The sequence below is a fragment of the Gymnodraco acuticeps genome, unplaced genomic scaffold (assembly GCF_902827175.1).
Source record: "Gymnodraco acuticeps unplaced genomic scaffold, fGymAcu1.1, whole genome shotgun sequence".
NCBI lineage: Eukaryota > Metazoa > Chordata > Actinopteri > Perciformes > Bathydraconidae > Gymnodraco > Gymnodraco acuticeps.
The window spans coordinates 120,249-387,917 of NW_022991575.1; the positions used below are offsets into that span (position 1 = coordinate 120,249).

Here is a 267,669-nt window from a genome sequence, read left to right on the forward strand (position 1 = left end):
TGGTAGTGCTTCAGAAATGCATCATGGTTCTCTTGGAGGTCATAAAGGCTGGAGGTGGGGGTCTGACTTATCAAAAATAAAAACACCTGACACAGCGGTTGTGACGTAGGTAGTCACACCCCTCATTTGCTCATAGCTGTATCATAAAAAATGTAAATACGTTTTTTTTTAAAGATTCTCATGTAATAACTCACAGAGTATGAAGGCAGTATTTGAGGTGTTTGGAAAGCATAATATAAGTCAACGTTGTCATACATCGAATGCATGGACGTTCCACAAAAACAGATAAGTTCTCTAGCTTTCCCTTTTGCCGATGCTGTCTCTCCCTCTCACTGCTACTCTGCTGTTTATTTGACTGAAGTGAATCATCACTCGGCAGCGCTGGGACTCGTCTCCCAGCTCAGCGTGCTCTCATCATTTCACTGGCAAAAACTCAAATTAGGCGAAACATTTTTCGCTAGCAGGAAGTGGCTCTCCACAGAAAGCTTTATTCTGAGAGGCGTCCCTTTCATCTAATGTGCTGCAGGCCATTGCAAACTCACATATGGGCACAAATGTGTACGGACACACATGGGGCAATCCTTACAGAGGACTGTGTGTGTGTGTGTGTGTGTGTGTGTGTGTGTGTGTGTGTGTGTGTGTGTGTGTGTGTGTGTGTGTGTTTTGCTTAAAAACTGGAATAGATGATTTCAAACATGGATCATCTAAATTCTACACAGTGTTTTTGGACTTTAGAGACGTGTTTGGTAAACTCTCCCATGAGGTGATGCTACAAGCATTAGAGGAAATACACCTGCCTCAGCCTTTGGTGAATATTGTATCCAATGTGTACCAAGGTTCATTTCTCCAGGTTATCTGTGGGCAGCAGCTCACAGAGCCGATTGCACTGAAGGTGGGAATAAAAACTGGCTGTCCCTGGAGTGCCGTGAACTTCATCCTAGCACTCAACCAATGGATGAAGTGGATGAAGTGGATTTACCAGTGCGCTCCTTTGCATGTCAAATCCCCAAATCCTGTTCAGGGATACGCTGACGACGTGCAGGTGTCATCACGACAAGAGGATGTCATCATTAACATGCTGGCGCGCACTGATGAGTTCCTCCAATGGTCAGGGCTGGAGGTGAAGCAAGCTAAGTGTGCCGTACTCCATGAGCGCCGCAGTGGAGGCAACCGCTGGTATAAGGCCAAGAACGACAAGCCCCCCTCCTTTCTTGTAATGGGCCAACCCATTAAGGTGTATTCCCGTAATGAGACCTACCCATACCTTGGCCACAGGTTTAACATCGCTGGCGAGTGGGGGGAGCAGGTCGAGGAGCTCGCTACAGAGTTTCTCCATCGTCTCCACCTGATTGACTTGTCCCCCCTCCCCGTCCTCATGAAGCTCCAGGCTGTGAGAGAGGTGGCTTTGGCTAAAATTCAACATCTCTTTGCCAATGTACACATCCCTCTCAAGGCACTGAGAGAAATGACAAACAAAACTGTCCAGCTGGTCAGCAAGTGGGTGGGCCTCAACACACACTCCACACGGGGCATCATCTTTCTCCCATGTGGAGAGGGGGGGCTGGGAGTCCCCAATGTCGAGTGGACCTACATAGCCACCAGGCTAGCCCACCTGATCCACATGCTTAACAATGATGATGTCACCGTAAGAGAAATGGCCAGGGCCTCTCTCCTGCTGGATCTACACAGAAGGAAGATCCCCCTGGCCAGCGCAGACCAGAACAACTTCCTCGGCTTCAGGAGGAAAGACTCTGGGAAACTGGACTCTCAGGCCAGGGGCTTCGGGGTCTGGTCTGACTGGCCAGATCTCAATGACCTCTGCAATCGGACTGGAGTCCAGCTGAAATGGACAAGACTCAACACACAGACTGAAGTCCCTGTCTCTGATGAACTGATCACAGACCCCAGTGTGGTTGTGAAGGCCGACATCACAACACCTCAGGAAGAGACTGTGGAACTGCACAGAGACTCTGCAAGGAGGGTTCTGCTCAGCATGAAGCAGTCTGAGATCAGGCAGCACTGGTGTGGACTCAGACTACAGGGAAAACTAGCCTGTTTGGGGTTTGCTGACCACTCAGTCTCACACTCAGTGTTTAAGAACGCCGCTGTTGGTGAGGATGTTCTGACATTTACCATCAAAGCAAGACTGCAGGTATTACCCACTAAGTACAATCTGTCCACCTGGTACCCTCGCATTCACACTCCGTTCTGTTTAAACCATCAGGATTCACAACAACACCTAGAATCCATTGCACACATAACAAATGGATGTAATGCATACAAACGCCTGTACATAGCCCGTCATGACCGTATTGTGGACATTGTGTCTGATGCGGTACGAAACATCTTACCATCTAGCGCAGCAATGTACAAGCACGCTAGAGTGCTACCAGAATGGTTTGGTTTTACCAATGATGTCTTTGCTAACATCCCAAATACACCTGATGTTGTTTTTGTTGACACCAACCACAGGGAGGTGCTAATATTAGAAGTAGGCTGTGCCTTTGACCTGTACATGGACCAGGCTTTCCAGGACAAGTATATCAAATACCAACCACTGCTCGATGTGATAACCAGCTTTGGGTACAAGTGTAGATACAGCATACTTATATTCGGAAGTCTTGGCCATGTATATAAATGCACCATGATTGGTCTGAGAATTGCTGGAATGTCAAAGAGAAAAGCCAAACAAATTGCCAAATATTGCTCTGTTTCAGCTATTATTGGCAGCTTAGCCGTGTGGAGAAGGAGGTGCTATGTGTTCCCCTAAGTGTTCTGTGATGCTTAGCCCCGATATATTTGATTCCCTGTCTTATGTAATATAATTTGTGGAACCAAATAAAGTATTCAAATGTGTGTGTGTGTGTGTGTGTGTGTGTGCGTGCGTGTGCGTGCGTGCGTGTGTATGTGTGTGCGTTAGGGCTGCACGATATTGAAAAAAACTGACATTGCGGTTTTTTGTTCCCCTGCATCATACTTGCCAACCCTCCCGATTTTCGCGGGAGACTCCCGATTTCATTGCCCTCTCCCGGTTTCCTCCCGGGGTCATATTTCTCCCGCATTTCTCCCGATTTCTGACAAAATCAGATTTACTCAGGACTGTTTCCTCTCGGACTTTAATACAGCTACATCATTGTTTGGTTTCCATGGTAGCGCGTCTCTTTAGTAGTGCGCGCAACTGAAAGTCTGAGAGGGTGAGGAAGACAGTCACAGCAAACAGAGCAACTCCACCCTCTGCTCACTCCTTTCCTAAAATACAGGTCCAGCCCACACACATATGCTCCACCAAGGATGGTGCTACAGGCCGCAAGTCATTGCACTTACAACTACAATAACAAGCTCGTTAATGTTAATCTAATACAGCTCCGGCGATCCACTAGCACCCCCCCCCCCCATTTTGGAAATGCTCCCGATTTCTGAGGTCTCAAGGTTGGCAAGTGTGCCTGCGATATATATTGCGGTTTTTTTAACCTGTTAAGCCCCAAGGTCCCGGCGGGTACTTTACTTTTTTTTTTCACGACACTATGTCTCAGGGGATCTTAATATTTAAGAACCTATTAATGTGTTATACCAGATTAACGGAAATAATCTCAGCTAACTGACGATACAAACCATTTTTACCAAAACAAAACACAAGTCTCATAAGAAGCATCTAAATGACCCCTGAGCGAAAAATGCTAACGGACTTTGGCACAGAACTCAAGATAAAAGTACCCTTATTACTTATCGTAGCTGCACATACAAGATATCCGATTAAATCTGAGGTTCCACAGATTATTTAGGTATATAGTATCATCACTGAATCATCCGAACTCGCGACAGGGGAAGCAAACACAGACATCACAACACGTACCTTTTACGGAGCTTCTAGGGAGATCGTCTCACCGTAGCTGTCAATCTGATCAAAAGACTTGTTCAATGGCATTAAAACGAGAAAAAACGCGGCTGAATAGGTTAATCCATAGGTTTTTAACGTCTCTGTATAAAAAAATTATTTCATTTATAATCCATAATTCCATTTTTATGTAGAAATCGCAGAGCAAAAGTTAGCTGCTAATGGTAGCCACCAGAGTGGCTGCTGCTTCCGATCTTGGCCATGCGACAGTCTAATACACACATGACCAAATAAGGAGTGAGAGTGACGCGTAGCCAAAACCGGAAGCTGCATACACTCTGGTGGCTACCATTAGCAGCTAACTTTTGTGCTCCGATTTTTACATAAAAATGGAATTATGGATTATAAATAATTGCTTCAAAGCCACAGATACATTATGAACCTATGGATTAACCGATTCAGCCGTGTTTTTTCTCGTTTTAATGCCATTGAACACGTCTTTTGATCAGATTGACAGCTACGGTGAGACAATCTCCCGTAAAAGCTCCGTAAAAGGTACGTGTTGTGATGTCTGTGTTTGCTTCCCCTGTCGCGAGATCGGATCGCTTAGATACTATACTTATATAGTAAGTAATAATAATAATAATCTGTGGAGTCTCAGCTTTAATCGGATATATTGTATGTGCAGTTTCGATAAGTAATAAGGGTATTGTGGTGACACGTTATTGGACATAATTCACCTTGCTTATTGTGTTGCCACACGGACCCTTTAGTGGGGAACACCTGTAGCTTTAGCTGTCATTCCTGCTAGCTTATCAGGCAGAGCAGTGCATGTGTTAACCTCTCTGAAAGTTATGGATAATAAAGATTGGAACTCCATTCTTAATACACCGCCTCCGACTCTCTTTTCACGGCACTACACTGGTGACCCTGACTTTTCCGAGAAAGTTTCCGGAAAATTAACGAACATGGCTGAGCGCGATGTTTTCATAAAGCTGCCGGAATTCTGGGAGCACACCGCGGAGGCATGGTTCGCACACGTGGAGGCACATTTCGCCTGCCGACAGGTCCGTGACGGGGACCTAAAATACTACCATGTGGTAGCAGCGCTGGGGAGCTCCACGTCGTCCAGGTTGGTGGGATTCATCGCAGCCCCCCCACATCATGGCAAATATGAGGCGATTAAGGCCCTTCTCCTTAAGACATTTAGCTTATCTGCTAAGGAGAGGGCCCGCCAGATACTTGACATTCAAGGCCTAGGAGACAGCAAGCCATCCCAGCTAATGGAGAAAATGCTAAATCTGCTAGGGGGGGAAGATCCCCGTATTTTATTCACGGAGATTTTCCTGCGTCACTTGCCTCCCCGGGTACAGACGGCGCTGGCCAACACGCCTGTCACGGAGCCCCGTGCTTTGGCTGAGGAAGCGGATCGTTTTTTCCTGGCTACGCAACAGCCCGGGGCAGAGACGTTAGCCGCGACGCTCAGCGGCCCACCGGCAGTCAAGAAAGCGTGGCGGAGGCCGGACACGGCTGTGGCTAGCCGGCGTGGAGACGCCGGAGAGTGCGTTTACCACGCACGTTTCGGGACAAGGGCGAAGAGATGCATCGCTCCGTGCAGCTACAAACCCCCGGGAAATGGAGGGGCCGGCGCTCAGTAGTGGCTCTGAGAGTCGGCGGCACGTGCAGGCTCCTCTTCGTCAGCGACAGCGTTTCGGGGAGCCTGTTTCTGTGTGACACGGGCGCTCAACGGAGCGTAGTTCCAGCGTCGAGTGAAGACGTCGCCCGTGGGGGGCACGGACCGCGATTGACGACGGCTAACGGCAGTCCCATTCGCACGTACGGCGTGAGGCCTATGTGTTTGTGCATCGGAGGACAGCGTTTCAGCTGGGATTTTGTGACAGCGGACATTTCTTTTCCCCTCCTCGGAGCGGATTTTTTGTGTGCTCATGGACTCTTAGTGGACGTTAAGAATAGGCGTTTGGTTGATGCCTTAACGTTTTCTTCCCTCGTGTGCACACTTGGCAGCGCAGCGTACGACGGGCTGTCAGGCTCGCTGTCAGGTGCAGACACGTTTCTCAGACTGTTGGCCGAGTTTCCAGACCTGTCGCTACCCACCTTCTCTGCGCTTACCACTAGGCATGGCGTGGAACACCACGTCACTACCGGAGGGCCTCCTGTCTACGCCAGGGCCCGGCGGTTGAACCCTTCTAAGCTGGCTGTAGCGAGGGCGGAGTTCGCAACCATGGAGCGCCTGGGCATTGTCCGCCGCTCCGACAGTCCTTGGGCTTCCCCCCTGCACGTCGTTCCCAAATCGAACGGCGGGTTCCGCCCGTGCGGGGATTACCGCCGACTCAACGACGCCACTACGCCTGACCGCTATCCGGTGCCGCACATTCAGGACTTTTCGGCGCATCTGGCCGGTACGGGGGTGTTTTCCAAGGTGGACCTGGTGCGTGGATACCACCAGGTGCCCATGCACCCCCTGGACATTCCCAAGACAGCAGTGATAACGCCTTTTGGACTTTTTGAGTTCCTGCGGATGCCTTTTGGACTCAAGAATGCCGCTCAGATGTTCCAGCGCCTGATGGATTCGGTGCTGCGGGACCTGCCGTTTGTGTTTGTTTACCTCGACGACATACTCGTCGCCAGCGCTTCAGTGCAGGAGCACCTGTCCCACCTCCGAGCCCTTTTCACACGACTCAACGAACACGGATTAATCATCAATCCTGCAAAGTGCCAGTTCGGGGTGTCGGACATCGATTTCCTGGGGCACCGCGTCACCAAGGGCGGTGCGACACCTCTGCCAGCGAAGGTGGAGGCTGTTGCGGCGTTTCCTCGCCCGCTCACAGCCCGGTCGCTCCGTGAGTTTCTGGGGATGGTGACTTTCTACCACCGTTTCATCGCCCGGGCCGCACACATCATGCGGCCGCTGTATGAAGCGTTGAAAGGCAAGACTCCCGTCCAGGAGATCGACTGGACAGCAGAGGCGGACGGCGCTTTTGCTGAGGTCAAGACCGCGTTGGCTCAGGCGGCTTTGCTGGCACACCCATCATCTACGGCTCCCATCTCCATCACCACGGACGCGTCAGACTACGCGGTCGGCGCAGTGCACGAGCAGTGGGTGGAGGGCGCTTGGCAGCCGCTCGCCTTTTTCAGCCGCCAGCTGACGCCTAGAGAACGCAAATACAGCGCCTTTGACCGGGAGCTCCTCGGACTTTATTTGGCCGTGCGGCACTTCCGTTTCATGCTGGAAGGCCGTGAATTTACGGCGTTTGTCGACCACAAGCCGCTCACCTTTGCCATGTCAAAAGTGGCGGAGCCTTGGTCGGCACGTCAGCAGCGGCAGCTGTCCTACATATCGGAGTTCAATACGGACATTAAGCACGTGGCTGGCAAGTCGAACCTGGTTGCTGATTGCCTCTCCAGGGTCGTCATCGGTGCCGTCCAGTTGGGCCTGGACTATACTCGCATGGCGGCAGACCAGGTCACAGATCCCGGCGTCCAGGCCCTGAAGGTGGAGAGCGCGGGGCTGCGCTTGGAGGACGTGGTGTTCGGCGACGCGGGCATTACTCTCCTGTGTGACGTCTCTACGGGCCTGGCGCGGCCTGTCGTCCCTGCCAGCTGGAGGCGTCCTGTGTTCGAGGCTGTGCACGGCCTGTCACACCCCGGCGTTAAACCTTCGGTCCGTTTGGTAGCGGCGAAGTTCGTTTGGCAAGGACTGAAAAGGGACGTGAGGACTTGGGCCAGGGAGTGCGTGGCTTGTCAACGCGCTAAGGTGCACCGCCACACGAAGGCCCCGTTGGAATGTTTCCTGGTGCCTGAGAGGAGGTTTGATCACGTCAACATTGACCTGGTTGGTCCGTTGCCTTCCTCTCAGGGGTTTTCCTACCTCCTCACCATGGTGGACAGGACGACCCGTTGGCCGGAGGCGGTTCCGCTCGTTTCGACATCAGCCGCAGACGTTGCCCGGGCCTTCATTGCAACGTGGGTGTGTCGTTTTGGCACCCCGTCAGACATTTCCTCAGACAGGGGCTCTCAGTTCACGTCCGAGCTCTGGAACGCTGTGGCAGGCGGTTTGGGGGTTAAGCTGCACAGGACTACCGCTTACCACCCTCAGGCTAACGGTCTCTGCGAGCGCTTTCATCGCTCCATGAAGGCGGCCCTCAAGGCCGGCCTTACGGACGGTAACTGGGTCGACAAGCTGCCCTGGGTGATGCTGGGCCTGAGGACCGCACCTAAGGAAGATCTGCAGTGTTCTACAGCGGAGATGGTCTACGGTCAGCCGCTGAGAGTTCCGGGGGATTTCCTCCCAAATGCATCGGCTCCCTGGTCGGCGTCGGCCCAGCGGGCTTTCCTGCGTGACGCCGCTGAGGCCTTTGTTCCGATCTCTACTACTCAGCACGGTACTCAGGTGTCCCAGGTTCCCGCAGAGCTCCGCTCGGCGGAGCACGTGTTCATCCGGCACGATGCGCACAGAGGCCCCCTGCAGCCCCCTTATGATGGGCCTTTCCGGGTCTTGGAGCACGGGGACAAGCACCTGGTGGTCGACCTGGGTGGCAAGGCCGAGCACGTCTCGGTGGACCGGGTGAAGGCTGCTCACCTGGACTTGGACCAGCCTGTGGTGCTGGCTCGACCTCCGCGACGGGGCCGCCCCCCGGCCTCGTCCCCTGTCACGGATTTAAGACCTGTTGTTCCGGTCCCTCCCCTTCCGGGGGCCGCACAGGCGGGAGTCACTTTTCCGACTCCCGTGCTCAGGAGTCGTGGGGGTCGGCGTGTCGTTCCTCCCCGCCATGCTGATTTTGTTTATGTGTGAATTCTGGGGGGGCTTGTGTGGTGACACGTTATTGGACATAATTCACCTTGCTTATTGTGTTGCCACACGGACCCTTTAGTGGGGAACACCTGTAGCTTTAGCTGCCATTCCTGCTAGCTTATCAGGCAGAGCAGTGCATGTGTTAACCTCTCTGAAAGGAATGGATAATAAAGATTGGAACTCCATTCTTAATACACCGCCTCCGACTCTCTTTTCACGGCACTACAGTATCTTTATTTAGAATTCTGTGCTAAAGTGCGTAAGCATTTTTTTTTTTAAATGAATAAAACCGCACGTCCCTGCGGTGTGAAGATCGCGCATGCGCATATCGCGGTTATCGCCATGACACGGTATATCGTTCAGCCCTAGTGTGCGTGTGTGTGTGTGTGTGTGTGTAGTCGTTTTGCAGGTTGTTTCATTTTGCATCGTCACCCAAAAAGAGCCTCCCCTCACATTATTTCAGCTTCATCATTGGCAGTAAGTATTCAGATCCTTTCCTTGACTGGAACTACTCACACTGTAAACATAGGCCTACTTCTTGTCACACTGTAAACATACTTCAATACAAGCAACATTCCTGCATATGAATAGGTAAACATATCCAAGTAGGTATTAGGAGAAAGAAAGAAATTAGACAGAACATGTTCCTTGTCAGTTTTTCACTATTAAATAAGATATTGTTGGATTAATATTAATGATGCAATAATGTGTTTGTTGAATTTACTAATGTAGATTATCGAGACGGAGCTATATATACTGATACAGATACAGGAAATTAAATAAAACCTGTAACGATGCATTTTCCAGCTCAATCCGTTCAGTTTATTACAAAAATGCAAGATATAAAAATGTGAAGATACATTTTACAGGCCTTACAGACAGGAAGGAGTTGAAAGACTGTCATTTTGGAATGAACTTGTCTTGTCAGACGAATGAAGTGCAGTAAAAATAACACAAATTACTGCTGACTGAGATGAAAAAAAACGTACGGCAAATACTGTACCTCAAACTCTTAAGTACAGATTCCACCTCTACTCTTTCGTTATGTGACGACTGTACATCGTACAAGTTTATTTAATCAGTGATTCTGTAAATCTGAAGCATGAATATTATAGCCATTGCAGTAGAGGACAGTAAAACTCCCGATCAATTCAACACCATTTTTTTATTAGCATATCGTTTCCCATGAGTCGTTGCTACTGATACACTGTCATAACCTCATGGGAGTTGTTCCCTTCATATTTTACATTTTAATGGAGAACTGACGCATGATGTTATTTTGTTTTAAGAGTCCTGAGATATTAGTGTTGTTGTTGAAAATGCTCTTGGGTCAGTTAAAAGCTATTGTTTCATTTGTCTCCAGGTTTCAGGAGGCGGGAATGTGTCAGCAGGCGAGTGGGAGGAAGGATGGAAAAAACACCAATCTTCCTTGTCACACAGTGACCTTTAAGGTGACTGTGTGTGTGTGTGTGTGTGTGTGTGTGTGTGTGTGTGTGTGTGTGTGTGTGTGTGTGTGTGTGTGTGTGTGTGTGTGTGTGTGTGTGTGTGTGTGTGTGTGTGTGTGTGTGTGTGTGTCAAGGGTAGTCAGGAGGTAGGGAGAAACACCTCTCACCATCACATCCACATAAGGTAAGGGTGGTCGTGTGTGGAGGAGTAAAGATGAGCGGCTGGTATCTTAGCAACAGCGCGTTAATGGAGGAGAGAGGAGAATGCGTCGGTGAAGGTGGATGGTGAGGCAAACTACCACACGCACGCACGCACGCACGCACGCACACAAAGAATGTAATGGGGTCACTTAAAGCACTATGAGTTGCGCACCATTTGTACCTGCTGTCTCAAAGTCCAATTCAAAAACATTAAATATGTTACAGCGCAAATGCACTCATACAGTTTTGTCCTGTTATGGCATCTGATTGCAGTCATCCATTTGGCAAAGTGAACATAAGCTTGAGGGTAAGGGGTGAGAGTCCATTTAAATGAAATAAATACTGTGTAAAACTTTTTAAAGAGGCCCTATTATGCTTTTGGGGGTTTTCCCTCTCCTGTTATATAGGTTTTTTGTGCATGTACAGTATATTGTCTGCAAAGGACAAAATCTAAAAGTTCCCACTAGAGGGAGTTTGTCTCCCACACACTCCCCTTCTTTTTTTGACTTGCTTAACAGAATTACATCACTATGTAACACTCAGATTTTAAAGCATGTAAACGTGTCACAATAGAGGCACAAAGATGAGATTTAACCACAGAGCTTCATGCCAGAGAGGGAAAATACTTGAACCTATTTTGTTCACATTATACAGTATTAATATTATAAGGAATCACTCCGAAAACGTTCATTGTTATGCGGGTGATACTCAATTATATTTATTCAAATCAAGCCTGATGAAACCAATCATTTAAATAACACACAAAATTGCTGACAGACAAAACGGAAGTTATTGTACTTGGCCCTAGGCACCGAAACGAACTATCTAAAGATATACTCACTCTGGATGGCAATAACTTGGCCTCCAGCGAAACAGTAAGGAATCTCAAGGAACGCCCTCTTTCATTTAGGCACCATTACAAAAATCGAAAATAGATAGATGGATGGTCCTTTAAACACAGAGTTTATTTTCACATAGCTTGGCAAAGAAAGAGCTCTTCCAGGTGATTAAGAATACAAAGTTGCGAATATCAATCTGTTCAGTCATTTTGGTTGCCCAATCACACAGAGAGAAAGGGCTCCAGATGCTATTAAATCATTTGTCTACCTTTCCTCTGTTTGCGTCCTCTTTTTGTGTCTCCTTCCTGTTCGTTTTAATCTAAATCTGACCATTTTGGCCCATCCTGTTTTGATTATGCATCTTCACCTCTCTATCCCCATATTTCTCACTTTTTCCATCTCACACCCTCACACACACACACTTCAGAAAGGTGTTCCACTCTCCCTGGGTGTGAATGGGATTGGCTTCACAAGGGACAGGAAGAAGATGCATGGATGGATGAATGAACTGAAAATGATGGAGGGGGGAGAGTGACGGACCAACATGGAGAGAAAGACATCTGACCTGATTCCGATTCTCAACCGCAAATACACCTCTGAAATATAACAATAAGAGCGGACATATGATGAAGAGAGGCTGGAGGAAAGAAGAAAAGAGGAACAATAAGAAAGAAGGCAAGACAAATATAATATGAGGGCGCTAACGACACTTCCGGACAAAATGACGGCCCCCGCCCACCTTCCGGACAAAATAATGCATTAGAGCGAAGTGGAAAATAGTAGTTTCTTCATGACTTAAAGCGGCCGAGTCATACATTGCACCTCAAACAACAAATAAGTCCCGAGTTACGGTTTCTTTACTTCCTCTACAGAAAAAAAGAAACGCTTTCATTCAGAATTCACAGTTTCAGTGTGAGCCTGCTGCCACTCGTCCACCGGCAGAGCGACCGGACATCGATCCCTTATTTATTCGGTGCTCCCTACAATCAAAGCCGTCCATGCTATCTCATGGTCTATTTGACACGATTTCATATATTTTTTGTAATTATACCGTCTTTGACAAACTGGATTTTGTTTTCTGGCACCACTTTAACATTTTACAGGGAAAATCTGCATTTTGGTATGAGGGCACACACCAAAAGTAAGAGGGCGCAGCGCCCCTGTTACCCGGTTTAGAAACAACTCTGGAAGGTGCAGAAAAATGAAGAAAAACCTAGGCACTCATACTCTACTCTGAAAGTGAAGTTCATCATAACTACAGTACACTTCTGCAGCTAACTGCTAGAACTAGAACGCGCTGCTACAGTACTAGACGATTCTGTTTCTTATTCAAATCCCATATGAAAAATATACTTCATCTGAAATAAATCCATAGCTCTTTGAAACATTCCCCGTATAATGAATTGTTGAATTTGTTTGATGGAAAGTGCAGTGAGTTGAAAAGGGGTTCCTATCCGACACAAAATGTTGCAATCACATAAAGTTATCTAGATCGATCAAAACTACTTGGACTTTTTTAAGTCTCAATCTCCTAAAACGACCACTCCTAGACTTCCCATAAAGCAACACATTAAACCTGCCTGGTGTACATCCACAGTGTGTCTGTTTAGCTTTCTGTTGAAAGTTATTATCATCAAGTTCAAGCAAAGAAAAATGTTTTCACTGTATACTGTACATTGCATTTATTATATATTTATTATAATCTTTCACATGAACAAAAATAAAAATGACTGTCTGAAATGGGTGGATTGGCACTTTAATTGATCCACCTATGAGCCGTTTTCTTTCCTCCATTTTAGCAGCAAGGCAACTTTATTAAAAAAAATATATACTTTTATATAACAGCGATTCATTATGTCCTTTCCCATTTTTGTCTTAACATGGGATCAAGGTTTTGACAGTGTCGATTGTTCAGTCTGCCACTTTGGTACGGTCTGAATTATCAAGGTTCAAGGTTCAAGGCTTTTGTTGGTCATACAATTATAGCATCAACTATAGTTTGCTATTTATTTTTGGTAGATATGGCACCAACAGTATGAGTCACAATGAATGTAGTGATCTTTTAACTTTCAATTTAGCACAATCCAGGTAAAAAGTTTGATGGCAGTACAAATAATACATAAAGCTGATTCAAGAGAACACACCAACAGACTGTTTTTTAAGTCAGGACTCTTGAAACTCAAAGATAGCTGAGCTGCAGATATTATTAGTAATGCACAGGGCAAAAAGCAGAATGTTACCAGTATATTCACAACAGTTGTTTGTTTTTGGATCAGACAAGGAAGACCACAGAAGGCCATTTTAAGCATCCTTATGCAAGGACTACTCTTAAGCAAATGTGTATTTCGGTGGTTGGTGTAAAATTGTGGAATTCTCAACAGAAGGATCTAAAGAATTGGATGTGTATTTTTCAGTTAAAGAAATTGTATAAATTAAGAAAAATGGGACAGAATATGAATAAGTCTATGTACTCTGGTCCTGCATTAAATACAAACTACATTTTTTTGATGTCTTTGATGTGATGTCTGTTCTTTATTTGCAGGTCCCATTGTTATTATTATTATTATTATTATTATTATTATTATTATGCGCCGCTTTCCACCTTCTTCTCCAGTAGGACTCAGATGAGGGTGTTGCACTTTTCCTTTTCCTTATACATGTGATGTTTTGGTGTTGTTGTTTTTTGTTGTTGTTTTGTTTCTTTCCGTTAACCGTCAAGTGGGAAATAAGTATTTGTTGTGTTTCTCTTAGTATCCTAAGATACTGTTATGTTTGGCTGTGAACAAAAATATATTATTATGAAGGGCAGACCATCTATTTATATTTATTTTTTTAGAAAGGGGCAGGTCAAATAAGATTGTTTTCTTCTCCCTGCTCCTTTTCGCTCAATGGTGTGTTTGTAGAGACGTCATGTTTTGTTGGCAATTATTGTACATTGGGTTTTCCGTACCATGAGCGGGACAAATACAAATGAAATGAAAAGTGTCTAAATATTTGAAGGGTTCCTGCCAGAAAAGCTAGTAGGCCCAAGTTGGTCAGAGGGAAGAGGAGTGGCTGAGCAGAAACACGGCAAAGCGCCTTGTCACTACAATACAGCCGGACCATCTTAAAAGGTCAGCCTTCCTTGAGTGAGCTTTGAACCGTTATTGTTTTTGAACCCTTTATTTTATTCACCAGGTTCCAAAACACTACAGGAACTTGGCTTGGGTCTTGAGGGTAATCACATGTATCCATTGATAAATAAACGAAATACTTGACTACTACTGCTAAGTTATTCCTTATAGCAGTTTGCTACTTGTATAACTTTGGTTTAAGAAATATCTTAAGAAATAATAATGAAAAAAAAAACAATTTCAGCCAGACAGTCTGCCGGGCATGCAAAACAGTGGTGGAAAACCCTGTTTCATTTTATGAATACCTGCATAAGTGATTACCTTTTCTAGTCGCTAATGGGGTAATAGCAAAGGTTGGAGGGGTGCGTTTTTAAAGTGAGTTGGCAAATAACACGTTACATTTTCAAAAGTGACCGAGTAGCAGTTCATCTAAAAGATATATCAAAGTGTGGTGGGTAAGTGAGGACGCAGAATGAAAAGCAGTTGTGTTCAGAGAGGGAAAAGGTCCTTGGCACTGAGCAATACCTCCCACTGGATGTCAATACAGAGTCACAGCCTCTGATCTGTAGCTTTAAAGACTCCACAGGGCCGCACAATGCAAAGCCCGACATAATGAAGAAAGTATTGAAACACATAATCTTTCTCCCAGACTACACATCCAAACTCCACCTCTTTTTTGTCCATGGGTGCTTTAATTGAGGGCATAGAAGTAGTTAATGTTATGTTGGACTTCAATGGCAGTTAAATAAAGGTAAAATAATGTCTAGCTCAGTTTTGAAAACAAGCCCAAAAGCTGAGACTCGTGGGACTGTCATTAGTCATTGTGCAACTGAAAATTCAACCTAATGAAGATGAAAGTGTGATTTCCTGTCATCCTGAGGCATGCCACTCAAGAACTCAAGGTATTTGCTAGATGGTCAGTCAGGAGGCAACCAAAGTCATCAGGACACATCATCTGGGTACCTGCATGTACGGTTGCTAACAGGTACAAATGCTTTTCCAACGTCCCAAAACGCTTTCATTGGGAGAAATGCGCTGCAGTTTCAAAAACAATGAAAATAAAAAACCACAGCTTTTCCAAAACACATGCAGATGTGAAAACATCTTCACCAACTTAACAAAACATACTCAAAGTTTACTAAAGAAGCTGCATAAATGAAAAGCTGCAAATATAAAACGCTGCAAGAAGCTAAGAATATGACAGAAAATGTTTCCCGGGGTTAATAAAACATTTGGCAGCTAGGACCGGAGGACGTTCAGGAATTCTAACGTTGGTTTTGAGATTTTTGCAGCGTTTTTCTATATGCAGCGTTTTGTTAATGCAAGGCATAATATGTTTCTTCATTTGCATGTCTTTTGGAAAATGTGTGTTTTGATTTGTCATCGTTTTTTTAGTACAGTGCATTTCTCCAAATGGAAGTGTTTTTGGCTGCTGTAGCATGTTTGCACCTTCCGGCCACCATATTAATTGAATATAATTTTGTTGTTTTGTCGGTCTGACTGTTTGTCTGACTGCCTTTTGTTTTTGTTTGTTTTTACTCGTGTTTTTTCTCTGTAAAGCGACCTTGGGTCCCATGAAAGGCGCTATATAAATCTAAGCTATTATTATTATTATTATTAATTGCAATCCATCCAACAGTTATAAAGACACCCCACTAAAAGCCAAGTGTTTAAATGCTGGAGGAAAAGTCAAGCATCACCAATGGTTGCAAATGTGTACCTTTAAAGACTGTAACATAGCCATTAGTCCCAACATGTGTCCAAAAATGACATTTGCTTACTTTCGCCTAAGACCTATAATGGCAGAAGGATTCATGGCTTTTCCCAAAGTTCCTTGTTCGCTTATTCATTGTTCTCACTAAGTGGTTAAAACATAGTCATTTGGGAAATTGGACACATGTGAGTGATCGCCATTTTGCCATCCTGGAGGAAAAGTCCGGCTATCACCAATGTCAAGGTATTTATCCTCTGATAAAAAGGAAATATTCCCAGAAAGTGTTGTACAGTTGTATCTTGAGAGACAGCAACAGAAACATTAGACTCAACATTTGTCCAAAAATGACATTTGTTTACCTTCAACTAAGACCTGTTATGGCAGTAGGGTGAATGGCTGTTCCCAAAGTCCCTTGTTTACTTATTCACTGTTCTCGATATAATAGACACCAAAAATACAGTCATTTGAGAAGTTGGACACTTGTGAGATATCATTTTTTTGTCTGTATGGACATTTCAACACTTATAAAACGCGACTCATGTGGGATTATCAGCAGAAAGCAAGGCAATGGAGGAGCTCAGGGTGGATGGATGGCTGGCTTACTGTTTTACGACAGTTGACGCCAGTTTATTTTTTCCACGACCGGGGTTTTTCCATAACCAAGTCTTTTTTTGTGCCTTAACCCAACTGAATCATATATGTTTCCGATTAGAAAACGTTTTGATGTTCTGCAACAGTGATTTGTAACAGATTTGGAAAGCGAAAGATTGGAAAATTGATCGTTCTGGGAGGTATTTTTCACAATTCATTTAGAAAAGGTATTGATTTGTAAACTGTCACATGAATGAATTTTAGCCTGGCAGGTATAGCTAAATCAGATTATAAGTGTATAAATAGATTTAGCAGAGCCAGAGTTAATGTGTAAGTGGAAGAAGGAGATAGTTAGTTAATGATAATCCTCCCTTTGCTCAAATACATTCTGCCTTGAGGGAAAATGTGACAGAGTAAACAACAATGCAGCGGCACAGCATGCCTCGTTACATTTGTACAAATCATCTACCCCGTGTGTGTGTGTGTGTGTGTGTGTGTGTGTGTGTGTGTGTGTGTGTGTGTGTGTGTGTGTGTGTGTGTGTGTGTGTGTGTGTGTGTGTGTGTGTGTGTGTGTGTGTGTGTGTGTGTGTGTGTGTGTGTGTGTGTGTGTGAGAGCCGATGCGTTTCTTTAGCCGGGTATATGTCAGTGTGTGTGGGTGTCAGAGCGAGGATGAGAGGAGGTGGCTGGCACTGGCTGGATCTGCTCACACAACACACACTCTATAATTGGACTCAAAGGAACGAGGAGATCCGCCCGCAGGGTTCGGATTATGCTGATATATGGCATATATATTGCCAGGCTAACATTCCTATCTCATATCGGGCTCTAATGTTAGCCAGAAGTGAATACACCGACAAAGTAAAATAAGGCTGAGAGAAAAAAGAGAGTCTGTCTGCAAATCTTAAAGAGCATCTGGGCCAACTGACATGTCAGTGGCAAACTGGGATGTCTTGAGGGGACGATTCTGCTTTTAGCTTGTTGCATTTTATCTGCTGAAACATGTTTTATATCAAAACAATAGATCACTCCTCTGAGGCGTATCACACACACAAGACATCACAGGGACACGCACTCAAAAGGCTTGATTTACAACTCATATGTCACAGGCAGTAGATTTTTGATTTCCTGTCATCCTAACTCAAAATCAAAAGCACATTTAGGAGAACACTCGTGAACAATAGCACTAGTGTGGAGGGGTACAGAGTCTCAGAAGTGCCAAAGTTGCTAAAAGGCAAAAAAATCCAAAGAGGTTCAATGTATGAATAAACAATAGAGGCAACTGAATTGTTCAAATGGACTATGGACTATATAAAAATGTTTTTATCTTTTGACTTTTGTTCTAGATTTAACATCCAAACAGGATGTTTTAGATTTAACATCATTATGCGATCATTTACATTTTGTAAAGCCCGATCCAATCTTGCTTCTAAAAATTGTGCTTTCCAGTCTCAGAAATAAATCGTATAAATAAGTTTTAGTTAAAACGTGTTATGTCTTGTCGGTTTTATTGTACACTTTAATCCATTTAATATGGTTTTACTGGCTTATTATAATAAGACAAATGTTATTGTTACCTTTATCATGTAATTGTTTTTCTATTTAGCTTATGGTTAGTTTTTTTCTCGCAAAAAACTCACCATTGTCCCCAAAAATGTGTGCCCGAGTATAGTTTTGTAGGCCTAAAATGTGTATTTTAATGAACATGCTCAACAACTTGTTGATCTACAAATCCTATAATTTGTTATTAATTTTCAAAGCAAAATCCGATTTACAACCAATATTTTAATTATGAATATTAAATTATGCTCTGCTCACCTGATACATTATGAACAAATTAGAGTCTGTGTCTAATCCATTTGACATGATGCTAATGTCTAAATGGATTAATATGGAGAGCGCCACGGCTGCCGGCACAAACCATCAAGTGTTTGATGTCTAAGCTCACTCTCCATCACGTCCGGCCTTACACTGTAAATTCAACTCAGGTGGATGTTTGGTGCCTTCATTTATTTAAATGTGAATGTGTGTGTGTGTGTGTGTGTGTGTGTGTGTGTGTGTGTGTGTGTGTGTGTGTGTGTGTGTGTGTGTGTGTGTGTGTGTGTGTTAGGTTGCAAAGGGTTGCCATAGAGGAGAACAGAATTCATTTCAGCTCATTATGTAGCTGAGGTGTTAACAGCGTCTCAGATGAAGGTAATGAGAGAGAGGTTGTTTCTGATATAAATCTTTATAAAAACCTGGAGAGGTGGGGGGGGTCTATGGGCGCAGCAGACAAAAGGCTTATATCTTCGGACCAAACTTTTTTAATTGAGTGTAAATTTAAAAGTGTACCCATGTAAATATAACAAACAAGAAGTTCCCATATCATGGTCCATAAAGCATTAAGATATTTTGGGTTTTCCCTTTCCTCTAGTGCAGTGGTTCCCAAACCTTTTCAGTCGGGACCCCCTTGGGTATTGGAAATATTTTCGGGACCCCCCAACCCATTTCCCATTTATATTGGTAGGATTAATTGTATATTGTTGTAAAAACATTACATTTTCTCTGCTAATAATAAGAAGATACAAAGATCCAACTATAATTTTATATTTTATTATGGATTACACATGAACAAAAGTGCTTGTAATAGATACTGTGAATTAATTTGGCCTAATTAAAACTGGTTGGCATTCTTCCCTGAGTAGTAGATTTTTAAATTCAAATGTCTTTAAGGAAAATATATGAATTAACTACTATTTCTACTGCAGGTTGCAAACTATCACATCACTTTACCATTCCTATCATTCCTATTCCACACATAGCTTATCAATTACTTGTGTGTGCTTGATTTCCCTTGCAGATCTTCTCAAACCAGGGCTGTTGTTTTGAGACTGCCACTCTCAGACCCCGGCCACACGAGGACGAAAACGGCTAAACGCATAGGATTAACGCAAACGCAATCGCAAACAAGCTTCCGTCCACACGCAATAGTTATCCGGATAGTAGGCTTGTTTGAGACAAGCGAGACCTGCGCAATTTCTATCAACGTCTCGCTAGTGCGTTGCATGATGGTTAGTCATTTTGTCCGACTTGCTCTGGAGGCCCGCCTATATGAGACGTTGAAATCTCGCGGGACAAAGATGCCCGCAGCCTTGAGAGCGAGGCGCGGCGAGGCGGCGCAGTTCCTCTCCACGGGCTGCGGAAGCGAAATGCTTGATGGGAAACGACTCGCTGGTATCTCGAGCTGAGCGGTCATTGGTGGTTTTTTCCACGTGCTGCTGATGAAACTCTCCAATTGGCTCGGCAAAAGTTTGTTGTTGTTTTGTGTCAGTTTTACGTCGCCACTTCCATTCACTTTTTTCATCATCGTTCCACAATGTTTATCATCATGAAATTAATATCTATATTTGTATACTATACTTGCACTGCTTACCGTTTTTATACTTTATATATCTTAGCATATTCATACACACTGTTCATAGTGCTCACAGGCTGATATCTAGTGTATTCATACCCCTCACTGTTTATTCATCATTGATTGATTGATTGATTGATTGAAAAGTTTATTAACAGCTTGTATATTGGGTACAGTACAGTACAGCTCAAAACATACAATTGTTAAGGGGATGCAGACCAGAGAAAGACTTTCGTCTTGTTTACATCAGGGTCCCCCATTTCCAATTCATCATGTCATTTAAGACATATAAGACATATTTGACATACAGATGGCTTATTTACAATTTACATACAGGTGGTTTTTTTACATACAGATTGCTTATTTACAATTTTCATTTTAGATTTCGTTCTAATACATCCTAACCGGACATTTAAGACATACCAAGTCTACAGATATACAGTTAGTAACAGAGTCTAAAATGCGAGTATATACATAGATGGGGGGGGGGGGGAAGCTGTCCATTGAACGACAGGTTGAGATTTGTACCATTACCGGGGCCAGTTTTGCAGTGCTCTCCCCCGAAGGTGCTCTTTAAGAGAGGTTTTGAAGGTAAGTATAGTTTTACTTTCCTTTACAGTTGTGGGAAGAGCGTTCCACCTTGATGTGGCATAATTGCGAAACGTGTATTCCCCCTTTTTTGTGCCAAATCTGGGTTTCACATGATTTGTGGAGCTCCCTCTGGTGTTATGATCATGGTATTCCTTGACCTTTGGGAAGAATTTTGACATGTACATGGGTACCATAGAGGTGTAGTGGATCTTGTAGACCAGGCCCATTGCAAGTAGCTGTACTCTGTCGTCTACTCTAAGCCATCCTAGGTTGTCAAAGTGGGCAGAAGTGAGGTGGGTTCTAGATGAGAGGTCAAGCAGTAGTCTGACCAGTTTATTTTGCGATGTTTGAAGTTTTATTTTTAGCGCCTTGGAGGTGCTATGGTACCATGACGTGCAAGCATAGTCATAGTACCCTTGAATGAGTGCTCCTGCCAGAGTTTTCAGGGTGTTTTTGTTTACCAGAGAGGAGATCCGGTATAGGAATCTAGTTCTTTGATTGACTTTTTTTATTACATTGGATGCCATTTTGTCACAGGAGAGGTTTGCCTCAAGAATAGATCCTAGGTATGTAATTTCCTTCTTACTTGTGACAATAATGTCGCCCACTGCAACTGAGAAGTCGTCGGATTTGCTGAAGATTATGTTTCGAACCGAAGAGAATGGACTCTGTTTTACCCAGGTGTAATGATAATTTATTATCGGCGAGCCAGGTGCAGATTCTGCCGAGCTCGGAGCTGAGGGTTTTTCAACCTGCAACCTGTTCCTGTCAGAGACCAGCAGGGCTGAGTCGTCCGCGAACAGGAACAAGTTGCAGTCACATGCTGATGACATGTCATTTACATAAATTAGGAACAGTAACGGACCTAATATGCTTCCTTGTGGAACACCACAGCTCACTGGGAGGGGGGGGGACAGAGTACCGTTTACCTCCACCATCTGTTCTCTCCCCTCCAGGTAGGATTGCATCCAGCTCACCGATAGTTTATCAAAACCAATTGCTTTTAGCTTGTCAATCAGAATGGGGTGATTGACAGTGTCGAAAGCCTTTTGTAGGTCCAGCATCACCATGCCGCAGTACTTGCCCTCGTCCACCTCTTGTTTGATGTGGTCGCTCAAATAAAGAAGGCATGTGTCAGTGGAGTGGGATGTTCTAAAGCCAGATTGAAATTCATAGATTAGTTTCTTTTCCGCGAGGTACTTTTCGACCTGTTCATATACTATTTTTTCCATGACTTTCGAGATGGAGGTAAGTATAGAAACAGGGCGGTAGTTGCCTGGGTCCAATTTGCTGCCCTTTTTGTGCAGGGGGGTTACTCTTGCAATTTTGAAGTCTTTGGGTAGTTTTCCCTGTTTTATGGAGAGGTCAATTATGTGAGCTATGACTGGTGAGATGGCGGTTGCTGTGTCTCTGAGGAATTTGGAGGGGATATTGTCGTGGCCTGTGGCCTTGTTAGGTTGGAGGGCGCTCAGTTTAATGAGTACCTCTGCTGTTGTTACCCTTGCTAGACTGAAATCATCTTTGCGTACCCCTAGGTTTTTGTAGTAGGTCATGATGTGATCTACTCCAAAAAGCCCTGAGTGGGAGGGTAATTTATTTACAAGAGTTGTGGCTATGTTTGTGAAAAAAATGTTCAAGTACTTGGCCACATCCAGTTTGTCTGTGATGAGCCTGTTATCTGTCTTTATGTTTAAGTTAGAAAATCTCGTTTTGAGTTTTTTACTGCAGCCAAGCTGGTTATTGAGTAATTTCCAAAGTTCACGGGGTTTATTTTTGTTTTCCTCAGTTTTGATATTGATGAAATTCTTTTTGGCAGTTTTGATCATGGAGCTTACGTCATTTCTTAGTCTGTTTCTTTCAATTTTGAGTTCAGTCACGTGGGCCTGGAGTTCACTGCTCGTGCTTTTGGAAAGCATTGACTGACTTTATGAAACTCAGAGCATTTTTTGTCTCTGGTTTTCATGGCGGTCAGTATGCCGGAGTGCATCCACGGCTCAGCGCGATTTTTTACCCTGATTGTTCTTAGGGGGGCCAAATCATTGAGTATTGCAGAGAATTTGTTTTTGAAACCAAGCCATGTTTCTTCAACTTGTGTACCACTGAGCTCATCTGACCAGTCCAGGCTCTCCAGTTCTAGGTTAAAGGCCTCGCTAGAGTAGTGTTTGAGGTCTCTAGATATGACTGTTTTGTGACAGCCGGCCCTTTGTTTTAGCTTTTTGCGGGTACAGAATATCATATAATGATCACTTAACCCGCATGCTATAACCCCTTTACTGGAGATCCTGGACTTGTCAGAGGTCAGAATGAGATCAATGGTAGTTTGTGTTGTTTCACATACCCGGGTGGGTTGGGTGATTAGCTGGCTGAAGCCGTGCAGATCACAAATCCTACTGAAGGACTTGAAGACGGACGTGTCTTTACGTTGCATATCCGTGTTCCAGTCTCCAATAATAATTCTCTCTACATCCCCCACATCAGCCAAACATCCATCTAATGTATCATAAAAGTCACTCTGTACTGGTGGTCTATAGATTGTCCCGACTATTACAGATTTAGCATTGTCAAAAATAATTTCAACCCACACAGATTCAATATTTTCATGATGCAGGTCAGTACGGTTTTTGAAATTGGTGTCTTTATGTATGTACATGCAGACACCACCTCCATTCACGTTCCTGTCCCTTCTCACTACAAGATAATCTTCAATTTCAATCTCTGAATCTGTAATGGAATTGTCCAATTTGGTCTCAGAAAAGCATAATATGCTTGCCTTACCGTTCATGAATAGCTGCCTGAGTTCAGCCAGTTTGTGTCTCAGGCTGTTAGTGTTCAGATGAAAAATATGTAGTCCATTTTTGTTGCTTAAATGCACAATGTCGTCAGCTTGCAGATATTTGTCTTTGTCCGTTACAGCAACCGGCTTGCGGCCTGTCGTGGTGTTTGGAGAGGAGAGGTGGGGTGGGTGGTGGTGGTGGGGGTGGGGGGAGGGAGGCTCTGTTGTAGATTTAGCCGTTGATATGCTAGCAGGGTGGCTAACAACATGGCGGATATTTGTTCCCTCGGATCTCGGTTCTCTTCCTCTCGTCACTGCCTCATGCGTGTCTGTCTGCCGAGGCGTCCCCGGGGGAATCTCGAAGTCTCCGTTAATTCCTCGGTCTCCGCTGTCTCCACGGTCTCTGTTGTCGTCGCGTAGTTGTTGCTGCAGCGGAAGAGATGCTAGTTGTGATGCTAGTTGTGATGCTAGCTCCTCGAGCCTGCAGGACCGGCTTCTTGTCTGCACCGGGCCCGGATTCAGATGGATGTCTCCCGCTAACAATAAGACCAAGACGATCATACTTCTTCGGTCTAGTTTGCCTGACGGGGGTAAGTACTTTCGCGTCGGGTTTGCAGTTAATAATGCATGACTGCTTGCACTTCCAAAAGCGAGGTGTTTCCTTTCCCAGCCGTTGAGAAGGTAAAAGTCATTGTGGTTCATTTTATCCCCGCTTTCATTACTCTGCTTCTCTAAGTGATGTTGCCTCATTGATGAGTTGAGGTAGGAGTCCATAATCCATATTGTCAGGAGGATGAAATATGTAAAAAATCGTGAGGAATAACCGCCAAAGCGGGAGCTCACGAAAATGCGACCACTCATAGCAAAACCGGAAGTGCTGACATCAAGCCTCAAGTATCACCTCAATGCAAAACATATAGCAGCTAGCGTGGAAGCTAGCGTGGACGTTAGCCTCTTTTATCGCGTTCACACCAAAAAGAGCTGGTACTAAAATTAGTTCATGAGAACCTTTTTACCCCCACGAAAGTCCCTGCTAGAGAGCAGAGAGCTGCTCTATCATTCAATTCATTCTATATTTTATTCTGTCTATTGTGTACATTACTTTTCACTTTATTGCTTGTTGCACCTGGCTAGAAGCTAAACTGCATTTTGTTGTCTCAGTACCTGTAATCTGTGCAATACCAATGAAGTAGAATCTAATCTTGAGAAGAAACAAATGTATTTACTTAGTACATATCTGACATTAACGATTAAACACATGTGTGCAGTCTTTATAAATGCAAACCGAGTCAAGCCGACTCCGGAGGTGGCAGTATGCACCTTAAAATTGTTTGCAATCCGCCAAAAAACCGAGAGAAGAAGAAGAAGAAGACGAAGCCGACTCCGAGCTGTCCGACTTCAGGCGAGCTTTTTGAGACCTCCCCCGGCTGCGATCGGCTATTCTCGTCTACTTTCGAGGCGAGCCGCAACGCGTCTCAAACAAACCTAGTGTCTGCCCACAAGAGACCGCTCCGTTTAGCTCCAACCGCTGGAGAAGCTGCAGTACATATGCAGGAGCCTGTACGTGGCGCTGTAACTTCCTCCACAAAAGCAGCGAAGAAGCATGGTTGTCATGGTTGCCCTTCTGTTTATTCTCCGCGGTGGGGGCCGAGGGAACCGGGCAGAGTTTTTCGCCAGTCAACGTGTATTAAAGTTTAAATCTTCCGACAAAATTATAAAAGTGCCGGTCAAAGGTCTTCTTTGTTATTTATTGAGCTTTAAAACAAATGAATAACGAATCTATATATTATAATAATAAAATACACGGAGCCTCTCTTTTTCCTCCCTCTCTTCGGACAGCGCGCCAGTGGGTTTTCATGTTTCATGCAGCAGCTGATCCAGTAATGAGTGACTCGACCGACAGTAAAAATAAACATATTTATAACTAGTTTAGGTAGTTTGAGAGGTAATAAATAAAATAGCTAAGGGTGATGATCTGACTTGAAGTGTGTGTTTTACTCCGTTCACCGCCGCATCACAGCGGGAGGAGCTGCAGGTGAGCAGAGCTGCGTGTCTCCGTCCTGTCAGATTAGACTTCACTCGCGTTTATGTCCATATTGAGAGAAAGATAAATAATCTGAATTCAGTGTGCAATTTACTTTGACCCGGGGGTGTGCATCAGAGGTGGGGAGAGGTGGGGCTATTGCCTCATCATTATCAGAAAATTATCATATAGGGCGTACAGACGGAGCCGTTGGACCCCCCAGAGCGTTGCGTATGCCGTTCTATCCACCTTGGGACCCGTTATCGTTTCCTCAGTCGTTTAGTGCCGTATTCGGTCGTCCTCGTATGGCCGAATGGTCTATATGACACTAAATAGTAACGCAAACGGCCGTTTTCGTCCTCGTGTGGCCGGGGCATCAGTTCATTCTCAATGTTCAGCTTTGATCTGTATTTGGTTTTGATGGCAGCAACAGCAGAAAAAGCCTATCTCACACAAGTAGGATGTTGCAAAGGCCAATGAGATATTTTCGAGCAGTGTTTGTTTACAATTGAATAATAATAATAATACATTTGATTTATATAGGTGCACTTTAAAAACAACATAATCTCAAGGTGCTTCACAAAGCTAAAAGGAGAAAATAATAAAATAAAAAAATCTTCCCGCGACCCCCCTGCAGTAACTCCGTGACCCACCAGGGGTCGCGCCCAACAGTTAGAAAACCACTGCTCTAGTGTGTTATATATAGATGCATGTAAATGGTCTGCAATGGCTAAAATCCCTAAAGTTCCCTCCATAGGGAGTGCTCTCCCACACACTGCCCCCGCCCTGCCTGAAACGCCTCCTTTAGACCCCTTTGTTTACTTCAGTAACATAGTGACATCGGTATGTAACACTCGTGCTACTATTAGCTAGCGCTCAAACACATTGTATCTGATAGGCTAAGGGGCGGAACATATCTAAGCAGCTTACCAATCACAACAGAGCCGGCCAGCTAACCAATCAGAGCAGACTGGGCTCTGGTTTCAGACAGAGGGTGAAAAGAGGTGCTGCAGCACAGGCAGTATGAGAGAAATAAAGAGCTTTTTGAACATTAAAGCATGGAGACATGTCATAGAGGCACTAAATGTAAATATGAACTTGAAAAAAACCATATTCACACTTTAATAATTTAACATTTTCTCTCCATGTTATAATTTAGTTTATCTTTTAATTACTCATTTACTGGCTAAACATCAAGAACCAACGGTGAAACAGTCAATTATATCAGTTTTCAGAGGGAAATATTAAAATGTTTCCACACTACATTTATAAGAAAGATTTTTGGATTAAACATATGCTCAATTTAGACAACATGATTACTTAACATAATATGTATAAGAAGATAATTTCTACACATAATAATTGGAAAGCAGTTTGTCCTTGCAATGAGTGCTGAGTGTTACATACGCCATTTTTTCTGCAAGTAGTCAATATTTTCATTTTTTTTTAAAGCTGCACTGATCAATAATTTTTAGTAAACAAATTGATGATATGGTTAGTGTGAAAAATCATAATGTCAAATGTACATAGATTTATTTCAAGTAAAGCAGTCCCCCTCCACCTTTATCTCATTGTTTTGGTTATACGGCCTGCATATGTACTGTTTGAATTCCCTCTCACGGGTCTTATTTTCTACAACTGCAGGCAGCAGTTTTCAGTGAAAGCTCTACTAAGCTGCTGTGCGCTACCTGCTGAGCATGATACAGCAGACAGATACAGTTAGCGGCGAGCCGGTGAACATAGAGCACTTAGCAGCTGAGGAGCCAGATGTTTACTCTGAGGAGTCATTCAAGACCAACACACATCTAAAAGGAGAGACAATATTCATCAAGCGGTCAGGAACATGCTCCCAAATGAGTGCTAAGCTAATTTTGCTCCGTTGGCCCCGTGTGTCAATAGAAAACTCTTTACAACTCGATATATATTGATAGTCAAGGTTGTGTTTTTTAATATGGTATTTGTGTTGGACTTTCTTACAGATCCCTCTAAAATTGCAGATGTTGTTAAAGTAAGATTGGAGGTTATCACAAAGACACTTTTCTACATTAGCAGGTGAACATGAAAACAAAGTCATACAAACATAATTCTGCACAGCGGAACTCGAACATCCAAGTGAAGAAACACAGAAAAAAAACATATTCATGAGTGGAAGGAGGCTATCTATTTATACCACCACTGACAATGATTATATAAGAAAGTACTTTTAGTAGAGTATTCTGACATTTTCCTCATAAATGGGGATTTGGAGTCCAAATTAAAAAGCGAGAGGTATATTAAATCACATCAAGACACGTCACTTTTACTTCCACAAAAGGTCAGGGGAAAATACCATAATGCAGAGCGGCAGTCTCGATCTGTTGTTGGTGATGTGTGAAAGACAAATACCTCTACCGGGCCGTTTGTTGTCATGGTGCGTTTGTTGAAATTACTCAGGTCTCTTTCCAGCCTCAAACTTTTTTTTTTCTACTTTGATTTAAAGTGTGTAACAATTGGATAATTTAGTTGAATTAAAAAACACTTTCTTTCATTATAAAACTCCTTTGGATGGGGATTTTTATCCAATTTCACAGCCGAAGTTTTGCATTTGACAGCTAATTGGAAGCAACTTATTTGATATTCCTGACTAGGGTGTGGCATGGCGTGTAGTGCAACAATGACCTAGAGTCAATTCATTTTCTAGGATTCCTATTGCAAGAGTTGTGGGTTTTGTGTCTGTGCATTTGTGCATGAAGCTCATTTTAGGTGCCTGAGAGCCTTAGGCTGCAGCCACACGAGGATAAAAACGTCTAAACGCTAGTGCTGGGGGGAAACGATTATTTTGAAAACGATTAATCGGGCGATTATTTGATCGATTAGTCGACTAATCTAACGATTATTTTTCTGTTGTTCAATTCATAAAAAACGTAATGTAAAAAAAACGTCATGTAAATTATTATTTTTTCACGATACTGTGTCTCAGGGGATCTTAATATTTAAGAACCTATTAATGTGTTGTACCAGATTAACGGAAATAATCTCAGCTAATTGACGATACAAACCATGTTTACCAAAACAAAACACAAGTCTCATAAGAAGCATCTAAATGACCCCTGAGCGAAAAATGCTAACGGACATTGGCACAGAACTCAAGATAAAAGTACCCTTATTACTTATCGTAGCTGCACATACAATATATCCGATTAAAGATGAGACTCCACAGATTATGTAGGTATATAGTATCATCACTGAGTGATCCGGACTCGCGACAGGGGAAGCAAATACAGTCATCACAACACGTACCTTCACAGAGCTGCTAGGGAGATCGTCTCACCACCGTAGCTGTCAATCTGATCAAAAGACGTGTTCAATGGCAATAAAATGAGAAAAAAAGCGGCTGAATCTGTTAATCCATAGGTTGTTAACGTCTATGTATAAAAAACTGATTGCATTTATAATCCATAATTCCATTTGTATGTAAAAATCGGAGAGCAAATGCTAGCTGCTAATGGTTGCCACCACAGCTAGCTGCTGCTTCTGCTAGGCTATGCAGCAGTCTCAGTAAGATATAAATATATTTGCGTTTTGGACTAACTTTAAAATATTCCCATGCTTTTGAAGACCTCGGGCGAGATGTTTTCGTTTGGGGGCTTCGTGCGCAATCCTGTGAGGAGGAGGTGGTAGCCGTTTCAGTCTCCATTGTGTTTGAAGTGCGATTGCGAACTGCTTGTTGCTTTGGGTGACCCACGTGTGTGTAGCGACGCGTCGACGCGGAAATATGTCGTCGACGATATTTTGAAGTCGACGCGTCGCTACAGCACTACTAAACGCATAGGATTAACGCAAACGCAATCACAAACAAGCTTCCGTCCACACGCAATAGTTATCCGGATAGTAGGCTTGTTTGAGACAAGCGAGACCAGCGCAGACCTGCGCAGACGCGATCAACGTCTTGCTAGTGCGTTGCATGATGGTTAGTCATTTTGTCCGACTTGCTCTGGAGGCCCGCCTACATGAGACGTTGAAATCTTGCGGGACAAAGACGCCCGCAGCCTTGAGAGCGAGGCGCGGCGAGGCGGCGCAGTTCCTCTCCACGGGCTGCGGAAGCGAAATGCTTGATGGGAAACGACTCGCTGGTATCTCGAGCTGAGCGCTCATTGGTGGTTTTTACCACGTGCTGGTGATGAAACTCTCCAATTGGCTCGGCAAAAGTTTGTTGTTGTTTTGTGTCAGTTTTACGTCGCCACATCCATTCCCATTTTTCATCATTGTTCCACAATGTTTATCATAATGAAATTAATATCCATATATTTTATACTATACTTGCACTGCTTACCGTTTTCATACTTTATATATCTTAGCATATTCATACACACTGTTCATACTGCTCACAGGCTGATATCTAGTGTATTCATACCCCTCACTGTTTATTCATCATTCAATTCATTCTATATTGTATTCTGTCTATTGTGTACATTACTTTTCACTTTACTGCTTGTTGCACTCCTGGTTAGAAGCTAAACTGCATTTCGTTGTCTCAGTACCTGTAATATGTGCAATAACAATAAAGTTGAATCTAATCTTGAGCAGGAACACATTTATTTACTTAGTACATATCTGACGATTAAACACATGTGTGCATTCTTTATAAATGCAAACCGAGTCAAGCCGACTCCGGAGGTGGCGCTCTGCACCTTAAAGGAATGGTATGCTCATGACACTCATTTTTAAATAATTATCATCCGATAAAACAGACCAATCGATGACCAATCCGATGACATTATCAGTGATTTTAAACTGATTAATTACCGAAATAACATCAACACTGTGGTCCGCGCCATTTTACCGGACGTGACGTAAACCATGCGTTTGGTTTCGAGGACACGTTGATGTTCATGTTATTTACTGTAGTTACTCTCTTCAAATATGCCTCATTGTATCGCGAAACATTGCCACAGTTCTGATAGGAACAATCCACGGAATGCTCGGTTCCATCTGTTGCCAAAAGGTAAGCGTAGGAAGTACGTACGGAGGCAGTGGCTAGCGAAATGTGGCCGGCCCGAACCGAAAGATCCACAGGCATGTATGCAGCGAACATTTCAAGTTTCCGGACGACTACTCTGAGAGTATGATAAAACATAACATGGGATTTATTGAACAACCATTACTTAATGGAGATGCAGTACCATCGGTCTTTCTGGTGTCATCACCGACCAGGACACCAGTTCGGCCAGTTGAGAAATCGCCCTCTGCAAGTGTGAAGCGACGGAGGACCAGAAGTAGTGCTCGGAGTAAGAATAAGGTATGTTATAGCGCATTTCCATTGCAGCGGGTAGCCCCGTTTAAACGTCCTTTATCGTCCAGGCCAGGCCAGTTTTTGGTGGCCTTTCCATATAGCGTAGTACCGGCTAGTGGGTATTTTCCCCCAGTTTTTTCCGGCCCCATAAAATCGTGGTTCTAGGGCCAGGGACAACGAGGCTGAGTATGCTAAACTAGAGAGGGAATCGCTAGCAAGGGTGGTACTACATGCATACATATTTAGTAATCAAAATCATTGTATCTACTAAGTAGTACTAAGTAGGCTCGAACCTGTATGGCTGAATTCCACCATCCAATCTCTTCATATTGCTCAAAACTTCTTCCTCGGCTGACGAGTCCGAACTCAAATACTCCGCCATGTTTTCGTGTGTTTACAAAGTGAACGCATGGATGACGTCACGACCATCACGTGACTACTGAAAATGGGCAAAATGGCAGCGGCCTGACGGAATATACAGGTTTTGATAAAAAAGAGCTATAAAATCATTATTTACCGGGGAATATCGCTGATTTCTTCAGGGTATGGTTTAAACATAATGTTTCACTAAATACTGAAGTTTTGATTAATTATCTAATGAGTGGAGCATTCCTTTAAAGTTGTTTGCAATCCGCCAAATAACCGAGAGAAGAAGAAGAAGGCGAAGAAGAAGCCGACTCGTCGCTATCCGACTTCAGGCGAGCTTTTTGAGACCTCCCCCGGCTGCGATCGGCTACTCTCGTCTACTTTCGAGGCGAGCCGCAACGCGTCTCAAACAAGCCTACTGTCTGTCTCATGCAGCAGCTGATCCAGTAATGAGTGACCCGGCCGACAGTAACAATAAACATATTTATAACTAGTTTAGGTAGTTTGAGAGGTGTCTCCGTCCTGTCAGATTAGACTTCACTCGCGTTTATGTCCATATCGAGAGAAAGATAAATAATCTGAATTCAGTGTGCAGTTTACTTTGATGCGGGGGTGAGCAACAGAGGTGGGGAGAGGCGGGGCTATTGCGCAATCATTATCAGAAAATGATCGCTGAAGCTGCAGTACATATCCACAAAAGCAGCGAGTAAGATCCCCCCCGGATGTGTAAGTCTGCTGAAGATGTTGCACAAAGAACTGTAGCATGGTCAGTAGCGTCCGGAGCACGATAGCAACTCTGCGATCCGCCATTGTTGTTGTTGTTGTTGTTGTTGTTGGTGGCGAAACACATCAGCAATGGCGCGGGGTACGCGGAGGTGAGCAGCAGAGGTGGGGAGAGGCGGAGCTATTGCGCAATCATTATCAGAAAATGATCGTATAGGGCGCACACACGGAGCCGTTGGACCCCCCAGAGCGTTGCGTATGCCGTTCTATCCACCTTGGGACCCGTTATCGTTTCCTCAGTCGTTTAGTGCCGTATGCGGTCGTCCTCGTGTGGCCGAATGGTCTATATGACACTAAACAGTAACGCAAACGGCCGTTTTTGTCCTCGTGTGGCTGCAGCCTTAATGACCAGCCAGTCGATAGTTGCTGGTACAGGAGCCGCGGCTCAGCAGCTTTAGATGCTTCTGTCAGCTGTGATCAGTGTGATGGAGCGGAACACAGGCAAACAGGCAAACAATGTGCCACAAGGGTTACTGCAGTATCAGGAAAACCACTATCAGTCCTTTCCAAGAAATCCTTTCAACTGGTCTTTGTTCGGTGACCTTCATGTTTCATCAGCTCAAGTAGAATCCGTTTTTAACTTAAAACAAAAAACATATCCGACTGTGCTTGAAAAAGGCTCAACTCGCCTAAAGTCTACAGCCACTACAGCTTGTTAAAATAAAGTCAATTTTATTCTTGTAGCCCAAAATACCAAATATGCCACAAAAGGTCTGTCATTTGGAAGGAATTGTAGTCCAAAGGGTAGTGTCAGAGGCAAGATTAGTTGTCACTTTCTAACTCTAACCCTTGCAAGGCAAGTTTATTTATATAGCACCTTTCAACACAAGGCAATTCAAAGTGCAAAAAACGAAAGACATTAAGAAAATGGTATTTAAAACCAGTCATTAAAAAGAAAAGATAATAAAATAAACATTAAAAGAAAAAATACATGGATACAAGTTACAGTGCAGTCTAAGATGTGAATAGTTCAATTAAAAGCAGCAGCAAAAAGAAAAGTCTTTAGTCTGGATTTAAAAGTAGTCAGAGTTGCAGCGGAACTGCAGTTTTCTGGGAGTTTGTTCCAGATATTTGGAGCATAATAACTAAACGCTGCTTTACCATGTTTAGTTCTGACTCTGGGGACAGAAAGCTGACCAGTCCCTGAAGACCTGAGAGATCTGGATGGTTCATAATTTAGCAGTAGGTCAGAAATGTATTTTGGGCCTAAACCATTCAAAGCTTTATAAACCAGCAGCAGTATTTTTTAAATCTATTCTTTGACACACAGGAAGCCAGTGTAAAGACTTCAGAACAGGAGTGATGTGATCCACTTTCTTAGTGTTAGTGAGGACTCAAGCAGCAACGTTCTGAATTAGCTGCAGCTTTCTAATATATTTTTTAGTGATAAAAGCATGGACAAGTTTTTCCAAATCCTGCTGTGACATTAGTCTTTTAATCCTAGATATATTCTTTAGGTGATAGTAGGCTGATTTAGTAACTGTTTTAATGTGACTGTTGAAACTCAGGTCAGAGTCCATGACTACACCTAGATTTCTGGCTTTATCTGTTGTTTTGAACATTGCAGACTGAAGCTCAGCGCTAACTTCTATACGTTCTGCCTTGGCTCCAAAAACCATTACCTCAGTTTTATCTTTGTTTAATTGGAGAAAGTTCTCACACATCCAGTCATTGATTTGTTCAATGCACTTACTCAGTGTTTGAATTGGAGCATAGTCTCCTGGTGAAATTGTTACGTACATTTGTGTGTCATCCGCATAGCTATGGTAACTTATTTTGTTGTTTTTCATTGTCTGAGCCAGTGGTAGCATGTAGATGTTAAAGAGAAGAGGCCCCAAGATGGAGCCTTGAGGAACCCCACATGTCATATTTGTCAACTCAGATGTGTATTTACTAGGGCTGTCAAGTTAACGCGTTAACGCAAAAAAAAAATAACGCCACTAATTATTTTAACGCATGTGTATTTTTTTCCTCGGCCGCCCCGTAGTTTCAGAGCACATCGAGTTTAAAATACCATCTACAAGCTGAGGCTGACAGCCCCGCTCCTGCTGCCTGCTTGCGGCAGACCACACTTCCACGCTCACCGGCAGGCACCGACTGGCCATCAGGAGGACCGGGAGGGTGTGTGTATGTGTGGCTCGAGCGAGACCTTACGTGTATTGTTGTTGTTAGCATCTGGTGCTAGCTAGCTGCGCTAACGGATATAAGGAGCTGTTTAAATGAAAACAGAGGAGCGACATTTCGCCGACAACTGCGCAGAGCACTTGACTTTATGCAGGTAGCCAGACAGTGGGACATTGTACGAAAAGTCAGCACACTCAGCACGGAGAGTGCGCGTAACATGATTGCAGCGTCCAGGCAGCTCCCGTTCGAGCATATGCCTTGAGTTGCACATAGCTCCAACGAACACACACACACACACACACACACACACACACACACACACACACACACACACACACACACACACACACACACACACACCACACACACACCACACACACACACACACACACACACACACACACACACACACACACACACACACACACACACACACACACTTTGTATTGTATTATTGAATGAGAGAGGGTTCCAGGTTGAATTGAGGCGAATATTTGTAATGTTCAGAGGTTGTTGTGTTTAATATTCATGAGAATATTTGTCATTGTTCAAATGATAATAAACATTTGCATAAAGCATGTTTGTCCACTCATATGTTGATAAGAGTATTAAAAACTTGAAAAATATTCCTCTAAGGTACATTTAGAACAGATAAAAAATGTGCGATTAATTTGCGATTAATCGCGATTCAATATTTTAATCGACTCACAGCCCTAGTATTTACCTATAGAAACAAAGTTTTTTCTATCCTTTAAGTAGGATTCAAACCAATTTAGAACTGTTTCCGAAAGTCCCACCCAGTTTTCTAGTCGGTCGAGTAATATGTTGTGGTCAACAGTGTCAAACGCAGCACTGAGATCTAATAATATTAACACTGAAGTTCTGCCACTGTCTGTGTTTAAGTGGATGTCATTGAACACCTTTACAAGAGCAGTCTCAGTGCTGTGGTTTGGACGAAAGCCTGACTGGAACACATCGAAACAGTTATTTAAATGCAAGAAATTACTCAACTGTTGAAAAACAACTTTTTCAATGATTTTACCTAGAAATGGCAGGTTTGATATGGGCCTGTAATTGTTCATTACTGAAGCATCTAGATTATTCTTTTTTAAGAGCGGTTTAATGACTGCAGTTTTCAGGGCCTTTGGAAACATACCTGAGTGAAGAGATTTGTTTACTATATGAAGATCTGAGGCCATGCAACGAAAAACATCTTTGAAAAATCCTGTTGGAATAATATCAAGGCAGCAGGAGGAGGATTTCAGAAGTTGAATAATGTCCTCTAGGTTTTTATCATTAATCTGATGGAATTGTGTCATGGTGTCTGAATTGATATTAGGTGGACACAGGGACAACACATTTGCTGTACCTGATGCAGAGGCACTGACTGCTTGTCTGATTTTCTGAATTTTGTCAGTGAAGAAGGAGGCAAAATCATTGCATGGTGGATAGAAATTCAGAGGCTACTGACACTGGGGGGTTAGTTAGTCTGTCGACGGTAGCAAACAAGGCACGTGCATTGTTTTTGTTTTTGGTAATGATGTCAGAGAAGAAAGACTGTCGTGCGTTTTTCAATTCCAAATTATAAAGGCCAAGTCTCTCTTTATAGATTTCAAAGTGAACCTGGAGATTTGTTTTTCGCCACCTACGTTCAGCTTTTCGACACTCTCTTTTTCTGCTCTCCCAGTCACTTCCTTTACCTTAGTTGGAGCAATGGCATTTATAACATTTTTGAATTTTTGAATTAAAATGATCTACTAGCTCATTTACTGAGATGTTAGCAGGGTCAAGTGTGGAAGAAAAATTCTGAGTAAACATTTCCCTAGTATTTTCAGTTAAATATCGCTTTGTGGTTAGGCTACCTCTTTTTGAACCTTTTTGTGAACAGAAATAGAGCTCTCAAAGAAAACACAAGAATGATCAGAGAGTGCAACATCAGTCACCACAACCTTAGAGATATTCAGACCCTTTGAGATAGTTAAGTCCAGAGTGTGTTGTGTCTCGTCAGATCTGTTAGTATTATTTCTCTGTGAGTCTATATTGTCAAGTCTGTGTCTGCCATTTCCTGTTTTACTTTGTCATTTCCCTTCTCATTTCAGGTAGTTCGATTCCTACCTTGCCTGTTTGTCCACTGACCTGATTACCTGCCCCGCCCTTATTGTTTTCACCTGTGGAGTCCCTTGCTTTTGTATATATTCTGTGTGTTCCCTGTGCCAAGTGCCAGATCGTTTTGAACCTTGTGAATGGATTACCTTGTTTTATCATCACAGTAAAACCTTTTTTTGAATAATCTTTTGTCTAGAGTCGTGCATTTGGGTCCTATCAGTTTTTGTGTGCTCCAGTCGTAACATTACGATCTGGCCAACAAATGGACTCAGCCGACTCTCAAACCCTGAGGGCAGCGCTCTGCTCTCAGGCTCAACGTCTGCGGCAGCAGGAGGAAGAAATGAAGGACATAAACCAGGGAGTAATGACCCTGACTAGCAGCCAGAGTGAGTTTCGTGGTGTAGTTACAACGCAAATTAATCACCTGGCTGAACAGCTCCATAATGTACTCACACGGTTGGATAGTGTGCCTGCCGCTCCTTCCAACGTGGCTGCCCCAGCCCCAGAGCCTACAGCTGTTTTTTCCATGCCAGCTTCCATGATTCGTCTTAATCCTCCAGCGAAGTTTTCGGGCGAGTCTGGTAACTGCAGTCCATTCCTAACGCAGTGTGACCTACATTTTACCTGCCAGCCTGCTGCTTTCCCCAGTGATCTAGCCAAGGTGGCGTTCGTTGTGTTTTCACCTCACGGGAAGAGCGGAAGCCTGGGCTACGGCGGAGTGGGCACGGGAGTCTCCGGTGTATAAATCTCTCCAACTATTCACTGAGACTATAAAAAAGATCTTTGACCGAACCACACCGGGGAGAGAAGCTGCCAGAGCCCTGACGCAGATCTCCCAGCAGAATCAGAGTGTGTCTGACTACGCCATTGATTTTCGTACTTTGGCCACGGACAGTGGTTGGAATGAAGACGCACTATACGATATGTTTTTCAGCGGACTCAGTGACTGTGTGCGGGATCTTCTTGATCTTCCGCCGGATTTGGACAGTATGATCGCCTTGGCTATACACACAGACACTCGGCTGCAAGAGCGACGGAGGGAGAAAGCCAGGAAAGCGCCACCTCCTGCACGATCTCCACTACGACCCGGATTTCGGACCCACAATTCCTCCTCTACCGTGAAACCTGCTTCGGGGAACACAGAAGAGGAACCCATGCAGCTCGGAAGGGCCAGGCTGTCTCCCGAGGAAAAGCAGCGGCGTCTCCGGGAGCGTTTATGTTTCTACTGTGGGAAGCAGGGACATTTCCTGGGAGCCTGCCCGTTAAAAGACGGGTCTTACCAGTAAGACGGAGGGTGCTGGTGAGCCGATTGACAACCGCAGATTTCCCTTCACGATACATGACCCAGGTTGAGGTTAGTAATAATGAGCACAGCATAGCTTTGAAAGTACTTGTAGATTCAGGGGCTGACGCTAATCTTATGGACTGGGGGTTAGCTAAACGTTTGAAAATTGCCTCTGTGCCATTGACTCAGACACTTGAAGCTAGCGCTCTGGACGGTACTCTCATGTGCAAAGTGACTCATAGAACCATGCCTCTTAAAATAACTATTGAACATGAACACTCAGAGCATATGACTTTTCATCTGTTTGATTCTGCACAGCATGCAGTAATTCTGGTTGTGCAAACATAACCCTCTCATTGATTGGCGGACTGGTAAGGTTTTGGGGTGGGGAAGCGAATGCTCTCATTCGTGTTTCAGGGGCAAGACTGCTGAAATTGTCAGAGCCCATTATAGACAATGACAGGGAACATGAAAATAATCAAGACTCAGACTTCCCTGACCTTTCGAACGTACCCAGCTGCTACCGAGATCTCAAGGAGGTGTTCAATAAAACTAAAGCGACATCCCTTCCTCCTCATCGCACCTATGACTGCGCCATCGATCTCCTGCCTGGGTCCCCCTTGCCCAAGGGAAGACTGTACTCTCTCTCAGCTCCAGAGAGAGAGTCTATGAGGGAGTACATAGATGGCTCTCTCAAAACGGGTCTTATCCGTCCCTCGTCATCTCCCGCCGGAGCTGGATCCATCTTTCTTGAGAAGAAAGATGGATCCCTGAGACCTTGCATCGACTACAGCCCCCTAAACGACATAACCATCAAGAACAGGTACCCCCTCCTGCTTATGACCTCAGCGTTTGAACTGTTGAAAGGAGCTAGAGTTTTTTCAAAACTTGACCTGCGTAACGCTTACCACTTGGTGAGGATACGGGAGGGGGACGAGTGGAAGACTGGTTTCAACACTCCAAGCGGACATTATGAGTATCTGGTAATGCCTTTTGGTCTAACAAATGCACCTGCCGTTTTTCAGGCTCTCATAAATGATGTGTTGAGGGAATTTTTGAATAATTTTGTTTTTGTCTATCTTGATGATATCCTGATTTTTTTTTTTTTCCCGTGATGAAGGTTCACACGTTTCGCATGTTCGTCAGGTATTAAGAAAGTTGTTGGACAATCAACTTTATGTCAAGGCTGAAAAATGTGAGTTCCACTTCATTTGGGTTTCATCCTGGGTCCTGACCAGATAATGATGGATCCTGCTAAAGTGAGCGCTGTGGCTGAATGGCCCACACCCTCTTCCAGGAAAAAAGTCCAACAATTCCTTGGATTTGCAAACTTCTACAGAAAATGTGTTAGGAATTTTAGTTCTATTGCCGCTCCTATGCATGTACTCACCTCTCCTTCTGTTCAGTTTGTGTGGACCCCACAGGCAGACCAGGCCTTCCAGAAGTTAAAAAAAGTTTTCACTACAGCTCCAATACTTACCATCCCGGATTCCCAACGGCAGTTCACGGTGGAGGTGGATGCCTCCAACGAGGGCATCGGGGCGGTCCTCTCATAGAGGGCAGAGAAAGACAGTAAGCTCCATCCATGTGCCTACCTTTCCCGTAAGTTAACTGCGGCTGAACGGAACTATGATGTAGGCAATAGAGAGTTATTAGCCGTGAAGGTAGCACTGGATGAGTGGAGGCACTGGCTAGAAGGGGCAAAACAGCCATTTATTGTGTGGGCAGACCACACAAATTTGGAGTACATACACAAGGCTAAGAGGTTAAACTCCAAACAGGAACGATGGACCTTATTCTTCAATAGGTTTAACTTCACTCTCTCCTACCGTCCTGGCTCACAGAACGCCAAACCAGACGTGTTATCCAGGCTTTTTGACCCAGAGGCTCTTTCCAAGGAGGCCGAGTCCATTTTACCGCCCACTCAGGTGATAGGTAAATCAAGCTTTAGAGGGAAAAACCGTACCCAGTGGTGGCCCCCCTAACCGCCTCTTTGTTCCCCCATCTGTCCACTCTGACGTGATTCACTGGGCTCACACATCTGTATTAACATGTCATCCAGGTATCAGACGAACTATGTACATGATAAAGCAAAGGTTTTGGTGGCCTAAAATGGAGAAGGAGGTTACTGAGTATGTGGCAGCCTGCACTACCTGTGCTCGGAATAAGACCTCTACCCAGTCTCCTATGGGTCTACTGCAACCTTTGTCCATTCCAAGCAGCCCATGGTCTGACATCTCGCTGGATTTTGTCACTGGACTGCCGCCCTCTGCAGGTAACACCACCATCTGCACTGTTGTTGACAGATTCACCAAAATGACTCACTTTATCCCCATGCCCAAATCTCCCTCTGCTAAAGAGACAGCAGAAGCGCTCTTGTCTCATGTTTTCAGGCTGCATGGATTTCCTCGAGATGTGGTGTCAGACCGTGGGCCGCAGTAAGTTTCCCAGTTTTGGAAGGAATTCTGCAGCCTGATAGGAGCCACTCCCAGCCTCACATCTGGTTACCACCCACAGGCTAATGGTCAGAGAGGATCAACCAGGAACTGGAGACGTGTTTACGGTGTCTGGTGTCCCAGAATCCCACAACTTGGAGCAAGCAGCTGATATGGGTGGAGTATGCCCACAACACCCAACCTACATCTGCCACGGGTCTCTCCCCTTTTCACTGTGCCTATGATTACCAACCTCCTCTGTTTCCAGAAGTAGAGAAGGAAGTGACTGTACCGTCAGCACATGCCCTGGTGAGGCGGTGTCGCAGAGTCTGGGCAGAAGCTCGCCAGGTTCTCCTGAAGAGTGCTGCTCGCATGAAAAAGACAGCAGATCGACATCGTCGTCCGGCACCTGCCTACAAACCCGGGCAGAAGGTTTGGCTATCTACAAGAGATCTGCCCCTGTGTGTGGCCTCCAGGAAGCTGGCTCCGAGGTTTGTGGGTCCGTTTCCCATAACGAAAGTTGTTAACCCGGTGGCTGTTCGCCTGCGCCTGCCCAGGTCCTTGAGAGTCCATCCGACCTTTCATGTTGCCAAAGTCAAACCGGTTCGGGAGAGTAGTTTGGTTCCTCCATCCAAGCCTCCTCCTCCACCCCGGATGTTAGACGGCGGTCTGATATATGACGTCAAGAAACTGCTAGCAGTCAGGAAGAGAGGACGCGGCCGACAGTTCCTTGTAGACTGGAAAGGATACGGTCCAGAACATCGGTCGTGGGTACCAGCAAGTTTTGTTGTGGATCAGAAACTGATAAAGGACTTTTTCAGACTTAATCCACAGGACTCTGGGCTGTCCGGAATCGGCCGTAGAGGGGGGGGGGTACTGTTGTGTCTCGTCAGATCTGTTAGTATTATTTCTCTGTGAGTCTACAGATGTAGCGCTCCATTTCAGACGCCTACCCGTGCGGGTCCGTGATCGGCACGGGGTGCGCCCCTGCTGAAAAGGAAAACCCCCCCACAGGACTTGAAAAGCCCCCTTGATGAATACATTTAATTATAATGAAACCAGCTGCAATGGATAATGGATCCACCAGGGGGAGCCGTGAAAAGCTGCCACACTGGAACCCATGTGAAATAAACAGCTGATCTACAGGTATCTGATATACCGGATATTTGTTAAGATCCATATGTCACGAATAGGATCATATTCTGTGCTAAATAAGAGACATGTAATAATTTACTAAACATCCCCATGTTTTTATTTAACAAAATAATGTTTAATTCACGTTGGCGTAAGTACAAAACCATCGCTATGTTTTTAGATCAGGAAATGCATCCAGGCTCAAACAAACTATTTTCAATCATCATCCTCACGATCATTTAATGTATCATATGTTCGTGAATTGAAATTAATGCACTAAATGTAATCCACGTGAGTTTACAACAACAAAAATAATCGCTTTGTTTTTATATCACATCCGACCGGAGGAAAATGCAGCACGGGTCTCACTACCGATCATCCTAATCCCACGGGCAAACAATAATATGTACAGTGTTAATAGTTTACTGTATTATTAGTGTCTAATATTACTGGGGATTTCGGAATGGTACTGGATTTTGATTTATTGTATCGGCTTCATATCGCAATATATTCCCGAAGTCTGAAATGCAAGAATGTCCCACATTAGGGCAATTCACCCTACATTTAATCATTCAAACAAAATCATATTTCGTTTATTTTTAACGAAATAAATGTGGTTTAATCCACATAATTTACTGTTAATTGTTTACTGTAGTATTGTGCACATTACTTTTCGCTGCTTGTTGCACCCCTGGTTAGAAGCTAAACTGCATTTCGTTGTCTCAGTACCTGCAATATGTGCAATAACAATAAAGTTGAATCTAATCTTGAGCAGGAACAAATGTATTTAGGCTACTTAGTACATATCTGACATAAACGATTAAACACATTTGTGCATTCTTTAAACCGAGTCAAGCCGAGTCCGGAGGTGGCGGCACATTAAAGTGTAAACCTGATTGTTTAACTTGAAGGTGCCTGATGACATTTAATCATTCAAACAAAATCATATTTCGTTTATTTTTAACGAAATAAATGTGGTTTAATCCACATAATTTAGGCCTACTGTGTTAATTGTTTACTGTAGTATTGTTTAACTTGAAGGTGCCTGATGTGAACATTTCCAGAAGAACTCTAGCTTGAATGGCCTTTGTATGTATACAGTAGGCCTACAGTATAGCCCAAACATGTACACCTTCCTTTTTCCCCATCCAAAGTTTGAATTGGATAAAGGTAATGGTTATCGATGGTGCTTTTATAGCCTATTGTATAATAACTGTGTGATTTATATTGCTTTTCAAATGCATATGGCCACCCATTTACACTGCTCTTCCCGTCAAGAATATTAATAGAACTTAGTTAGATCACTTTACATTTCTGCAAATTAATTTTTAATCACACACGTCTCCCCACGTCTCTCCGTCCAGAAAATGATAAATAAAATAAAAAGAGGAAACAATTTTCAAGTTCAGTTTTCAACGTTTTATTTAAAATAACTGACATAACAGACACCATACTGTAGGCCTATCTGCTGCGGAAACCAGGACGAGCTATTTCGGGATCTGTTTTTCGGGGGCTCCTCAGTCTCTCATTTACCCGGCTCCTGATCTTATGCCACTGGTCAATGTTCAGATTTGGGAACCAATTGGAAACATAGGACTCAATCTTTTTCAACCTCTTGACGGGAAAAAAGGAAGGTGTAAATGGTTGAATGATGAATAAACAGTGAGGAGGGGTACAGTATGAATACACTAGATATACACAGCAGCCCAGCCTGTGAGCAGTATGAACACCAATGAGCGCTCAGCTCGAGATACCAGCGAGTCGAGAGAGAGAGAATGATATCTGCATTTTCTCTTTTGGTTTGATTAGGACACATCCTGGGGATTGTGTTGACCAGCCGTTCACCAGCCCCCACCCCCATGTTGCCTATGCTGTCCTGTGTTGTGAACTCTTTGTTTAAAACGAATTGGCCATCGGAATGTTCCACAGCTCCCCCCCCCCCCCACTCCTGTGATCTCCCATCCCCCAGTCTGTAGGTTTGTGTTTGCATATTTCTATGCCGTAATTCATACTGGTCCTCTCACGCACATACATTCTCCTTACAGTATACATACATAGGCTATATGAGTCCGTGTATCTACAGACCATTTGTATTTCTTTATTAAAAAAGTAAACGGAAGAGCGTCTGAGAGGCGTTTTTGCCCTTTTGCTTTTTACCTTACTAAATGGTCTAATGGTCAGTGGAGCGAGGGGGGAGGCCCGCGAAACTCGCGGAAGTGATTTCAAAACAAAAAGCACTCGTTTGCTTGGAACAAAGAAAACAGCCAAGACACACATTGAGTCCAGAAAATGAATGTTATTAAGGGCTGTAAATATAATAAGCCTGTGTCTAAAATTGACAACAGGCTTATTATATTTACAGCCCTTAAGATACACTTTTGTGTTTAACAGCTGACCACTACCATGACATACTTTGTTTTAGTAGATTTCGCATGAGAGCAAAATGTATAAATATTAGTGCTGTAGCGACGCGTCGACGATGTCGACGCGTCGACTTCAAAATATCGTCGACGACATATTTCCGCGTCGACGCGTCGCCACCATAGACTGTATATATGGTCGCCACACACACGTGGGTCACCCAAAGCAACAAGCAGTTCGCAATCGCACTTCTAACACAATGGAGACTGAAACGGCTATCACCTCCTCCTCACAGGATTGCGCACGAAGCCCTCAAACGAAAACATCTCGCCCTAGGTCTTCAAAAGCATGGGAATATTTTAAAGTTAGTCCAAAACGCAAAGATATTTATATATTTATATCTCACTGAGACTGCTGCTTGACCGGAAGCAGCAGCTAGCTGTGGTGGCAACCATTAGCAGCTAGCATTTGCTCTCCGATTTTTACATAAAAATGGAATTATGGATTATAAATTCAATAACTTTTGTATACATAGACGTTAAAAACCTATGGATTAACCGATTCAGCCGCGTTTTTTCTCATTTTAATGCCATTGAACACGTATTTTGATCAGATTGACAGCTACGGCGGTGAGACGATCTCCCTAGAAGCTCTGTGAAGGTACGTGTTGTGATGACTGTATTTGCTTCCCCTGTCGCGAGTCCGGATCACTCAGTGATGACACTATGTACCTACATAATCTGTGGAGTCTCAGCTTTAATCGGATATCTTGTATGTGCAGCTACGATAAGTAATAAGGGTACTTTTATCTTGAGTTCTGTGCCAATGACCGTTAGCATTTTTCGCTCAGGGGTCATTTAGATAGCATTTTAGTTTGCTTCTTATGAGACTTGTGTTTTGTTTTGTGTTGGTAAACATGGTTTGTATCGTCAGTTAGCTGAGATTATTTCCGTTAATCTGGTATAACACATTAATAGGTTCTTAAATATTAAGATCCCCTGAGACACAGTATCGTGAAAAAAATTTTTTTTACATTACGTTTTCTTTACATTACGTTTTTTATGAATTGAACAACAGAAAAAGAATCGTTCGATTAGTCGACTAATCGATCAAATAATCGCCCGATTAATCGTTTTCAAAATAATCGTTTCCCCCCAGCACTAATAAATATGAGCATTAAATTATATGAATATGAGAACAAAATGCATGAATGACAATATATGAATGTGTGCATTGAAATATGATAATATGAGAGCAAAATGTATGAATGTGTGAGTGTAAATATATACGTGTGTGAGAGTGAAAATGTATGTATGTAAAAGGAGAATATATGTGTGTAAGTGTGAAAATGTATGTATGTAAAAGGAGAATATATGTGTAAGAGTGAAAATATGCTGCATTGTGAATGTCCGATAGTCCACAATTTCCACCGGAAATATCAAACATGTAATAAAAGTGAAAAACAATGAACAAGACTTAACGTATTCATCATAATTAATTGTATTTATTTCGTTTGGATGTAGGATTTTTGACTTTGTTTAGAGCAGTGATCTTCTACTATATGAACATTTTGGACCCAAAATCACACAAAAAACGTAAAAACAGATTTTGAAAATGATATTATTTTTCATATAGGTAACACAAACATACACAACGAAACCATTTAAAATCTGGAAATATATACATGGGATGTCACTATGATAATGTGAAAGTTTGATTGAGGTAGCATGGGATTTCATTCTGATAAGGCAAAAGTGTTATTATAAATATAATACAAATATATATATATACACATTATGTACAAAAATCTGTTTTTTCTGTCTTTATCTGTGCCACGCTTCAAAGCGGTTTCTGTCAATACGACACAGAGGGCAACATCACAGATTCCTCCTCCTCCATGTCAAAAAACAAGCTTAAAGCTTGACTCACGTTCAGAGTTCTCTTCATCATAGTTGAATCTTCAAAACTCTAAATCTATCTAACTATATCTAAATTCTCAATGTTTGTCTGTGTTAACTGTGATGGTTATTCTCGCGTCCAGGAAAGAGAAGCTTAAAAAGGAGACTAAATGGAGTCTCTGAGATGTTTTCAAATTGGTACTTTAATTAATAAAAAAGGCGCGGTAAAGTCACAAACAAGATATTTTCTGACAGAAAAGCAGCTGCCTCTGGCTCCCCGCTAGCAGAGAAAAGAGACCGAACCGCTCAGGTGCTGCTGTTATATAGCTTCTGCAGGCTCCTCCCTGCGGGCCGGCCCTCCACATCTTAATGTCCGTTGTTACGTTAAACAGAGGATTCAGGCATTGTACATTCAATATATACTTAAACACGCCTCTTCTCCTCATATTGTCTTTCATCACTTTTCCTTTAACACATTCTAAACGTTGTAGTTAATATTCTAAAAAATACTTCACAGCTGGTTTGGTTTCTGGTCATTCCGGATGTTGTCACATCTTACCCACGTCTATAAACAATAACTGTATTCAAATAAACTATACCTTCATTTAATATTCAGCAATAATAATACGTCTATAGTTGCAGTGTTAAAATCAGTAGGTTTCGGTGTGCATCACTCCATGTCATTTCGCTACTAAATTAACCTCTATAAGAAATGGTAAACTAGCCACACGCTAACCGGAGATGAAGGATTTTCAGAATAAAAGCTTAACTGGTTGTGCACAATAATTTTCTGGTTTTTCAGTATAAAACAGCATTTAAACTGAAGGTACATTTAAGGTACATTATGCCATCAAAACATTGATTTTAATTTCTAACATCTGTCACTTTACTTCAATTGCAGTCTCCCGCCGTCTCTCTTAGTCTCCCGCCGCCTGTCTTCGTATATCTTCGTCTCTCTCCATTTCCCGCCGTCTCTCTTCGGTTCCCGCCGTTCCTCTTCGTCTCTTTTCGTCTCGTTTCGTATTACTCCGTTTACCTGATTACCTCACCCCCTCCCTGGTAAATACATCCTATTGAGCAGAATCTACAGTTGCCAGTATTTTCCGTTTCGTAAAATGATAAAATACGGCGAAGATATTAAAATATGTGCTTCCATTATTCATACTTCTGAAATATATCTGTATTAACTTTATATCCTCGTATGTCCGTGTTTATTGGGTCTTTTGGCATGAAACAAAGACTGGCATATAGTTTCAAGCCAGTACTTTCGACAGAAATACACATATACATCCTGTTGAGCAGAATCTACAGTTTCCAGTATTTTCCGTTTCGTAAAATGATAAAATACGGCGAAGATATTAAAATATGTGCTTCCATTATTCATACTTCTGAAATATATCTGTATTAACTTTATATCATCGTATGTCCGTGTTTATTGGGTCTTTTTGCATGAAACAAAGACTGGCATATAGTTTCAAGCCAGTACTTTCGACAGAAATACACATACATCCTGTTGAGCAGGATCTACAGTTTCCAGTATTTTCCGTTTCGTAAAATGATCAAATGCGGTGAAGATATTCAAATATGTGCTTCCATTTTTCATACTTTTGAAATGTATTAACTTTATATCATCGTATCTCCGTGTTTACTGGGTCTTTTTGCATGAAACAAAGACTGGGATATAGTTTCAAGCCAGTACTTTAGACAGAAACACACGGCAATGTTGTCCGGACTGTTGTTTTTATGCGGCTCCGGCTTGAACAGGTCATGTGATCTGATCACGCCGGCGTGACGGTCGACTCCAAAGGGTTAATATTAAATACATATAAGTATTTTTACAACTTGTATTTAGAAATACTCTGTTGTAATTATTGATGCATAAATGTGTTCATCCATTCAATGTGGCATCTGCTATAATGGGGTTAATGTATGATATTACTTAATAATACAATACATTATAATATATGATATGATAATTATATTTTAGTTTTATTCATTTCTTATTTCATAGTTTCTCATTATTATTATTTTTATCGCTCATCTTATTTTTGATTTTATTAATCTGTGTGAATCTGTGCTGTCCTGTTTTTCACTCTCACCCTGTTGCTGTTTGAACTACTGAATTTCCCCATGGGATTAATAAAGGTCCATCTTATCTTATCTTAATATATAAGTTGATTTACTTCAATCTACTGTACTGTGTAAAAACACCCCAACAATATTACAAGAAATATACTGCATAAAGCAAACTATATACTTTATTTGATCTAAAATATTGATGTTTTTTCATTATAGTAGCTTGTGAAAACCATACAGTAACAAATAAGTGATTAAATGCTACAGTATTCAGCAAACACAACTGCAGAGCTGCAAACATTGCAAACAGACTAAGTTCTACAACACCCAGTTGTCTTTGTGTATTTTGTGAATGAAGCGCCATCTCATGGTTAAATCCTGTAATTGAACACATGGGGAAATTGGGCAACGCCCTCTAGCAATTTGGCAACACCCCCAGCCACTGGCATCCGCTGGGCTTTTGACTGGGACACACCCATCCGAGTCTGATCTGGAGTGCTACATCTGTATATTGTCAAGTCTGTGTCTGCCATTTCCTGTTTTACTTTGTCCTTTCCCTTCTCATTTCAGGTAGTTCGATTCCTACCTTGCCTGTTTGTCCACTGACCTGATTACCTGCCCCGCCCTTATTGTTTGCACCTGTGGACTCCCTTGCTTTTGTATATATTCTGTGTGTTCCCTGTGCCAAGTGCCAGATCGTTTTGAACCTTGTGAATGGATTACTTTGTTTTATCATCACAGTAAAACCTTTTTTTGAATCATCTTTTGTCTAGAGTCGTGCATTTGGGTCCTATCAGTTTTTGTGTGCTCCAGTCGTAACAGAGTGTGCCCCTTATTGTGTGTGGGCTCCGTCACATGCTGAGTCAGTCCATAGTTATCAAGAACACAAAACAGTTCTATAGCCCCTCTGTCCTGGGGGTTATCAACATGGATGTTAAAATCACCAACAATGACTAGACGGTCAAAGTCAATACACACTATAGACAGCAGATCAGTAAAGTCATCAAAAAAGCTTGCACAGTATTTGGGTGGTCTATAGATATTTAGGAACAGAGCTCGAGAGGAGCATTTCAGCTGAAGGGCCACATATTCAAAAGAAGCAAAGTTCCCATAAGATGTCTTCCTGCATTGAATGGAATCATTGAACAAAATAGCAACTCCACCCCCTTTCTTATGCATTCTTTCCTGACTCATAAAACTAAAGTTGGGAGGGGTTGATTCGATAAGAACAGCTGCACTGTTATTTTGTTCAATCCAAGTTTCCGTTAAAAACATAAAATCAAGATTGTGCTCAGTGATAAAATCATTGATTACAAATGTTTTTCCTGCCAAAGACCTGACATTTAATAAAGCTAGTTTAAGTTTCTTAGATACACTATCAGTAAGATTTTTTGTGACAAGCTGTGGCTGACATGGAATCACTGCTAAATTTGATAAACTCACACAAACGTTTGAGCACTTCCTGTTTCTAAGCTGATTCACCGCTCTTAATCTATTACCTATCAACACAGATATCGGCAAAGCTACTGGCAGGCAGAGCCCTGGCATGTCCTGGAAAGAGTTGAGAGTGCCATATGCCCTTGAGCCTGGACCCAGCACATATCAGTAAGAGTTTGTTGCGTTTTGTATACACACATCCTTATCAGGCTTCGGAGACTGCAGATGCTTTCTTGAAGGGAGGGGAGGTGGTTGACGTAGGCACGGTGATGGAGACGGGGGAGATGGTGCGCGTCTCTGCTTCGGTGATTTTGGTGGGCGTTGTTGAAGGGCGGGGGTAAAGGACATGCTGCCAGGGGGGGGAGGTGGTTGACGTAGGCACGGTGATGAAGACGGGGGAGATGGTGCGCGTCTCTGCAGTGATTTTGGTGGGCGTCGTTGAGGAACGGGGGTAAAGGACATGCTGCCAACCCTGCGTATCGCCTTAGTTTGGTCTTTGAACTCCAGGAAGGAATCGTGCCAACCCTCTGTATCTCCTTCGTGTGTTCAGCGATCTCCAGGAGGGTGGGCGAGGATGAAAGGGTGAACGGAGAGTAGAGAGAGCTGTGGGGTGAAGGAAGAGTATCCTCAGAGGTGATAGGGGGGGTGAAGGGCGGTGGAGACTCCTCCATATGTCTCCCATAATCAAGACATTCCTCAGGCGGGTGTAGTGATAGATTTTCAAGGTTTTCTGAGCAATGTGTTGTGTCTTTCTCTTGTTTTGATTCCTCTTGCCGCTTGTCCTTGGCAGAGGGAACAGATTGATGATGCAGGCAGTTGAATACGTTAGAGATAAACTATTTCACTCCTGACTTGTTCAGACAAACTCCATTTGCCTTAAAAAGATGTCTGCTGTCCCAGAAAAAGTTAAAGTTGTCAATAAAATTGACAGAATGGTCAATACAGACAGTTGAAAGCCACGTGTTCAGTGCAAACAATCTGCTGAATCTCTCCACTCCTCTTCTGACTGGCGGTAGAGGGCCACTGATGAACACATCTGCATTTAGAGAGCTGACAGTTTCCAACAGACATTTAAAGTCTTTTTTCAGCACTTCTGATTGTTGTTTCACAACATCATTTGTTCCAATGTGCAGTACCACATTCTTCACAGTCGGATGTTCAGCCCCAATATGCAGGATCTTCTCAGCCAAGTCAGAGACCATATCCTTGGGAAAACAGAGTACTTTAATGTTGGTTTGGCAACCTAAAGTCTGCATGTACGTTATTTTATTAAATGTAGCTTTTCTATGCAGTTTTGCCTTTCTTCCTAACCTAAATTCAGTTGTTCGCTCCTTCCTTGATGAGGATTTCCAGAATCTCAATAATAAATTAACTTTGTGGAGACAGGAAAAAAGCTTGTGGGGGTGTATATGCCATTATTCCCTTTGTGAGGTGCCACAAATGATGCGACATGGCAAACATGGCCAAAATACTGCTGCTTCTGACTATGATATGCAATGAGCAGTTAAACTCTTCCATTGTATTATTGAACAGAGGCATCAGAATGTGCTGCGATCAATTACCTTACCGCTACATTATCCAAGACTCCCGTGCGATGGGCCCCATTGCCAATCAAATCAAATGGGTCAATCAAATGAATGTCACTCCGATGGTTCGATTATAACACTTAAATCCAGACAACACCTGATTCAGTTAGAATGCAGCCTACGATTTAAACACCAATTAATGGGTAGGTGCAGAAGGGTGCAAAGCTGGAAAATCTATGTAGAAGATGGGACTTCTAAGACATGTTAGTATATAGCTCCACTGTTTAACATGTCAAACACAAATGTAAATAAAACAGCTCTGGATATGTAAGATAGGAACTTTGGGCAAGGGTGTAACTTTGGTTTGAGAAGTGGGGGGGACACAAAACAGGGCGTCCTCCGCAATGAAAGATTTTCTCGATTTAATTCCATTTCCTGCCTTTTTACAAATATATTAGGGACTATGGTGTTAAAAAATCCAAGAAAAATGTGTAGTGTATATAATGAGTGTGCAAACTTATCTAGTATCCTATCCATGTGAACCTGTTTTATTTGTGATGACCTCACATCCTCTTGGGGGGTCCGGGGGCATGCACCCCCGGGAAGATTTGTTTCTTGAAATTGAAGTTAAATGCATCAATCTGGTGCACTTTGAGGGCAAAATGAAGAGATTTATGGATACAGCTCTCAACACTCATATGAAACAGAACTGTAGGCTATATGTGACCTGCTCTATCGAAATCAGTCACATTGACCCGAAGACACATTTTGAGTTATATACACTGCTGGAAAGAGGATATTCCTAGCTTTTTAATGATATCAGGATTGTTTTTGTACTCCAAATAGTAAGCGAAATATGTCACATTATAAAACGGACAAGTCAAATCAAGCAATCTGATTGGTTCTTAGCCGTGATATACTGAGCGTATACCACGGGTAGAATTGTAAGTTACTTTTCTTTTTTTTACTTTTCACAACAAGTCAGTATCCCTCCGCGTCTGAGAAAAACAGTATACCGTTGGGACAAAACTGGAACAAGAAAGCAGCGGAGAAGTAATGGGGCAGAAACCCTCCTTTTTACACAGCGGTCCAGACATAGACATGAAACGGCAAAACATATTCAGTGTGCAGTTCCTTTGGCATTAGGGCAGGGATTTCTAGATACTTTCCAAGGTTTGACATAATGAATTGTGCTACTTTTAAAGCAAGCAACGATGTTTTCAAATCTGTAATCAAAGAGGTCCGCAAAAACACTATCGACCAATCAGATTGCTTGATTTGACTTGTCAGTTTTATAAATATATTTACATTTCTTCCGTTACGAAACAAACTTACAAAGCATAAGATGGAAACATTTAAGATTAAGTTCGACCTCCGGGGGGGGTCTTACTATGGAGGAGTGGATTGAGGAGTGCCTATCTCCAGAAAAAAAAGCACCTAAACGACGACATGCAGAGCTACGTGAAGAGCAGGTAGACCAATTGGAAAAGTACCACCATTCAAAAGCTTTCTGAAACAAAGCAGAGACATGATGACCGTTAGTAACCACAGGTGCGAAAGCTCTCTCCAGAGCTACTGAAAGCCGAATCTCGGGGACCGGAGAAAGTGGAGCAATATTCTCACCACGCCAAGCAACAGCCTAGAACAACCTCAACCTATACAAGTAACCACGTAAGCCATGCTACTGATGCTGGACAGGTTTTCAGTGGCTGCACAATAAACGGCAACAAACACATGAATGTGAATAAATAGCCAAATAATGGATCAACGCTCTCTGTCTAATATGTTCGCTAGCTGTTAGTGTTGTTGCATAGCAACCACCTCGCACTATGTTTCGTGCAGAAGGCAACGGAGGGACCATTTTATTTTGAACATCATTATTTACTAATAAAAACTATTTAAATTAGAGTGTGTATTTGTCTTTCATATTGCCACACTTGGTAACCATTTTATAAAAGCAATAGCTCACTGTGTATATGCTCTTTATATCACAGCTAAGGGGGTTGTCGACCCTCCGCTTCACGTCGGGCCGAACCACGCCCCTTAGCTGTGATATAATGAGCATATACCACGGCCTGTCGTGAGCTATTGCTTAATTATATAATGACTGTCACCGAGTCATCATTTTGAGAAAAAGGCCTTCAAAGTTTTCTCTTCTCTGGAATCCATCGATCTGATTGATTAATAGCGGAGCAAATGATCAAAATACTACGGAGGGAAGATATTTTCGTTTGGATTACTGGTCTGGGGGAAGCTTGCGAGTGTGTGTGTGTATACGTGTGTGTGTGTTTGTGTAATTTTGAGTTTGTGTGTATTGCGTTTGTTTCCCGGGGAAAACCCTCAGAGAAACACCGGCTGTTGTTATGCCTGCTGTGACGTTAAATCACTCCGTTCTCTGCTTGTAATTATGCCGTTACAAGCTTCAAAGTTGTATTTATCATCTGAATTTGCCGATAAAAGTTTAATATTCTGAAAGCCAAGACTTTGTTTAATTGAAATCAGATGAAAACAAACAGTAACGGACCCTGCCGTGTTATCTATGATTACTATACTCTTACATTCATAATGTCAGCCGGAGGGAAGGGGGCGGCGCTGCGGAAGAGCAGATTGCCTGTCATCTTCCCTTTACAAGCTTAAAGAATGTATTTATCGTGTGAGTTTGGAAATAAAAGTTTCATATTCTGAAAGCCAAGACTTTGTTTGTTTAAAATCAAACAAAACACCCAAACCCCGAAAAAATAGTTTTTTATGCAAATCCACGTTTATTTTTTAAATGAGCCGTTGCGACTTCCGACTGATTTCGATAGAGCGGGTCACATATATTTCAATAATCAAAAAACCATTAGAATATACTCACAACCAATAACAAATATTTGATAAACTCCTCTCTCCTATCTTTATCTTACCTAGTCTGCATTCTTTCTTTTTATATGTGTTTTTTATTTTTTACTGACCTATAGTACACATTGGAATTATTTCTTATTTTTTACAATTAGGCTATATTAAATAGATGGAAATATTTGTTGACCAAACCGTTTGAGACCCACTGAGATAACTTAGACTGAAACACACACACACACACACACACACACACACACACACACACACACACACACACGCGCGCGCAGTGTGCTCCTCCGTGGCAATGACCGCTTGCGTAAAAAAAAAAAAATAAACACATTTGAAAAGTGGGGGGGACACAAACGGGATTTTGAAAAGTGGGGGGGGACATGTCCCCCCTTTCCCCAGTGGAAATTACGCCCATGCCTTTGGGTACCAGTTTACTGTAGCTTTCAGTTTTGGAGCTGAGCTGGGCTGAATACAGCTTACTCTTCTTGCCTACACATAGATTACATTGATATGTAACCCAAACTTCTAATAACAACAAATCAGAACTTTGTAAGACCCACAAAGAGGAGATTTACAAAAGACGCTGCAGTTTACCTATAGGGCAGATATTATGTATACAGCAGTGTGGGGGTCTGGAGCCTGGCTTAAGGGCACTTCTGATTCCTAAGCCAAGTCTTTACAGACCCTAATACATATAGAATTTCCCTCGATTTTGGTGGAGGTATTTCTAAAGATAAATGTAAAGATAAGATAGAACTTCATTCATCACAAGGGAGATTGTTGTGCAATGCAAAGTATGGGAGAAAAAAAACTATACAACAGTGAAGATTATCAATAGGGTGCAAAAACAAAGGTAGGCCTACATTGGGTTAACGTTAAGGCACAAATAGATGTACGAGAAGTGGCATATTGGTATGTAGTTACATTGAAAAATAACCCTATTAGCTTCAACTTTAGGGAGGGAAAGTTTATTCTATCAATCACAGTCCTCAACAGGGATTTTGCGTTGATTTTAGCGCCATGAAATAACTATTCTTTTAGATTCCATCACTGCCATATCTATCTATTCTACATTGTTATTCTTGAATTTGGCGAGATGAAGCAGCGCTCCACTGCACAATGAGTTGTGTTTAGAGCAATCTGTCTTTGTTAGCATTACTTCACATGGTAACATGTTGGCAGTGAGCCAGCCTATAGAGAGCCCCTGGAGAACAGTGTGGGAGCGCTGTCTTTACTCAATAACAGCAGGGACATGCACATTCCAATGACGGTGAGGAAATGTGTGAATTTATCTCTGCTTCTATTGCTTTTATCTTCCTGTATCCATGTGGTTCTTTGCACTCTTTCATATATTTTTCACTGATTTGCTTTCTTTACAAAAAGCACAATAAAACAAAACAAAATACACTGAAAAAGTAGGATCGGCTCAAGCTAGCAGAGAAGGTAGCCATAGAAACAAAAAACAACTGGCTGTTTTTAATCGCGAGGCTCTGTGCGAAACGTCCTCCCAACCGCTTTTCAACACAGAGATGCAATTGTGTTTGACTTTTCTAGACCCAAAAATAAATACAATAACAGAAGAAGAATTAGATTGTACAGACATTAGCATCCCAGGCTAACTAGTATCAACAAATGAACATAGACTATGTTGCTCTTTTCAAACCGACTCACAGGGCGTTTGTATAGCTTAATAAGCTACAGCTAATAAAGCTTACTAGGTTAGTCATCTTAGCTAAAATCGAGGATCACCATCTAAACCTAAAGAGCACTTTTATCCACAAAACAGTGGATACATTTGCCACCATTATTGTAGCTTTAAATGTGTAGCAAGAGTAATAAAGGGAAGGTGGTGGAGCCTCGTAGGGTCAATTGACGCACTGGAAATCCATATCATTAGCTTGGAGCCATTCTCATTAGTCTACTTACTGATTAGCTATAATTATTGAAACAAATGTGATAAGAGTGTGATGTATCTTTGCTCTGCGGTATTGTGTTTTTATTAAAGAGAGATGACACAAGAGATGAGTATTTCCTTGTGTGTTTACCGTTGCCCTGTTTGTGGATGTTCATTATCACTTGCAGCTGGTGGGAATCATGCACAAAGACCTTAGAGACGTCCGACTGTTAAATGTGTTGGGGCATATTGTTTAACAAGGGAAGAAGTATCCTAGACTATTTCCAGCAATTCTGTGTGGATATAAAGGCAACTGCAAAGGGATTCGAAGACTCTTGCATACACCACCAATTTTCAAATATGTCAAACTGATGTTGTTCCACATAGAATGAAAAGTAAACAGTATTATTCTATCTATCTATTTAGAACATCTATTTGTTTTCACGTCCTTAATTGATTGACTTTCACTCATTTAATAAAACATATAATGATGCATTTTAGCAGAGTTCATTAAATGTCATAGCAGGTGAATTTTGTTTACATTTGATGCACTCCCTTCAATTGGTTTCTTATTAAAAATACAAACGTTTATCAATTTGAGTTGACTCTTTGTTAACAGCAGATATAATTAGCTCCAGGCTCAGTATCAGCTAAATCATATGTAAATGAATTGAGTGTTTTATCACTGATCCTTCTGGTTTATATTCTTGAAGTTATTTTTTCCAAACCTTTTGAGTTTTTGAGCAAAAGCAGCTCCTCAGAACATGTAAATGATCATCAATGTATTTCGCCTGCATTTTACCAACACAAATGTTGTCATAAAACAGAAGTTGCATTTTTAATGAATGCCTTTGAAAATAAATATTCGAAAAAATATAGAAAAAACACAAAAAACCCTTGGCCCACCCAGAATGGGATGTGTGTTCCAATTAGTTTCTGTTTACGGTCAACTGTAAACTGTGATGAACAAAATCTGTTCAAGAAATTAAAAATGGACACAGAGGATCAGGGACAAGCTACTGAAAACTGCTGTTTATAATAGTAGTTATTCAAACCCTAATAAACAAATACGTTTGTAGCTGAAATTGGACACAATACCTATATTTTAAATAGTTTAAAATACAAGTTTTTAATTCACTTTGGGGGGAATAAAACAACTACATGTGGTCTAACAAAAAAAGGCATGTGAAATCAGAGGGTTTTTATATTATTTCTGAATGAATAGCATGAAGTCAGACATATTCCTGACACAGCTAAAGTATCAACAAAGCCACTGTGACGGAGAAAATGCATTTCCTCCAATTTTGTCTGATGTAAAGCGAACGAGTGCGCAGAACATTTCTCATGGATTAAGGTAGTGATGGTTCTTACAGAACTAATATCCATTCTAAAGCTTTCTTTGCCTTTCACTGCTATGCAGTTCATGGTAAACATCTGCCCTGGAATTACAAGAGGAAGTAAGGATGATTTGTTGTGTATGTAATTAAAAAACGTAATTTTTTACGGTCCCAGAATAATCAACAATGGCCGCTCTATTTCAGACATTCTATCACGGTTGAACTGCGCTCACATTAACTCATTTTGACCCCCACAGCTCGCCATATGGAAACTTCAAGGTAAACAAATACACCAACTATACCTTATGAAATTGTTCGGTTCTGATTTAATTATATTATATACATTTACAAGGTATTTATACCCATTCATTTATGTTTCTCTAGTGGTAGTAATAATTAATCCTTTCATGATTAAACTGTGTAGTGTGCCTTTAAAGTACCCCATTTAAAACCTTTTAACATGCATATCATTATTTTTTATGAAGCCGTAATCCGACCCGTACAGATTTATTTCAGCCAGTTTCCTAAATAGAGCCTGAGTGAGGCTCCATGCCAGGAAACCTTCACGTCATCTTCTTTCATACGCCATCATATCTCATTTCTGGTGTGAGAGCATTGGCTTGTGAGGGTCTAAATGTAGCCTACCACTGTTCCCCCATCATCCAGGGAAAAACAACACAAGACGGGCTGCCAAGGAACCCCTGGGAAATATCAGAACCATAGAGTGAGGAAAAAATAGAGATGGAGCAGAGAGGGGGAGAAAGATGAGATGACACGAGAGAGAGGAGGGCAGCCAGACATAGAGAGAGAGAGCTGTCAAATAAGAAGAGGAAAATGATGTTAAAGGAGGGAGGAGGGAGGGGAGAAGAAAAAGAGAAGGAGGGGAAGGAGGTGGGGTGAGTGCTGACGGTAAAGCAGAGAAATTGCATTTTGATGGAGGCAAATTGAATCAGCCCTGCAATAGAGGCCTCAGGGCAGAAAGACAGATTGAGAAGCGGTTATGTCAGAGAGATTACTGCCACCTGTGTGTGTGTGTGTGTGTGTGTGTGTGTGTGTGTGTGTGTGTGTGTGTGTGTGTGTGTGTGTGTGTGTGTGTGTGTGTGTGTGTGTGTGTGTGTGTGTGTGTGTGTGTGTGTGTGTGTGTGTGTGTGTGTGTGTGTGTGTGTGTGTGTGTGTGTGTGTGTGTGTGTGTGTGTGTGTGTGTGTGTGTGTGTGTGCCTGCCATCACTGTCTCACACACCCATCTTTGAGGTGAGTGAACAGACACACTCACGATTTCATTGCCTGGATTTTCATCTGAAACGCATCAACTTCACTAACAGGATTATAGCTGCTAAAAATACGGCTGGCACAGGTCTGTCTGAAAGGACTTACAGCTCTGAATCAGCTCTGAATCTAACATGGAAAAGTCAAAGTCACCTTCAAGACATTCAAAAACTCCCTCCGGAGAGTCAACATTTTTCTTTGCAAAGCATTTGTCATCCGTAGATTTTGTGTGAAGAAGAAAAAACTAGTGTCTCTGGATGAGCCCACGTGATGTGCTTTTGATTTACACATTACACACAAGTATGTCTGTTTGCTGCTGTCATTCACAGTACACGTCTGTTTTTTTTACACGGAAGCAATTTCAAGTCACATTTACTTGTTGAGTAACTGGAGAAGACCAATGCCATGTGAAATGTAAGATACCTTCAGGGGAAATCAAATGTTACATTCTGTGGTTACACACTGGCTGAAACACACATGTCACTGTTGATCCGTACCGGAAGCTGGATTTGTTCTGCGCATGTACAAAAGTGCTGCGAATTCCATTCGAAGCCATTACATTTGTTCCTTATTCAATAAAGACTTTCTCTCTTGTTTTGGAACGGAATGTGAAGAATATGGAACTCATTTCGTCATTAACTAACAAAGGTAAGCTGGTGAAATTAGTGCATTGCTTAGTCATTTACTAATCATTTAACTATGAAATAAGTATATATTAATGTTTACTTATTAAGATACTTTTGAGCCCATGATATCAAAATAGTTTTCATTTTGTCAAGCAAGGCATGGCGACTAATTTATAGTGCACTTTCTGGTCTGCATTATTTTATACAACATACACTTTATTTTTGTATCTGGGTTTTTGATGCCAACATAAATAATGTAAAGCTGACAAATGTACATTTCCTCAATAATACAAACACATCAACAATATGTCTGACACAAATTCTTTGTAAGTAACTTGGAGTTGAGGAAATTAGTCTTTCTGACTCATCCACATCACAGCGTTTTCGGCGTTTATCACCATCAACAACAACAAGGGCTGGTTGTTCTTTCTGCTGTGTGAGCCCACTGTGCGGCTATATTTAGTTTGTCAGCCCGCTCCATAAAAACAGACCTAATGATGAAACTAGGGCAGCCCACAGTGACTGAGACCCTTGCAACCTGCAGCAATAATCTCTGAAGACCTTGATGTTAACAACAACCCCGAAGAACCCGGGATATTCATTTTCAAACAACACATTCTGCCGCGGAAGATAAACTGAAGACCAGAATTTTTCTCTGCAGCAAGGTTATTCTTAAGGCTTGATCTTTTCCTGATTGAATTGTTTTGATATATATGACAGGCACACGATTCATTACTGCAGAAACACAACTGGTTAGTATGCAAACACAATGAACAGTTGTGTGGGGCATGACCCATGTCTGGCTTCCATCTGTGTTTTGATAATTAGGGAAAAAAGATATGAATCTAAAATGTGAAAAAAAGCAATTCCAGATATTAAAAATATTCTAGATAGATATATAGATAGAGGAACATAAGCAAACCCTGAGCAGATCAGAAGCAACTCACTGCTACCTAAATATATTAAAATATTTTTAAAGAAATCAGGAAAGTGGAAGGCACACAGAGGTTGAGATCGAGTCTGAAGACCCTGAGCGCTCGTGGATTGCTGTGATGAATAATTAACCAGAGGGAAATCGGGATCCTTTAATGAACGCAGCCTGTTACATCACTGCTGTGGAACGATACTCAATCATTTACTTATCAACTTATACCCGTATTTGCACATTTCCACAGAGACATAAAACTCGGCTGAGGGAAAGCCTGTAAGCATCATACTGTATTATATGCATTCAAACACTTCATTATTTTCCGAGAAACAAATGTACATATTCTTGGCTCTAAGAATTCTGTACATTACTCTGTTGCGGCTTTCACACCAGCGCTTTTCCCTTTCTAGCTCCGAGCTAGAGCTTTTCTGGTTCAGCTCCGGTTTCCCTTTTCTGCTCCCGCTCTGTTCACACCGCCCAGCACCCGACTGGTGCTGCCGCTGCTGCGTCATGACGTCACCGTTTACATCGCTGATTTGCTCCCCAACGGCATTACGGCGCCACAACAACAACAACTGCGTCGTGTCGATGATCGTGTTGCTTTTAATCACATGAAGCCAGATTAAATTGAATAACGACTTCTCCAACTTTATACTTTGCTCCAGAGTGCCGTGGTTCATTGTTTATTCCTGCGGCATTTACCGACCGCAGCAGTGTTGGCTGCTCTTCCACGGGAGTTTATTCTCCTCCGTTAGCTCCCGGTTAGCTCACACTGCTGCGGCCGCTCTAAAGTATTCACTGTCCGACTCACACAAGCAGCTGATACATATCCCCAGTTCCCCTTAGCCTAAGTGAATGTGTGTCAGTCTGAATTGACGCTGTTTGGTATCACAACGCTGTTATGAAAGTTTCTCTGGTATAAAATGGGTGATGTTAGCATAGCAACCGAAGCTAAACTGACTACTTTCTATTGCTATCCTCTTGTGGCATAAACCGTTTTCTACACGCACATTTTACCGGCGTATTTTTATTATGATTCTACTTGTGATAGTCGGACACGACAACCTGTGCAGCCCATGTATTGATTCCATCCGATAGCTGCTATAATACAAAACAAAACGTCTGCCTCTCCACAATGATCAATAACAATGAACGGATGGTCAAAGTAAGGTACAAATAAACAGAATCACACGAAGCCTGGTTAGTGTTGCCTGACTTTATAAAGTGTGTTTATAAGCACTATTGCTTGTAGGCAGGCATGACAGTCGACCCATGTTTAGGGGAGGAGGGTTTAGTTTCCTGCACGCCTCGACGTAAGAGAGACGTAAGCGACGCCACCTCTTAGCTCCGAAGCTCTTGCCTCTAGACCGACAATTTTTTGGAGCTGGAAGTGAACCCGATTCCGGAGCTAAGAGCCGGCGCCGCTGCGGTGTGAACAGGAAAAACCGGCGCTTTTCAGGCTCTAGCTCCGAGCCGGAGCTGAAAAAGCGCTGGTGTGAAAGGGGCATGTGAGTCCATTAGTAACTCCTCAATTTTCAGTGTAATGAGTGCTACAAGACACTATAGCACCAATCTGACTGTTTCAATGATCATGAAACAGTCAACTAAAGTTAATTAAATGCCACTGGCCTCATATTATATGTACCAAGGACATCCAGGAAAATGGTGTTGAAGGATTGCCAGTATCAGGAATGTAGGAGGAGAATGAGGAGTGCTTAGGTCACGATAATAGCTACTAAAGAGTATAAGAAAACTGTTCAAAAGAAAAAGAAATAAGCCCTCGCATACATTGAGATACAAGGGATTAAGGCATACAATTACACAATAGGAGGAATTGAATTGGGTATATAAGAAAGCATTTTTCTTAATATAAGTCAGTGTGTTTTCCATTGAAACAGCCCTTTGTTTGCTGTAATGTGTTTTAGGTTTAGTTAACCTATTATTGTATTACACTCTAGAATCACTTCAACCACGTCCCCATCTTGTGGGTATCAGTGCTAACGTTAGCTGGCTAGAAGGACTATTCTAAAACTTCCTAGTGAAAAATTGGAATTGACAGGTTAAGTAGCTACTATCTCAGTGGCATTAAAACAAAAATACCACAGGTAGATCTCAAAAGGTTCTTGAGCACATGCAGTTTGGCCAGAGAGAGAAAGTGCCATTTTTCTTGTGTTTTTTAAATAAATAGATACACTTCTGTTTAAGCAAAGTCTCCCCTGTTCACCTACTGCCTTTCTAAAGTTAGAACAAGGCCTGTCTTTAAGGTCTTTATTTTTCTCATACTGGCTGCAGCACCTTTTTTCACCCTCTGTCAGAAACCAGAGCCCAGTCTGCTCTGATTGGTTGGCTGGCCGACTCCGTTTTGATTGGTCGACCGCTCAGACGTCCCGCCCCTTAGCCTCTAACGTACAATGTGTTGGAGCCAATAGAAGTGTGACTGTTACATTATAATGTCGTTTTGTTAAGGAAGAGCATGTTCAAATATGATTTTTCTAAATTAGCTTGTTTTTAGAAAAAACTCTACAAGGATTTGGACTATATTTCCCTATCTGCTCTAGTTGTCTCCCCTATCAATTCTCATCTCGTGCATGCTTCCATCTATCTCTCCCCCCATCCATCTGGGTCTCACGGAGCAGTAATAATAACATAATGTCAGGGAGTCATGTCATGTTGCAGGCTTATCGCGTATCCTTGTTATTTCCACAGATGAGATGATGCTTTGTCATTAACAAGGTTGCCTGGAGCTGCCTACGCACCGCGTCACCTTCAATCTGAAGACAAGTCTTAATTCTAAGACAGGGGGAAATACAAATAAAAAATCCCGCCCAGGCTTTTAGGTTTATGATGAAATATTCCATATCTGCCTCTTGTTCTGTTTCCACAGTCTCTACTATTAAAATGTTTATTCCGAGAGATGACATTTCAAAGGTTTTTGGACTCACAGCTGCATTTGAAGCAGATGCTTTTTCACTAATTAACGCCTGTGAAGACGGTCTGACGTTCACTCACCAATAGCAACAGAAACATAAGCTCCATCTATTTCCCGTACTCACAGAACGAGAGAGCAAGACATTGGCGCTGAGCATCTATCTGCTCCCCCTCTCACTAATTGGCTAATCCCGAATGTTTGGACCATGAAGAGTCATGTAGAAGGCCAGTAACAGACTGACAGGCAGGGAAGAGATGACGGGGGGAAGGCAAGAGGTAAAAGAGAACATGAGGGGGACATTGGGACCAATTTGAAGCCTTTTTCCATCATTAACTGATAGTTAGGGCGGGTCATTAGCTGATTCTGTCTTGTATGTGCGGGGCTCAGTGCAGGAGGAGAAACACCTGCTGAAGGTGGCAGATGGCAGGGTAGAGAGCCCAGAAAGAGACGTCAATAAAGGGAAATTGGAGATGATTCCGCTCCTGCCCTATATTCTAAACGAGGGGAGGGATGTAGAGTTTAACCTATCTGCCAAGAACCATTATGATAGCCGCACACATGTTGTAGTGAACATACACGTGGTTAGTTTAGTTCCTTCAAAGTCAGTGCTAGATGCCTTTTGCAATTTAAGCCAAGCCTATAAATGTTTATTTGCATGTGAAATGTGAAATATGAAATATGAACCTAAAATACAAATTTGTCTCGATCTTGTTTTACACTCCATCTTAAATGATTACTAATGGTGTGTTCACACATGTCAAGTTTTTGCAAATAACGTGACCCAAACTGAATATAGGTTGCATAAACTAACCAAATATCAATGTGAGAAATTCTGTATTACAAAAGTGTTGAGATTCATCTGACAAAGATAGAAACTGTGTATTTCTTCTCTGCTCGCCAACTGCTTCAAAAATAAATGTATGTATGATAGGACAATGATATGGTCAAGGTTTGGTTAGATTTAGCGCGTCAAGACTTCGAAGTGGATGGAAAAGATTATGGTTTGGGGTAGGGTTAGGGTTATTGTTACAGTTTAAAAAAAATCTGGTTTGAGTTGAAATGACTTGAGGTTAAAATAAACCAAAACCGATTCTGTGGTTCTTCAATGTCACCCAAATGTTTTACTTGAATACAGATCGACAGTTTTAACTGTCCCGTTTGGACTTGTTGCCTGAAACGCCACCATTGGACTCCTTTGTTAACTTCTGTCACATATTGACATCACTATGCAATACTTGCACTTCTATTGGCTAGCCCTCCAACACAAGGCACTTCATAAGGGGCTAAAGGGCGGGACATCTCAAAACAGTTGACCAATCACAACAGAGCCGGCCAGTTAACCAATCAGAGCAGACTGGGCTCTGATTTCAGACGGAGGGTGAAAAGAGGTGCTGCAGCACAGGCAGTATGAGAAAAATAAACTTTAAAAAAATAATTAAAGTATGTAAACATGTCACAGTAGAGGCACAAAATACATAAATAAACTTAAAAAATGGCATAATAAGTCCTCTTCAAGAAAGTCTCTAAAAACAAAAGCAACTCCAAAGTTCCATAAACAAAAGGAAATCCATACAAAATACAAGCAGTCACAATTCATTGTGTAAGCTGACACCAGCTCTTGGTTAAATGTTTCATTTGGTTGTTGGCAGTGTTTTTTGGTAACAAACTCACTAGAATATCCTAGAGGAGTAAACAGATACTTCCGTCAGTGTGGACATGTCCTGACCTTTTGGTGACTCCATGCTTCATTAACCTTCCTCCCGGTCAGAGCAGACACATGTTGCCGGCCTGCCCATTAGACCTGTTTAGCCTCATTGCACGACTGTGCTTCCCACTCTTTTCAATTCTATTTCTGCATGTTGGCCAAAAAACTAAGCACGTGCCAGTTTGCCGAGAAGTGTCCAGGATGCAACAGAGCGCGGCAGCTTGCCAAGCGTCAGCCAAGAAAAGCAAAAGCACAGGAGGGATTTAGTCAAGTGCTCATTTAAATATGAGCGAGCAACAGACTGTGGAATCTGAATGAGATTACAGAGGGAGAAGGGGTAGGATGAATATCAATTTGAGAGAATTACATGTATTCTCTCTCTGCCTCCACCCCCCCTTCCCTCTTCCTCCCAAAGGTGAGATAATGACTCCCAACAATGAGCAGGAGGGAGGAAGTTGGCAGCGCCATCGCCACATAGCGAAGCCCAGCAGTTATTATGGCACGGCGGGTCCTCCCCTCCTATTTATCTGTGTACACACAAACACATGCACACACACTGGCAAACACGACTACACACACACACACACACACACACACACACACACACACACACACACACACACACACACACACAGATCTGATTTAACAGAGCATCTCACCAGTAGCTCCACTGCAGTGGTACGCATTGCACCTCCAAGACCTCTTCAGATCACAACCCCCTCTTAGCATTTATATTGTGTGTGTGTTTGCGTGTGTGGGGGGGTTTGTTAACTCAGCTTCAAAGACAGCAGCAGGTTGAAGGAACACACTGAAGGAGGGAGAAAGAGGCAGATGGAGAAAAAACAGCGAGTGAAGGGAAAAAAAAGAGCAAGGAGAGTGAGTGAGGAGGGTGGGAGGAGAGAGGGAGGAGAGAGGAAGAGTAGGGGAGGGTTTTTTCTACAGCGCTGGAGAGACAGAAGTTTCATCTCTGCGCTTCACACACCCACACCCAGGACAGAAGACTGCACACATACATACAGGTGAGAAAACTCTTATTTTTGCATGCTGTAATTTAATGCTGACATTCAGGTTCATGAAGGTGAACCCAGCGTGAGGGGGGTGAACTTGATGCTCAAGTTGTGAGTGTACAGGCACGCAGCGTAAAACCCCAGGGCATCAGTGGGGGTTTTGCTGTGTCCTGAGGGACGAATGTCAACAGAAGAGAAAGAGTCCGGGACGTGTTGTGTCCATCCCAATGTAAGAGTGGCATTCTCCGGATGAACAAAAAAATGGGGTGTAAGTGATGCTGTAATATTAATGAATGCTTTCCTCAAGTGATGCGTGCTGCTGGTGGAAAAAAGCGTGTGTGTTCAGCAGTCGTGCCGCGTCTGAGCAGAGTGCATTATTTATTCGCACTGATCTCCAGAAACAGCGATACTTCAACTGAGGGAGGAATGTATATATGATGTGTGAGTATCATGTGTGATAGCTAGAGTGATATTATGTGCTGTGCAAAAGGACAACCTGCATATTTTAACATCTTGCAGCACATGCATGGATATCCTGTGCTTTATTTATTTCTCATTAAATGAGCCCCGTAGCAGTGGGGGGTTGTTAATACTACGGAGGTGACGAGATCTCTCTTATCTCTAGATGGCTTCCCCACACTGAGGAGGTGACTCCTTTTGTCTGCAGACGCAGTATCTTAATCCAGATCGGTGGCACACAGCTGCCGCAGGCAACAGATTCATCCTCTGACTCGAGGTGTGTGCACAGATTACACATTTGGAAACAGGCCTACGCTTGTGTTATTTGCAGCATCTGTGCGTCTGTGTGACTGTGTCCAGCTGCTTCTCCCCTGTTTTATCCAAAACTGAGGGCGCCTCCTGATGTAGAGAAAGCAAACAAAGAAAGCACCAGATAAAAACTCTGACCTATATCATCATACTAACACACTCTTACATACACACTATAATGCTGAGTTAAGTAAAGGAATGCTCTACTTATACATGTAAATCCCCCCCTAAAGGTTTGGGAGACGGTTCTGTAAAGTTTGGAGCTCTCTGCTTTGGGGAATATTGCAGCTTGGATATACAGTTTGAATTAGTGAAGATAATTCTCAACCCACTCCTGCAGTGTGGCCCACTTCTGTGCTCCATTTTTTGGTTTTGTCTAAATAAATATACTTCATGTATCACTAGTACAGTTAGCTAGCATTTGTTGTTGATGAGCAAAATACAGCTGAAATAGAAGCTTATTCCTGGGCTGTCAAATACGTAAAAAAATGCACTGCCTTCAGTGACTGATACCGAATCACAAGGCACTCTTAAAGATATCATATCATGCTTTTTGGGGGTTTCCCTATCCTGTAGTGTGTTAAATAGGTGTTTGTGCATGTAAATGTTCTGCAAAGGCTGAAATCCCGAAGGCTTTCAGGTGATAACTATATAAAACCATCTGCTGCATCAGAAGACGCCCAGAGCCAGTTCTCCGGAAGTCATGAGATGTGGTATAAATAGTCATAGGTATGGATGTAATGGATGATTCAAACAAACAGGACTTTGACCCATGAAATCTCCGTTTGCATCCCGTGTGAAATCATAAATTATCATAGAGTTATTTTAGGTTGCATAACACATTTTTAAAACCTAAATCAGAGGCTCGAAAGCAATGGCGCAAAGCAACAAAGACAATCTGGGGAAAGCATAGAAACAGGTGACATGGGGAAGTGGAAGTACTGTATGTCTGGAGGGGAAATGTGACTTATTTAGGTTGAAGGAAACACTCTTGACACGTCTCTTTTCCTGCATCCGACAAAGGAATACCAACTCAATACACTACACTAACAATTCCTTAGTATGATGAACCAGTTGGATAAAGAATGTGGATAAAGCACTACACTCACTTTCCTCATGCCACTGCCACCTTGCACGAGCTTATAAAAAAGACAGGGCGGTGACTCAGATATTCAGGAACACACATCCTCTTATTGGGAAAACAGTTAACCTTATTGTATCCAAGTCTGGGCTCTCCATGTCTCTCTTGAATGCTAAAGCTTTTCAGAAACCCTGTAAATTGGTCGAAAGAGAATTTACAGGGCTTAGTCACTTAAGGTAACTATTATAGCAAATCAAAGGGAATTAAAAAGCATCATGTTTCACTCTGTTCTCCAACACCCCTATATATGCCCCCAGTTTTCTTTCTTTAACAAATGCACAACAATGCACCCTAAATGTAGACATCACTGACAGATGATCTGACAACAAGATTATTTATAAAAAGGACTGCAGGGATCTCAGTTCATTAAAGGTCCTGGACAGGATGTACTCCAGTGCACACCAGCACTTATCTGTTGCCATTCCTACATAAATTGCATAGCATTCACCAAAAAAAAAGGAAATCATTATGACTGCTGTATCTTGTAATTATGCCGTAACATAATTATGCAATCCATATCTTATAGTTCTAAGAAATGTATCTTTAATTACCAGGGGGTGGTATGGGCTGCGTAATTACAACATAGCATAACAGATGTATTTCCATGGTTAAAGCAATGCCATAGTAACCACATTATTTTAAAAGAGATGGTTCAGGGAGGGTAATACAGAATTATTTCCATCTGAGTCTAGGCCCCTGGTTTTCTGAACAAGATTCAAGAGTGAGGCAGGAGCAACAAATTACACGAACGACCTTCTATAACTCAGCAGAGGATAGCAGTGGTTTTATATGAAATTCCTCTAAACTGCAGAATGAATTGCTGTTTTTTGAAAGAGTTTTGCAGAAAAAGAAAATGTTTTCTTAACCAGGTAATAGATGCAGAATATATGCTGTATATATGCTGTCACAGATTATTTAAAAAGAGTTAGGAGGACATATCACAAATTGTAAACTGTCTTGCGTCCATCAAGTCCACACACATTGCTGTTCCTGTTGTATTGACGAAGCTGGTGCTGTAACAGTACAACTGGCAGTATGTTCCAAATAAAACTGATGTGGGCTATTGGCAAAGGTTGTTTAGCTGCTGTTGAATACACCTCTGCAAACAACAACCAGAATACTCAAAGCATATGGATAGCTGTTTTCTCCGAGCATGCCAGTCTTCGAAAACTCAACCTGCATCCCACACAAAAAAAACAAAGTGCCTCAAATCATGTGAGATTATTGACTTACTGCAGGTGAGTGTTTTGTGAGCACAACAGTGTGAACACATAGTCAGCTATGATGTGAAAGCCAAATTATTTCCAAGCATTCACTTAGGATTCTAGGATTACTGTTGGGATAAAGCCAGACCATAAGCCCTGAGCAGAGAGACATGACAGTAGAAGACATATTTGAGTTATACAGGGAGTCATTGTGTGATAAACCCTGTTGTTGCACTGATCTGTCTCCTGAGACATCCTGAAATAATAGCACTCACTGCTCATTGCTTTAAACAAAACCCTATGTACCAAAACGTTATGATCACTTTAACATCTCTCCAGTCCCATAAATACAAATCCTTCCTGGGAATCTTCTCCTCCATACATTTTAATGTATCCTCCTGTGATGCATTTGCTAGTTAGAGAGTGACAAAGCTCAATAAAGTCGGAATTAAAGGTGGGGTAGGTAAGTTTGAGAAACCGACTCGAGATACACTTTTTGTTATATTCCATGGAATGCTCTTAACATCCGATAGCAATGAATATCTGAAGTGCTTTGACAACAAATCCATAACAAAATGTCATCTGTGGAAGCCGTAGTGCTGTAAAAAGCACGACCAATCATTTTAGCCGGCCCGGCTGTGTATTTTCAAATTCTAGTGCACCCGAGCAGGTTTCTCCAAAATTACCTACCCCACCTTTAAGAGTCCTTGGCTAAAAAAAGTTAAAGAGACAGTGGGTTGGATGTGGCAGCATTAAGTGGTTGCAGATTGCAACCAACTACACTGAACAAAAATATAAATGCAACACTTTTGTTTTTGCTCCGATTTTTCATGAGATGAACTCAAAGATCTAAAACATTTTCTATATAACAAAATAACCATTTCTCTCAAATATTGTTCACAAATCTGAAAAAATCTGTGATAGTGAGCACTTCTCCTTTGCCGAGATAATCCATCCCACCTCACAGGTGTGGCATATCAAGATGCTGATTAGACAGCATGATTATTGCACGAGTGGCCTGTGTTCGTCGTCCATAACATACGCCTGCCTGCCCATACCATAACCCCACCACCACCATGGGACTCGATTCACAACATTACCCTAACCCTAACCCTAACCCTACCCCTCAAACCAGATACTGACTGGTTTTCGGACCCCCCCAGACCCCCCCATTAAAGCAAAACTGCACGTTTCAGAGTGGCCTTTTATTGTGGCCATTCTAAGGCACACCTGTGCAATAATCATGCTGTCTAATCAGCATCTTGATATGCCACACCTGTGAGGTGGGATGGATTATCTCGGCAAAGGAGAAGTGCTCACTATCACAGATTTTTTCAGATTTGTGAACAATATTTGAGAGAAATGGTTATCTTGTGTATATAGAAAATGTTTTAGATCTTTGAGTTCATCTCATGAAAAATGGGAGCAAAAACAAAAGTGTTGCGTTTATATTTTTGTTCAGTGTAAATTCTACTGATCGTGGTGATCCCATTACTTTATGTGCCACAAGCAGGTTAAAACATTTTGGATTATAGTGACATGTCTCGACGATTATCTGAGGGATCACCATCACGCATTTCAATAGACATTCGTGGTGCCCAGAGGATGAATACCATCATCATCCTAAGGTAAAAGATTCAGTCTGTCCTGTACTTTATGACCACATTCCTGCTAAACAAACACCCTTTAAATCATCCTTAACAATAGGTTACTTAATGTAAAGTTCTAATAAGCAAATGATAGCATGCTAGGACTCAAAACTGAGATGGTAAACATAAGCATGCTTCTGTAGTATTCTGCAAAAGGAGATTCAGATAGTGACACTAGCTTCAGTACACCGATTTGTTCATCTTGAGGATTTACCATCGGTTTGGTCAATTAATGAATACCTGGAGTTAACTGAAACAGTGGAGGAGATCATATATGAGCGAGCGATAAAACCAGATTATTTTCAAGCACTGAATGGATTAACTATGAATAAGTGAAAGTAAAATGGCAGCTCTAAAAAAGCAGCTCTTTGATACTAAGGAACTGACACCAAAACCGTTGATGTTTCAGATCATAGATATTGAGATATTTAGAATCCAGAACCAGACAATAAAAACAGACCATGATAACTTGCCAATAGATTGTTTGTACATTTTGTAATGGCATTTTTCATATAATGTACTCACATTTTAATTAACCGGCTCAATAAATGATGACATTTGTTTGCTAAGTCCTCATAATGATACACACACAGTGAGCCCAGTCTGCTGCCTCGCTCCTGTCTCGTCTGTCACCATCATCAATGTTTCCTGGCAAGACACCAGGATGCCGCTACCGCTGTTACTTTTCTCTTTCTTTTTATATTTCTGTGTCTCTGTAGTGTACAGGCTGAATTGACAGTTTTGAGAAAGCAAGTCTTCCTACTCCAGGTTTTCATCGTACTCAGGCTGTGGCAGGAGAAAGAAGACATTTACAGGACGGATTAGAGTCCATAGAAATGGATCTTCCTCTGTTTGCTTCGGATGACAAGCCTGGCTTACACCTCGAAAGCTTTCATTTTTTATTCCTTCTTTCTGTCCTTCATCCATGCCATCCATCCGGTCCCCAGGCTGGTCCCGTGGCTACAGTCGAGCAGGCAAGCTGACAGCACAGTGACAAGTGTTGAAGATGAGAGAGGAGGGGGACTAATGAGGGACAGCAGCAGCAGCCGGGGTCTGTCACTGCACCTCCAGATAACAGCCCCCCCGACTCTCTTTGATATTGTGTCCCAGGTGACCAGGGCACTCCATCTCCAGCTTGTAACATTGAGGTTGTGGATGGGGTGCTTATTAGACACTCTTTTTTTCTTTACCCTTTGTGCAGTTGTAAAGGGAGGAGGTGGAGGAGGAGAAGCAGAGGAGGGTGGTGTCAGGCCTGGCAAGGATACAAAAATCCAAAAGCAGAGTTGAGAGAAGATCCAATAATGAGAAAGGATGGCAGAGTAATACTGTTTATTGCAGGGGATCTGCAAATAATAAACGTCACTGTGCACAATGCAGGATAGTTAGCATGAGGCGTGGCAGGAGGCTACAGAGAAACTCCCTCTGGGGGGGTCTTTGGGTTTTGAGCCTTTGAAGACCATTTACATGCACACACACATATAGAACACACAACAAGACAGAGAAAACCCCAAATAGCATAATAGGAGCCCTTTGAATTCAGACGTATGTTAAATGAATAGATTTTACAAGAGAATCATTCAAACATTTTAATTCTCGCAAAAGCCAGAGAAATTCATGTTTTCATATTTAAAATGTCTAAAAACTACAGATATTTGAATATGTCTGAAATAGATTTTATATATTTACACATTTTATTTTATCCAAAGCAAAACCAATGAAAATCACTTTTGTGATAAAACAGTATACAAACTGCAATGCAATGTTTAAATATAGACAGAATAGAATTGGAGGGATGAACCCCTCTTTAATGGTCACACATGCAGAGCACACAGTGACATTTGTTCTCTGCATTTAACCCATCCTAGTACTCGGAGCAGAATAACATTTCACATTATATTTCTTATTAAAATGTACACCATATCAAGATATTGATCCCCATTAACAAACAGTAGAGTCATGTGGCATTGCTGAGGAGGTTACCTAACAACAATATGTAGTTTAAAACATCTAAGAAGCCTCATGAACTGTTTCGTTTCGTTAGAGACAGCAACGTGCAGATCATTTTAATTTGATTATTTATAGCTCAAGGATATATGCAGCTGCAAAAACAGTTCTGTTTTCCAGACACGCTCGAGCCACGGGGTGAATGTAAAGCAGTGTGTTAAAAATAAATGAAAAGCTACTTTAGGGAGGCATAATGGCTTTCATGGTATAACTTCCCCTCAGCAAGAAACAGAGCTTGTGATCAAGTGAGTTTGTCTAATACTGAAAACATCAATATGTCCCTCCATTTTCCTGATTTTCTTGGCAGCTGTTGTTGCTGCTGCTCAGCGGGTTGGCAGGTTGTCCAAGCAAGACACTCAACCTCAAATTGATCCCAATGGTAGCTCTGTGCAATCTGAGTGTGTGACTGAGGTGCTATAGATGAATGCGGTCCATATTATATCGGCAACCCTTGTACCGATCTACTTGAAGCGTGTTACTCGTGGGAGTTCAGAGCCACGTGTTGAAAGGGGGAGACGGCGGCATTAACGTAACTTCCCTGCCGGATTCGAACCTGGGACTTACGCATGGGAACTGAGTCTTAATACATGGGCCCTAATAAATGGACCTGTTTAAACGTCAGTGTAGTCTTCTAAACTTAAGAAGCAACGGCATCTAGCATTTCTGATTGTAACACATTACAGAGGAAAACATCATTGTTACAGCAGACAAAGTGTCCTGATTGTTGGCTGGTGTAGGGTCACTAATGGTGTCTGCATGTGTGTTCCCTAGAGCCGTGCGATGTGTGAACAGATTACTCTTTTAGTCAGTAAAGAAAACCCATGAATCCTTCATGTTTCTAGTTTGTCCCAGTTGCTTTTATGACAACGTTATCCTTTGTAGAACTCATATCATGGTTTCAAAAACGATGGCCGTGTGAAGTAAAAAGCAATAAATATTTATATATTAGAGCCAAAAAAAAGGCAGTTTAGTTCAGACTCAATTCTCCTGCCCATTAACTTCACACTCCTTTCAGTCTTTGTCTGCACACAGTGGGGATTGATTTTAAAAGACATTGCAATCTTTGCTCCATCAACACAAGATGATTTTGTATCGTAGTGATTTCAGGATTGGTTCATAACACTAAGCACTTCTACATGGTACATTTCCATAATACTTTCAGCCAGAAGTGGGATCTTTTGTATCCACCTTCCCTCAGAAGCCTGCACTTTGCTTTGGCCCACCCAGCAGGTAGGAGGCCGACTGAGGCGGCTTCAGAACATCAGTCACACAGCGGCCCTGCAGGCTCCGTGGAGAACAGAGCCGCAGTATTGATCATTATACAAAGCTTTAGGGGGTGGGATTTTGTCTGTAGGAACATGTTGCTTTATTAATATATTTGGGTTTTGCATCCAATTGAAAGTATGAAGTGAAATAAATCGTATTGTATATGATGAACGCCAATATTTGTATGCACTTTATAAAGAGATTTATTTTTTCCATATGTTTTGGCTGTCATTCCTATCAGTAACATTGCTTTCATCAAATGTATTTTCAATAAAATAAGCTATTTGACAATTAGAAAGGTAGGATTAAGAGAAATTGTTCAATTATTAACAAATAAGCGACCTTGTGGTTCGACTTTGATCCACCATAGTTGCAATAGGGGGTAATTGCAGGCTTTTGGTTGTGCTCACTTTCGGTTTAGCCTCAAAATAAAAAGAGTTTAGGTACGCAACAACTGGCTACGCTATTGGTTCCTTTACAACCAAGTTGGCCTGAGTTAGTATATTATATGGATCATGAAAACCCTGTTTAAAACTATGAAAAACAATACTTAAGTTATTAAAACAATAGACAGAACATTACTGTGCATGTTTCTAACTCATTTAAATAACCTGCCAGAAGGAATATGCATTAGTATATTTCTAGGGTTTGGAAATACAACAGCACCATCACTTTTTTTGCACCAATGTTATGATAGAGGGAGAACATCCTCATCCATTGTAGCAATAACCTCTTGTTGTTACTGTTGCGGTCAAAATAGTTTCCATTTCACAGTATAACATGAATCAAGGTCAGGCAAAAAAATTGCTGAAATGCATCATGGGAAAAGTACATAATCACACATGTATGCGTAGGTGTGGCTGAGAGGATAACGGATAGGGACAAGGTTAAAGTAGAACACACTGTGCAGTGTATTTTATTTGGTACTGTAGTCCAGAAAATGTGATTTGCAATGCAACAATGACAGAGGTTACAGTGCAACATTTTTAGTACAAGTCTGTTAAACCATGTAGAAACAGAAGCCCGTTTTTATACTTTAAAAACCTGCTGTCACAGCAAACAGCTGCATATTAACATATCTAGTAGAGCACAATATGATCATATAATTCAGATCTCAGTCCACCTGATGAACATTAATCCAATATCACCTCTCTTTTAGCTCCACTTTTGGTCTCCAAATCCTGAAAGAATGATCTGACGATATAGTCTCTGTGTGTCAGCCGTCTGGTTCTGAGCTGGTTGGAAACAGCACTAGAATGGCGGTAAGAGCTAACCAGACAGTCAGGTTGTGAGCAGGACAGATAAACAATGAGCAGGAACTCACTATAGTGGTGCAGTGATGACGTATTATTGTAGACCGACCTGGAAAGCAATGGTTTCCCCATTGGATTTCGGTATATTGCAAAAAAAATACGCTTTAACACACGTTAATAATAGTTTACATGTGTTGTTCAGCAGGATAATCTCCACATATTAACACCTCTTTGTGATTTTCGAAATGGAAAATGCAATCGGCAGAAATAAAAAGCTATAAAGAACTACATCACGGTCGCACTGCTGTGCATCGCTAAAGGCGGACTTGTGTGATGACGTTTAGTCTCATTTAGTCACATGTTAACAACCGTCGTTTTTATGATATAAAGAAGCTTTAGAGATTCACCAGTGGGGTAATTACTGACGTTTCTTGTGGTAAAATCTCGTAAGCTTGTGTGAACCACAGACCTTTTTTCTGACTTCTTACTTCAAACACATGAAAAAAACACATTGACTTCAAGAAAAAGCAACCGGAAGTGGTAAAAGGCTACTTTTCTGTGTTTTAGGACTCATTCCTGCACCACTCTTTAAGCAAAGCTGATGAGAGCTACATATGCCGGTGATAATTCTCTCTAGGTGCCTCACTACAAGCGACACATTTCACATTTGATTCTCTGTTTGTTTGTTTTTTTATAATCAGGAATAGTTGTTAAAAAAGTATTAAGTAATATAAGTTAAGACTGTTCAGCCAGTATGGACGTGAACACAAGCTGAAAGTCAGCATTTCAACCTCGCAACTCTATGAAAACATCACTGCCCTAATACTTTCTGACAACATTGTGTTCTGAGAAACAAAATGTGCATACTTCATCACAAAACAAATTTAGATTGTAACTGCATGAGCATCCTTGTTCTTGACATTACAAATAAGGAGGGATGGAAAATCAGAAATAAGCACAAAGTTTCCATGGCCTGCAGCATTTAATGTTTCTTATTCATTTGGTTTGGCGAACTGCTTTTAACAAAGTGTCAGAGGCAGTGATTATTTCCTCATCAGGATCAAGCTTCTCTCCTCTCAAGCCAAAGATTTGGACCCACTGTTTAGCATCTTCGAGGCTTTCAAGGCTGCATGCTGAAATTCTAACAGAAGTAATTTTCAAAGGCGCTTTTATATTTTAGATAGCAGTGTGAGAGGAGAAGGCTGCAGCCCCCACCACTCCCCCCTTTTGTTGTTGGGAGACGGGGGTGGTAGGCCTTGAGCTGGAGCGTCACAATAGATGTTTGTCTGAACTCATAAAGCAAAAGATGTTTCATCTTTTGTGTGTGGGTAAACATGTATGCCTTTAGTACATGCCTTTTGAAGCTGGACACTAGCAGGAATGATGTAAGATGGATCTTACAAACATTACAGATCATTCATATTTGACATAACCTACTGTCAAATAAATAATATTTCACACTCTAGTCATAAATGAACCGCTGATATACGTAGAAGAAAAAAAAACGTTCTTACAATGCCAATTGAATTAGTCTCTGATGATAGGATTGCAGATCTTTAACACATAAATAAAGACAAAAAAAATCAGCTCAGCTTGGCTGGCTCTGTCTAAAGATCAAAGCTACACATACCAGCATCACCAAGTTAACTCATTTCCAAAAAGCATTGCATAAACAGAAATGTAATAGTAACAATATGTGGTTTCAATGTGTCCAAAAATTCAGATACAAACGCTTCTAAAGATCTATTTAATAACTAAATGTGTCAAAAATGTTAACCTGTATAGTGCACCGTGTTGTGTCGAGTGTGTTAAAGGTCCCATGTCACGGCCATTTCTACTCATCATAATTCCATTGGTGAGGTATACTAGAATAGATTTACATTGTTCAATGTTCCAAACTCACATTGGTTTTTCATACAGCATCTCTGTATAGTATGTGTATTCACTCTCTGTCCTACATGCTTTGTTGGAGCTCCTGCCCCCCCCCCCTCCCTCCCTATGAGCCCACTGTGCTCTGATGTGTGATTATGTGTTACAATGGCGTTTGTTTGAGGCTCGTGGAGCGGACTGTGTGAGCTGGATTACTGGTGTCGTTTCCTGGTTGCTGTGTGGGGTCTGCGTGGGGTCTGCGAGACAGCGAGACACCGCAGAACTCAGCCTGAGCACACACACACACAGCCTGAGCTCCGTGTGTGTGTGGTGTGTGTGTGTGTGTGTGTGTGTGTGTGTGTGTGTGTGTGTGTGTGTGTGTGTGTGTGTATGTGTGTGTGTGTACGGAGCTCTGCAGAGCACCGCGGCTGAGAAAAGATAAGGCTGAGTGTGTGTGTGTGTGTGTGTGTGTGTGTGTGTGTGTGTGTGTGTGGTGTGTGTGTGTGTGTGTGTGTGTGTGTGTGTGTGTGTGTGTGTGTGTGTGTGTGTGTGTGTGTGTGTGTGTGTGTGTGTGTGTGTGTGTGTGTGCGGAGCTCTGCAGCGTTACGTCACTATGACCAGGAAGAAAAAAATCTCCAACGAGGCGTTCTGGGGCAGCATAGACACCAGTGTTTCCGCCAGGGGGGCGTCTTGCCGTAATTTGACGGCCTTATTCAGCTCGGAACGGCCTGAACTCGAGCCGAGGGCGTCCAAAAAAAAAAAGATTGTTTGAAATGACGAACAGGAAAAAGAACAAGGACATCCTTGACATCTTTGGAGGGGCAAAGGAGCCTATTGGGATTATTTTTCGGAGTACTGAACCCACGGTGCCATGCGCGTGAACTGCGAGCGCCGGAGCCTCGCAGCGGCGAAACTGAGGCTCCGTGGTAAACGGGTTAGTTAAAGAGCCGGCTCTTCTTGTTAGTGAGCCAAGCCAAATGATCCGGCTCACTAAAAAGAGCCGTAATTCCCATCACTAACGTAAAGAGATATTATCAACTATAAGGGACGGCTCGATTCAAAATTCGAGTCACGTGACACTCTCTCGGGTGGATGCCCTCTCAGCCCTGGTCTGGCGGAAACACTGATAGACACGTATTTTCTGTGTTAGAGTTTTACTCCCTACAGGGTGTACTTTGAGGGTTTGTGACTCTGCAGACCGTTTACATGCAGAAAAAGCTACATAACACACAAGGGGACAGGTAATAACCAGAAAAGCATGACATGGGACCTTTAAGGATTGCACAATCAGTGCTTAATTCAACAAACAAATTTAGTGACCATGAAACTCGTACTATCGTACCAACAATCCCGCAAATCATATCACTGAGGCATAGCAACTCGTTTCATCTGGGTTCCTGCTCATGTTGGTGTGGAGGGTAATGAACAGGTGGATATTCTGGCCAAACAAACACTCAGAATTACGAACACAGACATTGAAGTTCCACTCAGCAAAGCGGAGGTTAAAACATTCATACAGAAATATGCAGAAACAACATGGCAAGAACATTGGGACATAAGTGATACAGGAAGACATCTTTATAAAATTCAAAGGTATGTGGGGGATGGAAGGAAGGTGCGGTTTAAAAGAAGGGAAGAGAAAATGTAATTTCTCGGATGAGAATAGGTCATACTGCTCTCAATCATACATTAAGTATAATAGGAAAGCATCCAACCGGAAAATGTATACACTGTAGCCAGCCAGAAACTGTTGAACATGTTTTACTGCATTGCAGGAAATATATTACTCAGAGGAATGTGCTTTTCCAGACACTGAATGAAGAAATCAAATGAAAATACCATGCCTTTTTGCTATCAGGGCTGTTAGGGAAAACATCAGGCAATATATATTGTGAAATTATTAAGTTTCTAAGAGAAATTGATCAATTTAGTTTGAGTTTTATTTCATTTTTCTTTTCTTTCTTTCGTTTATTATTTTTCTGCATAGTCTCTTGTCCACACTCCAGTCCAGTTGGTGGCGGTAATGCACCTACAAGTTGGTTTGCCAACCGCCAATGAACAAAGAAAAAGAAGATAATTTCACTGTATTAAACAGATTTACAGAACCTCACCATAGCATGACAGCTAAAAGTGAACATAATGATTAATAAATGTCCCATATCTGGATTTCCTGGCCACAACACAGTATATAAAGAATGTATGTTATGTGGGGAGCTGTGGATAAGTGAAAGAGTGTGTCCATGTAGCCTACTTTCCGCTTACCACCACAGAATGCAGTGAAACTATTTTTCCATGTTTTTGTTTCTTAGTGACTAATGGGGATAATCATTTGTCAAGTGTGACCTGCCCCACCGGTGAGGGGGGGCTGCGATAATTAAAAGGGGGTTAGGATATTTAACGCTAACCTGGGTTCCCCAATACGAGCCCTTAGGACAAGTCACGCAGATAAGAATAAAAGGATGGACAGGGACGCAGCCTCAAGTTCAAATGTTTACAAACGTTTATTATATAAATAATCAAGTAAAAGTTCAGTAATATAAATGCAGATTAAAACGTATTCAGCTTTCCCAGTCGACACACCTAAGTCCCACGATTGAAGGCTGGCTCTGACAAGGAGAGAATAACTAGAATAATTACAATATCACACATATAGTGATAGTTAAATAGTTAAAAAGTTATTGTTCTGGCCAACTGCTGAGGGTTTCCCCAAAACCACAATATCACCACGTGTAGCTGTATTCAATCAACACTCACTGCAAATCACCCATATCTGCATGCAAAAAGTGCCCAGCAAACCACATGCTCCACTCCACAGTATGGCCAGGATCGTCAGCGATATAGGAGAGTACCCCCCTCAGAGTATGAGGCAGTAAAGGCACATATTCGACAGTTGTTAGACAGCCAGGTGATCCGAGAGAGTAGCAGCCCCTACGTCTCTCCAATCGTCATCGTTCAGAAGAAAGATGGCAGTATCCACCTGTGTGTCGGGATGCCTTCCCATTGCAGAGGATCGAGGAATCGCTTGATGCACTCTGGAGCAAAGTGGTTCACGACCCTGGATTTGGCAAGTGGATACCATCAGGTGCCTGTGGCAGAAAAAGACAAACTGAAAACTGCTTTTTGCACACCATTTGGCTTGTTTGAATTCAATAGAATGCCATTTGGCCTTTGTAACGCACCTAGCACCTTTCAGAGACTGATGGAGCGGATGTTCGGGGACCAGCACTGTCAATCCCTACTGTTGTATTTGGATGATGTTGTCGTCTTCTCTTCCACAGTGGATGAACAGCTGGACCGTTTGGGAGCTGTGTTGAACAAGCTGCAGCAAGAGGGCTTGAAAGTGAAGCTGAGCAAGTGTGCATTCTTCCAAAAGGAGGTAAAGTACCTCGGCCATGTCATCTCTGCTGATGGTGTGTCTACAGATCCGGATAAGATCTCTGCAGTGGCAAACTGGAACTGCCCCACTACTGTGTCGGAGTTACGATCCTTTCTGGGCTTTGCTAGTTACTACAGGCGCTTTGTGGAGGGATTTGCCGATTTGCCGGAAGCAGCAGCAACCTCTGGGGGACAGTTGGACTGAAGAGAGTGACAGGAGTTTCCAGGATCTCAGAGCAAAGTTGGTGAGTGCACCTGTCCTGGCTTACGCAAACTGTTCCCTTCCATTCATTTTGGAAATTGATGGAAGTTATGGCGGTCTAGGAGCAGTTCTCTCGCAGGAGCAGGACGGAAAAGTGAGACCTGTAGCTTATGCCAGTCGTGGGTTGAAACCCACAGAAAGAAACATGTCCAACTACAGTTCCATGAAGCTTGAGTTCTTGGCATTAAAGTGGGCCATGACAGAGAAATTCCGGGACTACCTGCAGGGCCAAAAATGCATTGTCTGGACTGATAATAACCCCCTCAGCCACCTGAAGCAAAGTTAGGGGCTACTGAACAGCGCTGGGCCGCGGCGTTGGCAGACTTTGATTACACCCTTCAGTATAGGTCAGGCAGGGCCAACGTTAACGCTGATGCACTCTCAAGAAGGCACCCTGTGCCACCCCAGGAGGTCATAGAGCTGCCCCTATCAGGGACATTCATTCCCAAGGCCTTGCAGAAACCTTGCAGCTCAGAGGCCCATCATCTGGTAATCCAAGCTGCCATTTCTGCCCTTCCATCACATTCAGGCACTGAGTTGGCTGCTCTTCAGATGGCTGACCCAGTTATAGGGATGTTTTTACAGTACTGGGAAAGCCACAAGCGCCCAGACAGGGCAGACAGAGCAACCCTCTCTCCCCAGGTCCTGGAGCTATGTCGGCAATGCGAAAGGATCACCCAGATGGATGGACTGCTGTATCGCCGTACTCAGAGGCCAGATGGAGGAGAGGACTTCTACCAACTACTCCTTCCAGGATGTCTGAAGAGTGAGGTTCTGCAGCAGCTACACCAGGGTCATGGCCACCAGGGGATGGAGAGGACAACGGATCTTGTACGACAAAGATGTTACTGGCCCCACATGCCCAGGGACATCAAAGAGTGGTGCCAGCAGTGTGAGCGCTGTACACTTGCCAAGGTAACTCAACCATACACCAAAGCACCCATGGGCTACCTCCTGGCCTCCAAACCCAATCAGATATTGGCAATTGACTTTACTCTCCTTGAACCCTCGCAAGAGGGCAAAGAAAATGTCCTTGTAATGACTGACGTGTTTTCGAAGTTCACCCAGGCTGTAGCAACGAAGGACCAACGTGCCTCAACAGTAGCACATGTTCTGGTGACAGAGTGGTTTTACAAGTTTGGAGTGCCCGCTCGTCTTCACTCTGACCAGGGTAGGAATTTTGAGAGTGCCCTTATTCAACAGCTATGTGAACATTCAGAAAACCTGGACTACACCATACCACCCCCAGGGTAACGGGCAGTGTGAGCGGTTCAACCGGACTCTCCATGATTTACTCCGTACGCTCCCAATTGAAAGGAAGCAGAATTGGTCTAGATACTTGCCTCAGGTTACCAGTGGCGTTTTCTCCCGGAGGCCAAGGGAAGCCAGGCTTCCCCTGTTTTTTCGGATTGTAGTTATAATTTAAATAAAAACACTTTGTTTTGTTTCGATAATTCTCCTTTGCTGTGTGTTGCTGCCTGCCCGTCTCTCCCCCATTCTCATTGAGTATTTTACAAAGAGTGAAACAAACAGCGCCCCTCTAGATGTTATGGTGAAACAGTAGATTGCACTCACTGTTGCGAGAGGAGGCCAGCCGAATCTGGCTTCCCTTGGTGAAAAAAAATTGAGGGATTAACCAATCAGATGAGGCCCACGTGATGCCCCTGCCAACCTGTGATTGGTCAGGGCCATGCCAAGGGAAGCCAGCCGCCTCTTGCTTCCCTTCAGAGGCGGCTGGCGGCTGGCGATTTGATTGGACACTGCCATCCAATCAAATCACATCAACATCAGTTTTAATACTGTAACTGTCATCACCGCCGTTAGAAATTATCAAGCAAATGAAGCATTATGGAGGGTGGAGATTTGGCGTACTTAATCAAACATAACTTTACTAAACTTCCGCTACAGCAGCAACTAAAAATTAAATCAGATGACAGGCCAATGCCCGCACTCCAGCTGTGTGTACACAGAGGAAAAATGGAGAGAATCGGATGTTCAATGAGGACAATTATGTCCGCACGGAGTGGCTAACTGGAAGCGCTAAACTTCAGCGTCTATTTTGCTGGCCATGTCTTCTTTTTGACAAGGATTCGTGCTCCCTGAACAATCCTTGGGCAACTTCAGGATTCATCGACCTTGCCAACCTGTCACGGGCAATTGAGAGGCACGGTAAATCCAAAAATCACATAGATTGTGTGATTGTCTGCATACATTAATAAGTAAAATGCTTAAATTAATAAGGAGAGAGTTTCAGCTGGAGAGTGCGTGCGGACCTTTCGGTTAGATAACAGGCAAGTCCTGCATCTGTGTGATACAAATGTGTGTAAAATGATACCGGGCGCTGTAATCACTCCTCTGGTTACGTTATTGACCACCCCCCCGACCCAAAAAATGGGCTTCCCCTACATTTTTCCCCAGGTTACGTTTGCATACAACACCACCATCCACCAATCTACCGGTGAGTCCCCTTACTACCTTATGTTTGGACAGGAGCCTCATTTACCTGTTGACTTCCTCCTGGGAAGAGTTCCAGAACCTTCCCATGGAAGAGTTGAAACCTGGGTCCAGGAGCATCAAAAACGACTACAGGTGGCCTACGACGGGGCACGTTGGAGAATGGAGAAAGCTGCAAACTCTCGCAAGGAACGCCATGACGCTGGAGCTAATGCCAGGCGACCTGCAGGAAAAACAGCTGGTCTACGTGAGAGACCACAGCAGAAGAGGAAGAGTCCAAATCCAGGACCGGTGGAGCCCAGTCATCCATGTGGTGATCAAGGCCCCCTGTGCTGGGGGCTCCACATATTCCGTGACCCCCTTGGACGATCCCCACAAAGTGAAACACCTCCATCGATGTATGATCAAACCTGTACCTCCTAATCTTTGCCCTCAAGGATCTGCAAGAGAGGACCCCAGTAATGCCCCCACTGAGAGTGAGGACCACGTGGCTATGGGCAGGGACACGCTTGAGGAAGAAGCGGGTGATGGTCTCTTTGTGGTGACCAGGTCCTTTGGTGAAGAATCAAGACCGCTTCAGATAACACCAGCCACTTCTAATAGTTCTCCTCTAAACTCATCCCTTGCAGTGGCTTCAGGAAGCGGGACAGAGCCCCCAAGGAGAACAGCTCGGAAAACAGCCGGTCAACACTCGAACCCTCATCGCCTGCCTGAGGTAGCAGAGGTTAGGCTACCTGGGGCTGTAACCTCTCGGGTCCCTGGTTTTAGTAGTATGGTAGCTGCATATTTTAGACCCTGGAACTAATCAGCTGTTATAGTACTGGGTGATATCGGCGGGTCGCCAATACAACAAATTGGGGGCAGATTGTAGCCGGCGCTACTGTTTTCTGGATTAGCTGTCAGATAATGTCTTCACGTGGCTGGGCCGCCACTGGCCCTTTAAGACACCCCCCCTTCTTTAGTCAGCTGGCCCTTCCATATAAGGAAAACGCGCAGCTGTACGTAGTTCAGCATCTCCCGCCACACTTTAAATGCCCCCTCACTCCTCACCCAAATCAGCTGTGACTATTACGAGTGTTCTTGTTCCAGTTATCGTTGTCAGGCTGATAGGCGTGTATTCCCCCTATACGAGGTATGTGAAGCTGCTGTTAGGACTTGTAACATTCAGTGTACCACTAAATTGTTAACATGTGGCCTGTAAACGCCAGGCTTCTTGACAGCCCCAGCAGAGACTGTGTAGAGAATCACCGTTGCGGAGGTGTCCAGTGAGGTGATAATTAATAATAATAATTTCAATTTATATAGCGCCTTTCACGAAACCCAAGGACGCTTTACAATGGGAAGTAACAAAACAAAAAGTAATAATAATCATACAGATACATAGGCTGAAGAAAACAAAACAGGAACAGGTTGCTGAGTACTGTATATTAGTTGAGGCCAGTGCTGGAATTGGGCCGGTACTCACCGGTACGCAGTACCGGCACTTCTGGTTCTGACCCATGGAGTACCGGCACTTCTTGCTCAGTACCGGCATGCTGGCGGTACTCCGATACTCATGCACCGTGCCAGTACTCAACACTCTCCCGCCGTTCTTATTATACATCCATATATATATATACAGCCGCCCGGTACTCAGTAGATGCGTCATGAGGTGCCGAACGGACATTCTCATCGCTCTAACCGCTGGAGTTTCACAGCGGCTGTCAGCTGTTTACTCCTGTCATTCAAACAGAACGTGCTGGAGAAGGGGCGGGGCTTATCTTCTCCATGTAAATACTGTGGTGGAAACGACTATGTCAAAATTAACCTATTTGACCGTGATTTAATAGTAATACACGTTTCAAAATAATAATAATAATAATAATGCCGAACATACTGAAAACTGTTAGTAAAACCATGTTTTAATGCTTTACAATTTACATACCTAGATGCACGTGTGTTGTGTTTATGCAGTGCAACTCCCACCCAGTGGGTGGCTATGTAGAGTGATAGAACAGAGCAGGCACGCCCCCGAGAGAAGGAAAGCAAGTCACGTCACAAATTAGCATTTCTAAAATGTTAGCGTGGATTAATAAAAGTGCAAAAAGACAGCGGTTGTCGCCGGAAGAAACTTCAAATACAGAGAATGCTGTGCCTGTGTTGGAAATTGTGTCTGATGGGGAGCTTTCTTTGGTTGATCCTCCTGCTCCAAGTTCTAGTGCATTAGCATTAGCACTAGCTCCGCCGCCTCCTCCAGAGCCTCTAACGTTAGCTGCTGCTGGCGCAACTGCCACCACCAACACCGGGCAAAGCGATGCACCTGACTGCTGGACAACGGACCAGGTGCAATATTTTTGCAAGACCAATGCATGGCTCCTTCTTAAGAAGCTAGGATGTCGGATATGCAGAGATGTCAAATCTTTGGGAATACACACTGGACAAGGACTGAAACTGTCAACTGAATGGGGTGAGTGTGCAGTGTCTCATTTCGGTGTTGACAAGGGCAAACAACAAGCTAGCCTGAGAAAAAAAATCAAAGAACATAAAGAATCACAAGCCCATGTAAAAGCTGCTGACATCCTTACATCTGCTTCACGTGAAACTATTCAACATCAAGTGCAGTCTATGCATAAATCTGAATTAGACACCACTATCAGAGTTTTTCGAACGGCATATAAAATTGGCAAACATAGCCGGCCATTCACAGACATGCCAATTGATTTGAATGTACAGAAACTGAATGGGCTGAACGTGGGCAGGGTTTTGCACTCCAATAAAACCTGTGGCGAAATCATCGACCACATAGCTCATGAGCTGAAGAAAAAAATGACAAAAGACATTACAGAAAACCAAAGAAAACTCTGTGTTTTGGTCGATGAATCTACCACTATTAGTGGTAAAACGGTGCTTGTTGTGTGTCTACGCTCAGCATTAGCTGATGCTGAGCCCGAAACGTTTTTTTGGGAGCTGATCGAGTTGGATGGAACAACGGCTGATGACATCACAAAGGCGTTAATGGAGTGTCTTGGAAGAGATTTTAACGAGGACTTTTTAGGTCAGTGTTTCGTTTATTTTGCATGTGATGGGGCTTCAGTCATGCTAGGGAAGAGAACAGGCGTTGCTACCCAGTTGTGTAGTAAATTCCCAAGCCTGTTTGTGTGGCAATGCTCCAATCATCGTCTAGAGCTGGCAGTTGGGGATGTGGTCAAGGAGGTCTCAGGGCTCAATCATTTCCAGATCTTTTTTGACAAACTCTATTCCTTGTTCCATGCCTCCCCCAAAAATCAGAGGCAGTTAGCGCAGTGTGCGCAAGCAGTCGGACAGCGTCTCCTGGTGATAGGGCGTGTTTTGTCCATCCGCTGGGTGGTTTCAAGTGAAAGGAGCGTCAGAGCAGTCTGGGAAAACTACCGAGTGCTTCATGATCACTTCACAAATGCTGCAAACGACACGAGCAGGGATTCCAGAGACAGAGCAAAGTACAAGGGCCTGAATGATGTGCTCACATCTGCAACGTTTGTCAGCAATCTGGGACTGATGTACGATGCGCTCACAGAGCTCAGCGACCTCTCTCGGCAACTCCAAAAAAGAGAGATGACACTGCCTACAGCAGATAGGCTCTTAACTCGAGAAATACGAGTTTTTGAATCCATGGTCACCATGCCTGGCCCACACATGACTACAGTTCATACAGCTCTAGCTGAGAAGTCCTTCAAGGGTGTTGCCCTGCGTGAGAATGGCAGGCTTGTACAGATTCATGCAGGTCAGTTTTTCCGCAGTATGGTAGAGAATCTGAGACACAGAATGACTTCCACAACCTCCTCTCATGTCAGCACAAGAGAAATCCCATTACATGGCCGGGAGGCCCGGGACAATCAGCTAATCCAGGACATGAAAGTTATCCATCCTGGAAGTTGGCCTGAAGAGGAGTTAGACGTACAGTATGGGGACGTAGAGGTGCTACGTTTGTGCAAAGTGCTGAAAGTGGACAGAAGAGAGACTGTTCAGGGCTTTCGCGAATACAAGGAAACCAGGGCATCCCGTACACCTGCTGCCATGGAGCCTCTACTGAAAGCAGTCCGAACCATCGCTGTCTCCACTAGTGAGTGTGAGCGGGCATTCAGCTGCATGAACGATATCCTTACTGCAAAAAGGAATGCTCTCTCTGTCAGCCGACTGTCCAGCCTGGTTTTCATTAAATGTAATGGACCATCACTAGGACAGTTTCAATCCGGAACAGTATGTGAGGTCCTGGCTGGCAAAGGGAAGGAGAAGTGCTGATGAAAGAGCCTGTCCAGCTCCAGCCCCTGATACTGATGTCCCCAAGACCTTCTGGAGCCTTTTCTAACAATGTGAAGTATATTGCAAAGCAGCTCACCCAGTGAGAAGACTTTTGGCATAATGTGCCGATTTGTACAGATCCTGGAGATAGAAGGACTTCAGACCAACCAGGGAGTTATCTGATCAGCTTGGTGTTCAATGTAACTCTTTACCATGGCTCAGACTTTGTTACTTGCAGTTACAGTTTCTCATTTTAGATTGTGCAAATTTTGCATTTGTTTTTACATGTTCTTTATTCATGCTCTTTATCATTTTTCTGAGTTGGAAAGTTAGATTGCATCATAGTTTACTTTATACATATTTGTATTCTTCAGTGGTGAAGTATATTGCAAAGCAGCTCAGCCATGTGAGAAGACTTTTGGCACTTTTTCGTTTTTCGTTTTCTGAGTTGGAAAGTTAGATTGCATTCAAAATGTACAGAAATACTTAATTTTGTTAAAGCTTTTTATAAAAAATGCTTCTGACCAGAGCTTTGTTTCCTTGTCATTAATGTTGAACACCACCAGAGGGGCTCTCACCTGAAAGGTCTCTGCTTCATGTGTCTTCAGCAGAAGATCTAGACTTTGATTGCTATATTTTCAGTTAATATTGACCTTACTGAGCTTTAGCCATATCCGCTGCCTATCATAAAAAATGTTAAGTACAGTGAACCTTTCTAAAATATACAATAGTAAAGAGACAAACCCACCAGCATTATAGTAGCCAAATTCTTGTTTGTGGGCTGTATATATAAAATTGACTTGAAAAAGTTGCTGATTTTAGAGTACTGGCACCTTTTTCATTCCAATTCAAGCACTGGTTGAGGCCAAAGGCCTGAGTGAACAGATGGTGTTTGAGGTGTTTTTTGAAGGTGTCCAGAGTGAATGCGTTTGCATCAGAGGTAGGAGATTAATTGTATGTACATTGAAGGACATTCATATAGCCTAAGTCTTTATACAATTTCTAATCTCCTTTCTCCATTTATTTTAGGATTAGTTTGCTACCGTTTTGCCTACCTTCTATGTTTTGCTTATTGACTAGTTTGTTGTATTGTGTACAAACTAGTGATTTAAATCTTTAAAGCTACAGCACCCTCCTTGTAACGACCCACTCTGTCCCACAAGGTCTAATACTGTCTCTGTGCTTATACTTCTTCAGTGACGATCCTGGTCATACTGTGGAGTGGAGCATGTGGTTTGCTGGGCACTTTTTGCATGCAGATATGGGTGATTTGCAGTGAGTGTTGATTGAATACAGCTACACGTGGTGATATTGTGGTTTTGGGGAAACCCTCAGCAGTTGGCCAGAAGAATCACTTTTTAACTATTTAACTATCACTATATGTGTGATATTGTAATTATTCTAGTTATTCTCTCCTTGTCAGAGCCAGCCTTCAATCGTGGGATTTAGGTGTGTCGACTGGGAAAGCTGAATACGTTTTAATCTGCATTTATATTACTGAACTTTTACTTGATTATTTATATAATAAACGTTTGTAAACATTTGAACTTGAGGCCGCGTCCCTGTCCATCCTTTTATTCTTATCTGCGTGACTTGTCCTAAGGGCTCGTATTGGGGAACCCAGGTTAGCGTTAAGTATCCTAACCCCCTTTTAATTATCGCAGCCCCCCCCCTCCCCGGTGGGGCAGGTCACACAAGTATTGAGCAAAAGCGCTGCAACCGGCAAACACTCGAGTGCGCTAGAATTTGAAAGTACGCAGCCTAAAAACATCTGCCCTAGTGATGGGTCTATGGGCATAGATATGTCTCAGAATTATTTGTGTGAACATAAAAATAATTTGTGTGTAAATATGTGATTTGTAAATGTAAAACAACATCCACAAATGCATTTAAAAGATTTGCAAACTCACAAATACATTTGCAAGTGTAAAACGGATCTGCAAATACGCTAAATATGTTCACAAATTAAAAAAAAAAAGATCTGTGAATATCTCTTTAACATTTACACCTTTCGATCAGGCAATTGTGAATCCATTTTGTATTTGTGGACCAAAAATGCGCTTGCGGATCTCAAATCTCTGTTCACGGATCTCAAATCTCTGTTCGCGGATCGTCTTTTACACACAACGGAATTTTGAGACATATTTTCCGCCGGTCTCGGCTAAAATCTACTCGTGTCACTCGGTTATTTTCGGAAACCACGTGATGGCCTGCTGATGACGACATTTCCGCATGATTTCAAAGTAAGAGCATGATGGTTTGTTTAATGCTCTGTTTTTGTATTATAATGAACGTTAGATGCATTCTTCATCACCATCATCATCATGTTATAGTGATACAGTTAGTTTGTGTTATTGGTTCAATATAGCATATATTGAGCACTTTCGTTGATGTTGAAGTGCAGGCTATACGCCACGTTCGGGTCCCGGGGGAGCAGCTGGCAGCGAAACAGCCCAGATAAAACTCTTTCTTCATTGTTTGTTGTGTATTCAGTCAAGCGGGTCGAAGTTACAAAGCACTTCACATCTTATTAATCGGCCTAATTTTACCTTACCAGTGCAGTAATAAAGTAATCTGTAGAAAAGCACCGTATTTAGGTCAGGGTTATGGTGATGAAGAATGCATCTAACGTTCCGCTGTTCATTATAATACAAAAACAGAGCATTAAACAAACCATCATGCTCTTACTTTGAAATCATGCGGAAATGTCGTCATCAGCAGGCCATCACGTGGTTTCCGAAAATAACCGAGTGACACGAGTAGATTTTAGCCGAGACCGGCGGAAAATATGTCTCAAAATTCCGTGTGTGTAAAAAGACGATCCGCGAACAGAGATTTGAGATCCGTGAACAGAGATTTGAGATCCGCAAGCGCATTTTTGATCCACAAATACAAAATGGATTCACAAATGCCTGATCGAAAGGTGTAAATGTTAAAAAGATATTCACAGATCTTTTTTTAATTTGTGAACATATTTAGCGTATTTGCAGATCCGTTTTACACTTGCAAATGTATTTGTGAGTTTGCAAATCTTTTAAATGCATTTGTGGATGTTGTTTTACATTTACAAATCACATATTTACACACAAATTATTTTTATGTTCACACAAATAATTATGAGACATATCTATGCCCATATGGGTCGTTCGCGAACTATTCGTTCTTTTGGAACGAATCTTTGAAGTGAACGAGATGAACTGATTCCTCCCACAAAATGATTCGTTTGTTTGAGTCTTAAAGAACTGGCGGAAACAGTTCCTACAGTGTACTATAATCAGAGCCCTCTCACCTGAGCTCCGTTACACACACACACACACACACACACACACACACACACACACACACACACACACACACACACACAAGAGCGGGACATCTATGGGGGTTATGCCCTATCTTTATTCAAGAGCGTGGTATTTAAATTTGAGAGCATACTTTATGTATTTATTTCCCTCAAACCCTGTCCTCACACTCAAATAGTGCCTGCTTGCACTTAGATTTGCTCTGCTTGTGCTCAAACTGTACGCTTGCGCTCAGATATATTGCTGCTTACATATTTTTTCTGCTCTCAGATTTATTCTGTGCGCGCTCGAAACTTTTGTGCAACAATCCTGTCAAAATCCCTCAACCAATAGGAGGCCAGGTGTCCTTGCGGGTGCGTTCGCTTTACTTATTACAGCGTCCCGTAAGGGCGGTTACTCTTTGGTTTATAAACACCCGCCCTCCACGGCTTTATAACATAGCATGTACTTCACTTGTTTGATTTACAACTTTTTTTTTGGGGGGGGGGGAGCACAGTTAGTATATATATATATATATATATATATATATATATATATATATATATATATATATATATATATATATATATATATATATATATATATATATATATATATATATATATATATATACATATACCAGCACCTTACATAATAGCTACATTCAGTGGCGGACTGGGACTAAAAATCAGCCCGGGAATCTCGACCGGCCCTCGTTATTGCTAGTAAATTGTCAACGGGGGGAGGGGGGATTGCTAGTGAATTTTCCGACCGGCCCACTTCTTCCTCCAGACTGTTGTTCTGCTCCAGCACTGTTGTGCTACGGCTTGGTTCGGCCCGACGCGAAGCGGAGTGTCGACAACCCCATATTGTATAGATATTCGTATATCACGGCCTGAAGTGAGCTATTGCATTTATAAAACGGTTACCACGTGTGGCTGACAATGTGAAAGAAAAATACACACTCCAATTTAAATAGTTTTTATTATTAAATAATGATGTTCAAAATAAAATAGTCCCTCCGTTGCCTTCTGCACAGAACATAGTGCGAGGTGGTTGCTATGCAACAACAATAACAGCTAGAGAACATATTAGACGTCGTTTAGGTGCTTTTTTTTCTGGAGATAGGCACTTCTCAATCCACTCCTCCATAGTAAGGCCACTCGGAGGTCGAAGTTAACCTTAAATGTTTCCATCTTAAGCTTTGTTAGTTAACCTAGTTAGTTAGTTTCATAACGGACGTAATGTAACAGTTGTAACGGTTCTCAGACGCGGAGGGATACTGATTTGTGAAAAGTAACTACAATTATACCCGGGATATACGCTCATTATATCACGGCTAAGAAACATCAGATTGCTTGATTTGACTTGTCCGTTTTATAAACATATACTGTGTGTGTTTACCCCCCCCCCCCCCCCCCCCCCCCCCCCCCCCCCAAAAAAAAGTTGTACAGCGAAGTGAAGTACATGTTATGTTATAAAGCCCTGGAGGGCGGGAGTTTATAAACCAAAGAGTAACCGCCCTTACGGGACGCTGTAATAAGTAAAGCGAACGCACCCGCAAGGACACCTGGCCTCCTATTGGTTGAGGGATTTTGACAGGATTGTTGCACAAAAGTTTCGAGCGCGCACAGAATAAATCTGAGAGCAGAAAAAATATGTAAGCAGCAATATATCTGAGTGCAAGCGTACAGTTTGAGCACAAGCAGAGCAAATCTAAGTGCAAGCAGGCACTATTTGAGTGTGAGGACAGGGTTTGAGGGAAATAAATACAAAAGTATGCTCTCAAATTTAAATACCACGCTCTTGAATAAAGATAGGGAATAACCTCCATAGACATCCTCCTCAACCTGTCCGCCATAAAGAGGACGGATACCTGAACCGTAGCGTCCTACTAGCTTAGCGATAAATACACATCGTTGTATTCTCCTCCCCCTGTCGGCCCTAAAAGCTGAGCTCCATAGCGTCCCGCTAATGTGAAACACACACACAGCGTTAGCGGGACATTCTCCTCCCCCTGTCGGCACTAAAAACTTCAGAGGGCGGATAGCTGGGCTCCGTAGAGTCCAGCTAGCTTAGCGATAAATACACACAGCGTTGTATTCTCCTCCCCCTGTCGGCCCTAAAAGCTTCAGATGGTGGATACCTGAGCTCCATAGCGTCCCGCTAATGTGAAACACACACACAGCGTTAGCGGGACATTCTCCTCTCCCTGTCGGCACTAAAAGCTTCAGAGGGCGGATAGCTGGGCTCCGTAGCGTCCCACTAGCTTAGCCGCTAGCTAAAGGTAAACATAGATGGGTACATAGAATATGAATAAATCGTCACCGATGTAGAGTATATATTTTTGTATTCACTTTGAATTCCGCCAAATGGAGTTTAATGCTTTGGGATTTAAGTTAGGCCACATAGTACGTGCATGGGTTTGAAAATATAACGTGCTAGCCTGCTGTAATACATCGTATAGTCAGGCACACATTTATGAGAGATTTAACAATGGCCAATGATATTTCTTAAATAATATGTAGCCTATTCCCAGAGCATAATTAATGGGGCAACAAGGTGAGGTGTAAAATGTGTTTTTAATATCATAAATGTTACGCCAGCAAACTTCTTGTACGGACTTCGGCAGTAGTGAAGACTCACTGAACGAATTAAGTACAAAGACGAATCGTTCGCGAACGTGCAAATCACCAGAAGTCGTTCGCGAACCGGTGAACGAATCTTTCAAGTGAATTGAATCAAAAGATTCGTGTCCCCGAAGGGAATCGGAATTCCCAGCACTAATCTGCCCCTTCCTTCAGACTTCCTTACAGAGCCCCTCCTCCAACACACGAACGCGCACATGACCAATGAGGGCACGAGATAAATTTGTGCACAGATGGAAGGCTGACAGGCAGGTAGGCCATCCAGTTATTTTAGCCGGGCCGGCTCAGATGATTGGTCGTGCTTTTTACAGTACTACGGCTTCCACAGATGACGTTTTTTTATGTATTTTTTGTCAAAGCACTTAAAAGGCGAGACACCCCAGGTGAATAGGGTACATTTTTTAACTTAAAGGTATCAGCTAGAAATTGCTCCAGTTAATTACTTACAATAAGGCAATTGTCTTTTGTATTACAAGTTTTCTGAAATAGCATGTTTAAATATGCAAATTATCCATTATCTCATTAAATATGCACATATTTTAACACATTTCAGGAATCGAAATCTGAACTTTGGATATAGCCAGATTCAAAATTCTTGTTTCATTTTGTAGTCATATTAGTATCTAAGGCTTTTACAGAAGGGATATTGGATATCTCTTTTTATCACTCCATAAATCAGAAAATACTGTCAACAGCCCTAAAATATCCATTTTCGCCATGTTTTTAGGTATACAATGTTGTATAATTCAGGCTATGAATTATATATGAACAAACCCTTCTGTAAAAGCCTTCATAATATAGATAGGAATATAACTGGAAGGTTTGGTGTATGTACTTGCTACTGAAGTTGACATTTCGAACTCAGAGTAGGAGAAAAAACTCATTTTGAGAAAACGACCTTTAAAGATTGCAGTGAGGCTCTAGCTAAACCCTCCTGTTCTTTGAATGACAGCTTGCGCATCGACGCACTCCGTGAAGGTATTTCATGTTCAGGGTCATTTTTTTTTCATATAACCTTGCTTCGTGCAAGTGACAATTGTTGTGGTCTTCTCTGTGAACGTTTTTTTTCGCCGTTCTTTTGGCATTTTGAGATTTCAATTTCTAGCTGAAAGCTAACCAGGAAGTGTTTTAGCACACCACGTGACGCATCTGAACGAATCACGTTGTCAGAAATTGACACCAGCCAATGAGATTTCGTTTCTTGGTTTAAGACCCCTTTGTGCTTTCACGATTGGTTGCTGATACAAAGGAAATGACCATATTTGGATCCGATGAGATTGTGCAGGAGAGACGGAGCTTTCCAGCGATACCTCTGTTGACATGGTGCACACAGCGGTCGCGGTACTTTATGTTACGTTAGAATGCTAACTTTTGGTGAATTTAGGAGAAATCTACAGACGCAAATAGACAAACTATAGTAAAATAAACACTTAAATGTGTATTTTGTACGTTTTCCTTCCAAAAGCCTGAAAGAAAACATGTTATGGAATCAAAATAGCACAAAATCTCAAAATTGACCAGTACTTGAAAAACGATGTTTTTGCCTGCCGTGTCTCGCCTTAATTAAGGTATTCATTGCTATCGGGATGTTAAGAGCATTCCATGGAATATAACAAAAAGTGTATCTCGAGCCGGTTTCTCAAACTTACCTGCCCCACCTTTAATGAGCTGCAATGTAACCCTTCGGACGATTCCACACAAATAAGAACACTGACAGGTTCAGATTGTACTTCTGTTTCTGACACCATTATGGAAAAGCAGTACAGAGAAATGAAATATTGTTCCCTCAATCTAGTCTGTATATTAGTTTGTCTAACAGTCTTCCTTTAAAAAATAGGCTTGATCTGAAATCCTGCTTTACAATCACATGGTCAAAATCAGCCCAAAATATTAGCTATGACATAAAATAACTATACATCTATGATACTTTCTCTGTTTTCCAACAATAAACTCATCTCAGCTTTCCTGTTTACAACTCTCACTCTCTTTCATCCTCTAGCAAGATATCATAACAAGACTACTTTTTGTGACTGGAATTTCATTTTAAACAGTGATCTAACCGGTATCAGTTAATTGAGATTTCAAAGTAAAGCATTATTAGCTGGCAATATAGATTGGAAGATACTCAAAATATAGCGAACACCTAAACCAAAATATTGCTTTTTCAGATTTCCCTTTCTTTTAGGCCACTAAAATATATCTTGTTGCTGTGCTGGTGTTTGCTTAACTGGCTTTGTGCCACAATATAACCAAACCATCCCGTTGACTCCCCATCATATTAAAACACGTTACATGTGTTTGTCTGCTTAGTGATAACAAACATGACATTATGTGAATAAGTGAAATTTAGATGTGTTGGTAACTGTTTTCACTTTAGGCCAATATTTATGCTAGGCTAAATTAGCACATGTTAAGACAAACGCAGCCGAAATATGGGCATAAAAAAACAATGACAAGCGTGTATGAATGTACAACCATGCATATGTGCAATGAATTATTTTGACTTCAGAGCAGGCAGGCAGCCTTGCTCGACTCTACAGTGGAACAATAGCTTTCTCTGTGTGGCTTTGATCCAATCCACTTTATTTATATAGCACAGTTTAAAAACAGAGGGTTTGCCAAAGTGCTTCACAATGAACATAACATTATAATAAAATATAATATTTCACGAATAGATAAAAATCACACATAAGAAAAGATAAAAAAGCACACATAAGAATAAATACAAGGCACATAAAGGCTATGGACAGACAGTAAAAGCATACAAATAGGTAAGACATAGCTCAGACTGACTGGTAAGCGAGGGAAAAGAGGTGGGTTTTTAGGCGGGACTTAAAAACTTCAAGAGTGGGCGACAATTTAACCTGAGGGGGCAGGTCGTTCCAGAGCCTGGGGGCTACCGATGAGAACGCTCGGTCTCCCCCGGTCTTTTTTGTTTGTTTTTGGGACTACAAGCAGCAGCTGATCAGCCGACCTCAAAGCCCTTGAGGGGGTGTACACCTGTAAGAGGTCGGAGATGTACTCTGGGGCCAGCCCTTTAAGAGATTTTAAAAACAAACAATAAAATCTTAAAATGGACTCTAAAATGGACAGGAAGCCAGTGGAGCGAAGCCAGAACTGGTGTGATGTGGTCAAACTTGCGGGTTCCTGTAAGCAGCCGCGCCGCAGCGTTTTGTACAAGCTGCAGGCGGGCCAGCGAAATCTTATTTAGGCCGGCATAAAGTGCATTACAATAATCTAAACGAGTTGAAACAAAGGCATGAATTACACGCTCAAAGTTTAAAAAGGATAAAAACCGGTTTAATTTTGGACAGGAGCCTCAAGTGATAAAAACTGGATATAACCACAGAGTTTATCTGTTTATCTAATTTAAAAGCACTGTCGATTTTGACACCCAGATTTGTGACCATGGGTTTTGCAAACTGTTGCAGGGAACCCAGGTCAATGGAAGGGACATCACCATTTGGTCCAAACACAATTACCTCCGTTTTGCTCTCATTTATATTTAAAAAGTTTAGCGCCATCCAGGCCTTTATGTCATTAAGACACTCAACCAGGGGCATCAGAGAGCTAGTGTTTTTTCTTAGGGGTAGATATAATTGGGAGTCGTCCGCATAAAGGTGGTAGGAGACGCCATATTTTCTAAAAATCAGTCCAAGGGGGAGAAGGTATAAGGAAAATAAAATAGGCCCCAAAATGTGATCTAATAAGGGAGATGGTGGTGGGGGGTACGAGAGGTTGTTCATGGAAGCAGAGAGATGGATTTACACTGATAGCGAAACAGCCACTCCAAGAACTGATTTGATTTCAGCTTGAGCAAAGAGCTTACGATAGAAATAGACATCAAGATTGACACCATGACTAATTTTAGACTGTTAAAGGCTTCTCATTCAGCCTTAATCAGAGAATAATTATAGTAAGTATTTGTTAGTCAAAAGCACTATGTGTTAATGACGAAAGCTTCTGTATGCAGCAAGATAAATATTCCCTTCAAATAAAGGTTCAAGACGATAGGTGGCCTTAGTAATTATTTAGTAAAAGTACTGTAGAAAGACAGGGCGTTTTGGGGTTTTCCTTTGCCTGTATGTTATATAGTGTGTGTGTGTTATATACATAGGTTTTTCAAAGCAGACTGGGCTCTGGTTTTAGACAAAGGGTGAAAAGAGGTGGCAGTATGAGAAAAATAAATAACTCTTTAAACAATTAAGCACTTTCACATCTTACAGAAGTGGCACAAAATATAAATGTATACCTGAACAATTGCATAATAGGGCCCCTTTAATAAATGCTGGTGTATTTTCTTAAAAAACGTTGAGGCAAATCTTACCCAGTTACATTTCTGACCAATGAGAGAACAGTTTACTTGTGCAAGGCCTTTGTTTACAACTTTTTGGACCACTATATTTCTGAGTGAACACAACCAAGCCAAGGGGGAAATGCAACAGTGGTTGTATAGGGTTAGCTAACGGCCTGTCCACACAGCGGCGTGCGTTGACGCTTGCCGGCGGGCGTGTCTGACACTCGACCAACAACCAATCACATGAATCTCCCGCCCCTGACACACAAGCAGCGGTTTGATTGGCTAGAGCTTGTACTGGCATATGATTCGATTGGCTGACGCTTCTGCCGAGGCGTAAAAAGTTGAACATTGCTCAACTTTTGCAGTGAGCCACGCCAGCAACGCTCCGCGTCACTTCCCACGATGCAGTTCGGCTAAAAGTGACGTCACCCCATTCAAAGTGAATGGGCAGAAGCGTTGGAAGCTTCAACGCACGCCGCTGTGTGGACGGGCCGTAACGCTTTAGGCCACTGAGGTGCCCTTTGTTGACGACATTGTTGCATACATTTCATTATCTGATCCAAAGTTTCCAATTGAAAACTCAGTCCATTTAGTTTCCAATGACTGTTCTCCATTTAACTTAAATCATCTTTCCATCAGCATACAAACAAATGACACCTAGAAAGACAATAACTACACTTTGGCAGTCAACTTTACCTCAGCATCTGTGTGGGTGTAGGACTGTGTCTGTGTGGTCAAAAACCTTCCCGGCGAAACCTCTGAGTACACAAACACTGGTTCCCAACTATATCATAAGCGATAATTGGCTTCTACAGTCGTATGAAATGTGTCATTCTTAGCAGAGAGGCAGACATTCTAAAGTTAGTGGTTTTTTCTAAAAAGCTAAGCTGTACTATCAGTCCGAATAATTAAATCAAAGTGCTGTAAAACCAAAACAAATTGCTAAAAGAGGCTTAAAAGCGCCATAAAGCTAAAGCAACAATCCATGAATCTGAATCTGTGAGCTCCGCAGACAGTAATAATCTCCAATCAAAGCATATGGACTACGAGATTACAAAGACGACATATGCACTGCAGAAGGAGGACATATGAAAACATATTTACAGGTTCTCAGAGCAGATGTAAAGGTAATAAAAACGAGTGATCCTCAGGCAGCCGGTAAGATGTGGTTCTGCTTCAGGCTGAGGGCTAATGTGTTTGTTATCACCTCGAGCAGATGGCCCAGCAGTGAGGAGAGTCTACAAAAATATTGTCACATGCATATGAAGCATGCACACACCCAACATAAGGCTAAATACGCATATGCAAGCACACACGCTTTTTTACTTGCACATGAGGCCAGGACAACATACACATGAATACGCAGAACTCATCTCACATGAGAGGATTTTTAATGAGCACACGCAGTCGCAAATTCCGTCAGATACAGACACCTATAGCAACCTACGCAGCTAAACACATTCCCACCCACACAGCAAACTTATATAGGCCACACACATTTACTGAAAATCCATCCCCCAGCCAAACAACTTCACACTTTACTCTGAATCCACTCTCACAAGATTGTTGTGCTATATTTGTTCAGCTTTTCTTGCTCATTATCTACTCTCTTATTCCATTTCCTCTTGCTCCTCCTGTCACGCTTTTCATCCGCCATCTCAATCATCAGGTATTGATCCGTCTCCAGGGAGGAGAAATCAGCCCTTCTCCTTCCCTCTATTTTTAGTCATACAGTAGGGGAGATCTCAGGAAGAGCCACAACCTGAGATGGAGCAAAGATTCAACTAGGATCTGATTAAATAGTAGAATAAAGACTGTAAAATAATGAACCTGCTGATGTGCCAGGGACACACAAAGACGACCACACTCATCTGCAAATATGTTTCACATTTTAGCTTATATTTAAAGAGGCCTTATTATGCGTCTTACGGTTTTGCTTTTCCTGTAGTGTTCAGGTTTTTTTGCATGTCAATGGTCTGCAAAGCCTAAAATCCTTTGTGTGTGCCAAGGTCAATCTGAAAATAAGGTTGGTTTTGAAATGGTTCTGACCTTTCCGAGACAAACCTGGGTTCAGCTGAAAGGTTTCTACCGTGTTGACAACACACACAAATAACCGATGGTGTGTTCAGACACCAGCCCTCCGTCTCAACTCTGTCTTTCTCTCAGAAGGGCACATCAATCCAGAGCCGGAGCAGACTGACTCAGAATGTCAAACACGGGTATAATCACAGCCAGAGAGATTGTATAGAGATAATAGATCAGATGACAGTCTGACGGCTGAATCATTACCCAGCTGTGAAGGGAGGGTTGACTGTTGCTTAATGAAAGGAGAAGAATATGACACCTTCTTCATGGCTTGTGCTATAGTATCATTATTTTGTCTTTTCAAGGAAGTCTTCTTTGACATTTTTGCCATATTTCCCATAAACATGGCCTCTTATGTTTCATGCTTACTTTGCCCACAGCTGGGAATTGTCTGCATAAAGCAGAGCTCCACACAGGCATCACTTAATAGAGCAGCAGGGAGTCACCAGTACCTGTAGACAATGAGTATGGACAAAGAGCTTATAATGAGGAGACAAGGAAGTTGAAGTTGGATGAAGTTTTTCTTCCGCATGCAAGTTGGCCACACACCAGTCATTAGGAAATGTGTTCTATAACATGTTTTTACTCGACTTACCGAACAAGGTGCATCTTAGTCTCAAGTGTTTACATGTTTTGTTCAGCCAAGTTGCTGTCTAATCATTTGGAGTATGGGTTGATTTAAGGTAAAGACTTAGCCACATTATTTTGTATTTTGAATATGCTTCAGTTTGTTTTGTTTTTCTTTATTGAACCTATGCACAAAGACACCAGTTCACTGACAAATTACCTGATGATTGTGATTGGTCCAAATAGATACAAACATGCCAGAGAATTGTTTGCCCAAACCAGAATGATAACACGGGCAATCAGACCTCCCTCTCACTGAGATAGCCAATGTGTGTAGGGTCTTCTTCTCAACACAGCATTTAGAGCCAAACATAGTCAAACTAAAAGCAAAATAATCCAGAGACCCAAAATCCATCTTTTTAAAAGCTTAAACAGTGTTGACAGCCGAGGACACTAAACAAATAAGCGTGCTCCTCAGGAGACGAGAAGACACATCTTTCTCTGCAGCTTGTTCTCTGTTATGTTCCACCTCTGCCTCTACCAGTCCCAAATCCTCCATTGGGAGAAGAACTCTTTTAGATATGCAAATGTTGTTCAGCACAGCTGCTTTGCAAATTATTGTGCTGCCCTATCTGGCTCTAACCTTATTTCACTGTGCAAGACGTGCAACCTAAAAAAAAATGTTGTGTGTCTATATGCTGTAGCCATGCATCATCCCATCGTCATTATACACACACACACATCCACACCAAACCTGCACAAAGACATTACTTTAATGAACATCTTAAAGATACATTTAAAAACCATGTTTAGGCGCAGCGGGGCGTAAACTTTGGCTTTGGTTTTAATCTGCGGTAGTCTATATAAAGCTCTGAATTATCTAGTTCTAACAAATGTTCAAGGTCAATGCGATAGCTGCAACTCATGGGGTTCCGGTAATGGCAGGCAGCTGAACAGTCGGCGAACCCAGACTCTCGGACCAATTCCATTAATTTACCCAATACTGACCAATTACGGAATCATAAAAAGCCACGTTTGGAGACATAAAACATGGCTATCTGAGTTGAAGCCTGGTTATTTCAGAGAACGCACGACCCCACCAGACAAGCTAAGGATGGACATGGCTAATAATGACCCTAATGTGGGCAGAGCTGATGCAAGCCACTTAGCTAGCTCAGACCAAGCTAAATCGTATATATTATAACTGCCACTGAATTGCGCACGTAGTGACTTACAGTGAAGTCAGCGCCAACCTTCTATCCAAGGCCGCCTGAATTCGGCCCACTGGGCATTCACACACACACACACACACACACACACACACACACTTCATCTGAGACCAGTTTGACACGAATGCCCCCCTGACATTAGAGTGCTCCTGATAACCTCTGCTGACAGGGGGTCAGCGTGCAACCTCCTCAGCTGCCAGGATAACCTAGTATTATTAATGAGCTGTTTTTCACACTAGCAGAAAACAAAATAATAATGAAAAGTAGGTAAGAAAGTAGAACTATGATGGCAAAGGGACGCAATTAGCTTGAAAACATCACAATTAACTGATATGTGACTTCAAATATATGTCACAATCATGAGGCTGAAGCACTGACACAAACGTCATTTATCTAAACGTTCAGTAGGTCCAACTGAGGAGGTGCAGAGCAGATCAAGAGCTCGGATGGATGGATGGATAGATACAATTATTAAGTGCTGGAAGATCTGTTGTTAAAAGGATGTCATGTGAAATTTCCAATTGAACAACAGGTTTTATCTGATCATTCCAACATCTCATGAATGCAGCCTGTAGGCTATGTGTTCGCAATCTCACTGTTGAAGAGGACGTGTTATGCTTTTCAGGTTCATATTTGTATTTTGTTCCTGTACAACAGGGGTCGGCAACAGGCGGTCCGGATCCGGACCCAGACGCCGACCTATACGGACCCGGACCTATAATCAATACATTAATAGGGGATTTCAATTTTGACGGGGCAATTATATTTTAACCGCTGCCGACAGTGGGCGAAAGAGACGAGTGAGCTATACAGGGAGAGAAACACAGAAGAAGAGACGAGAGCGCGGCAGAGAGAAGTGGAGAGGAAAGTGAGAGAAGAGAATAATTAGCGATACAGGGAGAGAAGCGGAGAGGAGAGTGAACAGGCGAGTTAGCGGCAGACAGGGAGAGACAAATTAAGTGGACAGTGAGAACAGAGCTTTTAATCCTGAGTGGACTCATTCATGTTCATCCTGCCCACTGGGAGCACAGAACCAGTGTGTCTCATTTGTTCAGAGACCGTGGTGCTCATTAAAAGTGAAACGCCACTGAGACAAAGCACAAAGTGTTTGACCAAACATTCCCTCTCAAGTCAGAACTGAGGTCACAAAAAATAAGCAGTCTCAGAGCCCAATATATAAAACTAAATATCGTTCCAGCGCAGGCTAACTGAGGCTAACCAATGAGCACCTGCATGTGTGTATGAGAATGGTCCTGACACCATCGACATCCGGTTTCGCTATGAGTGGTCGCATTTTCGAGAGCTCCCGCTTTGGCGGTTATTCCTCACGATTTTTTACATATTTCATCCTCCTGACAATATGGACTCCTACCTCAACTCATCAATGAGGCAACATCACTTAGAGAAGGAGAGTAATATACTGACCGCCATGAAAACCAGAGACAAAAAATGCTCTGAGTTTCATAAAAGTCAGTCAATGCTTTCCAAAAGCACGAGCAGTGAACTCCAGGCCCACGTGACTGAACTCAAAATTGAAAGAAACAGACTAAGAAATGACGTAAGCTCCATGATCAAAACTGCCAAAAAGAATTTCATCAATGTCAAAACTGAGGAAAACAAAAATAAACCCTGTGAACTTTGGAAATTACTCAATAACCAGCTTGGCTGCAGTAAAAAACTCAAAACGAGATTTTCTAACTTAAACATAAAGACAGATAACAGGCTCATCACAGACAAACTGGATGTGGCCAAGTACTTGAACATTTTTTTCACAAACATAGCCACAACTCTTGTAAATAAATTACCCTCCCACTCAGGGCTTTTTGGAGTAGATCACATCATGACCTACTACAAAAACCTAGGGGTACGCAAAGATGATTTCAGTCTAGCAAGGGTAACAACAGCAGAGGTACTCATTAAACTGAGCGCCCTCCAACCTAACAAGGCCACTGGCCACGACAATATCCCCTCCAAATTCCTCAGAGACACAGCAACCGCCATCTCACCAGTCATAGCTCACATAATTAACCTCTCCATAAAACAGGGAAAAGTACCCAAAGACTTCAAAATTGCAAGAGTAACCCCCCTGCACAAAAAGGGCAGCAAATTGGACCCAGGCAACTACCGCCCTGTTTCTATACTTACCTCCATCTCGAAAGTCATGGAAAAAATAGTATATGAACAGGTCGAAAAGTACCTCGCGGAAAAGAAACTAATCTATGAATTTCAATCTGGCTTTAGAACATCCCACTCCACTGACACATGCCTTCTTTATTTGAGCGACCACATCAAACAAGAGGTGGACGAGGGCAAGTACTGCGGCATGGTGATGCTGGACCTACAAAAGGCTTTCGACACTGTCAATCACCCCATTCTGATTGACAAGCTAAAAGCAATTGGTTTTGATAAACTATCGGTGAGCTGGATGCAATCCTACCTGGAGGGGAGAGAACAGATGGTGGAGGTAAACGGTACTCTGTCCCCCCCCCTCCCAGTGAGCTGTGGTGTTCCACAAGGAAGCATATTAGGTCCGTTACTGTTCCTAATTTATGTAAATGACATGTCCTCAGCATGTGACTGCAACTTGTTCCTGTTCGCGGACGACTCAGCCCTGCTGGTCTCTGACAGGAACAGGTTGCAGGTTGAAAAAACCCTCAGCTCCGAGCTCGGCAGAATCTGCACCTGGCTCGCCGATAATAAATTATCATTACACCTGGGTAAAAGAGAGTCCATTCTCTTCGGTTCGAAACATAATCTCAGCAAATCCGACGACTTCTCAGTTGCAGTGGGTGACATTATTGTCACAAGTAAGAAGGAAATTACATACCTAGGATCTATTCTCGAGGCAAACCTCTCCTGTGATAAAATGGCATCCAATGTAATAAAAAAAGTCAATCAAAGAACTAGATTCCTATACCGGATCTCCTCTCTGGTAAACAAAAACACCCTGAAAACTCTGGCAGGAGCACTCATTCAAGGGTACAATGACTATGCTTGCACGTCATGGTACCATAGCACCTCCAAGGCGCTAAAAATAAAACTTCAAACATCGCAAAATAAACTGGTCAGACTACTGCTTGACCTTTCATCTAGAACCCACCTCACCTCTGCCCACTTTGACAACCTAGGATGGCTTAGAGTAGACGACAGAGTACAGCTACTTGCAATGGGCCTGGTCTACAAGATCCACTACACCTCTATGGTACCCATGTACATGTCAAAATTCTTCCCAAAGGTCAAGGAATACCATGATCATAACACCAGAGGGAGCTCCACAAATCATGTGAAACCCAGATTTGGCACAAAAAAGGGGGAATACACGTTTCGCAATTATGCCACATCAAGGTGGAACGCTCTTCCCACAACTGTAAAGGAAAGTAAAACTATACTTACCTTCAAAACCTCTCTTAAAGAGCACCTTCGGGGGAGAGCATTGCAAAACTGGCCCCGGTAATGGTACAAATTTCAACCTGTCGTTCAATGGACAGCTTCCCCCCCCCATCTATGTATATACTCGCATTTTAGACTCTGTTACTAACTGTATATCTGTAGACTTGGTATGTCTTAAATGTCCGGTTAGGATGTATTAGAACGAAATCTAAAATGAAAATTGTAAACAAGCAATCTGTATGTAAAAAAACCACCTGTATGTAAATTGTAAATAAGCCATCTGTATGTCAAATATGTCTTATATGTCTTAAATGACATGATGAATTGGAAATGGGGGACCCTGCTGTAAACAAGACGAAAGTCTTTCTCTGGTCTGCATCCCCTTAACAATTGTATGTTTTGAGCTGTACTGTACTGTACCCAATATACAAGCTGTTAATAAACTTTTCAATCAATCAAACCATTTCAGCCCAGATTTAAACTCCTGGCAGGACAAGCTCGAGCTCAATTCTCGCACTGAACAAAAAAAAGTGAGTGAGGGACTGCAATATAAGAGGAAAAGAAACTTTAAACTGTTCAATTGTTATGATGTGTAAAGACTGATATTGTTCTATAATCGTCTGAAACTGTTAAAGGAATGCTCCACTCATTAGATAATTAATCAAAACTTCAGTATTTAGTGAAACATTATGTTTAAACCATACCCTGAAGAAATCAGCGATATTCCCCGGTAAATAATGATTTTATAGCTCTTTTTTATCAAAACCTGTATATTCCGTCAGGCCGCTGCCATTTTGCCCATTTTCAGTAGTCACGTGATGGTCGTGACGTCATCCATGCGTTCACTTTATAAACACACGAAAACATGGCGGAGTATTTGAGTTCGGACTCGTCAGCCGAGGAAGAAGTTTTGAGCAATATGAAGAGATTGGATGGGGGAATTCAGCCATACAGGTTCGAGCCTACTTAGTACTACTTAGTAGATACAATGATTTTGATTACTAGATATGTATGCATGTAGTACCACCCTTGCTAGCGATTCCCTCTCTAGTTTAGCATACTCAGCCTCGTTGTCCCTGGCCCTAGAACCACGATTTTATGGGGCCGGAAAAACTGGGGGAAAATACCCACTAGCCGGTACTACGCTATATGGAAAGGCCACCAAAAACTGGCCTGGCCTGGACGATAAAGGACGTTTAAACGGGGCTACCCGCTGCAATGGAAATGCGCTATAACATACCTTATTCTTACGGCCCGTCTACACTACAGGCGTCAAAAAATGCTTTCAACGCTTCGCCCATTCATTTGAATGGGGTGACGTAGGATATTTTCAAACTTCGCCGAACTGCATTGTGGGTAGCATGGCAAGGCGTTGCAAGCATCGCGAGCGTCTATCGGCGTCAAAAGTTGAACAATGTTCAACTTTTGAGGCTCGATGCTTGCTCGAAGCTGGCGTCAGCCAATCAAATCCCGTTTTTGCAATTCCCGCCAGTACAAGCGCTAGCCAATCAAACCGCGTGCAAGCTGGGAGAGCCAGACCGCAGTTCATTTCCTCATATTCCAAACGAGAAATTACGGTAGCAGACCAGAACTATTTACCGGGATACAAACCGGAGGAACCAGGCATGGAGGGAGGTGGCAGAGACACTGGGTGAAACTGGTAGGTTTTCGCCTGTTTGGGGATTTTATATCCAGTTTACTTCGTTTTAACATTGCTATTGCTTTGTATGTCGGGGGCGGGAGATTCAGGTTGTTGGTCGCGTTGCTCGCAAAAAATCGCCAAGCTTCAGACACGCCCAGATTCAAGATTTTTTGATGCCTGTAGTGTAGACGGGCCGTTACTCCGAGCACTACTTCTGGTCCTCCGTCGCTTCACACTTGCAGAGGGCGATTTCTCAACTGGCCGAACTGGTGTCCTGGTCGGTGATGACACCAGAAAGACCGATGGTACTGCATCTCCATTAAGTAATGGTTGTTCAATAAATCCCATGTTATGTTTTATCATACTCTCAGAGTAGTCGTCCGGAAACTTGAAATGTTCGCTGCATACATGCGCCTGTGGATCTTTCGGTTTGGGCCGGCCACATTTCGCTAGCCACTGCCTCCGAACGTACTTCCTACGCTTACCTTTTGGCAACAGATGGAACCGAGCATTCCGTGGATTGTTCCTATCAGAATTGTGGCAATGTTTCGCGATACAATGAGGCATATTTGAAGAGAGTAACTACAGTAAATAACATGAACATCAACGTGTCCTCGAAACCAAACGCATGGTTTACGTCACGTCCGGTAAAATGGCGCCGCCCACAGTGTTGATGTTATTTCGGTAATTAATCAGTTTAAAATCACTGATAATGTCATCGGATTAAAAAAAAAAAGAAAAAGACTGGCAGAGACTGGTCTGTTTTATCGGATGATAATTATTTAAAAATGAGTGTCATGAGCATACCATTCCTTTAAGTCATGATTGGAAACGGTTAACAAAGAAAAATAGAAACTCAAGCTGCTGCTACACTTTATTTTATTTATCTAAAATTAAGCATTTTTAAGATGCACATATTTTCAAAAGCTATTTTATTTATTTTCTCTATTTTATTTTTAGATGCAGCCCGAGAGGAACATTACACATATCCACAGTATTTACTGTATATCTGTATAGTTCAATGTTCATTGACAATAAATATTGTTGTTTCTGAATTGTGCTTTCTTTATTTGATTGGCAGTCAGTTGTTGATTACATGCAGACGTTGATAAAGCTGCAGGCTACTTCAATATAATTCACACTAATTCATAAAGCAACTTAGACATTTTGATGTTCCGGACCTTTGCATGGGGAGATTTTCTCTAACTGGACCTCGTTGGATTTTAGTTGAATACCCCTGTTGTACAATGACATGTTTACATGCTTTAATGTTCAAAAAGTGCTTTACTTTTCTCATACTGCCGGTGCTGCAGCACCTCTCCCTTTGTCTGAAACTCAGATTGGTAGTTTTTCCATTATCCTGCTGACAGACATAAAATATCAGCTGAAAGCATTGGCAGAGGTAAATTGGTGTGACCAATCTAAAATAAATTAAAGGAAGGAAATGCTTGAGCAAATTAGTAGAAAATCCATGTGCTTCTTCCTGCTTGCCTGGACACATTTTTCTCCACTCTTTTCCATTCTGCTCATTTATGTTGCTCCTCTCTGTGCTTAACTCCCATGGGTGCTCATTACGGAAGAGCTTTGTTTGATCTATTCTTTCATAGCTGTTTGAACCTGGAGCATCAAGCTCTCTAGGCCCGGGAGTTGTCTGTCGACGTGACTGGTTAAAACGGCTGCCATTATACACACACAAACAAACATTATTTCTGAGTGCAAGCTGCCATTATATGAACACGCCCATCTGCTGCAGTGCTAATTTTGTTTTGTTTATTTTTTCCTAAAAGTGTGCTCAGATTCATAAAGGAAAATTATTATATCTGCATCGAGCTAGAGCTGAAGCATCTTGGATTCCTCTAACTGCTGCAGCGAGACAAGTAATCACACAAAAACAATCAGTTGTGCCTCAGTGCCTTAAGTACAATTAAATGCCATAATTAGTCCCCATTTAAAAAGAGGTCGCTTAAGTATAAACACAGAAGAATAACATTTAGTTTCAAGAGTAAATAACTGCAAGGCATTGCTTCTGTAGAAATAGAAAGAGAAAATGTATAACACGTTAGTGGGTACATGATGATGTACTCAGAATCCAACACAGCAGGGATCCTTACCAATTACACTCCATCATATGACACCCTTGAATCTTGTCAAAGGATAGCGCACACATACATGCTTTCTGTCCATAATATTCCTACCTGAAAATATCATTTACAGTTAGCTTTCCAAACGGATCCATTCCAACATATCCGAAACAAACAAAAACAAAATCAATTTTGAACGGAATCAGTTTACCTTTACATCTTATCAATGATTTTAATGTCAGGTAAAAAAGGGTTACATTTGCTTTTTCTTACGGTGGCCAACCTGTGCAAACGCGCTACAATTGCCAAAGATCATTTTGATTAGGAAAAACGTGCTACACTTTCAAAAACGATGTAAATACACATATGTGCCAGTACACATGCAAATGAAGAAACATTTTCACCAACTTGACAACACATGCACAGCATTTAGAAAACATTTACCAACTTGACAAAACATGCGGAGCGTTTACTTAAAGCTGCATAAACAAAATGTTGCAAATAAAAAAAGCTCAAGGTCAAAACACAATGGAAACGGGGACACTAATAAGTGATGCACACAGCTGGGACCAGAGGGCTTGTTGGCGTTAGGGGATTATAAAGTTGTCAAACGTTCACTGGAAACTTGCCTAATAAGCTAGTTTTATTGGCCTTTTTTTAACAATGTTTCCTTCCGATATTATGAATTTATTTTCGCCTATTCCACCATTAATGTTTCATCAGGAATCTTGCACAGGAATTTTGTTTATCACTGAAAAAACAGAGCAGACTTGAGGCAGTAATCAAATCAAATCTATTATTCTAATGTAATTCTAAATCTATTATAGGCTTGTAAAAGGATACAGGCACAGTATAAAGTACTTTTATACAAAGGCTCATACTAATGGAATAGTGACAGTGGAGGATAATATTTGCATTTCATTGTTGTCAAATGTCATTGTGATGTAATTTTAACTTTACTTTGCCAAAATATAGATAGATTGTAAAAATATATAAAGATCAAATCAGGTTTTCAATTTACACCTAGATTTCATTTTGCTGTTGAATAACGGATGAACATTGTTTTAGACAAAAAGGAAAATCCAGTTGCTTTATAATACCTCCCCCTTAATACTGTGACATATATTTGACAGCAGTGGCGGCCGGCCCATAGGGGCGCTAGGGGCACCGCCCCCCCTCTTCCCACATTAAAAATAAAAATATATATATTTAAAAAATATATAATTTTTTTTTATTTGTAATAAACAACGTAAATATTATATAATTGGTATCATTAAAATGTATAATCTACTATAAAATCTCGTTTAAAATTGTGTTACGATGTCTAAAGTTACTGATAAATCACATGTTTCTTGCCTGGCCTTGCCCGTGTATCATTACCCTCTCTCGCAGCGCCCAGACGAGAGTGCAGAAAGTGCAGCAGAAGCCAACTGTTGCTATCTTTAAACTATGCCGCCAAAACATAATTTCAGCCAATCAGCATCGTCAAATCTGATGGTCACAGGGTGCCTACGTCAGCGCCCGGTGCAGTCTGTGAGTTGTTTGGACTCGTATCCAAGGAGACAAAACAGGAAGCTGTCATTCACTCTGGAAGCTATCATTAGCAGCTAATGAAAACTCAGTTTTTGACATAAAAATGGAATTATGGATTATCAATACTTTTTTCAAAGTGACAGACACATTGGATTAATCAATGGATTAACCTTCAGCCGCGTTTCTCGTTTTTGATCAGAATAACAGCAAAAGATGAGCATATCTCTGTGTTTTGCTACCTAAAGCTATACGTTGTGTGATGTCTGTATTTGCTTCCCCTGTCGCGAGTTCTGATCGCTCAGTGATGATACTTATATTTCTAGAATCTGTGGAATCTCAGCTTGTTAGCTAAGCTTGTTTGTGCATATACGATAAGTATATAGATTGATTTATACCTAGAGTGCGTTACCATTTTTTCACTCAGGGCTCATTTAGACGCATCTTGCGAGACTTGTGTTTTGTTTCGGTAAACATGGTTCATATCATCAGTTAGCTGAGTTTCTTCCTGTTAAATGAGCAGGACACATGAATAGTTTATTACATTTTAAGAAGCCCTGAGACACAGTTTTGTGAGAAAAAAAACGGGGGGGAAAAGCCCCTTAACAGGTTAAATGGGAATTAAATCATTTTAAGTCATTTTGAGTGTTCCCAAAGCCCCGGTGTTCTGCAGTTTGTGTGGGCCTACTGTACTGTTGCATAGTTATACTGTAGAAACTATGTCCAGGACAAGGTGTTTGGAAGTTTTGGAAGATTCATAGCTAACCACATTGAAGATTATGGAGATATTGATCAGTCTTTTCATATTTTTAAGCCTCAATTTGTCCTTCCCCCCCCCTCTAACATCACCAGAAGTCATAATTGAAAGGGTCTTTTCTTAATTTTTTTTAACGGGGGGGCATCCCCCCGGACCTCCCTAGTATTGTTTGGTCACCATTTCCACAGCCCCACCTAAAATATTTTCCACCAGCCGCCACTGTTTGACAGTCGTATTATCTATGTGTAGATTCATCAACTGTGTTGAGCACCGGACATGGAAGACCCTCCTCGGGGTCTGGTAGCTCTGCATATGATATACAGAGTCCTTTTGTTGTAAAGGTGCCAACAGCTCCACCTGCGTGTTCCTGCTTCTGTTGGTTCATTACAGGAGGACAATGAGAGCACTTGTCTCCAATAAAAGACACATTAATATCTCCTCTGCTGAGAGCGCTCTGCTGGACTCAGGGATTGTGTGTGAGTGTTTTAGGCACATTTGTTTTGATGTTTCCTAATGTGCAGATGAATGCTTGCTCAATTTACGAGTATTGTCTGTGTACGTGTGGTTTTATTGTTTGCCTCCTTGTATCCAATACTTTTTGTACCTTACAAAAAATGTCATGTATCAAATGCGTTTTTCAACCTTTTATGGCTTCAACTAACAATTGTTTTCATTACCACTTAATCAGTTTTTAATTGTTTTAATGGTTTATCAATAGAATTGCAGAAAAAAGTGAAACATGTCCGTCCCAGTTTCAAATATTTCAAGATGACATCTTGTTTCGACATTTAAAAACCAAAATATCTTCACTTCTAAAAAGGGGTAAATTAATAATATTTGTTCTCAAAGCAATGATACACCTGTGAGTTGGATGTAGAAAAGTCAGAATCAATATAGAATTGTTTTAGTTTAAAGTAAATTCAGATTGAACATAGTAAAAAGATGTAAGCTATAGTGTCCGTCCAACAAAAACAAAATTACTTATAGTGAAAACCACCCTTGAATGATGGGTTAGTAGACTAAAGCTTTAGGAATCCAAACTATAACATATAAGTACCCTGTATCAAGATTGATGCAAAACAAGTTAAATTTGACATTTTTAAGAGAGGTTTAGAAAAAAAGAAAAACACTTCTGGGGTCATTTGGGTGGATTTGCCATATGTTTGGCCCCCCTCGATCGATTTTGATGATTGACACCTCTTTTGAACCGTTAGAGCCAATAGAATTGAGAAGGAAGTTCCTAAATCCACCTACCCATTACCATTGAGGAATTTTTTTAATTTATTTAACCTTTATTTAACCAGATAAAAAGCATTGAAATAAAATCTCATTTGCAATGCTGACCTGGCCAAGAAGGCAGCAACGTTACACATAACACATTTACACAAACATATAAAATGCAGAGAACACAACTAAGAAAACAAAAGACAAAAAAGCAGTCACTACATTGTGCACATTAGGACAGTAAGAAAGGTACACTACTTATTACTGCAAGAGCAGCTGGTGGTAAGGACCTCAGACAACTTCAACTTAAAACATGCTATAGAGACAAGTGCCGTCAGTTTGAGGCGTGATTGAAGGTCATTCCAAGACCAAGGACCATAATAAAAAAGAGTCCTTTTCCCAGCCTCAGTCCGCACAGCAGGAACCTGGAACCGTATCCAGGCACTGGATCTGAGGTTGTAAGAGCCACAAACTGGAGCAAATCTCGCACATATGTGCAGTGGAAGCTTTCCTAAAATAGCTTTATACATTAATAAAAACCAATGCTGCATCCTACGCATACTAAGTGAGGACCATCCAGTTAGGCTATAGAGTTTGCAATGATGAGTCCTATAGGGTACATTTGATATATAACGCAGTGCAGCATGGTAGAGTGGGTCAAGTTTGGCCAAAACAGTGGGACAGGCAAATCTATAAATGGTATCACCGTAGTCCAGCTGGGACAGGAATAAACCAGAGACCAACCTTTTATGGGATGAAGTTGAAAAACAACATTTAAGTCTGTAAAGGAAGCCAAGAGTGAATTTCATGAATGAGAGTGATGCGCACGCAGCTTGCCCAAACCGAAAGCTATGTTACGCTCTGAAAACTGAAAACTGAAAACTAGGTTATAGCCATAAATATGATGATGGATTATCAGTAGGGCTGCTGGATTATGGCAAAAATCATAATCTCGATTATTTGGGTCAATAATTGATATCACGATTATTAAAAACGAATATCCATTTACTTTGAAAACATCCATTTATTGAAGAAAAATATTTGAACAGTATGTTTTGAACAGTTGATTACCCTGAACTGTAAGTATAATTCAACTGAAAAACCAATAAAAAATGTTTTAAATAAATATATATTAAAAAAAAATAAAAAAAATCGTTTTACTTCGATTATGTTGTTTTCATAATCGTTGCAAGCCAAAATCGTAATTGCGATTAAAATGCGATTAATTGAGCAGCCCTAATTATCAGTAATCATTTCAAAAAGGGACAGTGATGATATTTATACCGCTGGAATCTGTGGAATCTCAGCTTTAATCTGATATCTTGTTTGTGCAGATTCGATAAGTAATAAAGTATTTCTACTGTGAGTTCTGTGCTAAGTGCGTTAGCATTTTTTCGCTCAGGGCTAATTCAGAGGCTTGGCATTAGAGTTTCATTTAGCAAAAAGTTGTTAATGTTATCTGATAGCTGAGTTTCTTCCCGTTAAGTGGGTATGACACATTCATAAATGTTAAGAAGCCCTCAGACGCTGTTTCTTGCAAGATGTTGCGTTTTCCCCCGGTATCGGGGGCATGGGGCTTAACTGGTTGAATGGGCAAACATTTAAAAAGTTTTCATATTCCATTATCGATTTCCATGTGGCTAAACATTTGAAACTCTGTATTTTTGTAATAATTCCCACATTTTTCTTTTTTTTAATGTTTCTCCAGACAAAATGCTGCTCCCAGCGAGCGTTCTGATTGGCCTACTGTGCCTGAGCAATGCGGGCGGTGCGTGGGGTTTCGCCCGTCTGCAGGACGACGTGGAGCTACGCTCGGCTTTCTCGGTTGCACGCACCAACAGCATGGAGGGCGGGCCCAAGATGACCGTGACCTTTGACGCAATTTATGTCAACATTGGTGGGGATTTTGACCCCAAGACTGGCTTGTTTCGCTGTCGCATCACCGGGGCCTACTTCTTCTCCTTCACAGTGGGGAAGTTCCCACACAAAGACCTGTCAGTGATGCTGATGAAGAACAGGAATGAGGTGCAGGCCATCGTGTATGAGGAGAACGCCGGCGAGGAGAGGAAGGTAGGTTTGAGATCTCTCAAACACCGCTCATCACTCAATCAGATCGTTTGTGGGTGGGACTAAAGTTCCTTGCAGACTGGCATTGTAGGTACTCAACATTTTTATTTGTCGCAAAAAGTCCAGGAAAAATATCAAAACCAACAGTGAATGTATCTATAGTGTGTGTACATCAAAGGCTGAGATATTTTCTTTCTTTGTTTGACAAAGCTCCATCGTTGTCCAATAACAATTAAAAGCACAACAATAAGCCACACTGTTGCAATGGGTGACATGTTTAATGAACACACAAGCTGTAGTTTACTAAGAACGACTCCCAAATACACCTACTGCCAGAAATACTAATAATGTGGATTCATCCATCGCTGGAACTAGTCCCCAACATACTGTCTGCACTATTTCTCCCAGTTTGGTTAAAAAGAAAACTTGAATGACCAGCTCTTTAAGCACATCTTTCTTTTTGACGAAGAATTAAATATTCATTTCTGACCCATTCTTAAAGATTAACATGGATATCAGGCTAATGATCATTCAACTTCGAACATGCAAGGACTTCTTAAATTGAGGAATAGTTTTAAAGTTCAAGACAAAGGTTTATGTTTTTCTTTAGCTGGATATGCTGGTAGGTGTTATTCTGAACTTTGGACAGCCAGGCTAGCTGTTGTTCCTGCTTCCAGTCCTTGAGCTAAGCTAACTGACGCCATGCTCAATCAAACCTTCTCATCTAAATGCGTTTCTTAAAAATGAATTCTGTGTTATGATTGGTTTTCCCTCCAAGGTAATGATTACAAAAGGTATTTATGTGGAACTCTAATAATAAGGCCTGCTTTAATCCTCAGGTGCAGAGTCAGAGCGTCATGCTGCAGCTGGAGTTTGGTGACACCGTCTGGCTCCGTCTCCATGGTGACCCTCGCTATGCGCTCTACAGCAACACGGGACACTACACCACCTTCAACGGTTACCTCATCTACCCCGACACCTACGACTTCCAGACACACCACCACCATTCTAACTCCAACTCCCAGCAGCCCCAGGAGGAGAACAAGCCCCTGTTGAACAGCAAGCAGGCCACCGAGAACATCAGGTCTGAAACAACAGACGCACCGGTGGTGGTGGAGGAGAAGGAGCAGCAACATCAGGAGGTAGAAGAGGAAGAGTATGACGACGAGGAGGACGACCAGAGATCTGCCTTCTCGGTAGGGCGCACCCAAAGCATTGTGGGAGTCAACCAAGTGGGCCTGCCGCAGCACCAGCCGGTCAGCTTCGACACGGCGTTCGTCAACATCGGGGAAGACTTTAACGTGACAGAGGGGGTGTTCACTTGTCGCGTTCCTGGAGCCTACTACTTCTCCTTCAACGTGGGCAAGATGCCGCAGAAGACGCTGTCCGTCAAGCTGATGAAGAACCACCTGGAGGTGCAGGCGATGATCTATGACGACAGCCAGGGCGAGAAGGCTCTGCAGAGTCAGAGTTTGATGCTGTCGCTGAAACTGGGAGAAATCGTCTGGCTCTACTCCCACCAGAAAGATGGCTTTGGAGCCTACAGCAACCACGCCAAGTACATCACCTTCACTGGCTTCCTGGTATATCCAGACTTACCCAACACTACAACCACCACCGGAGCCAGCCAATCATATGCAGAAAAGAAGCCCTAGCCACAGCATAGGGGCTTGGGACTGAACATTGTGGGGGGAATTCAGTAAGTGGAGAAGTCCGAGTCCACAAAAGGCGTTGGGCAGTTTGTGGGTAGCGTGCCGAATGGAGGAAACTCACAGTTGTCTTTGACGTTTCCTCTTACTAGGAATTTCTTCACAAAATCACGGGGACCTTTGACTGAGTGCAATGCTTAAAAGAAAATCTCTTCAAATTCCAGCTTTTAGCTTCCCAGGATAAGACTTCATCATATTCAAACGTGAAACTTCGAATGACAGTAATGTGAACTCAAATTCAATATTTCACTCTATAATGAAAACTGCGGCATTACCTGTTCACCGCCGTGTCAGCCAAACCACCACAGGGAGATAGATGTTGTACTTCCATGACATTGCAATTCAACAACGCTAAAACTACCCACTGTTAGTTATTCTGTTAGTGGTTTATAATCAATCCAGAAGGGCACTCTTGGAGCGCAGAATTCGACCAAGGGAGTTTTCATAAGTGACAAATAATGCGTATCTACACCCTTGGATTTGGATACCCTCCTAAATTGAATATTTTCTTCCTTGTCCAATGCTGCACCCTTCCACAAAGTTTAATGAAAATTGGGCCTGTAGATTTTCTGGACAAGGTAATGATTTTTGGTACTTGACATTTCCTGGGTTTACATTCAGCATCTCCCATTAAAGTGAAAACTAAATTAAAAGTGTTTTTTTTAAACTAGAAGCCAGGCTCACAACCTGTTAAGGATCAAAGTCACCCTGCCTACTGTACATGTAGGTGAGGAGGTAATCTCAGTCATTTTCATTTTAAAGTAAAAAAAATTCTGTAAGTGCATTTGTAATTCTTGTCAAAGACTTGTTGTTTCTGCTTGTATGTAAAATGTCCCTTTACTTTAGTTCTGTCTTTAGAGGCATGTGAAACTGATACAAGCGTGTGTTTCGTGTCAAAAAGAGTCTTCATTTTATTTATATCAGAGTGTTTCTCGCTCCGATGCTTAGCCACAGCGGGAGCAGAGGAAACCAACCGTTCTGATAAAGCGCAGACTGCATATCCATCCCAACTGTTGACCACATGCCACCTCTGGGCCTGCGGGGATGCGGACCTTAATTTGATTTCTAATTCTAGCAGCAGTTTCATTCATTTCTTCAGATGGCGTCCACTGTGGGGAAAATTGAACAGCTTCTCCGAGGCCACTGTAATATGCATGTCCGTTTAATTTCACACCATCGGGAGAAAGATGAACCTTGACTTTATGAAATCACCTACTCTGTTGGAGAGGCACCGTGTGAAGTGATACTTTGCTGTAATTGAACATTTACATTTTTCTTAAAAAGGTAGTTTTCTGTGAAGTGAAGTTATGCTATAAATGATGGGCTTGACACACTAGGGTTCTGCTAGCAGGCTAGTTTATTTGAAGAGAATGTACATTTTAGACCAATATAAGTAAGGATTGAACACAGCATGAGCGGGCACCAATATCAGTTTACAGAATTCTAATTATAAGTCTATCAAAGCAAACTTGGTTTGGTTCATTTGATTTCTGCTGTCATTAAAAAGATGAAAATAATTTTACGTGGTGCTGAAAGCATTGACAAATGACAGTTAATGTAACACTAATCAATATTTTTGTCTAAACAATGGACCAAAAACTCACCACAGCAATCATTTTATTGCTTTGGTTTATTCTTACTGCCATTATTAACTTTCCAGCCAAAAAAAAACAAACCCACGAAACCCTCAAATGACAGACACATTTAGAGACTAGTTGGAGAACATGGATAGAACCTTTCCCAGCTTCAGAGCAATCTGTTTTCTCAGGAGATAGTGGAGACCAACATAAGAGCTAAAAGCAGAGAGTTACATTCATCACTTCAATGAAAGCATGAGTCAAAAATAATGATAATGTCAGGGGTCAGAATAAATCTGAGGGGTCACTCGACAATTGATAATATAAAAAAGAAAAAGGAAAAAAATAATTCCCATTTCCACACTGAGGCCATAACCTTTCAAAATAGGTACTAGGTAGACCTTTTAGGGCTCGCAAGCCATCCCACATGCAAAAAACTGTCCATTGAAACGAATTACAAGTTGAGATAAAGATATCTATCCCCAGATGGGAGATGTGGTTGTTGCAGCAGCACAAAGGCATAATAAAAAGGGATAAATAAAGAGAGTACAAATATAAGTATACTTAGAATGCATTCAGGTACATTTTAAGACAGTATTACAAGTTAAACTGACAGTGGTTTGATGAATATTTTCACAATACCACTCAAAGCTAGTGAAAATCCATACTGAAAAAAGAAAAAAACAAGTACTGCATTGTTACATCGTTACACAACGGCAAATCACAGAAATGAAGTAAGTAAAATGAAGGGTTCTCTTGGTGTATTCCACTGAAATATCTCAAATTAAACACAATCAGATAAAACTGAAAATGTGACGAGTGGGGAAAGCAGAATTTTCTGAAATTAGCTGAAAGTCCCAAGCGTCTTCACCTCACAGCGTTCTCTTTAGCACCGGAGGGAATGGCCTCACACACCTCTTCAGAAAACTAATAAGCAACAGCAAGTCTCCGGCGACCTCACACTCTCACCAGGCATCTCTGTAACAGTGTTACTAATCGACAATTTCCTCTCCTCTAGTCAGAAAATGACACAGTTTTGGACAAGAGATGCACATTTGTTTGCAGGATGAAATTGCTGTGGGTTTGCCTCATTTCAGGAAATAATGCATTCTGTTCAAATCCAACCCTTTATATAATTCAGCCTGAGAGACTCCAGTGCTTGAGGGTGGACCTGTGGCTGCTTCAGCTTTACTTTGAGACAAACCTGACCCTGTTCAGTAAGTCATGATCAGAACTTGTGGTGCGTGAAATGACTTGAGCATAACTCATCTGAAGCACTTGTGTGATGCATGCATGTAACTAGAAATACAATTAAAAAAAGAAAAGTTGTCATGACTTGCTGACCAGCTTTACAGGCCCAGGTGACGCCTGTTAACCTGGTATTTGTGAATTATCTGTACAGTAACTGACAATGTGTTGGATGTTCCTGGTCTGTGCTTCTTTCTTTTTGATAATCCTGATGAAAGATGGATCATCCTGTATTAGTAACTACTGTATTTCCAGCAGACTTGAGTCAAAATGTGGTTGAAAACGATCCAAAATAAGAAATTGTGTGTCCCAAAAGCACAAATCCAACCACAATGAAAAAAATAATAATTATATGTTGACCAATGTCTACAGTAGTCTGGTCCATGTTGACTCTTGTTTTGAGTATTTCTTACATGTAAAATGAATGCTTCATTGCAAATGTTTGACAAAATAAAAAACTGGAAATGTAAAGCATGTGTTCTCATTGCATCCATGATGTAAACTCAGATAAAACCATCAGCTGTCAGAGAAATGTAGTCTGCATTTGATATCGTGTGCTGCAGCATCATCTGCTGGCTGACTCCAGTATGTCATAAATACTACAACTTAGATTTCAACAATCAAAATGAATAGAACTTAATTAAAAAAGGCATTTAATAACACATTATCAACCATATTCTCCTTGTGATAATGGACTATTAGATTAATTGACAGTTGTTTTGTTTAGTTTGCCAAAGTTGCTCCAGTTTTCAGTAATTTCAAACATGGATTTAGCTATATTTAATCCTTATGTTTTATGAGGGGTCAAGCCAGCCCGCACGTGATATTGCGGTGCACGAATATTCTATGCATTACGGTAGAGTCCTGGAAAAACTGCCTTCAAAATAAAAGCGCTTACTCGGTCAATAACAAATACACCTAAATAACATAACAAACATATTCAATTAAGAAATATGTACTTTATAATGTGATCAATAATTATTTAAAACAAACTACGTATAACTACCACATTATAAATGAGTGAATGTAAAACTCAAGGAGTTTCAAAATAAAAGACCTTTGAAATCTCTATTGTATGAGCTATCATCCCTCTGTTTTTAGATAAGAATAAAACAAAAACTCTCCAGTATCAAATACTCATTTCACTCCAGGGTGATAATACAATGGTATATATCAGTGTGACGGCCGTCGCCTCCCCGGTCCTGTTGAGTCCGTTTTGCTGTTACATGTGTAAATGAGCTGTGTGGTTGCCCTAACATCATTGGCTACCATTTCCTGGTCTGATTCCGAAGACTCTGATTGGAGCATGCCGGATAAGATAAGACTTTATTCATCCCGAAGGAAATTGTTGTGCCAGAGTAACAAAATACAATAAACACAGCAGCAAAACTGTACACTAAAAGTGCAGCAAAAAGAGCAATTAAATATCCACAGCATGAAACGTAGAAACATAGAAGGTCACAAAATCAATGCAATCATTATTAGCAGTATTTAGTAGTGCAAAAATTAAAACGTAGTGGCAGTTACGTAATTGCACCTTATCATAGCATTATTAATAATACTAATAATATAATATTGCAGTTATATATATAGCAGCGAGTGTATTGCAATGATGTTAATTATATTGATATGTATATTGCACATAGTGTTGGTGTGGAAGTTCTCAGTGCCCTTTACTTAGGGGTGAAGAGTTAAAGAGTTTGATTGCCACTGGGAGGAAAGACCTCCTGTGGCGCTGTGTGGTGGTTATCGGTGATCTCAGTCTGTGGCTGAAAGTGCTCCTGTAGGAAACCAGTGTGGCATGCAGGGGGTGAGACCCGTTGTCCAGAATGCAGAGAAGTTTCCTCAGCATTCTCCCCTCCGACACCACTGCCAACGACTCCTGATCCACTCCCAGGACAGAGCCTGATGAGCTTGTTGAGTCTGTTGGCATCAGCTGTCTTCACCCCGCTGCCCCAACACACTACAGCAAAGAAGATCACACTGGAGACCACCGAGTCATAAAACCGAATCTGAAAACAATTGAAAGAAACTCTTGTGATGGTTGTTTTATTAGTATTTTTATTTACATAAACATTTCAGGGTTTGTTCAGGGTGCTGGGCCTCCCAAAAATAACATTAACAGACAGAACATCAAGATGAGAAAGGAGGTCATCATTTCTTCTCAGGGGCTGCGTCGCCAGCCTCCAGTTTGGGTGCCTCCTCTTTGGGCTCTCTGTATGCCGGGAACGTCTCCCAGGGCGTGTTCAGGTCAAACTTCCTGAACTCCTGCGACAGCTCCACTGGCTCCGCCACCACACGCTTCAGCTCATCGTCATAACGCACCTGCAGAGGGAAACAACGCAACACATTAAAGAGGCAAAGTTGTCGCATTTTTTTTAATTGTATCTAAAAGCAATTTGTCATGCTCATGGATGGTGCATTTCAAGGACTAAAAACTTCAAAAACTCTTGGTGGAAAATATGAAAACAATACTGCATGAGAAGCTTTTCAAGTGGCGACTTCCTGATTAAATGATGAATTTTAAAAACAGGAATGTGAAGGGTACATCGTCTGAAAGAGAGAATTAAACTAGAGGAGTTTGGGTACCGTGTTGAAATGAATAATTCATTCTTTAAAAAGGGAAATGTATTCAGGAAGTATTTAGGCCACGACTTGTTCCTTCTCCGCACAAACTATAAAGGCTTTTCACAGCTTGTGGGAAACCTGAAATAATTATCAAGAGCTGAATGGAAGAAAAAAAATGATGAAAGGATCCAGCCGTTTGGGCACGGTCTACAACATTTATAAATAGAGATGTCCCGATCCGATCACGTGAACGGGGATCGGAGCCGATCACGTGATTTTCAAAAGATCGGAATCGGGAGAAAAAAATCGGGGATCGGGAATTTGTATTAATTTATTTAAAAATATATATATTTTATTTAATGTTACAAAACAAAAATGACCATGTTCACGTCTTAAAGTCATCCTGAGGCCTTAGTTTTGGTTTAAAATGACACATCATGTATGTGTTGCTTCTTTTGGGCTTGTTTTCAGACCTGTTGCTTATTTCTCTCAAATCTGGCAACAGAGTGGGCGCAGTGTCTAATAGTAGCAGTAAGCTAACGAGAGGCTACGTTCAGCTGGTGACTCGGGAGTCGGGACAGAGAAAATGTCAGGAGTTTGGAAGTATTATAAAATTGAAAGCGAAGGCAGTGTAACAGCCAGATGCAATGTTTGCAAGGCGGAGGTTCCGCGTGGTGGAAAGAACAGAGCTACTTTCAACACGACCAATCTAATACGCCACCTGAGAAACAAACAACAACACGACGAGTACACAGCGGCCACTCAGGTAACGGCACAGAAACAACCGACACTTTCAGAGACTTTTAAAAGGAAAGAGAAACTGCCCCAGAACAGTGAAAAGGCCAAAAAATAACAGCCAAGATAGCTGAATTCATCGCGTTGGATGACCAGCCGTTATCTGTTACCTTTTTTTCTCTTAATGCATTGAATAAAGATCGGATCGGGAAAAATCGGTATCGGCAAAATCAAATGATCGGAATCGGATCGGGAGATCCCTATTTATAAATGAGCCGCACATTAAATACGCTGTATGAGAGAGGCGTATTATGCTTTTTGGGGGTTTTCCTTTCCTGTAGTGTTTTATATATGTTAGTGTGCATGTAAATTGTCTGCAAAGGATAAAATCACAAAGTTCTCTCCAGTGTGAGTTCCTCTCACCTTTTTCAACGTTAAAGCATGTAAACATGTCACAGTAGAACCTTAAAACACAAATATGAAAGCTGAAAAGTGTGTTTCTTGCAGGACTCACCTCTACGTATCCGGAGAGAGGGAAGTCCTTCCTGAAGGGGTGACCCTCGAAGCCATAGTCTGTCAAAATACGCCTCAGGTCTGGGTGGTTGGCAAAGAACACGCCATACATGTCCCATACCTGCAGAAAAATAAACATACACATTTAGCAGGTTTGTCCATGACTCTGTGAAGTAAAATAAATGCTGTAATGACCCCTGAGATTGTGACTCACCTCCCTCTCGTACCAGTTGGCAGCCATGTGGACTGAGACTGCAGAGTCCACCGGTGATAACTCATCGCTGTACGTCTTAATGCGGATACGAGAGTTGTAGCGCAGCGACAGCAGGTTGTACACAATCTGAAAACGAGCACACAGGCATACATTATCACTATGAAAACATTTGGAAAGTTTGTTTAGAAGGATGGATACTCGACTAACAGGACAGCTCCTGCCCCCTATTAAAATATTCATTTCATTAATATTAGGGCTGTCAACAATAGAACATGTGTTTGGCAACTTGGTATTAATATTACACATTTTAAATATCACTATTTATAGTGACAAATGCAAAGCCGCAATATTACAGATGAATCTTCAAACACACCACACATTTTTCTTAACATTCTGTGATAGGGCACTCTTTTCATTTTACAACTCACCATTAAGGCATGTCTCTAGGTGTGTGAGTGCGTGCATGTTTGCTGATAGCTACCTCAAAGCGGTTCTGCCGTGATGGTACATCGACAGCTGTCAGGTCGATCATGTTCCTGAACTGGGCGTTGGTGTGGTCCCTCAGGAAGGTCAGCACCGGGATCACCCCATCGGGATGGATCATTACATCCAGCTCATTGAAACAGGTCACCTACACAAACAAACGCATTACGCTACCTGCACCTTTCTGAAATTGGATTATAGACATTTCAATTATACAGGAATACAATTTAAAAAGCTTTATTTAAAAAAACAGAGTTCAGTAGTAAGGGGTCCAATTAGGTGTTTTTCTTTTTTATAACACCATATGTTTCTTCTACATTGTGCATCACAACGCCTTGTTCATATTTATCAAAGTACTTAAAAAATACAATTACTAATGCAAACTGTACCAAGTCAGACTGACCTGCCTGTTTTAACTATTTACACATCTGTTGTCATGTGGAATGTGTTCAAATACAATAATAGATTTATTTTGTAAGCGCTTTTACAGGTGCTCAAAGTCGCTTTACAGAGATAGTGAAAAGAAAAGAACAAATAAATATAGTCAGACCCGGCGCCAGAACAAATCTAAAGGGAGGGCATATGATTTTCATGGGAGGGCACACAAAACCGTCACGTGCTGCGGGACTGCGGCACAATATATATCAAACAGCAAGGCCAACAGCATTGCGTAAAGACGCACACTTATCGCAAACATACACAAATAAAGGGCAACATAGCAACCACTTTGAAACATTGTGTGCGTGGCAGCACAAACACTGGTAAATCACGAGCAAGGCACACTGGTTACGGATGGCAGCTTCCTCATCGCTGCACTCGGAGAGAAATAGTAGAGACGGAGACGATGAACTGTTTAGCCCGCCTTGGGCATGGTTTACGTGCATCTGGACCCGGTGACGACATTACCTATTGACGCAGCAACCACTGTAAGTTATATTCTTGTTTAATTAGACTTCTCTGTTTCATTTATTCGACTCTGTATAAATTGTTATTGTAGCTTAAACGGCTAAATCGCGTTTGAGAGATTTTAAATCTCAGATCTGCTCAGGCGAAACCTGCTTCACAGGTCTCAGCACTCAAGCCTGCATTAATATAGGCACGGCCAGTCTATTGATAGCGTGAAGTACAACCGCGTGACTCAGTCATTTTGTACCTTAAAAAGCATTTAAATACGGCATTTAAAATCTGATTAACTCAGTGTGCATCTAGACCCGGTGACGACATTACCTATTGACGCAGCAACCACTGTAAGTTATATTCATGTTTAATTAGACTTCTCTGTTTCATTTATTCGACTCTGTATAAATTGTTATTGTAGCTTTAACAGCTAAATCGCGTTTGAGAGATTTTAAATCTCAGATCTGCTCAGGCGAAACCTGCTTCACAGGTCTCAGCACTCAAGCCTGCATTAATATAGGCAGGGCCAGTCTATTGTCGCCCATCAGCTGTAGATAGTTAACTAATTAGAGGGCCGTGGCCCTACAGCTGTGAGAACTGAGCAATCAGGCGTCCATTTTTGGGTAGCTCTTTCCTGGAGCGTCAGCTTCAGCGTCAGACAGCCGAAGACTGACAAAGACATTGGAGTCCTGCGGGAGTAAGACTGACAAAGACATTAGAGTCCTGCGGGAGTAACGAGGGAGGCAAAGAGGAGGCAAATCCTACTCTGATTGAGCTGGTGTCTTATTTATCTTTTCTTTAGTTTTCTAGCCCCTCATGCTATAATCATGTGTATTTTCTCCATTCCTGTTCATGTGTCTTCTCGCAATTATCACTGGCCCCGTGTATCTCCTAATCGATATAACCGGCCTGCTCTCGTCTATCCCACATGCTCCACTGAGATCCAACATCTAGTTTCAGGCGGCCTGTGGAATTGCCAGTCAGCTGTTCCTAAGGCTGACTTCATCTCTGGCTACGCCTCCCTGCAGTCTCTGGATTTCCTTGCTCTCACTGAGACCTGGATTACTCCATCCAACACATCCACCCCAGCAGCTCTCTCCACTGCATATTCCTTCTCCCATACACCCAGACCCACTGGCAGAGGAGGTGGCACTGGTCTCCTGCTCTCTCCCAAATGGAGCTTTTCCCTCTTCAAGCTACCTAACTTCACTCCTTCCACCTTTGAATTCCATGCCGTCACAGTAACCCATCCTATACAGTTAACCATTGTTGTTCTCTACCGTCCACCAGGCGCCTTGGGGGACTTCTTGGAGGAATTAGATAATCTCCTCTCACACATCCCTGAAACTGGCCCTCCCGCTGTACTTCTCGGAGACTTCAACCTCCAGACGGGGAAGATAGACGAACTAACATCTCTGTTAACCGCCTTTGCTTTCTCACTGTCTCCGTCCCCACCGACTCATAAAGCTGGCAATGTCCTTGATCTCATATTCTCAAGGAACTGCGCTACTTCTAACCTCTCTGTAAACCCGCTCCACACATCCGATCACTTCTTCATTTAATTCTCTCTATCCCTTTCCAAACATAACAAACTAATCTCTTCCCATCCTGCACTTGTCCGCCGTAACCTTCGCTCCCTCTCCCCCTCTACCTTTGCCTCGTCGGTGCTCTCAGCCCTCCCTTCCTCTGATTCGTTCCATCTCCTGCCTCCAAACTCTGCTGCAGAAACTCTCCTCTCTACTCTCTCATCCACTCTGGACTCGCTCTGTCCTCTCACATCTCGGCAGGCTCGTCAGTCCCCTCCTGCTCCCTGGCTAAATGATGCACTGCGTGCTAATAGAACCGTCCTTAGGGCAGCAGAGCGGAAATGGTGGAAATCCAAACACCGTGACGACCTCCTAACCTATCAAGCTCTCCTCTCCTCTTTCTCTGCTTCGATCTCTCAGGCAAAAAGCACTTTCTTTCAAGATAAGATCCAATCTTCCTATTCCAAATCCTAAAAAACTATTTTCCATCTTCTCCACCCTCTTGGACCCTCCAAAAGCTCCTCCCCCCTCCTCACTTCTGTCAAGCGACTTTGTTACCCACTTTGAAAAAAAGGTTGATGATATTCGCTCTTCTTTTTCTGACTCACCTTTACTCACCGCTGGGTCACCAGACACTCCTTCCACCAACACACTTACCTCCTTTTCCCCTCTCTCTCCAAGTGAGGTTCTTACCCTCATTACCTCTGCCCGCCCTACCACCTGTCCTCTGGACCCTATCCCTTCAAACCTCCTTCAGACTATCGCTCCTGATATTCTACCGTTTCTCACCCATTTCATCAACACTTCTCTAACTTCTGGTCACTTTCCAAACAGTCTCAAGGAGGCAAGAGTAAACCCTCTCCTAAAGAAACCCACTCTCAACCCGTCTGATGTTATAAACTACAGGCCTGTCTCTCTCCTCCCGTTCCTGTCTAAATCACTTGAACGCGCTGTCTTTAAACAACTCTCCTGTTATCTCAATCAGAACAACCTTCTGGATTCGCACCAGTCTGGTTTCAAGGCAGGTCACTCCACAGAAACTGCCCTCCTTGCTGTCACGGAGAGGAACTGCACACTGCCAAAGCAGCATCCCTCTCCTCTGTCATCATCCTGTTGGACCTGTCTGCTGCATTCGACACGGTGAATCATCAGATCCTCCTTCGCACTCTCCAAAAACTTGGAGTTTCAGGCTCTGCACTTTCCCTCCTCACCTCATACCTGAAAGACCGTACCTACAGGGTGACTTGGAGAGGGTCTGAGTCCGACCCTTGTCAATTAACTACGGGGGTCCCTCAGGGCTCTGTTCTTGGTCCCCTCCTCTTCTCCCTGTACACAAACTCGCTCGGATCAGTCATTAGCCCGCATGGTTTTTCTTACCACTGCTACGCTGATGACACCCAATTAATTCTGTCCTTTCCCCGCTCAGAGACCCAGGTCGTTGCACGCATCTCTGCTTGTCTAGCTGACATCTCTCAGTGGATGTCTGCTCACCACCTCAAGCTCAACCTTGACAAGACTGAGCTGCTCTTCCTCCCGGGAAAAGATTGTCCCACTCTTGACCTAACAATCAACATCGGCACCTCAGTTGTTTCCCCGACTCAGACTGCAAGGAATCTGGGTGTGATCCTAGATAACAACCTGTCCTTCACTGCAAACATCGCTGCTACAACCCGTTGCTGCAGATACACGCTTTACAACATCAGGAAGATACGTCCCCAGCTGACTCAGAAAGCGACTCAGGTTCTGGTCCAGGCTCTCGTCATCTCACGCCTAGACTACTGCAACTCCCTCCTGGCTGGTCTACCTGCATGTGCCATCCGACCTCTGCAGCTCATCCAGAATGCAGCGGCTCGTCTGGTCTTCAACCTTCCTAAATTCTCCCACACCACTCCGCTCCTCCGCTCCCTTCACTGGCTTCCGGTAACTGCTAGAATCCACTTCAAGACACTGGTACTTGCTTACCATGCTGCGAATGGATCTGGCCCTTCCTACATCCAGGACATGGTTAAACCGTACACCCCAGCGCGTGCACTACGCTCTGCATCAGCCAAACGACTCGTTGCGCCCTCGCTGCGAGGGGGACCCAAGTTCCCATCGGCGAAAACACGTGGGTTTGCTGTCCTGGCTCCAAGATGGTGGAATGAGCTCCCCATTGACATCAGGACGGCAGATAGCTTGCACATCTTCCGGCGCAAACTGAAAACTCATCTCTTTCGACTCCACTTCGAGCGTTAGAACTATTAACGAAGCACTTTTATACTAATAAAGGACTGGCTTACCTAAAGCCAGTTGAGTAGCACTTGAAATGTTTGGCTCTATGAAACCTGATGTACTTATATGATTCTGTTTTCTTCAAGGTTGTGTCTTCCTGGTCGAATGTACTTATTGTAAGTCGCTTTGGATAAAAGCGTCAGCTAAATGCAATGTAATGTAATGTAATGTTTATGTTCCTATGCACTGCACTCGGACATGCTGTGGAGTGAATCGTGGTCACCTCTGAGAGGGAGTTGGTTGACAGCTAAAAAAAGCTATAATATCAACGACAGCTGACACGTAATAATGGCTCCGTGCAGCTGATCTGCACCAAAGTACTCATTTCCTTATTTGTTTCCTCGCGTATCTGTCTCTCTTTCCACAAACTCTCACATGAAATGTGTTCTTTTGATGCGGCATGCCTTAGCAGTCCTTTATCAGTCTGTAATGCGTGTTTCCAGTCGCAAAAACCTTTGACAGTAAAAGCCGCATCAGATGAAGACGTACTATTTACTTTAAACTGTCTACAGGGGAAACAAAAGGCTTTTAACGAATATTCAAGCCATGGTCTGTACCATGCAGCGGCAAAAGTGCACTTCTTTCCTGAAAACAATCTCCCTGATAACGATCCAGTTTCACCTGCTTGGGTTTATTAACCCCAAGATCATCTGGGGCTGTTGGTCTTTGAGTGGTTGCTGGCCCAATAGAACCTGTTGATGTGCTGCAAGGTAGCGTCTGTAGCGGAGGCACCGGCACGGAGCAGGAGGAGGATGCTGGCGGGTGTGGTACAGGGTGTGGCAACGCAGGTGGTGACGGTAGGGGCACAAGGAGCTGTGCCTCGGAGGACAGCGTTGGTGGCGGCCGCCTTGATGAGTCAAGGCTTGGGCTCGCTAACTCAGCCCCGGGGTTTGCCGAGGTCAAGCTTGTGACATTAAGGCGTGCTGCTGCAACGGCTGCAGTTCTTTCATCGCTATTTCGTTTCAATAAATCCTTAGACCTTTTAAGCCAATTTCTGATGTCCATTTTGTAATTCAAGCTGAAATGGGAGTCTACAAAATGCACAATAAACAAATCCGGAATAGGCGGCAGAGTGTGACGCTGTGATTGGTCTAAATGTGGACGAATCACAAATCACAACATACACATGAATTTATTTGATGTAGCCTGCGATTTTTTGTTGTTGTTACTATCTGACATCACATACATCATAGCATAAAAGTTCAGTTTATAATTAAAAAAATAAAATATATATATATTTTGTTTTTTATAAATAATAAAAAACGTGTTTATTGGGGGAGGGCAGGAATGTCAAATGGGAGGGCCTGGCCCTCCCACGGCACCGGGCATGAATATAATTGTAGTAATCAAGCAATATAACAACAATACAAATACAAAAAGCCTTCCATTTACATCTTGGTCTGTTCCAATATTAGGATGCACATTACAATGCTCAGCACAGTCAGTACGATGAACACTGATCCTCATATGAACTGACCTCGACCTGCTGGACATATTTGGGCATCATCTCAGCCACAAACTCCCCAAACGCTGCCAGCTGGCTGTTAGCCACAGCATCCTTGGGCCTGATGGTGGCTGCATGATGGAGAGAGGAGACAATAGTTTAGTAAGGACTGCACAATGTGTCCTTCTCATGGTCATTATTGACATAGCAACAGAGGGAATAGTGTAGATTTGGGCTTGAGTTTGAGTGAAATAACTACTCTCACTGAATATGTGATGACCAGCTGCAACATTAAAGTAATGAAGACATGTATGCATAAATAATTATGACATAGTAATAATTATAAAATGACATGTGCTTTCTCTTGACCTTGCTTGAGATCAGATATGGCATAGGAAGCTACTTGTGCTTCTTTCTCACCAGCTGCTGTTGAGGTGTGTGTGTGTGTGTGTGTGTGTGTGTGTGTGTGTGTGTGTGTGTGTGTGTGTGTGTGTGTGTGTGTGTGTGTGTGTGTGTGTGTGTGTGTGTGTGTATATTTAAAACTTGTATTCTGTATTGTTTGGGTGAGCTGAAGATTCTGTTTTACTCTATTTTAGATAATTGTTTTTAAAACTACCAAAACGACAATTCTCAATTGAAGGACATTCACATTGAATCTCCAAAACACACATGGTTCTTACATAAGCCATAATTTCGGTACTAGTTAAGCACACGTTGATGCAAATACTTGTAGTCAGGTAACTTGTTCCACCGCTGGTTTCCTGATTCATCAGTTGGTTAGTGTGTACTCACGGCTGGTGTCGGAGCTCTGCATCCTGGTCTGCTGCTGGAGGAGACATGCAGTCCTTGCAACTGGAAAAATGTCAAAAAAAACATTAAGTATACACAACTAAAGACCGAACGTATAACTGCAGAGGAACTGAAACAACAATACTACAAAATGCATCAAATCCTCCTCCATCTACTCATAACCCTTGTGTATGACCGTTAATGTTGCCATAATAAACCAATCTGCCTTTAAAAACAGTAACTGTCATTCAATTATGTGCATGCTAACGTTAGCATTAGCTAGCTCGAAGGTCATCCCTGACACATTTGACGCTTGCAAAAAACACCGTGCTGTTTTCAGCGGGATGGAAGGACATACATACATATACAGACCACTGCTGCAAACAGAGTGTATGAAATAAAACGAGTTTCAAATCAACTTACGGTTGTAACTCCTTCCAAGACCTCCGCGGACAAACCGCACCAGCGACGCTGCCATGTTTGTTCTACACACAACCGTGTTTCTTCGGGCAGAGTCGCGACTGTTAGCGGGATGTCGCCTCCTGATGGACCGGAAGAGAACTGGTGTCTACTGTCGAAAGCCAACAGTGCCATAAACTCCACTATTTTCACACTTGTTTTTGTTAAATGCCCGTTTTTCTCTAGGGTGTTTACTATCAATGCTCGCCGACGTTATACACCAACCAGAGTTAGGACAAAGTTAATTCAGCTGAATTTTTGAGCTGCTAGCACCACAGTAAAGGGGATTTGAGTACGCATAATAAATAAAGGAATGTGAAGAAAAATATTAATGAGTTCCCATTATTTAACATGGGCCTACAATACTTTTTTAAACCCAAAAACACAGCAGATAGCTATAGTTGAGAAAGTAAAACAAGAATCCCATCTGAAATATATAAACGCATGCTCCCAATACTCAAGAACGAAGTGGGCCGATTGGGATACGTCCCGAACGACCCGTCCACTACTCAAGAATATTTTTCAGTTATTGAGTCAATGTATTTAGTTCCCGTTCCGTTCAATCGTTGGTGCACTTACCCTTCATTACAGCAGCGTCTTTCATGCATGTATATCAGTAAAACCTGGATGCTGAAAATAAAAGACCATCAATCACACTGGGACTGTTTCATCTCACAAATACTTTATTTAACATCACTGTCAGTATTCGGAAGATATGATACATTGAAAGAAAACATGTTCCAGTAAACAAAGTAAAAGCTGCCACTGGCTACAACATGCATAACGCACACAACTCAATCAAGCCTATTACAGTCACAGTCTAACAATATTCTATTGTTGGCTTGTTTTAGGAATTTGAAAATATTTGTTTCTGTAACAGGAGGCGGCTCAGATATTTTAAAGGTAATGTTAATTGTTCTTTTAACATAATTCTAAGCTTCATAAATTCACCATATGAAAATGTATATATGTTTTAGCTAGAGGCAAGAAACCAGGTAGTCATTATGTAATTAAAGGCTATACAAAAATAAATCGCTTTATATTTCTTGTAAAAAAAACAGTTTTCTGCTTACTGATGTATTGTGTACATTGTTAATGTGTTACTTCATAATTTCCCAGTAAAAGCTCATGTAAAGGCAATACATTTCTTCAGTGGGTATAGATTCGGAGGATTGTCCAAAGCTCAGAGTCCAGTGTTCCAGCAGCTGTAGGATGAGGTCCAACCTGCGCCCTGTCCTCTCAGCTGGACTGTTCACACACCTGTTGGTAATATTTCATCAGCACCTCCAGCTGAGCGGAGCGCACCAGGATGTGCGGACGGACAGACGCCAGCTTCTGACACGCTTCCTCTGGAGTACAGCAGTGTAACTGTCAGCAGAAAAGTGCAATGTCAGAATCAAGATATGTATTACTCTGTGAACAGACAGCCTGGACCAAGTTTCATAGAATTAGTTTCAGAGTAGTATTAGGGCTGTACAATCAATCCAAATTGTATCTAATAATATATGAACTAGTGCAATGTCCAAATTGCAGACACTGGAACTTCAAGGTACTGTGCCTGTGGTGCTCAAAGCGGCAAGAAAAATGATCTGTCCCTACGCTACAAGACAAGAGGCTTCTGAAGTTCTCCTAAGCTAGCTAAAGTTAGAGCTCAACCGAGGATCATTTTAACATCTTGCTGTCAAAAGCTTCTCATACATGCTCACTTCCTTCTTTGTGGTGATACGGTACAAAGGGAGTAGTTCCGACATGAAACTGATCACAACAAGGTCTGTGGATTTTCTTGAGAAACCGGTTCATGAATTCTGGATTTACATTTTTAAAAGGCTTTTTTGTTTTCGCTTTGAGCAACACTAGCTGAGCTCCATATAGTGAAATAATTTCGGGAACAACTCTATGGCCAATATCTCCAACACTCGTCAATCTCACCAAAACAATTTAGATTGATAAATAGCATGATTTTTTAGAGGGTTAGGGTGTTTTGGGTTAGTTAATTTTTTTGGGTGGATAACCTGTCTCTTTAATTAAAGAAAGTCAAATGTTACATCGTTAACCTGTTGTAACCTACTGTATGAGATTACCTGGATAAATGAGGAATACATAATTAATACTATGGTCAATTACTGTTCTAAATTACAATTACAAGTTGTTTCCCAACTTAAATGCTTTCAAATACAACAGCACCACAAATACATTCTCAAGACACATACATGTGAGATACAAGAAAACTAAAGACAAAACTAAAAATCCAAATTCTGTGCAACAAGGCATTTGGAGGTCAGAGTAAAACCTGAGGACTGTGTTCAGTACTGACCCGGATGAGGTAGGCAGCAGCCATGGTGGCGCTGCGCGAGCGTCCGGCCTTGCAGTGGACGTACACGCTGCTGCCCTGCTCCCGGTGCTTCAGGGTGAACTCCACGCCCTGACACAGGTTCTCCAGGCTGGGGACGCCGGTGAGGTCAACCGTACTCAACCTCAGCTGCTCCACCCCTGCTGACTGCCACTCCTGCATCAGACACATCAAATTAAACATTCATAGATCAATGCGATGCGGAAAGGAAGAAGACAACCTCAATGCTCCTTACACTGTTAGATATCAACCTTTGTGGCTGGATTACATTTTGAACTCATACATGATGTTTGCCTGCTGAATATTCAAAGATAAATATAAGTACAAGTGGACTCACCTCAGCTGAGTTGCAGAAATATTTAGTCTCATACTCCTCATTCATGGTGATAACTCCTCGGACATTCTCTGTTTCTACCAGCTGCAACACGAAAAATAGAATCCATCAATCTCAGCAACGTAAATGAAAACATAACAGTAGAGGATTGACTTAAATAACGACTAACTATAGAATTAGAATTGTAACGTAGACTGTAGAGTCATCCACAGACTGAAAGACAAGTACCTATAACTTTATAAGACAAAACAATAATTTACAAACACTGACCAAATGGATTACATATAAATGACAAGAACACACAAAGTACACAACATGTACTGCATTATTCCCCATTTGTACAATTGCACACATTTTATAAAAGTAAAGAACTTAGAATCCTCATACATGCATTCTTAATTTCTAAAGAAGACTAGTATAATGCTAATTCCAAAAACAACAAAGGTTCCCCAACTGATGTCTGCATCGGTTACCGGTTCACATAACAGTTAAAAATCCCCCTTCTTACCTATGAGGCCATAAATGAACAATTTCCCTCATATATCTCCGGCTATATCCCACCGTCATAGTTTTGTTAACTTTAAGCGACATGTGTGTTTGGATATCTGGGGGGCTTTTTGATATGATTCACGAGACACGGCATCATTAGATCACATAATTGTAATTCCATGGCATGTAAGTGATTAGCTATCCTTCCTGTATGAGGGGCACCTGATACGGGCATATGTTTTGTGTCTTTATTAGTACTATTGTTTGTGCTTTGTATGACTTAATATAACCTACTGTAGGGCGCTCACTCACTGGGAGAAATACCATGCGTTAAAGATCTGTAAGAGCATAGAGGAGGATTTGTCCATTGATGCCAACAGCAACTGATTTTAAGTGCTCTAACAATACTTTCAAATATAGCCGGAAATAAAACATAAATATATCACTATGATCTTTCCTGATTCCTACATTCTCTGACCTACCATTTTGTATTTAGGGCTAAATATATTTTTATCATCATCTTTTTTAATTCAAATGTTGTTATTTTCTGCTCAAAATTGGACTGGTGGTCATTTGTATTAGCATTAAGCAATTACAATGTATATGCGTATAGATGTGTGCATCTGGACCCGGTGACGACATTACCTATTGACGCAGCAACCACTGTAAGTTATATTCTTGTTTAATTAGACTTCTCGGTTTCATTTATTCGACTCTGTATAATTGTTACTGTAGCTTAAACGGCTAAATCGCTTTTGAGAGATTTTAAATCTCAGATCTGCTCAGGCGAAACCTGCTTCACAGGTCTCAGCACTCAAGCCTGCATTATTAATATAGGCAGGGCCAGTCTATTGTCACCCATCAGCTGTAGATAGTTAACTAATTAGAGGGCTGTGGCCCTACAGCTGTGAGAACTGAGCAATCAGGTGTCCATTTTTGGGTAGCTCTTTCCTGGAGCGTCAGACAGCCGAAGACTGACAAAGACATTAGAGTCCTACGGGAGTAAGACTGACAAAGACATTAGAGTCCTACGGGAGTCACGAGGGAGGCAAAGAGGACGCAAATCCTACTTTGATTGAGCTAAGTATCGTTGGTGTTTTTATTTTGTTGTTTAGCCCCTCATGCTATAATCATGTGTATTTTCTCCATTCCTGTTCATGTGTCTTCTCGCAATTATCACTGGCCCCGTGTATCTCGTAATCGATATAACCGGCCTGCTCTCGTCTATCCCACGTGCTCCACTGAGATCCAACATCTAGTTTCAGGTGGCCTGTGGAACTGCCAGTCAGCTGTTCCTAAGGCTGACTTCATCTCTGGCTACGCCTCCCTGCAGTCTCTGGATTTCCTTGCTCTCACTGAGACCTGGATTACTCCATCCAACACATCCACCCCAGCAGCTCTCTCCACTGCATATTCCTTCTCCCATACACCCAGACCCACTGGCAGAGGAGGTGGCACTGGTCTCCTGCTCTCTCCCAAATGGAGCTTTTCCCTCTTCAAGCTACCTAACTTCACTCCTTCCACCTTTGAGTTCCATGCCGTCACAGTAACCCATCCTATACAGTTAACCATTGTTGTTCTCTACCGTCCGCCAGGCGCCTTGGGGGACTTCTTGGAGGAATTAGATCATCTCCTCTCACACATCCCTGAAACTGGCCCTCCCGCTGTACTTCTCGGAGACTTCAACCTCCAGATGGGGAAGATAGACGAACTAACATCTCTGTTAACCGCCTTTGCTTTCTCACTGTCTCCGTCCCCACCGACTCATAAAGCTGGCAATGTCCTTGATCTCATATTCTCAAGGAACTGCGCTACTTCTAACCTCTCTGTAAACCCGCTCCACACATCCGATCACTTCTTCATTTCATTCTCTCTATCCCTTTCCAAACATAACAAACTAATCTCTTCCCATCCTACACTTGTCAGCCGTAACCTTCGCTCCCTCTCCCCCTCTACCTTTGCCTCGTCGGTGCTCTCAGCCCTCCCTTCCTCTGATTCGTTCCAACTACTGCCTCCAAACTCTGCTGCAGAAACTCTCCTCTCTACTCTCTCATCCACTCTGGACTCGCTCTGTCCTCTCACATCTCGGCAGGCTCGTCAGTCCCCTCCTGCTCCCTGGCTAAATGATGCACTGCGTGCTAATAGAACCGTCCTTAGGGCAGCAGAGCGGAAATGGTGGAAATCCAAACACCGTGACGACCTCCTAACCTATCAAGCTCTCCTCTCCTCTTTCTCTGCTTCGATCTCTCAGGCAAAAAGCACTTTCTTTCAAGATAAGATCCAATCTTCCTATTCCAATCCTAAAAAACTATTTTCCATCTTCTCCACCCTCTTGGACCCTCCAAAAGCTCCTCCCCCCTCCTCACTTCTGTCAAGCGACTTTGTTACCCACTTTGAAAAAAAGGTTGATGATATTCGCTCTTCTTTTTCTGACTCACCTTTACTCACCGCTGGGTCACCAGACCCTCCTTCCACCAACACACTTACCTCCTTTTCCCCTCTCTCTCCAAGTGAGGTTCTTACCCTCATTACCTCTGCCCGCCCTACCACCTGTCCTCTGGACCCTATCCCTTCAAACCTCCTTCAGACTATCGCTCCTGATATTCTACCGTTTCTCACCCATTTCATCAACACTTCTCTAACTTCTGGTCACTTTCCAAACAGTCTCAAGGAGGCAAGAGTAAACCCTCTCCTAAAGAAACCCACTCTCAACCCGTCTGATGTTATAAACTACAGGCCTGTCTCTCTCCTCCCGTTCCTGTCTAAATCACTTGAACGCGCTGTCTTTAAACAACTCTCCTGTTATCTCAATCAGAACAACCTTCTGGATCCGCACCAGTCTGGTTTCAAGGCAGGTCACTCCACAGAAACTGCTCTCATTGCTGTCTCTGAGGAACTGCACACTGCCAAAACTGCATCCCTCTCCTCTGTCATCATCCTGTTGGACCTGTCTGCTGCATTCGACACGGTGAATCATCAGATCCTCCTTCGCACTCTCCAAAAACTTGGAGTTTCAGGCTCTGCACTTTCCCTCCTCACCTCATACCTGAAAGACCGTACCTACAGGGTGACTTGGAGAGGGTCTGAGTTCGACCCTTGTCAATTAACTACGGGGATCCCTCAGGGCTCTGTTCTTGGTCCCCTCCTCTTCTCCCTGTACACAAACTCGCTCGGATCAGTCATTAGCCCGCATGGTTTTTCTTACCACTGCTACGCTGACGACACCCAATTAATTCTGTCCTTTCCCCGCTCAGAGACCCAGGTCGTCGCACGCATCTCTGCTTGTCTAGCTGACATCTCTCAGTGGATGTCTGCTCACCACCTCAAGCTCAACCTTGACAAGACTGAGCTGCTCTTCCTCCCGGGAAAAGATTGTCCAACTCTTGACCTGACAATCAACATCGGCACCACAGTTGTTTCCCCGACTCAGACTGCAAGGAATCTGGGTGTGACCCTAGATAACAGCCTGTCCTTCACTGCAAACATCGCTGCTACAACCCGTTGCTGCAGATACACGCTTTACAACATCAGGAAGATACGTCCCCAGCTGACTCAGAAAGCGACTCAGGTTCTGGTCCAGGCTCTCGTCATCTCACGCCTAGACTACTGCAACTCCCTCCTGGCTGGTCTACCTGCATGTGCCATCCGACCTCTGCAGCTCATCCAGAATGCAGCGGCTCGTCTGGTCTTCAACCTTCCTAAATTCTCCCACACCACTCCGCTCCTCCGCTCCCTTCACTGGCTTCCGGTAACTGCTAGAATCCACTTCAAGACACTGGTACTTGCTTACCATGCTGCGAATGGATCTGGCCCTTCCTACATCCAGGACATGGTTAAACCGTACACCCCAGCGCGTGCACTACGCTCTGCATCAGCCAAACTACTCGTTGCGCCCTCGCTGCGAGGGGGACCCAAGTTCCCATCGGCGAAAACACGTGGGTTTGCTGTCCTGGCTCCAAGATGGTGGAATGAGCTCCCCATTGACATCAGGACGGCAGATAGCTTGCACATCTTCCGGCGCAAACTGAAAACTCATCTCTTTCGACTCCACTTCGAGCGTTAGAACTATTAACGAAGCACTTTTATACTAATAAAGGACTGGCTTACCTAAAGCCAGTTGAGTAGCACTTGAAATGTTTGGTTCTATGAAACCTGATGTACTTATATGATTCTGTTTTCTTCAAGGTTGTGTCTTCCTGGTCGAATGTACTTATTGTAAGTCGCTTTGGATAAAAGCGTCAGCTAAATGCAATGTAATGTAATGTAATATGCTTTTTTTTACTTGTGTGATGTGATTCATTTATTTAATTATTCAAATCAAACAACTGATGTTCATTTTGAGGTTTTTATTTTTACACTTTAAAAGAAAAAAGAATTAAAGCTGAATAACTGCATGCATATTCTGAAGGCTGGAGGACTATTTTCTGTGTCTTTATTTAACAGCAAATAAATACACAAACAGACATTTCTTAGAAACCAAAGCAAGTTATACCCCGACATACTTCTCTGATGGGACTAATGAAATAATGAAATTAAGATGCAATTACATTAGAAGCAAATTCCAGAAGATTAGGGCAGCAGTTGAAGTCATCAGCGCACAGCATGAAACCGTTCAACTTTCTGAGAAATGTAGTTTGGGTCTTTGAAAAGACCAGTGGTGGAATGTAACCGAGTACATTTACTCAAGTACTGATCTTAAGAATTCCCTTCGTGTACTTGACTTGAATATTTAGAAACTACACTACATCTTAGAGTCAGAGGTAGACTTGTACATTAGTCTCCATATTTGTCTGATAGATTTAGTTACTTTTCAGATTACAGCTTTTCAACCCCTTCCTCTTCAGTGAAAACCATGCATCTCCAAATGTGTGGATTTTGTGTGTTTGATGTCTTAAGAGTGAATTGTAAGAAAATGTTCCTTATTTTAATCCTGATAAAGTATTATAATAGCCTCTTGGATCAGATGGAAAATGCATAGGTTATTATAAGCTCATTAAAAGTTGACTTTGTAGAGATACGTGGTTTGCACAGGACTGACAAAACTACAAACATACAATGTGGTAATAGAATGAGATGCGTTGGTTTAGATCTGGGGGGTCCAAACTAAGGCCCGAGGGCGTTCCGTGGTCCATTTTGTATTGGCCAGCAGCAAATTCTCAAAGGATAATGGAAAGGGCCCACACATGAAACTTCTTCATAAATATATACACAAATATATTACAGTCTTTGTGTGTTAATAAGCCACATTTTCAAATAAATAACTTATTTGCATAACAAGCTTGAAATATACCTTCATATTTCCCCTTATTAAGTAATCTGAGGCTTCTGTTTTAATGAATGAGCTGCCAACACTTTTTGTAACAAAATTAATTGAACTTTTAAACCCTATGGAAAGCTGTGATGTAGACTGTTTTTTAATTAAAGGATATATAAGTTTCAAGCATAATTTACCTACATTTGATTGATTGTGCTAGGCAATATACCTCATCTCTAGTGAGTAGGCCTTCGTATATTTGTCTGTATGTGGCGCTTAGTAAAAAAGGTTTGGACACCCCTGGCTTAGAGTAAACTACAGCAGTAAATGCAACATTACTGCAGCAGAAACATGTTTTGAATGGAGCACTTTCACCTGTAGTAGAGTATTTTCACAGGTGGGATTAGTAAATACGCTGGGTGCTTATTCCTCCACTGTAATGACTAATAAAAAGACAGGCAGACATGTAGAGGACATTATTAGTGATGTGTGAGTTGTGAGACCTGTTTGGTGATGGATCTGAACGGCAGCGCCCCGAGGACCACGGTCTCGTCCACCCGGTCAAACCACCGTCTGGACGTCACCTTCTCCATGGCAACATTGTAGGCTAACGTCGGGTAGAAGAGCAGCCTGGCTAACGCTCCCGACATGACTGCACTTTAGTTTAATAAATAAAGCAAAAACTGAGCAAAGCTGGTCAGCTTGTCATTAATACACACTGTCAACGTTCGTAGTGTGTGTGTGAAAGCAGTATGACCTGCTGTCAGACATGCCTGCCTTCCTGTAGGAACAGTTCCTCCCCGACAGAGGACTTCCGGCGCAAAATCCTTCAAAATAAAATCCGTGACCTCTACAAAATATAAGAAGTCTGTATCATTTGATCGTATTACAATTACTTTTTAAATAATCACTCAATTCATAAAGGAAAATCACAAACAAGTTCACAACAGACAAGACAAAAGCAGCACATATTCAGAAGAAAATACAACAAACCCAGAAGGCAAGGCAAGGCAAGTTTATTTATATAGCACCTTTCAACACAATTCAAAGTCATTTACAAAAAATGAAGACATTAAGAAAATGGCATTTAAAAACAAAAAGATAATAAAAGAAACATTAAAAGAAAAAATACATGGATAAAAGTTACAGTGCAGTTTAAGATGTGAATAGTTCAATTAAAAGCAGCAGCAAAAAGAAAAGTCTGTTTTATTATTATGTTTATTGTTGTTATTTGTAGGGCTTTGTCCTAATATTTATTTTTGTTTTAAACTATGTTGAAAGATTAGTTTAATATCATTTTTTTATTTTGCTATGAAATTCTGAATGAAAGGCTGCGCGCGATACTGGTTTTTCGCTGGGTTGAGTCGTGTGGGTTTTTGAGTGAGATGTCAGTTTACTCTTGCTAGGTTAGTTTGGCTATTATCATTTATATTTATCTGCAACAATGGATATCAGGAAGTGGTTCATGAAAGGAATATGGCAACCAGATGCAGGCACATTAGAAGAAATCAGTTACGTTACCAACGAGCTAGCAAGGCCGCTGCACACGCTCTCTGCCTCTCTCTCTCTCTCTCTCTCTCTCTCTCTCTCTCTCTCTCTCTCTCTCTCTCTCTCTCTCTCTCTCTCTCTCTCTCTCTCTCTCTCTCTCTCTCTCTCTCTCTCTCTCTCTCTCTCTCTCTCTCTCTGTCCCTTTCTCTCCATCGCTCAACCTCACTCCACCTCCAGATTTTTTAGTGAGACCTGTGAAGACACCATTACAGTAGTCCAGTCTACTGAAGATAAAAGCATGGACAAGTTTTTCCAAATCCTGCTGTGACATTAATCTTTTAATCCTATGTTCTTAGGTGATAGTAGGCTGATTTAGTAACTGTTTTAATGTTACTGCTGAAACTCAGGTCAGAGTCCATGACTACATCTAGATTTCTGGCTTTATCTGTTGTTTTGAACATTGCAGACTGAAGCTCAGCGCTAACTTTTATACATTCTGCCTTGGCTCCAAAAACCATTACCTCAGTTTTATCTTTGTTTAATTTGAGAAAGCTCTGACACATCCAGTCATTGATTTGTTCAATGCACTTGCTCAGTGTTTGAATTGGAGAATAGTCTCCTGGTGAAATGGTTATTATAAATCTGGGTGTCATCCGCATAGCTATGGTAATTTATTTTGTTGTTCTTCATTATCTGAGCCAGTGGTAGCATGTAGATGTTAAAGAGAAGAGGCCCCAAGATGGAGCCTTGAGGTACCCCACATGTCATATTTGTCAACTCAGATGTGTATTTACCTATAGAAACAACGTTTTTTCTATCCTTTAAGTAGGATTCAAACACATTTAGAACAGTTTCCGAAAGTCCCACCCAGTTTCTAGTCGGTCTAGTAATATGTTGTGGTCAACAGTATCAAACGCAGCACTGAGATCTAATAATACTAACACTGAAGTTCTGCCACTGACTGTGTCTTTACAAGAGCAGTCTCAGTGCTGTGGTTTGGTCGAAAGCCTGACTGGAACACATCGAAACAGTTATTTAAATGCAAGTAATTACTCAACTGTTGAAAAACAACTTTTTCAATGATTTTACCTAGAGATGGCAGGTTTGATATGGGCCTGTAGTTGTTCATTACTGAAGCATCTATTTTTTAAGAGCGGTTTAATGACTGAAGTTTTCAGGGCCTGTGGAAAAACACCTGAGTGAAGAGACTTGTTTACTATATGAAGTAGATCTGAGGCCATGCAATGAAAAACATTTTTTAAAAACCCTGTTGGAATAATATCAAGGCAGCAGGAGGAGGATTTCAGAAGTTGTATAATGTCCTCTAGGGTTTTATCATTAATCTGATGGAATTGTGTCATGGTGTTTAAATTGATTTTAAGTGGACACAGGGACAACACATTTGCTGTACCTGATGCAGAGGCACTGACTGCTTGTCTGAATTTTGTCAGTGAAGAAGGAGGCAAAATCATTGCACACCCTGGTGGATAGAAATTCAGAGGCTACTGACACTGGGGGGTTAGTTAGTCTGTTGACGGTAGCAAACAAGGCACGTGCATTGTTTTTGGTAATGATGTCAGAGAAGAAAGACTGTCGTGCGTTTTTCAATTCCAAATTATAAAGGCCAAGTCTCTCTTTATAGATTTCAAAGTGAATCTGGAGATTTGTTTTTCGCCACCTACGTTCAGCTTTTCGACACTCTCTTTTTTCTGCTCTCACGGTCATGGCCTTTCTCCATGGAGATATTTTCTTGCCAGACACTTCCTTTACCTTAGTTGGAGCAATGGCATCTATAACATTTAACATTTTTGAATTAAAATGATCTACTAGCTCATTTACTGAGATGTTAGCAGGGGCAAGTGTGGAAGAAACATTCAGTTAAATATCGCTTCGTGGTTACCTCTTTTTGAACATTTTTGTGAACAGAAATAGAGCTCTCAAAGAAAACACAGGAATGATCAGAGAGTACAACATCAGTCACCACAACCTTTGAGATATTCAGACCCTTTGAGATAATTAAGTCCAGAGTGTGCCCCTTATTGTGTGTGGGCTCCGTCACATGCTGAGTCAGTCCATAGCTATCAAGAACACAAAACAGTTCTTTAGCCCCTCTGTCCTGGGGGTTATCAACATGGATGTTAAAATCACCAACAATGACTAGACGGTCAAAGTCAATACACACTATAGACAGCAGTTCAGTAAAGTCATCAAAAAAGCTTGCACAGTATTTGGGTGGTCTATAGATATTTAGGAACTGAGCTCGAGGAGCATTTCAGCTGAAGGGCCACATATTCAAAAGAAGCAAAGTTCCCATAAGATGTCTTCCTGCATTGAAGGGAATCATTGAACAAAATAGCAACTCCACCTCCTTTCTTATGCATTCTTTCCTGACTCATAAAACCAAAGTTGGGAGGTGTTGATTCGATAAGAACAGCTGCACTGTTATTTTGTTCAATCCAAGTTTAAGTTAAAAACATAAAATCGAGGTTGTGCTCAGTGATAAAATCATTGATTAAAAATGTAAAAGCAATACTGTTTATAATAAATACAAAAAAGAATAATAAGGACATAAGACGAGAAGAGGATAATAAAAGGGTGTTCAGTTTTACTGTCACTTTTTGCTTTATTCATATAGCATACAAATGTTTGCTGATTCATTCTCAGTCCACTTAGAGTTTTGGTATTGCTTATTTCCCCCCAAATGTAGTCTTCAGCAGCAACTTGCTTCATAAGACTGAACTTGTCATAATGTTCACTTGTAATATTTTGAGGTCAAGTGCCACATCTGCACAATATATCAACAATATTTCTATGAGCCTTTCGCATAACTTTCATCTAAGAAATATGTTACACATTATTTCATGGAATCTCTATGCTAGCAAAATATGTTTAAATAATGAGGCAGTCGCTGTGAACATTGAAATCTGGAAAGATATCCTCACTATTTTTAGCCTTTTCTTTAAACAGACCAGTGAAAGAATGCCTGGTATGTTACATTACATTGTGTATTAAAGGCTAACATGGGCAGGTCTGGCAGCTGGTTTAGCGACTTACAACAGGAGCCACAGGTCTGGTTACAGATAACATCAGCTGACGTCAACTGTTCCAGTAAATGTAATCAACACTGATTGGATTTAACAAGACAAACTAGATTTACATTTAAGCCTGAATATTTTTCAGTTAACATCAACATGACCGATGTACTGTAAACTAACCTCAGAAGAAAACCAGAGAGTTATTACCTAGTCAGTGGCAGGCTTTAATTTGTTGTAACCTTTCTGATGACTGAGTTTGAAGTCAGCTGTTACTTTTTAAATATTGCATTAAGGTGCCTTAGAGAGATATTTGCATACCAGGCTTATCCCTGTACAATGGGTAATCATTAGACTTTCATCAGGGTAATCTACCAATACATATGTGAAAAATTAAAAGGGCCCTATTATGCTCATTTTCAGGTTCATATTTGTATTGTGTGCCTTTTCTGTGACGTTGACCTGTCAAAAAGGTATTTATTTTTCTCATACTGCCTGTGTTGCAACACCTCTTTTCACCCTCCGTCTGAAACCAGAGCTCAGTCTGCACTGATTGGTTAGCTGGCCGGCTCTCTTGTGATTTGTTAACCGCATAGAGTTGTCCCGCCCCTTTGCCTATCAAACAATGTGTTGGAGCGCTAGCCAAGTGAGTGTTACATACTACATAGTGATGTCAATATACAATCTCACATTTGATCAACTATACTGTCTTTGCCACGGATAAGCCAAAATACTTGAGTACAATGAGGTCAATAACATCTAAAAGGAAGTACGGTTTGTGATAAATGTTTCCATAAAGAGGTTGATATGACTTGTATTTCAACAAGACATACCAAAACAGTTAAACTCCAGGATTGATTGTGAATCCCTCCACTCTTTTAGTCAATAGATAAATCAGATTCCCTCTCACCTAAGGTATTCAAAACATAACTGGTGTTTTGTTGGGGCCCGTATCTTTGAATAAAACGTGTACACAGTACACGCTGATGTGCACATATTTACATTCCACTGCATTTTCATTTGTGGTAAATATGACATTTGATATTTTGATTCCAACAAAGGTTTATAAAAAGGAAAATTATAAATCTTTCAAAAGAATAACCATGCTTTTCAAGTGAAAATGTTTTTATTCTATTTTCCAAATCAGCCACGATGGTAAATTGATTTCATGCGATTTAACTATAGATCAACTGATATGCAGCACGGAAACATACTTGAACTAACAGTCTTAAAGTAACATATGACATCTTTGAAAACAGGTACATTTTTTTAAGAAAAAAGCAGATACAGAAAATATGTACACAAATACATGTATATACATGTATAAAAACAGATTTGGATGGAGCAGTAGGAGTGCGTGTACAATTACACAATGCATGTTCCTAGTTTGATTCCTGGACAAAACTCTCTTCCCCACCATTTCCTATCATCTATCTCTATTAAAAGAAAAGGCACAAAATGCCCAAAAATAATTAAAGAAAAATTACACTATGTGCTGCAATATATATATTCTAAAAAAGTGCAAAGTATTCATAATACATTTGGCCTCTAACCCCAGATTGCATAACATCAGGATGTTACATTTCCTTCGTTCCTTTCGTGTGCAGTAAAAAAATGCGGAGGACATTTATGACATTTCAATAACTGGCAAAATTTAGTGAGCGAAGTAGTGTTAGTGAACTTATAATACAAACTTTGATCCCCTCTTACAGTGATAGACTGCTGAAGACCACACGCTGAGCCACTGACGCTTAGTCCTTGTTTATCACTGACTTTGCACTTAATATATTATTACCTTCATTTAAATATAGAAGCAGATAGCAGTGAGAGGCAGTGATCCGTTTAGGAGGAGATTAAAACTTTGTTGAAAGGACCGTGATATGATAGCAGTCGCCCTCAGAGTGGAGAGGTCAAAGGTTGGTGCTGGTGGAGTTCAAAATGTTGTGCTGGACCTTGGTGTCAGAGGCCTTTGACAAGTCTCGCTGTGGAGACAGAAAACAGCCGCTCAGTTTGAATCTTCCTCTGTAATGTGACGATACGAGGAAATGACAACACATATGCCATCAAACAAACAGCCGCTTGACATTGTAATTAATAATAAATGGCACACTGTGCATCCTGTTAGAGTGAAAAAGACACATAACACAGACAGACTCAGATGGTTTTAAATTCTGACACAAAATGAGCTCCCCACTGCAGAAATCCACGCTACAAAAGGAGCCAATCATCAGGTTATTCGCCTCAATCTATTGTGTGAATCATTGTTATTCCATTTAGGTGTCCATTTGTGTTGAATACATAATGTTGGCTTTTACTTAATTTTAAATTGCTGCAGTAAGAGCAAAAGTAAAAGTAACTAAATGCATTGCTATGGTATATGGAACAGGCCATGATGCTTCATTTTGTTGTTCAAAAGATCTTCTATAAGGCCAATACAGTACCTGATACTCTACATATGCCTGGGAGAGGGACAAGGGACTAACACTGTGCACAGGAGTGGGAGAGGATCTGTGGAAACTAAGTTAATGTCAAGGGATTTTAGATAGATATTAGGCATATCCAATTGGTTCTCAATTGATTGACTCGGAAACTCAACTTCACAGACTAGTGCTGTGTCCCAATGTGCATACTTCTGCACTTACATTTGCTATTTTGAGAGCCCAAGTGCATCCCAATGCAACAATCAACAATGCATGGCATTATTACCGATTGAGTGTTACCGAATACTAAATCAGTTTACACTCTTCATAACATAATCAACTGATCCTAGTCCACAGTGTTTGGGGCAAATGTATCCTACTCAACACTGTTGCTTTTCCTGCATGACGTTAGCTAGTGCTTAAAACAAGAATGGCTCTGGATCAGTCAGTAAAAGTTGAGGCTCTGGAGAGGCTTTAGTTCAGCCTGAAGTCACTGTCCAACAGAGGAACATGAGACAGATGGTTAATATAGGCAGCAGATATAGAAGGTGGTTTAGAAACACAGAAAGATATAGCAGCAGGGATCTGTCAGAGCTGTGAAGGCTTTGGGAGTGAGAGTGTTTGTGGGTAAAGGCTAACAGACCAACATTCCCTGTGTGAAAAAAATGCAACCCTTAAAAAAGGGGAAAGCCCAGCTAGCAATAACATTGACCAATCAAATTGCAAGCGCACGTTTTTAAGTGGGCAATTTACAATGAAACCACATCTGCTTCTACAATTTAACTCAGAATGACTAGTGAAAAAGGCCAGTGATAAGTGATACGTTTCCAGCTTATCTGTGTTAAACCATCAGAGAAGCCCCTTAAATTGATCAATCTGTTACTTAAACTGGATTTCTTGGTTCGATATTCAGCGCTCACGATACCTGAAGAAATAAAATCGTCCTTTCCAAAGCAGCATGTTTTTTTACACAGGGTCTATTTTGGTCTAAATGACTAAATCGGAACTGTGCATGCCGAAAGCCAAAACAGCAAGTACATTTAAAGGTAGGGTAGGTAAGAATGGAGAAACCAGCTCGAGTGAGCTAGAATTTGAAAGTACACAACCGGAAAACATGTGCCTCTTCCTTCAGACTTCCTTACAGAGCCCCTCCTCCAACACACACGAACGCGCACATGACCAATGAGGGCACGAGATAAGTTTGTGCACAGATGGAAGGCTGACAGGCAGGTAGGCCATGATTGGTCGTGCTTTTTACAGCGCCACGGCTTCCACAGATTTTATGTATTTATTGTCAAGGCATTTAATGTATTCCTTGCTATCGGGATGTTAAGAGCATTCCATGGAATATAACAAAAAGTGTTTCTGAAGTGAATTACCTACCCCACCTTTAAGGTAATTTCTCTTTAATTAAAGCCATGCAATCACGCCATAATGAACGAGTTAGTCAGGATTACACACGGTTTTAGGATTCCAAACACACCTTAACTGAACAGGTTCAGAGTTGAAGTCCTTCTATAATTAAATGTACATCATTAACATTTTCCCAATCTTCTTAAAGAGGTGTTGTTGCACAGAAATTAGGAAAAAAAGAGGCAGAGGAAATAGATTAGAGACAAAAGGGTAAATTACCACAAACTCTGAATATGTGCTGGCAACAGAGGCTATGCTGAAGTTAGGCTGTGGACTAGCAGGGGTCAGCAACGCACCGCTCAGAGGGCTCCCCTTCAGCTGCGCCTCGTTCTCCTTGTTACAGCCCTGCAGGCGGGGGTTGGGGGGTTTACCAACGCCTGGCGTCCGCACTAATGGAGTCTGGGGGACGCACGGCAGGAGAGAATAACATCAGACAAGCAACTAACATCTTTAGAAAGGGAAACTTTACCCACAAAATGATTATTTGTAAAAGGATCACTAACGCCATGTTACCTTGAAACATTAAATAATATTTTGTTTTCCCAATAGGCAACAAAGATATAAAAAAACAGCCCTTCATTTCCTCAAATTCACCAAAACTCTCGCTTTCAGGATTTTTGTGGAGGCATACGGGAGCAACAACATTTTTGTACTTAAATTCTACATGACAAAGAAGGAGTAAATGATATGCATTGATCCTTTTGTGGGTGAAGAATTGAAGGAAGTTGTATGAAGACGGACAACCCCAAGTTATCAGAATGATTTGAGAAATTAGAGTGAACTCAGCACAGGAAATAACATGCAGACATTTTAGGAAAGGTTTACATACAAATGCAGCATAAGTCCTGTAAACCACAGAGCCCCTATGGGTATACAAAGTAGATATAATAATAAGTTAATTTAATGCTCTGACTCCATCTGACATTAACATAGTTCTTCTGTCACATGATGTGTGCAGTCGCTGTCTTTCTCTCTATTCTTGACGTTTTATGTGCTTTATTTCTACTTCCTCTATCTTGAAAGGAAACCAACCTTGTTTGCTGAGAGAGGTGGGCGGGGCGCAGGTGAGCGACACACCGTCGCACCATACACAGAGCGGCTGCTGCTGTTTGAGGTGGCACTAGAGATGCTGGACGTCGCGTTGAACTAAAAGAGGCAGAGGAAATGGGTTAGTGCTAAGAGAGTCGGACAACTCCAGACAGTGAATTTGTAATAAAGCAAGTGTTTATAGACTAAATGTAATACTATCGCACCTTTCGTGTTTTGATGGGGGTAGTAGTGCCTAGGAGTCTGCGCTTGGTGGGGGTTCGTACGGCTGTTCCATACAGCATGTCCTCCTCGGTCTGTTTGCTCTTCTTTAGGTGCTACAAAGAGATTGTAACGTTTCAACACATTTCCCAGTTAAATTACAATTATAATACAGAAAGGCAGATTGTTTACCCTCTCTTGTTTTTCCTTCTCCTTCTCTATTCGGTGCAGCTCCCACTGTTCCTCCACATACTGCAGGAACTTCTTTCCGTGTACTAAAAACTCACGGTCCTGTTCACTTTCCCATGTATCGATCTGGGCTTTTAATTTATTTTCCAGCTACAAAAAATTAAAAAACAAATCAATGTTCAGTTATCGTCAAATTGTAAGAAAGTTACAAAATATGTTACGGTTTAGAAATCAGTGATGCAAACACAGGTATGGTGAAAAAAGAGAGAACTATTCGAAGCAGAAAAAAAAGAGCGTAATATATCATCTGACAAAGGCCTGTGCTATAATGCTTCAATTAACTGCTATTCTTTATAATATACTCAGACCAATAGGAGACAGAGATGTTAAGCGACTAATTTGCATCACTGAGAAATGAACAGGCAGTCCTTTATGTCTTACCTTGGGCAGGCTTTTATGCAGCTCAGACCTCTGTTTCTCCTCTTTCAGAAGATTTCCTCCTCTGTTAGTGAATCTGGTCGGATCTGTGGCTTTTTTCTGTGATTGAGAAAGACAATAACCTGAATAAACTCTATAACATGAAGCAATGTAACCAAAAAACACAAATAAATTCAGGGGTTTAATGATTGTGGGTGCGTTTGTCTGTTCAAACTAACAATCTAAAATGTTTCTATTCTTAATGTTTTTTGAAATACATTTAAAACCATAGGCTTAAGCTATATATGAGTTAGACAAAATGTAAGTTAGTTATCGAGCTTAGAAGTTTGTTACAATTTTGTAATACATTGAGAAGCAGAACATTCATAAAGTCAAGTCTTCCCCTGGATCAACCAGTGTTTATGTATTTTCCTTTATTTGTGTGTGTTGCTTTTATGTTTATTTCTGTCTTTTTGGTACATAGTCTGTCACAGAATATATCATACAGTAGTATTACAAAGTTATGAAGGTTGAATAGAATACTGCTGATTCTGGACCAATCTGATGGGACTAGGGGATTCAAAGAAATTCTTACTACTCCTACATGTAACAACTCATCATGTCTTTGTCTTTTGGGGGAATAATAGCTGACAGTTATCTGTACAGCCAACCAGCCTCAGATGCTTTGAGAGTTGTGTTGTCACCCTGTCGCAGCGTACTCACCTCCAGATCGAGGAAGAGTCTCCAGCTGTCTTCCCACTGGTGGACCCCATCAAACAGATCTTGGTGCTCCTCATAATGCTGCTTCAAGCGCTGGATTTCAGCATCATGCAGACTCAAAAGCTCTTCAGTAAAAGTCTCTAAAGAAATGGCAAATTAGAGTCTTAGATTATTTATTTTCTAAAACAAAAATGCTGTATGGACAGATAAAATGTCTAACAAAAGAGCATACCGCTAAAATATGGAGCGAAATCCTGCCGCTGGTCAGTGCTGAAGAAACATTTTTCCCAAAACACAGCGATCTCGGAGCGGATGGCTTCGGTGACGTTGCAGATGTTTAGCAGTTTGAGCTCCTCCAGACGCTGCACCTCTGCTCGTAACTGAGAAAGGAAAAGAAAGTGTTAAAAAAGAAGCCAGACCGACCGAGCCTATCCCGGAATGAAGATAACTAAAAATAAACGAACTAGGCAGTCAAGCTTCTCACCGCTTCCAGGTTCTTCTTCCTGGACGAGACCATGTGATCATTGAAGGCCTCCCTGTCCTCCTGGGGAACCTGCAGTCTGTCCCACAGCCGCTGGATCTTCTCTCGGTTAGCCTCACACCTCGCCTCGTTCTCCACCTTGCTTTCCTCCAGCTGCAGGGTCGACATGACACACCAAAATGACTGCTTGAACTGTCGCTATGCATCAGTTGATATAAGGTGGGCAACAAATCAAATCAATGTATACAGCCCGATATCATTAATTACATGTGGCCTCAGGGGCATTTACAGTTAGTACAATTCAGATCTGATTAAAACACGATCAAATGACAACATGGACAATCCAGATGACAAAAGAGGATAATGTGAATGCATGTCAAATAAAGAAACCAGGAGGATGTTCATGACAAGCCTGAGCCAACCTTAACTGTAAGCTTTATTTAAAAAAGAAAGTCAGTTCTTAAATGTGGAGAGGGTGTCGCCTGCCTCCCAAAAACAAATTGGAATCTGGTTCCAGAGAACAAGAGCTGTATAGCTGAAGGCTCTGGCTCCCGTTGTTTACTGAGACATAAGGAACCACTAATAACCCTGCCTTCTGGAAACGCAATGCTCTGGTGGAGTTAGAGTAGGAATCGGTTTGTTTTTTTACATTGTAGCATTATAAAAAACATCTAGTATCAGCCAACAACACATCCGTCAAATAACAGGACAGATTGCAGGGGTAGACAATAACCCCTCCGGGCCGGTGGAATTTTATTATCACTGGCCCCACCATTGTAACCACTGGCCCGGGGCATTCGTTCCAAAAAATCAACTAATCATGAAGAAAATGAACAGATTTGTTGCAATAGTAATTTATGCACTAACTTTACTACAATATTTGAATCATCAGTTCTTCCTCATTTCCCTCAATTATTCATATTTGGTTTATTAAAATAATTATATTGTGGTCATTGTTAAAAAATGTCTGCTATTATGAGTATTATTATATGTATAATGCGCTTTCTGCCTTCCTGTCTAGGAGTTAGTCATGTAATGGCCATAGATTAGATCCTTCATTCTCTTAAACTGCTGGGACATTTCCCTATAGCCAATACCATTATATTTTCTACTCTTCACTTACTTGTCAGCATAGGTCGGCATTGATGTACAGAGCCGACAGAAGACCTTGTTTATATTGGCATCATATTGAGAGGTGCAGCCAGTGACGCATCCTAAAAGGAAGTAAGCTGCTGGTTCCCTCGACAAAATGCAATGGGATTTCTCCACAGGGTTTTGGAAAATAGCTGGAAATAAGGTCTGTGGAAAACAAACCGGTTTGATAAATGCACGTTTTGTTCAGCCGGATAATCTCCACACCCTACTTTTATAAAATTATAAAAAGGGTTTTAGGATGCGTCACTGCACCACTCTATAGAAGCCAACTCCCTCGATTAAGCCAGTGTGGCTGAACATTTCTCTCCCTCTTCTTCTCATGCTCCCTGTCACTCTCCTTTAACTCCCCCGGTGACTTTCTTTTATTTGAAGATCATTTTTGTCCGGCGCTTGGCCAGTTACCGCTGGTATTAAAAACATTTTGGCGAATGGTTAGGTGGCGCGAAAGTCTGTAGTGAACGAGCGCTGCGCTCCCGCTGCGCTCCCGCTGCGCTCCCGCTGCGCTCCCGCTGCGCTCCCGCTGCGCTCCCGCTGCGCTCCCGCTGCGCTCCCGCTGCGCTCCCGCTGCGCTCCCGCTGCGCTCCCGCTGCGCTCCCGGGAGCCTGCTCGCGCTGCGCTCCCGGGAGCCTGCTCGCGCTCCCGGGAGCCTGCTCGCGCTGCGCTCCCGGGAGGCATGCTCGCGCTGCGCTCCCGCTGCGCTCCCGCTGCGCTCCCGGAGCCTGCTCCCCGCTGCGCTCCCGCTGCGCTCCCGGGAAGCCTGCTCCCGCTGCGCTCCCGCTGACGCTCCCGGAGCCTGCTCCCGCTGCGCTCCCGCTGCGCTCCCGCTGCGCTCCCGCTGCGCTCCCGCTGCGCTCCCGCTGCGCTCCCGCTGCGCTCCCGCTGCGCTCCCGCTGCGCTCCCGCTGCGCTCCCGGGAGCCTGCTCGCGCTGCGCTCCCGCTGCGCTCCCGGGAGCCTGCTTGCGCTGCGCTCCCCGGGAGCCTGCTCGCGCTCCCGGGAGCCTGCTCGCGCTCCCGGGAGCCTGCTCGCGCTGCGCTCCCGCTGCGCTCCCGGGAGCCTGCTCGCGCTGCGCTCCCGCTGCGCTCCCGGGAGCCTGCTCGCGCTGCGCTCCCGCTGCGCTCCCGCTGCGCTCCCGGGAGCCTGCTCGCGCTGCGCTCCCGCTGCGCTCCCGCTGCGCTCCCGGAGCCTGCTCGCGCTGCGCTCCCGCTGCGCTCCCGGGAGTCCTGCTCGCGCTGCGCTCCCGCTGCGCTCCCGGGAGCCTGCTGCGCTGCGCTCCCGCTCACGGGAGCCTGCTCGCGCTGCGCTCCCGCTCACGGGAGCCTGCTCGCGCTGCGCTCCCGCTCACGGGAGCCTGCTCGCGCTGCGCTCCCGCTCACGGGAGCCTGCTCGCGCTGCGCTCCCGCTCACGGGAGCCTGCTCGCGCTGCGCTCCCGCTCACGGGAGCCCTGCTCGCGCTGCGCTCCCGTCACGGGAGCCTGCTCGCGCTGCGCTCCCGCTCACGGGAGCCTGCTCGCGCTGCGCTCCCGCTCACGGGAGCCTGCTCGCGCTGCGCTCCGCAGGAAACAGCTGTTTGCTTTTCACCCAACAACGACAACCGCCTCACGAAACGCTATGTTGTAGCGTTAATAAACTAAACAATTTAACAAAATGGCTTGGCAAAATACCAATACCACAGGACAATTTTTTTTTTAAACCAATATTTTTAGTGGCCCGAGCGGGCAAGTGGAAAGTACGTTATGCTGGCCCGGGGGGTCTGAAAAGTGCTTCCGGCCAGCGGGCCATTTATAATGTCGAGCCCTGGATTATATAATTTGTTGAAGAAAGGACTCCCCTTTATCTTAAATGGGGTTGCTTAAAATGTTATCAAATGCAATGCTAGGAAAAACATCTTACCTGACAGACAAGCAGTTTGAGTGAAGAGATGTTGTCTCTTGAAAGGCAAAAGGCGTCCTCGTCCTCGCAGACGACGTCCTTCTCGAAGCTGGTCTCGGGGGTGTGTTCCAACTCTGCCATGTACAGGATGATCTGCCTTTTCAGGTCCGCAAACTCAGCATACCGCTTCAGCTGAAGAGCACAGTCCATTAGTATAGACCCGATTTTTTGCCCATGGCAAACGTTTCTGTGGTGTTGCTGACCTTTAATTTGTTGTGTAAGCCTGATATGTAGTTTTATATTAAAAAAGCACCATCTTATATGTTAATTATAATAATTCAGAAGCATTGAGCATTAGGAGTGTATATACAATTGTCAATTGAGGACAGACTTTGGGGAAATCCAGCCTATGCTTTTTGTTTTGTTACTTGTAGGCTTCTGCAGTTCAGTAGGGAATATTATGAAAGATCAGGTTGCAAAAGGAATTCTCCATATTTCCTAAAGTGACGTGACTAGAGAGAAAATGGAGTAGCTGGTATACAACTCCAGGAATTGTGACACAGATTTTTCTTCTAATATAATAACAATAATGTTGTTTCATGTGAAAACAACAACCAACCCACATGACAACCTAACAGACATTTTAATACTTAAAAAAAAAAATACACCTCAACTGTAGTAACTTTCTTGGACGTGAGATAATCAGCACTATTTTGATTTTATACTACTACGTTTGAAATGGCTGCATAGAGGGAAGGAGGGTTTACATTTGAGTAAACTACTGAGAGCGTGCATTAAATAAATTGCCAAAATTAGGCTTTCATCTAAAATAACTAGACAGGGTGGGTGTAACATAGCGAGCTCCCACCTTCTCTGTGTTCTGGCTGGCCACGTGCTGGCTGAAGCTCTCCAGTTGTTCCAGTGTGGGGACAGAGTCTGCAGAGAGGCCGTAGAGCTCGGAGCACAGGATGTCACACAGGTCCTGCTCCTGCTCCAGCAGAGCCTTCAGCTGCTGCATGCGCTGAGCCTTCTCCTTCAGCAGAGCCTCCACCTGTGTGCGGATGTTATTCTCCTGCTGCAGCATGCTGATGCCACTCTCCTCCTATCACACAGAAGATAACAACAAGAACACTTTATAGGGGATACTTAAGACATTTAAATCCGTTTTAGCATCAACCAACTCATAACTACTCTACTTATTATTAACAAAAACACAGCTAGTTAGCAGGTCAATCAATCAATCTGAATTTACAGGAAAACCAATGATTTGCTCTGAATGCAGGGGGTTGTGTTTTTAATCACAGTAGATGGTTCTTACCTCGAACGCATTCAGCTGAAGCTCCAGGCAGAGTTTCTCCATGTCTGTCCTGCATGTTTGAATGCTGATTACAAGTCTTTGTCTCAGACATTCCTCTTCCTTGACCATCATATCTAGTAAGCTCTGCAGGACAAAGAACAGAACATAAATCATCATTATGAATACAGAGGTGTGAAGATATTGCAAAAGTTGCAGTCCAGTAACCAATCATTTGATGGTTTTTTTTGGTCAATATGGGAAGATATACATATTTTATTTATTTCCAATTCCATATATCTAGTTTTGAGTAAAACTGGTCCTTGGTGCAGACACATTTGTATAAGAATGCTTCTTTAATGGTCATAGTTTTAGTTCACACTAAAGTTACCTGCAAATATTCAACTTTAAAAAAAAGATCACATGACTGTCTGTGTCATAACATATTTTTCTTTCACCAGTTTGTTTACTTGAAGCTTCATTGTGTTGCCTCAAGTAAAACATATTTCTGGAAATATTAACAAATATGCTGTCTATAATTCACACAAATGTAGATATTACAATTATATATATAAAAAAATGTAAGTCTTGATTTAAAAAAAAAAAAATTATACATTCATCATTCTGAATATCAACCTGTGTTATATAATCAAGTAGCAGTTAGGATCTAGTGCAAAGTTGTCTGAATCATTGCACATTTGATCAATGTTTTCCTGCACAAAACTGTTCTTTGGTACAGTTATTTCCTCTTGGAAAGATATATTCTGCATATTTTTTATATTTTTTCTGTTCTATATTATCTTTCCTTACTTTGCTTTTTATTTTCTCATAGCAAAACACCATGGCAAAGTGCATGGGAACATCTTGCAACCCCCAAATGTAATCTCTTCTTTGCATACGAACGATCGGATTCCTCGAGTGTAGGATGGCTGGCTCTCTGCAGAAGCCCCCCACCCACGTATGTCGAAACCTGTTCATTATATCTGATCTCGTTACATTAGCTGACAGAATAAAGCAGCACGTTCGCAGACATGCTGATGATGGCTCACCTTAATGTGGTTTTTGACAACATTAGTCCTCTGTAGTCTCTGGTCCTCTGGGATACCGATCTCCTCCCAAATGTCCTTCAGGTGGCACAGTGCTTTATTCAGACAGGACACAGACTCTGCTGCGAGCACCTCGCTACAGAGACGGCAGACAGACAGTGGAAAACATTGTCAACTCGGTTTTGAATACATAGTTCAATGGAACCCGTAGGGAAATTTAAACCGAAGAAAACAGAATTCAAGTTTCTGATCGAGCTAACAGACGTTAGAAATAGTTAAGCTAACGGTTAGCCACCTGCTGTAAATACGTTTAGGCAACTTTACGTTTAACACACTGACTCCATGGCGAAAAAAAGTGTTAAACCATACCTCTTCCTCATTGTTAAAATCCAATATGTTGTGTTCCAATATCGGTGAAGAGTTAAAAACAACTAATGTTAACCGTAAACGTGTCCCAGAGACGAGCGTCGCCTCTCTACCAGCTCTCTGCCCGGTCAGTTTGTACACAGTTCAAAATACGCGTTCAGCGGCGTCCTGCTCTCTGATTGGCTCCTTCTGTAGGAGCGCTTGTTGTATTAAACTCATGCCGGCCCGCTGGAGTTTCAGCCGTTATGATTGAAGCTGACCCGCCCATTGTCGAACAACTTGTGAATAAAACAAACACACCAGGAATGGAGGGTGTGGTGTTTAGCAGAAGTTTGGTAATGCTGTTAATTTTAGACTGACAAATTCTCAGCACAGCGGTGGCGGAAGATGTATTCACAACATAGAAGTCCAGCGTTCAGAACATTAAAGTAATAGTACTCAACCTGTAGTGGTCCGTTTATTTTTGTATCTTATGTGATGTTTTTGGATTACCACTAATTACCATTTGACTCCTGTCGTTGGTTGTGCTCATTTTGAGTATGTTATATACTGTAGGGTAGTGTTATTTATAGCAATGCATCATACTCTTTAAGATAATAAGGTAAGATAAAAGAACATTTCCCTCTGAGATGTAGTGGAGTTGAAGTAAAAAGTTGCATCAAAAGGGAAATACTTAAATAAAGAAGTACAAGTACCTCAAATGTGTACGTAAATATGCTACTTGAGTAAATGTCCGTCCTCTGCCAAACTGCACAAAAAATGAACAACCAACTAACATGTTAAAAACATTTATTCACTTTATACATCTTTACAGTTATTTCGCTGTCAGACACAGGCCAGAAGGAAACATTTTCCATCTGTAACGACATCGTGCTGGAGGGAATGCTTGACAGGTATCTGCAGGAATGTCTCTCAGTTTGTGTCCATCATGAAGCGCTGACAGGTTTCATACATGGTTGTCCAACAAAGACTCAAGGATTCTTGAACTGTTCGTAATCGCAGTTGTTACTACAATAAATCTAAAACCTGGAAAAGAAAAACAACAGCAAGTTTATTAGTATAATGAAGACCTTCTTTCTGATCAAACAGAGAATCATTTACAATAAGAAATCCAGGTAGTTTCATGAAGATAATTCACTGCATGTGTTCACTTTCAAGTCAATAATTCTTACTATTTGTTTGTGTAACGTAAAAATACCTTTTATTTAGTTAACAGACACACATGTAAATAGAACTTTTCTTTGCTTTATCAGAAAAATTGTTTCCTATAATGAAGTGTTTTTGCTCACTTCTGACATGATAAGTTAATGTGATTTATACAGCTGAATATCAGTTATCTTTACAATCCCCAGAACACAACACACAACAAAATGTCGCTCCAAAAAGCCCTCAGCCAACTAAATATATAAAAAGTCATAGCCCAATCATGCTCTACACAGTCTTTAAAGCATAGCAACTGAATGTCATTATCAATCATCCAAATTGTTTATTTATCCCGAGAGACATTGGGTTTTGTAGTTGATCGAATTAAGAAAAAAATTAAATAAAAGAAACATTTAAGAAAAATATAGAAGAAAAATAATATATATACAAACAAATTAATTTAAAGAAAGAATGTGCAATGATAAGACAAAAGTATTCGTAAGATTTGAATGCATAGTTGCAGTTTAATGTAAGTTTAATATTTCTTTATCGTAATGTTATTAAGAGAAACACAAGGGGTGTAAGGTTTCTGCTGGTAAAGCACCATCATGTTGATTTTGATTGCATTTTAAATATCTTAATTGTATTGTATCCTTGTATTACACATTCTTACTGTAACTTCTTACATTTGTATAATTATTTTGTCAATATTTCTTTCATTTTAAAATGGTTTTATTTCAAACCGTAACAAAACCCAATTTCCCCTGGGGTATTCTTAAAAGTGCAAGAACAAACTACAAATCACACCATCCAAGCAAATATCTTAAACATATTTAAAAATTCCCCAAATCTTAAAAATGTGTAGCCTGAGAAATCATCAGGAGCAGTTGAGAATACAATGAGGCTGTGAGATTAACTGGTACAACAGAAGAAGTGAAACTCCAAGCAACAGCTGCACAAACAGGAAGAATGAAGCCGAAAGGGAGGAAACCATCAGAAGGTGACTGGCAGACAAATGTTTACCCTTCTCTCTGCCGAGGAACCGTAGGGCTGAGATCTCAGAGAAGGTGCAGCCACCGAGGAACATGACGAGGACGATGCGCTGAGCGTCGCTCTTTGCTTTTGAATCGGCTCCTTTGTTGCCTGAGGAGACGAAGCATTTAGCATTCATCAGTTTATTAAGACGTGGCTTTACTTGAAACAAGGTTACTCTGAGTAATCTTTTCACACAGAAAACAGTCGTTCAGTAATCAGATTTCTTTTTCACATTAACCTTACTTTAGGACCACAGCTCACTTGTTTTAACTGTATTGTAATAATGCAAGCTGTGACCTCCTACTTCCTGATGTTTTGTCTTCTTTCTGTCAGTGCACATTTTTAATAGTGTAAGCCTTTAGTGAGAATTCTTATTTAATTATGAGGATTCATCGCTAATGATTTCTCTCTTATCATCCCACCACTTAGCCATTAGCTAGTCCCCGTCTAAAGTCCTTGTCATTCCATCTGTACAAGTACAAAGCACATTTGAGTGCATATAAATGGGGGGAAAATTGCACAAAATCTAGTCTAGGAAATCAGCTTTCTCTAACCCTAGTTCCAAATAATGTGTTTGCAGTTCACAAAGTGTTTAAATAATCAGAGTATTGCAGAATATTGCCAGTATTCAACTTCAACATTACATTCATATCTCCTTGTGATCTAACCTGTAACAGCAAATTCATGCCCGTTCAGCAGCTTGGTGACTTCTTCAAGACCAGTCCAGCCGTCTCGATCCAACACCTATAACACGACCACACCAGGAATAATATTACAAATAAGTTTCAAGATGGCACTGATGATCTCTCATTGGTTTCCTCAAACAGTCAACGAGCCATGTGACATCATGCCTCCAGCCGTGTGACATCATGCCTCCAGCCGTTTACTCGCCTGCTCCACCAGCTTGCAGCTCAGAGGGACGTAGGCCCCGCTGAAGATGTAGGCCATGTCTCTGGGGACACGCAGGTCATATTCTTCATCTGACCTTGGCACCTTTACACCAAATTGGAACAATTACTTAGTGACATAATAAAACCTGATGAAAATGCCGTTTGGAGCACGGTAAAGATGATCTTTTACCAGGTTGAGCTTTCGGCTCAGGGCTCTGAAATGGCTCTTCCTCGCAAGAGAAGAGAAGGCATCAGTCAACTTTCCTGAAAAACACAAAACAATGAATAATACAAATGCAGATGAGGAGGATCAGGATAGATGATAGGAAGTTAAAAATAAGACGATAGAAATGTTGATGACTGGAATATTATATATAAAGTATTTGTATAGGAAATAATCAATTTCTCCATAAAGCTTCAGGAGAAGACTTTGAGGAAACTTGAACAAAGTAGAAGCATTCTATTTTCCAGAGATGGCCTTCTTCAGCTTAAATATGAGAATAAGATATTTTTAGACAAATAGAAAACACTCCTTGTCTTTATTGTTTCATGTTGTGGTTTTTTCCCTATTTCTGTATATTTTGTTTGTGCTCCTGCCATGTGTCATAAGACTGGAAAAAACAAAAGATGGATTACTGTATTGATTGAACTGCTGATGATGTGCAAACTGTAATATAAGTACCACACAACTAAAACAAGATGAAGCCTGTCTCACCTGCAGTTTTGTCGTTGACCAGTTTGCCCACTTTGCTCTCCATGACGGTCAGCATCTCCCCGGGCTGCTGCTCCACCAGCAGCCCCAACTGCCTCAGGTTGGCAAATGTGAGCAGGTGGTCCACTCCATAGCTCTGCAGGGGCCAATCAGAGAACAGCTTTCATATTAACAACAATGGCTCCTTAAATTAGGACAGGTTTTAAGGGGAATGCTTTATCCATTGTCAACCAACACCATAAAAAGACTCAAACCAATTTGATACTGAGGATGTCAATCTTTGTTTCCTAAAATGTACAGTGTAGTTTGAAGCAGATATTAACACAGGAGAAAACAGCTTATTTATTGGGGACTTCTGTCGATTTTTGCTCTAATGACAATTTCTACAATACTAACCCCTATTTATTCATACCTAAAGCGGCCAAAATCATAAAAATATAAGAAAGAAATATAACTCAAAGCAAAGTGCCGCTGAGCGAATCTTACACATGGGTAAAATCAAGGGCCGAGCAAAAGCCGTTTTAGTGCAATTTATTATACCCATATACAAGCGTTTTTCTTCGTTCATAGGCCTACCGGGTGCGCCGCCCACTACCACCTGTTTCCCAGATTTATAATGAGCAGGTCTCCCATCCCCCGGTGCCCAAAGGCTGCCTTTACAAAAACAGAGGCATACTACAACGTATTTGATAAACTTAAGTAAGAATTAAAGGGGAAGATTTACTATAAACAAAAAAGAACAATAAAATAAATGGATAACTATTAAATAATACAAGCTCCTAGATATGGTTTCATCAATACCCAATGTGCTCAGTAGCAGGGAATTACACACAGACATAGCAGAAAGTAGTATGTGTAAGTAATATAAGTATAGTATTAGATTAGATTGATTGACCCCAGGGGGAAACTAATTTTCACAGCACTGCACACAGTATACATACAATATATAAGCAACAAACAATAACACAGACAACAACAGATGGTGAAACACATGGCAGTTAGCCTTAGCGAGGCCTGTTATTTAAGGCAGAAATGGCTGCCGGAACCAATCTTTTTCCAAAGCGAGCCCTTTTATGTCTCAGTGCATGCGCCCGGGTGGCAGTGGGGCGAGGTACTGATTGAGTGGATGTCCGGTTCTATTGTGGATGCGATGCGTGAGATGGCCCTGTTGTTAAGTATTGTGAGGTTTGGTGTAAGAAGTCTGATTATCCTGGCAGCAGTGTTGGTGACGTCTGTCAGTTTTGTCCGGTTGGTGACAGTGAGCATGAAAAAGCAGGCGGAGGAGTACATGAGGATGGGTTGGATAATGCTTTGGTACAGTATTAGGAGAAGAGGGGGGGATAATGGATCATCTTTGTTGGCTCCTTGTGAAGATGTCAGTGGTGTGCTGGTTGAAATTAAGTTTATTGTCCAATGTTACTCCAAGGTATTTAACGCTGTCGACTGGTAGTATGTCTAATGCCAGTTCATTTGTGGCTTTCAAAAACATAAAATGTTTGATTGTAGGACACGGACAGCATTTTCTTAATAAAAAGACAATGTTGAATCTCACCTGTAGAAACTGTGTTTTTAGTGAGCGAAAGTCTTTTGGCAGAAGTCCTGTGATAAAACACGGTTTTAATACAACATTAGAATAATATGAATCCGTTTTTGAATTAATATTTACACAAAGACCACTCACCGTTTTCCGTGATGGACAGAAGACAAAGCAGCCTCAGACTTTCTAGCATAGAAACCTTTGAAAAATATAAAGAGGTAAGTTTGCAGCATTTCATTTTTTACATTTCACCTGTTCATATCAGACTGTGCAAGCAGGCGCACCCGTCTGTTGATGTGCTCCTCTATGAAAGAAATGCTTTCCCGGATTTCAAATCCTTCAAGTAAAGCTGGAACAGAAAGCGAGTCAGAAGTGAACCCTTTGAAATCATTAATATAATATTTGGACACTTTAGTATTCTTACAGTGTTCTGTCTTCAGCAGCTCCTGAAAGTCCTGCTTAGTTTTCTGCTTCATTATGGATTCACTGGCACCGATGTCTGAAAGAGAATGTCAGTCATTATTATTGGATGTATACAGCACATGCCAGTTGATTTGATTTACTGCTGTAACACTCACGTAGGCTAAGCAGCCGATGTTCCTGTTTTAACCCTTTAAACTCTTCTGACACAAACGTCTTCATCTGCTTTATGTCCATCCCCCGTCGCTTCTGTAGAATCATCACAGTGTTAGCTCTGTCACTCACAGGCCAAGTTATAATGAGGGTTATCAACAGTAACTCACATCATATGCCGTCTGGAGATTCCTGGCTTTCTGACTGAGAAAGCCAAAGACGTTTGAGAAATGCTCGTTTCTGATTTCGTTGAAAACCTATGAACCAAGCAAGAGTTACAACAGATGATTAACTTAAAGTCATGACAATGGAGGATCTCTAATGTCAGCAGCTTCCTACCTTATCCCGAGAGTTCAGCATGACTTTCATACTTTTGTCAGAGGAGGTAACCTCAGGTCCAAACTCCACACATCCTGCAGAACAGACACTGTGATGAGACATGTCCAAATACATCTGCAACCAGAGCAGAATCATACAAATACCTGATCAGATTAAAATATTCTCTTACACCTACCACATTTGATTCGAAAAATATCGTCCACGAGTCCTTCATACACAACTTGTGAGCACAGAGGAGTGACAAAGTCCACGTCTGCAAACATAGAGACAGAGTTATGGGGGACAGAAAGCACATCTCTGCATGTCATCCGCTGAGAGGGCACATGCATCCTCACCTCTGTCGATGAGAAACACTTTTCCTATTTCAGCCTTTTGAGCTCTCTGCTCTCCCTCTGCCACCTGCTCCCTCCACGACTCGTACGCCATCTGTTAATAATGGACAGAATTAGGGATTATTTGGGAAAACTAACTATATTTTTGGGGTTTTCCCTTTCCTGTAGTTATGTAGGTTTTTTTCCATTAGACTCCTTTGTTAACTTCCGTAACAGTGACATTTATTACATTATTATTACATGTGAATGACTCACATACATTCAATGGGCAATCCACTCAGGATACATTTGATTTGGTCAAGGACACATCGGAATGCTGACTGACTGCAGCGGGATTTGAACAAGTTCCCTCATATTCCCAAGATCAGCGCACTAACACACTGAGCCACAACCTCCAACATTACATTACATGTCACTTGTTAGACGCTTTTATCCAAAGCGACTTCCATACTCAATATTGTGGGCAATCCCCACAGGAGCAATTTGGGGTGAAGTGTCTCAGGGACACAACGACATGCTGACTGCAGTGGGGTTTGAACCTGTGACCATCTGATCCGCATACCAAGGCTCTATCCACTGCGCCACACACCTCCCACAACATCACAATGTAACACTTGTGCTTCTATTGGCTAGCGCTCCAACACATTGTACGTGATGAATAAGGGGCAGGACATCTCTACCTATCACAACAGAGTCGGCCAGCTAACCAACCAGAGCAGGCTGGGCTCTGGTTTCAGACAGAGGGTGAAAAGAGGTGCTGCAGCACAGGCAGTATGAGAACAATAAAGACCTTTTTGATCATTGAAACTTGTAAACATGTTGCAGTAGAGGCACTACATACAAATATATACCTGAAAATGAGCATAATAGGCCCCTTTAAATATTATCTGACAGTTTTTGGTCGTTGATAATACCGCACCTTGGAACATCGGCCAATCCCATAGATCTTTGTAAAGGGCCCGTAGAGCGAGTGAATGAGGTGCAGAGCGCTGCCGGCGGTCTTCACCCAGCGCTGGTCCCCCGCCTGTGGGAGGAAATACAACGTGATGCTCATGTTCTGCTACTCGGGTGCTACTGTATGTACTACAATGACATTTTACTTTCTTATACAAAAAGTATGGTTAATTGGTTAATAGATTGCAAAATGGCGCCTCTTTCCTCACAATTTCCTAATATTTATGAAGTGATTAATAATGAAAATAATTCTTAGTTGCATCAGATCAGAATTCACATTTACAGCCATTTCAATTTACTGACAAAGAGTGCACAGTGTCCAGCAAAGACAATGGATTTTGGATGATTTGTGTGTATGGTCTGATAATTTTTTTACTGCTATCTGACAAACTGTACTTATCCATATGTTCTTGCTGATCTAATCGAACAATTTGTTTCATCTGCCATATTTTTCTATATCATAATATCAGACTTCTACTGCAATAAATGATTTGGTAATTTACTAAATAGTCAATCAACTAATATTTCCCATGCATATTATTTACCAGGAAGTTGTCTCGGAAGAATTCCGGCAGCTCCAGACTGATGATGTCATCGTCGAGCGGAAGAAGATAGAAAGACCACTCATCAGTGGTCACATCTGTGGGAAGACAACAACAAGTGTAACATTTCCTCTCACCCACACTGATCACTGCTACTGAAACACAATGTGAAAGAAGAAGAATGCTCACCGCCGATGATCCCCTGCTCCTCTAGCACCGCATCGCATGAATAGAACTGCACAGAAGAGGCAGAAGGTTAATATCAAGGACTTCATCCAAAAAGCAGAGTGTGTGCACAACAATAGAGGGGAAACAGATATACCTTCTTTGGGGTAAAGATTATCTTGTATCTTCTACATTTTCCTGCTGCTTTGTCTGCATTGGCCACATCTGCAACAGGAAGGAATAAACATTACATTATTTAATAGGCTTATTGTACATTATTCAAGGGGGCAATGTTATAACTAAGTAACTGCATGTATAAAGGACTGGGTATAGTGGGAACTGTTTGATGCAAGTGCCAATACCACAGCTTAGTTTTGGCACCAACAAACCTTTTTATAGCACTTATTTTGAGAAATATAAGCATGCTTTTTTCAAAATATATATTTATATATGTATTTTGATATGCAAATACATCACCATATTAAGTAACATATCATCACTGTCGGTAGCACCTGGGCACCCTTTTTTTAGGTTTTCACTTCAGCTAAAGAACAGAACATTTCAATGTGTGTTGAGCTAACTTTACAAAAACTTGCAATTCATAATAATCTAAATCATTAAAAAAATTATAATAATAATAAATTCCAACCATAGCCAAGTTCTTTACAAATTTGAAGATTTATATTTTTTTAAGCGATAAATCAAATGACCTTTTCAGTTAATAAGTATTCTGCTTTAGTTTAATGGTGTTATGTATTCATCTCTCTAAATCATAAGCTTCATACTAACCTACAAAACAAATCCAACTCTACTTACCACATATCCATTTCACAGTTTGTAGTCTTGGCCGGATCAGAAAACAGAGCCTGCAAGAGAGTAATGCCACATGGTGAGGCAGTCGTATCAGGCATGCGTGTGTGTAATATAAAGGTCTTAGATGATCTAAGAAGTATGAAGTGGCAGGGCTCACTGATCTGAGGTGCTGATAACAGGTTTATATTCCACTTTGTAGAGTTTGTCAACTTCATGTTGCTGTAAAAAAAAAAAAACATTTAAAAAAAGATATTAGAACTGTAGATTTTCAATCAAAAAAGAGACAATCTGACGAGGTTTACCTTTAGTATTGACACATTGGCGATACGATCCAGCGGGCTCATCAAGTCAGGCTCAATGAAGAGGTCCTTCTTCCCCGGCAGCTGTGAGATAGAGAGAGGGAGATGAAGAGATGCTCGCTAAAGTGCTATTTGGCAACATTGGGGAATAAAACATTTATTTAACCAAGTGTCAGGCTCAGCATGTTGGTTTTCAAACTAAAATTGTAAACAAATTAAACGTATTTAAAAATGACGCCCCATAATGTCAAACATTATTATCCGACCCTATTTACCCATTGCTTCCTATTGTAGAAGTACATCTTTAAATATTAGGCAAAAAAAGAAAAGTTACATTTCCTTTGGTTTTGTAGTGAGTATTTTTGTCAGCAAGACGATCCAGTGGAATTGATTCAAAATAAACCAAGGCGTGTTCATGGCAATGAAGGAGCATATTTCAAAGTGCAACAGTGGGTTTCTAATAGTATTTGGACACCAGTGGAGCTCTTTTTTGGGCACAGAGTAACAGGCTTTGGATATTCAGAAATAGTTATTGCTCGTGATTTTTATGTTTTCATAAGATTTGTTGACAATAATGGAACTCACTTTTGTGAGTAGACTGTACAAAAGAAAATGAGTCTGACATAACACTTCTGACAATCACATGAGGACAAATGGGGCGTGGTCAGCAGTGCAACGTCTCCTTCGTAATCGCTCATAGTCCCCTCATTGTAAAGTTTATTTTGGTAATTAACAGTTGTGTATTCAATAGAGGTCCTATTAAAAACATTAACATCTGCATTATTTACATGCCAGTCATATCAGTAGGATGTTAGAAGCCAGATGTCAGCCTATAATACATTTTAGGACATATTGTGACTTGGTCCTACCTGTTCCAGCAGGTAGATGAGATGATCTCTGGCCAGCGTTTTTAGCAGAGAGAAGTCAGGGAGCTCCGGGCAATCTCTCCTGGCACTGTGAGCCATTCTGGGCCAACACTGGAACAAGGCAAAACTCACACATTCATTGCAAAGAACAAATACGTGTTAAATAGCGTAAATACTCCAAAAACATGTGGCTCATATAATTACAGAGAGGCTACATGCAATAGTAACACATACAAATGACTAGCATATATGCTGTGGTTCATCTAATAGCTAGGCTAGCTTGTAGGCTAAAAACACATCCTTCACATCACAGGAATATTCAAGACAACGATTAACGTTAAAAAGCTGACAGTTATGTAGAAATAATGTTACCTGAATATTCAATACATAACATATATAAGGGGGTGAATATATGTAGATAAAATAAGCAAAAGGTAGGTTAAGCTGATATTAAAAGCTACCTGCTTCCGTAGCTAAATAAGCGGAATCAATCGCTCCGTGATCGGTTTCCCCCCGGACACCAGATGGAGCGGACTGATACACTGACAGCGACGCTGCGACGTCGAAAGTTTAAATCACCTGACGCTGTTTCTCTCTCGCTACATGTTATTCTACAACCATGAATTCCGACGCAGTTTTGTTGTTAGAGACCGTGAATTTTGCCGCAGAGAAACACCGTAACCAGCGACGCAAAGACCCAGAGGCAACGCCGTACATTAATCACCCCATCGGTAGGTAGCGGTGCTTTAACCACAGACTGTATAAAGGTTTTAACTCTGCGGTGATGCCTTCAGGTGCTGCTGCGCAATCTTAATGTCCAACAATGCAGAAATCAAAACAAGACAACTCTGTACTTAAGTGCAATTTTGACGTACTTTATACTTCTACTCTATACTACAATTCTCAAGTAAATATTGTAGTGTCACAACACCAAATGTTTAATAATAAAAGAATATACTGGTCTGAGATCATATAAGGCTTTGTGTTTCACCGTTGACAAGCTACCTTGCAGCATACACTGTAGCGTTTTTAATAATAAAATGTAGCTCCACTTTGACAGCTGCAACATGAAGTGATATATTCTGTAGGAGCTATTTGTTTTAATTTGTCATTGATATTATTTTGTGGAAGATCTACAAATGGATTTTTAAATAGTTTCTGATGTTTGTCCGAAGTGGCTGGGATACCTGATACTTGGTAAGTTCCAGTGTGTCCCCTACCATTGTCTTGGAGGGGCGCTGAGCCCCGCCAACGGAGCCCCGCCCCCCCCCCCCCCCCCCCCCTCTTAAAATTCAAGGTGTTTAAAAATAAATACAAATAATAATCTTTATTTATCTATATATATATAGATAAATAAATAAATAAGCACCAAATTGCAACTAATCTATATACTGTCACTTTTCACATTGAACATGTGCTCTTTTATTAAATAAACGCTTTCATTTTAAGTTGTGAGTTTAGTGTTTTTGACCCTAAGAAACACTGATGCATTAATCAATAACAATAATCCACAGCTCCTCTCCCTGCTCCAGAGGATTTAAAAAATAGATATCCCCCCGTATGATTGTTTATGTTGTCTGTCCTACTGCCGTGTTTTTAATGTTATGTATGTCTAGTTTTTGCACACTGGGACAGAGTTGCACTTTGAATCTCGTTTTTTTGTATAATGACAATAAAAGGCTTTAACTTTTAACTAGAAGGATTCTCTCTTCCACACCCCCAACCAAAATTGAGCATAACAGGGCCCCTTTAAGATATCATGTGGACTTTCCTCTTAATGCTCACTGTGTGTACTTTTAAGGAGTTGCAAGAATCATCAGCCATGAAGGAGGCGTCGCAAACATCGAGGTTTTGCAGGTACATTATCAGTTGTTATCAGTGAGTTGCTGTTACTGAAAGTGTTTCATGTGTAGTTGAGCCTGTGTGTTGTCTCTCCTGCAGGCGGCACTGCTCCATGACACAGTGGAGGACACGGACACTTCTTTTGCAGAGCTAGAAGCGAAGTTTGGACCGATCGTGGCTCGCATCGTTCAGGAGGTGACGGACGACAAAAGCCTGTCCAAACAGGACAGGAAGCGTCAGCAGGTGGAACACGCGGCTCACTGCAGCCGCCAAGCCAAAGTGGTGAAACTGGCTGATAAACTTTACAACCTGAGGGACCTGAACCGCTGCACCCCCTCCGGTCAGCACCTCTCTTTAACTGTCAATGGACTTCATGTTTCATGGGATTTATTTCATGTTTCTTAACAAATCCGATTTAGAGAACAAAATCCACAATGTGTTATTTAATCTCTTAATACTTTTTGACTTCCCTGCACTATTTGTTGATCTCAGAACCAAGAAAAATTCTCCCCAAGTGAGGATGAAAACCTTTAAAACGGTTTAAAAATATCTAGTTTCTTTTTATTTCTTTTTATGTTTTAAATACATAATTAATAAACAATTAACTGAAAGAGATAAGGGGCCTTTGCTTGGGAAGTGTTTCAGCTAAACGAGGCTTTAGCGACACAGGCAATTCTTGTTAGTGAGAAAATGCATTGTTGGTTTTGTTATAGGATGGATTTGATAAACTCATGACTATACAAAAAAGGTATATTGATAAAGTGTATTGAAGTCACCAAAACAAATGTACTCATACGGGAAATAAAACTGTCCAACAACTTAATGGACTGTATTAAAACTAAAATAAAACTGAAAGGAGAGTTTATGTTGCAGTTGTGAGATACATGTAGTAAAATTGTAACAACTCCTGGTGAAGTACTGTGTACCGATGCATGACAATGTATTTACTCACCATATTCCTCCCTCTCTGTGTGTTTTGCAGGCTGGACAGCCGAGCGGGTGCAGGAGTATTTTGTGTGGGCCAGTGAGGTGGTGAAGGGCCTGAGAGGAACCAACTACGCTCTGGAGGAGAGGCTGGAGGAGCTCTTCAGACAGAGAGGGCTCCAGCTCTGACAACACATGGGAGAGCACACCATTTTAATTACAATAGGATACATTTATTAGTTGTAAATTATAGAAATAAATCATATTTCATATGCAGATGTGTGGTTTTGTAATGTATGTTCTCATATTTTGGTTGTATAACTAAATTAAGGGTATGTTAAAAGTGAGTAATATCAGTTATTCAATTCAAATTCAAAGGTTTTTATATGCACATAAGCTACATTGTAGAAATGGCAATGGCAATGACAATCGTATGCCCCGAACTCCTCCAACAATGCAACATAGTTAAATAGAACATAACACAAATTCAAAAATAATTAAAGCTGCAAGCAGCATTGAGCGGGTCTTCGACGCTCCGCAGGCTGTTGTTCGTACGTCGACGTGTCACATAGGTGTCACGCCTAGATGTGTTGAGGGCTGCATCGTTATCAAACCTGTGAAGTTTTGGGCCGCTTGGAGCATGTTCAATGGAGTTATGAGAAAACCGTGTTTCATGGCGAGCATTGTGTTACCATGGCAACAGCATTTGACGAAATATCCAATCTGACACGTCGATGTCTTCACGGCTGGACTGTTAGCACATATGTTAACTTTGAGCACTTGTTGACCATTTGCACAGGAGTTATAACAATATTGTGCTTAACGGCGAGGGATGTGTTGCCATGGCAACAGCTTTTGAGGAAAACTCACTATTGTCATTGTGAAGGTAAACTTCTGTTGTTGCAATGTTGAGGTAGAATGAAGGAGTCTGGAACGTCGATTAGCCAAAGCACTAAGAGTTTATTGATCACAGTACATTAATTACATACGGCCGGGAGATCATCTTAGTTTCACACTGTCCTTGTGCTCCACCAAGATTATCTCTGCCCCAGAATAGACCCAACACGCATCAACATGAGGAAAGGCGGGATCACAGAAAGCCCGTGTTTACCTAATCAATAGCCGATGAGAGACAATGAACTACTTGTCTCAAGAGATGCAGATAGCCTGAAACCTTCCCCCCACAGGATATGCGAGAAGCGTTTGACCTGTGACCTCAACTTACACAGGAGTCTTTGACTGACTACAAGCAGATGTTTGCAGTATCACAGATTCTATAAAACAATAAGAAGCTCTATAAACAGATCAGATTAAAATATTCTCTTACAGATTCACTCTTTTTATCAATCTATTGATAACCAATTAACATTAGTCTAAGAATATTTCAGTCAATACTTAAAATCAATAAGCGTCCTCAGAGTTGGGTGGGCTCAGATACATTCATTACATTAAAAAAAGTAGAACAAGATTGAAAACATTTCAATCACTATGATTGAACACAGTCAATCATAATAAAAATCATCTCTCTTCAGTGCTTGGCATCTTTTGTCAAAAGGTACAATAATAAACACATGGGATACAAAATATTAGAGCAAAATATATGTTTCAAAAATAAGATCTTTTATCATTTATCACTCAGTTAATCTCATTCATCAAACACAGATTCTAAATCAGCTTACATCTCAAAGATTTACTTTAAGGCAATTACTTATTAAAAACACAATTAGAATTTAGGATTATAAGAAATCAATTGAGGTATAATTTAGGATTATGAGAAATCCACTTGAGGTATAAATCAGAATCATGAGAGATCCAGCTAAGGTTCCTAATTTAAGGTATAAATTCACAGTGATGAATCGATCAATCTGTAAACTGTAAAGTTACAGTGTCCTCAATCTTTAACATTACTTTATGTTTACTTCATTACGCTTTATTCAAGAGTAAGGCACTTAGTAATACATTTATTTCATTCAAATACATTTGTTCAAAATCTGAAAAGGAAAATCAGACATTCTATTTGTAAAACAACCTGAAAAGGAAAAAATCAGACATTTGTCCTTTAATCCAGTGTATCAACTGTAATCAATTATCAAAACATCTGTTCTTTATTCAGAATATCAACTTTAAACAACATCTCAATCGCTGAATGGAGGTACCCACGGGTCGGAGATCACGATGGAGACCCAGGGGTCCGGAAGCTCGGCATTGTACATTAATATTGTGTCCATTACAGTCGAATGTCCAACTAGCCTTTGTGGGGCCTGGAGGGCGGTCTTGGCAACCCTTCGTATGGCTAATTTAACCACAGTGATCAAACAGATCACTAGGATTAGCACAACCAAGATAAACACTGAAACAGTAACAACAAATTTAACCAGCCCCGCTCCCCAAGATCCAAAAGTTCCACTTAATACCCCAAATGTAAACCCATGAGTTTCATGCAATTCTTTTATTCCCCTGGCAGTATCATGAGCCATGTCCATAACTTCAGGTGTGGCATCAGATATGAAAGAACAGCACTCACTTCCTATCACCTTGCATGTTCCTCCTTGGGCCGCTAAGAGGAGGTCAAGCGCCATACGATTCTGTAGTGCTACTGTCCTAACTTCCTGCAATTCTTTGTGTTCAGCTAACATCGCTGTGTTGGATACATTTAAATGATGTTCTACCACTTTAGACAATGCGACAATTTCCTGCTGAGTGACATAAATACCGTACCAAGGCAAGAATAGGCTAGCTATCTGTTGTCCTTGTGTAATTGACCTGCTGTTCCTGTGTAGAGAGGGAAGTATTGCTGCAATCTCAGTAGCCTCTACTTTACGGATTAAAGGGATTAGGTAGGCTAGATAACAGGTACCATAAAAACATCATATGGCACACATCCATAGGCCCGGTCCCCACAAACTAAGTAAACTCTCTGTGGGAGGGGAATTCTGGCTATATGTACTCTCACTATGGCATTACAGTCGCTGTGTCCCACATCAGGAGAGGTGTGAGATCCTACTGCATTCTGGAAGCAGATGGACACATTCTTCCATTCATGCACAACAATTGGGGTAACATATACTGAGCAGTCACGTGTAGGGGGCTTGCCTAAGGGTATTGGCTGCGTACAGTCATGTATTTTAACCTCAACGGAGTCCACTGTTCTAGAGCCAAACCAGGGCACAACTGTTACCAAAGCTTCAACTAACAAAGCGGGTGTGTGTGGTTGCATTGTACATGTTGGACTTGTAAAGTTAGCTGAACAATTAGTCTGAGCTAGAGCTAACTGGAATCTATATTCAAAAGCTAGGTTAACGTATTTCTTCATATATATTAGTTTTAAAAACATCAAACGTTTGAAACCGTCAGGCAGGTAATCTTTATTTACTGTATCAACAATGAGAGAGACTAAGCCCTTGTACTGTAAAGGTTTTTCAGAGTCTATTGGGTAGGAAGGAGTATAACAATCCCCAGCCTCATCGCTAATTCTGGATGCTATGTCATTCCAGTTTACTAAACCGTAATCAGCTTTTGTGAAAGGAATTGGGCTAAACATGGGAGAATGCATTGATTCTGGCATATTTTGGCACAACCAACAGTTGCTAACATTACGTTCATGTGCGTAGTCTAACATTAAACTTACTGCAGAATTAGTTTTAGTTTGTTTAAAAGGAGTAATTAAGGCCTTTTTTGAAGAATCTACCTCGCCTCCTGATTGTTTAAGTGGAGTAGATGGAACATTTGTTTTGCTATTTGGTCCAGTAACTGTGCATGCAGTATCACCTAGATTGGGAATGCGGTAATCTGGCTTCCGCACTGTACATTTTACCTCATTCCTTATCAGTGTCTCGAACTGTTCTATAGTGCTACACCACAGTTCTGGGGGCATTTCTTCGATGGTGTTAAGAACCATCCTTACCCCCTCTGGTGCGACCCTGAACCAAGAGTACTGGTTTTCTGGATATAACTCCCATGTTGGGTAAACTGAGGACACAGGAAACACAATAATACAGTTAGATGAGTCACATATTGAACTTGAGCAGTTAACGGCAATAGTCTCTGACTTATGATCAGGGAGGGAGACAATCCTCCTTATTCTCCCTCCTTTTCTCTCTCTTTGTGTCTCTTGCACCATACTGAGTGTCTGTGTGGTGTTTGGATACAACCTGTCCTTGTCGCTAGGCACTTCTTTGCCCGTTGGTGTTGTTTCGCCCTCAGGGTCTGGACCCTGAGTGGTCAAGTCGTCTGCGCTCTTAGATAAGAGCACCTTATTTTCTCCCTCAGACGGGCGAGGTCCCTCGCCACCTGTCGTTGGGATTTTCACAGCTTCATCTAGCAGGGCGTTCTTGGCCAGGTACAGTAAACCCAGAATGACGATGATGGTGACTGCCTTCACACGCCAGCATCCGGTAGAGGAGAGAGACGACATCTTGAAGCGTGAATCCACTCCGCTCTACCTTGTACTCTCAGGGCTGTTCTGGTCACTATTAATACCTGGAAAGGACCTTTCCACCTGGGAGACAAAGAATCTTTTTCAAGCGATTTGATTAGTACATTATCACCAATCTGAAAAGGGTGGGTGGGCTCCTCACCAGGCTGGGGGAGCCTGTCAGCCACCTGCCTGTGAAACTTTCTCAACATGTTAGATATTTGACATAGTTAGTCATGTAATTCTCTGTCCACAAAAGAGTGAGTCTGTGGGGCATTACTGGAGGACTAGATCCTGTGAACATTGGCCTTCCCATCAATACTTCGTGTGGGCTGAGCCCTGTCGTTGCATTTGGTGAGTTTCTGATTGAGCACAGAACTAGCGGCAGCGCGTCTACCCATTTTAGTCCTGTGGTCAACATTGTTTTAGTGAGTTTTTCCTTTATAGTCAAGTTCATTCTCTCAACCTGGCCTGAGCTCTGTGGATGATAGGGAACATGCAATTGCCATTTGAACCCTAACACTGTAGCTAGACTCTGGGTTATCTTAGAAATGAATGCTGGACCTCTGTCACTGTTAATCCCTGCTGGAACACCAAATCTAGGGACAACATCTTTGAGAAGACACTTTACAACTGTTCTGGCATCTTCTTTTCTGGTAGGGTAGGCCTCTACCCATTTGGAGAACTGGCACACTATTACCAAAAGATATTTGAATCCTTGGCATGGTGGCATGTGCGAAAAGTCAATTTGCATATTTACAAAGGGCCCCGAGGGGGGCGGTAAATGTTCATGCTGAACTGGACCTTTTCTTCTTCTTGTCTGCTGGCATATCATGCATCTATCTACAAGGGTCTGTGTAGCTAGTGTAATGCCTGGAGCAAACCATTGTGACTTTATAATCCCATTCATCCCTCCTTTTCCTACATGTGATTTGCCATGTGCAACATGTGCCAAAACATGGAGGAATGAACGGGGACAGACCATCCGGCCGTCTGGGTGGAGCCACAAGCTGGACTCATCGTCAAGTGTACAACCTCGTCTTAGCCATAAATCTTTCTCCCTAACAACAGCGCGGGCTTGCATGTCCGCGACATCATTAAAGGAAGGCAAACAAATGGTTTCTGCGGGTTGTATCGAGGGGCATTGGAGTACCATAGAAGAGGAGGAAACTGCTGCTTGTTTAGCCGCGGTGTCGGCTAACGCATTTCCATGCGAAATAGGATCATTAGAATTTGTGTGAGCAGCACATTTAACTACTGCTAGCTGTGCAGGGAGCAGGATAGCGTCTAATAGCTCAGCTACTAACGCATGATGTTGAATAGGCTTACCAGCCGATGTTAAGAAACCGCGCATTTTCCACAAGACACCAAAATCATGGCACACACCAAATGCATACCTGGAGTCTGTGAAAATGGTTGCAACTCTACCTTGAGCCAAAATACACGCCCTGAGCAGAGCATACAACTCTGCAGCCTGAGCTGACGTGCCATTTGGCAAGGCCCGGCTTTCTAAAACTTCCCAGTCATTCACAACAGCGTAGCCTGCTAAGTGTACTGTGTCAGACGGCCTGCTCGCAGACCCGTCTGTGTATAGAATCATGTCTGAATTAGGGATGGGAGTTTGCAACATATCAGCTCTGGGGGAGGAAGACATGTCAATCGTTGTGACGCAGTCATGTGTTATTTCAAAATCTGGAATTGGCACCAGTGTTGCTGGGTTTAGGGGGGGGGAACGTTTAAGAGTGATGTGTGGACTTGAAAGAATTACAGCTTCATAACCAGATCGCCTTGCTGCCGTCATATGCTGAGTAGCAGAGGTGTTCAGAATATGCAAAACTGCATGTGGGACATGTACTACACAGTCACTGGCCAGTACAAGGGAGAGGATTGTTTTACAACTATCGCAACTGCGGCCACAGCCCGCAGGCATGAAGGCATACCAAGCACCACAGGGGAGAGTCTAGATGAGTAGTATGCAACAGGCCGGAAATTAGAGCCATGCTTCTGCACCAAGATGCCCGTTGCAAAGCCCCCCTTCTCATGGACGTGTAGATGAAAAGGTTGATGGTAGTCAGGGAGCCCCAGGGCAGGAGCAGATGTGAGGGCCTGCTTTAAGTCCTGAAAGGCAGTGTGCATGTCCTCAGACCATTGAACAATGTTAGGGGCAGCCTGCAGAGTGGCAGCACGCAGGACAGAATCCATCGCAGCATACTCAAAAATCCAGTGTCTGCAATAATTTGCCATGCCCAAGAAGGAAAGCATGTCCTTCTTTGTGCGAGGTGGTGGTACTTTGTTCAACAGACAAATCCTTGCTGGCGAGAGGAGACGGTGTCCATCCCTCAGAATGTGACCCAAATACGTGACCTCAGTCTGGCAGTATTGCAACTTGGCCAGGGATGCTCTGTGTCCGCATTCAGAAAGTCTTTTCATGAGCAGAATGGAGTCGATGCGACAGGCGTCTTTATTGGGAGAAGCTAACAACAGGTCATCTGCGTACTGAAGCAAGGTACTACCTCCTGTCAGGACCAAAGTGTCCAGATCTCTCCTCACAGCTGCTGCATACACTGTCGGAGATTCAACAAACCCCTGTGGGAGGCGCGTGTATGTGATTTGTTTACCTTTAAAAGTAAATGCAAACAGATACTGGCTGTCTGGATGCAGAGGAACAGAGAAAAATGCTGAACATAAATCAATCACTGTGTAGTACTTAGAGTCCGGGGGCAGAGAAGCTAAAATCAAATTGGTGTCCGGCACAATTGGAGCTGTCGGAATGACAATAGCATTAATAGCTTGCAAATCTTGGACAAAGCGCCACTCATCAGGGCGATTGTGTTTAGGTATGGGTAGAATTGGAGTATTACAGGGACTAGTCGTGTAAATTAACACGCCCTGATCAAGCAAAGATTGGATGACTCCTTCAATCCCCAAAATGGCTCTATGGGGCAAATTGTACTGTCTGATAGCTGGCAATCTGGCATTGGCTTTAAGTGTTACTCGATGTGGAGGCGCTGAAGCAACAAACCCAACATGATTCTTGTGTTTTTCCCATAATGCAGCCGGTACTTCTGAAAAATCTGAGGGGGGGCCATACTCTGTGGGGGGTTTTGGTTGTAAATGAAGGAAGGTGCTTTGGGGAAGAGCAATTGGCTCCGCGAGACGAAGCAGGAAATGCTCCCCTCCAAAGTTAATTACGTTAGGTGCGTGTGTGTGTGTGTGTGTGTGTGAGAGAGAGAAAAGTGAGGCTTCCAGCTGGGCCTGGCAGCGGGCTGCCATGGCCCCCACCTCCTTTGGGTTACTGCCTGGCGTAACAGCCACCGTTATGTAGGGGAGGGTTTCTTCAACATGATAGCCGTGTTGTGATTGTGTCAGCCTTAGTGGTAATGCACATCCTTGTCGGCCGATGAATAAATATTGTTCACTCATCAACCGATCTGATTTGTTGCAAAAACCTCTTACTGATTGCGCGTAGTCATCTGACGGATTAAAGGCTGCTGTGCAATGACAATTCAACACAGGTCGCATAAGAGACATTAAAGACGCACAAACCGGAGAAATGCTAGCAATGTTCTGAATCCCTGTTGTGGAGAAAACAGAAATCATGTTGAAATCTGGAAATGACCAACAATAAAGGTTGTCTCGCGATGATTGAATGAATTGGACAGCCTGATAGACCTTACTGTCAGGAATTGTCAAAAACAATCCGTCTGAAGTGCAATGTATTGTTGCCTGTAATTTACATAGTAAGTCCCTGCCCATTAAATTAATAGGACTTCCATCTGAAATAATGAAAGAGTGTTGCACGTTTGATCCATTAATTGAAACATTAGTGCTCTCTGAAATGGGTTCGGACATAGAAATTCCAGCAACACCGATGGTTGTGACAAATGTATTGGTTGCTTCACACACTTTCTCCTTAGTACGCACGGCAGACAAGGTGGCTCCGCTGTCAATCAAAATATCTACAGCCGTACCACTAAAATCAACGGGCATAATCGGATCTTCACGCGGGTTATTGGAAAGGCGAATTGTTGTTGCTTGAATGGGTAAATGCTGTGATTCTGACCCTATATCTTCTTGGCACCACTATCTTCTATGAAATCCACTTTGTTGAGCGTTCTGCTCCTGGTTCTGTCTGTCATAACGTGGAGACTGCATTAATGCCAGATGTCCGGACTGCTGGGGGAGGTTAGGGGGAAGTGCGGGCTGGGAGAAGGGGGGCTGGGTGAGGGGGGGGCTGTGTGTGCTGCTGGACCCCCCACCGCTTACCACACTGTCCTGCCCAGTGATCGGTTTCTCCGCAAACATGACATGGCATCAACTTTTTGGGATTTTTGTTCTGCTGCTGTCTGCTCTTATTATGATAATCCTGTGATCTCCCCTGATTTTGATACTGCTGGGTGTGGTTCTGTCCTTGAGTTTGATAAGCCTGGGTGTTTTGAGGAAATTGTTGAAGCAGTTGTGAAATTCTGGGAGTAAGAAATATTTGGCTCCTATGCAATGCACGCATTGTGGCGATAGTCGCTTTCCAAGATTTAATTTGCCAATCCGGAGTTGACATCATGTAGGCTTGAGCCGTTTCTGGGATTAAATTATGTAACAAGGTCTGTATGGCAAACAAATCATTACCGTCTCTTTTAATTCCCGCATTATTATCCCACACTGTCATGAAACGCTGGATAAATTCTGGGACATTTTCTGCTGGGTCTTGTACACAAGCCGTCACTTGGGAGAAATCTGTGTGAGTTTTAGCGCATGCTCTGATAGCCAATGCAGCGACGTTTTGTATCCACGTGTCTCGCGTCCTTGTCGTGGGCCAGTCCCCTGCGGCCGTACACTCAGGAAATTTAAACTCGTCTCTGCACGTGGGCCAATCTGCCTTGTATGTTAAGATTATCAGCTGTTTAACATCATGAACCAAACAGTTATAAACTGAACAAACATTAGTCAACCATGACAGATACTCATCTGGACTTTTAGTGGGACTGGGAGCGTGGTTAGTGACATCAATGACCTCAGCGGGTGTCCAGGGTTTGCAAACTGGAACATCTCCTATCAGAATTTTCGGGGCGGTCACACTTTCTTCAGAATTATTATCCTGAGATGTTTGCATTGTCATGTACATTTGACGCTGGACATGTTTTGGAAAACTGCTGCCGTACGGCGAACCTGGGTAATCTTGTAAGAGGAGTGGCGGAGTGCGAGGAGTGGGGGTCAATCGCGGACTGTCATGTAAAACATTCTCCTCCCCCGCTGCTGCACTCTGCCCGGCGTGTGCCGAATCTAATTCGCCATATTGTTCTGTGTGATATCTCCAGGGTTGGGAGGGTTACTTTGTAAATGTAATCAGTTACTGATTACTGATTACATGGCTCTGAAAGTAATCCGAATACAGTTACAGTTACGTGTCTTAAAAAAGTAACGTAATCAGATTACTTTTAGATTACTTTTGGATTACTTTCTTTTTCCATCACAGATGAGTATGTTTTGGTGTACAGGAGACACAAAAAGCAAAAGGAATGTGTTTTTACTGTTTTAATGGCTTATCAAGAGCACAACTGAAACATAACATCTGAAACGATGTAACAACATAATTAACTTTTTGGGGATGCAGCTTGGGATGTGAGGAGTGAGGGACACGGTTTAGAACGGGCGTGTCGCCTTCTGTCCTGCCAGTGTTGGCAGGACATGAATTAAAATGTCAAACTCGGACTTCATTTTAAGGACATTACGGCCAGGGGTGTAGTCGAGCTATATTTGTTTAAGCACCGGATTGGCAAAACAGGAGAGTGTGTGCACCAGTCTGCCTTGATCTATGAATTCATGTCCGTGACTCTCACAGTATCTGCTGCCCGCAGCTGTTTTATAGAAGGAACACCTCCTTCACTTCATGAAATCTCTGCAGCGCCAGGAGGCAGCGGGAGGGTTAACTCAGCCTCTGAGAAGACGAGCACGCAGTGCCTTTCACGCACCGCCTTCACTGTGTTTACCTTCAGAAATAATCATTAGTAAGGCTAAAGAAAGAGCGATCGCAGGCTGATGTGTTTTAACCACACACACACGCGATTTAAACGCAGACTTGTGTTCCTCCATGTTTCGCTGTTATTGTTTCACTGAGCGGACCCGCGATTTTTTTTCAAACGCTTTTTTGGTCCATCTGCGGCGGTAATAGGTTTTGTGGGCTTTGATGATTCGGCTGTACCTTTAGTAATGAATATTAAATGTTGTGAGGAAATCTTTCCACCAATAATTCCAATAAGTAATCCAAAATGTATTCACTTCAGGTTTACGAAAGTAACTGTAATCAGATTACTCGTTTTTCAAATGTAACGCGAGCTGAATACAGTTACTTGATTTTTGTATTCTGATTATGTAACGCCGTTACATGTATTCCGTTACAACCCAACCCTGGATATCTCAAACCATTTTTATTCATGATAGCTGCAGCTGTCATTAACAGATCATCATCGGAGTTTCTCGCAACGGGATTTGTGAGTTCTGTCGCGGGAATTATTTTTGTACAGAGAGATACAGCCTGCTTTCCGTCCAACAGCCCTGCGTCTGTCAAAATACAAATGAGCTGAGATGGGGTTGGAGTTTTACCTTGTCTTTTAATCCAATCATAAATTATGGATTTTGCAATGTCTGGAACATTCTCACCGTGTCTTTCCCTGAATCTGGACATGTTTTCTGATCTCACATCAAAAGCAGCCTCTAGGCTAAGCAAATGACAACTTTTTGCACATTGAGAAACTTTATCAATCAGCGCCTTGAGCTCAATGGAGCCTCGCTCGCTGCCAACAGATTTTGCATTCTTCCTTTCCTCATAACCCCTTTTTTCTGCCAAAGTCATCCAGGCTTTCACACATTCTGTCATGTATTTCTGATCCCATGAACAATTTGAATTATCTTCCACCAGTTTAAATGCTTGCCACAACACGGCCATATCAAAACTACCTGTCAGAGGCCAATCAAATTGAATCAATCCTTTCTGATTAATCTGTTGTGAGTGTTCGCAAAGTAACGATGTAAACGGCATAACTTTAGACCAATCCAAAGTTTTTCCGACAATTCCAGACGGCATGTTTGGAGAAAACAAATGCGTGTAGTGGTTTTCTGCAATTGGGTTTTTTTTAAGTGTCTTTGTGCGTGAAATGGTTTTCCTCTTACCAACTGAATCGTTTGTGGAGGCAGTATTACCCATGTTTAACGGTTAGTACAATAAAAACAAACACTGCAATTAGACAAACAAACATGTACTCGCAACAAAATCAGTGCCCTGGCCTAAAAAATCATCCAGTTTAATTTAGTCCGAAATTACGGAAACGTCAACGGGAGCACTGAAATATCTGTTTAATATGGGCTCTTCTCAGCCATATTTAATCTGTTGATGAGCAATAAACTACCTTATTCTCAATCAAAACCACTATGCAAATGTAGTGGTAAAACTGCTCAACCGACCGAGAGCAGCGATTGTTTTTAATTAATTCAGTACTTTTTTTGTTTTGTTTTTTTAAACAACAGCCAATTCAATAATCCGTTAGTTTATTAAACAGTGTGAATGTAATATTCTGCCACGACCCTTCCCATTTAATAGCTCAATTTAGTTCTTGAGCTTATGGTGTGATTAACAGAAAATACAAGTCTGTGTTCTTAAACATTCCTCGTGTGCCGTTCACCACAGGGGGGAGTGGAATTCGCCCTCCCTCGTGCAGGCTTGAGCAGACACCCGAAAACGGATTGGTCTGATTTAAACCCGTTGAAATCTCCAGAATTCGGCAATTTGTTTCAATTACAAATCCTCACATTGCTTTTTTTTTTGAAAACAGAGGTTCCACCTTGCTGATGCTTTCCTTAAGGTCTCTCCGAATATTTGCAGTGTGTGATTGTCCAGTAATTTAATTCTAGAAACCACACACAGCGGAAATCGTTAAAAGTCGATGTTCCGAGGTTATTTATTAGCCCCAAATATTCTTATTGTTTTATACATGAGCTGTGCTTGCTTTTGTTGGCACTTGCCCCAGCAGCAATCACAGGAAGAACCGGCCAGGATAAAATCCCCTCGACACCGATTCCTCAGGTTATGATTAAGCCTTCAAATGTACAGTGGAGAGACCAAAACAAATTGCACTCGCGCAGTTTCACAGATAATTTTGATACCGTCAATCACAGAGTCTGGTAAGGCAGTTGTTCAAATAGATTTGAAAAAAAGCACTTACCAGTCTTCTGAAGAAATCTCGGTATCCTGTTCGGTAGACGCCAATTGTGAAGGTAAACTTCTGTTGTTGCAATGTTGAGGTAGAATGAAGGAGTCTGGAACGTCGATTAGCCAAAGCACTAAGAGTTTATTGATCACAGTACATTAATTACATACGGCCGGGAGATCATCTTAGTTTCACACTGTCCTTGTGCTCCACCAAGATTATCTCTGCCCCAGAATAGACCCAACACGCATCAACATGAGGAAAGGCGGGATCACAGAAAGCCCGCGTTTACCTAATCAATAGCCGATGAGAGACAATGAACTACTTGTCTCAAGAGATGCAGATAGCCTGAAACCTTCCCCCCACAGGATATGGGAGAAGCGTTTGACCTGTGACCTCAACTTACACAGGAGTCTTTGACTGACTACAAGCAGATGTTTGCAGTATCACAGATTCTATAAAACAATAAGAAGCTCTATAAACAGATCAGATTAAAATATTCTCTTACAGTCATATTGAGGTGTTGAGGGCCGGACGATTAACTGTCATCTGAAGTCTGGTGCCGTTTGGACCATTTCCCATTCAGTTACGACAACATCGTATTTCATGGCGAGGGATGCGTTGCCATGAAAACGGCATATGATGACATCCCATTATTGACATAGAGCTGTTCAGGGCCGGACCATTCACCAGTATCTGAAGTCTGGTGCCGTTTTGACAATTTTCCATTGAGTTATGAGAACATCGTGTTTTGTGGCGAGGGATCTGTCGCCATGGCAACGGCATATGATGACACACCATAATTGACATAAAGCTGTTGAGGGCCAGACCATTAGCTATCATCTGAAGTCTGGTGCCGTTTGGACGATTTTCCTTTGAGTTACGAAAGCACCGTGTTTCGTGGCGAGGGATCTGTCGCCATGGCATGGCATATGATCACACCCCATAATTGAGCTGTTGAGGGCCGGACCTTTAACCATTATCTGCAGTCTAGTGCCGTTACGACGATTTTCCATTGAGTTATGACGACATTGTGTTTTATGGCGAGAGATCTGTCGCCATGGCATATGATGACACCCCATAATGGACATAAATCTGTTCAGGGCTGGACTATTAGCCATCATCTGAAGTCTGGTGCCGTTTGGACGATTTTCCATTGAGTTACGACAACATCATGTTTTTTGGCAAGGGATGCATTGCCATGGAAACGGCATATGGTGAGATCTCAGATTTCACGTTGAGGCATGGATCGGTGACATACAAGTGAAGATTGGGGGACGATCGGCCAGTGTCCATTGGAGTTACAGCGACATCGTGTTTTATGGCGAAGGATGTGTTGTCATGGTAATATCAGATTTTATGTAGAGCTGTTCAGAGCCACAGTGTTAACCATCATGTGAAGTTTGGTGGCGTTCTGAGCATGTCAGTTGGAGTTATGACATCATCGTGTTCCATGGCGAGGGATCGCCTAGCATCGAGCGAACGCAAACTTTGGCGCCAAATCACGGGGAAAAAAAAGTTGCGTGATATCGTTTTTTCGCCCATGTCTCGAGACGTTACCCGACGAATTTGGAGTCTAACGGATGAAGTCTCTAGGAGGAGTTCGTTGAAGTACGGAGGACGAATTCGACGCCAAATTCAAAATGGCCGAATTCCTGTACGTTTTTTTATACCCCTCCAAGTGGCTTTTTTGTTCGTCTCCGCACCCTAGACATGCGTAGCGATTACAATAGGGTCTTTGCCGACCTCTGGTCTCAGACCCTACAAATAAATATATAGTGCAAGAAAAGGTCTATATACACGTACATAGAATATGTCATTACAGAATTGGAGGACAATTTAGACACCATAATTTTTGAAAAATGAACCTTTTATTTTATAATTTTTTGTATGTATTTAGGAAAAACAGATAATAAACCATCAAAAAAAGTGATTTGCCAAGCTAGGCATCAAATGTATATTTTCCAATGAAGAATTACCCGTTACTCTAATTATAGTAACAGGGTTGAAAGTAACAGGGTTGAAAATCAATGCTAATTTGAGCTTTAACCTCAGGAATTATTGCTAGATGTAGCATGTAATGCTACTTTCAAGGCAAGGACAAACTTGGATATCTAATGCAAGAAAGATAACTTTTAAATGAATATGCTTTATTCTGATAATATCAGTAACAGGGTTGAGTGGGTCAGAGTGCCACACTCTTTTAAGACTGAAAAGATTGTAAAAATATGAAAAATAAAAGAGAGGACTTAGTTTTGGTCTACCCATGGCACAAGCACATGGCTTGCTGATGTCCTTTCCACTGTGTCATCTGATTTACAGTTTTTTCACTTCCTGTGCCTATCTAAAAACGTTTGGGTAACAGGGTTGAACGCATGTTGAGGGACACACCTTCTGTGCAAAATTACTGTTATTTAAAATATGTTTATGATTTAACTAATTTATTTTGCCATTACAAGAGACATATATCAATAGAATAATACCAAAAAAAGTAAATAAAATCCCTATTTTAAATGTTATATTTGACATGCAAGTTGGTCACCAAGAAGCAGGGACAAGAGAAAAATGCTATTTTAGGGGATGTTCGAGAGCTATTTGATCATTTAAATAATATTTTGAAACCACTTTTTCTACAACTTTATATACATTTTGTCTCAAGACAAGTATGTTTAACACAACAAGTGCATGTTTTAGCATTTTGGGCATGGATTATTAGATTTTTTATATGGGGGACATGAAATGTCCTCAAATTCTGGAATGACCCATAAATATATATAAGGGCAGAATATGAAATTAAATATTGTACAGTAAGATGAAATGATGGCCTGTGGAATGAAATTGTCTCTGAGTCTGGTGGTTTTTCTGGTGGAGTCTGGTGGTCTGGCTTTTTGTACCGTGCCGAAGATTTTATATTTTTATACCAGTATAAATTAGTATTAATAATTGTCAGCTAAAGAATGTAATATTTTTAGTTTTGCTAGAGAAACACACACAGGTTCAGTCACTTTTACAATACAATTAACATATATAAAAGTGTAAGTAAGAAAAAAAACATCCAACCAAATTCTTCAATAACTAGCCAAGGTATCAGCCCCTAGAGGGCGGTATTATACGCTATATAGACTGGCTATTATTGATTTGCAGAATATCTAAATTTAGCATAAACCATATGTTATCAACTTTTTCACAAGTTCAATTTGGATATATTTGTAACTACTGATCAGTAATAAACGGTATTGGCGTTATTATTGTTGTCTTTATACACCTGTGGATATTGGCTGTTTGTTTCTCATCGGTAGGAAATATATGTCAGAACAGATACACTTCCTGTCCGCTTGCTTCTCAGAGAGTTAACTTCCGTTTGACTGAAGCGACGGATAGCTCGTTTGGTCTTTCAAGTTAAATACTTATTTGTACCCTTAATCAATTGAAACCCTCGACCAGGCAGTCATGTCTAGTCGCGAAACCCACGACATGAAGCTCCCTCCGATCCAGTCCACGGCCGGAGCCGTGCCGGTCCGGAATGAGAAAGGTGAGATGTTGGCCGTTAGCTAGCAGGCGGCTAGCGGCATGCTAAGTTAGCCATCTAGCTTAGCGTAACGCAACTGTTCACACAAATAACACTAAAAGTCTGTGTGAAACAATTAAAAGAGAATCATAAATACGTTAGGTGGACTTAATAGTAAACTACGGTTCATGTTACGAAGAAGTAGGAGATAATTCAGCAGCCTTTCATAACTTGTTGTTTCATAATAAGAGGCCAAAACAGTCACATATTAGCGTGATGTGTGTCAGTGGGTCCACATAGGCTACTCTTGGCAACGTAGTGAAACTTGAAATGCCACAGCAGAACAACACTTACTACTGCTGTCATACATTATGTACGACAAATCAGTGATGGAAGAAACATTCAGATCCTTGAGATGCCTGTGATAATGGGCTATAGAAATGACATTGCCTTGATTCTGACAGTAAAAAAACAGGCAGCAGATAACACATACTTACTGATTGATGATACTTATGATTTATTTTAGTAGTTTTTAGTTTAAGATGTGCAATTTACACGTGGAGACAGGAATCATAACATTGTCATAATGTAAAAGTATGATCGTATGATGTGCTCAATCTCAACGACAGATACATTATATAAAGCTTTAGCAACTTATTCTTTATTACCCAAAAGTCTTGGCATTTTCTTCCTTCTAAGTTTACTACGTTGTTTTCGGGGTCCAGATGTGTCCTCCATAGCCTCAAACCCAGCAATATGAGCCTTGGAATCAAATGTCCATATTGCCTGTAGTCTTTTACTTACAAACAAATAGATATTTTTCGTTGAAGCATCTGGCTGATTGGATTGCTCCTTCAAATAAACACATTTTAACTGTCCGGGATTCATGGGGAAAATAATGGAGAAGATCAAAGTATGGGATGGGATGTAAGCTGCTGTCAAAGTAGAACAGTTAAGTTATGGAGGAAGTTGGTGGAAGAAGTATTCAATATTTCCTATTGGATTGTAGTGGCAGCTTCCAAAACCTGATAAGTGCATCCCAAAAAAGACATTTGAATGAAATGAATAATCCCTCTAAACCTGACAAAGAAAGTGTGCTTGCAGAGATGTTACATTTCTACCCCTAATTAAAGTATTTCAATCCAAAAAGTAGATTCAATAAAAAAAAAGCTACTCCCTTGTGGGATATGTTGTGTATGGGACAGATTAAATAACAACCCTAGCCATTGACAGCATACATGCTCAGGAACACATACGCTAACTGCTTATCTGTGAAATGTCCTGCTGATTGGATCCTTGAGTCCGAAACTAACGGTGTAATGCTAAGGGATGGAGATTATGAGAGTTTTTTAAAAGTGAAATAAGTGTTAACATAGTGTTGTGAAGATCTCATTTCATTTTCATTTCAAACCTTTATTTAATCAGATTGGTCCCTTGAGATCATAGATCTCTTTTTCAAGGGAGACCTGCAGCATACAGGTTCCACATGAAACATAAAACAATAAAGGACATTATACATTGTATTTACAGGATACATTTACATAGTTATAGACATGTACAAGTGCCCATAGTATCAACGAGCATTTCATTTAGCCTAGCTTTAAAAACATGCAGAGGAATGAGATTGCTCAGTTTCAATTCTTGCTGAAGACTGTTCCAAGCAAGTGGAGCTGCGCACATAAAAGCTGTCTTACCTAAGACAGTCCTTGCTCTTGGCACATCTAACAATACTACATCATGCGATCTCAGACAATAGCTGCTTGCAACTCTCTGTGTTATCAGAGAGCAGCTATAATACGGGAGTTTACCCAACAAAGCTTTATAAAAAAACGTGTACCAATGACTGAGCCTCCGTACAGAGAGTGAAGGCAGACCTGCCTTGGCATACAGGGTACAGTGATGAGTAAGTGTGACAAATCTCAGGGCGCTGTGATAGGCGGCATCTAACTTGTTCAGGCAATAGGCAGGTGCATTCATATACAACAAATCACCATAGTCCAGCACAGGTAAAAAGGTCACGGTGACTAGCCTTTTCCTGGCTTCAAAAGAGAAACAGGACTTGTTTCTGAAAAAGAAACCTAGTCTAACCCTCAGCTTTTTAAGCAGGTTATTGACATGAAGTTTAAAAGTAAGACAATCATCAAGCCAGATACCAAGGTATTTGTAACAGGTAACCACTTCAAGTACTTGTCCTTGCGTAGTTACAATATCTAAAACAGGCTCTGGTGTCTTTTTAGCTTTAGAAAAGAGCATTACCTTGGTTTTATCAACATTTAAAAGAAGCTTACGTTCAGCAAGCTGAGTCTGAATAATGTTAAAAACAGCCTGTAATTTAACACCAGCCTCCTTAATGGAGGGACCTGCACAATACATCACGGTATCGTTCGCATAAAAATGTAAAGTAGCTTCATTCACATTTTCACCTAAACTGTTGATATATATGGAGAATAAAAGTGGACCTAAAACAGAACCTTGGGGAACACCATTAGCAATGTTTAACCACTCAGAAGACAGCCCATCAAAGTGAACACATTGGGACCTTTCAGAGAGGTAGTTCACAAACCAACCCACTGCATGGCTGGACATGCCAATACTGAGTAGCCTCTGCTTTAAGATGCGATGATCGACGGTATCAAACGCTTATCTCAAAGACATTCGGCCCAACTTCAGAGGTTTCTTCGGAAACACCCTCAGCAGCATCAGGGTTGTCTAAGCTCACCGTTGTCTCTGCTTCTCCCAGGTGAGCTGTCCATGGAGAAGGTGAAGGTGAAGAGGTACGTGTCGGGTAAACGTCCTGACTATGCGCCAATGGAGTCTTCGGATGAGGAAGAAGAGGACTTTCAGTTTGTTAAGAAGGGAAAGGAAGCAGAGGCCGAGGCGGAGCTGGAGGAAGAGGATGTCTCCGACCCACGTCTCAAACGCTTGCTCAACCGTGTGTCTGAGGACGTGGAGGAGAGGTAACCCGTCGTTTGTTTTGACTGTTAAGAATTTTAAATGTTGCTTCGATTTTAAACTCATTTGAACACGCTGCTTCCCTTCTCTTTGTCCTCAGACTCGCTAGACACAGACAGATCGCAGAGCCTGAAGTTGTGGCCGAGAGCAGCGAGGACTCTGATGAAGGCACATGGCACCCTGAGCGGGAGGAGAGTAGCGAGGAAGAAGAGGAGGAAGAGGAAGAAGTGGATGATGAAGTAGGTTTCTTTTGTGCCGTTTAATTTGAACAAAACATGAGTGGCTTATCACAGTCACTTAACAATTTCCTAATTCAAGAAAAGTTTTTAAAGCAGACTTTCTCATTGTGATCAGGAAATTGAGAGGAGGCGACAGATGATGCGACAGCGCGCCACTGAACGGAAGAGTGACGACGTAGAGGTGCTGGAGGTGGAGGAGGAAGGGAAGTCGGGGGCTGAGTCAGAGTCCGAGTCTGAATACGAAGAGTACACAGACAGCGAGGATGAAGCCGAGCCACGGCTCAAACCTGTCTTCATTCGCAAGTATGCAGTGAAACCACCGTGCCTTTAACTCCTGACTGTAGCTCAGTGATCTCACTTTACGGCTTTAGCACCACAAACATCTCACTTTCATTGTTTGACTTGAAGGGTAAGGTCAAGTAAATACAGAATATTCATAAAAGAGATGCATTAATTTAAGTGATATACCGTTGTTGTAGTCGGATACTGTAGTGCATTTCCCTTTTTGGTAGTCAGAAATGTTAATGATACTGGCTTGTGTCGGATGAAAAACAGAAAATTGGATCCAGGTCCAAACTTAAAGGTCCCATGTCATGGCCACTTCTACTGATCATATTTCCACTGTTGAGGTCTACTGGAATAGATTTACATTGTTCAATGTTCCAAACTCACATTGGTTTCTCATACAGCATCTCTGTATAGTATGTGTATTCACTCTCTGTCCTACACGCCTTGTTGGAGCTCCTGCCCCCCCCCCCCCCCCCCCTCCCTATGAGCCCACTGTGCTCTGATTGGTCAGCTCGCCCACTCTGTTCTGATGAATCCACCACCGTTACAGCGGAACATCAGTGTTTATGTTTTACAATGGCGTTTGTTAGCAACCAGGAAATGACACCAGTAAGGACAATTAGATGAGAATGCTGCGTGGGGTCTGGGTGCCGTGTTGGGGGGACGTTGCAAGGCTCGCTGCTGCGAAGAGCGGACAGTGAGACACAGCGAAACCCAGCCCGAGCACACACACCCGCAGCCTGGCTGAGAAATCCGCGGAGCTGCAGCTGAGAAAAGATTGTGTGTGAGGAAGTCCGCGGATTGGTCCAAACGTAACGGCTCCGCGGACGTAAGGTAACGGCTCCGTGGATTGGTCCATTTGGACCAATTGGTCCATTTGGGTATGGTTACGTCACCATACCTAGGTAGAAGAAAATGGAAAAAGTAAAAATCTCCAACGAGGCGTTCTGGGGCAGCAGAGACAGGTCTTTTCTGTGTTAGAGTTTTACTCGCTACAGGGTGTACTTTAAGGGTTTTTGACTCTGCAGACCGTTTACATGCAGAAAAACCTTGATGGGTAATAACCGGAAAGGCATGACATGGGAAAATGTTTTTGCATATATTATTCTCAAAATGAGTCTCAAACATAAGTGAAATAATTTTTGCAAATGATCCGACACTGAAATGGAGTTTTGACCATCATTAATCTGTGTTCTTTGGTTGTCTGCTCCGCAGGAAGGACAGAGTGACGGTGGCGGAGCGGGAGGCCGAGGAGCTGAGGCAGAAAGAGCTGGAGGTCGAAGCCAAGAAGCAGGTGGAGGAGCGGCGGCGCTACACCCTCAAGATCGTGGAGGAGGAGGCAAAGAAGGAATTTGAGGAGAACCGACGCACACTGGCTGCTTTGGAAGGTCTGGACACTGACGGAGAAAATGAGGAGGAGGAGTACGAAGGCTGGAAAGTCCGAGAGCTGAAACGCATCAAGAGGGACCGAGAGGCCCGAGAAGTGTGAGTAAACAACGATATGACTACTTTATAATCACATGGTGTATTTAGGACTTTCCTAATGAGCGGTGTTCTGTCCTCAGCATGGAGAAAGAGAAGGCCGAAATCGAGAGATTCCACAACCTGACGGAGGAGGAGCGGCGGGCCGAGCTGCGCAACAGCGGCAAGCAAGTCACCAACAAAGCCAGCAAAGGAAAATACAAGTTCCTGCAGAAGTACTACCACAGAGGAGCCTTCTTCATGGTGAGTCACACACAGAGCAGAACCATTTCACTAGAAGATGTACTTTACAATACTCTTCACTTTTCAAGCCCAGTGGGGACATTGAAGAGAATGATAGGGGTGATTTTCTGATGTCCGAACATTACATTTCTCTAGTTTTGTCAAATAGCATACAGGTACATTGACTGCTATTTATCCATTTATGATTTTACTTTTTTGTCCTTTATTATTCATTTCATTTAAAGAAGGTGCTACAAACTTTTATATTCTAGCAACTGTATTGGTACGGAATAACCTCCTTGAAAAGTTTTCAGATTCTAGTGATGTAATTACTTTAGTTAATAAGTTGTTGAATAGTTCTATTATCATTTTTACAGATGAACCTATATGTTTTAACATTTAGATTATTGGACCAATTTGACCTCCAATTAGTTTTAGAGAAAGCTTTTTTTAAGGGACAATTGATGACCCATACTGCAAATGACAGTACAGAAATGTATCCATTATAAATATGTGACGACTATAACATTTGATTCGTTGAAGTTATTTTAATTTACAATCGTATAGTTTGAGCTGTGCTTGTTGCAGTGCGTTGTGGAACTGTTAACATGACTTCTGTTACAGGATGAGGAGGAGCACGTGTACAAGAGAGATTTCAGCGCGCCTACTCTGGAGGATCACTTCAACAAAACCATCCTCCCCAAAGTCATGCAGGTCAGCTGCTTTCACTGTATTTCACCTGCTACACTACACAATGTTGTTGTAACACAAAATAATGTCAATCATTTAGTTTGTGTATGATGTAGGGCTGTACCCGAATATCTGTTCGTTGGAGTACTATTCGGGTTTCAATTTCGTTATTTTGTTATATTGTTATTGAAATCTCCAATATCAACGTCATTCGAATATTCGCTGCGGATTACTGCCCGGGACAGCCCTAGTATGATGGTGCAAAAACATAGAATTGGCAAAATTCCAACTTGACAGTTTCAATGTTGTTGTTGCTCCACAGTATAACAAATCTTACATCAATTAGATTAAATTATGAACGTAGGGAATTTGGCAAATTCCTGCCTTTTTTAAATATTTATTTTGTTAGTCAATCGCAAGTCTTAATCCTAATTTGACTTGCCATATACCATGTAAACTCTTGATTTTTCCCCTTGTCTTAATTCTTGAGGAAGAAACATTTTAAACAAAATGCACAAATATATATAATTATTTGTACCTGCTTGTTTCACACACACACAAAAAAAAAGTGTGCCTCTGTAAATGGATGCTCCTATTCTTGTCAATGTTGTTTAGGAAATATTTAGGTGAGTTTCTTTATTCTGACTCGATCTGTTCTGGTTTCTCTCCCTCTAAGGTCAAGAACTTTGGTCGCTCTGGACGCACCAAGTACACCCACCTGGTGGACCAGGACACGACGTCCTTCGACTCGGCCTGGGCCCAGGAGAGCGCTCAGAACAGCAAGTTCTTCAAGCAGAAGGCGGCCGGCGTGAGGGACGTGTTCGACCGGCCCACAGTGAAGAAGAGGAAGACCTAAGATGTGACGAAGACTTCAGCTTCAGAGACTGTTCAGAGGCACAGCCTGCGGAGTTTATCTCCTGGATTTTTGCTGTGGAAGGAAAGCAGCAAATAGACTGATTCCACTGCTTTGATCATATTGATGAAGAGTTCTTCACCCAGGAAATAACACCATGATTTCAAATTATTGTTTCCAAAAACCAGAATTAAGATGAAGCAGGTTTTCTATTTGCAATTATACAGAATCTTCTCTGTAAAAATGGAATACACGATTGACGAAGATATTGGTAAATTCTATTGTCCTTTTTACAACAGTGAGTTTTTGTAAAAATCAGCTAGTGTCGACAGTATGCATATCCTTGTACCGACTTCCTGCGTTACCTTTTCGTTTCAAAGTACAGGCATTGTAACTTGGTTTGCTTGTGTTTAAATAAAACTAGTTTTTTTTCATTTTTTATAATTTCCCACATTAATCACAATAAGTATTAACTACGGTCACAAGTACTCAGGTTAACTTTTATTTAAAAAAAAAGAAAAATAATTGTGTAAAGGTTTTTCCACCACAGTTTAACCACTGAGTTCAATCCAGTCTCGTGGAAGAAGAAAAAGCAGTGAAGCAGTCCAGTGTGTGAAAGCTGTTCAGTTGGTCAGAGTCACCAGCGCCTCCACCACGTTCCCCATGTGTTCCCTCAGACCGCGCTCTGCCACGGACCGAGAAATCTCCATCTCTGACATCTGCAACATAACGGCACAACATGAACTATGTGAGTGCTTCATCAGACATTGTTAATAATACATTTTATTTAAGGGCGCTTTTCATAACACCCAAGGAAACTGTACAATTTGGTAAATATTCAAATAAGTTTAAAGTCACAGAACACAAACAGGATATCAGAGGAGAACATCCAAGTTGACACAAACGATAGGGACAGGTTATTCAGGGAACCAGATGGTGAGCACGACAGTGAAAAGGCTCGTTTGAATAGGTGGGTTTTGAATGTGGTGATTTTGTCAGACTGTCAGGTGTGGGACCTGTGCAGCTAAAAGCCCGAGCGCCCATGGTGACGAGGGGTGGGGTCGGGATGGTTAGCAGACCAGCAGAGGCGGTATACTCCTGAAGGAGGTCAGACAGGTTGTGGTGAGCAGGAGCTTTTTGTAGTTGATCATAAAAATGCTTTTAATGGAGAACAACTCACGTCTGGAATTCAAATAAATGACACCTACACACTTGCAACCAATTGAGATGCAAATGATCAAAAGTACATTTTCACACCCTTGTGTATCATGAAAGAACAAATTATGCAGCTGCATAATATATACAATCTTGTATTAAACCTTTCCTAGAGAGTAAAGGCTGTTAAAGCAGCAGATTATTGCTCACGGACGGTTAATGAACATGTTTAGTTCATGTGGTTAAGTGGACCAAACAGATTAATGAAACAAAATAGATATATTGAGAGAAAATCTTACAATTAGTTCCACATCCTCTCTCTTGATGGTCACTTTGGCCAACTCTTTTTCTCTGAAAAAGAAACACATAGTGAGCTGCAGATTTGAGATGAATACTAGAGGAACTGCTCAAAATGGAGAAATATGAATCTGATGCTGTCACAGATGGACAGACTGCGGGGTTAACATTGATCTTGTCAAAAAAAAAAAAATACAACAATAATCTTACCTCTCTTGTTTGGCTTTCTGTTCTCGTGACCTTCTGTCTCCAATCACTGACATGGCCTGAAAGAAAAACATTTGTTATTCATAAATGTATGTTTTAACATTGTTTAAAATATCAGTCAACTTTACCACAAAAAGAAACACAACAATATTCAACACAAACATATATTTCACCAGTAAATAAAAGTGATACATTTGGCACATTTTACTACAAGTAAAATAAAAATATTGGGCCATTACCATATCATTAAAAAATGATTAAAACGTGTGTAGATATGTCACTGTTATACATACAAGATACCTCTGATTTTTTACTTTCTAAAATCATGTAACAAAATAAGATAAACACCTGGGCTGAGAAATGCAAGTACTTTGGCTTAATTTAACAAACAAAGGATTATTTAAAGGATTGCCAATGATGGGATAAAGAAAATAAATAATCTGAAAAGTAACTAAAGCTGTCACACAAATGCAGTGGAGTAAAAGTACAATATTATATTTACCCCTGATATGTAGTGGAGTGAGTTATACAATTGCATAAAGAGGAAATATTCAAGTTAAGTACAAGTACCTTCAATGTGTTATACCATCAGTGCTTAAATGTTCTTGTTATATTCCACTACTGTCCCTTTAACAAGTAGGCTCATTGAGGCAAAGAGGTAAGTAACGTTAGCTTTAGCTAGCTAGCTCGGAGGCAGTTCACTACACTTCTACACCAGAATTGTGTTGTTTCGACTCGAGCAAAAAACGTATACAACACCAAGGACATATCTTTGACACAAATCCTTGGTATAATAGCACTAAACAGCTGTATTACATGTGCTGGGGAGGATGTAGCGACAGTGCAGCCGGCAGCGGCCGCATGTTTCCCGGCTAGCGTTAGCCCGGAGCTCTCACCGTTTCTAAATCGGAGCTGGAGATCTCCTTCTCCTCCGCGTAGTCCGTGACTCTCTCCAGGTCAGCGGCTCCGCTGTCATGTTTGCGAGGCTTTTCTGCTGGTTTCCCCGTGCAGTTATCCTCGACTTCCAGGTCCAAATCGACGTCTCCCTCTGCTGCCATGTTTGCTAATGTCAGGCCGGAACCAAGAGGAAGGTTCCTTCGAGCGTCGGAGGCAAACCGGGGTAGTACCGGAAAGATCGTGTAAAGGACGAGATTTAAAACAAATATTTGAATATATCTTTTATCAAGTATGAGTCTGGGATCTCAATTTAACTGTATAATTGATACACCAACTTTATATGATTAATACTTACTCATAACCTATGTTTTTTGTCAAACATACATTTACTTTTTTTTTTGTGACCAACTTTGCATTGTTTTTTTTTGTTGCCCTTGCAGAGGGACTTATATACACAGATACCAATTATATAGACAATACAAAAAGAAAAGACAAAGAAAAAATAGAGGGAATCCCTTTCCCATGATCTATATCATTTTACTCCCCACAGCTGCAGCAACAAACACACATTGGCTACTACAGCACTTGTTGAGGTTCCTGTATGTGAGACACATTCATAAGTGTGCATAACTCACCACTCAGTCTGTGAGTCGTGCACATATTCCTCCTTAATCAGCTTTGCTTGATCATTCTCAAAGCATAATAAAAACAGTCCATTAAAAGCAGGAAGTCATCACACACACACACACACACACACACACACACACACACACACACACACACACACACACACACACACATACACACTGATGGGAGAGGCTCTTTTAGCATAGAAAAAAATAGAATCCAGGAGTATTTCAGCATTTAGCACATTACCTGCACCTGTTGGTCAAGGAGCATCGTGGGTGTTTGATTTGGGTCACTTAGCATGCTCGCTGGGTTGGTTATTACATTAGTGATCAATTAAGGTATATGCAACCTTTTATTAACTTTTTCACGCTAACCTGTATCATTTTCTTCTCATTATTTGTCCTGCTGCTGTTGCAGAAATTCCAGCAGATTAAGAGGTGATTTGAAGGGCACCTGGACTAGACAGTTATTACACAAGATAACCGCATGATGAGGTCATAACGCAGGACCTGCCTTAGCTGTGGCAAATACCCCTCCATAAATTGACATGTAATCAACATTCATAAAGCCATCACAGTGAACTATGGGGTTCTGGGCCACTGTTCTGCTTTGGTGATCCAGTGTATCTTTAAACAATGTAAAAAAACATATACATTTCCAAAGTTCTGCATTGATTTTTATGCCATACTGAAATAAACACTTAAAATGATTTGCTTAAAAATACAATACAGCAAAGGTGTTTACAGGTGAATGTACTGAATATTCCAAGGTACATCCAAATCATTTATCTACGAACAATAGAATTATTTTCAGGAGAAGTGTTTAAAGAACTTCATAATAATCTTTGCTCCACATCAAAAAACATGTTGTCCATTCAGGTGAATTACTTTTTTTTTTTAAATTAAAAATGCTCTGCTTTGTCGGTGTTTTCCTTCAAGTGAATACCTTCATTTATTTTTTAATTACATTTTGATTAGCAGGATTAAGACCATGTATTTTATAATATCTGATCGGTCTACTCTCTTGTTATTATCTGAGAGATAAGAAGAAGATAACTGGATAATGCATACATTTTAAATATCTGGATTACCAAATCACCCCTGTGCTCACGGTGGTTCTATTCCTGTCTGTTATAAGAGGTTTACATGTGCTTTAATACAAATAGCCCTTCAACCATACTGCAACAGGTTTTCCGTCTCTGGAGACTTCTTCAGCTCTGAGCTTTTCTCAGTCCACCTACCAATAATCAGATTAAAGGAAAGGCAAACCTGCTCATGAGAAGCACAAAAACACCGCATTAGTTTAAGGAGATGCACAAAGTAATAGAACAAGAGTCAAAGGAATGGCACCGGGGTGGGAGAGACATCGCTGTTGCCATGCCAACTCCTTCATCCTGCTGTATGACTGATGGCTGTCTGACTGTTTTCCGATATTGATTATTGCTCAGGCCTGGGGGACGTGATGTCGAGACACTGGCTGCGTACTCAGGTGAGACTCTGCAGCATGGTCCTAAGATGACAGGTGTTTCTCTATGAAGACAAAATAAGGAACCGTTAACAAGGACAATCACACAACAAATGTGTGCAGTGAAATGGTTTATCTCAAGTGGTCTTTTCTTTTGAAAAAGAAAAGGAGTATTGCCTTTAACCCCAATATGTAAGATATCAACATCTATACTTTAACATGTAGTGTAGTTTTCACACTACAGTATAATGTAGTTGTAAGCAGCAATTCTATGGAGACATTCTTTATATGATTGACACTACATTTTAATGTATTTATTGTGTTGATCCTATAATTATACACCAGCCAACCTCTGGCTGGTCAAAGCTGGCATAATGGACAAATGCATTGAAAAATACACAGTGTTTACAAATATATTAAAGTGTTATAAAGCATCCGTTCCTTTTTATATACTACTCATTAAAATACTTCTTTAGCTACTTGATCTATCAGAGAGGAACACCTTTATTGACAAGGTATTCTGATTTAAAATAATTTTCATCAAAATGTAACCAGAAAACTAACAACAAAGATGCATTTATTTAAGGATGGATGTATTCAATGAAAGACAGAAGGAAGACAAAATACCTGAATGAAAAGGAAAAAAATCCACCCTGAAAACGTTGCCATTCGGTAAAATCCCTTGTTATTATTCAAATAAGAAAATAAACTATGTAAACACCCAAATGTTCCACACATGTGAATGTTGAACATGTCCTTGCTGCATCAATGTCCCCGATAACAGCTTCCTCATTTCCTCGAAGGCTCTCCACCACTTTTTGGAATCCTTTGTCTTTTGAGGTCTATTAATCATAATTAGTCACAATTCACGGGTCATACTCATGTATGTGATATGTTATATGTTGGTCAACAGAAGCTGTAAAGTAGTATCATGTAAAGTATACACTGTAGCATTTAGATGTCTGTACATTTTGATCTAAGGTGTTTCACCTCAACAGCCTAAAACACAAACTATGAAGCAGTGATTGTATAGTTTTGGCCATGTAATATAAATCTATGATAACCACCCCAAAAAAGAAAAAGAAAATCAAACATGAGCTTCTTTTTACTTTTCACCAAAGTCGAGCCATTTCTATGTGAGTTAAAGAATGTGGTACAGATACTGACTCTTCTAATCATTTCTCCTCAGTCTAATTCCTTGTGCATCCATTCATGCCACATTATGAATGGGTGCATTGTGTTTCTATGGGATGGACAACTCTTTTTGCAGCTACATCATTTACAACACCCAGATTTGTGCTCACCTACATCTAAAACAGGTGAAAAAGACAATGCTGCCACAAACCGTTACCCCTTTGCTATGCTCGGAAAGAAATGAATAATGAATGAGTCATTTTTTGTAAACAAGCTTGGATTTCAGCCAGCAGTTATTGCGCAAGCCTATTGAAACCATAGATTGAGCACTTTCACTCAAGCGGATATTTGCATTCGCTTATTTGCTTGTGTTTGTCCTCTTTGGCACGACCTCCTCGTCCACTAGGCAGCGGCAATTATCTGAGAGTGAAAGAGGCCCCCAGGAATGCCATCGGAGCAACACGTGTTTATCACAGGGAATCACTGCTTTACACCCACTCGTGATGGACGGAGTAGTCCAAAGTGACATCAAGGATAGTATTTATTTTTAAACTTGTGGATGTTTTTGGTTCTAAGATTTGTCACATAATGTTCATTTCTGGTGGGGTTATCAATATCTGTCCTGGAGGACGACATGATATCTGAATTCCTAATCAGGAACATGTTTTGTTTAGCTCTTATTTGACTTTTTAAAGCCAATGTTCTTATTTAGTCCAATATCACACATCATATATTAGCCTAACAATCTTTACAACACCTTCTGTCCTTATAGACCCTGAATTTGGTTAAGAAGAAACGAACCAAAATAAACTTTAACATTGAATAAATGGAAGAAACTTATGGAAGAATCACTGAAAGGGATCCCTCTCCCTGGACGGACAGATATGAAATATACAGTATGTTTTGTGTACAAAATACACCATCACTATAAAATGAATGTTAAACAAGGATGACCTACACACATATCCGCTTCAATATGAATGCCTGCAAAGAGAATAAGATAGCAAACAGAAGCACATCCGTTTTAGAAGGGACAGAGGGAGGAGTAGAGGAGATGGGAGCTCAGAGGAACACTAACAAACTCAGGGTTAGAGATATTCAGTGGTTTCCCTGAAAGCTAAGGCAAAGGATGAGTCTGGGTTTAAAGGCCTTAACCCTTAGATGCCCGAGTGACTGGACCCTACACTCTTCCATAAGTGGGTCAAAAAGGACCCGTATTAGAATAATGTGTGTTTTCATGCCATTTTTGTCATTTTGGTTAAGAAAAACAACTTGTATAATATTTAGTATTATATTTTGGTTCACATTAGAAATATTTTATATTTGTTTTTTCACTATTTATAATTTTAGACATTTTCTTTACATTTTGATAAATGTATTTTGAACATATTGAAGCAAAGATCTCCGCTATTCTGAGACCCTCACAGTATTCCAGTCCCTTTTCAAAACTCATCTCTTCTCCTCTGTCTACTCATAGCCCACCCCCCATCAATCCATGCCGGTTGATCAAGTTTGATAGTGCTATACCCCCCACCCTAACCTTCCCTTATATTGAAAAGCAATTTTGAGTCCTTGAAAAGCCCTATACAAATATAATGTATTATTATTATTATACTGACAGGTATCAGATCTTGCTGTGTAAATCAATCTTCCTGAGCGGTGTCACCTGTGATGTAGTCTGTGTGGTCTACAGTGAATGTATTCCTGACAGCCACAGGTGATAAGAATCAAAGGTTCCCAGAGGATCCCATAGAAAATGCATGCGGGTCATTTTTGACCCACTTATGGAAGCTTGGGGTAGAAATACAAAAACTACAATTTCTTAAAGTGTATAACATTTAAATTTAAGATGTGAATGGCATGATATCCAAAACATGTTTTTTGAGGAATAGCTGGAATATGAAATGATAAAAAAATGTAATTACAAAGATACTTCAAGAAAACCACCTCACCGGGTCCAAAAAGACCCACTAATGCATCTAAGGGGCAAAGTAGCCTACGACTGATATCACTAAGCATATTTTTCAAGTGCTGAAATGTAGTTTTGAAGATATGTGACAGTTGCTCCAGACTTATCAAAATAGATCACAGATTCTCATTAAATGCAAGCTTAGAGGTAAAAGCTTTTCAAGGTGATGCTTTGAGTACTAGCTAGAGGTGTTATGAGTTGTGGCCTTCAAGCTACTGTTGTAGTCCATGTGCTCTGAGGACATCCCTCACTGGGTTTGTAAGGCCAAGCTACTTAGAGTCTGATCCTGAACAGACTTTTCCTCTTATTCAACCTCATGTTTGTTGTTACACTGTGTTCCTAGAAAGTGACTGTGTCTCTCTTTTAGACACTAAGCAGGTTTTTGGCACAGGCTGCTTCTTCCGACATTCATGTAAACAACTCAATCCACATTATTTGTAGTGATCAGTATTCATTAGGGGATTTTACCGATCTCAACAAATGTTCCCTTTGATACGCATTTCTTTCATAATATTATCTAACTATCAATAAAATAATATAGATAAATACTTGTATCTACTTGTGGAAAAACACATATTATCACTTTACAATTTTCACGTTCCATTTCCACTTCATCTTTTCATTACTTTGCAGATTCATATTAATAACACAAAATATAAACACCAAATGAATTGTTTTACTAATAATATGTTAGAATAAAACTTTAATGATCCCCGAGATGTAAGTCCCAATTTAAAGTAGTAAACATAAGCTGCAACATTAAAGCGATGAACACATGAATGCATCAATATTCTTAATTCAGTAATATCAGATACATAATACTGCTATATCAACGATTATTGTTACTTTTGGTACTTTAAATACATTTCCATGCTTATATTTTGTAAATCTTGCAGAACTTTTACTTTGGGTAGTTCTACTGTTTATATCTTTCTAAATGTGTATTACCTCGACTGTTCATGACAACAACTATATTTTGAGAGGTCAGTTTAGTGATCTAATATTCAAAGAATGAACAACTATTGTTACCATTGTTTGTAGATCTGTTCACCTGTGTTTCATCTGGCACACACAGCATCTACTACAGCTCAGGTAGGAGCAAGTGTGTAAGAGTTGAGATGCAGTTTAATTGGTCAATCAGTCTCTTGGTCAGTGACGTTTTAGAGAGGGATACTGACAGGACGTCTGTGCCGCTGAAGGTCATCTATGGACAATGACGGGATTATCCCGACGCTCCGCCCTGCACACACTAACCCAAATCTAATCTGACTCTCTCCCCGAGCACTCAGAGCTTTTCAACAGCTACCAACACATCATGTCATTTCCCTGCTGCTGGCTGTGCCATTCAGAACACAACTTCAGTTTTATGAATAACAATAAACAGTCTCAAAACTGCTTTTACATTACCAACTATTATATCTTTTTTCAGAAGAATAAGGAAGTTATTCAGTGTTTTCAGACAAATGTCAAAGACATTCCCCAATACTGCATTTAATGTGTTTATTATGTCCTTTAATTACAAAACAGTGAACCTCTAAATCTAAATGAAACACACTTTGAATGATAGTAGTGCATTAAAAGAGCAAATCATTTGAAACTAAAATAGTTGGTCGAACTTAATCTTTATTGTCTACCTGTTGCCTTATTGGACCCTAACATCAAGCTGTGATAACATCCACTAATGCACCCTGCTTTAGTGGATTCCATCACAGACCTCCAGGCTGACCCACCTCACTGTTTCTGTCGTAATGCTGTCATGATAACTCTTGTTTGGATTATGGACTCTTTGTTTGAGTGACACACAGACTGGGATGAGGTCTCTGTGTGTGTGTGTGTGTGTGTGTGTGTGTGTGTGTGTGTGTGTGTGTGTGTGTGTGTGTGTGTGTGTGTGTGTGTGTGTGTGTGTGTGTGTGTGTGTGTGTGTGTGTGTGTGTTGGTTGGGAGTCTTTAGGTAGGGGGCTTTGAGGTGTCAGATCTAGAAATCACACAGGGTTAATTGTTTAATATTGTAAATCTGGATTAAACAGGAGTATCGCCCAATCCCGGTGTACAGTGGGCTTTGTATGGCGCTGGGGGAAGGGAAGGGAGGGACAGATGGGTTGACACATGGTCCCTGTCCACCTCCTCCTCCTCCTCCTCCTCCTCCTCCTCCTCCTCACACACTCTTTGCCTAATCTGACCGGGTAGGATGGGGGAAGGCAGCGGGCATTCACCACCACCTCTCCCTCTTTTCTGGCAGCACCCAGCACAGCCGCAGAGCCAAAGCACGCAGGATATGGGCAAAAAAACAACTTCTTCCCCTGTGAGGCTGGACTGAGAGCAGCCGGACTTGGTGCTCATGCTGAGGCTTTCGGCCGCAAGGAGCCCGGCCGGAATAGATTTACTGCTAATCCAGAATAAGGAGTATGTGAGGTAACCTGCTGGGCTCTTTTTACTTTTTACTTCCATCGTCAGGCCTGTGAGAAGTTGTGATCCGGCCTCTTTGAGGATGCCATCTTCTTTGTAGTCACTCTTGAGAAAACAAAAACCTGTTGGTGCTGGAAGTTGATGGCCAAATGTAGAGTGGCCGATGAAAAGCAGTTTAGTGGCACAATGTCGGCGTCTCAGGGGATGAATCGCAGCGGCGTCTACAACTACTTCCTCAACATGGTGGCCTATCAGGTGAGTGCTGATGAGCAGCCGCGCAGGATGCTAGAAGTTTCTGTACACAGTCAGTTTATTATGTAAGATAAAAGCGTATTTTCATATAGATGATAATTGATTACCTCTTGACTTTATGTCATTAACTGGAATACTGGATAAATGTTGTTATTTATTGTTCAATAGAAATATTGTGAGATATTTTTAAATGAAGATATCATTCAGTGTTGGACAAAGTATTTAGATATTTATTTAAGTAACATTTGCAATATGAATAAACTCCTTTACAGGTTCATGTCATGCTTTCAAAATAAAAGTTTAGAATTATTATCACAAAATGTACCTATATTGTTGGATTATAATCACTCGTGTATTCAATTACAGTATTTTAATGTTGTACTGTGTTTTGAAGTCAAATCTATAACAATTGTAACCTATTTTTGATTGAACAAATATTTTTAAAGGTAAAAGTGGTTCCACCACTGTGTTATCACTGACAAACGTTGACTTGTGTTCAACTGATGGAAGCACTTGCGGGAAAAATAAAACAGTTTTGAAAAAACTAAACAAAAACATTGAGTTAGTCTACATTTTCTAGCTTTCCTACAATGTCTGTGGCACTTAGCTGTAAGCCCATAGGTTCATACAGACTACATAAATATTGGGTTACAATCACATGTAGTCTTTTTAAAGTTTAGTGAAGCAAAGAACTAAAGTACTTAGAAGTAAAAAACGTAAGAAGGAAGAGATAGTGCACTTGTCGGCGGATGAATCTACATTCGGTGCTATAGTGAGTTTTGTGGCAGTGCAAAAGTGAGGCTCATTAATGCATTTAAAAAAGTGTTCATCCTTCAAATATCTGTGTACAGAAGAAGAAATGACAATGCTAATGTTGTGGCTCTATGGATGGAAGAGTCAGTCTGGCCCCACTGAAATATCTATTCGTATGAATTGCCATGACTTGTTATACAGGCATATTGTTCCGCTCAGCATCAATCAAGAACAAAAATCTGCTGAAAATCTATCCAATACGTTGGTTTATCAGCAATAACTTCATTCATTCACAGCAGCTGTACTTGGTCCTTAGTGCTACATTTTAAATGTTAGCATGCTAACACGGTAAAACAGGGAAAACAATCGGTTAAATTCTCCTCTGCTGGATTGCGCCAATACATACAGCTGTCATCTGATTGGTTGTCGTTTTACCACCTATGATTTGAATGCAGCTTAAGGAAAGAAAACATTCAAATCTAAATAATAAACATAGGCTAGGTTAAAGTAATTAAAAGAACAACATATTCTTTAAGAGCTTAAGGAAGTTAATGTGTCAACGAGTTCCTGACATAACACCCCTTATTTGTTGTTTTAACTCATTGACATGAAGTAAATGTTGATTGCACAATGTAATGTCTGCACAATAAGGACAATCCGTGTTTACATTGGCTTGCACATCGCAATACAGTCAGTCCCTACAAGATCCTGGGATATTAAACCTCCATTCATGGCACAAAGTAAGTGCGTCAACCATTGCTCAACCAATACAGGAAGAGTTGGTTTTCCCCAGTTACCAAAGATGATCAAAGTGAGTTCTTTGCAGTAAGTAGAACAAATGGCTGACGGTGGAACAACTAAAGTAACTGTTGAAAACTACATGTAGAATGGCACCAACAACAATGCATGGGACCAATACTTATTAAAAAATGACCTCTGCTACATTCACACAGTCCCTCCTCTTTATTACACAGCTTTATATCATGGAAGGTAAATTGGATCACTGGGGCATTAATTGGTGATTCATGCAGGCTAAACTCTCAGATTAACTTCTTAAACACTTCAAGATCTTTTAAGATCTTATAATCATACAAACAACCAGCAGGGTCTGGGAAATACCATTCTGCATGTGGCTCTTATCTTGAGCTAAAAATGAAGGATTCTCTGCTCAAACAAGATTCTTCAACACATTCTTTACATCAGACCCTGTCAGTCTGATTCTCTTTGACCTATATATACTGAATGACCCGCTGTATTATACCGAGTGTTAATCTGCAGATCTAAGCCCTCGCAATTACTGCAACAACTTCACTAATAATAGTATTAATCCTGCATTATAAACCTTAAAGGTGACCTATCATGCTATATTAGAACAATATATTGTAGGGCCTATATACCTATATAAAGTATATATAGTTGTTTTTTTCAAAACACCAAACAGATCCTGCATTTTAGCCATGCCTCATTTCGCTCTATATGCTGTTTCCAGCCCTGTTTTTGCAGGGGGCTGATTCTGTGAGCTGCAGCTGACCACGCCCCCCTGCAGGAGAGGGGAGCGTGCTTTGAGATCAGTTGCTAGGCTGCAGCGGGGAGAAGAGGGGGACAAAAAGAGATCTCCGTCCTCCGTGTTTTATTCTTATATATGATTATATAGAGTCATTATTCATTTGTTTTAAACCTCAATAAATAACAAAGAAGACCTTTGACCGGCACTTTTCTAATTTTGTCCGGAAGATTTAAACTTTAACGGACATGTTGACCGGCGAAAAAAAATCTAACTGAAACTCTGCCGCACGGTCCCCTCGTTCCTTGGAAGAGGCGGAAAGGTGGGTGTTTGTCATCTGCTGGTGGACTACCGGAGAGAATTACAGCGAGGGAGGGATTGCAATGAATAACAGCAGCAGGAGCAAACGCTTGCCTCTGGGAGGGAGAAAAAGAGCCACAGCGGAGAATAAACAGAAGGGCAACCATGGCAACCATGCGCGGGAAGTCTTCTTCGCTGCTTTTGTGGCAGACTACAGCGCCACTTACAGGCCTGGCATATGTAATACAGCGTCTCCAGCAGTTTCGAGCGGCAATGGCCGGCCGTGGCCCAACCCCACATTCCCCTGATAGGTGGAGAGTTGGCCATATAGGCGGAGCACCCCTTCTGTGATGTAGAAAATAATTCTAATCTGGATCAGTCTGTACCAGATCCGTTGCAGCCCCTTTTTTAGAGATTTGGGTATAGAGGAAAAGAGAGAGGGTTGTATTTTCTGACACTTGGTGAGTTCCCTGACACACCGGGAACACATATTCATGTATAAAAGACGTACAAAAGTGCATTTTGCATGATAGGTCCCCTTTAAAGTAGGTTGGACATATGCAGTGGTTAGAGACATAATAAAAACACCTGTTTTTTAAGATGACTCAGTGCAGGAAGTCCTCAAAGCACCAGAGTTTTACATTTCACTGTGTAATTACAATTTCAAATTGCACAGCGCCAATATTCAGCAAAGAGACTGTTTTGTTCAGTCTGTAGAACATCACATATTATTCAATAAAATACCCATATCTCTGAGTGCACATTCAGCCACAGGGCCTATGTATGAGAGACAAACACATCAAATATGAATTTAGGATAATGGAATAAATTGAGAGGTTGAATAATCAGTGATTTTGTTTCAGGTTGGAAACATACAAATGAAGCACCAATTGGTCCACGTATCATATCTGACTAAATCCCATGTTCTCATGAGAACTATTTTTACAAACTGTCCCTTTTATCATGTTTCATGATTTACACGATCAAATCATGTTTGAGGTACTGTAGGCTACATGAATAAAGCTCTATTTTTATTCAGTATGCTCTTCCACATGTTGTATAATCTTCTCTGCATCATTAATCAGATTATGTGCTGCGCGTAGAGACATATTTGTCCTAGAATGACTTTTACTTCATGTGAAATACCGCATTCACATCGCTGAAACAGTTTTTCTATCCGCTGATTCAGCCTGTAATCTGCAGAGTTGCTGCAGCTTCAGACAGTGCATGCAGGTTTTTGGCTGTTTAGATTTAGTTCAGGATCAGCAGTGATGGGTTTATCTAGTCGTTCCCAGCCAGCGGTGGAAGAAGTACTCAGTTTTTTTGCTAACATTTGTAAATTATCCCTGACGCTGGTTGAAAGGTCTTCAGTTTAGGTAGCATTTGACGGAGGTGGGAAGTACATTTACTTAAGTAATGTACTTAAAGGTGGGCTAGGTAATTTGGGAGAAACCAGCTTGAGTGCGCTAGAAATTGAAAATACACAGCCGGAAAAAATCTGCCACTTCCTTACAGAGCCCCTCCTCCAACACACGAACGCGCACATGACCAATGAGGGCACGAGATAAATTTGTGCCCCGATGGGAGGCTGACAGGCAGGTAGGCCATCCAGTTATTTTAGCCGGGCCGGCTAAAATGATTGGTCGTGCTTTTTACAGTACTAAGGCTTCCACAGGTGACTTTTTTGTATGGATTTGTTGTCAAAGCACTTCAGATATTCATTGCTATCTGGATGTTAAGAGCATTCCATGGAATATAACAAAAAGTGTATCTCGAGCCGGTTTCTCAAACTTACATACTACAACTTTAAGTAAAAGTAGAAATACTTAATTTCAAAAATACTTAATAAAAATACTTTTTTTTATTTAATAATTGATTTATATTTTGTATTAGCTAATAATCTAAACCTAAAAAGTAACTGCAACTAAAAGCTGTCAAATAAATTGTAGTTTATTAAAGTCTTAATGTAGCATAAACTGAGAATACTCAGTACCTCAAAATTGTACTTAACTACCATACTTGTGTAAATGTACTTTGTTACTACTCTGAGCAAATTGAAACGTTGACTTTAATTAAATGTATTAGGTTGAACCCATATTGTTTATTTAAACTTAATATTATTGCTTTCAACTGACCTACTACAGTTATGTGAAATCTGTTGACATAATACATTTAATTAAAATCAACCTTTCAGCTTTTTCAGTGTTCCCACCACTGTTCCCAGCCCAGGTTAATCAGAATCAGAACCGGCATGATGCCGTTGGACTCATTAGTTAAAGGGGACCTATCATGCAAAATGCACTTTTGTACGTCTTTTATACATGAATATGTGTCCCGGTGTGTCAGGGAACTCACCAAGTGTCAGAAAACACAACCCTCTCTCTGCAACGGAGCTGATACAGATTTGAATTTTTCTAACGTCAGAAAAGGGGTGCTCCGCCTATATGGGCAACTCTCCACCTATCAGGGGAATGGGGGGTTGGGACACGGCCATTGCCGCTCGAAAGCGCTGGAGACGCTGTAGTACATATGTCAGGCCTGTAAGTGGCGCTGTAGTCTGCCACAAAAGCAGCGAAGAAGACTTCTCACAGAATCAGCCCTTGCAAAAACAGGGCTGGAAAAGAGCAAATAGAGCGAAATGAGGCATGGCTAAAATGCATGATCTGTTTGGTATTTTGAAAAAAAACTTCACAGACATGTTTTATATAGGTATGGCCCTACAATGTATGTTTCAAATATAGCATGAGGTCCACTTTAATCTATAAATTCAAACACTGTCAGTGAAAGCTGTCTGAGATAGTGACCTCCAAAATCTTCAGACAACATGAGTTTAAATTCCTGGAGCCATGCGTCCACAAAGGAAATCAAATAGTACTGTTCATTTGCTGTTTGAGTGCTGTGAAGGGTCTGAAACCTACAGGATGTCCTTTATCAGAATGATACACAGCATCATACCTTTAGTACGTGTTGAATTTAACACTGCTGTGTCTTTCACTGTTTTGTCATATTGTATGTGATGCAACAAATTGTAATGTGAGTTATGTAGACATATTTCAAGGGCGGCTGAGGGAATATCTCGTGAAATATCTCGCTTGATGTTGATTTTTATGTTGATTCTTCATTTGTCACCATTTTAATGTAATAATTTACAATGAAGAGTTGAAAGATCCTCTAACACAGGGGTGTCAAACTCAAATACACAGTGGGCCAACATTTTCAAATCGGTACTAGTCTAGGGCCGGACTGGTTCAATGTTTATTGCAAAACTTATTCAAATGAACTTATTGCACATATTAAACCTTGAACTAACAAAGCTTAAATGATTGCCTATAAAAACAACATTAAACATTAAATAAACGAAAAATATGTTGCATTCATTGCTTATGGCTCTATCTGAGTCTTTTCTTATGATTATATTTTTCCACAGGCCAACAACAGCTTCAAAAACAATTTCCCTCAAAGAAAAAATCAAACATGCCCTGTTGCTGCAAGAAAAAAAAGTGCTCAGTTTGCTGCTCTGTGATGCTAGTTCAAGCCAGATAGGCTACTTGGCATCTCATCTTGGGTGCAAGTTCATCAATGTTTGGGCTCAGGCTCTGAGCTGAGGAAATCCTCAGGATTGAGTGAAGGTGTGCGTGAAATATACCGGTGAGCCAGATCTAATAGTAAATAGTAATTATCCTGCGGGCCGATATTAAATCCACCAAGGGCCGGATTTGGCCCGCGGGCCTGGAGTTTGACATGTATGCTCTAACACTACATCCAACCCCATACATCACATGGGATGGATAACGCAGTTGTCTTTTTGCTTAAAAATATATATAGTACATTTATTTTACTTTGCCTCATGGATGTTTATTCACATGTGTGTGAAAACGCAGATTCCTTATTGTCACCCTCTTACGTTTAAAGTAGGGCTGTCAAACGATTACAATTTTTTAATCAGATTAATCACAGCTTAAAAATTAATTAATCATGATTAATCACCATTCGAACTATGTCCAAAATATGCCATTTATTTATGTATATTGTTTTGGGAATGGAAAGATAAATGAAAGAAGGCGGATATATCCATTTAACACAGTATCTATGTTTATTATAACATTTTTCTGCGTGTCAAAATGAAAGACAACCCACACACCTATCAATCATCAAACCGTGGGGTCTAGGCGGCTAGTGGAGTACTTCGTGACCACAGAGTGTGAACGTTGTGATCAGCTGTTTTAGCGCAGTTCTCCAGTGAAGGGGGGGAGTCTCCCTCCGCAGCCGGTTGGCGTAGTTTTGGCACAATTCCGTTGTACAGACCGACGTTAACAGCAGCCCTGTCTGTGCACACGGAGACCGGCTCTGTCGTCCGGTGTTCCGGATTAACTGGTTCCCCGATCAACTGGTTGACAGATGTGGAGGCGTGGCCTTCTACTGAAATACACATTTCGATCGCTTCTTCTGTCGTTTACATAAATCTTTTGGTATATTAGGCTTCGATAGGAACACTTTGATGCACATTCAGTACCAGTGTGTGAGGTTGTGGTTACGATGGCGATATCCGGACGCGAACAGCGAGGACTACACAAATAAAAACGAGTTGACATGGGGATGTCTGTTCAAAACATTGCAAGCTCCAATAAATCATTTAAACCAGCTATTGTTGCCAGACTAATTACTGAATATCGTTCTTAATGTGATACCAAGTCCATCTGAGACCTGTGTACACCTTCAGACAGCCTCCAAGTGAAGCACACGTTGTTTACTCACAGTTTGAAAGCAGCGTGGAGAAGTCTTCAGCTGTGTTAAGTTGTGATCCGCTCGAATACATCATTAAAACCAGCTATTGTTGCCCGACTTATCACTGAATATCGTTCCTAATGTGATACCAAGTCCATCTGAAACATGTGTACACCTTCAGACAGCCTCCCAGTGAAGCGTACGTTGTTTACTCAGAGTTTGAAAGCAGCGTGGAGAAGTTTTCAGCTGTGATAAACTGTGATCCTCTCAGGTAAACTGTGATTCGCTCAGGGTCAACTGGGATCCACCCATGGGAAAATGGGATCCGCCCAGGTTAAACTGTTACGACTTATGTCGCTGTGACCAGCGATCATGTTTAATATGAAAGACACACACATCTACATGCCTTATAAAAACGGCATTCTGCAGCACTCATCCAGATAACATGCTGTTAACTCGTTTTGCAAAGATAGCAGCAGAAATGTCATTGCTGCATGTGCAGGGATATTAGACTGTAAAATGCTGATGGGTCATTAATGTTGGTCTCGGCAAACAATATTAGGAATCCTTTATTCAAACTACATAATATTCAGTGTCCATCGACATAAAAATAACAAAAAAGTTCATGCTGGACTCAAACCCGAGTCCCAACAGCAAAAGTCACTCCAGCCCTGCGCGTTATGAGTGCGCCACAGATCAACACGAGGTATCGAACAACCACACTATAATATTTTAGATTAACCTTGTTAAAAAGTTCCAGAAAAATGCAACCCGACCATCATTTATAATGTGAGCGAATGTACACTTTAAGCCATATAATATACATATTATAATATAGTATAGCCTACTGACTGAGGTCTGTATCAAGCCTCATTAAGACCCACCGAGATCAGATATCCTAGTTTATCAGCCTGCGAGCCCACATTATGTTGTGATAAGTGTTAGTTTTACATATAAGTGTGTTAAGGTTAATCTAAAATATTATAGTGTGGTGGTTCGATACCTCGTGTTGATCTGTGGCGCACTCATAACGCGCAGGGCTGGAGTGACTTTTGCTGTTGGAACTCGGGTTTGAGTCCAGCATGAACTTTTTTGTTATTTTCATGTCGATGGACACTGAATATTATGTGGTTTGAATAGAGGATTCCTAATATTGTTTGCCGAGACCAACATTAATGACCCATCAGCATTTTAAAGTCTAATATCCCTGCACATGCAGCAATGACATTTCTGCTGCTATCTTTGCAAAACGAGTTAACAGTCACATGTTATCTGGATGAGTGCTGCAGAATGCCGTTTTTATAAGGCATGTAGATGTGTGTGTCTTTCATATTAAACATGATCGCTGGTAGATAGCCACAGAAGTCGTAACACAGTTTAATCTGGGCGGATCCCATTTTCCCATGGGCGAATCACAGTTTACCTGAGAGGAACAGTTTAACACAGCTGAAGACTTCTCCACGCTGCTTTCAAACTGTGAGTAAAGAACATGTGCTTCACTTGGAGGCTGTCTGAAGGTGTACACAGGTCTCAGATGGACTTGGTATCACATTAGGAACGATATTCAGTGATAAATCGGGCAACAATAGCTGCTTTTAAGGATTTATTCGAGCGATCACAGCTTAACACAGCTGAAGACTTCTCCACGCTGCTTTCAAACTGTGAGTAAAGAACATGTGCTTCACTTGGAGGCTGTCTGAAGGTGTACACAGGTCTCAGATGGACTTGGTATCACATTAAGAACGATATTCAGAAATAAGTCTGGCAACAATAGCTGGTTTAAATGATTTATTGGAGCTCGCAATGTTTTGAACAGACATCCCCGATCAACTCGTTTTTCTTTTTGTAGTCCTCGCTGTTCGCGTCCGGATATTGCCATCGTAAGCACAACCTCACACACTGGTACTGAATGTGCATCAAAGTGTTCCTATCCAGCCAAATATACCAAAATATGTATGTAAACGACAGAAGAAGCGATCGAAATGTGTATTTCAGTCGAGGCCACGCCTCCACATCTGTCAACCAGTTGATCGGGGAACCAGTCAATCCGGAACACCGGTGATCTAACCGCCTTCTTGAAAAGCTTCACAAGTACGTCGGTACGCAAATGCGCTTTGTGACGGTACGCATTTCAGATTACGCACATAACCTGCGTACCAGTTATGTGCACCCCTGTACTACAGCAAAAGTATTCTCCGTCGGGACTTCCTGCAACAACACCACGCCGTTATCAAAGATGTTCTATTGAGAAGACGATCACTACGTGACAAAAGTTTTCAAAACCGTGGCTACTGAAATCAATCTTACTAACTGCTGTCTGTGCAATTTACTCCGCGCGAGTTGGCAGACTTTATTTTGCTTCCTTTAACATCATTTTTCATGGTGGGGCTAAGCCATTTCTTGGTATGGGTGTAGCCTACCCCAGCCATACCCTGGCGCTGCCACTGGTGGCACGTATGGGGCGGGCCATTCTGCACATGCGTTAAATGCGTTAAATATTTTAACGCAATTAATTCAAAAATTAATTATCGCCGTTAACGCGATAATTTTGACAGCACTAGTTTAAAGGTGTGTTTTTCAGAGGCCTGTACTCAACGAACTCAAGTACACGCCTCGACTCAAGTCACACATTTGATTACTTTTAGACTCAACTTTTTTCTTTTTAAAAGACTTGCAACTTGAGCTGCCTGTGAACACCGATGACTTCCACTTGGAATTGGGCTTTGGACCTGACTTGAAAACACTATACCTTCCCCCAAGAGCAAATATTTAAATGTCTGCTTCTTTTTTTTTAAATGCCACAAAAAAGTATTACATGTTCACGCTGTTCATTCTGTGCAAGTTGCAGGAGAAACTGTCAGTTGGAAAATTGTCACAATGATCAATTTCTTTCATGTACACAGGACCTGAGTGCAAAGGGTTGAGCCAACAACGACCTCTGGTGCTTCCTGGTTGTCAGACTGGTTGTTGTGTTTGTGTGAGATGCTGATCTGCTTCTCTCCTCTCCTCCTCTTCAGATTTGCTGTTGCTGTGGACCGGCTCCCTGCTCGCTCTGCTGTGCCTTCTGTCCTCCGGTGCAATCGTCCACCACCACGCGGATCATGTACACCCTGTTCCACATCATGAGCTGCGCCGTCTCCTGCCTCATGCTGTCCCGCACCGTCTCCGAGCTCGTCAGGGAAAATGTGAGCCCTACATCTCATCCTCTATAAAGCAAATCAAATCAATGTACTGAACTATAACCAAAACAATCAATAATCTCATTGACAGCTAGCAACAGAACTCTATAACTATTCTGTACAACATTTCTGACAGAAAATAACATACAGTAAAGTAATTATTCAATTAGAATTGGCAGGGGCCAAATATGATAATTATACACTGAGATGGTGTGTGATTTGCTGCAGGTCAACAGGCCACAAGACACAAAAAAACAAAACAGAGTTACTATAATGTGACTTAACGAGGTCGTACCCCTCACTCTACCTTATTTCCTGACTGAGCCTGTTTATTATCAGCACAAAAGCCATAAAGTTGGTGGTCGGTTGATTTTTTTATAACTGTTGCTGACAGCTTTGAGTAGGAAAATAGATAAAAACGTGTGTGTGTGTGTGTGTGTGTGTGTGTGTGTGTGTGTGTGTGTGTGTGTGTGTGTGTGTGTGTGTGTGTGTGTGTGTCAGGTGCCTTTCTTCAACATGGTGTGTGACCAGGCGCACGGCGGGGGTCACTGTGAGATGCTGGTGGGTTACTCGGCGGTCTACAGAGTGTGCTTCGGCACTTCCTGTTTCTACCTGATGATGGCCATCTTCCTCATAGACGTGAAGTCCAGTCAGGACTACAGAGCGCTCATACACAACGGGTCAGTGCACAGTACACCTCACAACATGGGGGCGGTGGTGGCGAAGTCGATAGGGACTTGGCTTGGCAACTGGAAGGTCACCAGTTCATGTCCCGGCAAGACCAAGTGCTACCGAGGTGTCCCTGAGCAAGGCACCGTTCCTTACACTGCTCCCCGGGCGCTGTTCAAAATGGCAGCACACTGTTCCTAACACAGGATGGGTCAAATGCAGAGAAACAATTTCCCCACGGGGATTAATAAAGTATATCAAATATCAAATACATGTTCCTACTGAGAAAACAAAACAAAAATTGAGACTGATTTTTCAAAGTATTTAAATCCATGACTTTTGTACTTGCACATGAACGCAGCATAACAGTCCTGACTGCTGGTAATGGTGGATTTGTGTGTTTTTTATTAAACCTGCTGACAAAATGGGATCATTCACAAAGACATAAAGGGGTGAAGATGTCTGCTCCTTTTAGCTTCTTTGAAAACTTCGAATTTGAAAATGAACCACCAAAAAATAATAAGGCACTGGAATTTTCTCTGAAATATCTTACAAGATGTTTTTTTTCCTGAATCAGAATACAGTAGGTTGCCCATCCAGAATAGTCCAAGCCTCTCTTGAAATAAACACATCTGAAAATAGGACAGTCAGTGTGTAAAGACTAGTTGTTGTCCTCCTCTGGTCACCTCCTGACCCCGCCTGCTGGTCTATTTAAAGCCTTTTGTTGTCACACTTTCCATTACAGCCGATTAGAGCGCTGGTAACATTCAGATTAGGATTTGACAGAGTGGATTGTTCATCCTCACTGCTATAAATCTACCAGAGTCTTTGGCAAAGGTTACGGCTCCATGCTTGTTATGGTCGGGAGTGACCCAGTGGCCCTCTGAAACCTTGGGTGAGACACATGGACCTGCAGGGGTATCAGTACAGACTCAAAACCTCTTTGATCTTAGAAATGTATTCACAAATATCACTGAAACGTTATAAATCTAAATGTAGAATAAGAATGTAGGTCAGCAAATACTCTTGGTATACAAATATGCAATATATGCTAATTCTTATAGTCATGAAACAATCTCTTAACTGTTTCAAAATTATTTTAATATTGATAAAAAATCTGTTGTCCTGCTGTAAGCAGAGAATATTTTTTTCTGAATGATTAGTCTTCCAAATTACTTATTTGTTTGATGTATAACGTTTTTTTTTTACTGACAAACCAGACTTCAATATTTTAAAATTGAATCTATATTTGATAAGTACCATCTTGGACCCCCTTTTCCTCCTACAGGATAAGGACGCATGTTTATAACTTCATAAGGTACATTTGTTGAATACTTTATTTGGATTTTAAACAGTAGTCAAACTATATTTTATATGTTTTTACAAGCACTTCTCAACTCAAGCAAGTTACACAATTATGATGTACATTTTTATTTCACACTGGTCAGTCGTCATATAAAAAAGACCCCATTTGTGGTCTAAATGGTATAATCATGTAGTAATAATACACTTTCTATGGCTTTTACCATTATTTTTTATTTATAAATGGTAACCCACAGAGTTATGTGTATAAGAAGAAGACAAATAACAAACAAATAAAGAACAATGTGACATAAACAGAGACAATAAATGAATAACCCTTATTTCTGTTGTGTCTCCTGCAGTTTCTGGTTCCTGAAGTTGATCACTCTGCTCGGGATGTGCATGGCCGCCTTCTTCATCCCCACAGAGTCCTTCCTGCATGGTGAGAAACTGCAGGGAAATAAATCCATACTGAGAACAAACGTGATGGTGATGATGGTGTTAGTGCACCTCCTCCTGGGTGCAGCTAGAGGACAGCAGAGAGCCACTCCTGAAAACCTAATAACACTTTATATGACTCACTGCTGTGAATTATTGGACCATAAATCTCTACAGCTTCATTTCACTTTGTTTGGGAACAATAAACCTGATTGTGAAACAAGCCTGATATCAGAGCTGATTTATTATTCACAGCTGCTTCTCTTTATCTCTCTCTTTGATTAGTTCTCCCTCTTTCACTTCCCTGAGATAAATCAACCTTTATGGTTTTCTCTCCCTCTCTTCCCTCAGCTTGGCATTATGTGGGTGTGGTGGGGGGATTTGCCTTCATCCTCATCCAGCTCATCCTCATCACAGCTTTTGCGCACACCTGGAACAACAACTGGTGAGTGAGAGCGTCCTAAAATATGTCATGACTAAATATGTGGTAGCATACGGTTATAAATCCTTCATTTGCACATTTATTAATTGTATAAGCCAAACTGGTGATACATGACAAAAACTGTATAGGACACCTGCCCTCAATACAAAGATATATATTTATTTAAACATATTGAAGTTTTCTCATGTAGGGCTTTTTAAAGAGGCCCTATAATGCTTTTTGGGGATTTTTTAATTTTTTATTTAACCTTTATTTAACCAGATAAAAGCATTGAGATACAATCTCATTTTAAATGCTGACCTGGCCAAGAAGGCAGCAACGTTACACATAACACATAACACCAACATATAAAATACAGAGAACACAACTAAGAAAACAAAAGACAAAAAAGCAGCCACTACATTGTGCACATTAAGACAGTAAGGAAAGTACACTACTTATTACTGCAAGAGCAACTGGTGGTAAGGACTTCAGACGGCTTCAATTTAAAACATGCTATAGGGACAAGTGCCCTCAGTTGGAGGCTTGATTGAAGGTCATTCCAAGACCAAGGACCATAATAAAAAAGACTCCTTTTTCCAGCCTCAGTCCGCACAGCAGGAACCTGGAACCGTATTCAGGCACTGGATCTGAGGTTGTAAGAGCCACAAACTGGAGCAAATCTGGCACATATGTAAAGTGGAAGCTTACCTACAGGGACGTTCCTGTAGTGTGTTAAATTGTTTTTTGTGCACGTGAATTGTCTGCAAAGAATACAATCCCAAAGATCCCTCCAGAAGGAGTTTCTCTCCCACAAACTCCCCCTGCCTGAAATGCCTCAATTTGACACCTTTGTTTACTTCCATAACATAATGACATCACTATGTAACACTCACGCTTCTATTGGCTAGCGCTCCAACACATTGTAAGTGATAGGCTAAGGGGCGGGACATCTCTAGACGGTTGACCAACCACAACAGAGCAGGACAACTAACCAATCAGAGCAGACTGAGCTCTGGTTTCAGACAGAGGGTGAAAAGAGGTGCTGCAGCACAGGCAGTATGAGAGAAATAAAGATATTTTTGAACATTAAAGCATGGAGACATGTCACAGTAGAGGCACAACATACTGATATGAACTTGAAAATGTGCATTATATGTCCTCTTTATATTATCTACACCGAAATAATCCTACATAAACAAATGATACTTTTTACAATAAGAATCATTTCACTCAGAGTACTATTCTTTCAGCTGCATGGCTTAAGTTTAAAGGGGACCTGTTGTGCAAAATGCACGTTTGTATGTCTTTTATACATAAATACGTGTCCCCGGTGTGTCAGGGAACTCACACAGCGTCAGAAAATAAAACCCTCTCTCTTTTCCTCCGTACCCACATCTCTAAAAACGGGGGTACAACGGAGTTGATCCAGATTTGCTGCCAATATGACGTAATATCGGAAATGCGGACCCACGGCACTATCAGAAAGTTGCTATCAGAAACAATGCGCTATGTGTTTTGGACGTAATATGGTCTTTGTTTACATTAGCAAGCATCGCTAACACTCAGAGCTAACCTGTACTGGAGAGTATGTGTAAAAAAGCAGGAAATAAAAAAACAAACTCACCTTGTGGTAGACCGGCAAGAGAAAAAGCATTTGAGCTCCATACTGTTTCAGAAATAATCCTTGATGTATTTGGAACGTGATATGGCGTTTAATCACCGCAGCATTTAGCTGCATCTGCCAGTAGAATTCTGAGCAGGCATTCAAGCTAAGGACCCCGGACCTGCAGTTCTCTAACAGGGCTGAAACAGAGGGATATGAGGGATGTCTGAAATGCATGATCTGTTTGGTATTCTTAGCAAAACACATCATATACATGTTTGTTATATATTTTTATATATATGAGAGTAATGAGACCCATAATATATGCCTAAAAATAGCATAATACTAGACCTTTAAGTTTGTCTCTCACCCTTTTCATCATGATTATGTCCTTGTGTGCAAAGCCAGCTCCATGCAAAAAATGTTTTCCAATTTGATTTTGAATAACTTTACTGGTCTGCAGAGAGCTCCGACCTCAACCCCATCCAACACCTTCAGGGTGGAACGAGCTAGACTTTATCACAAACATCAGAGTTGGACCCTCCCTATGTCGTTGTAGCTGAATGAGAATCAATCCCTACAGGCTGGGAATCCAACATCTGGTGGATGGCTGAAACCAGAAGATATCAGTAGTGTAATGCTCATAGTTTTGGAGGGAGATTGTGTCTATCCACATATTTGTGTTATGTTTTGGGTTTCTGGTGGGGCAGTGGTGGCGAAGTCGATAGGGACTTGGCTTGGCAACTGGAAGGTCATCAGTTCAAGTCCCGGCAAGACCAAGTGCTACCGAGGTGTCCCTGAGCAAGGCACCGTTCCCTACACTGCTCCCCGGGCGCCGTTCAAAATGGCAGCCCACTGCTCCTAACACTAGGATGGGTCAAATGCAGAGAAACAATTTCACCACGGGGATTAATAAAGTATATCAAATTCTATTTTGTACCACTGACTTTATCAAAAAAATCTCATTGATTTTCTCATTACTCAGAATGGTGGTTAAAAGAGTGGAAAATAATATGATTTCCTCCACATTTTTCTTTTCAGACTATACTAATCCCCTGCTTATTTCCTATGTGTGTTCCGGAATACTTTCAGAGGTCACAGGCCAATAGACTGGTCCAATATGAATGAATGTCCCCATGTGTCCCACATTTTAGACTACATTATAGTCCAATGTTGGAGAAGGGGTTGGTGTTCTAAACATAAACCCTTAAGTCCCGGTTTGTGTCCAGCTCATAGACTGTATGAGAAGTGGAAGTAGTCACTCACTGTGACATCACCTATTGTTTGTGGACTGCCGTTTTAAAGCTTCTAGTTTGGCATTTTGGCTGTCGCCATTTTGATTTTGGTCGTTGCTACCTTGTTTTATTGATCCAGCCATGACACAAGAGTTTGGGGCTCAACACAACCAAACTCTGAAAACATTTATAGGCTACCAACATGTCACAATCAACTTTCATAAACTCAAAACACAATAAGAAGTACACATTTGTCATAGACTAGTGGCGTCTGCCACTAGTGGAAACGACCCCTGCTGGCAGGGCCGGACTGGGACAATAAGTCAGGCCGGGAATTATACACCCAGCCAGGCCACTACCAGTTTTCTTTTGTGCCATTTTCCTGGATTTATTTGTCAATATTTACAGCAGGGGTGCCCAACCTTTTTTGAACCGAGAGCTACTTTTAAAGCAGTCTGCCGAGATCTACCAGTCCAAATAGAGAGGCGTAGCCATTACTGACAGCCTATTACCAGGTAAATACACACTTCTACTTCGTATAAAACTGACCTTCGTACGATGAATACTCCATAAACTACTGCAGATCCTTTATCTTACCTCTTTCTAATCTACACACATACAAGTATTTAACTGAAGTTACACAACAGTGTTGTTGATACAGAGTTGGAGTTTATTCACACGTCACTACAGTGGGTAATGTTTTCAAGAAACATTGAACAGTGCTGCCACATATGACACAGGAACAAAAGAAAAGACTCTGAACCCTTTCTTTGCCATTATATAAAAATAGTGTTGCTACAAAAGTATAAATTAGGCTTACTAATAAGACAACTCAGATCTGAAGCTACACAGGAATCTGCTGCCAACGTGCAATAAAAAAGACAACATTAATAGAATCAAACCCTTTTGTTGTTGCATTTTTAGTAGAGTATAAAAAGAAATGCCTTTAATAGGATGCAAGCAACACTAGTTTCTTAACCTGAATTGATAATAGACTATAATCAATTTAAGTTTGCATTCTTATACTATTTTGTACAATAATTATAATGAATAAGTTCAAACAAACTAAAACTTACAGCTGATTAATAACGGTATCTAACTTGAGTTTTTATTATATCAAAAACCTGTTGAAATGTTATTTTTACTGTCCCCCAAAAGCGCGTCGCAGCCTCCAGGAAAGCTTCTTTCACAACTTCGCACACAAAGACTTCATGTGTTTCTCAAGAACGTGCCTGACACGATAATATGCTCTGGTAGCAGCCTTGCTCTTGTTGTTGGGCCTGGTGAAAATGGACTGCTGTGCATTTAGCTGTCCTTTCAGGCCCCTCCCCTTTTGGAGCGTAGGGCAGAATTAGGAGGGAATTCCGTCTCGTAGCGTTTGTGCACTGTTTTGAAATGCCGCTCCTAAATTACCCTTCTTCGATAAAGCCACGCTCGCATTGCAGATGAGACAGATGGACTTTGAATTGGAATAGATACAAAAATAATCATCCTCCCACTCGGAGTGAAAATTATATATTTTGGGCTTTTTTTTATTCTGCCGTAATTGCGGTTGATTGATTGATTGATTGAAAAGTTTATTAACAGCTTGTATATTGGGTACAGTACAGTACAGCTCAAAACATACAATTGTTAAGGGGATGCAGACCAGAGAAAGACTTTCGTCTTGTTTACATCAGGGTCCCCCCATTTCCAATTCATCATATCATTTAAGACATATAAGACATATTTGACATACAGATGGCTTATTTACAATTTACATACAGGTGTTTTTTTACATACAGATTGCTTATTTACAATTTTCATTTTAGATTTCGTTCTAATACATCCTAACCGGACATTTAAGACATACCAAGTCTACAGTCCAAGTCCCTCGGTCTTGTGTGTGTGCGGACTGTCACTCCTGTTGACACGGAGAACGTCAGCTAACTAGTGCCCACTGCCCAGCAGCCACGCCCCGACACATGGGGTCACGCCGGCCAATCACAAAGCTTTGATGCGTTCAAGTGCATTATTCTGGCACAGGAAGATTATGTTATAGGACATTAACGATAAAACAGAATATTGTTGTTCTATTTTTAGACACATCTCGCGATCGACTGGTTGGGCACCCCTGATTTACAGCGTTGCTGCCCATAGTGATAGCCCTAAACTTTAAATCTACTACCCCAGAATAAACATATGGACATGAGTTACTATTTAATTTTTTTTTTGCAAATTTTGCAGCGCCTGACTACACCCATATGAAACAGAACAATATATATTTAAATAATCATAAAATCATAAGAACATGGCCATAACCAATAACATACCATATCCAATATGAAAAAACATTGAAACTTGTTTATTTATTTGTTTTTGGTTCATTTATAGTTGTGAGTGTGTCTGGCCTCCTGAACCAGCCTCACTCGTCTCCCTCCTCTCCCCCTGCTCCTCTTTGAGGCAGCAGCAAAGACTAGTTTTAGCTCTCAACAAGTTTTTAAAGTTTATCTTGCCTTTTTTCACCTAGTTATTTAAAAAAAAATATTATTCATGCATATATTACTAATCACTCCCCTTTCAAATGGAAATATGTGACCAAACCGTTTGAGACCCACTGAGATAACTCAGACTAAGTTAACTATCTAAACACTCAGAGTCCTTTACCTCACCTGAGCTGTAGTTATCAGTTTCTCAGTCTGACAGGAGAGGACTCTCCTCCACCTTGTTGACAGTCAGCTCATTATATCCATTAGCGCCGCTAGCTAGCACCAGATGCTAACAACAACAATACACGTAACCGGTGCGCGCGCTTTCTCTCTCGCACGCTCGCGCCCGCCACACATACACACCCTCCCGAGCGCGAATGAGAGACCAATCGAGGGCTTTAGTGTATGATCTGTATGAAAGTGGCCATGTCGGCAGGCCACATCATGTAGACAGCCAGTCACCCTCTGTGAGTCAGACCCACATTTGCGCAGCGTTGCGTTCACAATACATACATAAACAAAATAAATCCTCAGGCCAGCAGGCCACTTAACAGGCCAGGCCATCGGGAAACCTCCCGGTCCTCCCGATGGCCAGTCCGTGCCTGCCTGCTGGATGTCAGAGAGACAGCAAGTGCTGCTCACACGGGAACGTTTGCGTTTATGCACAGTATGCGTTCTCATTCATAACACTCCGTTCGATGTCTCACTATGGGATGCGCCTCAATGCGTATGCAACAGAAGCATCAATCTCATTACGCCAATCCTGATTGGCTGGTGATCTTGACGTCAACGTCAGGGAATCCACCCACCCTTTAAGTAGCTTGTGCTACGACACAGCGTCATTCAACCACCTCTTCTCGCTTCAGAGCACATCTCGATTTATCAGTAACCGGGCTAGCTTAACGGTCCACAGACTGAACCCAAAGCTAACATTCGGTCGACGGGCGCTTGCCGGTTACTTTTTTGCTTTGCAAGAAGACTGAGCAATATTAACACACCAGTTAATATTGTAATCTCCCTCGCCGTTCTTTCTGTCGAAATAACGGTAAGGTTTGATTTTTTCTTCAAGCTAGTAACATACCTGTTGCTAGTTTGTTCTTCCCTCCACACCGACACCACGGTAAAGAGGACGTTCTCTTTTCTCTCTCACACCAGAGGAGACAGAGATAAAAAAAAAGGTATTAACACACCAGTTAATATTCTTTAAAGAATAAAATCTACACCGTCGCCTTTTTTCCTTTCGGACTAACGGCAAGGTTGGATTTTTTCTCAGTAACGTACCTGTTACTAGCGTGTCCACTCCACGCCGACACCCCGGCGATCGAAGATGGACCCTTCTCTCCCTCACACCAGAGGAGTCAGGGACTCGGAGACTGGCTATGCGGCTGCGGGTTTAAGATTTCAGGCACAGACTCACACCAGGTCTGCTCGTCCTGCCTCGGAACACGCCCGGGAGGCTATCGATAACCCCGGCTCGTGCGGGCATTGTACCCGCTTCACCATGAAGAGCCTCCGCCGACGGTTAGCACGCCAAGCTAGCTTGTCGCGACAGGACCCCCTCATGTCCGCCGATTCACCGGCCGGCAATCAAGACATAGTGGCCTCCGCCGCAGAGATTGAGCCCCGCGCTGTGTCAGACTGGGGCTCAACAACAGTGACAGCCGCTGAACCGGAGCCCCACGCCGTTTCAGGCTGGGACCCGGTGGCGGCAAGAGCCGCGAGAGCGGAGCCCCTTGCTGTGTCAAGCTGGGGTTCCCAATTGGACCTCTATATGGTTCCACCCGCGGAGGATGTCCTGGAGTTGGACTACATGGAGGACGAAGAGGATACCTCTGAGTTCCTCCTGTCTGACTCGGATGGGGATGACATCTTCGTTTCATCGGCTCAGGCTGCAAAGCCGGGAGCGATGTCCGCTCCCCCGGGCGAGAGCACACCAGCTTCGCCCGTCCTAACCATGGACTTGCAGGCCGTGTGTCAACGCACTGCGTCCAGGCTGGACATCCCATGGCCTGAAGTGGCCAAGGAGACCTCCAGATCTCGCTACGAGGGGAAGAACTTGCCCCAAGCAGCGAGGACGAAGAGGCAGCTCCTTCCAGTCTTTCCGGAGATGCTGGACGAGGTGTCGGTCTCGTGGAGAGACCGTCCCTTCAGCAACAAGGCCCCAATCCAGGGTGCCTCCTCCCTGGACTGTGACGGTATGGAGAGGCTCGGCCTGCTCCGCATGCCGCCCATGGAACCGCTGGTGGCAGCCCACCTCCAACCGAGGCTGGCTTCGACACCAAGCAGGAACCCCATGCTACCGGCAAAGGCAGACCGGTTCCAGTCAGCGATGACCGAACGGGCCTATAAAGCCGCAGCTTTGTCCGCCAGGGCTCTTAACGTCTCCTCGCTGCTGACCGCCTACCAGGCGGAGCTTTGCGAGGACCTGTCGAGCAGACCTGAGCCTGCCGTGTGGGACGAGATCGCAGCGATCACGGACATTTGCCTCCGTGTGCAGCGCTGCGCAGTCCAAGCCACGGGCAAAGCGCTGGAAATGATGGTGGTACAGGAGAGAGCCAGGTGGCTTAACCTGACCAACCTTCCAGACCGGGAAAAAGAGGATGTTCTGGACATGCCTATTGTTCCCGAGGGCATATTTGGCTCCGCTCTAGCTTCAATGCAGCTGAGGTGCGAGTCAAAAAGGAAGGGAGACGAGGCTCTCCAGCTCTGTCTCCCCCGAAGGGTCCAGCCGCCACCTTCAATGGTCCCGTGGCAGGCCTTCACCCAAGCTGTCTCACGTCCTGCCCGGTTCAAAATACCGAAGCAGCAGAGACCGCAGCCCGTCCCGGGTCCCCAGCCCAGGCACGAGGCAAGAGGGAGCTGGCCAAGAAAATCTCCGGTCCCGGCAGCTGCCGCTCAAGCGCAGCCGACCCAGGTTTTCAGCCACCAGGCGAGGAAGAAGAAGCGGGCGGCCTGACAGTTCCCTGTTCCCCAGCTCCAGAGCACATTCCAGTGTTGGATGCTCATGTGTTTTTGGGGTGCCGCCATGCCCCTATCTTCCCGCCGCCTCGAGTGATGCCAGAACGTCATCCTCAAGTTCGCGCCATCAGGGAAATGGACTTAACATCAAAGACAGCAAGTTCCGCTGCCTGTTTAAGTCACACAAACACATGTCATCATTGTTGTTTCAAAATAAATCATTTTCCACTGTCGTTTCCAGGCTTGAAGCCAAGGGCGCAGTCAATAAAAATGAAAAGAAAAACAATAAAATCAATAAACAGTCTGTCGTCTGCCCCTCTTTTGAGAGCGGCTACGGCCTCTCTCAAATGGCGGACAATAGACGGGATTGTGAAGGCATCACCGCCACGCGCATGCGCAGTGTCGGCCGGGGTTGTCAACCTGGGGTACCACCGTGTTCAGACACTAAAGGGCCCCATAACACAACAAATAGAGACACTGAAGGCAGACGACAGAGCTGTTTTGATTGATTGATTGAAAAGTGTATTAACAGCTTGTATATTGGGTACAGTACAGTACAGCTCAAAACATACATACAACATTGTTAAGGGGATGCAGACCAGAGAAAGACTTTCGTTTTGTTTACATCAGGGTCCCCCATTTCCAATTCATCATATCATTTAAGACATATAAGACATATTTGACATACAGATGGCTTATTTAGAATTTACATACAGGTGGTTTTTTACATACAGATTGCTTATTTACAATTTTCATTTTAGATTTCGTTCTAATACATCCTAACCGGACATTTAAGACATACCAAGTCTACAGATATACAGTTAGTAACAGAGTCTAAAATGCGAGTATATACATAGATGGGGGGGGGAAGCTGTCCATTGAACGACAGGTTGAGATTCGTACCATTACCGGGGCCAGTTTTGCAATGCTCTCCCCCGAAGGTGCTCTTTAAGAGAGGTTTTGAAGGTAAGTATAGTTTTACTTTCCTTTACAGTTGTGGGAAGAGCATTCCACCTTGATGTGGCATAATTGCGAAACGTGTATTCCCCCTTTTTTGTGCCAAATCTGGGTTTCACATGATTTGTGACATCTCCGTTCGCTTTGAGAAGCGAAAAGTGGAGGATGCTCACAGATTCTGCTTGGGTTTTCAAGACAGTAACACAGGGCTACAGGCTCCAATTCGCTGTCACCCCCCCTCACTTCTCGGGCATTCTGTATTCACAGGCCCGGAGAGAGTCGGCCCATATTCTAGAGCAAGAGATTTTCTCGCTACTAGAAAAGAAGGCTATATCGATAATACCCGCCGAACAGAGTCAGAGCGGCTTTTATTCCAAGTATTTCCTCGTTCCCGAACGGGGAGGGAACGGAATTCGGCCAACACTAGATTTGAGAGCTCTGAACAAATATCTCAAAAGATACAAATTCAGAATGCTCACTCACACATCTCTGTTGCGTCTCGTGCGCCAAAACGACTGGTTCACATCAGTCGACCTGAAAGATGCGTATTTCTACATCCCAGTATATTACCCACACAGGAAATATCTGAGGTTCGCCTTTCAGGGTGTCTGTTACGAGTACAGAGTACTTCCCTTCGGTCTGTCTCTCAGCCCGCGAGTGTTTGTACGGTGTACGGAAGCCGCGATAGCCCCGTTAAGACAACAGGGTATTCGCCTGGCAACTTATCTGGACGATTGGCTCCTTCTCGCACAGTCGGAGCAGGAGGCTATTACGCAGACGAATGTCCTCGTAAAACACCTGCTCAACCTGGGTTTTGTAATAAACACAGAAAAGAGCATGTTGTCTCCAGCCCAGACTGTACTCTTCCTGGGCCTACACCTGAATTCGGTGCCCTTTACAGCCCGCTTGTCAGCGGAGAGAGTGAAAGCCTTCAGGGCTTGCCTCGCTCATTTCCAGCCACGCAAATATGTTCTCTTCAGGTCATGTCTGCGGTTGCTGGGGCTCATGGCGTCAGCCATTCTGGTGGTACGACTGGGACGCTTACACATGAGGGAGTTTCAGCGCTGGGTAGCTGCCCTCAAACTGGACCCCGCGCGTCATGGCGCGCAGAGAGTGATGGTCACAATGAAATGCGTAATGGCTCTGCGCCACTGGCTACACCCGACTTTTCTAGTACGGGGCGTGCATATGGGTGCTGTCCTATCGCGGAAGGTGGTCACCACAGACGCATGTCTGACGGGTTGGGGGGGTATATACGAAGGTCGACCTGTGAGGGGTCTCTGGAGCAGAGACCTCCAACGGTCACACATAAATTATCTGGAGCTTTTAGCGGTGTTCCTCACCCTAAAACGCTTTCTGCCTTTTCTCAGAGGACATCATGTCCTCGTGAGGACAGACAACACGACCACAATATCGTATATAAACCGCCAAGGGGGTTTGCGTTCTCTCCAGTTACACATGCTGGCACGCAAACTGATCTTATGGAGCTGCGGACGTCTCCTCTCTCTGAGAGCGACGCACGTACCAGGAGTGATGAACCTCGGGGCGGATCTGTGGGGGCCTGGCCCGTGAGTGGTACAATCTGAATACAGTGGGGCTCCCTCAGAAGGTGATAAACACTATTCAGAGTGCAAGAGAGTAAGTGGAGGGTGTTTGAGGAGTGGTACCTTCAAAAAGGACACATCTCTTTTCAATGTCCTGTCGGGGTGATTTTATCATTTCTACAGGACTTAATTGATAAACACAGAGCTTTCTCTACGATCAAAGTGTACCTGGCTGCTATTGCTGCATGCCATGTGGGCTTTGAGGGAAAGACGGCTAGCCAACATCCTTTGGTCTGCCGTTTTATGAAAGGGGCTCGCAGGCTCCTCCCTGTTTCCATGTCACTGGTGCCCTTATGGGACTTGGCAGTGGTTTTAGATGGGCTCACTCGACCTCCATTTGAACCCCTGGAAGAAGCTGACATGAAACACCTGTCACTGAAGACAGTGCTGTTACTGGCTCTGGCATCTGCCAAGCGAGTCAGTGACATTCATGCGCTCTCTGTACATCCTTCATGCACTCAGTTTGCCTCGGGGCAAACAAGAGTGTTGCTGAAGCCCAACCCTGCCTTTATACCTAAGGTGGTTGGCTCATGTACCCCCATTGACATTGTGACATTTCCTCCGCCGCTGTGTTCCTCTGAGGAACAGCGGCCGAATTTGCTGTGTCCAGTTTGTGCTTTACGCATCTATATGGACAGGTCAAAAGAGTTTCGTTGTAATGACCAACTCTTTATATCCTGGGCTAACCCTCAGAAGGGCAAGCCCGTTACCAGGCAACGGCTCTCCCATTGGATTGTGGAAGCGATTGCTCTGGCTTATACGAGTCAGGGTTTGCAGGCACCAACGGGTCTGCGTGCTCATTCTACTCGTGGACTGGCTACATCCTGGGCTTTGTTCAAGGGTGTTTCCATGCAAGACATTTGTGCTGGTCCTCGCTGCTCACTTTTGTCCACTTTTACAGGCTAGATGTCTCTGCTCCAAGTGTGGCCCGCGCAGTGCATGGGTCCCGTGTTGAGACAGAGTTCTACCTGTTAAGTTCTGGTTGTTTTTGGTGATTTTCGAGATAAGCATGTCTAGCAATACGTGAGTTTCAATATCCCATAGTGAGACATCGAACGGATTGTTATGAATGAGAACTATAGGTGACTTACGTAACCCCAGTTCTCAGAGTAACATGAAGTGAGATGTCTCACCAGATGGCCCTTCTTGCTAAGGCGAAGCGAGAAGAGGTGCTTATTTTGAATGACGCTGCGTCGTAGCCAAGCGGCAAACTCTGGGGAAGAACCGGGACGCCAATACGGAAGTGCCACACACTGCAGTTCATATATTGGCCGATAGGCGATGGCTGCAGAAAGGAGCAATTTCCATAGACCCCCATGTTAAAATGCCCAACTTTACAGCAGAAAAAAATATGTTTCTACCCCTGGCTCCATACATTTTTATTATCGATATAGTTAGATTCCACCTTCATGATTATGGATCTGTGAGTGAATTGTTTTCTAACACGACCCTTTTATTTATATTAGGTCTTAACGTTTTTGCATAAATTAGGGCGTGGTCACTTTGATGGACACTACATGCCTCACTGTCAGCTAACAGCAACTTGTCCACTCTGCTAGGCTACAACCATAGAGGCTACAACGTTAGTTAGTCGTACTGTACTTGACCCTTTAGCTTTAGCCGTGTTCGTGGTGATTGTGCCTTTTAGGGAATATTGTTACAAATACCAGACAATTCAAATGTCGTGCTGTGCGCTTGAATGTACTAACAGAACTTCCAAGAAGTCTAAAATTATAATATTATACATGTTAACCCCGTTCGCAGGTGTTTGTGTGCTTGGTAGCTTAGCTTGTTACTTATTAGCCAGCTAAGGACGTAACCCTTTATGCATACATACAGGGCCGCCCCTCCCTACAGGCCAATCACGCAGGCTGCATGGGGCCCCGCCCAGAGGGCCTCAGCTGCTGTGCGCAGTTCTCCGCTCAGTTCTCCGCGCACACCCCGCGAGAGTGAGAGTGAGAGATGAGACAAGGGGAGCACGTTTGTAACCCGACACCAGGGCCGCCTTAATGCACGGGCTGACCTGGGCTGAAGCCCAGGGGCCTACGGAGATCGGGGGCCTATCATGAGCCAATAAAAAATAAAAAAATAAAAAAATTCAAATATTTCTTTTTCTTTTTTCGGGTGTTTAAAAAAAAAATTAAATAAACAAAGTCTTGGCTTTCAGAATATGAAACTTTTATTTCCAAAATCACACGATAAATACATTGTTGAAGCTTGTAAAGGGAAGATGACAGCTCTCACTCACCACCCTGCACTTCCACAGCGCCGCCCCCTCTCCCTCCGGCTGAAATTATGAATGTAAGGCATAGTAATCATAGATAACACGGCAGGGTCCGTTACAGTTTGTTTTCATCTGATTTCAAATAAAAAAAGTCTTGGCTTTCAGAATATCAAACTTGTTTCGGCAAATTCAGATGATAAATACAACTTTGAAGCTTGTAACGGCATAAATACAAGCGGAGAACGGAGTAACTTGACGTCACAGCAGGCATAACAACAGCAGGTGTTTCTCGTGAGTGTTTTCCCCGGGAAACAAAAACAATACACACAAACGCAAAATGACACAAACACACACAGGTACACACACACACAGGTACACACACACACACACACACACACACACACACACACACACACACACACACACACACACACACACACACACACACACACACACACACACACACACACACACACACACACACTCGTGAGCTTCCCCCAGAACAGTAATCCAAACGAAAATATCTTCCCTCCATACTATTTTGATCATTTGCTCCGCTAATCAATCAGATCGATGGATTCCAGAGATTTTTCTCAAAAATGATGAAACAGTCAGTGGGCACCACTTAACAGCCAATCAGAATGAGAATATGTTTCACATGTGACTTGTTCAAATTGCGAGTGATTGAGTGACAGATGAAGGTTTTTTTAGGAGAAAATGTCGGAGAAGAAAAAGTTTGAGAGTGGCGCTCGGAAAAGGAAATTGTTGAGGGAAAAGGAGTTTCGAGACAAGCAGCTATTACAAAACATGCCAAAGCTGACAGGTTATTTTAAACCTGTAGGCCAGGATGAGGAGGAAGGACAGATGAGTTATGTACCGAGCGGCAGCCGTGCCGGCCGCGGGGCCTCGGAGCCAAGTAGGCCGTCTGGTTCTGATAGCGATGGAGTAGCTGGAGTAGCGGGAGAGGAAAAACAGACAGGAGGGACATTATCTGTTGGAGGAGATGGGAGGACGACGAGGACTTGCTACGTGGAGGGGAGCCAACGGACAGATACATGAGGGAGGCCCGATACGTCACTCATCTGGAGGAGAGGACCAGGCGCGCGTATAGAGCAGAGTGGAGAAGTGCGATCACAGAGCCTGCCGAGGCTATAAATGACTTTGATTTGTTGTTTAAATAGGGGGCCTACAAAAACTATCAGCCCCAGGGCCTGATGGCAGGTTAAGGCGGGCTTGCCCGACACCGTTGCAATGAATCGACATCTGACCAATCACGACTTTGATACGGCCACTAGTGCAGGTGAAGAGATGTTGGTGAAAAGACAGTTTCAGTCCGGCTCAAGCAAGAGGGGAAAAAAACAAAACATGAAGAAACTAGAGCATCACTCGAAGGTGGGTTATTGTATGAGTCAAAAATGTACAACTTGCGAATGTTGTATAAGTCAAATTGCCCATTGTCATATTAAAACATCAGCTGCAATTCAGGACATGAAGAAGGCAGTCTCTGCAGAGCATATAGGCTAATGGCGATGCAGTTATTTCCAGCATTCTTTATTTAACATTCATTCAAGTATGTGATGCCTTTGATCTGCTAATGTACAGGAGGAAGAGTGATAAACTGTCTGTCTAGTTGGCTTACATAACAGTTAAAGTTTACAGGCTAAAAAACATGGAGCATTTTTTCCCCTTTTATTCATTTTTATGTCAATTTGCACATTTCATGGTGATGCTCAGCCTCTCCCCTTAACTCCTAACAGTCATCATCATGGTGATGCTCAGCCTCTCTCCTTAACTCCTAACAGCCATCATCATGTCAACCACAACACAGAGAAATACTGATAGAAATGTGTGTGTAGTTGTTGATACATTGCTGACAGAGGGAATTTGAATACAAATTTAAGAAATATCCGTTTTTGAGCATGTCATAAGCATGTTTTGTCTTGACTATATTACAACTATATTATAATAAAAATAATATAGTATTTACATTATTGAATTGATTATGATTATGATTATTATTAGTAGAAGTAGTTTATTTGCATTAATTATATTTTAATCTTTTTGAGGCTAGTATTTGGCAGGAAATGCAGACGTATTCACCTGTAAACACATACTGAACGACATACATGCACATTTACCATTTACCTCACTGTATACAAAAGTAACTGTTGATAATAATAATAATAATAAACAGGAATTATATTTGCAAAGTAGCCTATTTGCAAGTAGCCCCCCCTACCTGTCGGTTGGGGGGGGGGCTCATCTCACAATGTCGCTTGGGGCCCCAAGTTGGCCAGGGGCGGCCCTGCATACATATACATTTTAGTTTATGATTCAGCCTTGGGTAAGACTTTTATAGTCTATGGCTATGACGCCCATAATGCTAAACGGGAGCAAATGTTAATAGGGGACCCAATTATCCCAGTGGTGGCCGCCGGAGCTAACGTAGCCGCAGGGGGCTAGCTCCAGCCGGCGTCCCGGAGCTAGCCCACTGCCGCTCCGTTAGGTCCGGGCGGTGGAGTCCGTCGTTATAACTGGAGATTAAGGAATGCAGCGAAACGCAGACTTGGTTCGCCTGCTGTAGTATTAGCTAAATAAATTATGTTGAACAAGGCTTATTAAGCTGAACATCGTCACAATTGTTCTGCTCTGTATCGGTACTTATTTTCTTAACGTGTGAATGACAAGCATTAAGATAACAAAACATATCTAATTCTCTTGCAGATTGTCTCATTTGATTATGAATGTAACGTTTATATAGGGGAACTACACTGTTAGCAGTAACTTGGTATGCATGTATTTCATGTTAGCTTCTTAGCCTGAGCTAGCTCTGTTTACTTCCAGTTCGGAGGCAGCAGGTCCTGCCTCGGCTCCGCCTCTTTGCCCTTATTTGGAGCAGGCGGGATTAGACTCTGACGTCACAGTCGAGCCGTTAGTGGCCGACTCCGCCTACTAAGGGCTTCACGGCAACTCTGCAGAATCCTATGGGTGACGTCACGGACACTACGTCCATTTATATACAGTCTATGGTCGTAGCTCAAGCTACTTAAAGGGTGGGTTGATTCCCTGACGTTGACGTCAAGATCACCAGCCAATCAGGATTGGCGTAATGAGATTGATGCTTCTGTTTGCATACGCGTTGAGGCGCATCCCATAGTGAGACATCTCACTTCATGTTACTCTGAGAACTGGGGTTACGTAAGTAACCTATAGTTTTCAAAAAAGTCTTCCGTTCGACACCGCTGGAAACGCTGGAAACGCTGTAGTACATATGCCAGGCCTGTAAGTGGCGCTGCTGCCGTCACAAAATACACCAAAAGCAGCAAAGAAGACCCCGGAGCATGGTTGCCATGGTTGCCCTTCTGTTTATTCTCCGCGGTGGACGGCGTGTGCTCCTGCTGTAAAGATGAAAATCACCCACCTCTCCGCCTCTTCCAAGGGACGAGGGAACCGTGCGGCAGAGTTTCCGTTAACATTTTTTTCGCCGGTCAACATGTCCGTTAAAGTTTAAATCTTCCGTACAAAATTAGAACAGTGCCGGTCAGAGGTCTTCTTTGTTATTTATTGAGCTTTATAACGACTCTATATAATAATATAAGAATAATAAACAGAGCCTCTCTTTTCCTCCCCCTCTTCTGACAGCCCAGCAGCTGATCTCTGGGCAGGAGACGTGGGGAGAGGAAGGCGGGGCTATTTCATCGTTATCAGAAAATGATCGTATAGAGGCGTACAGACGGATCCGTTTGACCCCCCAGAGCGTTTCGTTTGCAAATCTGTCCACCTTGGGACCCGTTATCGTTTGCGGGGTCCGTTTCTATCGTTTTGTTACGGCTTCGTGTAAAATAAAGGGCTATACGCAAGAGAAACTATGCGGATCCAACCCGTTTCGTCCTCGTGTAAACGGGGTCTGGCACTTCCACATAGGCTTTACTTTTCATACCATCAGGTGGATGCTCGGGTACGGACGGGATCTTTGTCGCAAATCATACCCCATCACTCTCTTCTCTTGTTTCCTGTTATCTTATTTGAAGTGAATAAAGAACTAAATTGAAACAATAACGAATTATCTGAAAAAATACACATTGTCTTGGATGAAGCTATCTTTTTTGTTTGTGGAAACTTTACATTTTGGAGCCACATGGTTGTCAAAGGACAGTGATAACATAGTTAAGGCCCCTCGCTGATTCTTATGCAGCACATACAGCCTGTTTCACATCTGGAGAAGACAAGTCTCTTTTCCTCACTGGTGATGACTGATCACACCTGTGTCCATTGGAATTTTGTAAATCATTTGGACTGACTTCAGCAACATCTGGATTTTTTTCCCTGTTTAATACCCTTTTATAGTTTTAATTTTTGTTTGCTTGGGTGCAGTTTCACTCTTTGGTACCCAGGGATTTTTATTCAACCCTTATTTATCTTTAAAAAATATATTTATTATAAATGTTTGTAAAATAAGATTTGGCAGAAGGGTTTTGCTATTGGAATCAAATATTATTTTGGTCTGTAACCCATTAGAAAGGAGTGTGTCCCCCCATTCGTTCATATAAACCCGTCCTCAGACAGTCACTTGTGTCCCAGATGTTATTTACCGTGTCCAGCTGTTGAGCCATGTCTCTCTCAGCCCTTTCTGAACTGTGCTACAACAACTAAGAGGATTGAATCATTCAGGACATTTTCCAGAGAAAACACAAAAAGCCAACAATCCTCTTGTTCCCTTTACAGCGGCACAGAGCGTCTGTCCATCCTGGGTTTGCAGGTCAGAAGATAACCTGCTCCGATTTGTCTATACATGCGGTCTCTTCTTTTTCCATCAGTAAACAGATTTCTCCTAACCACATGTGCTTCACTATGCATCTGCCACATGTAGCTCCAAAAATGCAATATGTGTCTCAAAATCTCCTGTAACTTCTCAATTTCAGTGCTGTTTTGTGCACTTTAGTCACAGAAAAAATTAAACACGAAAAGCTGCACTTTAAACCCACATTGCAGAAGCAGCCAAAATAGGTCGCATGTTTTTTGTTGTTAGATTTAAATGTATTAGATTCAAAAGTCTGGAAGACGTTGAAATCGAGAGGGGTCTGCCTGCAGACCTCCACTCCAGGACACCTCCACTGTCAGTACAGGAAGTGACGATTCTGACGTGTGCTAGCTAATAGTGATGCTAATGATAGCTAATTCCTAATAGTAGTATGTGTGTCGTTTGTACAGTGCTACTTATATGTTATGTAAAGCCTGCATACTTATATGTGTTTTATTTCTGTATTGTTACAGTTTTACAAAGTAAAAGAAGAACAGTAAAGTCAAGAAAGAAAACCTTGCATCTTTATTGGAGGACTTTTAAATGTTAGCTAACTGTCTAGCTACGCATAGGGATACGCGCTGTAAGGGCAGAACAGTTCAATCAATCTAAGTGATGAAAAGTGATACTGTACTGATATTAACTACAATACAAGGTGTCCCTATATATATAGAATTTGAAGTAAAATGGTCTTCCACCAATCGGAAGCTCAGTAGCCCGACCCCGAGCCCTTTCCCTGTACATGTGAAAGTGTCCTTGGACCAGACACAAACCCACATTTCTCCCAATGGCATGGCCAATGGCGTATGAGAGTGAGTGCATGTTAGTTTCCCTGAGCAAGTGACACCCTGCAGCTCCTCTATAAATGTGTATAAGACATTGAGTTCTAATTCTGTGTATATAAGAGTATGTTGAAGGGTTGTGAAGAATGGAAAAGCGCTATATAGATGCAGTCCATTTATCTATATCACCATATAATGCATAAAGATTGAGGGTTCCTTTAGGATGCAATGAAATGCTCATGATGAAAACAACACTTCTGACCTACATTTTTAGCAATATTCATCTTAAATGTGTGAACAGGTGTTTGCGGTATGAAGCAGTACTAAAAACACACCTGAAGCTGCAACCCTCTCTCTGTCCCCCCACCTCAGGTTGACCGGAGCAGCAGAGAACAAGCGTTGGTATATCGCGGTGATGTGTGCCACCCTCTTCTTCTACACTATCGCCACCATGGCCTTCACTTTCATGTACAAGTACTACACACACCCCGTGGCCTGCCAGTTCAACAAGGCCCTGCTGTGGATCAACCTGGGGCTCTGCGGCCTCATGTCCTTCATTGCCGTCACACCGTGCGTGAAGCAGAGTGAGTTGATGAAACACAACTCGTCTGTCATCGATGTGCAGCGGTGAAATAACACTTAGTTCATCTCCAGCAAACATCCCCCTGTTGAAACCAGTGCTGCTGCAGATAATAATAATAATTAGATGTGAGCTAATATTCACTGTTCAGTAAAGCCATGCTCTGTCTGCACATGTCTGGGACTTACATACAGCTGCTTACTGAGATGAGAGTAACAATAAACATTTATAAGTATATGATGCTTTACTTTACTAGATTATTTCCATTATATATTGAATTTCAGAGGGAAATATTGTTATTGTAATATTGTAACTATTGTTGCATGTAACTATGCAGATGATTTTACCAATACATGATCATTTGGGGATTACACATTTTCAAAGATTAAACTAGTAGCAACTGTTGTATTAAAATGCTGTTTATGTGACAATGCATTGGTATTAATATATATATAGATATTATATTATTAGACAATTATTATCCAAATATCCCAAAATCCGACTGTGCACATGTCTCCATATTTGGAGCGCTTTCAGTACTCATTTCAGTCCAATTCAGGCTTGATGTTTTGTTTTTTATTTCATGAGAATTTGTGTTATTATTAGTATGTATAAAAAGAAAAAGCAGAATCTAATTAGCATGTTATTGTTAATGACTCAATGTCTCTTCTTCACTCTTGTTAACAGTAAATCAATGGATGGCAATGCACTTTTTTCCACTGTTGTTTTCCCAGTTTTGATAAGGTCACAATCTTTGCATCGTTGTGTGTTTTGGGCTGTAAAAGCAAAGTATTATTGTATGTGCTGGATACTCTGACCCTGACTTCCTCTCTCTGTCCCTGCAGAGCAGCCTCGGTCGGGGCTCCTCCAGGCCTCCATCATCAGCTGTTACGTCATGTATCTCACTTTCTCTGCGCTGTCCAGCCGCCCGCCAGAAAAAGGTATGCTAACCAACAGACAGAGAGCAGGAGCACAGCAGCAGATCTGTGCAGCTCCACTGAACATGTGTCCAGCATTAACACTGACACACAGACCGCACCTTATCAATTAAAAGATAATGAAATAGTAAAGGCCTACACTGACAGTGACCTCACAATGAGAAAAACATGCCTCCTTAATAATAATAATAATAATAATAATGATAATTACAAAATGTCTAACTATTATGAAATACTATTCTCTGCTCCACCAATGAAACAGGTGATCTGAATAACCTCCAATCAACTCAGGCCAATAGTGACATTCAGGTGAAATGAATTTGGGAAAGGGAAGCTAAAACAACTACCAAAGAAAGAGGGAATGCTGCCGTTCTACAAAGCATTGTAGCTTCTTTGAGCTTATTATTTTGGTTTTGACAACCGAAAATACTATGATTAAACCTTTAAATTAAATTAAATCCAAAAAACTCTATTGGAATGACCATAATGACGTATAGTGTTGCGAAAACTTTGAAATATTACAACATGTATACAGAAATAACATTTGGAATATATTGTTATGTTCATATACATTTTGAACAGAAACTAATTAACATACATTTTCTTTACAAGGAAAACAATATACTTTTTTTAATTGAACGTGCAGATTCAACAAAAGCAAAAACAAACACAGAACAACAGAAGACGAATTACTGATTATTCTGCAGGATAATGCTGATAATAAATGTATTATATCAATGAGGAAAAAATTATTTAAGTAATAAGGGTTTTTTAGGGAGTAGATGGAGATTTTTTTTGAGTTTGTTTACCAGGGTTTTGAAGCCTGGAGTTAGGCACATTTAGCCGTCACCATCTTGGTTTCGGGAATCAGATGAGACACAAGAGGGTGGAGCTACAGCTTACATGTGTAGGACAAAAACACATGACAACACAGACGTTCCATCTGTCAATCACTAGATAACCCCGCCCTGAAGCATGCAGCTTTATCAACTACATCATTTAACAAACTAAACATTGCACTGTATTGATCATTTTTAAGACAATTTGAAACAAGTGATTGAGACAATAAACTCGGCAGGAAAGTGTTTACTGAGATAATAAAACTAGTGAAAGTAATTTGTTCATAGACTTTAATACAATCAACTTATTTGAGACTTTATTTTCACCATAAAAGCCTCTTATTGTGAAATGTTTCAAAATGTGTGTCTGTATCCCATCATCCTGCACACACACACACACACACACACACACACACACACACACACACACACACACACACACACACACACACACACACACACACACACACACACACACACACACACACACACACACACACACACACACACACACACACACACACACAGCTATTTGAAATGCCTCTATAATTTGCCTTTGCTTCTCATAATGACTCACCTGCTGGCTCCAGATAAGACAAAGGTCCTCCACATGACTGAGACATTAGAGCAGCTCTTGTCAGAGGCCCCTGTCTTATCCTGGGTTTAAATCTTAATGGCACGCATGCAAATAAAGACGTACACTCACACACGTACATACACAGATAATCTGGGATAAGATGTGCTCTGACATGCTGCCTGCTGGGCCGGTGGCCTGTGGTGAGGGCAGACAGGTGGATATTTGTTTCACATTCCTCATGCATCCATTGACAACATAATAACACAGGAATACGCCTGGCAGCGTCATTAGGTCCTCACACAGCTCGTCATGTTAGTCAGATAAAGTGCAACTCGTTGTCAATATCTGGTAATGAAGAGTGATTTATTGGTCTGGTTTATACAGCTGAGGAACACACAGGAGGTCAGTTGTTGGTGTTTAAGGGGACATGCTTCTTTCTATATCTTGCATTATGCAACATTCAAAATCATGAAGCAGAGAAAAGGCAAGAAGACAAACCTATAGCAAACAGACCACAATGTATTATAGACATTGGGTAGTCAAGACAAGAGTCTGAGACCAAATACAGTTAAAGACCAAGTGGAGACCAAGTCCAGAGCAAATCAGGTCCTTCTCTAGATAGCAAAAGGCAATACTTTCTATCCAATGATAATTCTCTTCTTCCTGCATAACCATGCACACAGAGCTTAGATAATGCAAGCAAAAATAGAGATAACATACTAGCTGTATCAAAACAATTGCAAATTTAGCAAATTAAATATTAAAATCCTGGCCTTTTGAGTCCTACGTTTTATTAGGATTTGTAGTTATTATCAGTCAGTTATAAGACAAATCAGTAAATGAATCAGTCCCTAAACAGCAAAGACAATAACTAAGTGATTTTCCAGCAAAATAATACTAAGCTTTCGATGGTTCTAGCTTCTGTGGGACTTATGGAAAACTCAAGTGTGCCCGACGTATGGGTACTTTCGCCACATATGGGTAATTTTGCTCTCAAGAGTCAGGCCATTTTGGCTTCATGCGCCACTGAGCAACTTTTATAGGAATGAACGGGGGTCCCCCTAATGCTGTATCCAGTTCTCTTGATCAATCCATTGGAAGATGTGGATTCTGTCTCAGGAGTGTTTGAGAACTTCACTAACTGCCAATCATTGTTCTCCACAGAAAGACATTTGACATAAAACAGCAACAAACGGCTTAGGGTTAAGATATTTATCTTCTGTCCTTTTTTCTCTCTCGCTGTAAAACTGTTGCCAACGGAGTCCACTTGAAATGCTGTGAGTCTAAGCTAACATAAGTGCGATGGAAACAGATATTTTGGGGAAAAGAAAGTCATGATTGACATGTCTCTGTCAGTTGTTTCTCCATATTGATCATTCATATTGTTCATAAAACGTTGTTTAGCTAAAGGAGAGATAACAATAACAGTATGAGGATGTGGAAAACATTTAATGATGATTATATGCCACAATGATATAGAAGTCAATCTTTGAAGAAACGAAAATTGCATTTCCCTTGAATATTAGGTTGGAAGAAATAACAATTAACATATTAACGTGACTTCTGACTACTTTTTCTGTCTTTCTTTGTATCGAACATACTGTAGGAGGCCTACTGTGAGAGTGTACAGTATGAGTGTGTATAGTAGGTGTGTGTATGTGTGAGTCCTGGGGCATTGCAGGACATTGTAGCAACTTGTTGAGAAAATATGCACTCTGAATCTGTTACAAAAACACCTTTTCACCACCCCACCAAAAGACACTCATACACTGCCGTCGTATGATATTTAATTTCCCACTTAAGTCTTGCTGAGTTTCCTTCCTCAGCTACTTTAATTCATAAATCTGCCATACAATCATCTCAATGCGGGACATATGTCTGTGTTTGTGTGTGTGTGTGCGTGCGTGCGTGTTTGACAAAGACATCCTTTCTCGTTACTGTCTTCCTAGGCCCTTGTTTGCCTTGTCTGTCCCCGGAAGGCTTATTCTGCTCTATGCCCTCACCAAGACAAACACACACACACACACACACACACACAGGACTCTTGACCTGTGTGTGTGTGTGTGTGTGTGTGTGTGTGTGTGTGTGAGTGTGTGTGTGAGTGTGTGTGTGTGTGTGTGTGTGTGTGTGTGTGTGTGTGTGTGTGTGTGTGTGTGTGTGTGTGTGTGTGTGTGTGTGTTTGTCATGATGAGGTAACAGTCTGAGTCCTGTTATTAGCCAGTGTTTTCACTGAGTTCAGGTTGCACCCCCCACACTCAGCACACAAATGAAAAACTTCTCTCAGGAATCCACAGCCGACTGAAACTGACCGTCAGTCTTTGCACATGCATGCACATGTGTGAGCATACAGTACATATCTGTAAGGACTCTGTGTTCACCCTAGCGGTTATCCAGAGGGGGAGTCTTAGAGAGAGAGTCCCTGAAGGAGAAGTGCAGCTGAGACCCCCTATTTTACAAGAAAGACAGGAATTTCCCAGGATTTGAAAGGAAGGACAGAGAAAGAAAGAAAACATTTGAAGTGACACTTGGAAGACAACTACATTTGTCCATTTCCAAATATGTTTTAAATATGTTTTTATAAAGGCCTAATCAGCCTCTCATTTAATCTTTTTTTTACTTTCTTACAAAATGAATGTCTATTTTAAAAGACTCTAAAAAACAACTACAAGATCTAGCAAAAAGCTGCAAAGATACCACGATAAGCTTACAACAACCAAGCTAAGCATGGGCAAAACAACCACAAAGACACACAAAATGATCAAGAAAAGACACAAATTGAATACAAAGAAGCACAGTATGAAACGGACACACAATGATCACTAGCAAGACAAAATGACTCTAAAGAGACACACACAATTACAAAAAGAGGCAAAACAATTGATTTATAAACAGCTGATGTAAATCACCTAAAACTATTTCCATATTTTTTGTTTCCTTTAACCAAGAAAACATAGATACAATACGAGACTAGTGTTGTACATTTATCTGTAAAGAGTTTTGTCTGGAGTCAGCAGTAAAACCTAAATAATATACAATGTACTTTATTGATCCCAAATTGGGACATTTCTGAAATGTACGCCAGTGGTGTATATCATCATACTCACCTGTATACACAGTGAAAGTTAACACTCTGTTTTGCTCTCTGTCAGTGGTGTATCAGGGCATGAACATGACCGCCTGTTACCCCAGCGTGGGACAACATGACATCCAGAATGACGGCAACGCTGTGGCCATCATTGGAGCAGCCATCATGTACTGCTGTGTCCTCTTTGCATGGTGGGTCGTCTCTATGAACATCATATGTTTAAATAATGACTGTGTGTCTCATTACCATACCATAAAACATAATGTTTCCAAAAATAAATTACAGAAATAACTAACACTACTACACTTTACATCTTCTTAAAGGAGGAAATATGTGTGTGTTCAAATGTAATTTCTCCGCAGTAATGAAGCTTCCTACCTGGCAGAGGTGTTCGGCCCGTTTTGGATGATCAAAGTTTATCGCTATGAGTTCCAGAAAGCCACCTGCTTCTTCTGCTGCCCTGAGGAGGAGGAAGGTTTGTTCTGATGACGTGATATTATAAATATGTTTTCTTAAAGGTGCTTGGTGGGGTACTTTTGCATCTATATTGTACTCATTCAGTAATATTAAGATGAAAGTCAGACAAGAAGGTGGTCCAGGGTCCAACATCCAGGCAATTCAAGCTATGTTTTGATAATTGTTGTGCTTTCGTTTCATGTATGTACGTTTTACATACAAACAAGAGCGGGAGAAATGTCAACCACAGAAATAAAAAAGATGGTGTCATGGACTAGACGGTATTAAGGTTGGAGGTTGTGTAAAATGTATGTTTGCAGTATTCAGGCACAGAAAACGTCATATCTGGGTGAAAAACATTATTGAAGGTAGATGTATTTGTTTGTATTTTACAAGGCAGGGCAATACAAATAACATCAAGCGCAAATTGCTAATTGCTGCGACCAGGTATGCGCATGGATCTATAAAGAGAAGTGGATACAACGTTGGAAGAAAGCTGCGATTCATTAGTCTGAGCTAAAGACTAATACAGTCAATATTTGAATGTAATACTAACATATCTTAACCTACCTACTATAATTCCCACATTTTACATATTACTTCTGATCCCTTTGGCAATTCATACTGTAATTGTGTTTCCAAACCACAGTCAGGTCCTCACTAGTGGTTTACTGCATGTAGCCTGTGACATCATTAAGTCTTTATCCAGTTCGTCTTATATCAACAGAGCACTCTGTCCATTCACAGCCCTGTGAGTCTTTGACCCCTGACGCCTGTGAACTTCAGTTCTGATAATCCCACTACCAAAAATCTTGACAACGGAGAATAAAATCATCGTGATATTCAGCATCAATATATTGAAAATGCAAGCGCTAAGGTTATTTATAAAGGAGGGCGGGGTTAATGTGAAGGTGGTGGGGCAAACTGTAATTAATTTCTGTGTTCAGTTAGTTGCTGCAACCATGCCAGTTGTTTGCATATTGACTATTTAAGGATATTTCTTTAAACCTGTGTTTAGTGGCCATTAGAGGGCTATAAAAGTTGATGAAAGTAGCACCCTCAACAAGTATGTGCTGTATATTCAAAATCTATTTCAACCTATACTGGATGGGCAGTACATCAAAACATTGTCCTCATAAGTCTTTAGCTGCTCTGCAAATTAAATTGAATTCGGCATGGAGTGATTGGGGATCCATAATTAGCTCTGATTCCTGCAGTGTGTACAAGTTCACCATTTGAATTGATCTACTATAAATTCAGTGATGTTTGAAGTTGGCTGTGACAGTTGCACATGTTCCTTTTCAGCTGAGGAAGAGTTTGTGATGGATGACGACAGCAAAGGCTGTCAGAAGGTTGTCCACAACGAGACGCAGAGAGTGGCCTACAGCTACTTCTTCTTCCACTTCGTCTTCTTCCTGGCCTCGCTCTACGTCATGATGACCCTCACTAACTGGTTCAGGTTAGTTTATGCTATGGGATGTATGAAAATTAGAGTGGGAGTGAAGGATCAATTAATGTGAAGAGTAGTATATTTTTTATTATAGTTGAAGGACGGGAATATTTTTTGTAAGAGTGTGTATCCGGTATGGTGGATGTAATAAATTACATTTACTCAAGTATTGTACATAAGTTACATTAGGAGAAATGTGTACGCGATAATACACGCTGCAGTTACGAAACACATTGTGGGTAGAAGGGATGCTGGGGTCCTGATGTGTTTTGGTAACGGCTAAAAAAATGGCCATGTTATGACACTCCAATTATGTCTTGAGCACAACCTCACAGAAAATAAAAAGAACGTGTTTCTATTTCATTTGTGAGACTGTGGAATCTTGGAAGAGTGAAGGATAGGGGATGCCTCTTTCCTTTCCTTCTTTTCCTCCTTTCTCATCTTCACATTATCTTTGTCAGATTTCTGTGAGCTGTCAGCTCATTTTCCAGAACCCTCTTTTTGTTTTTTAACTGGCACTGCATGATTTTAAATATTGTCAGCTTAGCCTGACTTTCAAGCTTCTTCTTACACGAGAGCTTCCTCCTGTAGTGTTTTAACTTCCACTTTTCTCTGGGTTCTCCATGTCAGCTGTTAAGAAAGCTTAGATGTGTGAGATGTGGTTTTGACTTGGCACGTGTTTTCTAATACCTTAATAAAATGCTGGGGATTATTCATACCATCTCTGTATAGCTTTAAAACATATTCAGTTACCCTGCACTGGTTATTAATGTGTTTTCACCAGTCCCTAAGCAACTTATGGTTTCCTGCCTCAAATTGTGTTGTCCTCCTGCAGCTATGAGTCAGCAGTTTTGGAGACCACCTTTACCCACGGCAGCTGGTCTACCTTCTTGGTGAAGATGTCGTCGTGCTGGGCCTGTGTGATCCTCTACCTCTGGCTGCTGCTGGGCCCTCTGTGCAGCTGCCAGTCCGAATCAAGACCTCGACGCTCACGCATTAAACGGCGCTCAGGATTGTCCCGTCACGTGCACGTCAGTGTGTGACACGCTCTGGAAGAGGAGTGAGGCGGACATGGCACGATGTGGACGAGCGATCATCTCCCCTCGGTGGCCTGCAGGAGGGGATTATCAGAACTGAAGTTCACAGGCGTCAGGGGTCAAAGACTCACAGGGCTGTGAATGGACAGAGTGCTCTGTTGATATAAGACGAACTGGATAAAGACTTAAGCCCCTGTCACACTGTCCCGAAATGTACACCCGATGGACACACGAATATTGAATTGTGAATTTCGCACGAAGATGGCCCCGAACCACACACAAAGGCAACATTTACATTACATTTAAGACATACAACTGCAACGAAAGTAACACAAACAATTATGTTAAAGTACTATGATACTGTACGGATATTTTCAGACTTTGTTCTTTACTTTATCCGTCTTTATATGTAGAATATATTAAGTGTTCTCCTTAATGTTGTTTCCATAGCAACAACAACTTCCTGTCAACTCTCCTTCAAAATAATATATTATATCCTTTTTAGTTTCACAGAACACAAATTGGGTTATTTATATAATATGTTTACATGATTTTGTTGTGCAATAAAACAACCCGATGGACACACGATAAAGGAAATGTTCAAATTCGGCTCTGATCGTAGCAACATCGGGCCATTCGTGAGGGCATCTTAAGCCATCGTATGACCGCTGGTGGAGTTTCTCAGGCTCCGGCAGCAACTTCGTGAGCGGTGCCAAAATCTTTGGCATGCCAAAAAATTGCCGAAGGACCTTGCGAAGGTTCATTTTCGTCATGACTTTGTGTGTCCATTTTGCCCTTCGTAAGGCCATCGTGAGGGCATCTTGTTATCATCGGTGCCATCGGGCATTCGCCACGATCAGAGTGAGGGTGAATGCACCGATGATAACACGAAGATGACACGATTTGACAAGATGCCCTCACGAGTGCCTTACGAAGTTGCCGCTCACGAAGTTGCTGCCGGAGCCTGAGAAACTCCACCGGTGGTCATACGATGGCTTAGATGCCCTCACGAATGGCCCGATGTTGCTACGATCACAGCCGAATTTGAACATTTCCTTTATCGTGTGTCCATCGGGTGTCAATTTCGGGACAGTGTGACAGGGCCTTTAATGATGTCACAGGCTACATGCAGTAAACCACTAGTGAGGACCTGACTGTGGTTTGGAAACACAATTACAGTATGAATTGCCAAAGGGATCAGAAGTAATATGTAAAATGTGGGAATTATAGTAGGTTGGTTAAAATATGTTAGTATTACATTCAAATATTGACTGTATTAGTCTTTAGGAAGGCGGCTTCCATAGCAATAATATTTCTAGAGGCCAGTATCCCACTGTTTGTTTATCTTTCTTTTTTATAATAATCTTCCCTAAAAAAGAAAGCCCTGTTAGTCCTCTAAACTTAGATGATGGTTTTGATCATGAACATATCTTTCTCAAAGTTGAGGATTGATTGCATTGACTGTGTTGGCTCAAATATGACCTCTGATCCATGATATAGTCCTGACTGGTTGCAAATGTTTGCATTGCATGGGGACATTGGTTACAACTATAGAAAATATATTAGGTAAATAGCAAGGTAGATATACGCCAGTGGTGTCCAACTATATGAGAAGGTTTACCTGGAAAGTGGGGGTGGACCAAATGGGTGGGCAATGCAATGCAAACAAAACATCACAACAGAACAGAACTTCACAACATACAAGGGTCCAAGAATGACTAAACAAAAGACAAGATTTAAAAACAACTGAACTAATGACGGGATGAAGTGCAGGTGTACTGGAGGACAGGTGGTTGAAGGGCCAATGGGAAACAGGTGAAACTATTAAGGCCAGAACAAACCATCAAAACAGGCTGAAAAAAAACACACAAAGACTGGAAGTAAAACAATACATGGCATTGAGAAATCATCAAAATAAAACACTAGACAGATAATACATAAAGCAAGATCATAATAGTGTTTTTTTAACCAAACGTAATCCCAGATGTTGTCTCTATGTTTTGTTCTGATTTCCAGTACAAAGCCAAAGAAAGATTTGTTCATGTGAGGAAAAAACCCCTGACGTGTCCAGGATCACGGGGATTCTGTTTCAGTATTTTCTCTGCATTGACTGAGGGGCAGCTAAATAGAAATGTATGATGTTCTTTAAAAGTCAACACAAGGCATTTTTTAAATTGAGGCAAAAATACTTTGCATTTGATTTACTACGAGGAATATGTTGCATGCTCACATTATGTTGCTCTACAGTTCATCATTCACTTTTACTCTTGTTTACATTTTGTTTTACATTTGTTACTCTCTTTTGAAAAATTTAAAAATTTGAAACCATGAGTGCTCAAAATCAAAAAAGTACTACAAGTCTCTTTCAGAGGGGATGGAAGCTTTCTGTCTCATGCCTTCACATTAAATAGTCATGTCTGCTGAGGTGAACTGTGTGATCTAAAAAAAGCCCCCCACATGTTTGTGTTGATGTTGGTAGGCTATGTGGAAACCTGAGGCCTGTACTACGAAGCCGGATTTTCACTTAGCGAACTAAATTCAGGGAAAGATTTGGATTTCCGGTCCTACGACGCTGGTTCACTTTTTAGCGGGCTAGATCTCCACGGTAATTTAAGCTGAACGGCTAGCCTGCTCCGGAGCAGGTTAGGTTGCAGAGATCAACTCAGTGAAAGCATCGCCTGCTGACTAATCAGAGCTCCGTGTGCGGAGAAAGGAAATACAGTTTAGACTGCCGTTGTGTGAACGTGAAAATTAATAGAATATCACCTCCCATCTTCAGAGCAATCTGACTATTATAACATTAGCGTTAAGAAAGCTTACCTAAATATCTGCCACAACACAAGTAACCGGATCAAAGTAACATTACGAACAGTCCGCGGCACTGTGAGTGCAGACGCCATTATCATTCATATTACATCATAGTCCATATTTCCTTATCTGAGTCAGCTTCTTGAGCCGTATCTGTCAACTGTCAACACATTAAGTTGACGAAACACTTGAGTTAAATGTAATTAAAGTCAGATCCACTGTCTTAGACGGGGCAGTGATATCATAAACCTGTTAATGTAGCCTATGCATTCAAACACTTTTTCTTTTACCAGAGCTATTCACCTTGCTTTTATCTAAAGTGTTTAAGTCATGGATGTTTAAAGTTTAACGTCTTTATATGTCTAATATTATACTTTACTTTTCATTCAGGAAGTATGACGCTGCGCTGTCAGTACGCTTCTCCATGTTTGCTTCGTAGGGCTGTTTAGCGAGAGCGCGTTTGTTTTGGATTAGGTAAACCAGCTAACTCAAACATATCCAGGGTATGTTGAACTGGATTCGTAGTACAGGCCTCTGGGAAAGAATGGTATCTGTTGCAATATACGTTGGCCAGGGGGACATTATTTGTGGATGCACAGCTGGCCCCCGGGGACGACAGGAGCCGAGGGACCAGGCATGAGCGTCAGTTCTGAAGTTAGCACGGCTAGGATGTTGCATTGTATCTTGTGGAACATTACAAGTAAAGTACGTGAGCGTAAGATAGAGTGTGTCGTTATTATCAGTATAGTACACAATACATATTGAAACATGGTGGCAGCAACACAAATCCAGCCCCGGAGAACAGTGTTCTAGCGCACCACGAGGATTCAGTGAGTGGCTAGTGAGAGGGAGCTAAGAAGACGATCCGAGTGACAGCGCTACGCACGAGTGGACATGGAGAATGCAATCAAACCGCCGGGTAACATTTACTTTGATGATGCTAACTTGTCACAGGCCTGGAAAAGATGGAAGGAGGAATTCTGTTTGTACATGGATCTAACTATGGAAGACAAAGATGATGGCTACAAGGTAAAACTGCTGTACTACCTGATTGGAGAAAAAGGAAGAGAAGTATGTATGTGCAACATTGGGAGTTGGAAGAAATGAAGAAGAATTGTACATAGATGAAGTATTGGCAGCATTGGATGCATGTTGTGACCCTAAGAAGAATGAAACTATTGAAAGATACAATTTCTTTACAAGAAGTCAGGGCTAAGAAGAGAGTTTGGACCAGTGGCGAGCCGTGACTTTTATACCTAGGCCCTCTGACCACCCCTTCCCTCGAAAAAAAAGAAGAGATATTACGTCTCAATGTAGACTTCAGCGGAATATCAAAACAGTGGTCCAGGGTGCAAAACGCATCAATGACAGCGACCCTCTACCACACAAAACATCATTTATATAAACACCTATCATGACAGGGCACCCACAGCCAAGTAGCAATTACAAATGAATTAATTCGGCACGGCGGCCCGCAATGAAAATGACTTAGGCCTACCTTTGATGATCAAATCACTTAAACACAAAGTCCATCCTCCTGTCCTTTTGGATGAAGCACTTGCGGGTCATTCAGTTGATCCTTTGCCACTCCAGTTTATCATTGTAACTACTCGGTTAATAATTTCACAACGATGTCATCACTATCACTGAAGTGAGCCATCATGAACGAACTTATGCTAATCATAAATCTATCGATCATAAATCTATCGTTTAGATTTATGATTCAAAAATGATAAAAGTAGGATAGACATGTGTATATTATCCGGCTGAACACAACGTGCATTTATCTAACAGGTTCGTTTTCCACAGACCTTATTTCGAGCTATTTTCCAAAATCCTATGGAGAAATCCCGTTGCTTTCTGTCGAGGGAATCCGAGCGAAGCTTACTTCCGGGTTTTAGGACGCGTCATTGCACCACTTGCATAGACCATTATACATCATGCATAGACCTCACAGCGGGCGGATCCTGTCATAAAGTCCGCGAAAATAAAGCCCGCCCATTTAGAGGGAAGATATGATTGGTCAATTGTACTGTCATTTGACATTACTCTCTCGTTCAGTTACTATAGCGGGCCCTCTGTGAATGTAGAGAGGGACCAACCGGGACCAACAAGCTCTCCCGTCTTCACAGTAACTCGCAGAGACGGCATTTAACCCTTCACATTCCAACAGAAACTGAACAGGCAGATTCGAAGGATTTATTTATTTGGAAATATTATTTTAAATACAATTAAATCAAGTTATTTTGGTAAAACTAATGACAAATGTAAGAACAAAAAAATATAAAAAATAATATTTTTTTAAAAAATGTTTTTTTTTTAATGTTTTCATATATAATTTTGTAGAATATCTTAGGCCCTCACAGAGGGCCTAGAGGGCCCTGACGGCTCGCCACTGGTTTGGACATATATCTAACAGAACTGAGAACGTTAGCAGCAACATGCAACTTTGGCATTATTTCAGACTCTAATCAGAGATAGGATAGTGTGTGGAACATGGGATTCACAGTTAAGAGAATGTCTTCTCAGAGAAACAGATCTTACATTAAATAAATGTATACAACTAGGGAGGGCATCAGAGCTTTCCAGACAGAGTACCAAAATCATAGAGGCACAGAGTTCGCTGAATGTGCATGCAATGTACTACAAAAAGAGACAGAAAAAAAACCCAGAAGCGGCGGAAGAAGTGAACACCATTCAGTGTAAATTCTGTGGCTGGAGACATGAAAGGAAAAAGGAGAAATTCCCTGCATATCCGACAAAAGTGTGGAAAACATAATCACTTTGCTAATGTGTGCAAGAACTCAGGTACTGTAAAGAAAACACGGTTTTGCTGACTAGAGAATGCAGCAGAGCAGTCAGACAGCGGAGAAGAGGTGATGTGCATCAGTTTGGGATCCGGTGGAGAGGCTGTGAACACAGTTAATAGTCAAACAGCCTCAAAGGGACCAATATGCCAACATACAGGTAAAAAAGCAACGTGTCAGATTTCAGGTGGACTGTGGTGCAACATGTAATGTTATTCCAGAAAAGTATGTTAAAGGTGTCCAACAGGAGCAATGCAGCAGAAAGTTAATAATGTATAATGACACGTCACTGAAGCCCCTTGGAAAGTGCACACAGACAGTGTTTAATCCACGAAACAAGAAATCTTACAGGCTTGAGTTTGTGGTTGTCAAGCAGAAGAAGCTTAAACCTATACTAGGAAGATCTGCAAGTGAAGCAATGCAGTTGAGAACAGTACAGCACCACAACATCCTGACTGTGGAAAAAGAAGGAGCTTGGACAGAGGAGCAGATAAAAAAAGAATACTCAGATGTGTTTCAAGGTGATGGGTGCCTCGAGGGAAAGCTAAAGCTTGAAGTGGATCCAACAGTAGAACCAGTTCAGCTACCAAAGAAAAGGGTGCCAGTTGCTTTATAAAAGCCACTAAAGGAGGAACTTGCAAGTTTACATGAGAGGGATCATAATGCCAGTGGAAAAGAGCACTGACTGGATCAGTAGTCTACTGACAATAAGGAAGCCCACAGGAAAACTGAGAATTCTCATGGATCCTAAGCCACTGAACAAAGCACTCAAGAGAAGTCATCACCCATTACCAATTATGGAAGATATACTGCCTGACCTGACGTGTGTTCACAGTGTGCGATGTGAAAGATGGATTCTGGCATGTGGAGCTGGAGGAAGAATCCAGTTACCTCACAGCATTTGCCACACCTTTCGGCCGCTACAGGTGGTTACGCATGCCAATGGGAATAAGCCCAGCCCCAGAGACATTTCAAAGAAAGCTGAATCAAACATTGGAGAGGGTACCAGGAATCAAGATAATTGCAGATGACATCCTGATTGTAGGGGCAGGAAACACAGATGATGAAGCTGTGAAAGACCATGACAGGAAGCTGGAAATGCTGTTGCAGAGATGCAGAGAGCGAAATGTGAAGCTAAATCCAAAGAAGCTACAACTAAAGGCCCTGACACACCAGGCCGAAATCGGCCATTTTCGTTAGTCGGACGACGAAGCGTGCCCTGTCGCCCAAACTCAATTTGGTGTGTCCCGCACCGCCGGCCGTGACACGCCTTATTTGGCCTTTCATGGCCGTGCGTCGGCCACAGGCAGTCTGACAAATAAATCACTCTGATTGGCTGTTCAGCTAGCGAATAAGTGCATGAGAAGCGAAACGGTTGCTTGAGAATGTCTTCCACAAGCAACACTCTAATGGCTGATAGCTCCAGTACCGCACGAAACATGTTTTTGATAGACGAGAGTGAAACTGGAACGCACACGCTATTTGTTGTTTGTTTATATCACGTAGTCTGTTCTTCTTCTCTGTCTTCCGGTTGTTGCCTCTTTTGAATGACGAATACACACTACCGCCGCCTGCTGGTAAGGAGAGTTATTGCCGCTCACGCATGCGCAGTTCGTACGTGCTCGGTTGAAGTCTTTGCGGTGTGTTCCAGTGCGACACATGGCCAAGACGCAGGAGAACACGCCGACGCAACAGTCTGCGTCAGCGAGTTCTCTGGTGACTGCTTGGTGTGTCAGGGCCTTAAGGCGCACAGAGGTGCCATACATTGGACATCTCTTAACCTCAGAGGGGTTAAAGGTGGACCCAGCTAAGGTGGTGCCAATCCGAGAGATGCCCCGGCCCACAGATGCAAAAGGGGTAATGCGTTTTTTGGGCATGGTTAACTATTTGGCAAAATTCTGTGAACACCTGTCTGAACTGTCTGTGTGAACCTCTGCGAGAGCTGACCCACAAGGATGGGATATGGGAGTGGGCAGAGCGGCATGAACATACTTGAGGGCACTTTTTCCTATTATGTGTTGGTAGATCCGGTTACTCATTGCGTCGCCAGCTTTATCAAGGTTTTCTTTACAAAGAAATATTTTTTAATCTTGTAAATTAACTGAAAAACAGGATTAAATGGGGAAACTACCCTGCACAAGTGCCCTTTTGACAAAAGATGCAAAGAAGACGGAGAGGGAGAGTAATAGAAACACTCTTTCTACTAAACTAAATCGGAAATAAATAAAATATGCCTACCTATTACCAGGTGTTTAACCCTGCCTTTATCCTTGCTCTTGGGTTTCTAGTTATTTGGGATTCTCACAGTAGTTTCTTGCTTTAGACAGTGGCATTAGCTAGGCTGCTAACGGTAGCCATGAGGCTAACGAAGTATGAAAATCAAAGGACAGAAAATATGTTTTCAAGTTCTTCGTCACGCAGCAAGTTTGATCAAATTTAGTGTGTCCTCTGGTTGTAGCTCTGAGGAAAACTGAAAGTGATCTGTCAACAAAAATAATAATACCAATTTGATAAACTAGTGGGAACACTTTTGGACTGTGTGGTAAAGAACACAAATCACTTTATCATGTTTAATCAGCTTTAATACTAAATTACCCAAAAAATGTATGTGAACATCTAGAATACGTTCATATTAAGAAGAACGGGTCATTACAATTTGTACACTTTTGGCACATGTAGATGAGGTTAGAAAAAAAGTGTTGTAACTCAAATGCACAACACAAGGCACATAAGTTAACTGACTATTAATCAGACTGCAAGTTATCTCAAACAATCGGTAAAATGATGCTTTAGTATATTTGTAGCTAATCAGTGGCAGTGCCATGCAATAAAATACTGTTTATTTCATAATCTCTTTCACGTAAAGTATCACAAAGCAGACCTGATTTAACACACTATAAAAATGAATACCACAAAAGGAACAGACATTACGAAAAATGTTAAACAACAAGTGACACACAACTTAATGTGTTATAGTTTAAGCTTATTTTTTTATACATAAATATATTGTGAAGCAATATGTTGTTACTATATCTGGAGTTAAAACCAAAAGGAAAATCCACCTCTAATTAAAGTCCTAATTCTATGCTGTGACATGCACAATGTACTTGAATTTAGCTGCAGTTACATGTGCTGTTTGAAGGACAGATAATGATATGTTCTACCTGTGTTAGACTCTTTTTTACCATTGTTAAAGTTTGAATCTGGTCAGCTTTGTTTCCTGAAATTCCACTTTCCCAAAATGTCAATGTTGCTCAACATAGAAACCCAGGCACAATTTGATGAAATTTTTGGTTATGCTATGGAAGCTCTGGAAAAGGCAGCTTCTTGCACTTAAACTTTGAGGGACTGAGACTAAAATACAACACCTAATATTAATATTTTATACTGAAGCATTTACCCTTATACCAACTCTACTAAGCTTCTGGAAATGTTTTAATGAGTCCGTCTATCCCAGAAAATAAGTTGAGGACAAACTGAAAATGGTGTTTGATGGGAATTAAGATGCTCTTTAAGTGTTTTCAGGTGGATTTTTCCTATAAAATGTACGCACGCACAAAAATATAATAATATAAAACACTTAAATGATAAAAAGGCCATTCAGTCAATGTTCTTCTCTTTGGTACGTGTTTAAAGGTGGGCACAAGCATCCACCTAAAGTGCTCTATATGGTACAGTAAGCTGGTCAGGCTTTTAAATAAACGTGGAGACTTTTTTATTTCTGACTGTGGCGAGTCTTAAATTAGGCTAAAATTGTCTGTTTTCTATCCAGCTGTCATTTTTCTCCAGTGACGCCACTCTGGAATACATCAGACCATCGTATGGACCGGATGTAGTCTGATAGGGTTCGAAGGTCCAAAAATAAAACATTTGAAGTGATAAAGCTTCAGTATGAGCTCTATTTTCTGACACACACACACTCAAACACATTGTGGCTCCACTCTCATCCCGTCCGTTCTGCTGGGTGTTTGGCTCCTCTGTTGTTGCAGAGTCTTTCGAGGGGTCGCAGCAGTTCATCCTCTCGGGGTCTGTACGGCACAACGTAGCTCTCCTCCTCCAGCAGGATACGGTTCAGTGTCTCCTCGTGGTTGATGTGGCGGCGCACCATCAGTATGTACTGTTTTCCCTCCTCCAGGTGGGGGCAGTCACACACGTTAGGGACCCACAAGAACTCCCGGTGCTCCAGGCGGAAGCCGTTGCGGTAGGTGTGGAGGATCTGGACGTCATACCGCGTCTCCTGGCCTCGGTACAGCTTTCCGAGCACCCGGGCACGGAATACTAACAGAGAAAATTCAATGAGATATTTAAATTCACATGTTAAAGTCATATTTAATTTAAACTACAAGGTTCCAACTCACCAAAGTCCTTCTGGCAATACTGTCTTTGGCGCTCCCTTCGACCTTTAATTCGATGACATTTCCCACAATGTCCTGCGCAAAAAAGTAAGCATAAAAAATAAGGATCACAAACATAGGCCTGATAAAAATAAGTACTTCAACATAAAAAAAATACATGCTTGCTTGCGGTGTATGAAAAGACGTTTAATAGGCATTTTATGAAATATCTGAGAATCGTTTACACATTTATGGGATGATGCTTAGCTGGGCTGTTTGCTGAGGTGAGGGTCAGGTTGGGAAAAGGTGAACATACTTCCTGGTGAAGGCTGAGGAAGGAGGTTTCTGTGGTTCTCCTCTCTCTGCAGGCGGGGCAGGATGGGCTGGTGGGGGGGCTGGCGACGGTTGTGGTGGGGAGATTGGCTAGGTGGCTTCATATGTCTTGAATCTGGGAGACATATATCAAACAAACACAGTGTTAACATGACATGTCTTCCCAGTCAGAGATTTTTTAAATAGTAGGTTACATTTTTGATAACACTTTTGCACTCGACATAAGATGGCTGGATGAAAGTTAAAACATTGTTGAAGACTTTGAAACATCATTCCTTCAAGCATAGGAAAATGTATCTACTCAGTCATGTGACCAGAGTGTAGTTTGTTTATAGCCCAAAGTTAGCGTTCTACTTCTGGCGATTGCTTTTAAGCCTCAAATTAATATTTGTTACCACAGAGCCATGAATTGACAATGGTACCAACAATAACTCTCTTTTGTCAAAAAGGAACTGCAGGCACAGTTTAGTTTAATATGCAGCACAACACATTAGGACATTTCTTTTTGCACAATGGTCTGATACTGATGAACAGGAAGGAGACAGCAGGTTTCTCTCAACATGTGGTGGTAGATTTATTCAAATAAATAACATGCCAAACCATGCATTCTATCCTCATTATGTCTTTTCCAAGAAACAAAACCATGACCAGACTAAGCAACAGAAAAGTTCACCTTGCTACCCAACAAACAACCAACACACTTCTTCTGGCAACATCAAGAGTCAAAGTGTGTTTTGGAAGAATCCATCAGCAGGTAAATGTTTGCAGAAAGGCTCAAAGATTTATTGCAGTGTTAGATAGATTCCGACAGAAGGCATGAGTTAGCTGTGTGAGGATTTCCATGTGAGTGTGAATATTTACGGAGAGATTCAGCACATGTGTACAGCAGGTTTATCAAGAGAGATGAACCAGCCGCATTCCTCAGCTGCTCAGCCAGTAGATAAACTCTTTTAAATCAAGTCTCGTAAAGATGGATTGTTTAAACCATTGTCGACCACACAGGTGTTTTCACTTATTGTTTCTTGCTCTCAGGACTTTGTAGGCTTGTAAATATTGCGATTGATTGACATTTCCCTCGTTCTCCTTTTAGTGTCTTGCACCTGTGAGCTTCCTCAATCATTTTTATTGGCGAACAAACGAAAACACCTGTGAGGGAGTGTAGGGATTTCAACTTGATCAAGATAAGTGTATTTGAATCCGGCCTGAATTTGAATGCGTCCTCCAAATTTAGTTATCACATACCAAACCCAAGTCAACTGAAACTCCATCAAGTTTTTGAGACAGCAAACAGTTACTTTTCTTTTTCAGCCTCAAACTTGACAGTAGAAGCATAAATGACAAGATCTCTATCAGACACCGTGCTCCTTCTGCATTATCTACGTGTGTTTTTTACACTATCCAAAGGTCCATTATTTGTATCTATCAGCATGACCTGATCATATTTTCACAGTCATACATCTCAGTGAGCCTGACTGTATATATATTGGACCCTGCTGTTTATTCTGGCATCATGGTGGCTATTTATGTAAACCCACACGCATGTAGACACAACGGCCCACATGGTTAGAGTGTTGATCATCAGATCAAGGGGCGTGGTGAACTCCAGTTCGAATCCCGCCTCGGCCGCCACTGTGTCAGGCCGTTGTGTCCTTGGGCAAGACACTTTACCCGCATTTGCTCCTGTGGGTAATGTCCACAGTAATGATTCTTACATGTCTAATATGTGTAATGTGTAATTGTAAAGCGCTTTGAGCACCTGTAAAAGCGCTCTAATAAAAAATGTAATGCATTATTATTATTATTATTATTATTATGGTAGTTTGATAAATTGATAACGTAATCATGTAATGACTAAGATTTAAAATGATTTAAACGTTATTCTATACATTTGTTTAAGGGCAATTAAATGAAGCTAGCTACAGGACTTACTCCAATGTGTTCGGGTGGTGACAGGGGAAGCCCGGGTGGTGACAGGGGAAGCCCGGGTGGTGACAGGGGAAGCCCGGGTGGTGGTGGTAGTTGTGGTTGTGGTGATTGGTTGATCCCAGGGGAGGTAGTTGTCAGTGTGGTGAGCTTGGCGCAGTGGACTCCTCCTCCCATGGTGGAGGGCGTATTGACCTGGTGGGAGCCAGTACTCATACTCGATCCCCGGGTTTCTGTCTGTAGCCAGCACCTGCACACAAGGACGGCACTGAAACTTATAGACTATTTTATTAGCTTAAAGAGCAGCTTACTTTGTCATACATTATACTACTACTACTATTTTGGCATCAAAGCAAGTCCTAGAAACAAGACCAAATATTTTGGTCTTGATCCTGATCCGAGTCCTCTAATATTTGGGATTTGTCAGCAACAAGTACGATCCGATACTTGTATTTGAATCTCAATTATTTTGTATGTGCTCCTCATAACCTTGGTATTGTAAGAGTTATTGTTTGGATTGCTAACCAACTAAACTAAACAAGCAATGAATGAAACTGCGTGATGACTAAATTGATGACACATGTTCCTTATGTCTTACAAAGCCAGAGGTAAAAGTTGCCTTAACCCTAAGGAGTAGGATTAACCCCTAACCCTAAGATTTAGTGTTACAAGGGTACTAGGCCAAATTATAGGCATTACATCCAGGCACTTTCCAGTAAGAAGTCCTGAGTGTTGCTGAATTTATTACAACTACCACATGAAACAAAGAGTACACTGTTCTGAGGATGCTTACAGCTACCATCAATGTTCTACAGAACTCCCAACAGCAGTGTTCTTACAGGAGAAAGCAATAGGTAACAGCTGTTTGGTAACTAACCAGATCTTTTTATAAAATACCTGCACAGGCTATGAATGGAACCATAAAATATTCATTCAAAGCTGATGTTTTTCTTCCCTTGGGAAATACTGAACGATGTGCAGAACAAGTATAATTTACAAGTATAATGCACAATGCAGAAAGGTACAATGTGTTTATCTATTGCTGTTTTGTAGCCTGACCAGAATGGCCTCAATAATAAATCCTGGTTTAACTGAAGCTTCTCGATGGCTTTTAGACATTTATTGCATTCTTTGGAGGGGGGTCCTTTTTCAGTTTCACTACCCATTTTTTCCTGTAAAGGTTGTTTTGAGGTTGCTTTCAGAGGGTTTTGTTTGTAGGCTGTACAGATTGTAAGGTCCTGAAGGCACATTTCTGATATTGGTAAGATCAACGAAACACCAAGAAGAGATTTCCAACTCCTGCGACCGGATGCTGACCAAACCATCCGGCATCAATATGTTAGAGCTCTCACCATGAGATGGAGGTCTTCCTGGGTGGGTCCTGGTACCTCGAAGCTCTCCCAGGTGTCTGCAGATCGCCGGTACACCAGTTTCGTCCCGGCTACATTGTACTCGCCCGGAATGCTGATCTTCCAGTTACCGTTGATCACAAACTGGGAGTGACCATTCTGGAGTGCTGGATAAGGGATCAAGGTACGGAAAGGAAGGAAGGAAAAGTTTGATGTTATTCAGAGTTGACCAGTCAGTCAAATATTTCTAAATGCCATACATTCTTCGTCCATATAAGGGGGTCATGCTCTCTGTGTTTGGTGTGCATAAACAGAAATATTTCCAGCTGGCTATATAAGGCAGCTGTCTCTCCTCAGCAGTGGGAAAGGGAATTTCCATGGCATGAAATGGAAACAAGTACCTTCACCTGCCTCGCCCCATTGGTCAGATAAAGCCTTTTATGAGCGTCCCCTTTCAGGAGCACAGTGTGCGCTGTTTGAGGGCCTGTTTTATTTTGGTCTCATAAACAAGGATAAGAATAGATGTCCTTGGTTATTATGTTGCCTGGAAAACACACAGCGGGTCCAGAGACCAGATAGGACTGCTGAGCCCACTGTCTCTGGGGAGAGGAAGTTATAGCAAGTCTAGGAAATACTTTAACTGCTGGATTAACACTTCAGCCATGGAGCCAGTGACGCAGAGGGAGTCCTATGCAGAGAGCTGAGACTGATATACAGAGCATCCCAGGAGTCATGTGTGTGTGTTTGGTGTGCATGGTCTTACCTAGATAATTCCTGCTGTTATCAGTGACTCGGATGTGAGTAGCTCCAGCTGGGATCATGGTCACTTCGTTGTATCCAAAAGGTCCGCCTGGCAAACGGAGACATTCAATTAGAAGCTCGGTTTAATGAGTCTCGTCTTTTTTTAAACTACTTAACATGATTAAAGGAAAAGTCAGTATTTACAAGCTTAAGACAGTTTTGCAACAAAGTGAAGCCCAGAAAAAAGAAGAATCAGATGGCTCTTTAAGTCATTTGAAGTTGTTTTAATCTTAAAAGGAGAACATCAAAAGAAAGTTTCGCATAATCTTTTAAGACTGTCTGTTGCATTATAGAGATAATTCTGAGATCAACAAGTGTCAGTGCAACTTTGAGATCAAACAGAATGAGAAGTTAAATGAATGTCAAAGGGCCCTTCATCATATTAACAACATTCATAACAAACAGTTGAGTTATGTGCATTATGATTACAGTGTGTTAAAGACCAAATCTAATGATATGTTATCCTTCACTGCAATACTCTTGGCCTTTCTTTAAATCACTGTCACTTGCCATACACTAAATAAATGGTACTTTTAATAAATAAATGCCTTGATTGCATAAGACTCCACTGTGAGGTTTGTGAGGTTTTTTTATGACTGTAATGACAGTTATTACTGCAATGTAATGCAAACTTAAAAGCATGTACATTCATCAAAACTAAAAACATAAAACCAAGGTTGCGAAATACTGTAATTCCATTTGCATTTAATTACAGACTGTGTGATTATAGCAATCAACACCACTAACATCGTCTTTGGGAACTTCAGAGTGTTTACAATGTAAACGCATTCATCATGGTGTCATCTGAGGTGGTTGCCATAGTGTTCATGTAAACTCACAAATCAAAATCACAACAACAAAGCAGCAGTGTTGTCCAGTTCATTTAGTTTCTTTCAAACCCTTAAACCAGTGCTGCTTGTTCAGATGCTGCGAACAACTATGCCTTAAATCCTGCTTCAATTCACCAGGATGCACTAACCATGTTTTAACAACAAGTAGATATTTAAAAGCAAGTATGTCAGCGTTTCTAGGTTTCAGATCCAGGCCTGAACAGATAGATTAATTTCTATTGTTTGCTCTTTAAAACATTCTTAGACTGAGAATGTAAAGCCATGTGTATAGTACTTTAGGTGTAAATAGGCAGGCCTGTTAATTCAATAGTAATTGCATTCATAATCTATTAATAGTTGTGGATTGATTCCAACCACAGCTGCAGGTCTTTAACATTTGACTGTACCATTACTGTTCAGTGCTGTGTGCTGTCACTTGAAACAGATTGCTGCACGCCTTCACTTTGTACTGAGCACTTTATATTTAGGGTTAGTCTTTGAATAGCATGCTATGCCATTTTTCAGCAATCAGTAACTCACAATAATCTGGATTAGTAATCAGATAATTATATCTTTGAACATATCTTGCCAGACATTGATGTGGCTCGTACAGTATTACAAAGCTCTTGGAAAGTCTTTATCATCTGTCATTATAAAACAATGACAATCTATGATGTCAGCAATGATTAACTGCTATCAATGGTTTACTAGATTTTAAAGCACAAAGACAGATAATTTTTTAATGAGCTGAAACCACAGCCCTTCAATATAGAGTGATATTTCACTTCTGAGCCAAAAAAAAAAAAAAGGCAGGGACAGCTCTATGGTTCTCCTGCTGCTCTGGAGTGTAAGGTGGCCGCGGGGTGAACCCCATTCATTACGGCTTTTGAAGAGCACGTAACTTTGGTTGCCCCGGCTCACCCGTCTCAGAGAGGAACTATTCACAAGGTTCATCTCTGGGCTTTAGCTACATGAAGATGTAGCGCTGTAACTGAGGGAGTGTCAGAGTTACAAACAGGCAGCGGGAAGCTCCAGGCCGTCGGTATTTGACCTTGTGAGGAGCGATTTTGTGCAGCCGCCCTCCATCAGATCTACCTCCTTTGGGAAACACAGCTGCAGGAGGAGGGACAACATCTCAAGGCTGTCGAGTCGCCCAAACAAAGCGGCCATTATCAGCATTATTTCTTGCTCAATCTGAGCCATTACGGCCGGCTTTTAGTTCTGCCGACCCACAGAGCTGTGGGAGGAAGCCACTCACAGAGGTGATCCTGAGCCAAGAGCCAAGAGCCAGAGGTGCTGGATGCTTTCTGTCAATCAGTGGTGGGCGAAACCATAGACCTTATATTTAAGTAGAAGTAGTGTTAAACTACTGAGCTCCACAACGCATTTCTTCAATGCCATATTCACGACAATGTCACATCCTTATACAGAGGCATTTGAATGCGTATGCGTCGTTCTTTGCCTCTACCCTTTGACCCCTAAACAGTACATTTGGGTCGAAATGATGGAACACATGTTTATTTTGTTGCATGTCTTAGTTTGAGTGGTTTTGGTATACAGTTACACACATTTCTAAGTTGGTTTGTTGGTCTGTGTTTTTGGTAACCCTGTTTTCCAAGTTGGTTTTAGTTTACAGATTTATTGCCATAATAGTTCATCTAATTTTAATACTTTAACAACTTTGACAAAAAACTCCTCCTCCCCACATGTTGAACAGAAGAGTGACCGCATGTTGCCCTCTGAACTGCAGATACAGTATGAACGTGGGTATAACATGTTTTGGTGGCATCCAGCCGGAGTTCCATTTAGAGATTGAAGAACTCTGCGTTTTTCCTCAAATCTTAACCACTGTAATTTTGGAGCTACATTTCCTCCTGGAAGGCAAAACTATTTACCATACTTAATCTTCATGTCATCAGAGAACAATAACCTTTTGATTAAACCTGAATGACTAATGACCTTTTTTGGAGGGAAAACACAAAGAGGGCTTGGATTTATCCCCAGATCGTGTTGGTTTGATACTGCTGCAATTGATTCCTCATGGAGATTATACGGTGATTGTGTGTGTGTGTGTGTGTGTGTGTGTGTGTGTGTGTGTGTGTGTGTGTGTGTGTGTGTGTGTGTGTGTGTGTGTGTTTCCTACCTGCCTCCAGACCGTTGCTCTGGTACACGCTCTTGTGGTGCATGCAGGTGGTGTTTTGTCCTCCACACACCATGCAAGCGTCCTCCTGCTGCTTTGAGCCCAAGATGGAGTCACAGCCGGGCGTCTGTATGACACACACACACACAACATTACAATACATTACATGTCACTTGTTAGACGCTTTATCCAAAGCGACTTACATACTCAATACTGTGGGCAATTCCCACAGGAGCAATTTGGGGTGAAGTGTCTTGCCCAGGGACACAACGACATGCTGACTGCAGTGGGGTTCGAACTTGAGTCAACAGTTAAATCTGGTTAAATGTGTTTTTTCTCTCACAGCGTGTTGTGCCTTTGCACTCACATATACACATTTCAGACGAAAGCCTTTGCTCAAACTTTCTTTTTGTCTGATGTAAGTTCACCTTAACCTTTAAGGCAAAGGTTAATCTCAACCCACTCTCTTCCTCCTTCTCTTATTTGCTGTTCCCTGTCATGTTCTCCTCCTCACAAACATTTACTTTGGCATTTACAACAGAAGGACGGGTCACAGAGTTGTCTCTGTAAATCTTAAAATGCCAAAACAAAGAGCATGGAGGATGAGCTGGGTGGTTTCGGTTGTGAGGAGAATCTTATTACTAGACTGATTACAGTGTCCGGCCTTCATCTCACAGTGTGCAGAGCGGACCAATCAAGGGGGAGGTCCCGGGCAAGAGTGCAACAATCTAGGGAACCTAAAATCAGCCCCCTAAGCCTTTTTAAAAATACAAAAACACTCCAAGCATCTGTGTGTGCACAGGAAATGAGTTGTCAGTGACAAAGTAGTAGAGTGCACGAGGGCCCCACTGAGGGAGTCACTAAGGTCCACCAGAATCATTCAAGTAACTTTGAGAGTGGAGGAATAAACTTGCTGCTGCTCATTCTTTCTGCAACATTCAGGATTCAATGACAGGTTTGAGTTGGTTGTGTGCTCTACTGTTCCCTTTGGTATGTGATTAGACCAGTATTTAAACAATGGGTCCATTCATTTATTGGTGAGTCAACATAATATTAACAACAATTCTAAATAATGTATGAATTGTTTTGGTCGTGACATTTTTTTAGGGTTTTAAATAACTTGAGAACTATTGAGTGGATAGGGAAAGTGAAATGTGCTGCAGATCCAACGTCCCTTTACGATACATCTTAACAACTCCATTAGCGCCTTTAACAGCATACAATTTGTATCCGTCTTTGGTTGATAAGCACATTTCTGAGACGTCTTTATATTCCCATCACTTTTACCTAGTGTTACTCTAAATGCTAATTAGAAAATGTGGAATGTTGGAAAATGCTGACTTTTTAGTAACATTGAGCCACTTATTGAGCTATAGACTCTTGCTTGAGTCCTTTTTATCATTGTAAACTGAGCAAAAAATGAATATCTAGGTTTGGACTGTGGACTGAGTCTTCTGGTATTTGATGATGTCAACCATTTTTTACTTTTTAATTGATTGGTAGACAAAAGTTATAATTATTGATTGAACAAACTCTTAGATCAACATTTTGCCAGTAAAACTACTTAACCAAATTGAATGTAAAAGAGCTTCTACACACAGATGGCTGCAGATAGCACATGAGCACACGTAGACGTGTTCTGCAGTCTGATCTCATTGGTGACCATCAGCTCTCCACTCCAGCTGCAGGCAGCATCTGCTTCCTGTTTCAGTCCTGTGCTGCTCTGACCTCGGCTAGAGGAGCCAATGACCCATAAATCCACGTATATACACCACTCGTTAGCATGCAAAACATACAAAGACATATGTAAACATACATATGCATTAATCCTCTGTCAGTGCAGTAAAAATAACTTGAGTTATTAGTTCACCCCCATGTAGCAGATGTGTCTACTGAGTACTAGGATGCATCTCATTACTCTGCATGTGCTGCGCTGCAGGACCCAAGGGATGCAAGTTCATTTCCATCTGTGTGAGGAGGGTGAGAGGGGTGAGCAGGGGACAGGCTGGGAGCATGACGTTTGGACTGAGTGCAGAGCAGAGCTGTAATGCTGGCTGAAGGCTGCAGTCCACACTGATGAGTGCACTCTGGTCCTAACGCACAGCATGGAGTAGAGTTCTCCAGAGACTCAACATCACTTACACCACAACAGGGTGGAAATGGAGTGAGAAACCTCCACTCAATCCATCCTCGCTTTGAAATTAACATCAGAGAAAAAGAAGTTGGAGGAGTGATTTGTGCAGGTGTATGTTTGTATATGTGAATTTGCAACTTGCAATACAGTATAATTTGTCAAGCACTGATTTCTATATTCAAACATATACTTATTTTTGACGTCCATATCAACCCCATACTCATCATTTTTGTTGGATACATCTGCTACAGTGCTCCATAATATGGCAGCAATGCCCCTAGCACAACAAGGACAACAGCATGTTTTTGCCCCATATGGCAAACGTGAAAATGGATCAATGTCAGAGGAGTTGTGTGAGGCTTCAAGGCTCTGGAGGAATATGCTACATTTATTTTTTCATTAGATGTGTTGGATGCTTTATCGACTCACATTAAAGTGGCATTTAAAGAAACTCGGCCTCAAAATACAAAGATGTCTTCGAATTAAATTCAGCATTGTCACTCACATTCAAATTCTACATTTTCCCTCCTGGTAATTATTAAAAAATAGACCAAAGAGATCATCATTAGTTAATGATATTGACTGAAATTAAACATTTGACAGGGATTGTATCGCCCAGAGCATTTAGCTAATTTAAGAAATCAGCCATCACAGAGCTTGATATTTGGTAGGTAGAGTGTGCTGGTATCAGTGAACAGAAGCCAAAGTTGATCCTCACAAAACATTCAGCAGGTCAAATCCCTTCCGCTTGTTCAATATGACTATTTTGGCAACTATGGTGTTTTGTTTTGCCCCAACATACCATAAGAATTTTCCCTAGAAACGGGGTTGAACTCCAACACCAGTTTGGTATTGTTGACACTCACCAGGCAGCGCCCGTTGACACACACAGCTCCAGGCTCCTTGGCGCAGGCCGTGCCATCGAGCACACGGCCAAAGTTGTAGTAGAAGTTGTGACCCAGGGCCAGGCAGCTCAGTTCACAGGGGTTAGAGCCTGGCAGGGAAGAGCTTCAGTCAGTGATTCATTAGTTTATTATGGGAAAACAGGCGAGGCAGAAGGAAAGGGAGGGAGGAGGCTGTGAAACAGAAACAGGCAGGAGGTGAAGATAAGAATCTGGGAGAGAGCAGAGTGAAAGAGAGGAGGCAAAAAAACTAACAGATGTCATGGAAAACTCATGTGGATTAATTACACAGCATGCCTCACAGTGGACACGAGAGCTTTCCATCATGGAAACGTAACTATCTGACTTCCAAACATAGTCAAATTATAATTCACTCCAATCTGCTAAACCACAAGAATGAGTGTCCATCAGTCCTTAGTGTGGACGCACAAACTTCCTCAAGGCCAGAGGAGTTCGGTCCACAGAGGCCTTTTACACAGTTGTATTTTTTGGTATTTATCCACTGCCAGTGACAGTGAAAACATTGTATCTCCTAACAACAAGTTATCAGTAACTGAACAGAAAGTTGACTTCACTGACCTCCGTGAAAGGTGGTCCATCTGAAGGAGGTTCCAGCCACTAACGGTCGGTCATTGAAGGCAGAACACTGCATCTCTCTGAAGTCCTCCGAGCTGGGGGGGCACTCCGACACACACACACACACACACACACACACACACACACACACACACACACACACACCACACACACACACACACACACACACACACACCACACACACACACACACACACACACACACACACACACACACACACACACACACACACACACCACACACACACACACACACACACACACACACACACACACACACACACACACACACACACACACACACACACACACACACACACACACACACACACACCACACACACACACACACACACACACACACACACACACACACACACACACACACACACACACACACACACACACACACACACACACACACACACACACACACACACACACACACACACACACACACTTTTTTACTCCCTCCTATATGGTAGTGCACTCTTCATGACAGTTTTTTTGTATTAGATTTTTTAAATTGCATTGCTTACACTTTTGTAATCTATTACATCGTAATAACCCCCTATATCATGATTTGTATTGTAACACAAGACACTTGCCAATGAAGTGGTGTAGGAATGAGTCCTAGAACCCAGAAATGTGTTATCATATTTTACCATTTCTGGTTCCCTTCAGCGTTTTTTGTATGCGTTTCTGCTTAGATGCCTGAAATAAGATCTTTGCAAGCTTAACATGGCAAGTTTTATTATATGTCTTCACTGCACCACTCTATACCCAGCTTTAACAATACATGAGCCGAGTGGTGAGTAGGGGGAAAAAGGAGAAGGAGAGAGGTTGAGGATTTGTGTCCATTCATTGAAAGCTCTGAGCTAATCACACCGCACCAACTGCCAAATGCACACACATTCAAACATGCTTAAACACGCTGCAACCCATGTGTGTGGTTTTCCTTTAATCAATAAGGGCAACAGTGACATGCTGTCCAAACACACACATACACACAAGCTGACAACACATTTCTAACACAATAGCAGGTCTGATAGCTGACTGCAGCAGGTCTGTGTTTAATCCCTGAGTTCAGTGCAGTGAAGACACAAGTTAATATGTCGTTGAAATTCCAGTTCACACCCTGAAACACCAACCCCGACCACGCCTATATGACCAACTTCTATAGCAAACATCATCCATTGTTCTAAGAAGTTTGCATCGAAAAGACATTTTTCATACAGTGTGAAAAGCGTTATTCTGAAATGACCTTAGTGTTGCAGATCTTGTATTGTCTGGGCTCTCCTGAACATGGTCCACCCACTGGGTTCCTGGGACACAGAAGCAATACAAGTAATGTAATGTGTTATCAACATATGTGAATGATGTTCCAAAATATTTGTTAAACACACTATACACAACTGTATGAACTACCTCAAACAATAATTTCAGATATATTATTTTATTATGTATTTAATGTTTCTCTAAAAATCCTGCATTCAAACAAAGTTAGAACATTAATGTACTTCAAATTACCAAAAACTAGAAGTTAATTAGTTGATGCTATTTTGTTTTGATAATCTAAATGTGCAGAGTGACTAGTAACTAAAGCTAAATAAAATGGCCTACCAAATACTACATACATGTAGTGGAGTAAAAAGTACAATATTTGCCTCTAAATTGTGAGTATAAATAAAGTACAAGTGGCTCAAAACGGTTGTTAAGTTTTGATGAATGATGAATCCTTTGTTACACTCCTCCACTGGAAACAGACAACACTTAAGCTTCAGTTGCAACTTTAATTGTGATTTCTGAGGATCATTGGTGACATATTTGAAATGTATTACATTTTGAAAGATTGATGCTGTAGTCTGAGTGACCCTGCGGGACCCCGCTGACATTTACCTTGTGATGCAGGTGCGAGTCCTGACTGAGGCTCCGCCCCCGCAGCTACGGGAACAGACAGACCAGCCGCTCCACGGCGCCCACTCGTTCCTGAAGTGCAGCTGCCGCCGGGCGCGGGTCGGACGCACTGATGACGCCTCGCTGGAGGGATGCCACGCAGAAACCCATGACTGAGACATAAACGACAGAGAGAGACAGTTTAATACTGACATTAAACACTTTAAACAAAGCGAAACAGAGACACAGCAAAAAGTAAGCTGGTAAGCAGTAATGGAAATCAACTAAGTACATTTACTTACTGCTATAGTAAAATAATTGAGACTTGTTAGATTAATATTTTACATTTAGTATTTGTTCAACTACCAACTAGCAATGCATACAAAGTTTGGTGGTTAAAATAGGCTCCACATTGACCAGCTACAACATTAGCTATTATGATAATAATTTGATATTAGAGTATATGCCTTAATAGCATATTAGTGATGGGGTCAATCTACTACATAAATAGTGGTAATGGGTTTCATTCAGATGTTCATCTCAGTTTCCTATGTCACTTGGGTTACTTTCTAATGAAAACAAAGCTCCCACAATATGAGTACCTACACCAGCTGTTGGAGAACTATCTTTGCAAAGCTGCACAACATTTATTTCACAATCCAATCAGGGCGGACTAGGCTGGTTCAAAGTGGGGCTTAAAGAAACAGGCGCTCAAACGGAGCATTTCAGACGGACAGTGAATACAGGTATTTCTAGACAGACAGTATGAGAGAAAATAATGTGTTTTCAGAACATTAAAGTATGAAAACATGTTCTAGTAGAAACCTAAAATACAAATACAAACCCTACATATTGGCATGATATTTCCCCTTTAAGTACATAACAGAGTATTTTTACTGAAAAGAGGAACCCGTTAAAAAAAAACAATGTCCCTACATTCTTTGCAATTGTAGTCTATTACAATGTTCCCACAGAGATCAGACTGTTCAGTTTCTATTCTGATCTGCTTTTTCTCCATGTATTGTGGTTTCTTGGACCCAATATAACTGCTGCTGTGAAGCCATGCAGTCAGGGACAACATGACTCTGCTCCCAACTGTGATGTTTAAATGTTCAAAGCTGTCAGGAGGCAACTGGCTACTGTCAGCAGCTCTCAATCCCTGCATGTGTGTGGGTTAGAGATGAAGACAGAGAGGCTACAGTTTTGGCAGTATGATGGGATATCATTTGTGGAAGGGAAAACTTGTGTTGGGGGGAGTTAAGTGTGACGCCAAACAAAAGCTTCTATTAATAACAGAAAATCCACCTGGCAGATTCATTTAAAGAGTATATCGTGTACAGAAATGACCTTGTGAGCCTGGTGGATCAGGACCATCACAGCCAAACAATACAAAATTATTAGAGATATCTCAATGGCGCTCCTCAAACACATTCCAGAGTTTATGCCCTGGAGGAGGACTGAAACTGGCAGCACTCCCAAAAGTTCCTCATACAGGAGCTGGATCACACACAGTTCTTTAACTCTTCACACATTACATTACATTACATTGCATTTAGCTGACGCTTTTATCCAAAGCGACTTACAATAAGTACATTCGACCAGGAAGACACAACCTTGAAGAAAACAGAATCATATAAGTACATCAGGTTTCATAGAGCCAAAACATTTCAAGTGCTACTCAACTGGCTTTAGATAAGCCAGCCCTTTATTAGTATATAAGTGCTTTGTTAATAGTTCTATCGCTCGAAGTGGAGTCGAAAGAGATGAGTTTTCAGTCTGCGCCGGAAGATGTGCAAGCTTTCTGCTGTCCTGATGTCAATGGGGAGCTCATTCCACCATCTTGGAGCCAGGATAGCAAACCCACGTGTTTTTGCCGATGGGAACTTGGGTCCCCCTCGCAGCGAGGGCGCAGCGAGTCGTTTGGCTGATGCAGAGCGTAGTGCACGCGCTGGGGTGTACGGTTTAACCATGTCCTGGATGTACGAAGGGCCAGATCCATTCGCAGCATGGTAAGCAAGTACCAGTGTCTTGAAGTGGATTCTAGCAGTTACCGGAAGCCAGTGAAGGGAGCGGAGGAGCGGCGTGGTGTGGGAGAATTTAGGAAGGTTGAAGACCAGACGAGCCGCTGCATTCTGGATGAGCTGCAGAGGTCGGATGGCACATGCAGGTAGACCAGCCAGGAGGGAGTTGCAGTAGTCTAGGCGTGAGATGACGAGAGCCTGGACCAGAACCTGTGTCGCTTTCTGAGTCAGCTGGGGACGTATCTTCCTGATGTTGTAAAGCGTGTATCTGCAGCAGCGGGTTGTGGCAGCTATGTTTGCAGTGAAGGACAGGTTGTTATCTAGGGTCACACCCAGATTCCTTGCAGTCTGAGTTGGGGAAACAACTGAGGTGCCGATGTTGATTGTTAGGTCAAGAGTGGGACAATCTTTTCCCGGAAGGAAGAGCAGCTCAGTCTTGTCAAGGTTGAGCTTGAGGTGGTGAGCAGACATCCACTGAGAGATGTCAGCTAGACAAGCAGAGATGCGTGCGACGACCTGGGTCTCTGAGCGGGGAAAGGACAGAATTAATTGGGTGTCGTCAGCGTAGCAGTGGTATGAAAAACCATGCGGGCTAATGACTGATCCGAGTGAGTTTGTGTACAGGGAGAAGAGGAGGGGACCAAGAACAGAGCCCTGAGGGACACACAAACACACACACACACACACACACACACACACACACA

At 42.0% G+C, this 267,669-nt stretch overlaps 10 protein-coding genes and 1 long non-coding RNA gene across 18 annotated transcripts in view; 4 read left to right on the forward strand and 7 right to left on the reverse strand.

Annotated features, from left to right (window-relative positions):
- The first annotated feature begins 64,558 nt into the window (after positions 1–64,558).
- c1qtnf4 (C1q and TNF related 4) lies at positions 64,559–117,984 on the forward strand. Of its 3 annotated transcripts, XM_034197552.1 has the most exons (4): positions 64,583–64,687; positions 65,301–65,411; positions 112,621–112,982; positions 113,819–117,984. In XM_034197552.1, the coding sequence occupies exons 3-4, from the start codon at positions 112,626–112,628 to the stop codon at positions 114,632–114,634; spliced, it is 1,173 nt and encodes a 390-aa protein (XP_034053443.1). In that variant the 5' UTR covers positions 64,583–64,687; positions 65,301–65,411; positions 112,621–112,625; the 3' UTR covers positions 114,635–117,984. The 3 variants fall into 3 exon arrangements, with proteins under 3 accessions (XP_034053442.1, XP_034053443.1, XP_034053444.1); XM_034197551.1 differs by lacking the exon at positions 65,301–65,411 and having other exon boundaries at positions 64,559–64,687; XM_034197553.1 differs by lacking the exons at positions 64,583–64,687; positions 65,301–65,411 and adding an exon at positions 79,161–79,450.
- A 1,551-nt stretch (positions 117,985–119,535) lies between these two features.
- Positions 119,536–129,747, reverse strand: ndufs3 (NADH:ubiquinone oxidoreductase core subunit S3). Its single transcript, XM_034197542.1, has 7 exons — positions 129,377–129,747; positions 128,957–129,016; positions 128,198–128,295; positions 122,025–122,174; positions 121,544–121,669; positions 121,331–121,450; positions 119,536–119,838 (listed from the first exon to the last, which is right to left on the reverse strand). Exons 1-7 carry the CDS (start codon positions 129,429–129,431, stop codon positions 119,668–119,670), a joined length of 780 nt encoding a protein of 259 aa, XP_034053433.1. The 5' UTR covers positions 129,432–129,747; the 3' UTR covers positions 119,536–119,667.
- Positions 129,748–130,073: 326 nt separating this feature from the next.
- On the reverse strand, positions 130,074–138,648 carry ptpmt1 (protein tyrosine phosphatase mitochondrial 1). Its single transcript, XM_034197544.1, has 4 exons — positions 138,343–138,648; positions 132,100–132,180; positions 131,727–131,918; positions 130,074–130,780 (listed from the first exon to the last, which is right to left on the reverse strand). Exons 1-4 carry the CDS (start codon positions 138,487–138,489, stop codon positions 130,652–130,654), a joined length of 549 nt encoding a protein of 182 aa, XP_034053435.1. The 5' UTR covers positions 138,490–138,648; the 3' UTR covers positions 130,074–130,651.
- Positions 138,649–143,466: 4,818 nt separating this feature from the next.
- prc1b (protein regulator of cytokinesis 1b) lies at positions 143,467–155,140 on the reverse strand. 5 transcript variants are annotated; one of them, XM_034197560.1, is made up of 15 exons: positions 154,982–155,140; positions 154,616–154,748; positions 153,591–153,713; positions 153,141–153,374; positions 152,294–152,464; positions 149,251–149,400; positions 148,999–149,146; positions 148,770–148,906; positions 148,071–148,166; positions 147,633–147,779; positions 147,446–147,556; positions 147,225–147,338; positions 146,489–146,591; positions 146,263–146,330; positions 143,467–144,341 (listed from the first exon to the last, which is right to left on the reverse strand). In XM_034197560.1, the coding sequence occupies exons 1-14, from the start codon at positions 154,990–154,992 to the stop codon at positions 146,278–146,280; spliced, it is 1,731 nt and encodes a 576-aa protein (XP_034053451.1). In that variant the 5' UTR covers positions 154,993–155,140; the 3' UTR covers positions 143,467–144,341; positions 146,263–146,277. The 5 variants fall into 5 exon arrangements, with proteins under 5 accessions (XP_034053451.1, XP_034053448.1, XP_034053452.1 ...); XM_034197557.1 differs by having other exon boundaries at positions 146,263–146,294; positions 146,412–146,591; XM_034197559.1 differs by lacking the exon at positions 143,467–144,341 and adding an exon at positions 144,376–145,272 and having other exon boundaries at positions 146,263–146,294; positions 146,412–146,591.
- A 610-nt stretch (positions 155,141–155,750) lies between these two features.
- Positions 155,751–165,924, reverse strand: vps33b (VPS33B late endosome and lysosome associated). 2 transcript variants are annotated; one of them, XM_034197567.1, is made up of 24 exons: positions 165,640–165,924; positions 165,182–165,289; positions 164,316–164,396; positions 164,171–164,232; positions 164,017–164,066; positions 163,358–163,425; positions 163,225–163,270; positions 163,039–163,133; positions 162,459–162,563; positions 161,543–161,633; positions 161,383–161,460; positions 161,208–161,281; positions 161,039–161,125; positions 160,874–160,964; positions 160,720–160,794; positions 160,580–160,644; positions 160,440–160,494; positions 160,311–160,357; positions 158,762–158,894; positions 158,237–158,310; positions 158,048–158,149; positions 157,825–157,900; positions 157,145–157,264; positions 155,751–156,004 (listed from the first exon to the last, which is right to left on the reverse strand). In XM_034197567.1, exons 2-24 carry the CDS (start codon positions 165,275–165,277, stop codon positions 155,925–155,927), a joined length of 1,851 nt encoding a protein of 616 aa, XP_034053458.1. In that variant the 5' UTR covers positions 165,278–165,289; positions 165,640–165,924; the 3' UTR covers positions 155,751–155,924. The 2 variants fall into 2 exon arrangements, with proteins under 2 accessions (XP_034053458.1, XP_034053456.1); XM_034197565.1 differs by having other exon boundaries at positions 165,551–165,747.
- Positions 165,674–168,220, forward strand: hddc3 (HD domain containing 3). The gene is made up of 4 exons (XM_034197568.1): positions 165,674–165,909; positions 166,980–167,035; positions 167,120–167,360; positions 168,003–168,220. The coding sequence occupies exons 1-4, from the start codon at positions 165,798–165,800 to the stop codon at positions 168,131–168,133; spliced, it is 540 nt and encodes a 179-aa protein (XP_034053459.1). The 5' UTR covers positions 165,674–165,797; the 3' UTR covers positions 168,134–168,220.
- Positions 168,221–183,896: 15,676 nt separating this feature from the next.
- Positions 183,897–191,227, forward strand: mfap1 (microfibril associated protein 1). Its single transcript, XM_034197555.1, has 8 exons — positions 183,897–184,091; positions 186,808–187,024; positions 187,120–187,258; positions 187,374–187,561; positions 188,762–189,031; positions 189,112–189,271; positions 189,875–189,964; positions 190,617–191,227. Exons 1-8 carry the CDS (start codon positions 184,010–184,012, stop codon positions 190,794–190,796), a joined length of 1,326 nt encoding a protein of 441 aa, XP_034053446.1. The 5' UTR covers positions 183,897–184,009; the 3' UTR covers positions 190,797–191,227.
- A 52-nt stretch (positions 191,228–191,279) lies between these two features.
- On the reverse strand, positions 191,280–193,584 carry hypk (huntingtin interacting protein K). Its single transcript, XM_034197556.1, has 4 exons — positions 193,349–193,584; positions 192,456–192,511; positions 192,248–192,299; positions 191,280–191,512 (listed from the first exon to the last, which is right to left on the reverse strand). Exons 1-4 carry the CDS (start codon positions 193,508–193,510, stop codon positions 191,417–191,419), a joined length of 366 nt encoding a protein of 121 aa, XP_034053447.1. The 5' UTR covers positions 193,511–193,584; the 3' UTR covers positions 191,280–191,416.
- A 7,136-nt stretch (positions 193,585–200,720) lies between these two features.
- serinc4 (serine incorporator 4) lies at positions 200,721–242,440 on the forward strand. Its single transcript, XM_034197480.1, has 11 exons — positions 200,721–201,207; positions 211,504–211,671; positions 212,167–212,345; positions 213,999–214,078; positions 214,426–214,519; positions 233,503–233,714; positions 234,556–234,651; positions 239,214–239,340; positions 239,512–239,624; positions 240,911–241,064; positions 241,891–242,440. Exons 1-11 carry the CDS (start codon positions 201,094–201,096, stop codon positions 242,096–242,098), a joined length of 1,545 nt encoding a protein of 514 aa, XP_034053371.1. The 5' UTR covers positions 200,721–201,093; the 3' UTR covers positions 242,099–242,440.
- LOC117533627 lies at positions 238,320–242,136 on the reverse strand. The gene is made up of 3 exons (XR_004567084.1): positions 241,942–242,136; positions 239,528–239,609; positions 238,320–239,351 (listed from the first exon to the last, which is right to left on the reverse strand). It is a non-coding gene; the product is annotated as an uncharacterized LOC117533627 (long non-coding RNA).
- Positions 242,441–250,263: 7,823 nt separating the features above from the next.
- adamtsl5 (ADAMTS like 5) overlaps positions 250,264–267,669 on the reverse strand; it is a 34,356-nt gene continuing 16,950 nt past the window's right edge. Inside the window, exons 3-13 of the mRNA XM_034197476.1 lie at positions 264,948–265,117; positions 264,314–264,373; positions 263,033–263,139; positions 262,418–262,545; positions 259,421–259,544; positions 256,410–256,496; positions 255,650–255,813; positions 254,304–254,547; positions 252,358–252,489; positions 252,066–252,137; positions 250,264–251,985 (exon numbers count right to left, since the gene is read on the reverse strand). Coding sequence (XP_034053367.1) covers positions 251,651–251,985; positions 252,066–252,137; positions 252,358–252,489; positions 254,304–254,547; positions 255,650–255,813; positions 256,410–256,496; positions 259,421–259,544; positions 262,418–262,545; positions 263,033–263,139; positions 264,314–264,373; positions 264,948–265,117 — 1,623 coding nt within the window. The 3' untranslated portion in view covers positions 250,264–251,650. The remainder of the gene's footprint in view (positions 251,986–252,065; positions 252,138–252,357; positions 252,490–254,303; positions 254,548–255,649; positions 255,814–256,409; positions 256,497–259,420; positions 259,545–262,417; positions 262,546–263,032; positions 263,140–264,313; positions 264,374–264,947; positions 265,118–267,669) is intronic.

What these genes read in the sequence shown, in the direction of transcription:
- c1qtnf4 (XM_034197551.1), top strand. Translation starts at nt 112,626, where the DNA reads ATGCTGCTCCCAGCGAGCGTTCTGATTGGCCTACTGTGCCTGAGCAAT. An exon ending in ACGCCGGCGAGGAGAGGAAG is followed by an intron (nt 112,983 to 113,818) that starts GTAGGTTTGAGA and finishes TTTAATCCTCAG; the next exon opens with GTGCAGAGTCAGAGCGTCAT.
- ndufs3 (XM_034197542.1), bottom strand. Translation starts at nt 129,431, where the DNA reads ATGGCAGCGTCGCTGGTGCGGTTTGTCCGCGGAGGTCTTGGAAGGAGT. An exon ending in TCTTGGAAGGAGTTACAACC is followed by an intron (nt 129,017 to 129,376) that starts GTAAGTTGATTT and finishes ACATTTTTCCAG; the next exon opens with TTGCAAGGACTGCATGTCTC. An exon ending in CCAACTGGTACGAGAGGGAG is followed by an intron (nt 121,451 to 121,543) that starts GTGAGTCACAAT and finishes ATTTTTCTGCAG; the next exon opens with GTATGGGACATGTATGGCGT.
- ptpmt1 (XM_034197544.1), bottom strand. Translation starts at nt 138,489, where the DNA reads ATGTCGGGAGCGTTAGCCAGGCTGCTCTTCTACCCGACGTTAGCCTAC. An exon ending in ATTTCTGCAACTCAGCTGAG is followed by an intron (nt 131,919 to 132,099) that starts GTGAGTCCACTT and finishes TGTCTGATGCAG; the next exon opens with GAGTGGCAGTCAGCAGGGGT. An exon ending in CTGCTGCCTACCTCATCCGG is followed by an intron (nt 130,781 to 131,726) that starts GTCAGTACTGAA and finishes TTCTGCTGACAG; the next exon opens with TTACACTGCTGTACTCCAGA.
- prc1b (XM_034197557.1), bottom strand. An exon ending in GGAAGAAGAACCTGGAAGCG is followed by an intron (nt 149,147 to 149,250) that starts GTGAGAAGCTTG and finishes TTCCTTTCTCAG; the next exon opens with TTACGAGCAGAGGTGCAGCG. An exon ending in GCACATATTCAGAGTTTGTG is followed by an intron (nt 146,295 to 146,411) that starts GTAATTTACCCT and finishes ATTTAATTATAG; the next exon opens with AAGGACTTCAACTCTGAACC.
- vps33b (XM_034197567.1), bottom strand. Translation starts at nt 165,277, where the DNA reads ATGGCTCACAGTGCCAGGAGAGATTGCCCGGAGCTCCCTGACTTCTCT. An exon ending in TAATCTTTACCCCAAAGAAG is followed by an intron (nt 163,271 to 163,357) that starts GTATATCTGTTT and finishes TCTTCTGTGCAG; the next exon opens with TTCTATTCATGCGATGCGGT. An exon ending in TGCTGAACTCTCGGGATAAG is followed by an intron (nt 161,126 to 161,207) that starts GTAGGAAGCTGC and finishes CTTGGTTCATAG; the next exon opens with GTTTTCAACGAAATCAGAAA.
- hddc3 (XM_034197568.1), top strand. Translation starts at nt 165,798, where the DNA reads ATGAATTCCGACGCAGTTTTGTTGTTAGAGACCGTGAATTTTGCCGCA. An exon ending in CAAACATCGAGGTTTTGCAG is followed by an intron (nt 167,036 to 167,119) that starts GTACATTATCAG and finishes TCTCTCCTGCAG; the next exon opens with GCGGCACTGCTCCATGACAC. An exon ending in GAACCGCTGCACCCCCTCCG is followed by an intron (nt 167,361 to 168,002) that starts GTCAGCACCTCT and finishes TGTGTTTTGCAG; the next exon opens with GCTGGACAGCCGAGCGGGTG.
- mfap1 (XM_034197555.1), top strand. Translation starts at nt 184,010, where the DNA reads ATGTCTAGTCGCGAAACCCACGACATGAAGCTCCCTCCGATCCAGTCC. An exon ending in AAACCTGTCTTCATTCGCAA is followed by an intron (nt 187,562 to 188,761) that starts GTATGCAGTGAA and finishes TCTGCTCCGCAG; the next exon opens with GAAGGACAGAGTGACGGTGG. An exon ending in TCCTCCCCAAAGTCATGCAG is followed by an intron (nt 189,965 to 190,616) that starts GTCAGCTGCTTT and finishes TCTCCCTCTAAG; the next exon opens with GTCAAGAACTTTGGTCGCTC.
- hypk (XM_034197556.1), bottom strand. Translation starts at nt 193,510, where the DNA reads ATGGCAGCAGAGGGAGACGTCGATTTGGACCTGGAAGTCGAGGATAAC. An exon ending in CAGAAAGCCAAACAAGAGAG is followed by an intron (nt 192,300 to 192,455) that starts GTAAGATTATTG and finishes TTTCTTTTTCAG; the next exon opens with AGAAAAAGAGTTGGCCAAAG. An exon ending in GAGAGGATGTGGAACTAATT is followed by an intron (nt 191,513 to 192,247) that starts GTAAGATTTTCT and finishes GTTATGTTGCAG; the next exon opens with ATGTCAGAGATGGAGATTTC.
- serinc4 (XM_034197480.1), top strand. Translation starts at nt 201,094, where the DNA reads ATGGCCAAATGTAGAGTGGCCGATGAAAAGCAGTTTAGTGGCACAATG. An exon ending in AGAGCGCTCATACACAACGG is followed by an intron (nt 212,346 to 213,998) that starts GTCAGTGCACAG and finishes TGTCTCCTGCAG; the next exon opens with TTTCTGGTTCCTGAAGTTGA. An exon ending in CACAGAGTCCTTCCTGCATG is followed by an intron (nt 214,079 to 214,425) that starts GTGAGAAACTGC and finishes CTCTTCCCTCAG; the next exon opens with CTTGGCATTATGTGGGTGTG.